General features: G+C 43.8%; 4 protein-coding genes and 3 long non-coding RNA genes across 9 annotated transcripts in view; 3 read left to right on the forward strand and 4 right to left on the reverse strand.

The window, feature by feature from the left end:
* Positions 1 to 90, forward strand: part of LOC128791175 (uncharacterized) — a 1,649-nt gene extending 1,559 nt beyond the window's left edge. Inside the window, exon 3 of the long non-coding RNA XR_008431997.1 lies at positions 3 to 90. This is a non-coding gene — a long non-coding RNA (uncharacterized LOC128791175). The remainder of the gene's footprint in view (positions 1 to 2) is intronic.
* A 56,009-nt stretch (positions 91 to 56,099) lies between these two features.
* Positions 56,100 to 58,045, reverse strand: LOC128791883 (uncharacterized). Its single transcript, XR_008432207.1, has 3 exons — positions 57,955 to 58,045; positions 56,922 to 56,968; positions 56,100 to 56,460 (listed from the first exon to the last, which is right to left on the reverse strand). It is a non-coding gene; the product is annotated as an uncharacterized LOC128791883 (long non-coding RNA).
* A 41,520-nt stretch (positions 58,046 to 99,565) lies between these two features.
* Positions 99,566 to 116,839, reverse strand: MKI67 (marker of proliferation Ki-67). The gene is made up of 15 exons (XM_053949527.1): positions 116,762 to 116,839; positions 114,681 to 114,762; positions 114,484 to 114,599; positions 114,037 to 114,106; positions 113,400 to 113,478; positions 111,267 to 112,712; positions 110,723 to 110,961; positions 109,784 to 110,177; positions 107,901 to 108,016; positions 107,320 to 107,491; positions 107,097 to 107,231; positions 105,203 to 106,719; positions 104,332 to 104,395; positions 101,004 to 104,003; positions 99,566 to 100,221 (listed from the first exon to the last, which is right to left on the reverse strand). Exons 2-15 carry the CDS (start codon positions 114,738 to 114,740, stop codon positions 100,088 to 100,090), a joined length of 7,542 nt encoding a protein of 2,513 aa, XP_053805502.1. The 5' UTR covers positions 114,741 to 114,762; positions 116,762 to 116,839; the 3' UTR covers positions 99,566 to 100,087.
* A 9,445-nt stretch (positions 116,840 to 126,284) lies between these two features.
* PTPRE (protein tyrosine phosphatase receptor type E) lies at positions 126,285 to 223,554 on the reverse strand. Of its 2 annotated transcripts, none has more exons than XM_053949196.1 (20): positions 223,498 to 223,554; positions 159,990 to 160,099; positions 152,043 to 152,145; positions 151,745 to 151,818; positions 150,293 to 150,429; positions 145,979 to 146,069; positions 145,677 to 145,753; positions 145,528 to 145,564; positions 144,484 to 144,581; positions 142,427 to 142,546; positions 140,319 to 140,479; positions 137,174 to 137,309; positions 136,234 to 136,383; positions 135,082 to 135,175; positions 133,611 to 133,687; positions 132,397 to 132,531; positions 130,756 to 130,881; positions 129,871 to 130,031; positions 129,104 to 129,239; positions 126,285 to 127,544 (listed from the first exon to the last, which is right to left on the reverse strand). In XM_053949196.1, exons 2-20 carry the CDS (start codon positions 160,090 to 160,092, stop codon positions 127,470 to 127,472), a joined length of 2,091 nt encoding a protein of 696 aa, XP_053805171.1. In that variant the 5' UTR covers positions 160,093 to 160,099; positions 223,498 to 223,554; the 3' UTR covers positions 126,285 to 127,469. The 2 variants fall into 2 exon arrangements, with proteins under 2 accessions (XP_053805171.1, XP_053805172.1); XM_053949197.1 differs by lacking the exon at positions 223,498 to 223,554 and adding an exon at positions 213,135 to 213,204.
* On the forward strand, positions 223,055 to 225,566 carry LOC128791504 (putative uncharacterized protein FLJ46214). Its single transcript, XM_053949225.1, has 3 exons — positions 223,055 to 223,870; positions 224,031 to 224,160; positions 225,535 to 225,566. Exons 1-3 carry the CDS (start codon positions 223,055 to 223,057, stop codon positions 225,564 to 225,566), a joined length of 978 nt encoding a protein of 325 aa, XP_053805200.1.
* A 1,143-nt stretch (positions 225,567 to 226,709) lies between these two features.
* LOC128791487 (uncharacterized) lies at positions 226,710 to 234,561 on the reverse strand. Of its 2 annotated transcripts, XR_008432058.1 has the most exons (6): positions 234,476 to 234,561; positions 232,910 to 233,038; positions 230,643 to 230,720; positions 228,071 to 228,230; positions 227,790 to 227,880; positions 226,710 to 226,783 (listed from the first exon to the last, which is right to left on the reverse strand). It is a non-coding gene; the product is annotated as an uncharacterized LOC128791487 (long non-coding RNA). The 2 variants fall into 2 exon arrangements; XR_008432057.1 differs by having other exon boundaries at positions 227,790 to 228,230.
* On the forward strand, positions 232,820 to 243,175 carry CLRN3 (clarin 3). Its single transcript, XM_053949198.1, has 3 exons — positions 232,820 to 233,091; positions 240,053 to 240,232; positions 242,901 to 243,175. Exons 1-3 carry the CDS (start codon positions 232,863 to 232,865, stop codon positions 243,173 to 243,175), a joined length of 684 nt encoding a protein of 227 aa, XP_053805173.1. The 5' UTR covers positions 232,820 to 232,862.
* Positions 243,176 to 263,892: the final 20,717 nt, after the last annotated feature.

The raw sequence follows: 263,892 nt of genomic DNA on the forward strand, positions 1-263,892 counted from the left end.
AGGATCTTTATGTCTCACCAGTGCCCTGACAAGCACGACAAGCTGTAGATCACACTGAGAATCCACCTCCCACCTCTCACTAACCTGTGCCATGTAGACCATCGCCCTCCAGTGAGAAACCAGCGAGAAAAAAATGCAGAGATGATGAAAAGATAGAGCAAAAACTCTGCTTTTCCTTGTTTTTTTTTTTTTTTTATGCCAGCATGAGGAAGAGCCATCCCTGGCATGGGTTGGTGCCCAGGCAGCTGCGTTGCCATTTTTCCATCAGTGCCTGGCAGCAGCTGTAACCCCTGCCCGGGAACAGGCAGTGTGAGGAGCATTTTCTGCTCCCTCTGTGCTGGACCTGGGCTGCTGAACGTGCCAAACCCTTGTGCTGAGCAATTTTTGCTCTCCAAAGGCTTCTCTGGAGCGGTGTTGGAGCCTTCACAGGAGCTTTGCCAAGCAGCTGTGGTGATGAAGCGGCACCAAAAGTGGCAGTGCCAGCCAGAGGCAGGAATCAGCTCACTGCAGCCCTTTCAGCCCTCCTCTAAATAGTTCTGTGCTGCCAGAGTGGGTGCAGGAACCTCTTGGCTGCCATTGATAGGATTAGTGTTTTATTTTTCCTGTAATGGGGAAAATGAGGTTGTGTTTTCTGAAGCACCTGAGCTGCTCAGGAGGACAAAGCGCCGAGATTTGGGCTTTGAGCTCCTCTCTGTGTTCGAAAAGCTGAGTCAATGGAGCTCATGCTCCTAAGTCACTTAAACCACTTTCATAAATCACATTAAATAAACTTAAAATGGAACAGAAACAGATCACCACCCCAACCCCAAGTTGCCTCTCAGCTCAGCCCCGATTTTCCTCCAAGCACCCTCCTTTTCACTGTCCATTATGGAATAATTTTCATTTTTTTTTTCATTAAAATCGCTTTTATAAAACCTTTTACTGTACATTTTCCAACAACTATCACAGTCCCAAAGGCCAGCAGTACCTTGGCTGACTTGCACCTACATGAATTCAGTCCCAATGCAGAGGAAGGTCTTGAAATTATTTCTCTTCTGCTGTAATTTGCAAATTTTAAATGGGAAAATGAAATACAACTCACAGGCAGAAGTGAGGGTGAGTAAAATCCCACAGAAGCTGCAAGAGAGTAAATGGACAAGTCAAATATTACATTTACTCATTAGAAATTATAAGGAGGGTTCAAAATTTACCTAAAGTTTCTCTTTTTTGCCAGCAAATGACACTGAAGATAAAAATGACTCCTATAGGGTTTTGTGTTAGATTTTTAATTTTTGGGGTGGAAATACACATAAAAACACCTCAGGAATTCTCTGTGAATATCAGGATTTCCTTCCTTCAGTTATCTTAACCTGGTTTATCAGAGTTGGGATCCAGAGCACACAGCACAGCTACTGAAATACCCCAGACCCCAGAAAACATGGAAAAATCCTACAAAACCCTCTCAGCAGATGGTTTTGGTTTTGTTTTTTTTTGTTGTTGTTTTTTTTTTTAAATTTCAAACTACGGACCAGATTAGCCTAATTCCTTTCAAGGAATTAATAATAACAACTGCTTCTTCCGAGGAAAAGTGACCTAAATTCCAGGTAAGGAAATATTCCTCCCAAAGAGGAATTTGACTGGCACGAAGTGCTCTGCTAATAGCTACACTTGTATTATTTTTCATCTGGGTGCCCCAAGGATCTTCCTCCCCTATCCCTATGCCCAGTGCAGGGCCACCCTTTGTTACAACATTAAAATCTACTTAATATTTTTTTATCATTTCACATCACAGCCCCGGTAATTGCACCCTCAGGAGCAAGGCTTCTTCCTGCGCCTGCTTTTCAATATTATTGGCATCTCCCTCATTTGGGGACCTGGAATGATCTTTTTTGCATTTTCCCCGTGAAATGACAAACACGGCTGGTTGTGGCTCAAGCACTATTTGGAGCATGACCCCCTTGGCTCCTGGTGTTATCCAAATTAGATTTTGATCTTTGTCAATTAGGCTTTGCCACTGTGGACCTGCTGTGCCATTATCAGGAGAATCCCTGTCAGGGTTGGGAAGTCAGTGAACTTTGGAAGCCTTTCTCCACCTTCCAGGGATGCACATTTACAACTGGAGCTGATTAAAAATATAATAATAAAATAAAAATTTCTGTCCACAGCCCCCAGTCCTGGCAATCTTTCCATTGTTTGTCCTTAAACCAAGAATCACTTGCAGCACAGAGAACTCTGCCTTCCCATGGCAAAAGAAAATGCAAGCAATCTTGATTTCCACAAGCAATTTGGCTTTCCTTTTGCTCCTTTTAATGTTCCTGGCTTTGGTACCCTGCCACAGATTTGTCTGGAGGCCAGTTTTGCTTCTGGGGACAAAAAAAGTAGCGGCCAACTGAATAAAAAAAGGTGAATGGCAGGAAATCTTCTCTGGTTGTCACACGGCCAGGCTGGGACGTGTCAGCTGGGTGGGTTTAAACTGGGCAGGTACTGGGGGAATGCTGGGCCTGGCACAGCCCCTGGCCTTGCAGCACTCACGTCCCAACGTGCCTCCAGAGCCATCCCAAATCCTTTCATGTGGGGAGGCTGCCTGCCAAAAATCTTCCTTTTCATCCCCACATTTCAGCTCTGGCTCGGCTTTCCAAGGTGCACTTGTAGGGTTTGGGATGGAGTTGCCCAGGTGGGACACGAGAGCTGCTGAAGGAAGAACCTTCCTGGCATGAAGAAATAGTGCTGCAAACTGGGATTTTCCAGCAGGAAAGGATAATCCATAGGGTTTAAGGCCAAGAATGATCATCAGATCTGACCCTGTGAGCGCCAAATATTAAGGGTTTGGCTGACTCAGTACCTGTTTGAATTACAGAAGCAATCAAAAATTAGTTATGAGTGAAATCTTCCCAGGATAAAAAAATCTGTTATCAGCCAAGGGATGGAGTGACAGGACACAGGGATTGGCTTCCCACTGCCAGAGGGCAGAGATGGATGGGATATTGGGAATTAGGAATTGTTCCCTGGGAGGGCGGGGAGGAGCTGGAATAGAATTCCCAGAGCAGCTGTGGCTGCCCCTGGATCCCTGGCAGTGCCCAAGGCCAGGCTGGACACTGGGGCTGGGAGCACCTGGGACAGTGGGAGGTGTCCCTGCCATGGCAGGGGTGGCACTGGATGGGATTTAAAACCCCTTCTAACCCAAAGCATTCCATGATTCCATCACCTGCTGTGTTTTGCAGTGCAGAGAACTGCAGGACAGTTAAAGGCTGCTCCTGTTTCCCTGAGGGCAGCAATTCCCTCCCCTTCACCTCAGTCTCTGGTGCAGACCCAGAGTTTGTTCTGCCTCAGAGGCTTCCAACCCAACCCAACCCATCCCAACCCATTCCAGGATTCTGGGATAACTCTAAGGGCTCTCCAGCACTTCCATTTCCAAGATCCAGGGGATGCAGCTTTTGGCACTTTTCCCTCTGCAGTAATTTGGGGGTTAACCCAACATCAGCATTTTTCTTTTCCCACTACCAATTACTTTTTCCAAGCTGGATCCAAACCTTCCCCCGTGTTTTGCTGTTGAGAACATGAAGGAAGAGCAGAGCAGACGAACCACACGGTGACTTCCTTGGGAATGCTGCTGGAATTCAGCGATGGCAAAACGAGCCCTCCAGACGTGGCTGGGTTTGGTCCCTCGCTGCCCCCTTAGCAGACAGCTCCTCTGACCAGAATACACAAAATTTGAGGACAGGAGAGTTTCTAAAACCTGCCAGCAGGGAGCTAAATGTGGGAAGAGCTCTGGGAGCCAGCCTTCCACAGAACACTCACACCCAGGGAGGCTCGGGATAAACAAGCAGATGAAACGACTGCTTGGGAAAAGGGTTTCCACAAACTGCCTTGGATGGACAGGATCGATTTTAACAAGACTGGGAGGAAGCAGGGATGGTTTGCAATGGTTTGGGGCATTATCACCCCTTGTCACTCACTGAATTTTTTCAACTAAGCCGATTTAGCCTCAATTTTTTGTATTTGTATTTTTTTTATCTTTTTCTATTTCTATTCTATTCTATTTCTATTATTTTTCTATTTTCATCAAACAAAACTTGCTAATTTTACAGCAGGTATAGAGAGGAAGAAAAAAATTTTTACCGTTTTTTTTTTTGATAATAAAACCAAATTATGCATTCTGAAAGGTACAAATTCAGTATTACTCAAACCTCATGCAAAAAGCAAAATAAGGCCAAATTTTGAAGAAACCTGGGGTTTAATTGATGAGCATGTTTGGGTTTGATCCAGTGCAGTTTGACATTGAAAGGGTTTGGTCCAAGTCCTTAAAATACACACTGCTGATAATTTTTTACCTCTCCGCTTATTCAGCATGTTCAAGAACATGAACTAAGCTCTCTTGACTACAAATTAGTTCGATAGAAAAAGCTAGGACTAGATTTTTAGGATATTTTATTGTATAGCCTGCCTGAGACGTGAGGCACAGATTGTAAAGTTCATATATCATTTTGCAGGATTTATTTATTCTTTCTTGCCAGCTCAGCTCCAAAGCCCAGAGGTCAAATCCTACAACTCTTGACATCCATAGCTTTGCCACTGACTTCACTGATGGCATCATTTCAGGCATGAAGACAAAGTTCTTGGTTGAGGGTTTTTTCCTTGTATTTTTAAAACCCTTCAAAAAAAAAAATCTCTATAAAGATTATAATGAGGATTTACAAAAACGGCTCTCCCAACTCAAACCCCAACTATCTAAAAAATGCATCAAAGAAAATGAATGGAAAAATATCCAGGCCTGGCTTTGTCATTTCATGCTCAGGGTTTACAGCATGGTTTGGAAACACCATGAGTGAACTTTTGCAACAACTGCTGCACTTTATGTTCTTGAGTGTTTTTAGTTGTTCTTGACAGGGTGAGGTATCCAGAGTCATGGATATGAACAGTCCTGCTGGAAGATTATCTGCTGCAAATTTGTATCTTGCCTTCCCCGCTCGCTCTGGCCCACAGCAGCAATGGAACAGGATGTCCACACAAACCTTTTGTCCTGCTTAAATCCTCTTTATGCCTTGCATTACTCTTGGAAGTGACCACAGGACAGGCCACTGTCACCCAGGGTAATTCCCACTCAACATCCCAACATTTAGGGGGTGAATTTCCAGATATAACCATGGATTGATGAGAATAATAAATGTAAAGCTGATTTTCTCACATGCCTGCAAATATTTGCATGGGTATGTCCAGGAGAACAAAGCCAAGCCAACTTCCAGATATCCAAGTGGAACTCATTAATGTGGAAGCCCAGACTTCCACCTTTCTGAAGATACATTTGATGAATTTATATTAATAAATTTAATTAATGACTTTGAAATGATCAGTTCAGTAAAGGCAAAGTATTATAAATTTACTTAAATCCTTGGTATCGTTAATAGAATCCCTCATGACAGGGAGCTTATGCACACTCATACAATCACATCCACATTTATATGTTTTTATAGACATTATAAATATATGTTTGTGTGCCTGTAAAAGCATATTCAGACCTTTATTAATATAGGACCACACAAAAACACAGGATAAAGTTCCAATTCCAATGTTTTTTTTCCTGAATTTTGCATGCCTGGATCCATTCGTATCTGCTTGAACTCAACAGCAGCAAAACCAATTGAAGTGCAACATGATAGCATAAAATAAAAATAAAATTACCTAATCTTATTGCCAGTAACTTCAAAATATTGGAAATTTATGGCAACATCCTGATCCATGCTGGGCAATCCTGATCCATTGGCCACTGACCAACGAAAACAAGATTTTTGGAGAAAGGAGCTGATCCTGCAAGTGATTTGTGTGATCTACAGGAAAATCCTCCTCAGCAGATAAAAAAAATGAGTGGACCTGGCTACAACTCAAATTCTGCTTAGTCTGCTCTGACAGCATAATCAAAGCTGGAATAATATACAAATATATATATATATTTTCTCAAATGACTCTAAAAACCCACAGGAAATTTTTTTTTTACTTAAATGGGAAGGAGAAAATCTATATCTCGGAGAGTGAAAAACAAATTAAAGGTTCTTGAAGGGTGTTTCTTAACATTTACCAGTGTTTTTCCCCATGGAAAAGATGAAAAATTAGCTTGAACCCTAGAGCTTTTGGTCTTTTGTAATATTTTCCTTTTTTTTTTTCCCCCTCCACAATGAATATAGATTTTTTTTTTTAATTCTGTATGCAGCGATGTCACATATTTAGATTTGAAAGCTTTCTTATTGTTATATGAGACAATTTTAAATTAAAAATGCATTTGGGACTTACCTGTGCGAGGAGGATGGGGGAGCACACAGGCATCAGCAAACACATGAATCTGAGTTATTTTTGGAGCGTGGTTTTGGAGTCCATAACAAAATAATCCTGAAATCAAGAGAAATATTCTGCTGTCAGGCTTCCCATGCTAAGATAAGGATCTTTGCTGTCTGCTCCAATTTGGCTCCATCCAGGAAAGCATCAGCTGCCATTAAGGAGATTCTTGCCTTCTCCCATCTGGGTCTCATCATGTACCCAAGAAGAGGAAATAAAGCTCCAGCAGCTCTCTGGGCAGGGGGACAACCATATTTTTATTTATCTGTATCAGCAAAATCACTTCTGAAGTGTGATTTTAAGCTTAAAACAGTGAACAGGGGTTCAAAAATCAGGGTAATTTATATTTTTACCCAAATCCATCTTTAAATCACTCAATTCTCTGCTGGCAGAACAGGCGTGGTGTTGTTTCCTTGCTCTCCCACGCTTTCCCTTCACTCCTTGTTCAAATGTAATGAGGAAGAACCTCCTCAGTCTTTATGTTGGTGAAACCTCACACATTGTTAAATACTAATTTGAAGCCTAGAAATACGAGGCAAATAATATTAATAAGACAGATTTATTAATCCCTCAATTAAAAAAAAAAAAGACTGGTCGAAGCAATTTAAATTTTCAATTATTTTAATTGCTAAATTACCTAAAAATAAAATTATTAGTGAGATAATCACTATTTGCTTTTTCACACACCTGTTTCAAATCCATATTTTGATGAGAATTCCTCTTAGAGGTTTCTTTGACAGGGATAGCTGTGAAAAATGAAGACCAAAAAAGGTCTGCCCCATCCCTGGAAGTGTCCAAGACCAGGTTGGACATCAGAGCTTGGAGCAGCCTGGGACAGTGGAAGGTGTCCCTGCCATGGCAGGGCTGGAATTAGATGGTTTTTATGGTCTCTTCCAACCCAAAGCAGGATTCTGAGATGGATGCCAGGATTTGGCACTGCTCACCTTGGTCTCCAGGAGCTCATCACTGCAGCTGGAATGACAGAGGGGATAGAAACTACTTTGGGAATATTTGGCAGTGGTGAAAGAGATGCAAGATGAGACCTGGATGGAAATAAAGCAGAGCTGCTCCACTTTTTCATGCATTATTAAAATTGAGATTTTAAAAATTCAGACTTTATTTTTACCTTTAAAAAATGCAACAGATGTGTGTGAAGACAAAGCTGGTGCCTGCTCTGCCTCGTGGAAGGCGTTTTATGGTTGTGGGGAGCAGATTCCAGAGGAGAGCGCAGCGGAACGGCCGCGAGTATCCGTCATGTGTTAATTGGGGCAACCGCTACAGAGCCACGTTTTACAACCCTGCTCCATTTCAAGAGGTTTTTACACTTGCTGAATGCATTAAAACTCAGGAAACGTTGTGGGGAATGTCCTTTGAATTCTGCACTCTGAAATCTCACTCGTGGGACCTACAGGGAGAGCTGATTTCGTTTTGCTATTTGGCCGTAGAAGGACAAGGGGCAAACCAAGGGATAAAACTGCAAAGCAGAGCTGGTGCAGACCACGAGACACCCAGCCATAAACCTTAATTTGACTGCAAAAAAGCAATTTATAAGAGAGCCCTCTTGAACATCACTGGTTCCCCTAATAAAATCTAATTGTGGATTGGTAAGTTCTCCATGTGGAGCATCAGAAACGTGGTGTGTCCAAGGCCAGGTCGGATGGGGCTTGAAGAGACCTGGTCTAGTGGAAAGTTCCCCGCCCATGACATGTGAGCTCTCATGTCCCTCCCAACCCAAACCAATCTAAGATCCCATTATTCTATGATTAGAATGTGAATTCTTGAGCTGCCATGGTGAAACCTGGAGCCCTCACTCTGGCAGAATCCCACTTTAAATCCAGCCTGTGTTTTGCCTCAGGACCAGGGGTCAGTTCCGAAGGCAAAACGTGATCTTGGTGAAATGCCTTGGATAAACAGAGGGATTGCCCTGGGAGCACCAACAGCAGAGAATGAAATGCTGCAATTTTCACGTGGTGGTTACAGCAGGAATGACCACATCCCCTTTGTTTTCCCCCTATGAAGCATCCAGCCAGCTCCATGGGTTCCTGCATGTCTACAGGAAGTGTAGAAATCCTCCTTCTTCTGCCCACGACCTTTCCTGTGTGGATTGGCACTGCAAGGGGCAGAGAAGAGCTGCCACCACCACCCCACTGTCCCACAGCACTCCTGGGTACCTCCCAAAATCACAGACAAGCTGTCCCAAAGCAGCTGGAGAGGTTTCTCCTCTGCTTTTTCACCACCAGGTATCCAAAATGATCATGTAATTCCCAGCTGAAGACTGTTTGGGATTTTGCAAGGAAGCTGGAGGTGAGGGTGGAGGCAGGACCTTCTCCCCAGATGCTGCAGGATGCACTGAAGACTGCAGGGAGGAACTTGCTGGGTCTTCAGGGCTGGAGAAGGCAAGAAGCAGCAGAGAGAGAACGCCAAACCTTGGCATTCTCCACCCACCCCCAAGGGTCACCCAGAAGGGTGGGATTGGTGGCGGCACAAACCACCAGGAAGGAAAGAAGTGACCACAATGAGTTATCACTGCATAATTCCAGAATAAATTCAGTTAATAAAGCTGTGTCCTAATTAAGCCACATCCTTTGCTCCCTCCCCTCTTCTCCAGACAGTGTGAATCATGCAACATTTTCACCTCTGGGAAGGGAATCCTGGAGCTTTTTCCCAGAAAATAAAATTCCCACCACAGCATTTCTGTATGTCTTCAAGCTGGGTCCTGCAAGACCTGCAGGTGAAATGGTCTGAGTAAGCAGAGAAGATAAAAATAAACAAAATCAACACACATGGTTGCTTAAAATTATATAATAATTTATACAATAAATATTATACTTAATAATTAAAATTGGGCCAGTTTGTCCAGTTAACTCCACCAAAAGTGTTCAGACCTGTGACAAGATTTGAATGAGCACAAATTTTAAAATAAGTAGGGTTGAATACACAAATCAGGAGAGTGCTACGCTATGGAAATTTCATATTGAAATTTATCCGATATAAATATTTCAGATATATCAGAACATATCTGAAATCTCATATATCTGTGAATAAGAAATGTATTCACACACACACACAAAAAAAAACCAATTAAGATTTAGCACACCACCCTTATTTCAGGAGATTTAAAATGTAACAGCAACAAAGAACATGTTTTCTACAAGAAAAATGTGAATCAGCAGCTTGATCTGTTCCCTGTTTTCACAAGCAAAGTCCTGTCTATTATAATCTTGTTTTTCTCAGCCATAAACACAGCGTGAAAAAAAAAAAAAAAAGAGAAATTTATGTTGAATATGGTTATAGTTATTATTTCCCTTCTGGGGAATTATTAAGCATGTGTTAGGAGTTTAGGTATAAAATGAAATTGTTTTTTCACTACATGGATGTCTTCTGCGACTATCTGTAAAATTTCATTAAGGTGTTAGACTTGATATTGCAGATCAAAGTAATCCCAAGAGATTAAGGAGACCCTGCTAATTGACTAAGGTCATGTACTGCACTTCCCACTGGCACTTTGGCCTACATTGACAACAGAGGAGCAGCCCCTTCTCCAAGGACCAGTCTATAAAAATACCATTTTCTTTATCTCCAGTCCAGTTTTCACACCGCTACAATAACAAGGGATTTCATAAATCCAGGTGGACTGATTAGAGTTTTGAGTATGTAACTTTCTGAGTAAAAAATATACATGATACTTTTGAACAATTTTGACATTTTATCTTACCCTTTAAAACTCCCGGGAACAGATTGCACGTTAGGTGTTTAAGAATAAAAAGTGTCAGCACATATAGTGAGTTCCATCATTCAAACTTGGCACTAAAGAGGATATTGAAAGCCTTGCTGCAGACCATTAAAACCAGCTAATTTACAACCAAAGACATTGTTGCTTGAAGTGCCAATTTGGTCAATAATTAAGGTTTGGAATATATATCCAGCTCTGACAAGAAAAAATTCCTAAAAACCTTTCCCTGTTGATCCAAACATACAATGTATTACTCTCAATTGGACAGTGGCTCTTGGTTCCGTGTTGTGGTATTATTGAAAATAATGGATTATCCAGAGGTGTGGTGAGGAATTATTGCTGCTATCAGCCAGATTTGTGAACCCAATGCTGAAATACCTGCTCCCCACTGGATCCCACGCCTGGAAAAGTGAATGCTGGAAAAGTTGGAGGGAATTTGCAAAAAAGCTTTGGAAAATATGGCTCTTTTCTGTCTTCATCATGGGAGAAGTAAGAAACTCAAAGGCAATTGACCAGAAGTTGAAGGACAAGATTTACAGGGAAATAAACAGGAGAACTGGGATCGCACAGCCATTAATTTAGCAGAGCATGAATTAAGAGCACTGACAACAGCCAGCTGAGTGAGAAAGATGCAAATTAGAATTTACCTGCCATGATTTAACTGATCAAGTTATACACCAAGAGATTTTGGCACTTTTCTTCACTAAAAGCTTAAAAATCAAGTTATTTGGGTGGGTTTCTTCTAAATATTGTGTTGTTACAAAAAGCTTATGGGTTCTTTTTTAGGTTTCATTCACTGATTATTTTTCCGCAAGTTTATCCAAGTTCTTGCTGAAGGGAAGACTCCAACTTGAGGCAAAGTCATAAGCCATGGGTTTACTGGGTACATTTTAGCAACGTTAATGGATGTAACAACCACCCTCCCATTCACCAGATGAAATCCCCATCTAAGCAGAAGGATAGTTGGAGGCTTATGACATCCATAAAATGGGTGTCGTTTGCATGGAGATGAATTTCAGCCCCTGGAAGCCAACAGAATCACATTTTCCATTATGTTCAGCCAGCAGAACGGATTTCATTAATCAGCCTCTCATCAAGGGCTCAGTCCTACCACATTACTCAAACTAAGTAATACCTAAGATGCAAATAGGCCCACAAAGCAAAGGAGGCATCTGGAGAAGTTGTGTCATTCTCCGACTAAAGGTGCTTTAATGGACTTTGAGAAATCCCACGTTCCACAAGTGAAATCCTCGTACCCTTCCAGCTCTTCAGAAAGGTCCCAACCAAATAAGTCATTCAACAGAAGTATTTAATCCCTTGAATGCTGGACAACGAAGATAAAAGTTAAGCTGTTGAAGGCTGTTGAAGAAAACAGGTAAAATTTAGCATTTACTGCTTTTTCAGCTCAAATAGAGAGCTCAGAATTCCTTTTCACTCAGCAATTGACATTGATCTCTTTAAGGCACCATTTTGAGTAAGACACAGAAGGCCTTAAGTCCTAGGAATATGGAAAGACTTGGTATGGATGAGGCTTTATTATTCTTGATTCACTGGAATTCAAAGTCCTGTCAGTATTTTTAATGCTCCCTATACCCATTTAACCATCCGGTTTAATGGGGTGGCTGAGTTTATCCATGATAAGGGATACTTGTCTTTATACTGAATAAAATCTTTGTTTTCCATCTTATTAATATTTTCCTGAAGTTGGTCGGGTGCTGTATTTTCCTTGCTTTATATCCCAAGCAGAATCATAAAATTTGAATGACCAAAAGGACTAAACAAAGCAGGAGAGATCTCAACTTTTATATTTGCATGGCGCTGCAATTTGGCAAATCCAATGAAGATTTTTGATCTTCCTTTTGCCAAATACAAACAAAAACTAAAAATATTTATAATTCCCAATGAGTTGAACACTTGTGTATTATTCCCCATGAAATGTCTAATAGATGTCAGTTGATCTTTATACCCTTTTTTTTTTTTACTAGATTTCGTTTGTTTGTTGCTTCCTATCATGATCAGTGAGAGACTCTTTGGGTTAAAACGTGGGAAAAGAATGATATATTTGTTAATTGTTGCTGTTCTTGCTATGATCTTTGGCAACACCTGCTGGTGGTACTCTGCAGTGCTGGAACCACTCCACATATATGCCTTCAACATATGGACCTTCAACTGGCCCCACAATCCCTGTCCACCTGCACAGAGCATGGATGTGGCCAGTGGGCTTAAAAACACCAGCCCAAGTTCATGAAAACACTTGCACAGGCTTCGCAGGTTCAAACACTGCTTCATATTAAAATGTGCTTGGTTTTGTTTACCAGCCCAGCTGCTGTGATTTTCATAAAAGTTGTGGTTTTATGGCAAGTTAATCCGAAGAGAATTTTGTCCAGAACATCTCCCATCCGCTCTCTAGTAACGAGGTATTTTGAGCAGCAGGATAAATAACATTTAGGCATCTAATAAAAACTGTTGGGGTTTTTTTTTTTTTTTTTTTTTTAGGTCTCAAATCCTCTTTTTTACATAGCACAGCAGCAAAGCCTCGTATTGTAGGTGAAAAGTCTGTAAATTTGCAGTAACTGAAAAATAACAGAAGGCGCAGCAGCATTCTTTATGTTAGTCTATATTGATCGGCTCTAATGAGCACCAGTGGAGCTGTAGCTAATGGTGGTATGTCTGGTGTTAAGGGCAAATGTGGGAGAAGATTATCAACCCAAGGGGTTTAACAGTTGCTGGACTGCCCTCAGCCCTCAGGGCAATGATGCACTTGAGAGGTCACTGTATCAAATGAGGGAAAAGATTCAGCTCGCGCTGCTGGAAGAAATGCAGCAGGAGCTGTGCTTTAGCCCAGACTACCGGCATCAATAAAACAGTTCTTCTCTGCCGGCTGTTTCTTCCCCTCTCCTTTCCCATCACCTACCTAGCACTGCATTGCTAATTAAGAACCCCAACACAGGGATCTGGGAAGGGATGGCACCGAACTGCTCTGAATTAGGTTGGAATACACGCCTTGACGCCATCTGCACAGAGTTGTGGGACAGAAAGGTTTTACACCTGACGTCTGCTTGTTACCTGGGGGAGTCATGCTGCCATTTGATGGGAATTTGCTTGATATTTCATTCAGTGTGTTGCTGCCACCCCCTTCTGAGATCTGAGAGGGCCAAGATGACTGACCACCAGAGCAGAGCAGGCCACCGGGCTTCAAGGGGAAGTTAACTGGCAGATCCGAGAGAACGCTCGCAGAAAAATGTTTGTGCAGAAAGGAAGCTACAGGTATTCAAAAAAGATAAAAATGAGCAGAGAAATGCCTTGAGGTGGATGGCATGTTGCACATTCCATGCTTTAATAGCCTAATGGAATAATTTTAACTGTGTGAGGCTCTGAAACACACCAAGAAGCTCTGTTGAGAACTGAGCACTGAGATTTCAAATATTTGTCACAATAAACAGCAACATATATTAAAAAAAAAAAATCAGAAATAGAATATTTTATTTGATGTTGTAAATAAGCAAATTAAATATTACCTTAGCTCAATTTTGCCAAAGTAAAACGCTGTGTTTATGGAAAATTATTTATTAGGTCTTTAAAAATTCTAAGACATGGATTCCTCCTGTTCCTCAGAGGCCAGTGATGGGTCAGATTATTTAAAAAATCTTCACATCTCTAATTTTTTTGCAGTGTTCATGTGGAGCAAGCTGGATGTGCAATTCTTTGTTCCAGTCAGAGATTTTCCAACTGGTTTTGCCTGAACAAGAAGGAAGCGAGTCAGGGTTTGGTCAAAGAAGAATATTTCCTATCACTGTCAGCAAAAAAAAAAAAAAAAAAAGAGACGGTTTTAGACTGTTACTGGGCTGTTGACACAAAAATACCTGAAATAAGTGGAGCAGGCACTAAAGCTGGCATGCACACTCAGTGGGAGCAACGGGGCTGGAGACGAGGAGAAACATTTTCCGCAAAGAAGCCGGAGCTGACACATCCACTGCTCGCTGCCTGATGGGCTCCAGCTCAGGGGTTTGATGTCTGCAGCTCCCACCACTGCCCATTAGACAGGCGCCCACTCCAGGGATGCTGCAGCCACAAGTGACACTAATGTGCTCCACTGCTGACACTGGGGAACCCGCAGGAAAATGTGTTCATCCCCTGGCTGCTCCGCGGTTAAAAAGGGAACCAGTCTGGCAAAACGGACTGGGGGAGTTTGCATCCCCAGCGCTTCATCTGTCCCCGTTCTCGTGCCTTGTGACTGCTGAAATTTCTGAATATCCTAAGGAAAAAATAACCCGCATTATTTTTAAAGTGTGTCCTGGAAAGCATTTGTGTCCTGAAAAGTGTTTCCGTCTGTAGCTTGAATTCCAATTGGTTTAGGCAAGGCCAAGCTGCTTCTTCACAAAATGAGCCTGTGAGCAGGCTGTGGCAAATTCATGGCATTTACTTTCTACAACTTAAATTCATATGTAGGACTTGCTAATTTACACAATTATTGAGATTTCCTTCAGTCATAAATGCTCAGTTGCCATGGGATGTGAAGCAAGAGCAGAAGACAACCATTTTCATTCATGAACTTTTCTAATACTCTAAAACTCTTCTGTACTCTTTGTTATTTTAGTTTTGGATATGTTTGAGCATAAGAAGGTTAAAGATTAACTTTCACATGTTTTTACTTTTTTAATGATAGAGGTAATGATCAAATTCCTAACTTAGTAGCAGAAGTTCCATAGTACAGAAGGATATTTATATAAATATATTTAAAAAAAAATCTCTATGCACCTAATTGAAAGAATTTGGTGAAATGATTATCAGAAATAATGTGAATAACAGAACAAGAGCTGTTCTGTAATGACTTTTTTCTTAAGGAGACTTCACAATTTTTTTAAGTATTATATAATTTATTTCATACCTGCTGTTCCATATGCTACAGCTTTGGACAGATGAGTGTGTGGGATTTGAAAAATGTGGTGGAAATGCACATCACAGCACTGGCAGGACAGTGGGGCCATACTTTGGACCTTGTCATATTTACCCAGCTCGTGGATCTTAACTCTAAAATCTAATTAGTCCAAAATTCCCCAACCAAAGTTCCTCAGAGTTTAATGATGTAGGAATCTAGCTAAGGAACCTATCTGGGATTTTTTAATAGTTGGTATTGACCAGTCATTTTGAACTGTTTGTTTTGAAAAGGACATGCTATTTATTTTTTCTTTCCATTTAAATATCAAAAAGAAAGGATCTTGCTCTAGTTCCAAATGATAATCCATACAATGAATAACCATTCATATTGGTGGCATAACAAATTTCCTCACTTAAATGAAGAAATATTACCATCTCTTGAGATTAAGTAGCCACAAAATCTACCTCCAGACCCATCAGTCTCAAAAAATCCTACCAAGTCATTATAGCATCAATAGTAAATAAAATTTAGCCTGTGTATTTTTTTCCATATGCATTCATTGAATGAAGTGCAGCTGTTTTAGCTGTTTCATAAGAAATGCACCTTATTTTCTTTGCACTGAAGGTTTTCACTGTGCAGTATCCCGAGTTTCACCCCTTAAACACCACCTAAATCCCATAAGTGATCCCATGATGTTGTTTAGCACAGTAATATTATTTTCAATGAAGCAGCAAGTAGGAGCACTTGGAAATGCAGAAGTCCTGCCAGGTTGGGAGAGGAACCCAAAAACTTGACCTTTGTGCATTTTACAGGAAAAAAAGAGAAGGAAAAAAACAGAGGGAAAAAGTTTCAAACCCCAAAATTGTGTTAATTTAAAGACACTTTAGAAATTAGTCCATATTCTCATTAAGTCTGTTTATAGCTACAAACCACATGGAAATCTTCAGGAAAATGCCCCTTTACTAATTACTCATTGGCCTGCTCTTGGATAACGTTCACTCTGCTCCTTGAATCCTGACATCTTCTGGGGGAACCCAGCTGCAAGGATCTTCCCATTCCTCATGGAAATTCATCCACATTCCAGATCAGCCTTGGAAGAAGGAGAAGGCTTCCTCATCCTGACTGTCCTGTTGGACCCTGCTGATGATTTAAGACAGGTAAAGTGTCAATTAAACCTTGCAAAATCAAAACAGCACAACCATGGCTAAGCTGCCTAGATATTTTATCACTCACCTCCAGAGGATCTTGGCTGAACCTCCAGCCTGTTCCCCATCACAAAACTATCTGTGACATCTCTGGATGATGGAAATCTTTGAACCTTAAAAAGCTCTCACAAGTCATTTGAAGAATATTTAATAACAGCATTCTTTGGTTGCTATTTGAGTGAAATAGCCAAAAAATGCTGAATTTTTCAGTGGAACATGACCCAACATTTTTCCACTCATGGCTTCATGTGGTTTGATCCTCTTTCATTTTAATTCTTTGCATTTCTGTGGTTCAGACCCAACTAAAAAGAATCTTCATCCTGTGGTATTCCCTAAGTTCCCAATTATATATTTATGGGAATTCAGCAAGGTGATGGTTTCAGGCCGGGTCTGCAGTGGGTCTCAACCCACTTCACTAAATTATTTGAGGTAAATCTGAATCTTCTTATCTAATCAACGCTCCTTAATTTTTTGAGATAAATATAATGCCATAGTAGAAGGGATGGAATTTGGCTGTCACGTGCATTATGTGACCAGACTGTTTGGCAGAGGATGGGACACTCCTGTTTTCAGGAGCTTTGTCCATTCTCACTTCTCACAGCCAAAAGGACAATGTCTGTGCACCTGTTAAAGCTCAGCATGAAGACCTCTGGTAACATCTGTTAAATAAAATTATTGCCACTGGCTCCTGTCACAAGTTTTGACCAAAAAACTTTCTGTCTTCAAGATTTATTCCTACATTTTTCCTTCCAAATTGTTTCATGTGAGTTTGTTTTGGTTTGAGTTTTTTGTTGTTGTTTGGTTGTTTTTTATTTGGTTTATTTTTTGGTGGACCATCTCTACAGTTCTTTTCTCTCCATCCAAATGAACTCAGTTTCTGCTTTTACCTTCTCCCTTTGTCCTCTGACATCAGCTTCTCAATGAATATCCTTCCAGTGACAATTTACCAGCATGTCTTGCAGGCTTTTTAACATCCTCTCTGAAGGCTCCATGTTTAAGCCCACTGCCACTTGGTTTGGTCACTGAGCTTAATAATCTTTAATATGCTTTTTTTTTTTTTTTTTTTTAGTTATTTCAGAGAAAGAGTAGGCTCAAAAATATGTCTTTAAAAAAATTCTCACAGCATTCATGCATAGGCTTCATGCCTCCCCAGAATATATTCCTGGTTCCTCATGTACAGAAATGCTGCCTAAAATTGAAGGGCGATTGTTCATATTTAAAGAATTATCAAGAGCAGTGTCACTAATTGTGCCTTGACACAGAAAATAGCAAAACCTAATTCAATCTGGTGAAAACTTTGTTGATTGGAAAACAAAGAAATGTATCACTTCCCTCCCTGATCACATAAAATCATTATAAATAAAAGGAGAGCAAGGAGAGAAAAATCAAGTGCTGAATCATGAAAAGAGTCAGCAGATCAAGGTCTTTCTTCTAAAAAATCTTTAGCAGGGAAAAGAAGAAACAGTAGATATTATTTCCAATTATCTCTCAAATTGGAACAGAGAAAGGAAAATAAAAAAATACACACACACACACACACACACAAAAAAAAAAAAAAAAAAATATCCCTGACTTGGTGCTACTGGAGTTTGTAGCTGGAAGGAAAGTCCTTGCTTATATTGAAGTAAAGTTCTGAAAATAAGCAAAGAACAGATTTATTGATTTTTGGTGAAGTCTGGGTGTAAAAAAGAGAAAGAATAAAGAAGTGCTCTTTGCCCGCTATGTCCAAATGACATCCCCAGTGGCCTTCTTAATGGTGGGGGAGGGGAGGGGGCAGGTGCCTACCCCGGCACACGGCCACAACTGCCCTTAGGCAAGGGCTAATGGTATTGGCTGAGCCTGCTCTAAGCCTCTCTTTTCTAATAGCCAACTTTCTCTGTGCGAGAAGACAGACAGATATTGATTGGTCCAAATGCCCTTGAGTTGACAACATCTGAAATGAAAATCCACAAGGCTAGCACAAACTTTCTGCAAGTTCAATTCCTTGGAATCTGATTAGGAGGCTGGCCGGCACGAGCGTTTTCATGGAAAAGGTCTCCTTTTGTCGCTGCCTCCGCGCGTGTAATTAGCGGCGTGGCCGCGGCTCCCGCAGGTCCGTGGCGCAAATGGCAATTTTGGGAAGCAGGTTAAGGATAGCAGGGGTTTGATTTAGGAAACAAAGCCAGCTCAGCCCGTTGTGAAGTTTAGCAGCGAATTCACAAAGACACAGGTGCCATTTCCCAGCTCTGAGCATTAATTAGGTATGGATTAATGAAATACTCATTCTCTTTTCATCTGCTCTCAAAAGTTGTAGATAAAGTGATAGAATTTAAAGAGTCCACCTTTCAGGGAAGTTACTTCATCCAGACTGAAGCTGCAACTCCCAGAAAGTCCAGGTTTATTTTCTAATGATTTTGTTTTCCAGAATTAAAATACTGGAGTTACAGTTTGCAAATGTTACAGAAAAAGAATGCAGAAGGCTGGAGGAGTGTATTTGTACCTTATTAAGGATTCTTTTTTTATTCTACAAATTCCTCCTAAATCAATACATTGACTACTGTATAAAGCTTAAATAAAGCATTATTAAAGTGGAAGCAGTGTTCCTGTCCTACTGGGTTATTTAGAAGCATAAAAGATACACTCGTAAGAATCAGGATCATGCCAGGTAAAGTACAGCTGGAATACACATTAAATTTATTCAGTCATTGATTTGTAATGTTGATCCTCCATGGCTTCATGTTTCTTTTCTCATTAATCTTAGTTAACCCTCTCAAAACAATGCCAACGTTGGCGTTTGATGTATTGAAGATCCAACCTGCAGAGGATGCTGCTTTCTGGACTGTGATCCCTGCCATCAGTGGGGATAAAGCCACAGAACCAGAGAATGTTCTTTGCTTGATTTTGTGTTAAGTATGAAAAAGAGAAGGCTTTTCCTCAGAGGAAGAAGCAAACAAAGAAAGAAGATGCACAGTTCCATCCCCCATGGTTGGAACGAGGTGATCTTTAAGATCCTTTCCATCCCAAACCATTCTAAGATTCTGTGCTGACCTAAGATAGGGAATGTGAATGTTTTGGTTGCAGAGAATTGATAGATCTGCTGGAGGTGTCCTGTGGGGCAAGGTGCAAAATGCTGTGGTGTTTCCACTAACAAACACTCAGCTCAGGAGAAAGTCGCTGCAGATGAAGGCAAAGCACTGCAAAGAATCCTATTTTAGAAATTAAGATCTTTGCCTCTAAAGCCAATAATTATTTTAGTTGGAGACTCTACTTACTAAGGCATTTCCATTTCCTACCTGGCCCTCCCTCCCTTCCCACCAGATAAAGGTGTTTTTGTAGAGAGGCTGGCTGAAGAGGAGGGGCAGGAGAGGTCATTTTTGGAGAAGCCAGCAGCAAACACACACAAGTATGCAGAGACTCAGGAGCCTGGGGCGTTTGCCATCCTGCTGGAGGTGATGCCTGTCAATAAAGCCCGGTCCATTCCTCTGTGGGATGAACTGGGCTTAATCCATTATTCCTCTGGACTTGATGCTGCTTGTGCAGCACCTGCACTCCGGTGGTTACCAGCCACTTCTGAAAGTTTTGCCTGGTCTCCTTTTGGCATAATACGGATAACAACAATTTTTTTTATTTTATGTCATGACAGAGGTGTCAAATGTCAGACGTTTAGAACAAATGGCCACTTCTATCCCATCTCTTGCTGCAAAACTGTAACTGGATCGTAATCCTTCCTGAGGATGCCAGTGGTCTTCTTATGGAACAGCTCCATGGACTTGGACTTTAGCATCCAGCTTACCTTAAAATCCATCTATATTTTAATTACCAGGCCCATACCTTCCCATCTGACTTTTTAACAAGCTTAGAATCGTAATGATACATTATCAATACAGGCCAAAAATAGCTAACAAGATAGATAGACAGATCCCAAGCTACAATTTCCCCTGTAATTATTTATTGCCTGTAGGACATTAAGACTGGGATGGAGAATGGCCACCCCTTTTCATATCCATAGAAGTTACACCCAGCATCAAGGGGGTGATGATTTAGCTGAAGACAGACTCTTGGGCAAACATTAGCAGCAAATGTGAGTCTTGTTTGTGGTAAATCCATCCCTTGAAACTATTTCTTTCTTCAGCGCCAAATAGTCTTTCTAATCTTTTGTCTTTTCAAATAGCTGTGATAATATTAAAACCATGCTTCACGGCAAACAGCATTTCTGGGATTTTCCTAAGAGATGTGGCTTCGGATAAGAAAGTGCAATTGAGTTAAAGCAGTAGGAGAGCCCGGAGTCAGTGGGGTTTGTTGTGATCCGTTGACCACTTCCCAGTAGGCATCTCTGCAGTCGCTGAGAATTACTAAACACCATTTCAAGGAATATAGGTAATTCAGTCAACCAAAAAACCAAACAAAATAAGCCCAGCATAAAATACATTTTAAAAAACCCTACTGGCATGTGAAAAGCAGGAATCTGTCGAGCTTGCTTTGAATCACTCCCGGTGTACTTAGCTAAGGAAAAATCAGACGGATGAAATTTCTCAGTGTGCACTAAGATTGGAAAATAAATATTTCTGCTAGCACAGAAATGTTTCTGAGATAGAGAAAGGACAAAGCTGGCTTTTTTTATTTGTCCCAATGCTTAGAAAGCGTCACACCTTTCACCCAAATATGACACAACAATTAAGGCAGAAAATAAGAATAAAGTAATAGCAATAATCAAAAAAATTACAACTGAAGAACTTCCTTGCTGTCAGATAGAAGTGTGGCACAATTATCCTATACCAAGCCTGGCTTTCTGTGGCCAGGATTTCTGCCATATTTTCCTATAATTTTTAATGAGGAATCGAAGCTGATAACAGCCAGGACAAACAGCTGAGGAGCTCTCAGTACAGCTGCTCCAATTCTCAGCCTTTTCACTCAGAGCCCCTGACTTATCATCAAAAAAAAAAAAAAAAGAAATCTGTAAAAAAATCCTCAGCTGGACTTTACAACCACTGTTGTCAAGTAAATATTTACCTATATATTTGTCCCTCCAGATGTCATGGAGTTTACTAAAATACCTGTGCATGCAAAGTGGGAGGAAGAGGTTCTGCCTGTATTTTATCATTATTGCACTTCTAAGACAATACCCTGGCTCCTCTAAAGAATGATAGGATGGGCAGGCTGGAGTAGCTGCAGGGGATCCTACGCCTGTTGCCTGCCAAAGCTGCTTACTACTTAACAACTGATCAACTGGCCCCCAAGGCAACAGCTTAACAAGCCCCAGTAGAAGGGGACTCAAGATTTCTTCCTCAGCAAAGAAAATGAAACCATTTACCAGGTATGACCAATATCCAGAAATCAAGGGGAGCAGCACCAGCAACACTTTATCTCCCCAGCTCTTCAGAAATAGCAAGGTGTTTTTAGGCTAGAGTCCTAAAGTTGAGCAGGGTTTAATAATATTAAACTAAGAGAGGGGAATGGGGTCCAGGGTTGCTTGGCAGGTTGGTTGTGCCTCGCACAATTCCTGCATCCCACGCTGCCAGGGAGGAGGGATGCTCGTGGGTGCTCTGGGGCAGTGTTGTGCCCTACGTGAGTGTGAAGGAGAGGCAGAGAGAGATTCAGGACTGAGCTGCAGCAATTCCTCTGGGGTGAGCTGTGGCAGCTGTTTACCAGCACAAAGCAATTCCGTGCCTCACTTTCGCGGAGGAAATGAGGAATCCTGGACTCGGCTGAAACGACAGGGGGGATTTTAGGAGAGCAGAATTTAATTACCCAAGCTGGAATTTGGCCAGGACACCAGGGCTCACACCTCTGCTCTTGTGAAAAGTGCCAAGAGGTCTTTAATAGTAACAAACAGTCAAGATTTGGGGTTAGGGTTCCACCTGAACGCCTTTGCCTTCAGTAACACTTTGCTCCTTACCAGTGTTATCAAAACTTTATCCAAAAGTCCTCGGAATTGCAGTGGGGTTACCATGAAGAAAAGCTTTTCTTATGAAGTTTCTGTTTATCTCAGGATCATCCAGAAAAAGCCACCTCATAACACGTCTTCAGGTCCGCTGCAGGAAATGAAAGGAATATTTGCCATGCTCAGGTGGGGTAGACCAGGGAGATTTCCCCTAATACATCCAGATTAGCTGAATCAGCTCCATAACCTCCCCAAAGCCTGACACATTTCCTAAGGCATCCATACTCCAATTCTTCCATCCCTCAAGTCACCAATGATCTCCTTGTGATATTTTTTTTTTTTTTTTAAGCAGTATTTCAAAAGGAAATGTGAAGCTGGAGGGAGGGTTGGCATTTTCCAATTTGTTTCCATGACCTGCTTTTTTTATAGTCTTAATCCTGCAGCCATCAGGAGAGGTGTGAAGAAAACCTGCAAGGACAAACCTCATTTGAAAATTGGAACGACCTGCTGACAACTGCCCTTCCTGCACACGGATTTAAGAGCACAAGTTGCTGGGTGTATTTAGTGGGGGTTTACTTGAGTGAGTGGGGGAATGTTCTCCAAAGTTCTTCTTGTTTTCCCTGCTGCCATTTCTCCCTCAGCCGTATTCCCTAAATTAAACTTGCAGCTTTTTGAATGTTGTCTTACTCATGCTTCCAACTGTAGGTCATTATTCCCCTTCTCCCTCTATGAATATCCTAAAGAACTTCACAATAATGAGGCTGCAGATTGCTGAAACTCCCCCGTATAACATTTACCAGGGTCACATCGTTTCCTTTTGTTTTCTACTTGTAACAGGCTGGTTTTGCTTAGATTGCATTCTTCCCTGTGCCTCTGCCTTGTCCCTCTGAAGAAGAGCTCATAAACATTTTTGCAGTGACCAGGTTACTGTTATTAATGAACAGGGTATCAACTTTGGAAGTCTGTTAAACATCCAAGCATTTGCAAAAGCTTGGAAAAAGCTTCGTTTCAAAAGCTGTGTCTCTTAAATGTTTGTGATGAGAATTAAAAGGGTGAGAGACCTCAAGAAGAGGATATTGAATAATTTTGAGGTTTTGGAAGAGCTGTTTGAGACCTTCAGAGGGTGTCATCAGGAACCTGGTTTAGTGGTTTTTGTTCCTGGTTTTTGTTCCTGCCCAAGAAAGGGGTTGGAACAAGGTGATCTCCAAGGCCCCTTCTGACCCAAGCCATGACATTCCCAGAATCACATTCAACACACGAAGAAAAGATTACATCCCGTGCATAAAATCATCAAATGGCAGAATGGTTTAGTTTGGAAGGGACCTTCAAGCCCTTCTAGTCCCACCCCTTACCCTGGACAGGGACACCTTGCCCTAGACCAGCTTGCCAAGTACACACCATAACCTGAGTACAAGAGAAAGAAACAAAACACGGCAGATCCACTCAACCAAAAAATATAAACAGAAACTTTCACTCGAAATTCCAGGCATGATTGCTCTCGTGCTGCTGCAACAGTATGTGAAATGTGAGCTCCAGGTCTGCCAGCACCAAGAGGATTTCAATATCACAAGCCCTAATGATTTCTATTGCCTCATTGCAGCATCCTCTGAAAGAAAACACAGCCCTGGATCAATGCAGTCATTGACTGACTCAGTGTATGGATAAGTGATGCACATTAATACAGCCTGCATTGAACTGGAGTGGCCCTCAGAATTACAACTAAAGGTAAAACAATGCACTCTTCCCTTTAACCTGAGCATGAGCTGCATTGACTTTTCCAGCTTTGTTTTCCAGCAGGCCCTGCCAGCTCCGTTGCAAGGCAGCCTGGCCAGCCCCCGAGAACCTCTGCTCAAAACAGGGAGCAGCGTCAGGTGAACCAAGCCTTAAACATAGCCCAGCAGACAGCTGCAGCATTTAAAAGCACTTTGCACTCTAAAACATCTCTGCAGAGCTCACTGATCTATAGGTGCTTCATATATTGCCTTAAAAATCTCGCAGGAGATTGTGAGAGATCAGAGTCGATATCCTCATTTGATAGATGAGCAACCAGATTAAACAGCAAACCAAAGGCTGCACAACTTTTTGTACCACGTGGTCCTAAACTTGAATCCTATTCCAGGGCTGGGATGGATATAGGATTTTCTCCTGAGCTATAAAACTCCTCTTTCTCTCCACCACACTGAACTTGCCTGTAGCACAGAACTGTTCTGCAACTGTACAGCTTCCCTTTTTTTCTCATCTCTTTTTTAGAACTGACCCAGCATCACCTCTGGAACATGGAAACTCAGCCAGACAATCAAGTCCTGCTTTCTGACACAGCAGAGCAAGGGGATTAGAGAATAACACTCAGGCTGTACAATTAAATTATAGATGCTGTCCATGCCATGCCCCGTTCCATGTGCTGTGGGAGAGATCTGGTGCAGCTGAGGCCCCACATGTTCCACACTTCATTTCCAGGGAAAAGTGACCAGGAGGAGGAAATCCCAAGGCTCAATAAAATTAACACTGGAATTCACTAGTGCCCAGAGGCCAATGGCAACCCACAGGGTTGGATGGATCCCTAGGAAGAAATAATTCATCCAGCCAGGATAATTATCCAGAATAAACAAATGGAGCCCCAAAAAAAATTTTTAAAATAAATGAAACCATACATACCTACCTTCCAAATGTTCATCTTCAACTCTCATTAGTTCAGTGTTTGGTCCCACTTTTTTGCACAAAAACAAAGCAAAACCTAACTCTCATCCAGGGGATTATTATAAAGAGAAATATGAGAAAACTTACAGAGTTTAAGCTTGCAAGATGCAGATTTTCAGAAAATTGTGCTTCAGTGCAATTAAGTTGAATTTTTGGATGTTGGTTTGGTACATTTCAACAGAGAAACTTTCTGTCTAATGAACTGAGAGAGCAAATTAGCAGGGTGAGATCAAACATGGTTACCCATGATACAAATACTAAAATATTTACTGTTGCAGAATTTCTTATTTGGTGTATTTATCACCTATATTTGTTGCTGATGCCATTTGGAAAATAATTAATAAGTAAATTCCTCAAAGTAGGGTTAAACTTTAGATATTAAAAAAAAAATGCTTCTGCGTAATTTAGTAAAAAGAAACCTTTTTTTTTTCCTTTTCCTTGGTTTTCTCACACAGAGAACTGGTCCATCATGACTTGTTTCTACCACTCAGTTGATTCAGCATGGACTGATTCAAACTTAGAGCTGAAAGACCTTTTTTTTGATGCCACAAAAAGCCTACCAATTTTAAGCAAAAAATATAAGATGTGAGAGCGAGTTAGAAATAATAAAACCTCTTTCCTTGTGCAAAATTTGTTAACATAGAGTCCTGACAAGTCTTTGGGGAGTCCTGTTTTCATGTAGGTACTGTGAGCCAGAGATTCATCAAGTAACACAATACACACAGTACAAACTTCAGCTCCATTATTCTTTCTAAGGAATGCTGAGAAATAATTTATCATGATCTCAGCTCTAAAAGCTTTTATTTCTTAAAAAATGTCTCCTCACATCCTCTAATTTTTTACTTGATGTCATTTCAGAGGTTCTCAGTAATCATTTCCTGGTTATTAGCAACTCTCAAGTGAGAGAAAGTGCTACCTGCAAGGCTAAAATAGAAGTAAAAACCATACATTTAAAATTAAATATCTATTTTTCATGTTTGCTTCTAAATCTACTTCACAATGAAAAGAAATCCCAAATACCTGTTGTTAAACACCCCAGACAGATGATACATTGAAAACTTTTTGAAGATTTAAAAAAAAAAAAAAAAGTTCATGAGTATTTTTATATCTAGGACTACCAACATTTTTTTTTTCTTTTCCAGTGCAAGAATTTCACTGAACATCACGGGTCAATCAAGTGTTTCAGTCTCTGGAGAAAGTAGAAGAAATCACTTGAAAATGGCTGGAAAAAATCTTGGTTCCAGAAGGAGTTTTGAAAAGGTGGACTCAAGGTCAGCAAAGTGCTAAACGCTGTTCCCGACTCCCGCGATCCCTCGGCGATCCCGCTCCTGCCGAAGTTGATTGGAACAAGCCGGGCTCCAGGATGCCTTGTCATTGACCACGGTGTGCCTGCTGGACTTGTAAAAAAAAAGATATTTTAGGGGAAGCCAAAGCACTCTCATTTGCACAGCCTGGAAGAGGAAGAACAGATGCTCGATGCCTTAGAAGTTATAAATACGTTTGCTGTGATTTAAGTCATAAAGATGCATCAACACATAATTTTTTAAATCATTCCCAATTTCCCTTGGAGAGCTGAAGAACTGAGCAACTTTTCTGTCTAATTGGAGGAAACAGAAGCCTTTACATTATAAAACAATTTAAAAACAGGAATTAACCATAGAACAAAAGCATTTCTGAGTTGGGTTAGTCCAATTTCGTTATGAATTAAGCACAATGATCAAATTCCTGAATGCTGGAGGTGACTTTTCTGTCAAGAAAACAAATACAATAATTGACCTGAATCCCAATAAAGGACATTCTCATGTTCCAACTGATCATTTTTATATTAAGAATCAGTTCGTGCAGGTAGAATTGATTATAAAAGAGAAAAGCTCTTGGGATCCCCTGCACTGAAATTAAGCCCCACAAGCTCCTAGGAAAGCTGAACAAACTGTCCAAGCTTGGGAGGCTTTGTTCAGGATGATGATGCTGGGAAAAAGGAAAAAGAGGATTTTTGGGTTTTGAAAAATATCTTCCAAAAGATCAGGTCTCTTTTTAAAGCACCTGTTGGGTTCCTTAGCTAGAAAGAGGTTAATTTTCACTTTTTTCCCCTCTATGAATATATTTATTAATTTGATATATTCAGAACTAGTTCAGAATATTTCAGACTTCAGTAGTTGACCTTGCAAATACTTAATTTGCTAAAACTCTGATTTTAACACCAACTTACCCTCTTTCTAAATTTCAAGGATTTTTTTTACTTCTGTAGATGATCAAAGGTGAAGTCGTGTACATGAGATCGTTTGAAGAGGAGAGATTAAAATTTTAAACTACAGAAACCTAATGTATAATAGCATAATTATAATCAGGGATCAATCAATACATTTATTTTTACATACATTTATTATATCTTTTCTAGACCCACACTGTAGCTTTCAACAATAATTTCAGAATTTTTGCCCCTAAAAATTTCAGGCAAAGTTTCAAAACATGTTAAGTGAAAGAAATACAAGAAAATTACTATTTGACCAAAATTTATCCTGCACAAATCAATTTATGGTTAAATTAATTGGAGCCACTGGGATTTACCACATGAAAATGCACAAACTGATACAAATTTAGGGGTTCTACAAACCCTAAATTCTGAATTCTATGAAAGGAATTCTAAAAAAACAACAACCCCTGAGGAGCTGCCTCAAAGTGATGAAAAGTCAACGTTAACCCATCCAACAACCTAAGAGTAGGTTTAATGGCTGGACTCGATAATCTTAGAGGTCTGTTCCAACCTAAAAGATTCTGTGATTCTAAGACTGAGAGTTAATTAAGCTCATTTATACCTATGTAGAACTGAACAAAATTAAATGTGAGCATTTTAGTATTGTAAGGGAAAAAGAAAAGAACAGTTGTGTTTATCCAAACCAAATATGAGACAACTGATTTAAGATTTTACAGATATATTAAAATGTATCTAATTCAGAATTTTACAAACATATGAAAGTGTTCAAGGGTAGAGCTAAGGCTGCAGATACCACATTGCCTTGAGAACTTCTCTCAGTGGAGATTTGAGCAGAAGCTGCTCCTAAGAGCTCGCATTTGTTTTCTTCTAGGACAATACACACGAACTGGTAGAAAGGTGTATTCAAATGCAAAATTCACTCCAGGCTGATAGTTCTGATCTCCTTTAATCTTCCTCTCTTGATTAACAGTAAGGGCTTCTGTGAAGGACAATTGATGTGGTGCAATAGGTCGCCTTCTGGTCTCAACCTTGGCGGAGTAATCAGATACCTGGCAAGCTTAATGGAGGTCACTTGATGCAAAGATTAAAATTAACTGGAAGTCAATAAGGGAATAATAAAGGAAAATGATCACCCTGTTGCTCCTACTTTGTAAAAGTAAACCTCACATTGCAGGCCAGGAGTTAAAAAAAAAAAATGGAGTGGCAGGCGATCCAACAAGCCTTCAAAAGCCCTCCAGCAAACAATTTAATGATTTCAGGTACCCTTTAAACTAAGTGGCCAATCACTGTTAAATCCTTTGGTATTCATTGTAATAACACTGATCATGATGAACTCTTTTGGTATTAATGTGGATGTAATATATACGTTTTTAATTATAGAACAAGAAAATCCAATTACCCCTTTGCCTCATCAAAGTTCTTTGCTAGCTGCGACTGTTTAAACATACATTATGAAACATTCAAACCGAGGGAGGTTTTTGTGCAAAGCAAAGGCCAAATCCTGCGGGGGGGCTGACCACTCCTAACTGGCAGGAATTCTGGGAGAAGGTCAGTGAGCCAAGCACCTCCTGCTCTTAGCAGGATCAGGCCTTGATAGAGCACGGAAAAAAAAAAGCAGGGAATGCACTGATCAGCTTTGGGAAGAGCCTTTTTAAAAGGCAGAAAGAATTCATTTCTACAATGAAGCAGAACCTGCTCTGAACAGTTAAAATGATCATCAGGTGGGTCAGAATTCACTCTGTAGAAGGGGGAGAAAAAAATGATGGGATGAGCAAACTGCTTTGGTTTTATTCCATGTACCACAGGCTGAAGTCTCCACGTTCAGTTCCTGTTCTCTGGGAAAACTTTGAATATAGGCTGGATATAGTGTTTAAAATTTAACTATTGGGAGATAGAAGCAGAAAAATTCAAGATCTAGAGTAGAGATCTTTTTGAGCCGTAGATAATATATAGATATATAGATTTTTGAGCTTTTCTGCTGTAAATAAAGTTAGCTTCAGAAATGTGTAGTCATGGGGTGTATCAGTCAGGTCCTGTATGCAGCACGAGTCAACCTTTTGGGGGATGAGATCAGCCCATACTCAGTGATGCCACTTCATTCGTTAATCAAAAATAGGGAAGTTTGCTCAAATACATTTGCTGTTGTCCCTTCCTAGAAATTGGCCAAGCAGACGTTATGCTAAAATAGTTCATTTCTTAATTTTGTTTTGGCCACCCTGTCAGCTCAGTGCCATAAAAGCAAAATTTGCCGGAACGCTTCCAGGAGAACTTCAGAACCTCGCGAAGAATCCAAACTATTGCAGAGCACTGGTGTTGTAAGGAACCTATAAGGTATTTCTCCTATTCCAGTTGAAAACTACCACAAAATCACACTCAAAAGAAAATTTTTATGACATCTCCAGCAGATTAATCTCAGCACAGCTGTCCCAAAGGTGAGCTATAGCAGAGGTAGCAAAGCTCAATGCTTGCACGTAGGAGTAGTGTCTGAGTAGGGACCAGGGGAAATACAGACCACTGTGGTATATAAATATACTTAAACAACAAATGCTTTTACAGCAAAATGGCTCTGTAATCATGTCAGACTGTAATTTGTAAGATATCACTGAACATTTACGAGATAATTGCCCAATTTCTATAGCTCCATAGCTACTATGACCAGTTCATCACAAAAGGAACATTCAGAAAGAACAAAACCAAATATTCACAATGCTTTAATGCTACATGAGGCAATATAGGATTAATAAAGATATTTTAAATGCATTAAATGTTGCTCTTTCTTTAAAAAATTGCATTATAAAAACCTTCCTTAAACATTATTTGAATAAAGCCTCATTACTCACAGTCCAGAGAAGTTCATTAGGAAAAGATCACTTTGGAAAGCATTCAACTAACTAGCCTTTCTTCTCAGCAGTGAATTACATTAGCTACTTCCTAGTTATTTAAATCTTGAAATAAAAGATGTAAACGCTACAGTGACATCTTAAGATCATTGGTAAGGCAGGTCTTGCATGCACAAAAATGCCCAGCTGGTCCGGAGATAAAACAGATTGATAATTAGTCGCAAAATGTAACATTTCATCAGGAATATTTTGAATAATCCAATTTATCTTTGTCAGATATGCGGCACATATTTTTCCTTTGGAGACTCTTTGTTCTTTAACACAACATTATAATTTCAGCCTCCTAATTAACGCGCTCGTCGGTCGGCCCTGCCTTGATGTCCCGCCGCCGAGCGGGGGCCAGCGGGCCTGCGTGGAGAGAAGGTGGCTGCCCCGAGCCACAGGCCACCAGTGGCTCCCGCTGCTCCCACCACCCTACTGGGGCCCAACTGGTTTGATACTGGCGAGATCAAAGCCCGCGGCTGCGAGGGAGGAGGGCCTGGCTCTGCCACGCCAGCGGGGCCCGCGGAGCAGCTGGGATTGCTCAGCGCTCTCCAACAGGCTCCCAGAGCCTCGGCTTCCTAATTAACTCCTGGAAAATCGTCCCGGCCACGCTCACGGTGGTGCGGTGGGGCTCTCCCGCCTTTGCCGCGCTCGGCCGTGGGTGGGTGGGTGAGGGATGGGCGGCTTTGCCGGGCGGTGGAGAGCGGCCTGAGGGGCGCAGGAGGGCGTGAGCGCTCCCGGCAGTGCTCCCAGGGCCATCTCCGCTGGTTGGCACGAGGCAGTTCCAGCCTCATGTGCTGGCATCACCTCTCTGGTGAGCTCACGAAAGGTTTGGAGCCCTTTCTGTGACCCGATTCTGTGTTTGCACAGCTCGGAGAAGCTCCTTACCACCTGTGGTGGGAACGGTGATGCTCCTCACAGGAGCACAGCATCTTCCACACCTCCAGCGGGATGGGGCAGAGCTGAGGTAAAACCAGCTGGAACCTCCAGGAACCAGGCCAGGAACCTCCTACCCCTCCTTCACTGGTTCCTCTGCCCGAGGTAGGGGTGCCATGCCACAAACACCAGTGCAGAGTCCACCCTGAGCCCACTGCAACGCCAGCTAAATCCCCGCTGCCTTCCACAGATCCAAACTTAAGCCTAAGATCTAAGCCCTGACATAACCCAGGGTATTTTTTAAGGAAACTCTTCTTCCAGACACAACCAGCATGGAGGTCAGGCTTACTTCAGAGGTACCAAAGATTTGCTTTTGCAGCTCTTGGGGCAATCCTGCCCAGCACAGCCTCACTCCCCAGCCCAGATCTGCACATGCTGCCCCAGCAAAAAAAAAACAGCTTAGAAACACATGGAAGTTTCCAGCCACATTTTAACAAAGTGATTGTCTCAGAAGCAATAAAATAACCAAACATCTCACCTGGCAGAGAGAAGGATGGAAGGTTTTCCATTGGCTTTTGTAATAAAACATTGGCTTTTTGTAATCCCTCCTCAGTCTCAGGATTTAACTCCTCACTGACCTTGTGGAAGGAGGTGCAAAGTGCCCCTGGGTCAGCCTGGCTGTGCCTGGGCTGACCAAGCATTTGTGACCTGCAACAACAACAATCTGTCCCCACCCCAGGTGCTTTAAACGTTCATCACCCTGTTGGCTTTACCTCATTCACTTCGTTCAATAGCTGCTTCCTCACGTGCAGTGCTTTGACTTTTCAAATTTCAGCTGAAGTTTAGGAATATGAAATAATTTGGAGAGCTAGATTAAAGTTTTGTGTGAGTTTTTTGCCAAACTCTCTTCAATAAGAGATGGAAGTCATGCAGCCTTATCAGCCTGCACCTCTGATATGATAATGATATCTGTACCGCCCAGAAAGTAGGTCACACTAATTCTTCATAGCAGTTTTTGTAACCTACTCAGGGACTACAAGGCCAGCTATTCTAAAGATAATTCTGAATTTCTTTAATAAGATTTTATTGGATTCAGATAATTGATCCGATTATTGAAACCTGGGGAAAGTGCTATTGACCTGAATATATACATCAGTAATTCTTTTTTAAAAGAATTTAGGTCATCACAAAGTTATTGCCTCTGCTTAATGTCAGGCAAGGTTCTCACTACAGGCCTGGCAAACAGACACAGCTGCCATGGTCCTGCCCTTCCCAAAATACGTGGGAAGCTCCTTCCTCCCACCCTCAAGGGGGGTTGAGGGACCTAAAGTCTGAGTTAAGCACTTTGAGACTGGTCTGACTTTCACAATGAGGATCATTTCTTTTGATTTCTTGAATTTTTTTTTTCCGTCATCTCTCTTTTTAGTCAGCATCAGCAGATGCCCAGAGTTTTGCAGGTGCCTGTTATCCTCCCCATCCATGGCAAGGCGTTGGAACAAGGTGGTCTTTAAGGTCCCTTCCAACCCAAACCAGTCTGTGATTCTCCCGTTCCATTTCTGATCATCCAATTCCAGACAACTCCAATTCATTTTCCACCTTACTCCTTGCTTACTTTCCACACCATCACCTACACAATGATGTTTATTCCCCAACCAGCCCTTCCACGCTCCCCTTGGAGAAGAAGAAACCACTTGGAAGTCATTTTTAATTACGCCTCCTTTAATTATGCCTGTTACCCACCTTGCCCCCAGCCTATTGCAGCGTGGAGACACCAGCTCCACCCTCTGCAGACCCAGCAGATGTCCCTGGGAGGTGACAGGGAGAGTTTCAGAGCAGAGGAACCACGGCCATCCCGCCCTGGGTGGGTGGAAGAGCTCTGGCTGTGCTTCCTTTCCCCCCTCGCTGCTTTTCACACACACAGACGGATAAAAGCTGCTCCTAGGAAGGAGAAAAAAAATGACATTTCCCAACTTCTTGCAGTTTAGAAGTCTCAGCTGAGGGTGGCTGGGCTGCTCTGATTGCCTGAGTGCCCCGCTGGCCGGGCTATTGCTGCCTCTATTTCCTTGCTCTAATACAATGTGCTTGATGTGATCTCCCAGGGCAGAGCTGGCAGAGCTGGGTGTGATGGAAATGCACCCGGAGACAAAGCTGGGACAGCCTCATTGCACTGCTCATACAGAATGGGACTGGAATTATCTGCACAGCCCAGCTGTGAACCTGCCTCCATCACCCCCCAGCAGTTCCCAGTGACTGACCTTCCACAAAATGCTGTGTTTCATTCAGGAGGAGATAGAAAAAAGGGAAAATTTTTTCTTACTTGTTATTGTTTGCACTCCTCAGCAGCACAGCTCTCAAAACAAAACTTATCCTTGACCTCACTAATCTCCTCCCTTTTAACATGACTATGCAGAGTATTTCTTTCTACTTTTTACTTTTTACAAGTATTTTTTTCTTTCTTTTGTACAAACTCCAAGCCACTCTTGATACTTTAAGCATTTTTTTTTCTGATAATTTCCATCCTGAAGCAAAAATTTTCTCCAAATAGCACAATTTTAGCCCATTAGCAGCTCCAGGTTGGTGGTGGAATTACCCTTACCTCCCCTACCAACCTCTTGGAATTGCTTGAAACTCTGAAACCATAGGAAGACTTGACTAAGTGGGTGTGAGCACCAACCTGGAATGTACAAAATAATTATCAAATTTAGATTAAAGGAAATTACCAAGCCTTACATTGCAAATCTTTAGATGTCACTCTCTAAATCATGGACCTCAAAGGCTGCACAGGCAGCTCAGAAGCTTCTCCCTCAGCTGCACGTGGTGGTGGTGGAGGAAATCTCTGCACAGGACCTGGGTGATGACAAGTGATGGAATTGGGATTGCTCAGCGTGGAGAAGACTCCAGGGAGAGCTCAGAGCCTCTTGCAGGGCCTGAAGGGGCTCCAGGAGAGCTGGAGAGGGACTGGGGACAAGGCCTGGAGGGACAGGACACAGGGAATGGCTTTAAACTGGAAGAAGTTAATTTTAGATGGGATATTGGGAATTAGGAATTGTTCCCTGGGAGGGTGAGGAGGGGCTGGGATGGAATTCCCAGAGCAGCTGTGGCTGCCCCTGCATCCCTGGCAGTGCCCAAGGCCAGGCTGGACACTGGGGCTGGGAGCACCTGGGACAGTGGGAGGTGTCCCTGCCATGGCAGGGGTGGCACTGGGTGGGATTTGGGGTCCCTTCCCACCCAAACCATTCCATGATTTCATGAAGTCTCATCCATGCTGGAGACCACCTGCAGAGCCAAAGCCATCTCTGACATTCCACCAGAGCCTTCTTCCAGTCCTGCATAACCAACTGATTTTTGCCTGTGCTTTCCCATGATTTCTTTTGTTGCTGCTTCTTCTTTCCCTTTGCCTTGTGTGGAATTACGAGCTCTAATTACGTAAATAAACAGCCAGGAAACAAACCAAACCTCTGGGAGTCCTGAGGGGATTCCCTTCCCTGCAGACACTCTGGCCATTTGCAGGTTCCCATTATCTTTGCTTTCCTCTTTTTTTTTTTTTTTTTTTTTTTTTTTTTTTTCCTTGTGCTGCCTAGAGGGGAGGATTTGTCACTAAGCAAAGCAAGTCTCTCAAACTTCTGAGAAAACCATAAACAGGCTGCAGTGCCTCATGAAAGCGAAGAAAACAAATGTGTGAACGGCAAAATCAACTATCTCTAATTTATTTATCATTGAAAAGCTAATTGCATCCTCCTTAGAAGCATCAAAAAAGCCTCAAAGTGCTGCAAAACACACGAGCGTTTAGGGCATCCTCTGGGATTATCCCAGGCAGCTCCTGCTATGCTCCCTCTGATGCTGAACGAGGTGGCTCAACCCTACAGGCTCCATCCTCCCGAAAAATCCCTAGATGGGGGTGGAGTTTCCCAAAAATCCCTGGATGGGGTGCAGCTTCTCACCCTCCTGCATCAGGGAGTGGCAGAGGTTGTGTATCCCTCTCCAAGTTCCTATAAAATATATATATATATATTTTTTTTTTCACCAAGACACTGTTAGATGTGAAAATAGTCTTCAGCATCATGAGAAGGGTTGGGATTTTTCCAAACCTCCTGAGGAATTAACTTTACCCTTGGAAGAGTCCTGTGTCCTTCAACAGGTGCAGGTCCTGGAAGTATGTAAATAAAAAAGGAGTCAATTCCACAGCCATTCCTTAGAAAAAAGACTGAACGGAAATAATAATGTTTCCTGGGATTTTTAGAAAAAAAAAAATTTCTATGGCAATATAAAACCCTCTATTAAATTTTACAGTTTGGTATAAAAAGTGCTGTCTAAAGGTTGTTATTTTCTATTATCAGTGAGGGTTTTCTTGAAGACACTGAGATAACTCAACGGGCTTTTCCTTAGCTCTGATTTAAGACAGCTGGAACTGAGGAAAATTTTCCTGGAAGTGAAGTGAAACATCAGAAGAGAAGAGCACTGACATGTCAGGGATGATAATTTTCCCTTTCCCTGCCTTCTGTCAATATCCAACTATGACTATTTAGGGATTTACTACAAGTTCACAGACCTCTAATTTCCCCTCACAGTGTTTTATAGTGAAAAAATGTTAAATATAATCTGTACCAAAACAACATTTATTAAAATTATCACCATTTTTTTCTGTTTTATCTGTAAATTATCTTGTTGCAGACTCACCAAAAGATTATCTATAGACCTCGAAATTTTTTTTTTTTTACTTTCTTCTAGTTGCTCCTTTACAGTGAAATAATTGCAAGTAGAGTTTGTGGCTAATCAATATCCTGCTGCCAGTGTTAATGGGACATGTGACAACATAAGGACAGTCCCCCTCCAAAACAAGCTCCTGACAATATTAATAATTTCTGAAGGTTTTTTTTTTGTTTGTTTGTTTTGGTTTTTTTTCCCAGATCAAAAATAAACCAGGAGTTTGTTTTTTATGTGCACAGTCATAAAGTGATCGTTTGGGAGAGCTGTAGATTATCTGTGAATAATCCAATCTTTCACCACAGGTTTATTTGGGATTTCTATAAACTGTAAATGGTGAATAACTCAGCTGTGTGTTCAGATGTGTTGGTGAGTTTGCAGATTAACAATGCAAATGTGTGAGTAGAGGAAAATATCCCTTTTTTCACCAGATAGAAGCCATCAGCTCCTCATACTCTCAGTAAATTTCCAACCTGAAAAACTCCTTTTCGGTAAATCCTCAGAGCACAAATAACAACAGTGAATCACAGAATCAAAGAATGGTTTGAGCTGGAAGGGTCCTTAAAGATCATTTCATCCTAAACCCCTGCCATGGGGAGTGAAACCTTTAAAAGATTCTTTGAAAATAATTATCTGTAATGACTTAGCAATCCTTTCTAAAAAAATCCCATTTTTTTAATAAATAAAAAGCTTCATTACTCCAATAAAATCCTACTTTAATCCATTCATTTAACAAACAGGAACACAAATATTATTTATGCCAAGTGGAGCTGAGATCACCCTGTGATACCTCCTAAACTTGTGACCTTGAGTTAATTGTGAAGCAACAGCAAGTGAAAATCAGTGGGGAAAGGAACAAGTACGAAAGAAAACAACCCCTAAATTAAAGACCTTTTCCTGTCCAGCAGTTTGGGCAGCAGCTCAGACTGTCATCAGCAGATAAATCAGTTTGCAGGGCTGTGGACAGCTCGTTAATACGAGTTCTGAATGGTTTAATTGGGGAAGTGTGGGAGGAGCTGGAGGTGCAGAGCCAGGCTGAGTTCGGGGCACGTGTGTGTGCAGGTGTGGGCACGTGGGGCTGGCTGTGCTCCTCCAGAACTTCTCTGCCCAGAATTCCTGCACTCTGCAGCCACCACACGCCTGGCTCTGCTCATCACTGAAACTCCCGGATATTGCTCCTACCTGACTTCCCAAATAACAGGGGAAAAAATGATGCTGTGGGTTATGATTTAAAAAGTTCAATTTTACTTTTTTAACAGAGGTTGGGCCTGTTTTCTCCTTTGAGGATGGTGCTGCTGGATGTGGGAGGGCTGGAGGCAGGGCACAACTTCCAAAAGCCTTGGAAAAGATTCGGGAAGCACAGAACAGGGATGATGGAGCCCTGGGAAACACCTCCCTCTGTCCCAGGAGCTGATGGGGAATGAGGTCCCACCTCAAGCTGCACCAGGAGAGGTTCAGGTTGGATATCAGGAAAGATTTCTTCATGGTAAACAGGGTCAAGCACTGAGACAGGCTGCCCAGGGCAGCAGTGGAGTCACATCCCTGCAAGTGTCCAAAAACTGAGTGATGTGGCATTTTGTGACATGGCTCGGTGGGCACTGGTGGGGTGAGATCAAAGTTGGCCTTGATGATCTTGGAGGTCTTTTCCAGCCTTAATGAGTCCATGATCCTATCCCTTAGTTTTACCTCACCTCATGTAAACACTGCCACCCAAACCTCTAATTCCTCATGCTTTAAACGCTCCTGATGTCTCCAACTGCTGTGGCAATGATCCCACATCCCAGCCCAAAGCCCTGCCTCTTGTCACCAGCCTGTGCTGTGGGCCCTGCCACATCTTTTGGCTGTTCCAGGATTCTTGTGTCAGCAGAAAGTGGAGGAAAAAAGATATCCTCAACAACTTCCTGAGATATCCCCTATCAACTATTCCTTATCTGATACATTTTTGCCATTTTCATCCTTGTTAGTCACAAAACTCATGTTCCAAACTTGACAGGCTCTCATCACAAGCACATCTCACCCTCTGTCTAATCATTTCCATCAGCCCTCTCTGAACTTTTTACACTTCAGCTGTACCTTTTTTGAAATGGAAATGAAAGCAGCGTTCAAGGCAAAGGCTCATCGCCCCTTTATGTAACAGCATTCAAATATTTCAGCACTGTTTTCTCTCCTGTGCTGGGGTTTGCTTTTTATCAGGGAAAAATGGGATCAGAGAAGGGACAGCAAGGTGGTGTCCATGAGTTGGAACTGGTGGACAGCAAATATCTGCTTGTCCCTGTTGTTGACCAAGGCTGGGTCATTCATTTTCTCCAAACTGCAATTTTATCCTCAAAGTTGACAGTGATATAAAGATTAAATCTTGTTGGTGAACTGCTCTGGACTGTCTCATATTGGGACTGTAGGATGTAATTATCACAGAAATTTAAATTCATGGAATGGTTTGGGTGGGAAGGGACCTTAAAGCTCATTCCATTCCACCCATCCCATCCCATTCCATCCCATCCCATCCCATCCCATCCCATCCCATCCCATCCCATCCCATCCCATCCCATCCCATCCCATCCCATCCCACCCCTGCCATGGCAGGGACACCTCCCACTGCCCCAGGCTGCTCCAGCCTGGCCTTGGGCACTGCCAGGGCTCCAGGGGCAGCCACAGCTGCTCTGGGCACCCTGTGCCAGGGCCTGCCCACTCTGCCAGGGAACAATTCCTGCCCAATATTCCATCTAACCCCAGTGGTTTGAAACCATTCCCCCTCTTCTGGGCGCTCCAAGCTCTTGTCTCTCCATCTTTCCTGACACACATTCCACAAGGAGTAAGTTACTCTGTGTAACCAATGCTTTCCTTTGCCCTGGGAAGGAAGACGAGTAAGGGCTGGCTTATTCCTGGATTCAAGCTCAGATCTCCAGTATCCAAAATCTTGTGCTCCCCTGGACCCTTCAAGAAGTAAAGCCCTTTATTCTGCTCTAAAATATTGACTTTATCCCACAAATAACTCTCTCTGCTGGTTGGGAGGCCATGCTCTGTCAAAACCCATTTGTTTTCCAAAGTTTAATGGAGGGATTTCAAAAGCTGCTCCTTTCCTCATCAATGGAAGTGACAAAACAATATTATTTTTTCCCAAATATTTGAACCTCAGTAATACATTCCACAAATCTCCCAGCCACAAAGGCATTTTAGAAGTAAAGCAGGGTGGTTTTTATGGGTCAGATGTTGTTGTCCTACTGCACTGGAGCTTGTATCCTCCTGGTACCACACATGTTTGTTCTCTACTTAATTTTTAATGTATGAATTTGTTTTTATATTAAAATTCAATAAAATTTTAATTATAAAACATAATATATCACACTGAAGTATATATATCTACAGAGAGGCACATCTGTGGTTTTACAACAGATGTGAGGAACTCTGCAAATATTTAAGATGCAGATTTTACCACTAAAATGAGCACAAACCCAGCTTGCCTACAGATAAAAACTCAGGTAGGCCCAGGTTGAGTGCACCTAAATGGGTCCCTGATCTCAGTGAAAGCAGAAAGTTGATGAGGAGCTGAATATCACCAGGGAGCAGGAGGAAAATCCGAATTAGAGTCGCAAGAAGTCGACAGAAAGGGAGAACCTCTAAGGTGCAGGACCAGTTTTTCCATCAATATGTTTTTATTGTTCTGAATCCTTTTTAATTTATGCCTTTTCTGAACTGTAGATCTCCCTAACATTCACTGGCAGAAGAATCCTCTTTCTGAACTCATGTAAGGTCTGCACAGCACCTTTTGTGCAATTTTCTTGTTGCCAGTCGCCATTCAGGACTCTCATTATGAAGAAATTCCCTATTTCTTTTTAATTTTTAAATCAGAATTTATTCTGCTGCACTTGCCATGGCTGTTGTACTTTAAAAGTTATTCCCATGAACCTTTCAACAAGAGTAAAGTCAAACAAACAATTCAGGAGAAACCTGGGGTGAGAAGAAGGACATTCAAATAATAACAAATAGTGAAAATTAAAGGCTGGGTTTGGTGCTTTTTCAAAGTAGTCCAAAGTGAAATTCTCATGTAGATATAAATCAAAAGTAGCCCCAGTGAAAAAAATAAAAGGGACAGGAGGAGAAATAGGTCCTGTGAAGAGAAATAATGCAGAATTTTTCAGAGAAAAGCTCTCTCAGGATGGGTTTTTTCAGCTTGAACACCAACATTTCTGGTTTTGGGGCAATTTTTGGGGTGGTTCCTCACCCAGCCTCAAGATCCACAAAAAGCCATCATGGATTTGGGGCTTGGCCAGCACAGAGAGGCCACTGGAAGTTCTTCTTCAGCTCCTCTATCTCTCTTTTCTCACCAAAACTCTCTGTTTCTCAGCTTACACTTGCACAGGACAATGTGGAATATTGAAATCCAAATCTGAATAAAAAAAAATAAAACCAAATCTCCATGAATTATCCAGAGGAGATGAACTGCACACTACAACTTGTTTTGCACTACCTTGAGCACTCACAAACCCCTCAATTGGCATCCTAGATGTTGTTGCACTAAACATCACCAGCATTTTCTTTAAAGACATGGAAAATTCAGTGCCTGAAATGCAGCAGATTTTCCTATTCACTGCCCACATCATAAGGCTGACCCACATAATTTTAAGCAAGGAGCTGAAATCTCAGCCAAACTCCACAGAGATTCCACGTGATATTGTTTTAACTGTTTGCTGAACTCTTTCTAGAATTATTTGTCCTGAATTTTGGTGACATGAAGTGAATAAATAATCACGTCTCACCTGGGAGTAGGAAATCTGAACAATGAGTTTAAAGCAGCGAAACCATTTTTGGGGAGGGGAGAAAGGAGAAATCTGAGTCGAAGAGCAAGGTCTGCAGGTTGTCTACATGCTTAAAATATTAATCAGTTGGCAACATTTCTCCTCTGGAACAGAAAAAAAAAAAAAAAAGCAGAAAAAAAGACATTTCATAGAGCCAATAACACTCACAACTTGAGAAAGCGTAAGATGATCCTTTCCTTAGAAAAATCCATCAGCAGCTAAACTCCTAAAGCAGGGGGAGTTCTCAGGATTGCTTTTTTTTTTTAAAAAAAAAAAAAAAAAAAAGAAAAAGTTGCTGGTTCTCCTAAAAGTAAGGAAGGGCTGATGCTAATGATTGCTTTCTGTCATAATTGCAGCGAGCTGTCATCAACAAGGAATTGCAGCTCAGAACTCCTGGGAAGTACAGCAAGAGAGGCAAATCTGTGTCAAACTTCTGCAGATGGTGCAGATTTATGCTCTCTATTAGACTCCGGTGGAACATGCTGTCTCTCACCTTTTGTTTTTTTTTTTAATTAAAATTTTAAAAAAAAGGAAGAAAAAGGGGAAAAGAAGTGCCATTATCAGTAATCTCCTTGGCATTTTTCACTCTGCGATTTGCTTTTTAAAATGATGACTCTGCCTGAAGTTTTTAACACCATAAATAAACTGAAACCTTTCTGCTTCCAGAATGTCACTGCTGTTTGTGAGCAGCTTTCCCTTTCTTCTCTCCTTTTGCTTCTTGCAGAGAAAGCTTGAACTCCATCTCCTTGGACTTCCAAAGGTGCCACACTGATCTATTTTTAAGCATCTGTTTTCAGATGCAGAAATCAACTTCTTATTAATTTCCTTTTTTTATTTAACATTATGGGGGAAAATGTTCCCTCCATCTTCACTCAGTGCAGCGCTGCAGACACTGGAAATTCTGGATGTGGGATGAGACCAAAGTTCAGTGTCCCTCTGCAGAATTGGATGAAGGGGAATGGTTTTAGCTGGAAGAGGGTAGATTTGGATGGGATTTTGGGGAGGAATTGTTCCCTGGGAGGGTGGGATGGAATTCCCCTGGATCCCTGGAAGTGCCCAAGGCCAGGTTGGACACTGGGGCTGGGAGCACCTGGGACAGTGGGAGGTGTCCCTGGTGGAATGGGATGAGCTCTAAATTCCCTTCCACCCAAACCAGCCTGGGGCTCTGTGATAACAAATTGGGGTTTGTCCCTTGGCAAGCTCTGTGTCACAGGTGCCACTGCTTCCTAAACCATCATTTTCCTCTTTCTTTCCTTCTAAGACTGAAAACTGGACCCTCAAACCCCTTTGTAATTCAGTCTAGCAGCCATGCAAATACAAATATTTCCATAATCCAAGTATGAATTAAAAGTCAAATTACTTTATGAATTTATTTGTATTTGCACACAAGGGACTTCATCAAAACAGACCTCAAGAGCTGAAAAACAATTTTTTTTTTTCAAGCACAGCTTTTCTCTTTCAGTGTTAGGTTAACAGGTTCAGCTCTGTGATACTGTAAAGCCAAAAGGGGAAAAGGAACTGTGCTCTGTGGATTTAATGAATTCTCTACTTGCAGTACAAGGCATCTAAACGGCTGTGAAGGAAGCATGAACATGTTACAAGAGTATTTTAGCAGAATTGCTCTTCTTGGAGTGGTTTGGACAAGGCTGGAGGTGGGATTTGCATGTGGCTGTGCCATTCCAGCTCTGGAAAACCCCACAGTGATGCTCCTAAACCAGCCTGGGCCCAGGGCCTGGACTTGTTCCCCTCCTGCCCACAAAATTATTCCAGTCATGGCTTTGTGGTGATTTGCTTCTTCTTCTTCTTTTTTTTTTTTTTAACTTTTTCTTCATAGCTCTCCTTCCACGTTTAGGGGAATTTAGTCTTTTTCACTGATTAAAATTTGGGATTCTGGGGAAAAAAACATAATAGTGACCTTTTGATGCAGTCTACAAAGTACTTGCACTAAACAGGCAATAAGTGAATCTAATAGACACCCCAACCCACGCCAAGTCCCATAAAATCAGGGTGTGAAGCATAAGGGAGAGAGGGATTCATATTAATAATTCATTCCAAGCAACCCCCTGGAGCAGTTTTACTATGATATGCTATGCAGAATGCTTCAACACACTAATTAATATTTTCAAAGTGTTCCACGAGCCCCTTTTAAAAGCACTTTTTGCCATTCATTGAGCATTCTGCGTTTTTCAGAAGGGGAAGCTCAGGCCTGCCCCCCCAAACCCAGGGCTGGGCTGCAGGATTGGGGAGCAGAGGAAGAACCAACACCCCCCCCCCAAAGCTGCTGCAGCCCCCAGGGGAATGGCCTGGGCATTTTGGCCCTCAAATCCAAAAGGAAGTGGAGTAAATTCCCCTCTCCTGTAGCCCAAAATGCAGGTGACCTCCAGAGAGATCTCGTAATTGCACTGAGGGGTCCCTGCCACATTCCCCTGCCCAGATTTTCCCAGGGAAAAGCCTTGCCAGTAACTTGAGACAACACCAAGTTCTTCTTCTTAGGCACAGATCTATTGTTTTTTACCATATTTACAAACCAACCCAATTTCCTGCTTCAGCTGGCAAGAAAACACAGCGAGGATGTGCTCGGCAATGAAAAAAAAGTGGAGTTTTAGAACTAACAAACTTAACCCAGTGTTGGAATCTCAGTACAAAATTCTATCTCCAGCAATAAATCTCTCCATTATATTTCTATTAAATGCACTAGAACACTTAAAAAAAAAAAAAAAAAAAAGAGCCAGGGATGACACTTGACCTCCTCATGCTCCAAAAATCAAAACAGAAGGATCTCTTTAGGAAAAATAAGGCAGAACATACCCAGAGAGTGAACTCTGCCCAAATCATTGTTTCCTGGTTGGTCCAAATAATCTCTTGTCTAATTAAGAGCTGAAAAATTCAAGGAGTGAATTATTTTTAACCCCTGGAATGCCAGGGATTGTTTTGTAAAAGTTGGGGCACTACTTAAAAAGTGACACTAGACTAAGTTTCAGCAAAAAAATGACTGATTTTAGAGGGGAAATATAGAGAATGAAGGTGCCTGGGATACCTAGGAACGCTGGGAAAATATGCCCAAATTTCCCACAGCCATCTAAAATACAGGTCCTACCTCTCCTTTGAAGATCCAGGTGATCTACACCAGGCTCAGTGCATCACATGCTGGGGCCAGTGTCAGGATTTGCCCCAAAGGAGGTGCCACTAACACAGGTGGCACCATAAACTCTCCTGAAATTTAGGAAAACGCCAAAAAAAAATGGGATTGTCCCCTCTGGAGCTGGATCAGCTGCTGCTCCACGGGCTCTGCAGCCGTGCAGCACCGAGCAGTGGAGGGACTGTGCTTCTCCACACAAACCCACAGCAGTCCTGCCAATGCAAATATTCATAATCAAGATAATCGTGTTGGTTTTGGACACTCCCTTGAGGATGCCCTCTAACCCCAGCTTGGCAGTTTTCGAGGGATGTGATCCAGCACAGCTCAGGAGCCTCTCTCCCCCCTCTCAGGAGAGCTCCTGTGGGTGCTGGGTGACAGCAAGGACAGGACCCCAAGCCCACAGACACCCAGAAAGCAGCAGGAGGAGTCACCAGGAAGGAATGTTCATTCCCAACTCCTGCCCTGCCCCTGCCCAACCCACCCTGCTTCCCCCTGACACCCCAAAACTCACCAGGACTGGGCACATCCCAGCATGGGGGAAGGGCTCTTTCATCTGCAGAGCCCCCAAACTGGTACCAGCCCCTCTCCCAGTGTGCTGGGACCTTTGGGATGTGTCTTACCCTGGCACCTTTAGGATGTGCATTATATTGGGACCTTTGGGTTCTGCATCATATTGGGACCTTTAGGATCTTCATGATTTTTGTACCTTTAGGATCTTTAGGTTACAGTGCACCTGGAAAGCATCCCCACAAAGGGCTCATTTGGTGTAAGAGTCAGAAATTTGTCATCTTTTTTTTTTTTTCTTTTGAGAACTCTGTGCTCTGGCTGCCCCTTATTTGGTGCTACAATGACCCTTTGCCACTGAGTTTTTAATAAGGGGTTGTGCCCACTTTTTCAGGATTAATCCCCACTCCTGCAGCGAGGGCTCCTTGACATGAGGACAGGTGACACAGGGGCTCTGCTGGAACCTCCCAAACTTCACTCCTGCTCCAGCTGCTGCTGAAATGCCTTTTTTTTTTTTTTTTTGGATCAGTCAAAGGGTGAGGAGAAACTCTTCCCTGAACAGCAGCTTGGCACAGGCTGCCCCAGCAGGAGCAGTGGCTTTAACACTGCTGGTCAAGACCTGGAGGAGAATTTGGAGCTCTGTATCCAAAGGTGGAGGATCCTTCCAGGTGAAGAAGGAAACAAAGGAGCAAGGTCTTGTTTTTTTCCCCTGCCAGGAAAACACAGGAGGTCAGCAACCTGTACCCAACCCCAGGCTGAGCTTTGTGAGCAGGGCTCAAGCTGCTGCCGGGGCAACCACGGCGGACAGGGAAGCTGGAAAATCCTCCGTGAGCACAAAGCTCAGACCTGCCAGGCAGGAGGGCAGGAAGGAGCAGGAATTGCTTCCATGGCTGTGCTGGTGTGCAGCGATTTGCTGGATATTCCAACATCCCTCCCAGCCAGGGCGACGCAGCCTTGGAATGAGAGCGCTGGGAAGGGCAGGATCTGCCCCAACACCTCCCTTCCCTTCCCTTCCCTTCCCTTCCCTTCCCTTCCCTTCCCTTCCCTTCCCTTCCCTTCCCTTCCCTTCCCTTCCCTTCCCTTCCCTTCCCTTCCCTTCCCTTCCCTTCCCTTCCCTTCCCTTCCCTTCCCTTCCCTTCCCTTCCCTTCCCTTCCCTTCCCTTCCCTTCCCTTCCCTTCCCTTCCCTTCCCTTCCCTTCCCTTCCCTTCCCTTCCCTTCCCTTCCCTTCCCTTCCCTTCCCTTCCCTTCCCTTCCCACCTGAACATGGAATTTCGTGCCCCAGACTGACAGGCAGGACTGTTGTTTATAAAACACCCTCAACAGCAAACCCATGTGCAGAGAGCAGCCCACGCTCCTGACTTTTGTACAGCTTAGGCTGTGCAGAAAAGGCTCCAAAACAACAACTCCGACCTTTTTCCCCCATAAACGTCCCAAGACGAGCTCTCTCCCGGGCTGTGGGCTTTGTGGCCCTCTTGCCGTGCAGAAGGGCCTTTAATCTGATTTTTTTGGGTTCGTCTAGAGCAGTATTTTCAGGTGCCCTTTCCCCAGCACCCTTCAGCCAGCCCTGCCCTGCAGGGTGTCCTGACCATCACCAAATCCTTTGGGATGCAGCTCCCGGGGCACAGCCTGGGCTGGGCTGGGGACAGCTCGGGACGTTCGGATTTCAGAACTCCAAGTTCTGTGCGTTCTGTTCCCCCCACCACCAACTCCTCCTTGGCTTTGGGCAGGGGTAAAAAAAAAAAACAGATTTGGGTGAAATGCTGGGAGCTGGGGATGGAATTGTTTGAAAGCTGAAGAGTGCCATCGTGTGGATCTGGGGTTGGTGTTGCTGCTCCATGGAGCTCTGAACCCTCCTCTTTCCCCCCAAAAAACAAAGTTATTTTAATTCCCTAATAAATCTGTTCTTTGGGGTCCCACAGTCTCACCCGTTCTGTATTTGTAACTCCTCACCCTTCTTTTCTTTTTGTTAATATTTTTTTTTTATCATCGTTATTTTTTATTATCATTGCACTTCATTACTGGTTTAACCTTTTCCCTTGTTTTGTTTATAGAACACACTTTGTCCTGGCACAAATCACATGAAACTAAATAAACCATGGGACAAGAAAGCAAGAAGGAAATAAATGTCTTCATTCTGAAGCCATTTCCTTTGTGCTTTTGGACTCTGGGGCTCTTTACATTTCAGAGTTTCATGTTTTACTGGCTATTAATCGCCAAATTTAAAAATAAAAAGATAAACTGCTCTTTCTGCTTGTGGTTTAGGAACACAAAAAAATATTATATTTTGAATATTACAAATCTGTAAGGATTTAAATTCCATACATGTCTCAGTTAAAACAAAAAAAAAAAAAAAAAGGAAATGACTGAGATTTCCTAAAGTGAGTTACATTTTCACAAAAAAAAAAAAAAAAAAAAAAGAAACCACAGGTAAGGAATTTGGAATTCTTTATATTCAGATCTGAATGGGCAAGCAAGCAAAGACATTTTCCTTTTCATGAATGGAATGGATGTTAATTAATAAAATAGTGTTAATAAAGCATTTAAGGGCATGGGACTGATCCTGCTCTAAACTTGATGAGTTTCCTCCCAGGGCAGCAGGTCTGGGCTAAAATCTGTGTGGATTTTTTGTCAGAAAGTTTTTAATCCAGGTTCTTGAAGTCAGGAATGACTCCCACTGCCTTGACCACGGTGCTTTCGAGCCCTGCAAATACATCTTGCCCCTAAATATCCATTTTTAAACAATTCAGCCCCAAATCTGACCTTGACACTGTTTGTTTGCTAAAAAAGCAGCCTCTGGATCCCAAAGATTTGCTCCTTTTTAAAAGAACTTTTGCATTCAAACACCATGGGGAGTATCAAAAAACACCCAGTGCCATGCTCAGAAAAAAAAAAATATAAAAAAAGCAGATTTTTACCCAAAATGTCAGTGGGGTTTTGTGTTCAAGGTGTGAAAGAGCAGCTCCAGCACCAGGTGAGGCTTGTGTGGATCTGGGGGCTACAACAACAGAAAGTGAGAATATCAGGGCAGAAAATTGCATCTAATTTGGTTGAAATTCACAGAAGTCTCAGTCTTTTGGGACATATTTTTACTTTACATATTTGTAAATGCGAAATGTTCTCGTCACCAGACATGCTTTAATATTCAAGGGGAAACTGATTCTGCTTTTGCCTCCTTACTCCTCCCAAAGCAAAAATAAAAACAAAATAAAAACAAAGCTGCTTTTGCATCACCCAGGTTTCCCTCCTCCCCCCACCTTCAACATTCCAGCACGAATAACACCGGGAAGTTGGGATTTTTCTTTGCTAAAAAGAAAACTCCTGCTTTTCTCACCAGATCTCATTGTGGATTTGGGAGAAAGAATGCAAAGCTTTTGAGGCAGGGCACATTTATTTCCAGTGCTAAATCTCAGCCCCTGCAAGTGGCTCTTATAAACTTCATTTTAAAAGCAGGCTGGAGGCGGGCTCTTGCAGCCCTGTGGTTGAATAATTCATATTATTTGCCATCATTTAGGGAAGCTGCCGAATGCCAGGGAATAAATATTTGGAAAAGTAGGGAAATCTGTCCTTCAACAACAGGGGAAGGGAGAGGTGCCAGCAGCAGGGACCAGCCAAACCTGCACCTTCTGCTGGGGGGGTTTGAAGGGCCAGTTTAAGGGAGCAGTTTGAAGGACAAATTTAAAATACCAGTTTAAAATACCAGTTTGAAGGACCTGTTTAAAGCTCATCCACCCAGCTCTGACAAATAAAAGCCAAGAAGCAAATCCTCCCTGGACAACCCCGAATAAATCAGGCCTGAATCAACCAAGAAAGCCCAAGTGAGGGAAAATCCTTCCCCAGGAGAGGCAATCTGCCTAAAACATCTCCCCACTTGTACAGATTTCCCATCCAAAGCATTTGGGGTCTGGAACAAGCTGGGTGGGGGTTTAAAGCACCAGTTTAAGGGACCAGTTTGAAGGAGAAATTTAAAATACCAGTTTAAAGGACCTGTTAAAAACTCATCCACCAGCTCTGCCAAATAAAACTCCAGTAGCAAATCCTCTGTGGACAATCCCAAATAAACCAGGACTGAACCAAGAAAAAAAGCCCAGCTGAGGGAAAATCCTTCCTGAGGAAAAGCCTAAAATGTGCCCCCACCAGTGAAGATTTCCCATCCAAAGCATTTGGAGTGTGGAACAGGCTGGGAGGGGGTTTAAACAACCAGTTTAAGGGACCAGTTTGGAGGACATGTTTAAAGGACCAATTTAAAAACCTAGCTTAAAGGACCAGTTTAAAGGACCAGTTTAAAGGACCTGTTAAAAACTCATCCAAACTCACTCAGACCCAGCTCTGCCAAATAAAAGTCCACTAGAAAATCTCCTTGGACAAGCCCAAATAAGCCAGACCTGAATCAAGCAAAAAAGCCCAAGTGAGGGGAAAATCCTTCCCCAGGAGAAGCAATCTGCCTAAAATGTGCTCCCACCAGTGAAGCTTTCCCATCCAAAACATTTGGGGTCTGGAACAGGCTGGGTGGGGGTTTAAACAACCAGTTTAAGGGACCAGTTTAGGAGAACAGTTTAAGGGACTTGTTTAAAGCTCATCCACCAGCATTTCCAAATAAATCCCAGTAGCAAATCCTCTGTGGACAATCCCAAATAAACCAGGACTGAACCAAGAAAAAAAGCCCAACTGAGGGAAAATCCTTCCTGAGGAAAAGCCTAAAATGTGCCCCCACCAGTGAAGATTTCCCATCCAAAGCATTTGGGGTGTGGAACAGGCTGGGAGGGGGTTTAAACAACCAGTTTAGGAGAACAGTTTAGGAGAACAGTTTAAGGGACCTGTTTAAAGCTCATCCACCAGCCTTTCCAAATAAAACTCCAGTAGCAAATCCTCTGTGGACAATCCCAAATAAGCCAGGCCTGAATCAAGCAGCAAAAAGCCCAGCTGAGGGAAAATCCTTCCTGGTAAAAAGCCTAAAATGTGCCCCCACCAGTGAAGATTCCCCATCCAAAGCATTTGGGGTGTGGAACAGGCTGGGTTGGGGTTTAAAGGACCAGTTTAAGGGACCAGTTTGGAGGACATGTTTAAAGGAGCAATTTAAAAACCTAGCTTAAAGGACCAGTTTAAAGAACCAGTTTAAAGCTCATCCACCAGCTCTGCCAAATAAAACTCCAGTAGCAAATCCTCTGTGGACAAGCCCAAATAAGCCAGGCCTGAACCAAGCAAAAAAAAGCCCAGGTGAGGGAAAATCCTTCCCCATAAAAAGCCTAAAATGTGCCCCCACCAGCGAAGCTTTCCCATCCAAAGCATTTGGGGTGTGGAGCAAGCCCCCTCTAAAGGAATTACTTCCCCTGCTGCCTTTGCCATCAGTCACAGGATGGCAATAAAATCTGGAGCTGTTTCCTTACACCAGCACTGCGATTTACCTACTCTAATAGACAATGCAAATGCTAAAAGGCACATATACATCTTCATTATATAAGCTGGTGCCTGAGTCATTTTCCTCCAGAGACAGTTTTATTCATTTTTATACAATTTGCCTACTGTACAGTGCAGATGGTTTCTATTAAGTAAAATATCTGTTTGCTTCCAAATTTTTAGTTTTCGTGATTAAATTACTTGAAAATGATGGTACATTGTATTACCCTCCTTCATGACTTAATGCAGTTGCAATTGCATGAGGCTGAACTGGAAAGCCCAGTTTCATCCACTCAGAAAATGGGGTTTTGGCCACATGCTGGGAATTTCTGAGGTCTGTTTTCTATGTGCTGCAGCGTTTCTTCCAGAAGTCAGAACTATGGGAATTATTTAGTAAATGTATATATCTCAACAAGGAGTTTAAACAAAAATGCTGGACAACATGATAAGAGGTTAAAAAAAAAAAAAAAAAAAAAGTGGATTTTGAAAAATTTTTCTTTGGGTTTTTTGGTTGGGTTGGTGTGGGGGTTTTGGGGCGGTTTGGGGGGGCTTTTTTGTTTGTTTTGGGGGTTTTTGTGAGGTTTTTTTGTATTGTTGGTTTGGTTTTTTTTTTTGTTTTGATTTTGGTTTTTTTGTTGTGGTTTTTTGGTTGTGGGGTTTTTTGTTTTTATTTTTGTTTTGGTTTTTTTTGGCGGGGGGGGTGGTGGGGGGTTTGGATTGTGGAAAATCTGCTGCTTCTGTGGCAGCGAGGGCTGGGAGGGAAGGCGGGGAGGGTGACATCCATCGCTGTGCTGCCATCGGGTGGATGGCTGGGAAAGCTGCACATTCCCAGAGAGCTGCAGGAGCAGGGAGCGGGGAGCAGCAGCTCCCAAAAACTCCCCCCCAAAGCTGGGAACAGGGACGTTCCCTGCAGCAAGGACGGGATTGAGCTCAGCTCACCTGTCTGCCCACCTAGTCATCATGGCCTGGGGTTGCAGCAAGGCAAAGAATCCTAAAATGGAAATGGTTTGGGTTGGAAGGGAACTTTAAAGGATGTCTCGAGCACCCCTGCCATGGCAGGGACACCTCCCACTGTCCCCAGGTGCTCCCAGCCCCAGTGTCCAGCCTGGCCTTGGGCACTGCCAGGGATCCAGGGGCAGCCACAGCTGCTCTGGGAATTCCATCCCAGCCCTTCCTCACCCTCCCAGGGAACAATTCCTGCCCAAAATCCCATTGAAATCTGCCCACTGACAGCTTAAAGCCATTCCCTGTGTCCTGTCCCTTCAGGCCTTGTCCCCAATCCCTCTCCAGCTCTCCTGGAGCCTCTTCAGTTCCTGGCAGGGCTCTGAGCTCTCCCTGGAGTTTCTCCTCCCCAGGTGAGCCCCCCCAGCTCTCCCAGCCCCTCCTCACTGGGGAGATGCTCCAGGCCTGAGGATCCCCAGGTTCCTGCTGAACCTTCACCAAAAAGGAGCCAATCCCTCACCCCCAGGGACTGCTACACCTGGGCAGACCCCAAAACCAATCCCTGGGGTTTCCCCAGGTGTCCCAAGCCCCCTCTGCTCCCACAAACACCAGATGAGGCTCAGGTGTCCATAGGTGTCCCAGGACCACCCCACACCTGGGGGTTTGCCCTGATCCCTTGAATGGACAAATCCTGTGGAGTGTACAGGAAATGGAGCACCAGCATCCCATAAAAAGCAACTCTGGGACAGAAATCTACCATGTTTCACTGCTTCTGAAATTCATGGAATGGGAAGAGGTGCAGGACCACGATGGGGATGGGGAGAGCTGTCCCCTGGCAAGTGACTTTGGGAACAGCCAAAAACTCCCTGGCATGAAAGGCTGGGACAAAGAAATAAATTAAGACAAACTAAGGGCAGTCTCTCAGCCGATGTTTGGTGCCAAACACCTGAAAATGAGATGACAAAATATTCAGAGCTCTACTAAACATCCTCAGTGCAAACTGGAAAGGAATAAAATTTCCATCCCAGGGACTGGAGAAGAAAAGCAAGTCCTAAGGAAGTAGCAAGCCCAAGGAAAGGTGCTCCAGCTCTTGTGACATGTTTAAAGGACCAATTTAAAAACCTAGTTTCAAGGACCGCTTTAAAGAACCAGTTTAAAGGACCTGTTAAAAATGTCAAACCTGTTAAAAACTTGTTAAAAGGATCTGTTTAAAAACCTGTTTATGCAAACAGTAGCATAGACCCTTTCTGTGCTCTTCCCAACCCAAAACAAAAGCTCGTGGTGTCTGCCAGGAGGTAAAAATCTTCTGGAGGAGCACAGGAGAGAGAAATAAATGTACATCTGTAACGAGTCTCCACAAGCTCAAGTAAAAATCCATTTCATCTGCTGGCATTGGCAAGGTACACCCATAAATCAGGGAAAGCAAAATATTGCTTTCATATCCATCTGAGATGTTCAGGGAAATAAGGATCTCATCTCTTGGGCTGCCACAAAAATTATCTGTTCCGTCAGAAAAGGCAGATTTTGAATGTCAGCAAAAGCAACAAGAACAGCTGCTCTGTTCAGCTTGTCCACTGCTTTTGGGCTGGAGAGCAACCAGGGGACAAAACTCTCCCACAGCAGCTTCTGCTGGGGCACAGGGTGGACAACAGACCCCAGACCCCACCCTGAGGACACAGGAACCCCTGACAGCACCAGCAGGGACCACAAAGTGCCACAAAAGAGCAAAACTGGGAGTCACACTTTCCCTGGGTCTCCAAACTGGGAGGGCAGAGGAGCAGTGGATGAGGCAGGGGGTTGTAGGCACGCACACAAAGAGCAGAGAGCAGCCCCAAACAGCCATCAGGAAACAGGTTCTAATCTTTGCACTGTCTCATCCCCAAATTTAGAGATTTGTTGAAGATGGGAAGCAGGACATTAACATGTACAACATGCCAGCTATCACTGCAACATAAAATTCCTGGTTTTCCATCTGCCATCTCTCAACAGGGTAAAGGAATTCCTCCTGCAACATATGAGCAGTTGTCTCTTTTATGGCTTTTTAATGGAAAGCAAATAAAAACTCTCCAACTCCGAATTTATCAGAACCATCTTGAAGAGTCTTCCAGAAGAGTTTTTCAGCCTTTCCGAGAGCTGCACCAGCTGCATCCAATCATGGCCAGTAATTCCTTCCCAGCTATCCAGTGAGCCTGGGAAGGAGCCAGAGCCTGCAGCTCAAACCCATGGGATGGTTGGTAACACAGGGAAATGGGATTTCCCACTGGAATAACCCTGCAAACAAATTGCAGGTGACCGATATCAATAAGGACAAGGTTTTTAAAGAATTACCACCAGGTAACAACAAGAGAATAAAATAATTTCCAGGCTCTAGCACAGGCCTCATTCTCTGGCTACGCTTCTTTTTGCAGGTACAGAACCCAAAATCTGAATTGGGGAATTCCTCAGAAGGGTGATGTCACTGCTTCAGCCAAAGCTCAGTGTGAGCCCCATCGCTGAGGAGGAGAGGGAAGTGCTGAGTTTATACAAAATCAGCACCAAAAAAAAAAAAAAAAAGTGTTGGCCTCAAACTCTGATGACACCGCTCCAAAATGTTCAGAGCCTCTGTGCTCTCAAGACACAACTCTGAGCAATTTAAGGCACTCCCAGGACTGCAACACTTTTGGAGGTCTCTGATCCCTGGAGTTTGCAGCAGTTTGGGTTTCAAATTCACCAGGAAGTTCTGAATGTACTAAAGAAATTGATCTTGCAGAATAAATGGAAAATACTGAGATGTCACCACAAAAACACTAAAATAAATTAAGTGTTGACACAGCAACACAAAGCACAAATACCAAGTCTTAATGCACAGAGCTCTCAGAGAAATCTCCAATAATTCCTTGGGGCAAGTGAAAGGGAAAGAAAGCAACAGAGAAGTTTTACCCTGATTTTCAGATTACAAGGAAAATTACGATGAAGGAAGGAATCAGGATTATAAAGAGATGTGGAGGGTGGAAGGTGATCACCCAAAGGGTCTCAGCTCTTCCCCCAGAGTCCCTGGGTAAGGAAAATCACAGAAATGAGGCCCATGAGTAAAAACATTGACAGGTTTTCTGGAAGAGAAATGTCATGACTGTCCTGGAATCAATTTATCTATTGAATCCAAGAGATATATAAATATATAGAATGAAAATATAAGAATATATAGAGAATGAAAGCTGATGGCAAAGGGAGCAGTGCTATCAACCACAGGAAAGGAACTCCTGTTGTTCTCCTTCCATAAAACCATGAAAGAATCAGAGAATGGATTGGGTTGGAAGGGACCTTAAAGGTTGTGCTGCTCCAACCCCCAAGAGGACAGAAAGCCAACACTGGGAAGAAGCAAGTCCTTACCTGAGAACGTGGGGACTTCTGAGCACCTCTGAACCCAGAAAGAGCAGAACAGAACCCAACGGAGCTTGAAACGACCCCAAAGCAGCAAAGTTCTCCCCTGCTCAGTTCAAAGGGCAGAGAACACAATAATTGGTGAAGTGTTTGGGATAGAAACCACAGCCACACCAGTAAAACCCTTCCCCAACAGAAACACTGTACAAAAAGGTGCCTTCGTGGCTGCTGTCATTGCGTTTGGAGCCGTTTTAAGGCACAACTGTTTGTACTTGGATGGAACAGGAAAGGGAAGGAGTGTTGGGATTTGGTGCTGTTCATTTTCAGTCCTGTCTGAGCAAAAGTCCATCTGCCAGCGAAGAATGGACACTGGCTGGAGAAACAGCCCCATATTTCACTGCACAGGCTTCCTGTGGTGCTCCATCATGGTGAGGACTTGGGGTAATAATGCACAAATTGGAATGCAAATGCAATATTTCAGAGGTGGAGGAGAAAACCTGAAGAGCAGAGGGAAAAAGGAAAAAGTTTAACATCACTTTAGCAGCACACACATTACTGTACTCAAGCAGTGTCCAACAGCCTGCACCACTGCCAATGGCCAGGGAGGGAATTCATCCCCTGTTCAGAACAGTCCCAAAACTGGGATCTCAGCAGGACCATCCCTGTGCCTTTGGGCTCAGCATCCTCAAGGGAAATTAAGTCGTGATCTTCAAGTATTGGAGCTTGAGACAAGGAACATTTTCAGGCTCTGCTCCAACACGAGCAAGTGCCAGAGACTGCAGATCAACGAAAGCCTTATCAAACCTTATCACTGCTGTGTTTGGAGACAGAACCTTAAACACTGAGGTGGGCAGGAGGCTTTTAAGGTACCTCATCTATAGAGATCCAGTTTGGGTTAGAACTAAAATATAAAGAGCTGCCCAAAAATATTCCCAGACCAAGATTAGAGGAGTTCTGCTGTCCCATCACAAAGGTAAATACACACCTTTGTTCACTGAATTAATCCAGATTGAGAAATAATTTTTTATATATATATGTACAGATTTTATATTTTATAATTATCCAGATTTTATCCTATAATTAAACCCATGATTTTTAGCTTCAGGCCGTCCCGTCTTCTGCATTTTGGACAGACAGTTCCAACAGTTGGGAGCTTCCCCATCTGCTGAATATCCCAGGTTCCAGCAGAACAAGTGGATCTGTGCTGGCTGCAGGCCAGCTGAGAAGGAGGAAGATTTATGCAAACTCTCAGGAAAACATTTCCAACAGCTGGAATAGAAAGGAAATCCAGGCAGCATCTGAATCACAGAGTTATTACTCTGCCACTCCACACAGAATCACCAGGGTCCCTCCAGCAACCACATTATTTAATAGACCATTAAATAGACTATCAAAAATCCAGTTGTCTTCATTACAGCAAACAGGAAACTGTGGGATAATGGAGTGATTTTGTGAGTGGAGCAACTGCTGAGAACCAGAGGTGAAGCAACACAGAGAAGTTTCACACTGACAGAAATAAGGATGCTCCACACAGGCTGAAAATTGGGAAATTTCAGGTCCTGAACAGCTTAAATCTTACCCTGGGTTAGCACGAATAAATAAATGAATAAAGGGGAGGGGGAGGCGTGCTGCCATAGGTCACATTTTGAAGGGCTTGAACAGATGTTAGAACATTTTTTGGGATGAGTCAAGGCACTGTTCCTTCAGGACAGGCCCAACATCTGCAAGCAGTGAAGGTGGAGCCAGGGCCCAGCACTGCTCACTGCTCCTGCAGAACCCGGTGAGTTCACATTTGTAGGGTCGCCACTCAATTCCGCAGTGCCTGATCCCAGGAGATTCCAGACAGAAACCAGGGAAAAGCAGCTCTGGGGCCGTGCAGGAGTGCTCAGCTCAGTTCCTAAATCACCCCAAATCCCCCCAACCCTGCTGAGGAATCCCAGGTTCAGTGGCTGCAGATGACCGTGGAAACTCCTGGGAGAAGAGCTGAACCTAAATGCCTCAAAAAGGCAGCTGGGGTAGCCTGGAAATCTTTCCCTGGTGTAAAAACTTGAATGTTAAAAAAAAGGGGGTTTTTCAAACACTAAACTTGCAGCACGTTTCACAGGGAGAAGTTCAAAGAGTCACTAGCTGAGAAAACACACGTGAAAATATGAATTTATGAAGAATAATTTCCTCTTTCACTGCTTCCCCCAGAGCTCAATTTAAATATTAACAAATGTCCCCAAGTTAGGAGCAGCTGTCCCAGGGCTGGCCAGCAAGATCTGGGCAGCTGTGCCAAGGTTTGACAACCCTTTCCATGATGGAATTTTTCCTAATTTTTCCTAAATTTTTCCCAAGCCAAACCTCTCCTGGAGGAACCTGAGGCCACTTCCCCTTGTCTTACCCTGAGATGGATCTTCCTCCCTTCCTAGAAACTCAAATCCTGTCTCCAAAGGGTCCTGAAATAATTCTTGACAATTTTCATCTGATTAATCAAACACCACAATATTTTTCCTTTTTTTTTCCACTTTTAGTACTTCACAAAGCAGATTCAAGATGACCTTAGCGTTTTCTACATTTTAATGAAGCAAAATTCCAGGAATTTATAACGCTTCCTTTTTCCTACAACAAATAATGCAGTTCTCTTTCCAGATCTGACATGCTCACACGTTTTATGTCTGAACTCTGAAGCTTTTCCAAGTTTTGGAGTGGCTGCTCCATCCAACTAGGATACCTCCCTTAGGGTTTTATACTGAGCTTCGTGATGGGTGCAGACCCCAAATGACCTGGGGCTGCTGCCAGTGGGGATCCCAGGTTGTGGGGGAAAGCAGGATTCTTTTGTTGATGTTTTTAAAAGCAATATTTCAGAAGAATTCCAATTTTTAAGCACTATTGGAGAAAAATTCGCCGCTGGTTTTGAGTTTTCACTCTCCCTGGTGTAAAATAAAGCTGCTCTAGGAGTGTTTCCTCCAGGTAAACCTTTACAGCCTGAAACCAATAATTGGGATGAAAGGGAAGGGAAGGGAAGGGAAGGGAAGGGAAGGGAAGGGAAGGGAAGGGAAGGGAAGGGAAGGGAAGGGAAGGGAAGGGAAGGGAAGGGAAGGGAAGGGAAGGGAAGGGAAGGGAAGGGAAGGGAAGGGAAGGGAAGGGAAGGGAAGGGAAGGGAAGGGAAGGGAAGGGAAGGGAAGGAAGGGAAGGGAAGGGAAGGGAAGGGAAGGGAAGGGAAGGGAAGGGAAGGGAAGGGAAGGGAAGGGAAGGGAAGGGAAGGGAAGGGAAGGAAGGGAAGGGAAGGGAAGGGAAGGGAAGGGAAGGGAAGGGAAGGGAAGGGAAGGGAAGGGAAGGGAAGGGAAGGGAAGAATACATCCCAAGATGGATATTTTTCCAGAGCTGCCATTAACAGGGATCAGGATGTCTGGTGCAATGTGTGTGTGCTCCAGTGTCTTAAATACCTTAAATAAAAGGAGGTCTTGGCAAATCAGTTCTCTGGCGGCCAAAGCTGAGAATGGGAGAAGAGCAGATCCTCATTTTCAGCAAACATCAACTCTTTCTCATGGCAATGCCATTAAACAATCCTGACAGGGCAAAATCTCCCTGGGAGCATTCCAGGACCAAAGTACTTCTTTTCCTGCAGGATTTTCCTCCTGCCAAATGGTCGATATTTTAGCAATGTTTCACCCATTTAAGTGCAGCAGGAACAGGGGAATGGATTCATCCCTGACAGATTCCAAGGCATTTCCAAGGTGATTGTTGTCAACTGCTGGATCACCACGATGGGGACGTGGGGTTTAGTTTTTTCCTTTGTCACTGGGATTTAGCACAGTAGGGTGCTAGACTGGAGAGATAATGGGATTTTTCTTTGGATTATGGAAAATTTCGGCCCCATCAATTTCCCTGGAAGGACTGGGCTTGGTGGTCGTGTCCTGCTGAGGATTAGTGGGTGTGGAGCAACCACATCCACTGCAAAAGTGGGAAAATAGGGTTGTAGCTCTCCCCATCAAACCAGGATGGTGTATTTGTATCTGGATATTAAATAGGGAGGCAGAACTCTGTTCTGAATTAAAACAACATCCACGTATTACTGCACCATCCACTAAACTTTCCTGCAATTTCTAATCTTGCAGAACATCAAGCCAGACAAAAAATGACCTAAATTGTCAACAGAAAAATGTAGCCTGCTCTAGAGCTGATGCCAAAGCTCTATAATGTCCTGGAAAAAAAAAATGTTTCACCGTAACTGACAACCCAGAAAGTGCTAAATTTGTACCAGTATTTGCATCAGCACTCCAAGTGCAGGTGATGATTTGAGGAGAAAAGGAGAAAAGATGAGAGGAGAAAATGGAAAAGTTTCTTATATTGCAGCAAGGATTTAACCTTCAGTTAAAAATTGTTCTGTGATTATTCCAAGAGAAAATAATTTCAAGAGATGGGCTTGGAAAAAAATTAAAATGTGTCACCACCTCCACATAAAAAGCATTCGCTTACCTTGTGGTGCCCAACAAACACCAAAATTTTGGGGTTTATTTGTCCCAGGTGTGATCCATGAAGTGCTGCCATGTTTCTCCAACACCTGGGATTCATCCTGTCTCCCCAAATGACTCCCTGGAGTGCAGGGCAGGTGGCTGAGGTGCCGTTTGTGGTGTCACAGGTCTATTGCCACACAAAGGGAGCAGATAAAGGTGTGTGTTAATGACTGGGGGAGTCGAGGCAGGCCCTTCCCAAAATGGATTTACCTCAGGAGCGTGGGGACAGCCGCGCTGTTGTAACAAAGAACGTGAAACCCTATGGGGCACAAGAAAATACTAATCACTCCACAAGCAAAGAAGCAAACACACAAAGGTGAATCACACAGAGATTCCAACTCACACCTAACATCTTGTGTCTCACCCACAGAAAACTGTGAACTTTAGATTTCTTTGTAAGTGCAAGAATCAGTAGTGTTGTAGCATTTTTTGTTAGATAATAGTTTAAGAAAAATATAGAGCTAAATCAAATGTTATGCTTTACTTTTTTACTTTATTTACTTTTAATAATACAAATTTACCAGTTAGCCAGCTTAGGACCAGTATTTGGGTGACTTTAGCTAATATATCAAGTTTAGATACTGTATGTCTGTCCAACACAAGCCCAGAAAAACCATTTTCCACCTGTCTACTTAGTGTACCAGTAGATGCCTACCCATTTCCAAAAGAAATTGATGAAGCCATACAAAGTACGCTCACAAGATGGTTTTTGGCTTATTTTTTCCTCCTCTGGAGGCTGGGATTGAAGGCACTTGAGAGGACAGTTCACGTTCAGACTCAGGTGTTTATTATTTCTTATCCATGTTACCGTCTCACAGCAGTGAGCTCTGCAGTCTTTCACTAACAAGGCACAAAGTGGCCAACTGTCTCTTGTTACGAGGTCTTTTAAGGCTAAATTATCCAACTAAGAAATGACACCTAAATTATTTTCACTTTTAACCCAATAACTAATCACTTGTGGCCTGCAATGTGGACTTTTCTGTCCAATTACAAAATACCACCCAGAGCCATGGAGAAGAAGGTGAAGAAGAAGGTAAAGAAGAACAACCAGCCTGTGCCCTAAAACCTCCATCTTGCCCCATATATATTGCTATATTCTAAAACCCGAAACTCTTAAGTTCCCCACCCTGTGCTATCACACACTTCTATCCAAACTCCACCCCCACAATCCCAGTTCTACCATTCCATTTTGGAAGCTTCTCCACGGCCTCAGGTCAGTGCAGAGTTCTCCTGGGGGTCAGTGCCTGGCAGCACAGGAAGTCTGGAATTCTCAGCAGCCAGAACCCCAACAATCCATGAGATCTTTAGTCCCCAGACCACAACCAAGAGCAGACAGGCCTGGCTTTGTCACTTAGGCCGGGCTGTTAGGCTGGCTCCTGCGGGTTTCACAGCAAGAGGAGCAGCTCAAGTTCTCCAAGGGCTCGCCCTCCTCGGCACTGCCGACGCTGCTCGTAGGATGAGGTGGGTGCTTGGAAGACATTTCTCATTAAGAACACATCAGCCACATCCTCTTGCTGCCCAAAGAAAGGAAAGTTTCTCCTAAAGTGTTTTGCTGACTGGAATTTGGTTTGTTGAAGACATGTGCCTTTAAACCGCGCCGCCGGAGGAAAGCTGCTTCAACAAGTACATCTTTTATAAGAAATACAAGGAGATTCACAGCCAGAAGGAAATTGTATTTAGGAATAAATTTGTGTTTGGATTTTATTACTAATTCATTACGTTCTTAATCTGAAAAATCCTGAAGCAGCACAACTGCTTGAGAATTATCATTAATAATTACATTGATACTGAATTCTTTTATGCAAATAGTACAGTAGACTTAGAGATAGGACTCTTTGTAAACCTCCTGAGTGTTTGCAGGAAGTTTAATTCATTCCCTATCTCCTTTAGTTTGCAAATGAGGTGTGAAACAATTGTCTGTTCCTGGAAGGTGGCAGCATTCAAGTGCCACAAGCAGGACGTTGATGGGTCGGGTTGTCCCCAATGTCATGGAGTGAGGTCGCCCAGATATCATTAATTATTACAATGTATTGAGTGCTGGCAGTGCAGGGATGGTCTGGGTGGATTTGGAGTGTGCCCAGCTCTGTAACTCACCTTTGGATCCAGAGAAGGCAACATCCAGGATTGCCCTGGGGCCAGGGATGGGCTGTGGCTGAGCAGGACCCTCCTGATAACACAGGGAAAATTTTTGGCCCACCATTAGGTCTTCTCCTTCCCCAAGGGGGGAACAGCTCCCAAGCAGGTAAACATGATTAACAAGATGCCATAACCTCCCAGACACCTCTCTTTTTTAGGGAAAAAAAAAAAAAAAAAAGCAATACAGGCTGCTGGTAAATATTTCGGAGAAAGAAACAAAACTATTCTGCGAAAGAGATTTCATTTGAATAGTTTGTGCCTGAGCCTCATCCTGGAGTTTCTCAGCTTTCCTATCTGTTTCTGCTAATGAGTTCAGCTCCCTGGGTAGAATGTGTCTGGTAAATTTTTCAAGACCTGATCATTAGCAATGTTTTGTATATTTTATTTTCTTGTTTTCGCCGTATATAGAGTTGTCATTTTTAATTCATTGCCCACTGGAATTTAAGATGGAAAACTCACATTCACTTAAAAATGAGAGGAGGAGGCTGGCACGGATTTTAATAGATGCATGTTGTCTGCAGGTGAAATTTTCCAATTCTAATACAAGTGAGTGAGAAACAAGGAAATGTGGCTCACACTGAGGAAGCAAAGTGGTTCTAGAGATAAGAAACTCACTCTTCCCGTGGCAGGGGGAATGGAGCACTGACAGTTTAAGGAAAATTTCCTAATTCTTCCAAATACACAACGTGGTCGTTGCAGTTTCCGAAGTGCATCCCCTCTTCTGGCCTCTGGCTGCAGATTAGAGAATTTGAGCTCAGCAAATTGGGGATTTTGTTGGCACAAAACCCTGAAAACACCAGTGTAATCCTGATTTATAGGGAAGGGGGTAACATAATCTTCTTACTTTACAGCATTTAAAAGGGCAGAGCAGAATCAAGTGGTTTAGCCTAATTTAGCTGGGTTTTTTTTCTATTAGATTTGTAAAACAAGATGAAATAAAACGAGCATGTCCACGCACAGAGCTTCTTATAATGAGCTGAAAAACTCTACTGACAAAGAATTCTAATTGTAAAACAGGGCTGCAATGCAATGAAATGCTGTTTTGACTCATTTTACTTTTGGGTATTCTATGACATCACAACCCTGACATTTTTCTACTTTACATCACAGAGATGTATCTCTGAAATGTGCTCACCTGTGGTGCTAAAGGTGCTCCCCCCTCCACCTCAATCCTTTTATAAAATTAACCCCATTGGACCCTAAAATTAACCCCTTTCCAGCCTATTTTCCATGATCAAGGAAACTCCTCCTCCTGCAGATCTGACCTACCAAGTCAGGGTTAAAACCAGACACAGTTCTCCAAAGCTGTTGCTGTCTACACCAGGAAACTTCTCCCTCTCCTCCACCTTCTCCACTCGTTTTACCTCCAAAGAAATGTTGAGGCCCATGGAAGTGTGAAGGATCCCAATCCCACTCCTTTCCATGCTGTGGAAGACCAAGGAGGAGTCCTCCTGATGCATCCCATGCCTGGAAAACAAAATCTGGAGGGACTTGGTCGTTTCTTGCTCCTCCTGAACTAAACCACAGAACTCCAAAACACTGGGGCTCCTCACAGAGCAAACAGCTCCGTTCCTGGAGAGTGAAAATTCACACTCATGGAATTATGGAAAGGTTTGGGTTGGAAGGGACCTCAAAAATCATCTCCTTCCACCCCCTTCCATGGCAGGGACACCTCCCACTGTCCCAGGTGCTCCCAGCCCCATGTCCAGCCTGGCCTTGGGCACTGCCAGGGATCCAGGAGCAGCCACATCTGCTCTGGGAATTCCATCCCAGCCCCTCCTCACCCTCCCAAGGAACAATTCCCAATTCCCAATATCCAATCCAAATCTACCCTCTTCCAGTTTAAAGCCATTCCCTGTGTCCTGTCCCTCCATGCCTTGTCCCCAGTCCCTCTCCAGCTCTCCTGGAGCCCCTTCAGGCCCTGGCAGAGCTCTGAGCTCTCCCTGGAGCTGCTCCTCTCCAGGATGAACAGCCCCAGCTCTCCCAGCCTGTTAAATTCCTACCAGACCTCAGAAACACTGACAGGATTTACTCACTGTGCCCACCACTGAATTAGAAATTCAATCTAAAACCTTGAGAGAGAAAATATTTTTCTCTTTCCACACAGCTAAGGAGACCATTCCCATTATCCAGTAAAAATCTGCTCCCATCCCATCCCATCCCATCCCATCCCATCCCATCCCATCCCATCCCCTTCTCAGCAAAAGGATCCAGATTTCACGTCTCTCAGTGTGTCACCAATGAAAGGAAAAGCACTCAGGACCTCATGCAGAGCATTTCCTGACTTCCCACTTGAAATCAGGAATGCCTTTGATAAGATGCATTGAAAATATTGCAGCAAAACATCCTGACAACTCCAGTGTCTCTCAAGGAACATCTGGAGCAGAACCATATGGACATTGTGCAGGAAAATGTGCATTTTAAATGACAGCATATTTATCTGCTTTTGTCCCCCCTTTACTTGTGCCTATTGAAGATGGATGTGTAGGATCAGTTATGGGGTAACTAAGCCCAGATACCAGGAGGACAAGGAAATATTTGACATCCTCGTGGTAATTTTTAACCAGAAAACCTGCACCAAAAAGAAAGGACTACATAATAAAATGATTCCACAGGAGAAAAATGCCTGACTCCAGCCTTACTCACAGCATTACAAATGGATTTTGTCAGCCTGCAGCCTTACAAGGCTCGTTGATAGTAAATTAAATTTGGTCAGTTTATAAAGGTATTGCTTTCATGTTTCTCTCCCAAGATCTTCCATCCCTCGGAGGTTTGGAATCACCTTGCTTCTCCTCGCTTGTCTTCTATTCTTCATTACACAACAGATGACCTATCAGATATTCTTCTTCTACTCCAACAGCTTTCCCGTTGCCAACCTTCAATGAGAATAAAGCCCACAACCCTTTTTATCTTCATTCCACTGCTGCTTCCACCGGGGTTTTTTATTTTTTTTCCCCTCTTCCTAAAGATCGTTTGCTGACGTTGCTTCCTCGGCTTTTACCCAGTGGAGCAAGCAGTGTCTTCTGAACTGACAATTCTGACTTTTTGCTGCTTGTGATTTTTCTAAAGCATGACAAGTGCTGGCATGAAGACATGGCAAACCTTTTCAGATAAGGAGCTGGGAAAAAAAAGCACGGCCTTTCAAGGAACAGTGGTAGTTAGTGCACAACAAAACAAGTCTCCCATGGATTAATTTAATTCAGCTGCACCTTTTCCATGGCAGCAACAATTAGAACCAACACGTTGTATTAATTTTTTTTAAGTGTTTAAGATCTCAGTGTTTAAGTGTTTAAGATTCTAGCACAAAACAAAACTTCTTTTTTTTTTTTTTTTCCTGTGACTACCTAATTAATATGTGATATATTTTAGCCAGGATGAGAAATGAAAACAGAAATAGACAGAAAATGGATCCCTGCAACTCTGTTAGAGGGAAAGGCAGGTCTGGGGTGAGATTAAAAAAAAAAAAATTCCACTCTGTGTATCTCATTTTCTACTTTGCACATTCTTCAGAAGATGATCCCAAACTGAGAATTAATAGAATGTTGCTGATTTGTGAATGAAAGAAAAGAGTTCTTCAGTACTTGCCCAGGATTTATTTCTCCCAGAGAGGCTGAGGTTGCCCCTGGATCCCTGGAAGTGGCCCAGGCCAGGCTGGACATCGGGCTTGGAGCAGCCTGGGACAGTGGAAGGTGTCCCTGCCCATGGAGCTGGGTGGGATTTAAGGTCCCTTCCCCCCAAACCTTCTGTGATTCCATGACTTTGGGAGCTTGTAGAATCCTAAGGCAGCAGCTGTGTGTGGGTGAGACAAGGCAGGCTGACACTGACAAATAAACAAAATAAATATGAAAATAGAAAAAAAATATATATAAATAAAAATTTTAAAAGTTAAAAAAACAAATAAATGAGCAGCTCTCAGTCCTCAGATCAGTGGGGATGGTCTGTGCACACAGAGAGCTGGGCTGGAGCTTGGATGTGGCTGAAGGACAAGCTGGAGGATCCCTGGTGGGTGCTGGTGGAAGGAGGGACCCAGCCAGCACAAACCTTCCTGGGCTTTGCAGCCTGAGAAACGGAAAAGGATGATGGATGGCGATGGCAGAGGGGGAGTTTGTTTTCTTCAAGCCTTAATGCACTCCATGGAAGTTCCAGGCACAGGGCTGGCTGTCTTTGCAGGGCAAAAGGCATTGCCCAAGCTTTGTGCCTGCTTTCAGAGCACTTCCATCGATGCCCCAGCTGGTGAAAGCCATTAAGACATCCAGGAGTGAGGACAGCGAGTGCTGTGAATGCAGCAGAGTGAGTCCATAGCTCCTCACACACAGAAACAAAACTATCTTATCCCTGTTCCATAATGGATCAGGAGAGCAGCTATCAGGGCATATTATCTCAGTGCAATGTGAATGGAGGCTAATAGCCTGCTCCAGTGCTGAATTAAAAGGAGGATTGAATCAATAGATGGGAGAAGATGAATCAAGTGTCCATTTCCTTGAGCTGATAGCAAAAATAATGTGATAATGCATGAGGAGCTCCCCTCTAACATTCCTGGGCTGTAACTGGAGAGTTCTCACTCAGTGCCAGCCAGAGATGAGGCTCTTCTGAGTCAGGAAGTCAAAAACAAGACAATGCAAAAAGAAAGAAAGGGGAGTTGTGAATTCAGCCACTCACCCATAACTTCTGCTCAGCACCAACTCTGCTGACTTGTGTGCTTTTCTCTCCTCCTAGACTGGGAGCAGTGCAAAACAGATGCTCTGCAATGATTCATTTTCATATCTGCTGTTGCTCAGTGGCTCTGGCAGCACCTCCACCACAAGCAATGGTCCTGGAGCAGCTCCAAGTTGGCTTTAGGAGTTGTTTTGCCAAGCTGAAAGGCAGCAATCAGAAATACATCAGTGCTCTCTGCCTTTCCCAGGGCTGGCCAAGACAGTTGAAAGATGAGAGAGCAGAAAATACAGCTTGACCCCACCTTAGCTCTTCCTGAGGAGCACCTTCCTGATGCCATCAGTGCCTTTAATCATGCTCTTTAATTTGAGGGAGAACCAGCAAGGATTGCAGGGCAGGAGCCTTGTGCCCAGCGCTGTTCCCAGCAGCCCTGATTAATCACACAAGGTTTTTAGCAGTGAGATCCTCACTGAGGTAATGCTGCAGGAGGTGAGGTGGTCATTGGTGTCATTAATATATTGACTGGGGAAAGAGCCCTTTTCTGCTTCCAGCTCTGCCCCCGGCCCTCGATGTGACCTTGAGCTTCTCCCTTTCTCCATCCCATTCCCCCACCTGCACAGCTGCAGGAACAATTCCTCACCCCCCTCACCTTTTTGCTGTGATGGGCCCCACACATTCACTTTGGACAGGACACTGAAGTCTTTGTCCTGGATCCATTTTTGGTATAACACAGATGTCACACCTCTGCTCTGAAAGAGAGTTTGCCTTAAAAAAAAAAAAAAAAAAAAAAAAAAACCTACAAACAAGCAAATAAATAAAGAAAATTCTGTAGGAGAATGGCTCAGAAGCTGCTGAGTACTCCCCATGCTCTGATATTTTGGTATCTATGAGAGCCATGGAATAACTGAGCTGGCTGAGGTTGAATAATCCACCCAGAGGAGCATCTGGAAGCTTCTGTTCCCACATTATACAAGAGCACGGTTTGCCTGTGGGTTAATCTGAAACGGGGCCCAGAATGGCTCAGGCAGGACAATCCTGGGATTCAGCACTGACCAAAGCTCCTTTCTCAGGGGAATCAAGGGCAGTTCTCCAGTTCTGTCCACCTTCACCTGAATTCCAACCCAATTCCAGCAGCCTTTACTCATCCTTGGACCAAACCCCAGGATTCATGAGCTGCTCTGGAAATTTCTGCACCTGTTTCTCTTCCCCTTCAGTTTTATTTCCCTCTTCCATCCTCTTCACCTTCTTCTCCAGAATATTCCATGGAAGAACTCCTGCTTCTCCTGGCAGTGAGGGTGGAGCAGCTCATTCACACAGATATTTAATGTCTATTTTTACAGGAATGACTCTCAAATCCACCTCCCTGCTCACAATTTGTCTCCTTTCATTCAGCCTTGCCTTTTCCTCTCTCTGTTGACACCTCTTCCTGCAAATTCTGATTTAAAGTGACCAAATTGGAGTCTTGCTCTTTCCTCTTAAGCATCCTTCCTTCCCAAATTCACTGTCAGCCCTGTCAATACTCTCATTTTGCTTTCATCCAGGGCTATAAATGAGGTGGTCACAGGTGGTGACAACCCATCTTTAATATTTTAGCCAATTAACGGTGACTTGGCTGACAGAGATATGAAGATAACGAGTATCTGTGCTATTATTTGTAAATGTAGCCATGAAGCTTTGATTTTTTTATCAGTAAAAAATGTTATGTCAATAGAAACTTCTGCCTGGATGGGCTAATTCCAAAATCTGGAAATAAGTCCTGTTACCCTTCTCCCACACACATAAACCCCACGTTCCTGGTTATCAATTCAGGGTAAAGAGCAGAAAATCTTCTGAAAAATTCCAATTTAAGCATATTTTAGATTAAACCACAGATCTCCAAGATTTTCTGGGGAAAAAACCCTGAGAAGAATTGGGGAAAATATTACAAGTACTAGCAAGATATGCTTTTTAAAAGTCCCTAATTAGGGGATGATGCCAATGGATGGTTTGATAAGATGAAATATGGAAGTTTATACATCAGGCTTGGACTTTCAGGGAGGCAATGCATTCCCAATTCCCAGCTGCATCCCTCTCCTGCTTTCCCAGCCCCAGGAGGGTGGGACAGAGGAAATAAACCCCAGGCTGTATTATGGGCAAGAATAAAACTGTAAATTTACTCACCCCCAGTAACAGGGACCTAATCCAGGTGCTCCCAGCATATCAAATTAATGGGAATTCTGCCTCCCATGAGCTGCCTGGTGTGCTGGGAGCAGCATCAGGGGCTCAGTGGACAGCTCAGCCTCACATCCATCGCTGGAGCATCTGTTCCTGCTCCTCAGGAGCCCAGCAGGAGCCTTGTTCTTCCCTGCTCCCTGCCCAGGTGCTGTTGTCAGGCACAGGCAGGGAAAAGGAAAGCTCATAAATCAGCCAAGAGCAGGAGAAGGAATGTCAGGCAGTGTGAGACCAAAACATGCTCTGCCCACGGTGGAAAGGACACTCCAGGACACTCCTGGTTATCAGGGCAGAGTAAAGAGCAGAAATTCCTGGGAAAACTCCCATTTCAATAGATTTGTTTGTAGATCACAGCTGCTGTCGGATCTCCAAGGTTTTCTGCTTCCCTTCCTGCTTGCTACAGCAGTTTTTTAAAGATGAAAATTCCTGACTTGGCCTGCCAGGCTCTGTCTCGTGGAGGGGCTCCTGCTGCACCTCTCACATCCCTTCTGGCTGGAGATGCTTTCAGGATCCCCCAAAGGCCTCTCCACTCTGTCAGGACAGAAGTGAGCCTCTCTTTTTACATGTACAAGATGCTGGGGTTTTGCACCTTTCTTTTTAATTTCAGTCCTGGAACGAAGGAAGGCATTGTCTGGGAAAAAGCATCCACTGCTCTCTGCCAGGCCTTGAGGAGCATCAGCTGAAGCTGCACTTTGGTTTAAAGAGTGTTCAAAATTCATGATAACCATGAAATCACTACCGGCAGCTTTGCAGAGGTTGTTTCAGTCCTGCAAAGGTATTTAACATAGATGAGCCAGTTAAAAGTCTGAGCTGGCTGATTTCATGCCCAATATCTTCAAAAAGTCTGGGTGGTCCTGGGTGCTGGCAGGAAGAGAAAGGAGCTCTTCCCAGGAAACACAGCTGGAAATCAGGAATGGAGCAGAGCAGCCCTTTGCAGTCAGACTGCTTTGGGACTCCAGCCATGATGGTAGCATGAAGGAAAGTCAAGGTTGTCCTATTCTTTCCAAAAAAAGAGAGCACACCCTGGCACTGGCACGGGATGTTCGTTTGGTGGCAGAGTGTTGAGTCCCTCCTGTGATCTCCTGGAGTCCCCACTGCAGAGTTTCAGGTGTTACTGCTCAGACATGTCCTTGAGTGCCACATCCAAAGGTGTTTGGAACACTTCCAGGGATGGTGAATCCTTGATTTATGTGAGAATGCTCAGGCAGTGGCTTCTCCTTTAAAAGCAACAAAACCAACTATTATTATTATTATTATTATTATTATTATTATTATTATTATTACTATTACTACTACTATTATTATTATTACTATTACTATTATTATTATTATTTTCATATTAATGATAATATTAGTGATATTGATATGATGATAATAATAGTAATAATTATAATAGTAATTATATTAATTATTATCATCATAATTATAATAGAAATTACAAGGAGAGGGAGAAAAAGTAACAAAATCCAGGAGAAACAAGTGATGCCCAACACAATCTCTCAGCATGCACTGACCAATCCCCAGCCCATCTCCCAGCCACAACGGGTGCCTGCCAGCCAGTCCCCCCAGTTTGCACACTGGGCATGTTGTTCTGGGGTGTGGGACATCCCTTTTAGCCAGTTTGTGTCAGTGGAAGGCCTGTCTGTCATCTTCCCATGGATCCAGAGCTGTGGCATCACCCGTAAATCCTGAGATCAGCTGGGGAAACAGCTTGGGAAGCACTGGCAGGTCCCTCATCACCACCCACCCTGATGTCTCAGGTTTGGCTTTTCTGTTTTTCACATTTTGTGCTGCTTTAGTGTGTGGGACTGAGCTTCATCTCAGGGGATGGTGAGCTCTGTGCACAGAGCAGGGAGACAAAACAATTCCTGCTCCAGCTGGGCACCAAGGACAAATGATCCAAATCTCAGCCCAGGAGCACAAACAGCGTGGGCTGGAGAGAGAAAAACAAGCAGGATGGGAGTGCCTGGGCTAAAGCTGGAATGGGACAATGAAGTGCAAGGTGCAAATGGAGCAGAGCTGATCCCAGTGAGAGCCCCGGGAGCGCTCGTGCATTTTGGGACCATTTTGGTTCCTCTTGGCTGCAGCCCTGGCTGGGCTCTGCTGCTGCCCAAGGTGGATCCATGAGGAGATCCTTTGAATAAATCCCTGCTTTGTTCTGTGACTCTGCCCAGCCTCTGCTCCAGGGCAGCCTCACAAGGCATCAACCCCACACCCCAAATCAAAGAAACCCTTGGACTTTAGGGCTGCTGGGGGCTGCTGTGCCCTGGAGTGGGTGTGAGGCCCTGGAGCCTATAAATACACTCTTGCAGTTTATTCCATATCAGAGCACTTTGATTTACTCAGGAAATAAAGTATCTCCTCCTGCTGCATTCAAATGTTATATACAGATTTAATCACAAGCCCCATGATACTTCACATTACTCACAAAGCTGAGCTTTTGTACTTCTCCTTCCCTTTGCCTGTTTTTTTTTCTTTAAGTACCCATAAGATTAAACTAAAAAAAAAAACCCTCAAAATTAAAGAAAAAAAAAAAAAAGGCAGCAGCCAAATACAGAGCTACAAATGACATTTTTCTTTTAAGAATCTTAATTTTTAGACGTGATCTAGGGGGACTCACCTCAGTTCCTGGGTGCTTGGGACTGCTTGTGCATTTTGAGACATTCTCAAAACAAATAACAGGATAAATATTCAATCAATAAAGGATTGAATTCCACGAGTGACTCAACAATGCAGTAACAAAAAGGTGCAGTGCCTGCTGGAGGGGAGGAATGGGCAAAACATGGGAGAAAATGGGCAAAGCAGGAAGGGAACAGAAGGAAGACCTGGATTCAATTTAGGAGAAGAATGGGGTCCCATGGAAGCAATAAAACTTAGGAAAAGGAGCAGAGAAAGGAGGGGGGGGAAGGAGAAGGCTGAAACAAAGATTTGGAAGGGTCACACCTTTCTAAAGATACTGATCTGAAGCACCAAAGCTTTGTCAGAGTTGAATTTCTGAACTTTCTGCCAATGAATCATTCCCTTCCCTGGGCTCCAGCACCCTCCTCTCCAGCCCTTCCTCCCTGCTCAGTGCCCAGGTCTGAGCCGTGATTCAGCTCCAGGAGCTCTCCTGGAGAGTTTTGTGGAGCAGGAGGGAAGCAGCAGAAGGAAAAGCAGGAGCAGCAGCTGAGCTCAGCCCTGGCTGCTCCAGCAGCTGCAGGGACTGAGCTGCTCCTGCTGCAAGCACACAGTTTGTGCACTCACAGCTCTCCTGGAAGCCTGGGGGATGCACAAGGCACAGTCCCAGGAAAAGTTCTCCTGAGCCTTTATGGAGGTGCTGGCAGAATGAAGAGACTGAGGGAGGATGCTGAGAAATGCCTCCGCTGTTTTCCAGTATATTTCCTACAACAACAGAATCCCAGACTGGCTGGGGCTGGAAGAGACCTTAAACCCATCTTGTTCCACACCTCCCACTGTCCCAGGCTGCTCCAAGCCCTGTCCAGCCTGGCCTTGGGCACTGCCAGGGATCCAGGGGCAGCCACAGCTGCTCTGGGCACCCTGTGCCAGGGCCTCCCACCCTGCCAGGGAACAATTCCTAATTCCCAATATCCCATCCATCCCTGCCTCTGGCAGTGGGAGCCATTCCCCCTTTTTATGGCACTCCAGGCTCTTGCAAACCGATTGAGGCGTTCATCACCCTCCGTTGTCCTGTGCTGACCTGGAGATGAGCCCTGGTGCAATCATCCTGTGAAAAATGAGCATTAAACTATTACAGCACCCCTCAGCAAAGGCACGCAGGAACAAAATACTCTTTTGGCAACAAATATGCCCAAAAATCCCTCATAGGAAAGACCCCAAACTTGGGCTGGGATGGTTTAAATCTCTTCCCTGGAACCATGGACAGATCTCACCACAAACCCCCTTGGAGCAGAACAGGGGGAAAAGCCTCAGTGGAAGCCTCTGGGCTGGCAAACGTGCCTGGTCAGAAGATGGCCACGCCACAGAGCCAGGTTCAAGGTATGAAAAAGAGGCAAGGATTTCAAACTTTGCTCATAGATATTCTTCAAGTGGTGTTTAATACCGCTCCTTTTGTTTGTTTTGACAATGGATCTTATCTTTTGCTAAGGGCTGTGTTCAGGACTATTATTACCCTCTATAAAAGCCTCACAGTCTTTCTTTCCACTTGTTCAGCACACCAAAGTGGCATAGCAAATTTAATCGAAGAACGCAGCTCCAGGGAGAGCCTTTGGAGACTCTCCCCTTTTTCATAATGCCGTTATCTCCCTTTCCTTGTGTTGGGGATGCATAAAAATCACAAAAAAGTCATTCTGAGTACATTCTCCCTGATAATTATTGTCAGACTCCGAGATAAGTACCCTACGTGATGTAATGTGTGTTAGACCCGGCTCTCTGAATGCAAATCCTGCCACCTTCCAGGCCCAAACAATGGGCGCCCTAAACACCAGGGCCTGGTATTTTGCCACAGACAAGAGAGAGCTTTGATTTTTTGTGTTTCGATAAGGCGCAATCTGGGTGCCTTTATCTCAGCTGTTATATTTAAAGATGACATTCTAGCCTTGCTGCCTTGCCTATTGTCTTGACCCTGATTATCTCCAAATGTTGTTGTTTAGTCAAACTCGCCGCTTTAATGAAAGGCCTGCTCCCAATTTAAGGAAAATTATTTAAATGCAGAGTATCCTATACACTGCGGTTTCCAAAAGAACTAGGCGGTTAATCAAAAGTTAATTGTATAATTCTCATGCAGATTAGGGCCTCTTGCAAATGAATCCCAGGTTGTGATTATTAAAAAAAGGGAAAGTGCTGGAGTAATGCACAAGGGTCTTCAGTCTGGTAAACAATCAGCTAAGGTTTAATTTGTGGTAAACAAAGTGCTGATACACCAGGGGTCTCCAAAGGAGACAAAAAGGTGAAAATAAATTAAAAAACAACATACAGATATGATCTTTTTGTTTTTAGGCATCTTTCAAAAACACAGGCTAAATGAACAAAAAGTAATCCATTAATATTTGCTGGCAGCATCCTGGCAATATGCAAATGAGAGCAGTCCCATAATTACGCTGCAGCCCTTGGACAGGGATCCTGCTCACGCAATGTCACTGCCACCACCTCCAATCAGCACCTCTGTGGTGCTCCCGTGGAAAATAAACTGCTCTAATGAGCACTTTGATTAATCACAAACTGCTGCTCCCCGTGCCAGCCAACAACCTTGGCAGAAAAGGGCACCAGTGGTAGGGTCAAAGCTTATCTGTGTGCTTTGGAGTCATCCGAGGGAAGGAATAAACCAGCAGTGATGTCTCCACGCCAAAAAAAGTCATGGCTCAGATGAAAAAAATAAGGTAAAGAGGAGGTGGTGTCCCCACGGAACTCAGGCTGGATAACCAGCCCCAGGTTTTTAACCAACAGCCTCAAAAACTGAATTTTCTTACCTGGATAACAACCCAAGGTGGGAGATACTTATGTTATCAAACTTTCAAAGGAAGTTCCTTGTTGGAGTCCTGGATGCTGAGAATTTCAGACTTTCTGTGCTGCCAGGCACTGACCCCCAAGAGAACATTGCATTTGACCTGAGGCCGTGGAGAAAGCTTCCAAAATTGATTGACAGCACTGGGATTGTGGGTGTGGAGTTTGATTAGAAGTGTGTAATATCACAGAGTGGAAAACACAGAGTTTGGGGTTTTAGAATATAGTAATATATATATAAAATAGCAAGAGAGAGGTTTTAGGGCAAAGGCTAGTCCTTCTTTTTCACCTTCTTCTTCATAGCTTTGAGCAGGATTTTGTAATTACACAGAAAAGTCTGCATTGTGGACTTGGAGTGATTAGTTACTGGGTTAAAAGTGAAAATAATTTAAGTGTCATTTCTTAATTAAATAGTTTAGCCTTAAAAAGCCTTATAAAGAAAGATTGACAGAGGAGAAAAGAAGCCAAGAGCCAGCAGCTCCTGGCACAAATCGTGGCCAGGATGGAAGACAGCAGGGCTCAAGGCAGCTCCCTGGTGACCCTTCCAGCTGGGACCCAAAGGGAGAGCCCTGGAGTGTCCTGGGAAGGGAGTGGGAAGCTCAGGGCTGCTGAAGACGAGTGGTTCCAGTCCTATGGAAATGGTGAAAATGGCTCTGACTGGGTTGTTCTGCTTGTGAGGAGCAGCAGAGGTGGCACGAGCACGGCCAGTGGAAGGTCACTGTGACTGCAGAGCTCCCTGCTGCCACGTGGGATGCACGACTGGAAATCCCTGCCTGCCTGCCCAGGAAAAACCTATTATCAGCTGTTGCCCAGATTTTTAAAAGTGTTAAATTTTCTTTTATAGTTCTTTTGAAAGTTTTAATGTCCTCATCAAACTTCTTTAGCCTTCTGGTAATGTTTACACATTTGAGAGTCAGAGTTCCCACACAATTTCATGTATAAATAGAATAGTTTACATATTTCTCTGTAAGTAAAGAGAAATGATTGATTGATCTTTAGACCAGTGTGGTTGGAGAGGTGGTAATTCCATCCTCCAATCCACAGTCACCTTTGGAATTCTATAAATACCAGATGTTAGAATAAAACTGAGTCTTTTTCTCTTTTGAACTTACCAAGCTTCTGTGTACTCATTTTGTGTCCAATAGCGACAATCAGCTTATTTATTTCCATGCTTGGTCCTGGATGAACAAACAAAAATAAATCTTGACAGCAAGACATGAGCTCCACCCTGGGATGTAGGTGCTTGGTGCTCACCTTCTGCTTTTCTCTTTTTAAAGGGAATCTGAGCCGTAATCTTCTTCTGCCGTGAAAAGATTTATCCTCTAAATTTAAATTAAGAGCTGGATCTTCAGCCAGGTGTGGGTGATTCAGGGAAAACTTCATAGCTGGCCACACTTGGGCAGGCAGAGCAGGGTTAGATGGGATTTTGGGAAGGAATTCCTGGCTGTGAGGGTGGGGAGGGGCTGGGATGGAATTCCCAGAGCAGCTGTGGCTGCCCCTGGATCCCTGGCAGTGCCCAAGGCCAGGTTGGACATTGACACCTGGGACAGTGGGAGGTGTCCCTGCCATGGCAGGGGTGGCACTGGGTGGATTTAGGGTCCTTTCCCACCCAAACCATCCCAGGATTCTAGAGTTCCATAATTATATATATAAATTAAACCAAATTAATCATTTAGGCTGCTCTACACAAAGCAGATTTTTCAGGGAGAACCAAGAGGTCACTCTCAGATCCACAACCAGGGTTTTGGCAAAACTGCCTCAGGCTGTCCTGGAATTTGGCTCAGTTTCTGAAGGCATGAAATGAAATGGGGGAGAAGGGATGGAAACAGGGACCAGCTGCAAGTCTCTGTCATGCTACACTGTCAGAAGGTCCAGTTTCAAAAGAAATTAACAGAAAACACCCGTAAAAATTCTGAAATTGAAAAAAAATTGTAATAATCTGCTGCTTCCTAGGATTTAACAGTAACTATTGTGATATTTTAAAGGGATTATTTGTGTAAAAGATGACCACCAAAACATCCAAGCCTCAATAGTGTGAGGTGGAGAGAGGCCAGGAGGTGAAGAGAATGCTATTTGACATTAATTAGGAATTAAGGGTAATTAAGAACACTCATGTTTATTTGCCATTAATTGAAAAAAAAATTACTAAGAATGAGCAAATTTGTCTCTAAAGGGTGGTGGGGTTTTTAATTTTCACTTTATTTTTGTTCTTACTTAGAACGTTTTGTTTCAAAGGAAAAGGAGGGAAAATGTTGCCATAGAAATAAAAACCTAGGAGTTAATAATAATAATAATTATTATTATTATTGTTGTTGTTGTTGTTATTTCCAGGGGTTTGCTCTATGTTCCCAAGAGCAGAACCAAGAGAATTTCCCTGGAAAAGCTGAAAACCTGGAGTGCTGAGAGCAGCTCCTGGGGCAGCAGCAGCAGGAGCAGCCCCGGGGTTGTGCCAGGGGGGAGTTTTAAAGGATCAGGGAATTTCATCCCATTTCTCCACTGCTCATCCCTTCAGAGATGCCCAGAGTCTGGAATTATTGTTCCTTTTCACTCAGGAGCCCCAGAACAGCAGCGACCTTGCAGCTGCACTGCCCGGGGTGCAGGTGAGGGCAACGTTGACTTTTCCCACGTTTCAATCAGCCCATGGCAGATCCCAAATAAACCTTGCATCAGAGACAGACTTTGGGAACTAAATTGTTCAGTAATATGCATTTTCGATCAAAACACAGGGGAGGCTTTAAAAATTTACTGCGCATAAATAAAAGATCTGATCGCTCCGATTCCCATTTTCCAAACCCTCACAGACACTTCATACTAATATTGACATTAAACTTCAATATTGATGTAGGGATGAGAAAACAGAACTGCTATAAATACTTGAACAGGATGCAGGGGGAAGTTTTGACAAAACCAGGGGTTTTCCAAGGGGTTCTTGGGATTATTTCTCCTGTTGGGAGATAGCAACAGGCCCAGGGGGCTGTTCCACACCTGAGCAGGACACTGGGCTGGGGCTACAAGAGCCAGGGGGGCTCCCTTGGTCACGGAATCATGGAATGGTTTGGGTTGAAGGGACCTTAAAGGTCATTCCTGCCACGGCAGGGACACCTTCCACTGTGCCAGGTTTCTTTTTGAAACTGGACCTTCTGACAGTGTAGCATGACAGAGACTTGCAGCTGGTCCCTGTTTCCGTCCCTTCTCCCCCATTTCGTTTCATGCCTTCAGAAACTGAGCCAAATTCCAGGACAGCCTGAGGCAGTTTTGCCAAAACCCTGGTTGTGGATCTGAGAGTGACCTCTTGGTTCTCCCTGAAAAATCTGCTTTGTGTAGAGCAGCCTAAATGATTAATTTGGTTTAATTTATATATATAATTATGGAACTCTAGAATCCTGGGATGGTTTGGGTGGGAAAGGACCCTAAATCCACCCAGTGCCACCCCTGCCATGGCAGGGACACCTCCCACTGTCCCAGGTGTCAATGTCCAACCTGGCCTTGGGCACTGCCAGGGATCCAGGGGCAGCCACAGCTGCTCTGGGAATTCCATCCCTGCCAGGGAACAATTCCCAATTCCCAGTCTCCCATCCAGCCCTGCCCTCTGGCAGTGGGAGCCATTCCCTGTGCCCTGTCCCTCCATGCCTTGTCCCCAGTCCCTCTCCAGCTCTCCTGGAGCCCCTTCAGGCCCTGGCAGAGCTCTGAGCTCTCCCTGGAGCTGCTCCTCTCCAGGTGAACATTCCCAGCTCTCCCAGAGCAGAGGTGTCCCAGCCCTGGGGTTTGTGGGAAATTGGGAATTGTTTTCCCAGGTTTGCTCCTGCAGCTCCACACCCATTTTGGTGCCTCTGTCCCAGCCTGTCCCGCTGAGCCCCCCCAGGACAGCCCAGAACAGCCTGGGAGGGCCTGGAGGAGCCCAAAGCAACAAAAAGATGAGGAGCTGCAGACCAGCCTCAGGCTTCAGGAAAGATTTGCCAAACCCCCCAGAAGTGGGGGGTAAAATAAAATCAAAATTTAAAATATTATTAAATAAATAATTATTAAAATAGAATTAAAATAAAATAAAAATTTAAAATATTATTAAATAAATACTTATTAAAATAGTAAAATATTTTAAAAATAAAATATTAATTTTTTGAAATAAAATATTCAAATGTTTTAAAATAGAATACTGGCATAATGAAATAAAATAAAAATCTAAAAATAAAATAAAATTAAATACAGAAATGAAATAAAAAATTAAAAAAATATTAAAAAATAGAAAAATAGTAAGTATTTTTAAAATAAAATATTAAAATAATAAAATCAAATCAAAATTTAAAAATAAAATTTAATTAAGTACAAAAATAAAATAAAATATTTTTTAAAAATATGATAAAACAAAAATTTAAATTTAAAAAAATATATAATATTAAAATATAAAATATTTTTACAACAAAATATTAAAATAATAAAATAAAATAAAAATTAAAAAATATAATTAAAAAATAATATCTTTTTTATAAAATGAAATAAAATCACAGTCTTCACAGCACTGCAAGAACATGACAAAGTTTGAAGTTTCTCTGAAAAAAATGCAACTGAAGGGCACAGTTCTTTCATTTTAGGCATGGTCTGTTTTTGCTGTGGAGGAAAAAGCAAATCATCAGAGCCAACATCAAAAATAGCATCTAATTTACTTTAAAACCAGTAAAAATTGCAAATAATTAGAGCTGGGTTGCCCAGGAATCGTTAGAGAAATCAATATCCAGCACCAGTGAAGTGCCTACAAAATACCAGATGGCCACCAGGAAAATCCAGAAGGTGAGAACTCAAACCCTGCCTGTAAAGGGGGAAAAAAAGATGAGTGTGAATTTTCCTTGGGGGAAGACAAAACTGATCGAAATTAAATTGAAATGAGCTTGTTTTGCCAATCAATACCTGAGCAGGAGGTGCCCTGGCTGGCAGGGATCCCGTGGGGATGGCCCAGGCTCTGCTCCTGAAAATCCCGTGCCAAGGGCTCCTCCTGCCTTCACGGGACTGCAGAGAGCCAGATCGCAGCTAACGAGGTGGGATTTAAGGAATGAATTCCAAAGAGGTGGGATTTAAGGCATGAATTCCTCAAAATTTGAAAGAAGGGAAAGGGGGAAGAAGGAAAGGAAAGGAAAGGAAAGGAAAGGAAAGGAAAGGAAAGGAAAGGAAAGGAAAGGAAAGGAAAGGAAGGAAAGGAAAGGAAAGGAAAGGAAAGGAAAGGAAAGGAAAGGAAAGGAAAGGAAAGGAAAGGAAAGGAAAGGAAAGGAAAGGAAAGGAAAGGAAAGGAAAGGAAAGGAAAGGAAAGGAAAGGAAAGGAAAGGAAAGGAAAGGAAAGGAAGGAAAGGAAAGGAAAGGAAAGGAAAGGAAAGGAAAGGAAAGGAAAGGAAGGAAAGGAAAGGAAAGGAAAGGAAAGGAAAGGAAAGGAAAGGAAAGGAAAGGAAAGGAAAGGAAAGGAAAGGAAAGGAAAGGAAAGGAAAGGAAAGGAAAGGAAAGGAAAGGAAAGGAAAGGAAAGGAAAGGAAAGGAAAGGAAAGGAAAGGAAAGGGAAAAGGAAAAGAGGGAAAAGGAAAAGAGGGAAAAGAGGGAAAAGAGGGAAAAGAGGGAAAAGAGGGAAAAGAGGGAAAAGAGGGAAAAGAGGGAAAAGAGGGAAAAGAGGGAAAAGAGGGAAAAGAGGGAAAAGAGGGAAAAGAGGGAAAAGAGGGAAAAGGAAAAGGAAGAGGAAAAGGAAAAGGAAGAGGAAAAGGAAAAGGAAGAGGAAAAGAAAAAGGGAAAAGGGAAAAGGGAAAAGGAAGGATCACAAAATCCCTGAGGTTGGAAAACCCTCCCAGCCCACGGAGTCCCAGCTGTGCCCAATCCCCACCTTGTCCCCAGCCCTGAGTGCCACCTCCAGGAATTCCTTGGACGCCTCCAGGGGTGGTGACTCCAAACCTCCTGGGCAGCCCCTGCCAAGGCCTGAGCACCCTTTCTGTGACAGAATTCCTCCTGATGTCCCTCCTAGGCCAGGGCCCAGGCACCAGTGTCCCTCGGTTCTGTGCCATCACTGCACTCCTGGAGGTCCAGCAGAGCCCAGCTGAGGGGGCAAGCTCAGAATTCCATCCTCCTCACCATTTTCCAGGGTGAGACACAGTCCAGGGGGTTCCTTCTTGGAGCAGGATGGCCAGGAGGCCCTTGCCAGAACTCTCCCTGATTTTCTCGCTTGGTCATGGCTGAAACAACCACTTTGGGCAGCTTTTGGCTTCAGTCCAGAGATAGGAAACTATGTACAAATAAACGTATTTTTAAAAGATTAACTCAGGGTCTTCTTCAGATTTTAAATTCCTAAACCCTCCAGTTTTAGTTATTTCAAGTGAAGCTCAGGGACTTTGTTCCCCAATTAACCTTGGAGAATAAATTAAATTGGAGAACTCTTCCTTCTGCTGACAACTCATTGTTCATATGATGCTGGTTGGTATCCTACAACATCTCCCAGAAGAGTTGTCTTTTACCAGGCCTCCAAAATGGGGATTTGGCTCCTTTTCCAGCCTTTCTGATGGTTATGGAAGTGTGTCCACGTAGCCTCTGCTTCTATCTAATTAAATCTCCATTAAATAAGTGATTGCACCCACTAGAAACAACAGAGTGCATCCCCCTGGATATTTAATCCACAGCAACTGCTGTGACTGTGCCAGGCTGTTTTAAATGGACTTTTAAGGAAAGTCAAGGGATTTGGCGTGGCTCAGCCATTGCAGACTTGTTTCTTTGGAGCCCATGGAATTAGGACATGGAAATGAACGTGAAACTTGGAGCCCTGAGTTTGGGTAGGGCAGTGCGGAACTCCTCGGAGCTGGGGCTGTGGGAGGTGGCCAAAAGGAAGTTCAGAGGCCATGGCAAAATTAGAAATCACAGCTCTGGCTTTAACAGATATTTTAGGGGAATTCTGAAATTTTAATTTTATTGAAATGTACTGAAATTTATATTGTAGGGGAATTTTAAAACGGAAGATGATTTTTGGCTCCATGAGGGGGAGATCACATACAAACAGCATCAGTTCAGCAGGAATTTTTGGTTGGTTTTGTTTGTACCTGGGTATCACTCTGAGGGGTCTGAACCAGCCAAAATCGCTGCTATTTCAGCTAAGGAATAACTGCATTGCCTGGAAATTCAGAGCTGGGCAGAGGAAGAAATGCCAAGCACACTCCCAACAGGAATGGGGCCAATCTGAGACGAAGTGAGATCGTTTTCATGGGTTTATGTTTCTGTCAGGTTTTAAGGCACTGATTGCACGTTCCCCTGCTCTTGGCTTAAGTGCAGAAAAGATGCAGAGGCATCAGTTTAGTAATTTATCCTCCTCCTCCATGAATCAGTCAGAGAAACAGGCCATGGCTGCACTTGTCAATGTCAGGGCTGTAGAAAACCAGGTTAGACAGCAAATATAAACTGAAATTACAACGCATGCAAGGATAAGTATCTGAAGAAAAGCCTGGTTTGGGCTGTATTTTATCTCTCCCATCTATTGGACACCAGAATTTCTGCTATTGCAACAAAACTTGAAATACTTCAAAGCTGATAGTAAATGAATGTGGCTGTGCAGCCTCGATACAGCACAACAACCTACAGAGGGGTCATATTTCATCTTTAATTCATTTAAAATCAAGAGGCTGCATGACATCACTCTGACATTCCCTAAGACAGCAGCAGCCAGCTGATGTCACACACATTCTAAGGAAATATGTCAAAATATATTAGCTCATATTTTTTATCTGGACAGCTATCAAATGAAGTCAACAGAAAACAAGCTCTGCTGAAAGCAAACATTTCCATTTTCATGGTCTCGGAAGGGACAGAACAAATTATTTATAACACTGCAGAGTTCTTACATGCAGGCACGACTTCCTCTTCAGACTTTAGGAAAAAGAAAGCAAGGAGAGCATTAAAAGCCAGCTCATTTTCAAGCCAGCACTAATTCCAGTTTCATAGGTGTCCAAAGCAGCACTCCCGGAAGTCTGTGATTCACAATTCAGCCTGGAGATGGGCTGAGCACCACTTGTTTAAATGTGTAAATCGTGAGAGCCTGGGGAAAACCCCCTTTTTTTGGGGGGTTGTTTTCCCAGAGCCAGATGCTGCTTCCATCCCTCTTTTCCCAGTCCCACTGGGAATCACACACACAAATGCTGGCACATCCCAGATTTGCATTTCACCCAAGCCTAAGGGGCAGAAGGCAGGGCCTTTTGGAGAGACTCACTGAGAAGTGTTTGATCCTCTGTCACACAGCTCAGTGAAGCTGGGAACAATAAATTTCATGGTTTTTATATTATTGACACTTTTTTTTTTTTGTGGCAGGGCATCCCTGCAGCCCTCCTTGGCCACTCTGTGATCTCAGAAATGCTCCTTAAGCTTGGCCTTGATAAACAGCACCTGAGTTAAGCTCTGACTTGCCAGAAACTCCATTTGCTCCCAGGAATTTGGGCTGTTAGGAATTCCCCTTGCAAACTTTTTTTTTTCTCACCTGAATAACCCAAATGGAGCATTCTTTTTATCCTCAAACTTTCCAAGAAAGCCACCGACCTGAACTGCGGCCAGGACGGAAGGTTATGAGGACTGAAGTCAACTCTCTCGCCACCCCGCAAAAATTCCTGTCTGGATTTTGGGGGAAAAACGGTTCAAAATGTTGAAATGTTTGTTGGGGCTGCCCGAATAAACCTTTCAGGATTTGAGGCACTTTGTGGGCAAACCTGGGTGGAACTGTGGAGTTCCACTGGGCTGCTGGGGGCACGAATAAATCCTGAAAGAACGCGGCATGAATCAACCTTTGAATCAACCACCAATCACCCTTTTAGAGACGCCAATCCAGCCGAAAATTCCTCCTGTAAAGCAGCACCCCGCGACCGAGGATTTTGGGGAAAAAAGCATCACTGAAAGAACTCATTCACCTGATAATTCCCCAGTGTGGCCGGTATAAAAAAGGCAACTGGGAGGTGGCGTTTTACACTTAATTGCCAACAATTAAATGCTAATTCTGCGCCTTTAACTGCTGCGGTTCCAAGCATTGCCCAGGTGGTGACACTGATCCAGGGGCTGCTCCTGCCCTGGATTTTTAGGATCGATTTCCTGATCTCTCACTGCCCCCAGAGTGTGAAACTGTGCCGGTATAGATGATGATGATGATAATAATAATAATAATAATAATAATAACAATAATAATCATAATAACAATACTAAAAATGAAATAATAAAAATAAAATAAAAATAGAAATATTATAATGCTACTACTACTAGTAATAATAATATAACAATACTAAAAATTAAATAATAAAAATAAAATAAAAAAATATACTACTACTACTGCTACTAATAATAATATCCTAATTGCAGGAGAGTCCCACAAAAAGATACGGGAAGCAGCAGCAGGATGAGAAGCATTATGTGAAGCAGAAGTTGAAATTCCACCTGAAAAGTGTCAAGGACTAAGAAAAGAGGTGAAATCTTTGGGTATTTGGTGCATCACAGGTAGCACGGGAGGTTCTTGAGACACTTGATGAAAAATAGAACAAATAAAGATGCCCCAGTCAAAGAAAGAATTACAACAATTAACGGGAATCGCAGTGTATGGGAGGAAAGTGGTGCCCAGATTTCCTCTCATTTCTCACCCACTTGGCACAGTTCACCAAAGGGGAAGCAGTGGGAACAGAGCTCAGACAGGAGGAGGCAGGCAAACCCCTGCTAATGGGAATTTCAACTCCAGAGAGGAAGACAAGAAAGAACATTTTCAAATCCCAAGCTCTGTTTCCAAGCTGCAGTTAAAAAGTCAGGATGACCAATGATTCTCTCAGAGATGTACTTTTACACACAATTTTGGGGATTTCTCCATAATCCACCACTACAAAATCTGCTTAGATGTGATACTCAGGAAGAGAAAAGTTGTAAGTCCCTATTAGAAACCTAATTAGTTCCTATTAGAACCTAAAAAGTTCCTATTAGTACCTAATTAGAAAGATAAAACCTTTGATCAACACCTTATCTTTCATTTTGGGTAATGCAGAGACTTTTTAAAGTCTAATTCTTGTTTACCTCAATGTGGTTTTTTTTTCAATTTAAAGTGCTCTTTGAAACACAAACCAAAACAGTTTTTAAAAATTTACACTTGGTGCAGATGCTCATAGAAAACAACTCTGTTTAACTGTTTACAGAAATGGAGCTCCAGAAATGGAGCTTGCAGATAAAATAAACTGATCAAGAATTAAGTTCTGACCACAGAAAGTGCCACAGCTCATTTTTGGTTTTGAGCAAGCACTAAATGCACCTCTCTGGAGGTGTCCTTTGTGTCACCATGGATTTTTGGCAGCCTTTAGTCTGAGGAGCCACTCGAGTTTGTGAACTATTTACATTAAATTTGTGACATTTTGGATAAAATATACTAACTCCCCATGCACAGCAGCCACTTTTCAATACTCTGACTTGATTATCTATATATATATATATTTTTATTTAACAGCAAAGAATGCACAGTTTGCAACAGTGACAATATCCAGTTGTGGTGGTGGAGGGTTGATCCTGGCTGGTGCCACCAAAGCCACTCCATCAGCTGGGCAGGGGAGAGAAAATACAACCAAAATCCCAAGGGTGGAGATAAAGACAGGGAGAGATCACTCACCCCTCACCCTCACGGGCAAAACAGCTTCGACTTGGGGAAATTAATTGAATTTATCACCAATCAAATCAGAGCAGGATAATGAGAAATACAAACCAAATCTTAAAACACATCTCCCCCTCTCTTCTACCTGGCTCAACTTCACTCCCCGTTTTCTCTCCCTCCCCATTCCCAGAGGCACAGGGGGGTGGGGAATGGGGCTGGGGTCAGTTTATTCCCCCTCACCCCCTTCCCCTGCTCAGCCTGGGTCCCTTTCCGTGGCTGCAGGGACAGCTCCTGCCCCTCCTTCCTCACTGCCTGGGGGCTGCAGAGCTGCTCCTCTTGCCCATCCTCACTCCCCTGTCCAGCTGAGCTTGTGCAGGGGTTTTATCCCCTTCCCAACCCCCTTATCCCAGAGCTGCTGCCCCCATCACAGCTGGGCTCAGCTTGGCCAGCAGTGGCTCCATCCTGGAGTTATTTCTCACGGTGGGAAACACCTGATCAGAGGTGCACTGTCAGAACCCAAAACATCCCTCGAACTGCTCTGGCTGTCTCGAGACCCTGACAGGTCCCCCTGGCATAAAGTCAGAAACACCTGTAGCTTCAATTTTAGCCCGTAGAAAACTGTCAACTCTAGATGAGGAGTTACAAACCACAAGAGTTTTAGTAGTGTGATATTTAAATTAACACAAGATAGAAAAGTAAAATTTTAAGGTCTTTTTTTTTTTAAATATAATTCAAAGAGTCAAGATAAAAGAATTTGAGCGTGTCCTAGCCTTCTTTTCCTTCTTCTTGTCCTCCATGTCTTACTGTAATAGTAACACTTTTCTATTAAAGTAGGGGCACACTGTCCAACATAAATGTTAAGTATTAGTAATAAATTGTAAAGATAATATATGTAACTTTTAATATAAAAAGTAAACATCGCCCAAGAAGGTGCAGAGAATGCCAAAGCTGCCTTGCTGAGAAGACCTCAGCAAGTCAGAAAAAAAAAAAAAACTATAAATAAGAGGAAATAAACAACCTTAAAAAAACAACTAGAAGCATTCCAGACCTCTTCTTTAGTGACGTTCAAGCTAGAAAAACAAAGACTCTCTGAGGTCTCTCTTAAGGTCACCCTAACCTATAAAATACAGTGCATTTTATCAGGAAAAACATTCCTGCTTTCATTTGTCCCTTGTGCTGGAGGAACTCCTTGTCCTGTTCTAGAGCTGGAACTGGCTCTGTGGGAAATGGGGAAAACTTCCAGCAGCTTCTCCCAGAAACCCCCAAAACCTCATCAAGCAAACCCAAAACTGTTGTAGGGAATAAATTCTTTTGGAATGAATGAGCCACTGGATTAATTTCTTCCCCTGTTGAGGAAAGCTGAGGAAGGGAGCCCAACCACGTGGACATCCCATGGTTTGGCTGTTTCTTCTTTCTCTCTCCTGAAGGATCCCTGGAAAAGCTTCAAGCTGAGCATCTAAAACTGGGCTTCAGGATGAGTTGATTGTACAAGAAATTTGTCCCTTTTGGAGCCAGCGCTGCTTCTCCTGAGCTGGGTCATCAAAATGAGGTGGCCCCAAGACCTTGGGAGCCTCCAGCAGTCCTGGAGTTTGTAGAAAAAATGGAAAGAAGACATCAAACAATGCCTAAGACAAGGTCAAAGCTCTTTGGCAGCAAGCCTGGAGCTGCTTTCTCCCTGCAGGAGATCCTGTGGCATTTGCAGCGGGAAGTGATGAGCCAAAGTTTCACCTTGGGCAGCACTTCCAGCCCAGAGGGGAGAAACCACCCTGAGGAACACCTTTCCAGCAGGAATGTCCTGGAAATCCAGAAAGGACTGCATTTTTTAGAGAGAAACCACTCTGAGGGAGAAATTTCCAGCAGGATTTCCAGCTGGAAATCCAGAAAGGACAGCATTTTTTAGAGAGAAACCACCCTGAGGAACAAATTTCCAGCAGAATTTCCAGCTGGAAATCCAGAAAGGACAGCATTTTTCAGAGAGAAACCACCCTGGGGGACAAATTTCCAGCAGGAATGTCCTGGAAATCCAGAAAGGGCAGCATTTTTTAGAGAGAAACCACTGTGAGGGACAAATTTCCAACAGGAATGTCCTGGAGACCCAGGAATGGCGGCACTGGGCATTTGCTGGGGAATTGGATGGATCAAATCCACATCCTGGCAGCCAAGTGGCGAATTTGTTCCTTCCTTTTCTCCTCATGGTGAATCCCCCACGCACAGCCTGTGGTCCCGAGGATCTTCTGAAAAATTAGAAATCCTTAGTTCTGTAAAAATAGATTTTTACATCAAATTTGGCATTTTTAAACTTAAACAAAACAAAGACAAAACTTCAAGTGTCACTCCCCATCACCCTGTGTATAAAAATACAGATCCTTAGTGCAATTATACCTCAGTTCTGTTTTCACTTTCTTCTGGGAATATCCTGGAATATTTCCTGAGCACCCTCAGTTACCAAACCTGCACAGAACTCCTGCATTTCCAGTTGTGCCTTATGACACCCACAGCTGGCAGGAAACATTTGTTATTTTCTTCCCCAGGATATTTTACCTGGAAGAAATGACAGGGAAAGGGGAAAAAAGTTCATCTTGTTTGCAGGCTGATCCCAGTGAGGGCAGGACTTGGGGAGAACAGAAAGCAGCTGCAGCTGGGCTGGTTTTATTCTGTTTGGGTTTCCTTAATGTGACAATGCCTGGAACAATCAAAAGGGAAAGGTGAGAGTCTCTAAGAAAAAATCCTGCAATTTTATAAGGAGATCAAAATCCTTTAATAAATACTTCATTCACATTTAGTTACTTTGGCTTTTCTAAAGACAGATCCATTCATTTCAACAAAAAAAAAAAAAAAAAAAAAAAAAAAAAAAAAAAGTAGCATATAATTCATACCAAATTCTTGAAATCCTCCATCCCTATTTTAAAAATATTTATACCTGTGCATGGAACAGATTTTTTTACCTGCCAAGAGTGAAAGCTTCCATAATTAATTGTAGAAGGAAGTCTTTTCCTGTGCCATCCATATAAATCCCAGATTCAAGCACAGGCATTTTAAAGAAGTGCTCCCTGAAAGCACAGTTGAAACGAGGCCACCTCAATATTTTTACAGCAAAACTATTAAAAAAAAATATATTAATGATGAAAATGATTCTTAAAGGCGTGATTTGATTTCTACCCAGACTGAGCACCTGAGTGCTGGGTGTCTCCTGACACCAAATCCATGTGAAGCCAAGTGAGAAATGTCAGGAGAAAACAGGAATAAAAATTGCAAATATTTGTAATATTTGTGTGTGGCTCTTTTGCCACTCCATCAATACCTCAAGCAAACAAAAAACCTTGATGGAGTTTTGGCTTTCATTTTTAAATCTTTAATTTTGTATTTTTCTTACACTTTGTGGGGGTTTTTGGGTTTAACGAGTTGGTTTTGTTTCTAATTTATAGCAGGAAAGTTTCCCTGTGTGTCTCTTTTGATTCCTAAAGCATTTGTTTTATTTCTAAATCTCTTTTTTGTTTCTAAATTAAACTGCTAATGGGCATTTACTGAATCCAGAGCTGCTCTCCTGGAGCAGGAGAAGGACGAGCCCTGAAAAGCAAAGGCTACTCCAGATATTCCTCTAAAAGTTCCACTCAAATCTAATGCAAAATTTTCTTTTCAAGATTTTCCACTAGGACACAAATAAGACCTAATTTTTTTTTTCATTTTTCGTTTACATTTTCAGTTTTTTCCCCAGGTCAGTATTCACTTACCTACCTTGACATGACTTTTTGTCCAGTCTGAAAAGGCATCGGTGCAAACCGTTCAAAGCAAGCCGTGCCTCCGTAGAAAATTAAAATTAAAAAAGTAAAAGAATAGAGTAAAATAGAGAAAAATGAAGTAAAATAATGAAATAAAGTAAAATAGAGTAAAATAGAGAAAAATGAAGTAAAATAATGGAATAAAGTGAAATAATGAAATAAAGTGAAATAACGAAATAAAGTAAAAGAATAGAGTAAAATAGGGTAAAATGAAGTCAAATAATGAAATAAAGTAATATAATAAAATAGAGTAAAATGAAGTCAAATAATGAAATAAAGTAAAATAATGAAATAAAGCAAAATAAAATAAAGTAAAATGAAGTAAAATAATGAAATAAAGTAAAATAAAGTAAAATAAAATTAAATACATCTTTTCATTCCGAGCAAAATAAAAATAAAAAATAAACTTTGCAGCAGGCAATGAGAGTGTGAAGCATTTTTTTTTTTTCCACCACAACCCTTTTCAATGAGCATTAAAGCTCCTAATTATGTACAGGACAAGGAGTTCCCCCAGCACAAGGCACAAAGGAAAACAGGAATATTTTCCTGATAAAATGCACCTCTGATCAGGTGTTTCCCACCTTTACAACCCAGCAGCACCTTGATAGATAGAAGTCTATTGATAATAAGTGTATTAACTTATTGATAATATAGTTATATTAGGAATAATAAGGGAATAAGTATCGTATTGATAATAAGTATAATATATTATATTGATAATATAGTATAATATAGTATAATATAGTATAATATCCTATAATATGTTATACATATAATATAGTATAATATAGTATAATATAGTATAATATCCTATAATATGTTATACATATAATATAGTATAATATAGTATAATATAGTATAATATAGTATAATATAGTATAATATCAAGAAATAACAAATGATAATATCAAGAAATTGCTATTTATTCCTAATAACCAGCCTTGCTGCCAGAGCTCATGGCAGATTTAAATACACATATTTTGAGCAGGGACTATTAAAAAACATATTAAAAAACAACTTTTTTTTTTTTTTTTTTTTTTTATTGCCTTCTCCAGTTTCTCCTGTTAATTGTCAGAGCTGAGGAATTACCCCGACCTGGGAAGGCTCCTCGGAGCTGTTCTGGCAGCACATTCCAGCCCTGCCCTCCTGCATCCCTGCAACTGCAGCCTTTGCCCTCTCCTGAGCAGCCAGGCTAAATTGGGTAGTGCTTTTGGAAGTGAACAAATTGGGACTAGGAAAAGACCCCAAGCTCATTTTCAATTTTGTTCCGAGCTCCTGTTTGAACTGGAGTAGTTAGGAAAGCAATAAATAGGCCAGGGCCATGGGGGAACAGCTCTTGATGTACATTTGGGTCAGGGGCTACCACTAGGATTTCTTTAGGAAGCCAGATGATATTCCATTAGAAAGAAAGAAAAAAAAAAAAAAACAACCCAACGACAAAAAAGTTTTGTGTGGAGCATTTTTTGGGAAGTCATGAATACAACAATAACAATTAGCACTGCAAAATTGAGCTGGATGAGATTTAGATGAGATTTAGAACCAAGTTTATTTTACCCTGTCACTTTTACATCGCAAATTTACCCCCCCCAAATGTCCCAGCTTGCAGTTTAAAACAGGCATTCCACACATTTATGATTCATTACTATGCAAAGATATTAATTGAAGCAATCTGTGCACTTAAACTTCTTTTTTTTAGTGAATTCTCTAGTTGAGCAATAATAGATGTATTAACTTTTATATTAATATAAATAATTTAAGTAATATGATCTTATTAGGAATAAGTCAATAATAAAAACCAAAATTTCAGTCTTTATCATTTTTATATCGATCCTTAAACTGCAGTGTTCCATTGCCCAAGTTTATGAGAGTTGCATAAATAAACAAAATAATAAATCTCTCTGCCTTTTTTTTAGTTCTGTCTTGTCCTTTAGATGATTAACACAGAACATGCAGACTGAAATTTGGGTTTTTAAATGGAGGTTATTCATCATTTGGATTTTGGTGGGCTTTTAATGAAGTTTCCTCTGCTTTTCTCATACATGGGCTGTAAATTTTTATTAAAATGGGCAAGGCTTAAGAAAAAGGAGAAATTTGGATGGGATATTGAGAAGGAATTGTTCCCTGGGAGGGTGGGGAGGGGCTGGGATGGAATTCCCAGAGCAGCTGTGGCTGCCCCTGGATCCCTGGCAGTGCCCGAGGCCAGGCTGGACACTGGGGCTGGAGCACCTGGGACAGTGGGAGGTGTCCCTGCCATGGCAGGGGTGGCACTGGGTGGGATTTGGGGTCCCTTCCAACCCAAACTGGGATTCTATGAGGAAATTATTCCTGTCCTGGGACTGGAAGCTCTCCAGGTTTACCTGCAAACATCCCCTGGCATCAGGGCACGCTGGCAAGTGTTCAGCCCGTGGGGCACCAGCTTGGGGGATTTGCTCCCACAGAAACACCCTTGCTGAATTTTTAATGAAAAACATTAAAAACTATCACCAAAAGGTGCCATCGACTGCCACACGTGGAGCATCCAGAGCAGGACTCAAACCTCCCTTCAGCTGAGCCATGAAGGGTTGCTCCCAGCACATCCAGGATGTTTGGTAGGACAACATTCCATGGGCTGGGGCTGGGGTGGTGGTGTGACCCAGGGATCCCCCAGAGCTGCTCCCTGAGCTGGCAGGAGGGGCAGAGAGGAGGAGGGCTGGGCAGAGGGGCAGCTGGGCAGCTCTTCACCCTTTTTGAGTTCTTCTCCTCAGGGCTTGGAGCCCTTCCCTGCTCCAGCGTGGCTCCCACGGGAGCCAGTTCTCCATGAACCTCTCCAAAGTGAGCCCTGCCATTCATTTATGCAGATAGATTATCATTTATATCTATCTATCTATCTATCTATCTATCTATCTATCTATCTATCTATAATTAGTATAATATATAAATTATATTGTATATATAATAAATATAATATATAATAAATATAATATACAGAATTAATATAATATATAATAAATATAATATACAGAATTAATATAATATACAATAAATATAATATATAATAGATATAATATATATAATTTATATTATATATATAATTTTTATATATACAGATAGATCTATAGATATAGACCTACAGATATATATAATTTTTGTTTTAGAGGGGTTCCCGTGCTTCTTTTTCAAGGAATTTTAATGATCATTCATTTCTGATCATTCCTGCCCTGCCTTTTGAAACAACCAAAGGACACTTCGCTATTCTTGGAAATAAATTAATGATTTACTTGATTTTATTAATACAAAAAACAATCAGTTGTTGTTAATTCTGATTTTTTTTTTTTCATTCCTCCACAGTTGGAAAGGAAAAAAAAAATCAAAATTAACAACAATTGATTGTTGTCACCACTCTGGAGTGAAAGTAAATAATAAAATAGTTCTCATGGAATTAACCATTCAAAGAAACATCAGAAAAATACAAAAAACACAAGAAATATCTACCTTTGTTATTATGAAGACAATGTCCTTCTCTTTCAAAGCCTTTCTTTAAAAATGGAGGAAAAACTTGGAAAGGCCTGCCAAAATCTACTTTGATATTAATTAGAATTAATAGATCAGAATTGTATGAAATATTGTTTGCTGGTTGGAGCAGAAACACTTTGGGAGATCAAAACTTTGAATAATTGAGGATGCAAAGGGAAAGATTAAGGTTTTCTATCCAGTTGTAAGAATAAATGACCAAAAGTTTGGATAAGAGGAGAAATGAAGTCTTTGCTAATTGCTATTACAGTTGCTTTCTGTGACTGAGGTCACGTCAGAATTCCAATAGATTTGATTATTTCAGATGGATGAATCACTGCCCAGAGAGCCTACATGTAAATATTGCATGACTGGTTGCCCACTGTATCTCTTAATGAATTAAATCTCATTATTACCCCAAATAATTTCTATTAAAGGCTACTCAGCCAGCACAACATCCATTTATTTTACACAGAATCATAGAATCGTTAAGGTTGGAAAAGACCTTAAAGATCATTAAGTCCTACCATCAACACCTGGAAATAGTTCCTGAAAAAAAGACTGAGTTACACTGAAAAACACTTTTCTGTCTTCATTCCCTAAGGCAAACTTGTTTCCTCCTCCCTCCCTGCTGCTCACAAGGGAATTGGTCCTTGGGAAACATAAAAAAGGACTTAGCAAAAGGGTTTTACTTTCAGAGAAAGTTCTTGCAGTGCACCCAAATGACTTTTCTTTATTCCTGCCTCACCTGTACCATCCCCCTGCTCCGTGTTTATGTTTATGGACAGGTATGGGAGCGAGGAAAAGGCAATAAAATCCCAACAAATGTGGGGTTTGGGGCTGCAGTTTGGCCAGGACACGGGGATGGGAGGCACGGGAGGGATGGAGGTAAACAAAGCAAGCCCAGGCTTTGCAGAATTTAACCCCGGGCTTGAAAAAGGGGATGCTCACAAATACAGTGAAGTCGTGTATTCAATTTTGCTCAACTACTGGTGTGAAATTTTAATCAAAAAAAAAACTAGAGAGCTCATTCAAAAAAGAAATTAGTGAAGAAAAAAAAAATTAAAAAAAAAAAAAAAACTTTGGTCGTCTCTCATCAGTGAAAACTGATTTAGTTATGCAAATTACTGCTATGAATATTAAACCACTGATGAAAGGTTTTTAATGAAGGGATCTTTTGTTTTGGAAATGCAAGGGTATATGCTTTAATTTCTTGCTAATTTACTGTTCTTTGATAATGTTCGCATTTTCCCCAAAGTGACTCCACTGATGGGTTTAATACTGTGAATAGAACTACAGGCCAACAATACTGGTTTTGACAAGCCTTCCCCTGTGTAACTATAGATCATGATTTGCAGCCCCTTATGCACAATTCTATTAGGGTGAATTTTGTCTACAGGGCTTTCCATGAAATGAATTCTCATTTTAATGTTAGCCTCCTGCAGTTTTTAATTTTTAATCTGTAATATGAAATTGCAAATTTTACAAACATCATTTGAAAAAGCCACTAGGACAGAACCGAATGCCAAAGTTTACATATTGCCTAATTAGACTGTTATGAGAAACAGCTTATCAATGTCAAGCCAAAGATCATCAAAAAATCCAATTACTAATTTGAAAAACACATATATTTATAGGTTCATTTTGTTTAATTTGCATCCGATTAGCTTAATAATTGTTTAAAAATTGTATTAAGGTTAATAATTTGGGTTCAGTTAGCAACGCACCTGGGCTGCCCAAGTGGGTACCCCACCAAAAACAAAGCTCCATGGTGATCTTTTCCAGCAGAAAGCACAGAGAGCTCATTACTCAAATGACAAGGCAATTTTAAATATGAAAAGTTATTAAATCCACTCACAGGCTGCTCTTTTTTCAGCTGGTACTGGTCAGGACTGCTCAGGGTGGGCTCTTCCAAACCTTCTAGGAGGATTCGCCTCATTTGGAAGTTGAGTCCTGTCCCACCAGCCAAGGTCTGCTCCGAGGTCCTAACAGGGACTTTGGACTTTTAAAAGTTGGCATTAAAGGGGAGCAATGGTGGGCAAGGCAAAGGGGTTGTTTCTCTTTAGGGTCAGTTTTAGGGCAAGCTCAGAGTGGACACTGCTAATCACAGCAAGGGACAGGTCTGTGAAATTGGTCTTGTGGCTGGACTCAAAGGCCTTCTCCGACCTAAACGACTCTAGAATTCCATGAATTCCATCAAAGAGGTGCCACAGCCAACATCACTTCAGAATTTGACTCCTGGAAATGCTCATCACTCCCATGCTCTGCTGGTGAGGGCAGTGGTGTCCTGAGGAAACACGGGAGCTGTCCAGGAGGGAACTGCAGTGCCCACGGACAGAACTGATCCTATGGTCAGAACTGATCCTATGGACAGAGCTGATCCTATGGTCAGAACTGATCCTATGGACAGAGCTGATCCTATGGTCAGAAGAGATCCCATGGACAGAACTGATCCTATGGCCAGAACTGATCCCATGGACAGAACTGATCCTATGGTCAGAACTGATCCCATGGACAGAACTTATCCCACAGACAGAGCTGATCCCATGGACAGAGCTGATCCCATGGTCAGAACTGATCCCATGGACAGAACTGATCCTACAGTCAGAACTGATCCCATGGTCAGAGCTGATCCTACAATCAGAGCTGATCCTACAGACAGAACTGATCCCATGGACAGAACTGATCCCACGGACAGAACTGATCCCACAAACAGAGCTGATCCCATGGACAAGAGCTGATCCCATGGACAGAACTGATCCTACAGACAGAACTAACCCCATGGACAGAACTGATCCCATGGACAGATCTGATCCCATGGTCAGAACTGATCCCATGGACAGAACTGATCCCATGGACAGATCTGATCCCACAGTCAGAACTGATCCCACGGACAGAGCTGATCCCACGGACAGAGCTGATCCCACGGACAGAGCTGATCCCATGGACAGAACTGATCCCACAGACAGAACTGATCCTACAGTCAGAGCTGATCCCACGGACAGAACTGATCCCATGGTCAGAACAGATCCCATGGTCAGAACAGATCCCACAGACAGAGCTGATCCCATGGACAGAACTGATCCCACGGACAGAACTGATCCCATGGACAGAACTGATCCTATGGTCAGAGCTGATCCTACAATCAGAGCTGATCCTACAGACAGAGCTGATCTCACGGACAGAACTGATCCCATGGTCAGAACTGATCCCACAGACAGAACTGATCCCACAGACAGAGCTGATCCCATGGACAGAACTGATCCCACAGACAGAACTGATCCCACAGACAGAACTGATCCCACAGACAGAGCTGATCCCACGGACAGAACTGATCCCACGGACAGAACTGATCCCACGGACAGAACTGATCCCACAGACAGAGCTGATCCCATGGACAGAACTGATCCCACGGACAGAGCTGATCCCACGGACAGAACTGATCCCACGGACCAGCACAGCCACGGACAGAGGCCGGGAAAGCTGTGCCAGGCTGGGAAGGGTGGGTGGGATGGTGGTGTCCGTGTTCGTGCTCGCTCAGAAGCCACCTCTGCCGTGGAACTCCCCAGCCAAACTCTGCCTGGGGTCCCTTCATTAAACCAGGAGTGGGGCTGAGCTTTGCCTGAGGACCAAGGCTTTCCCTTTAGTTAATGGGAAGCAGGAGGCTTCTCCAGAGGGGGAGCGGGAGCACCAAGGCGAGCTGGAGCGCCCTGGAGGAACGTCTCCACCGACTCGGGGATCTTGGGAGGCAACTCTCCAGATGATCAAATTAGTGCCTCTGCCTGCCTAATTGGCACGGGGTGCACCAACTAATGAACAACGAGCAGTGCAACAAAGGAGGCACACGCTGGAAAGGGAGGAAAATGAGCTGGTGCTAATTGGTGGGCTTGACTTGGCTGGGATTAATCACGCATTTTAACGGGAGGGCTGCAAAGTAATGCCCGCACCCCAAAAGGCGGATTTGCATATGTATAACGAGCTTGATTTTGGTAAATTGACAAGATTCGACTTCAAAATAAAAAAAAAAGCTGGTGGGGTTTCATCTGGTCAGGCACCTAAAAGTGTCAGCTTTAGTCTTAAACTTAGTTTCAGGCTTTGAATGAGGAGATGCTCTCAGTGGGTTCAATTAAAATGGATTTGGCCCTTCGCTTGCCTCATGGATGATTTCTGATCTGCCTGACCCTCCTAGAGGGGTTTCTCATTTCCCATTATTTAAAAATAGGTCATTGAGAGTTTTAGGAACACATGCAAGATATTAATTACAAAGTTCACCAGCTCAGCTTTGGTCAGCTGGTGGGATATCTCCCCTCAAAGAGAAACAAGGATTTATGGCAGTGAGTTCTTGGGAGATTTACAGGATAAACGCTCGTAGGTGGTTGAGAAGAGCCCGGTTTAATCTAATTTACAGCTCTAATTAGCTGATTTTTAGAAAAATCTGTTTGACCTTCTTGAGGGCAGTGAAAGCTGCATCTTTCCCTGGTATTCACAAACATTGCAATTTAAAATTCCTCCAGAGCTGCCAAACTGAGAGCATCAGATCCAGACGGAGATGCAGCTCCCTCTGCAAGGAGCAGAGAGGAAAATCAGGAGTTCATTCCTGTGCCACACAGGAGCCACTAAGATTTCCTTACATTCTTCCACCAAGCAGCCTGGAAAACTCTCTAAATTGCACAAAATCCCAGTTTTCAGTCCATCATGTCAGCATTTTTATCTTGTCCTAGAAAATGTGATCCTAAGAGAACTAAAAAGCTGAATATTGAAAAGACATTACAATAACTTCATGCTAACACAACTTACTTTATAATAATATTTTTATAAAAAGCTAAATATTAACATTAAATTAATTTCTTAAATAAACTTTTACTTAGAATTAAATTGAGAAATTTAGAAATAAACTTCTACTTTTCAGATGGCTGCAAAGCTGTGCAGTCCTTTGATCTCCTACCACAAATAGCAAAAAATGGTATTTTTCTGGGAATCATAAGGTTTTTTTTGTTTAATGAAAGAGCTGCAATTTATTGGTAAGAAGTTTCACATCCCACCAGAACAGAGAACAGCTTCAATCCGACAAATTATTGTGTCTGTCCAGGCTGAAACTTGAGTTTAAACTTGAGTTAAACTGGATTAAACTCCTATTTCAAAGTGCTGCAGTTCACTTAGTCCAGATCTCTCCTGGAGCTGGGAAATTTGTGTTGAAGGATTTGCATCAGCAGATTTTAAACTGCTGAAGTCAAAAGAGGGATTTTTATTTGCTAAGTGAACATTGAGGAGTGAAACTCCTCTCACACATGTTTTGTTTTAAATATCTATCCAATTTTAGGAGGGAAAACAAGCCACAAAACTTTCTGGCAAGATTTTTGTATCTTAATAAAATAAATTTTAAAATGTAGTAACTTTATTCAGATAATTCTAATAGCAGCACTACAAGTAGTGTTAAAAACACTGATTTTTTTGCCAGTGTTTCTTCCCTAATACACAGAGGAATATTTGCCTCAAAGTGCTTTGATTTCTTCTGGCTTTGGCTGAAAATATTTCCTGGGCAAGGTGATCTGAGTGATGCTGCTCAAAGTCAGCAGTGAGTGGGTATTGAAGCATTCCTTTCATGGTTTTATGGCATCCCACCCTCAATTCTAAATCCTGGCTGCAGGTCTCTTGATAAAACTGATGTTTTCAGTGAAATACAGGAGGAAGTTTTACTCTTTCTGCCATGTGGCCTATAAAAGTTGTGGCTATCAAACTTTGGGATTACAAGGGTATATTTTAGCCATGCACAATCATGCATTCTACTGGAATTTAAAAAGCCCTTCTGGAGAAAAAAATTAATCTGGGGAATTTGCTTAAATCCCTTAAAATAAAAAAGGGAAATTTATAATGCTGAAGATAGAACAGGATTGGGTTTTTAGCTTTCAAATGCATTGATTTTCCCCAATTTTTAGTGTTAATATCCATTGCTTGTCACAGGCTGATGAGTCCTGACCCACCTGCCACTCACAGAGCCATAAAAATAAAAGTAAAGATAAAAATATCTGCCCTGAGCACCATCAAAAGTTCCCAGATGACCCCACACCCCTGATATTTAATTTCCAGTTGAGTTTTCATTACCTTTTTTAGTACTACAGAAGGAAAATTTACTTCAGATGTTCCTCAAGTTTAGTTTATCCACAAATTCCAGCCTCTGTTTGCAAACCTGAGAATATTCACTAATTACAACTTTTGGAGTGGCAGGGAACCTCACATGGAACTTTTTTAAAAGGGTGGGAGTTCCCACTCGTCTCCAGGATTTTTATTTTGTGACCTCCTCTGAGTCCCAGCCATAAATTATATTCTAAAGGAACCGGGAAGGAAGCTGGAGTGGGAATCTATGGAGACAATGTCCTCAAAGATCATCAATTACCTGCTCTCTGTTAATCTCTGAGAATTGCCTCCATCAGAGCCCAGCCTTTGGGAAATTACAGAATTTCCCAAAATTCTGGGGGTGTTTACAGCTCAGCTCCAAGGTTAACAACTGTTCTCCCAAAAGAGCATCACACCTCTGGGTCAAGGCAGGGGAGGAATGCCATGGAAAGAGACAAATTAAAAGGTGCAAAATTCAAACCAAGGCGAGTTTTCTTTCCATATTTCATGTAATTAAGCAGCTTGTCTTGCTGTCAAGGAACTCTTTCGAGCCAAGAAGTCTGGAAGGAAATTGGATATGAAAGAGACTGTCAGGAACAGGCAGGGCTGTGGCATTGATGGCAAGGCAGGGCTGAAATATTAAAATCCAGTTTTGTTGTCAGGAAGTTTTGAAGGTTTTGAAACTCTCTGTGACAATCAAGTTGAGTTTTCAACCTTATTTATGTAGTGGAAGCAGAAAGTCCATCTATTTTTAATAAGTGTGGAGATGAAATTTAGAGGAGAGATGGAAGTCCCCACAGGGAACGGTGACAATTGACAGCACAGCAGTGACAAAGCCATCAAAAGGAGCTTCAAACCTAAACCTCTGGAAAAATAATGCTCCTGCTTAAATAATAAACACTCTGCAGGGATTTAAAAGCCATGAGGATGTGGCATTTGGGGACATGGAACAGTGGTGGCCTTGGAGGTGCTGGGGTTGGACTCGATGGTTTTGGAGAGGTTTTTACCTAAATGAGGCTGAGATTAAATATCATCAACAGGCAGCTCGCTATATTTACACAAAATTTAAAATACTTATTCTTCTTTACTATTCCTTCAAAATTACTGGAGAAATTAGCTTTAAATCTATTCATAGACATAAAACCAGATATATCTATACCCAGCAACTTGTAAATGCAAGCAACAATCATGGATAACTAAAGAGAAACCTCGGCTTCCTGATTTTATTCATGTTCCATCCCTTTCCTTCTTTCCTTAAAATCATCTGCCCAGATTAAAAAGGACTGACAATGCAGAAAGTTTGCAATGAAATTTTCCTACCATTTCCTTTTCTTTTTTAAATTTGTGCTGCCACACAACCAACAATGAAGATGTAGCTCTACAGAAAAGATAATTTGGAAATTTTCCTCGAGGAAAGAGATTTGTTTCTTTGGTTGACCCCTCAGGTATAAGATTTCTCAGCTCTCCCTCAGAATTATCTACCTTGAGGTAGATTTGCAGTTTCAAGTTTTCTGAGTGGATCTGGAGCTGCCTATAAAATAAAATACAACTTTATCAAATTTGAATCAACAGGAATTCATGTTAAATATCAGTTCTACAAAAGAGCAGGGAGTAAATCTCCTCTGGAAACGTCCTGGACAGCGAGCAAAGCCCTGGCCTGGGTGGCTGCAGTGTCCCCACAACCAAACCCAGGTTTGTGTACAAGAAAATGCATCAACCATGAACCTTAAACTGCTGTTTTCCCTGGCTGGCTGTAGAACACTCCCAAAAATGGCACAAAAACAACAACATCACTTTCTGAGGGACTTCCACAAACGAACCTTTGCTTTGGGAATTCCCATCCTGCCTTGTCCATCTCTTCAGCAAACACTTCTGGACTTGCACAGATCTCCACAGGACGTGTGTGCTGCTGGCGTTACAAAAGCTGGGATCTGACTTTGGAGATCTCTCCAATTCCTCCAAAAGCAGTGGGACACATTCCTTAGGGAGAGACTCTGCCCACCTTGGAGGAGACTGACCAGGATTCCTTCCCAGCCTCAAGACCAACTCCAGTGAGGCACCGGGGAAAGTGGCAATGACAGGAGGAGACAATTCCTGGTTTTTTAGTACTGGAGAAGGAAAATTTACTTCAGGAGATGTTCCTCAAGTTTACTTTATCCACAGATTTCATCTTGGGGAGAAACCCCAGCTCTGGAAGAGAATTGAGGCATTTCATCTGAGCTGAGCTTTTGTTAGATTTGAGCTAGGACCAAACCCAAAAGTGACAGATCAGAGAGACTGGAGAAAAAAAACCCAAACAGCTTCTTAGAACCAGAAAAATATCCCTGTGGATCCCTGGATGATTTCCCAACCATGGCATTGGCATTGCTTACACAGAGGAAACAGTTTTGATTTTAGGGGAGATGGTAAAATTTTGCTTTCCTCTGAGATTTCAGGGCTAAAGTTTTAGGAATGTCATGATTGGGAAACAGAGTTAAAAAAAAAAAAAAAAAAAAAAAAAAAACCCAAACCAAACCAAAAGACCCCTCACCACAGTATATTCCACTTCTCATATTTAACCATGTGAACTTCAAGGGAAAGTACCAGATTCTGCACCTGGGATGGAGCAACCCAGGATGTATGGACAGACTGGAATTTTCACACTAGAATTAAGTAATTTTAAAAAAAAGTGTATTATAATTCAATAAAAACCTTCTGTGGATATGGGTATAGCACATTCCACATGATAAAAAACAAACAAGCAAAAAATCCAATCTAAATTAAAGAAAGAAAATCATAATATTATATCAGATCTGAGGTTTGGAGTCTTAGGGGTCTTTTCCAACCTGAACAATTCCAGTTCCAAATGCTCTGCTGCAGAAACATCCCCAACTCCTCACACACCACATAAACAAAAGATTTTAAGTCAGGTCTAAAAACTGCACACAAGTTTGATGCCAGGCTGAATTTTCTCAGTTTCGGCATTTAAGAAGTCCCCAGCCTTGAAGACAAATTATCTGTAAAAGGTCCTAAAAATTCTGTCTGCAAACCACATCAACCAGAGGATGAACCTTAGAAATGAACTTGTAAGACAGCAGCAATTATATGCTTAAGCATTCTTAAAACAAAAAAACCACACGAGTCCCAAACTGTTTCCAAATTTAATGACTTCAAAACCTGCACTTTTCAATTCAAATTTATTCTTTAAAAAAAAAAAAAAGACTTATTAAAAATTTAGCATAATACTTCTGCTAATACAACTATATTTTTTTAAAAAAAAGAATATTTACAGAACCCCAATGAAAAATAAAACTTAAGCACAGGAAAATTTCAGCAGAAAATAGCTTTAGCTGGCAATAACATGGCTTCCTGATTGTTGTACTGATCAACAGGAAAAAGGGGAGAAACACTGATAAGACAAAAAGTAATTCCTGTTTGCAGCTTTGCACAAGCACCCCATGGTTTAGAAACCACCACACGTTGGCAAAGCTACTAAAGAAATATCTACCTTCTACCTGTAGACACATTAAGAAATAAATTTTGTAAAGCAACCATAGAATTGCTAAAAATCTGAGTTTAAAATCAGAGTGCAAATCAATTCACATTAAAAAAAACCCTATAATTGGAATTACTGAATTGATTTAAAAACTGCTTCTGGGACTCTTAAGGCTATTTCCTTGTTCTTGTGCTGGATCTTGTCCTCTTCTCCATCCCTCCAGTGGTCTGAGCTGCCCTTGCATCCTCTTCTCCAAGTTTAGTTTTGTTTCTTCTTCCTCTTTGGAGAGACCCATTTTCATCATTCCCTATTTGCACATGGAAAAATGTCATTTTGTATCATCAATCAAACATTTCCCACAAAATTCCATCTTCACCTACATTGTTTTGAAAGGAAATGTCCCCAATGACAACATTCCAAAGATTATATCTCTGAATTCAACAAACCCGCTACCAACCCCACACTTCTGCACATCCAATATCCTTTAAGTTGGATCCCTGAGGATTTACAGCTATTTCTGAAAGTAGGTTAACATTAATGAGAGCACCAAAACCAATTAGCTGCCATTTTAGCTAAAATTCCTTCCACTGATATGTAAAACTAAAACAGGACCGACACCAAAGTCCTGCAAAAATGAAAACAGAGGAGGTTTTATGGCAGGCAGTTCCTTGCTGTAGCTCTAAAGAGTTGCTGTCATTTCTACTTCAAGGCATTCATTTGATAATATTTTCTAACTGGGGTTTTTCAAGTCAAGCTGAAAATTCCAGGGAATATTTTAGGTGGCAGCAGGGCCGGGGCAGTGACTGTCCCCTGCACTGGGGAGGCACCTCCAGTGCCATGCCCAGTTTGGGTCCCTCAGCCCAGGAGGGACGTGGAGGGGCTGGAGTGTGACCAGGGAAGAGAATGGAGCTGGGAAGGGGCTGGAGCCCCAGGAGCAGCTGAGGGAGCTGGGATCTTGGACCTTTTCCAACCTAAAAGATCCCATGATTCTGTGATCCACATCAGCAGCTCCCAGAGCTCTGCACACGATTGTTGTATCTACACAAACTCAGCCAATCTTTGAGAAGAGAAAGCCAAGCCTTGCCTCACCTGATTTTAATTTTTTGGGTGCCACCTCCTCTGCTGGCAGCTGGCACTTCCTTCTGCGAGAGGTGGGGGCTGCCTGTGGAGCAGGGTCACCCTCCTGGCCTTTTCCAGACTGATTCTCTGCAGAACCAGTGGATGCTCCACTCAAACCCTGAGTTCCCAGAGTGTTGCCATTTTCTGGCAAGTCACTGCTTTTATGGGGAGCAGAAGTAGCTGCCTCCAATGGGACTTCCACCTTCCTCCTATTATTTCTCAACTGCCTTGTTGTTCCCTGGCATGGATTATTTTCTGGAGATGCATCTTCGCTTCCTTTAAGAACCCTCTTCTGACCTCTGCCTCTGGGCAGGTTGGGTTTTCCCCTGAGAGAAGTGGAAATTGTTTCTTCAGAAGTGGAAGAAGCTGTTTTCTTCCTGCCCACTCTTGATGGATTTTCTTTTGCAGGTTTTGCAGGTGGAGCTACATCCAAAAGTTTACTTTGTTCTTCAGGAATTCCATCTTTACCATCTTCTGGCAAACCCTGAAGTGAGGTGGGACTAAGAGCCAGTGAAGTGGTTGCTTGCCTTGAACTCCCTTTTACGAGCTCCATATTTTCCTGAGAAGAATTGTCCAAATTCTGCTTAGCTTCCTTATTGTTATTTTTCCTACCACTTTGTTTTGACAGGACCTGGTTTCCCTGAACAGAGCTTTTGGCTTCTATCAAGGGGGCAATTTCCTTCCTCCTGCCTCTTCTCAGTTGATTTTCTTTTCCAGATGGATCACAAGTTTCTAAGGGAACATTCTGCTCTTCTTTGGGAGCTTCTCCATCACCCGCCAGCAACCTGCGTTTCCCTCGAAGAGAGATGGAATTGGTTGTGTGTGATGCCAGAGCAGTTTCTTTCCTTCTGCCCCTTCCTGGTGGCTTCTCCTCTGCACAGGACACTGCTTCCAAAGGCACACTTTGTTCTTCATGAGTACCCTCATCTTTAGTCTCTGACAAGCCACATTTTCTCTGGAGAGGAGTTGAACTTCTTGCCTCTGCTGCTGGATCCATCTTTTGCCTTCTGTCCCTTGCTGGTGCATTCGCTTTTGCCTGTGAAGTTTTATTACCCAGAGCTGGATTTTCCTCTTCTCTCTCTGCCATCTTTTTAGCATCACCTTGCAGCAGCCCACGTCTCGTTCTGACAGAAGATCTGGTCTGTGATGGTGCAGCCACCATGCGTCTCCTCCCCCGCCTCGGTGGGTTGTCCTCTGCTGAAGAGGGAGCAGCTTCCAAAGCTGATCCTGGCTCTTGTACAACAACCTCATCTTTCCTGTGATCTGCACTTAATGCTTGTTTTTCCATAGAGGCAGGACTGGCTTTTTCTGGGATGGAGTCAAGTTGCTTTCTCCTGCCCCTCCTTGCCTGTGAAGGAGGATTTTCGGAATTCTCATGTTGATTATCTTTGTCAGTCACCCCTTCATCACCCTCAGGTAAACTTTTTCCTTCCATTGCTTTGGAACTGCCTTCTTCAAGATGAAAATTAACTTTTTTACGTCTTCCTCTTGTACGCACCACTGCATTTCTCTGTGCTGGACTCCCCTGCAGGATTTCAGTTTGCTTTGTTTTGAGTATTCCCCATTCATTTCTTGTGCTCCTTTGACTGCCCTGAGCAGGCCTGGCACCGTCTGCAGCAGGGACTGATGTGGCACCTGGGCTGGGCTGCTCCTTCCTGGCTTGGGCTGCATTGACACAAACAGAGCCCACGGAATCCTGGAGAGAAGATACATCCACCTCTGTTTCTGATTTAAATTTGGGAGTAATTGGTTTTAGGCTATTCACATTTTCAGCAAATTCATCAGCTTTTTGCTCCAAAGAGTCTTTTTTGCCTCTCCTGTTTCTGGCCCTGTTTGCTTCCATGTTCTGAGCACTGACTGGCATTTTGTTTGTCTCTGCAGAAGGTGACTCTGCCTTTAATCTTCGAGCTGCCTCTATTGTATTTTCCTGAGCATTTTCTGTTTCACATCCCTGTGATCCTTTAATCTCATTTTTCACATGGGATTGTGTTTCAGCATCAGTTTCAGTTGATGTTTCCTCAGTTTTCTGAATGTTTTGTGGATTTTCAAGTGCGACCCCACGAGTGTCTGCTTTTATTTCAGCTGAGTGCTTTCTGTTTCTAGTACTTCTAAAAGACTCAACTCTTCTCTCTGTTGCCTTTAGTTCAAGTTTAGTGCCATTTTCAGATCCTTGTGCTGTGACAGCCTCAGGAGCTTTGTCACAAGCCTCTTCCTGTCTTTGTGAAACCTTTGGGGATGGGTCTTTCCGAAGCTTTCTGGTTGTTCCATGAAGGCCTCCTGGAGAAGCTGCTTTACCTGGGTCATTCCTTGCTCGTCTCCTTTTTGGTGGAATCACTGGTTCTGTGTTCTCCACTCCTCTGCGCCTCCTCCTCGGTGACAGGAGCACTTCTTCACTGTCCTCTATCCCACTGTCAATAGCTTTGCTATCAGGATCATTAAAATCTGTTTGCAGCTGACAAATTTCACTCTGAATGTTTCCAGGTCCTGTCTTTGTGCCTGGATCATCTTCAGTTTCATTGATGCCACAGTCCTGCAAATTCTGTTTAGTATCTGCAGGTGCTTTTTGTAGCACTGAGGAATCTTCCACACAAGACTCCAGATTTTCATTTGGATGTTTTAACTCCTTCAGCTCTTTCCTTTTACCTCTCCCTGATCTCTGAGCAGCTCCAGGTGGTTCCACAGATGAAACAATGTCAAGCCCTTCTTGATCAGGGCACTTTGGAACAACTTGTATGCAACACTTTGTCCTCCTTCCTCTTCCCTTGTTTTCAGGTGTGATCACTCCCATCTCCTCTTGGGTGTCAGGACTCTGCAACTCCTTTAAACTCACACCATTTTCACTTGGCTTTGCTGCAGCAGGAGGTACAGCCCTCCTGGGTCTGCCCCTTCTGGGTTTCTGGGTAGGCTGCTCTTCACCAGTTGAGTCCTTCTGTTGAGAATCTTCCCCTTGAGAAACTTTTCCTCTCTTTTCTAGAACAGGAAAAAGAGCACAAACAAAAATTAGACATTCCTGTGCCTGGTCAAAGTATCTGTGTATTTCCATTTTCCTCACAGAGGCATCTTGTTCGAGCAAATAATACACTAAATAAAGAAATATTTAACCAATTCCTAGATTAAAGGCCAGGCTTCTGATTGAAGTTGTTTATTTAATTTATTTGAATAGGTCAAAGGGAAAAATTATTTTAGTTCACAAAATAGCTGGGCTCACTGAGAGAGGCTTAAGCAAGATTTGAACGTCATGGTAACATTTATGATTTTATATATTCATTATTCCTCTAAGCAAAATATTTGTGCTTACCATGTTTATGACTGGAATTAGAACCAATTTCTCCCTGAGAATCCATAACATTTACTGATCTGACCTAAAGGAATAAAAAGTAACCAATAAATGCATGTCAGACAGGACAAGAACTTATGGAGCCAACCAATACCAGATGAACGTACAGCAATATTTATAAAAATGCTTGTCAAACCCTTTGCTTTATTAATTAAATCTATTAGTCTTATAAATGCATCCATTGATCTAAGATCACAAACATAGCAAATTCAATTCTTGCCATCTAAAGTGAAAGACAACATCGTGGAGAGGTTGAGAAGTGCCTAAAGGAGCGCTCAAAGGGAATTTGGGGTATTGAAGGGAAATTGAGGGTTCTCTAGTGCTTTATTGTAGTTCTAAGCACTAAGCCCAGGGATATTCAGCATTTTATCTATGGAATATGAGAATCACAGTATTTTTTTTCAGAAAATTATACTGGCAGTGATTGCCAGCACATCTCCACTGAAGATCAAGGTTCTTCTCACAATAAAAAGCAGCACCAGGACAAACCAGGCTGGGCACAGACATCAGCAAGCCTGACCCACTGACAGGAGGACTTCACTTCTCCTAACTGTAATGGTCAGTGTGGAAAGGTGAATGAGATGCTGGGAATGTCACTTTAATATTAAGCGTATCACTTTTATATTAATCCTGTTTTTAATGATACTTAAACAACCTTAAAACACTCGTTTGTGATAGGTCCTTTCAAATAAACACATTTTAACACACACAAATGCAGCTGTCCCTAAAAAATGTTGCAAGATACAAAATGTCATACTAGGAAGTCTAAATTCATTTCAACCACAGATTTCAAAGTCTAAAAACATCCTTTCCAAAAGTTGAAGTATTTTACCTTCATTTCCTCCGGGGTACCAAACATCTCAGTCACTCCAGTATAGTCCACCTCAGAATCAGAAGATTTCTGCCTGGGTTCTGCCACGAGCCTTTGCAGCCCCACAAAATCCTCAACTGGCTGATATTTCTCTTTAGGAGACTTCATCAATCTGCTAATTCCAAACATGTTTTCTACGGGCTCCGCTTTTTCCTTTGGCGTCTGGAAAATGCGGCGGATCCCAACCATGTCTTCCACGGGTTGGGATTTCAGCTTTGGGGTTTTCTTGGCTGAAGTCACGCCTGCCACAGTTTTTACAGCTTCCCTGCTCTCTACTGGAGTCTCCAGCAACCTTTTCAAGGCAATTTCATCTGTCAGTGGTTCCAGCTCTTGCTGTGGGGTCCTCAGGAGCTGCTTAATGCCTGACAGGTCCTCCACTGACTCTGGCTTCTGCCGTGGGGTCCTCATGAGGTGCTTGATGCCTGACAAAGCCTCTACAGGCTCCAACTTCTGCTTCGGGGTCTTCAAGAGCTCTTTGATGCCTGAGAGAACCTCTACAGGCTCCAACTTCTTCTTTGGGGTCTTCAAGAGCTCTTTGATGCCTGACAAAACCTCTACAGGCTCCAACTTCTGCTTCGGGGTCTTCAAGAGCTCTTTGATGCCTGACAAAACCTCTACAGGCTCCAGCTTCTGCTTTGGGGTCTTCAAGAGCTGTTTGATGCCTGAGAGAACCTCTACAGGCTCCAACTTCTGCTTTGGGGTCTTCATGAGCTCTTTGATGCCTGAGAGAACCTCTACAGGCTCCAACTTCTGCTTTGGGGTCTTCATGAGCTCTTTGATGCCTGAGAGAACCTCTACAGGCTCCAACTTCTGCTTTGGGGTCTTCATGAGCTCTTTGATGCCTGAGAGAACCTCTACAGGCTCCAACTTCTGATCTGGGGTCTTCAAGAGCTGTTTGATGCCTGACAAAACCTCTACAGGCTCCAACTTCTGCTTTGGGGTTTTCAAGAGCTGTTTGATGCCTGACAATACCTCTACAGGCTCCAGCTTCTGCTTTGGGGTCTTCATGAGTCTCTTGATACCTGACAAAAACTCTCCTGGTTCTGACCTTTGCTCAGGGGTCCTTAAAATCTTCCTTTTGCTTGACATGACCTCAAGTGGCGCCAACTTGTGCTTTGGAGTCCTCTTTTTACTTCCTGATTTCAGAGATGAAAACAAAACCTCTCCTGGTTGTGACCTTTGATCAGGGGACCTTAAAATCTTCCGTTTGCTTGACATTACCTCAGCTGGCTCCGACTTGTGCTTTGGAGTCCTCCTTTTACTTCCTGATTTCACCAGAGATGCTGTTTTTTCTGGAATTATTGCCAAACTATCCACAGTATCTTTGTGCACAGCTTTTCTTTTTTCAGGAGTTTTTGTGGCTATTTCATCAAACATAGATGGAGATGACTCCTCTCTCAGAAGGTGGAATATGCCTGGACTCTCTTGCTTCTGCTCTGAAGCATCTGAATTATTTAATGGTGACACCATCATCTCTCCTGAAAAAAGCAGTAGACTTATGTCATTTGGAAAATAAATTAAGCAGAAAATTCAAGCATTTTAATTGCTGCATAATAAAAAAAAAATCCAAACTCAAATATACCCTTATAGAAATCAAAATCCAAACATGTGCATCAGGCACTCAGCGTCTGAAACAACTCATCAACAGCTTCAAGTTCCATACCAAATAGAATGAATAATAAAATATCCTACTCAGATATTAACTGGAACTACATTTTCTTTTAATACCTGATAAATCTCAATGGTTCCTTTCATGGGTTGCTGGATGCTTCACCTCAGTTAAGTCTGCCTGCGCTGCAACTGCTGCTAATGCATAATATACCTAAATATTCTTTTTCTAAAATACCAAACCTACCAGATTCCTCAGGAGTGTGCAAGTCAGAAATGTCCCCTGCAGCCCATGGTGGTGTAACATCAGCATTCTGAGCAGCAGCCAAAGGGAATGTTCTTCCTCCCTGATTTTCTGGAGTTTGGAACATTTCAGGCACTCCTAGAAAAGATATTTGGGGAAATGAGCAGGTGTTTTGACAAAAGAACTGCACAGTGGACAGATGAAGCAACAGGCTTTGAAATCTCACCTGTGAAACTTTCATCCATATCCATGTTTAGCTTCAGCTTGGGATTTTTTACCACTTTAGGGACGTGTCCAGCTGACCTGACTGTGGTGGAATAAGCTCTACCTACAACTAAGGTAGCAGGTGATTCTGCATGACCTGTGCTGAACTGACCTTTTATTTCCTTCTCTGGAGTCTGCAGAGGAAAAAAAAAATGTTATTAAACAAAGATTCATGTGGAAGAGGTGGCCAAGCTCCTTCCATAATTTATCATCAGTCATGGTTATCTGGGAGGCTCCTGAAGGCTGGAGGATGTCCAGTGCCAGCGAGGGTTAGAAGGTCTAGCCAGCCTGAGTTTAGGAAAGGCAGGTCCTGCCTGATTTTTAGGACCAGAGGTTGGATTCCACGATCTTATTTTTCCAACCTTAAAAATTCTGTGATTCCTTTTGTACAAACCTCCATTTCCCACATGCTGTGGGAGACAGAAACTCTCATTTTAAATCACAACAAGAGCTCAGCTTCTCGATCAAAATCCATCCAAGCTGCTTGGTTGTCATGCAAGAAAATAAAACAAAGAAACACAAAAAAGAAAAGGATACCTTTACCTTTGGTGGGTGATTTATCCTCTTCAGGGCTCTTCTTTTATGGACACTTTTTTTAGCAACCTTTGGATGTGGTCTTGCAACCCCCAATTTTACCACTTCTGCCCAAGATTTTGCAACTAGAAGAAAATAAGAAAGAACTAATTTAGCTCTCAGCTGTGTAAATGGAAGTCCACAATTATTTCTTTATGATTCCAATACATTTTCTGCAGTCTGGCAGAGGAAAGTGGTTGTTATTATCTGATAACACCTGAAGTATTCTCTGAAATATTCTCAACTTGAAAACCTCATTTCAGCTGAAGTTTAAGAAGACTCCAAGTACCCAGCGTGGCTTTCCACACCAGAACAATGAGCTTCACACAGTGTCAGACACAGCTCAGATCCTACAACTGAACACTGACCCAACTCCTTCCTCTCTCTTTTGGAAGGAACTCATTTTTCCCAAAAGAAATTTGCCATGAGCCTTTCAGCCTCGATCATTACAGATGAGCTTTACTCTGGTGAGATTTAACAACAGAAGAGAAATTGTTTCTAAGTGAAGTTTCTTTCACCATCTTCCCGAGGAATTTCAGTTATTTATCCTGAATTTAGAACTACACAGACTTCTCCTTGTGACACACTCCCAAAATTCCCAAAGCAAGGTTACCTTCAGCACAGCATCATTCTGTACACAGCAGTGGGAGCAGGGAATTACAGCTGTGGAATAAATGAAGCTGGAAGTTGTAGGACACCTGCCTTGTTTACTTCAGGAAAAAAAGCTATCAGAACACAGGGATCATATAAAAGAAATGACTTTTTAAAACAGAGATAAAAAGGGGAATGCTGCTCCTTTTCCATCCAAGAAAAGGATGTTGTTATTCTCTTGTCAGAATTGCTATATCAGTCTGTAAATAAAAACAACTTTGAAAAGCTGACATTGCCAGGGTGTGCAGGATGCAGAGAAAAATGCCAAGCATATCTGAAAAAAGCACTGGAAACAGTTTTATTTTCTATCTGAAATTTTTAAGAGCTGTGATGTTCTTTCCAGATTACAGAAGGAATTGATGCAGTGATATTAAAAAGCACATCACAAAGAGGTGGTGAGAAACGGAATGCCACTGATATTTGTCAAGAGCTCTGCTGCCATTAAAATGGACAGAATAATAAAGTCATAAAAAATCCTGGGTGAATGGGGAATTTGACTTTGTCAAACTGATTTAACTGATGACAACAGGTGACAAATACACCCTGCTTCAAAGTTTATTCAAAAGCCAAAACCTGAAAAACCAGAACTCCCCTATTACAGTTTCCAATTCTGTCCAAACGGTTTCAAATCAGTGCTCAACACTGAAGATTTTGAAGATTTGAAAGTAACACCCAGTTATGATCCTATTTTTTACTTCTGTCAGTTATGTACCACTTTGAGTAGTTAAATACAGCCCAGTTTCTGGACAAAGTTTGTGAGCCTGGTATAAAAAGAAGGCACAAAATAACCAAAGTGAAGCTACATAAAGCGTTGCTATAAAGTGTTAAGTTTTTCAAAACAAAACTGATGTGAAAAACATGGTTTAGTTTAACATTACTTGACAGATTTTAAAGATCATGACTCTAACCTTGCAAAGAGAATGTTAATTTTACCATTTTAAAACATTTGAACATTAATATTTGTCTTTAATTAAGTTTATAGATGCTTTAATGAATTTGCTGTATGAATGAAAAAATGCAACACTCTGCACTTCCAATAAGGCCAGCAGATTTCAGAGGATTCATCAATTATTTGGTGGCCTCTGCATAACAAAACAAGCCTTTTCCAGTGTTGTTCCTGTATTTTAAAGCATGAAAGTATTAAAAATTAATTAAGTACTAAAATTAAGCATGAGTATTAAAAATTAACTGTTGAAACCAACCTAATAAATTGGCACTGGAGGCGCCACTTCTCCTCTTGGCACTGATAACAGCCACAGCCCCACCTCTGCTCTTCATGGCAGAGCCCTTCAAAGCCAGCTGGGCACCTCTGGCCGACCTGGCAGGTGGCCCTGCCACCAAGGCTTTGGCATCTTGGGCAGCAGGAGCAGATTTTGGGGCTTTCCCTTGGACACCACTCTTCATCTCTGGGTCCATGTCTTCTGTGCCAGCATCCTTCACCTCTGCAATTGGGAATGGTGTGGGGGGCTGGGAGATGGAGAAACGCCCTTTCTTGAAGGGGGCTGGAGAGCCTGAAGGGATTTGGGGTGTTGAGACAGGGGATGAGGCACCTGGGGGCTGCTGGGCTGGGGAGTTTTGGGGTGATCTTTTTTCTTCCTAGTAAAAAAAAAAATACACATTAGTGAATGGAGGATTTTTCCTTTTTTTTAATGAAGTCATCTGTCCAGGCAAACCCTGCCTGAGATGTGGATTTTACTTTTTCAGGAATGATACAGGAAATGACTCCTAAACTGTTGATCAAGTCTGGACTAAGTTTGGCTGGAGGGTTTACCTTACTGTTGATCCTCACACCTTCCCATCCTTACCCTTCATCCATCCCCAGCGACCAATTGAATCATTTTATGTCAATTACATTTTGAGATTGATTGATTTTAAATTTTGAGCCTGATTTTTCCTTGTATGTTTTACCCATCCAGTAAGTAGCAGTGACCTTGCCAATGAACTTGGTTGTACTTTCACTTTGTAATAAATCTGGTTTTGCTGATGATTCTTTGAGCATCCCCAAACACTCATGAGTGACGCCAGCACGCATCACACAAAGATTACTACTAATTTTGAACTAATAAATAATAATAATAATAGAATTTATAAATTCTGATCACAGTAATGGACTCAGCAACTTGGTTACTCTTAACATTTACCTGATCTTTCAAGTGCTTCAAGCCCTGAGCCTTTTTGAGCACAGCCCGAAGAGAATTTCCATGGGGTAAACTCCGCCTGGCAGGGAGAGCTCCTCTTTTCAGGGGAGAGTTGGGAGGCAAACTTTTATCAAAGAGTTCTGGACTCAGATGACCACCAAAGGACACTCTCTTTCTTTTGCCCAAAGTCTGAGGGAGCGTTTCACCACTTTTCCTCTTCTGAGACATTCTTTTTGTCTTGCCTGAAAAGAATAATTGAAATGATTTTTAGATATCCAAGAATCCAAGGCAGCATTTTAACCTTTCCTTGTGCATTTCAAAGTTGGAAACAAACCCAGAGAAATTTACCTTAAAGGGAAATAGATTAAATCCAGGATATTTTATATGTATTGCGTATTGTTAAGGTCAAATGTAACTCCATGATAAATATTTAACAATTAGTGTCAGTAATTGGTTCCACATTTTACACAAGAAGGAGAATTCTTAGGAAAGTGCTACAGAATTTCTCTTAATACAAAAAACAAGGCAGGGAATCCAGTGTATTTACCTGAGTCTTCTCCATGCAAGAGGCCAAAAGTTGTGGTTTCTGAGGCAGGCTCAGTGTCTGTCAGCTCAGCAGCACTTTCAGATATTCTCTTGGCTGATGGTCTCCGAGGTCTTGTAGCACTGGCATCTTCCAAGTCCTGGTTTTGGGAACACCTGTCCAGGGCCAGCTCTGCTGGAGTTCCACTGGCTTTTCTGCCTGATTCGTGCTGTTCCTGAGCAGTGTTTGTCTCCAGGGCCGTTTCAGCCAGCACTCCAGAGCTCCTTGGCCTTCCCCTTCTCCTTCCAGGTGTCTGACCAGCAGGAGATGCCAACACCCCTTCTGTAGCCAATGCCTCTGAATTGGCATTTTTGTCCAGGAATTCTTTACTTTCCCTGCTGCTTCTTCGGGGACTCTTGGAATTAGAGAGAGAGGCAGGGGTTTCACAATGTCCCACCTTCGAATTATCCAGGTTCGCCTGATCCCAGATTTCTTTCAGCACTTCTTGGACAGGTTTTCCTGGTGTTTGTTGTTTGCTGTTTCGTCTTTGCTTGAAGCATTTCTCTTCTGGCAAAGGCAGTTGTGTGTTATCAGTTCTGCACTCTGGATCTTCCCTTGGAGCTCCAACTGGGGTTTCTGGAAGTGACTTCAGTTTCGACGACCCACGCCGTGGGGTCCTTGCAGTGTCAGGATTTCCAGGATTCATTGCAGTGGTTTCTTTGGGAGGTGACACAAAAAGAGCCCGAGGACTCTTCCTCCTGGGCGTTGGTGTGCTCAGCACACACGGACCTCCTCCAGAAGCACTGCATCTTCTGGGGATGCACACTGCCCCTTGAACTGGACACTCAAACCTTTCTATGGAGCACTGCTCCAGCAAACCCAGAGCGTTCCTGTGGTTCTCCTTGCTGGGTGTGGGTGTAACTGCAGCACCTCTGGATCTGCCTGGTGTCCTTAATTCCTTGGGATCCCGCAATGGACTCTGACTGGTATCTCCTGACACCTCCTTTGAAACGGGAGCTCGAGGACTCCTGGTAAAACTCCTCCTGGGAGTTCTTCCCCCAGCTGACAGCTGGTTAATCCCTGGGCCGTTTTCTTCTTCTCTTCTCACAATTATACATTTTTCAATATTTTCCATCCTGCCTGTTTCCTTTCCTTTAGCCAGGCTGCCCAGATCAAAAAGACAACTCAGGGATGAATTGGGAGCACGTGGTTCTGGCAGAACATTCCCAGGGTCTCCTTTTGCAGCTTGCTGAGAGGCACTTCTCCTGTGCAGACGTTTTTCCACTTTCAGCTCATTTTTCACACTTTCATAGAGTTTACTAAAGGGAGACATTTCATTTTGCTTTTTAAGAACATGAATTCTCTGTGAAGATTTGGGTGTTTGGAGTTTGACAGGGAAAGCTTCAGGAAGATTTTCCTCTGGAGTTTTTTTATTTTCATTGGCATTTTTTTCTTCGCATTCAGCATTATCTACAAAGAAAGCAAAGCAAAACAAAAATAGTCACTGGGTTACTTCAAAATTGCAGAACTATAAATAAAAATTCCATAAATACAGATTAAAAATTCCTTATTTTCCCTCCCAAGGGGGAAGATCCTGGTCAGCAAAGATCTTCCTGGTCAACCAGGACCTACTGAAAGGAACACTTGAAAGCAGCTGGGCTTTTTGCATTGGAACAAAAATCAGTCAGAAATGATAATAAAGAGCCTTCTCTGAAAATCAATAGGATGGGAAGGTGAAGTCCTGGCATTTAACCAGTCTATGGGTTATAATTACCCAGAATTAGCAGTTCTGAATTGTTCTGGTTCTACAGGAAACAGATCCTGTAAACAATTATTTCAATATATACCATGTACCTCTGAGATTACACTTGTTTCAATTTTTCATTAGGAAAGAATGCGTGAGATAACGCAATATTTGCTTAAAAAAGGTGTAGCTGTAGGTCAGCAGAGCAGTTCAAGTTAAATTTTAATGTCTAAGCTGAATTCACAGCATTCAAACATGATGAGATAATCACTGACACAGCAAGACACACTCAGATTGGAAAGTCTTAAAATGCCTTTTCCCTCTTCTTTTAACTTTGCTATAATTCTAATGCCAATAATAAATGCAGTTAAGGGGACAAAAGCACACAAAGCCCTCATAAAACAGGCACCAACCTGAAGCATCAAGGCTTTTGGCTCCTGGAGTTTGTTTGTGTAATAATTCCACTCCTGCCACCTGCTGAACATGAAGAACCTGTAAATTTGTACAACATTACAGCAGAGCAGCAAATATTTTATACTTCAGCTTTCAGTTCTACATTGAAAAAACCCTACTTATAAGAAAATATGCACTGTCCCTAAACAAGCTTTAAAGTATTCAAATTAAATCCTTGAACTTTTCAGTATTTAACATTGGCCAATACATTTGAGGCCCTAGAGAGGAGAAGTTTATCTTGTTGCATTATTTAAATTCTGAGCTGTCAAAGCAGCTGTAAAATAAGAAAGAGAACACTTGAACCTGACCTTCTTACCAAACCTAGTAGAAGATTTATAGCTCTTAGTAACATCATGAATTATTAATTATCTATTACCAAAAAGTGACAAATTTTTGACTAAAATTTAGACTAAAAATAACTAAGTTTTTAGAAGTATTTATCTGAAAGTGTTTATTTGTATTTTTAGACAAAAAGGCACTTTAGGGCTAAAGTTACTTTTAATAAGAAAAGTATAATTTATTTTAATAAGAAAACAGAGCAACATGTCACTAGTACCAATATATTTGTGAATTAAAAAACCACAGCCACAAAATTACCTGCAGAGTTTCATCTTTTGGAGATCTGGAATGCCTCTTTTTCGGTGTTGATTGCAGAGGATATTCAAACCTGAAAAAAATATTTTAAAATACCATTTTTTTGTCCAATAATTGATGACTCAATTCTGATTATTAAGAGGAATGACCTAGGAATAACTGTCCTCTTCCAACAATGCACACAACTCCATTTGAAAGGCTTTAGCAACTTAAAACCACTTTAAATTTCCCCCTAAAATTGACAGCTCTTGAAACAAAATCAGAATGATCTCTCTAAGCAATTCTATTTTTATTGATTTAGCTTAATGTCATATAAGCGATAAAAAGATAACTTTAAGCAATCCTGCCTTCTGATGAGGCCCTGTAAGACTCTGTAGAGAAAGATGAACTAAACTTCATTAATTTCCAGTCTGGAATCAAATAATTCAAGGGCTTGGCCCTGGCACTCACCTGAAAGAACGATCGATAATGGTTAACACATCTCCGTGCTTCAGGGGAACAGGCTGCTCAAAGCAAGCCCCGTTCAGCTGCGTGGGGTTCACTGAGCTTAAATTAGTCAGGACTGCCTAAAAATCAAACAAAAACGTCAGTGACCTGCTGAGATGCAGGCAGGCAATGCACAGCTCAGTGAAACATCAGGGTCTCACCTCCTTGTTCTCGTTGATCTCGATTTTGCAGTGCTCGTTGGACACCCAGGGCAGCCGCATGCGGATGTCACATTCTGTTTTCCTGGGGGGCAAAACACAGGTTCAGTTTCACACAGAACCCTGGGACAATTAGGGCATTTCCCAAACTTTTAGTTACTAACGGTACAGCAGCATGATGGCTCTAATTTGAAGAAAATTTACGACCTAAGTCTTTTTAAATTGGCAAAAAATAGCAGCTCACACTTGCCCCACAGCACATTCGTCACACTCATCCAGCATCAGAAAAACAGGGAAACACCCAAACTGTGAAAAAAGCAGATCAAAACAAGCTGAGACATGGCTACAGCACAGCTGGTGCTATGGGATTCACTTGCTTCCAGTTTCCTGAGATTTGTGGAATATTTTTAGACAAGATCAGCTGTTAAAGTCATTCTCAGGCTTACATTTCTGATCTGAGACTGCAAACAGGTAACTGGACCCCTGGTCTCACCTGCAGAACCACTTCTACCTTCTCAAAAGTTATTAGTGAGTTCAAACATGTTTATAAATGTACAGACTTTTCCTTTCTATCCTTTTCTTAAGCTAATCTCTAATGCTTTTAACTTGCTGTTGGTCTTATCACTTTTAATCCCTTCCCCTGATTTCCTGTGGCCAGAAACTTAAAATCAATCAACCAAGAAAAGTAGTCCTGGCAAGGAAAGGACAAAAAGCAGCAATAAAATGAAGTTCAACTTTCTACTCTTACATTTACCTTAGTCCTGTACCACCTTCCCTCCTCTGTACACCATTCCTAAATACACATTAATTTTTGTAAAAAAGCATTAAAAGACATGACCTGCAGGAAAACACTCATTATTTCAATGTATGCAAACAAATTCTCACCTTCCAAATAAACAAGAATTTGAGATAAGTGGAAAAACAATTCCATCAGTCCCATTCCTTTTAATGACAACGATTGTCCCGTAGTGTGGCATCTTCGAATGTAAGAAACCTTACCTATAAAATACACCCAGATTAATCATTCTAATTATGATTTACACGTTTATGAGAGTAAATGGATGTACATTTTTATGCTTTATTTTGTTCCAGAGATGAGATATTTTCCAATGCACAGCAGAAGAATCTCGGTGCTGTTTATATGTGTTTCTCCATGTAAAAAAGTGGGATTGTGTTTATATGAATTGCCACACTAATTTTGGTATTCAGGAAGTTTTTGTTACCCATCATGACGTTATAAAGGCTCGGGAGCAGCAGAGATTTTGTCCCATAAACAACTTAAAAACTCACTCCTCTTCACCTAAATCTAAATCTTGCCCAAATTCTCAGATCTGAGTTTAAAACAGAGACCTGACTGTAGCTATATCCTCCTGGAAAAGCGGGGGGAGAGTGGCATCAGCTGCCAGGAGCGGCTGGGACGGGGCTGGAAGTTGGGCAGCCCCCGAGCTCCGTCGCGATCGTGCACAGAGCACCAGGAGGAGGAACAGCACTGAAGGGGCATAAAAACCCCAAACCCAGAGCGCAAAAAGATACCCTTTCATAGCTTTTCATATAACGCATTAATTCATGTATAAATACGATTGCCACGAGCGATCCTCAGCGAAGCATCTTTATTAACACTCTATTTGAAAGCAGCAAGGCAATTAAATGCAGTTAAGAGAGGCCCTCACGGATTTCTTTGGGTGGGTTTCATGCGATAAAACACTTGTTGACAACAAGACACAACCTGGAGGGGAGCCCGGCAGTCCCTCAGAGTTTAGGGCACGCAAACACTCGGTGTCCTGCACCGAGAGCGTCCAGCCCACGGCAGCCACCAGCTCCCACAAGCCAAAAAAAAAAAAAAAAACAAAAAACCACAAGAGCTGCAGAAGCAGAAATTTATAAGCCCGGCCTTCAGGCGGTCACAGCCACCGGCGGGGACAGGACAGGGGGAGAAGGAGGCAACAGCCACTATGGCAGGGAATAGAGCCGCATTGCGGCCACCGAAGCGCGGTGTCAGGCAGCCCAAATCCTCCCGGCGGCACACGGCACCCCAAAGCCGCGTCCCCCCGGCCCTACTCCCCTCCCCGCTGGCCCAGCCGTACCTGGGTCTGCCGGAGCGCTGGCGGCCGCTGAGAGGCCCCGTGTGGCGGCGTCCAACGCGGCCCCGCCGCGCTCCCGGCACGGCGCGACGCCGACTGAGCCCTTCCCGCGCGCGCGCGCCGGCCCCCGAGCCCTCGCACTGCGCCCCCCACCTTCCGCCCCGGTGTATCTCTCCGCCAGGCACCACAACGGAGCCCCCGGGAACCGCGCAGACAGACGGACGGACCGGGAGGCGCCGCCACCGCCCGCGCCTGCCGGCAGCAGCCGCGCGGCGGGCCAGCACCGAGCCCGCGGGGCCGCGACAGGCGGCACGGGGCAGAGGGACTCTTTTAGCTTTACCCCGGGGCCGCACCGGCGGAAGCAGAAACGAACGCAGCGCGCTGACCGTTGAGAATTCGAAAAGGAGCGCGGCGGCCTCTGATTGGCGGAGGGGGCGGCGCGCGACGCGCAGCGGAGCCAATGGGGAGCGGCGAGGGCGGTTTGAGTTCAAACGGAGGCGCCGCCCCGCGGAGCCGCTCGCGCCTCAGGCGCTGCCCGGGAGCCGCGGCGGGAGCGGCCGGTCCCTCACGGCGGGACACGGAGCTGTCACCGCAGCCCTGCTTGTACCGGGCCTGGAGCTGTACCTGTCAGCGCAGCCCTGCTTGTACCGGGCCTGGAGCTGTACCTGTCACCGCAGCCCTGCGTGTACCTGGGCCTGGAGCTGTACCTGTGCCTGGCTCTGTACCTGTCACTGCACCTGTGCTTGTACCTGGGCCTGAAGCTGTATCTGTGCCCTGTCCTGAACCTGTGCTTGTACCTGTGGCCCATCCTGAACCTGTGCTTGTACCTGTGGCCCATCCTGAACCTGTGCTTGTACCTGTGCCTGGAGCTGTACCTGAACCTGTATCTGTGCCCCAACCTGAACGTTTTCCTGAACCTGTAGCAGTGACCAAGCCTGTGCTTGTACCTCTGCTTGTATCCGTACATGAACTTCTACCTGAACCTGTACCTCTGACCACACCTGAGTCTGAACCTGTACCTGAATTTGAACCTGTATCTGAATCCCAGCCTGTAGCGGTTCATGAACCAGTACATGAACCTGTGCTGTACCTGTGCCTCAATCTGTACATGAACCTGTACCTACACCTGTACCTGGATCTGTACCCATAACAGTACCTGTGCTCATACCTGGATCTGAACCTGAACCTTTGTCCATACCTGAAACTGTACCTGAATCTGTATCTGAACCTGTACCAGAACCTAAACCTGTACCTGAACCTTTGTCCATACCTGGACCTTTATCTAGATCTGTATCTGAACCTCAACCTGTTCCCAAACCTGAACCTAAACCTGAACCTTTGTCCATACCTGAACCTGTACCTGAATCTGCACCTGAACCCTTATCTAGATCTGTATCTGAACCTATACCTGAACCTAAACCTGAACCTGTTCCCAAACCTGAACCTAAACCTGTTCCCAAACCTGAACCTAAACCTGAACCTGTTCCCAAACCTGAACCTGTACCTGAACCCAAACCTGAACCTGTTCCCAAACCTGAACCTAAACCTGAACCTGTTCCCAAACCTGAGCCTGCCCAGCCTGACTGAGCCCCTCTCTGAGGGATGGGGACTTGCAGGAAGCTCAGTGGTCCCAAATTTGCACCTCCTCAGATCAGCAGAACGTACCCAGATTCACTTTCTATCAATTCAGCTTCACTTAGGCTTTACGAAGTGATTTCAGCATCTGTGTTTAAACAGATTAAAATACTACTAGCCACAAAAATGCTATTAACCACAACAGTAAGGGGGAGAAAAATAAAGGGAGGGAGTAAAAGTTAAATTAATATTTTGAATCCATTTTAATCAGCCAATTAGTTACCTTCATTTAGATATAAAGCTGATCCCCATCTCTGCTCCCGAACAGGAATTCCTTACTGAGACTGGAATGTGAGGATCTGTGAGGCCAAGAATTAACATGAACACTGTGCTGTTCTGTGATTGAAGGCAGAAGAAAAAAATAAAAATATTAATAATAATAACAACACCACCACATTACTGGGATCTGAAATGTGACATTCTTTCCAAGTTTGATGCTTGGGAAGGGGATACAGGACAAGGTCATCCAGCCTTTTGTGCTTCAGGGGATAAAATTCTACTATTCACGTCTTTTACAAAGCAGAACTTTTGATTTTGCTCCTATTTTATTATCTAGCTTGCCTCAAAGACTATTTCATGTGCTGTGATGACTTTAGATGGGATACAGTTAGATGTAAGCAGCTTTTTAAATGTTATTTTTTTCAAATAAATGAATTTGAAGTCTATTTTGTAAGCTTTGTTAGTTCAGATTTAGTTTAGTTCATATTATTATTATTATTATTATTATTATTATTATTATTTTACAATAGCTGTGTGCTACTGGACAATCTTTAATTTAGATGTAAACCATACCAAAATCAGGATTCTGTTTGGTATCTAATTGGGTATCACTGCCAATTAACAGGCATTAAAAAATCCTTCCTGTGGGTCCTGAATGATGTATCTAAAACAAACAATTGATAGCAGAAAAACTCGTAGAAATTGAATTTATTGCAGTCTCTGCCAGCCCACATGTGATCAAGCAGCACAAATAAATAAATACACCTGCACTGTGGCAATAATTGTATTTTCTGGCATGATTTACAGTGGTGCCCCAGCTTTTCTGATGTGCAATATTTAGAGGAAAACACAAATTATTACGAAGGTTTTCAATGTCTCCAAGAGCAGCATCTGTACAAATATTTGCCAAAGTAGATTTACAGGAGGGAAAAAAAAACAACAGAAAAAAAGACATTTTCTTCAAGGTTTAAATTTGCTGGTAGGTTAATTTGGGAACATTAAATTTAGACAAATACACCTGAACCCACCATGAAGTAAAACTGTCAACTGTTAAAAATGAGGAGAAAAAATAAAGTCAGTGCTTGAAGCTCCCTGATAAAGAATTAAAAAATCAGCATTTTAATTTATCACATGAGGATCCTCATACAGAGTTATTTATTCAAGTGTCCAACAGGTGGTTTGGAGGCACTGAATGAAGCTGGTTTTTCACAGACTTTACCATCAGTGTTTTTACTTGAAAAAGCACAAATTCTGGAGAAAGCTTTTCCTAAATTAGGGCTTTTATAAGGCATAAAATAAATAAATATTCAGGCTATTCACACTGTGTAAAGCCAAGTCCAGGGATGAGAAGCCATATAAATAACCCTGAAAATTTCAAGTTTTGCAACAAATTTCTCTCTAAAAATCATAGTTTATTTCACTGATACATTATTGCACGCAGGATTTTTTTACTAAATAATAATATTTTATTAATATTGTTACTAAAATAATAATTTTTACTAAATAACTTACTAAATAATAAATAATTTTTCATTAGTTACCCAGGAGTGCTGGTATTCATGCACAAAACCTGATTTTGACAAAGAATTTTATGTGGGAGGAATCTGCATAAATTTATGAACAAATGGGATGTTCCTAAATTTTATGGAATATTTTGAAATAATTAATTTACCTTAAATTAAATGAGAGAAAATAAACTAAGAGAAAACCTTTTTAATATGATGGACTCACTGATATTTTTATGTCAAATCTGTATTTCAAGTAATCCAAATTAATCTGGAAAAGGAGTTTTCCAATTGTCCTTCAAAGCCAGGGAAGATGACTGGGAAGCAAAAGACACAATGTCCCTTATGGGGATTTTTGAAGGAGTTTTGAGTAAGTTTGAGATGGGACTTTTGAGTTTTTTTAGATGATGTGGTTTATTTTCCTTCTTTTTTATACAGGTAGGAAGGGTGACTTTGGTTTATATTGTTATGGTACTGTTTAGAAGGTTATTAGACTCTTAGTTATAAAACCTTTTAAAGAGTTATTGACTAATAAAACACAGTTAACAAGGATTTTTATGGTTTTGACTTAATTTTTAAATATTTTTGTTTATGGATTCATGTTACAGTGTAACTTTTTTTAGTTATTATGACACACAAATATAGCACTGCACTTTAATCTTTACTTTTGTAGCTACTTTTATTTTTTCTATATCTTAAACTCTAAACTTTCTTTTACTTGGTTTAACTCATCTCTGCTTTAAACTATAAATCCACATTCTCCCTTCTAGCACTGAAGTCTGGAAGCCTTTTCCAAGCTCTCAGATCAGATCCTGTGTTCAATTCTAAGCTTTGGCTTACAGGCCCAGAGTTGTGAGAGTTCCCTGCATTTCAGATCCCAACAGTCCCGGTGAAATATGTCAGGTTTAAAACGCAAATTAAAACTTTGCACTGTGTTCTAGGTCTGTGTGACAGACTTGCCACTTCCAAAAGATGACAAAACCACCCCCAAGGATGATGGAATCCAACTCCTGGCCCCAACAATCCCACCTCGTGCCCGATCTGGGAATGAAATCCTTAACCCAGGAAATGTTGCCATCAACTTCAGCAGATCACTTTAACCCCAAAGGTTAAAATCCCCTAAGAGGGATCTTGCATCTCCCAGGCAGTCCTTTTGCACACTGATTAGAAATTTGTACATTTCATTGGGACTGGGTGAGATTCCCCTGGATTCAGCAAATTAACTCAACCGCTGAAATTCTGGAGTTCCATAATTTCCATGAAATTACTCAACCACTGAAATTCTGGAGTTCCGTAATTTCCATGAAATTAACTCAACTGCTGAAATTCTGGAGTTCTGTCATTTCCATGAAATTAACTCAACCACTGAAATTCTGGAGTTCCATCATTTCCATGAAATTAACTCAACCACTGAAATTCTGGAGTTCCATAATTTCCATGAAATTAACTCAACCACTGAAATTCTGGAGTTCCATAATTTCCATGAAATTAACTCAACCACTGAAATTCTGGAGTTCCGTAATTTCCATGAAATTAACTCAACCACTGAAATTCTGGAGTTCCGTCATTTCCATGAAATTAACTCAACCACTGAAATTCTGGAGTTCCGTCATTTCCATGAAATTAACTCAACCACTGAAATTCTGGAGTTCCGTCATTTCCATGAAATTAACTCAACCACTGAAATTCTGGAGTTCCGTAATTTCCATGAAATTAACTCAACCACTGAAATTCTGGAGTTCTGTAATTTCCATGAAATTAACTCAACCACTGAAATTCTGGAGTTCTGTAATTTCCATGAAATTAACTCAACCTCTGTGAAATTCCAGAGTTCCATAATTTCCATGCACACTTACAAACAAGGTTGGAGAGCAATTCCATGGGCTGCTTCCTTGGAAACAGCCTCTGCTCCATCCATAGGCCACCACATGAATCATAAAATCATGGAATGGTTTGGGTTGGATGGGACTGAAAGCTCATCCAGATCCACCTTCCACTGTCCCAGGCTGCTCCAAGCCCCAGTGTCCAACCTGGCCTTGGGCACTGCCAGGGATTCCAGCCAAAAATTCCTTCCCAATATCCCATCTTTCTCTGGCACTCCATGCTCTCATAAACATTCCCTCTCCATCTTTCCCATAGGTTCCCTTCAGGTTTGGAAGGACAAATTTCTATAAAAACCCCAACTAGAAAATCCCACACTCAATAATTCCTCCTCAAGCTCTTCCCAGCTGGGAGAGTTTTCCTTGCTTTTTGTCCACCCATTTGGTGAGAACTCCCAGTCTGGATCTTCTGTTCCGTGTTTATGGACAGTTGGAGTTCAGGAAAATTCAGGAAAACGCTGGAGTTGTTTCTCATGCAATGGAAACAGGTGAAAAGGATTCTTTGCACAAAGAACTTCCTTGGCAAGGTGTCAACTCGATTAATGACTGAGTAATTCCCCTCCTCTGTGCAAAGCAGCACAGAAAATGGATAAAAGTCATTAGAAGGAAGCTCTCACCAAAAGATCTAAATTACATCCTAATCCTTTAATTCCTCAGATGAAGAACACTCGCCGGGAAGTTCATTGGCCCGGAAAATTCTCAATTCAACAATTTCTGCATCAGGCAAAACAGAGCTTGACATTTGTGCAGAGCAAACACCTCTCTGATCTGCCTTACTTTATCCTGTTTAAATATCCTATTAAAATAAATGCATTTCATGGACAGTTACAATTAAAGTGTATTTTTTTTTCTAAAAGCTGAGTTTCTAAAAACAGAACCAGATAAGGAACCAGAAGGTCTTTATGGTATATTTTTTGTAATGTTTAAAAGTAAAAAAGGAAAAAACCCTAAAAGGAAAAAACCAACTGTATCACCACCAGAGTACAGAAATATCCATGTTTGCTGTGTCATTAACAATTACAATTATCACTATTTATTGAAATTAACCAACAATATTAATTAATAACTGATAAATATTTGAGATTCTTCTGTTTTCTGAGACCACACCAAGGCACCTGCCTGTGCTCACACACAGTTCCCTCCCAGTGGTCACACAAGCTGCATGAAAGTACATCACCCACTCACACCAAATATTTTATCAACTCCTCTGGAATGATTAAAAAAAATTAACAGCTTTTACATGCAATGGCAAATTAGAATCAGATTTGTTAAGTTTGGAAAAGATCATCAAATCCAACCAACCAGTTCACCACTAACCCATGTCCTCCGTGCCACATCCACACACTTTTTGAACACTTCCAAGGATGGGCGCTCCACCACTGCCCCAGGTATTTTTCCAACACTGTAAAACCCTTTCCAGGAAGAAATTTTAATTTCCAAACCTCCCCTGGCACAATTTGAGGCCATTTCCTCTCATTCTGCCAATGATAGAACAATGCCCAGGAAGGACATGCAGAAAAGTTCTTCCCAAGAACCATGGAAAAAAAAAAAAAATTCCTAAAATTACCTACCCTGAAGAGACATCTCCCAAACGGGAGCTGTGGGGTGGGCCGGGGGAAACAGAAAAGGGTCAAACAGAAATCATGAAATCCTATTTGATTTGACATTGGCACGGAACCCCTGAGCAGTTACTCCTGCTTTACACAAACCTCCCCCCCTTGTCACAACAGCGGGGCCTTCTGGGTTAGTTTTAGCAAGATGTCCAATGCAAAACTTGTCAAAATGAATTAAGAAATTGCTGTTAATTAGCCTGAACTTTCAGTTCATGATTGGTGACACAGCTGGAAGTTTAGATCCTATTTTTATCTTGGTATCACACCACAGTTTACCAAAGGATTATTTAACTTATTTTTTAAATATTTACTTACTTTTATTTACTTTTACTTTATTTACATTTTACTTATTTTTACTTAATTGTATTTACTTAATTTTACTATATTTATTTCATCAGATCTTACTTATCCAGACAGTTTGGGAAGACCTGGATTCCAACTGCTTCCGTGAGCTTCTACACCCTTTATATGCACAATGTTCAGTCCCCAAATAAATCAGAATTTCAGATAAGCACTGAAAAATTACTTACCTAGATAATGGATTTCAACTCTTTTAGAATGCTTAATTCAAATGAACATACAACACAGGAATGAAATTAAAAGATTTAAAGGAAATAAAGCAGGTGGAGAATAAAAAAGAAGCTTTGTTCTTGCATCAGAATGTATTAGATCTTGCAATTTGCATATACAAATAATTCAGCCACATTCACTGGCATTAAAAACACAGCAAGATCAAATTAGAAACATAAAAGAAAATAATAAGAGCTGAAACTGTATAATACATACATATATTATAAAGATTTGACAAATTAAATACATTTTGGTTATACAGAAAAGTTCCAGTAACTTTACATGAAAAATGGGACGAGGGAAACGCAAATATTTCGAAAGACTGAACACGAGGTGGACAGGCTCATTTTAAAAGTTAAAAAAATACATAAAAATAGCCTAAAAAACACTGCTAATTACAGTATGCATTCTCCATTAAGGCCCAAGTCAGCCAAGCACTATTGAGGGATTGCTCCGGGGAGTCCATGGCGTTCATGGATTGTGGGGTGAGGACGCTGGGAAGCGAACGCTTCAGTGCTGAGCTGAGCTGGGACCTTCTGAACACACGAACAGTCCAAGTCACACAGTGACCAAAACCACAGACGGATCAGAAGGACACTTCCAATCCAACTATTTGGCCTTTTAAAGGAATTCCATGCAACGGACGGAGATTCAAAGGAAAATTCCAGTCCACCAAGACACTCCCCAGAGCTCCAGCCATCGAGCACACGGCGACTGCCAAGGGAGCTCTTCAAATTCCACAAAAACCTTCACGGAGCTACGGCTGGGAGTTCTGAATTCTATTCTAGGCATTTCTCTTCCCTGCCTCCATCTCTCAGTCTGGTTATCAACTAAAATCCGAGTACCCACCGAGGATTTGGTGTTCCAGCTGAACTCCATCCTGCTCCTGGCTGGAAGGAGGCCTTTGGGAACCCCGTGGGCAGCTCCTGGGGGGCTGGGGGACCCCCACACCCCACCACTGCTGCACTGAGATCGGCCTCGTGGCCAACTCAACCCGAGGTTTTACCTCAGGGGCCCCAAAGTCTGCCCAACACACAAATAAATTCTTATTGTTCAAATGCTGGCCGAAGGGTCAGAAAGATCCTGACATCAGGATCATAACATGGGAATTCCTTTATTTTCCAACCTTTTGGAGTCTCCCTGCGCTGAGACTGACTTCAGGAGACAACCCCAGTTTTTACCACAGGGACCCACAGATCTGCCCAACAGACAAATTATTATTATTATTATTATTATTATAATGCCCCCTAAATGGTTGGAAAGATCCTGACATCAGGATCATACCATGGGAATTCCTTTGCATTATTTTCCAATTTTTTGGAGTCTCCCTGCACTGAGATTGACCTCATGAGACAATTCAACCCCACTTTTTCCCTCAGGGACCCACAGAATCTGCCTAACAGACAAATTATTATTATTCAAATGCTGGCTAAATGATTGGAAAGATCCTGACATCAGGATCAGAAAATGGGAATTCCTTTGCGTTATTTTCCAACCTTTTGGAGTCTCCCTGCACTGAGATTGACTTCACGGACAACTCACCCCCAAGTTTTTACCTCAGGGACCCAAAATTCTGACAAATTATTATTCAAATGGGGGCTAAATGGTCAGAAAGATCCTGGCATCAGGATCAGAAAATGGGAATTCCTCTGCATTATCCTCCAGCCTCTGGGAGTCTGTGCTATAAATCAGACTGAACCCCACTGTATAAATGATTCCAGGCCGAATTTATCCTGGCTCTTTGCATTTGGATGGAATTTCAGGAACATGCCCTTCCTCAGCTCCACTTCCAGTACCCAACCCTGTGGCTCGAGCGTTTCTTCTCATAGAGACTCCCGAGCGAGGTTTAATCTTTAAACAATCTCGTTTTTGAAGTGCATCATGTACTGTACAAATAAATACAGGAGTGCAGCCATGGGAAGACAAGGACAGCCAATGGCACTCTGGGGGTTGGGGGCTCAGGAATTCCCATCCCAAACCTTTTCCAGCCAGGCTGGAATGGAAGGAGACCGAGGGGCACCTTCCCATCCCCTTGCATTGCTCCAAGGTGCAATGAGATTCCATTGGAACGGGATAAAATAGTGCAAGAACAGCAGGGAAAAGCTCAGTTCAAGCTGCTTGTTTGAAATAAGGCCAAAGCCTGGCTGGACGAGACAGAAATGTTGCATATTTGTTATTTAATTAATTACAGATTCACCCCTTTGTGCTCATTAAGTCAGAGATGCTTTTGGAAGAGTGGGAAAGGTAAATTTGGGAATTATTCAACAATCCCCTGTGATTTTGGGGATTTCCCAGCCCCTGGTCAGGGCAGTAATAAAAACTTTTACATTTTCTGTCACCAATTTTATTCTCAGTAGTACTTTCAATAAAAATATATCTCTGTACACAACCCTAAACCCCCTAAAGAAAGTCCTTTTTTGATAACATTTCTGGGAAGGTAAGGACCTGAAGGAACTTCTACAATACTCAATGTTTCTGGCATTAAACTGTCCATAAAACATTTTTTCCAATTTTTACCTCTTCATTATCCTGCTGAGTCAAAACAAGGAATAAGAGTTCATCTCTTATTTTAAAGAAGTGGGAAGTTATGCAGGTGTTTATAGAGAAGAGATGCTTTTAACTCCATTTCTGGCCTTTCTCTTCAAGTAGACAAGTTCAGGTGCTGCAAAATATACTTTTCAAATATGCAAAATACTCTAAAAATCACATTATTGCCTTTCCAAGTCGACTTAGACAATATTTGGAAAAAAACCCAAATGAACAGGGCTTTGAAAGTTCTGTTAATTCAAAAATTCAAATGTGTATTTCTACTGATTTTTTCCTGTGGATAGTATGACTCAAAATCCAACAAAACCTGGAGGCTCTTTAAAACAACCTGGAAAAATAAATATCTATTTTCATGGTGAACATATTTCCCTGGTGAACAAAACATGTTCAAACATGTGCACCCAAATTCACTTCTTTTAGGATGAACTGTAAATCACTTGTCAAAAAATTCAAGAAGTGGGAAATTGTAAAATTCAAAGGGAAAAAAAAAATCCATGAATTAATTTTTTGTTATTTAGAATAAAGATTTCTGTCCCATCTTACAGTGCTATACAGTATAAGAACATTATACTTTGCTTTAGAAGATATTTATATTTAAGAAACAACTTTATACAGCAAATGCAACTTTTAGAGCCAGCACAACGTTGTATTTACAGTTCAGTCAACAATCCAAGTGACACGGAATAAATTAACATAATATACAACTATTTATACAGACAAATTAAAAAATAAGGCAGAATTCTCATTTGAAATTAGCATAATCTGAAAAGATGTCGATGAAATCTTGTACCACTCTGTAGCAGAATTCATACTGTTCCTGGAAAACAAGGAAAAGACATCAAAATGTGCTTTTGGTTACACTAAGAAAATCTGAATTCTGCAAATCCCAGTGGCCAATTCAACATGTCCTAACTGGGACCAGCAGCTGAGGACTGGTCTGCTCTGATTTCTGGCTGTTATTTTAAATAAACCTCTTGCTTTGGTCAGACACAGGCTGATCCCTGCTCTTGGGTTAAAATGATTGCTTGAGCTTTTTCAGAGATGCTTCTTAAACTGATTCAGTTCTTAGGCCTGGCTTTTGATTTAAACCCAGCTGCTCACAGCAGAAACTCCTGAGCAGCGTCCAGGGATAATTGGGGAACCAGAAAATCCCAGGATGGTTTGGGTTGGGAGGGAGCCTAAATTCACCCAGTGCCACCCCTGCCATGGGCAGGGACACCTCCCACTGTCCCAGGTGCTCCAGCCTGGCCTTGGGCACTGCCAGGGATCCAGGGGCAGCCACAGCTGCTCTGGGCACCCTGTGCCAGCCCAGCACCCTGCCAGGGAAGAATTTTTTTAGCAAATAATATAAAACATGATAACCATGCTTATTCTAGAGCCTAAGAATTAATTTCAAGTCAGTTCTTCTCATTCTGGATTATCTGCCCGACAGAACCAGTGAGGGATGTGGGAAAAGCCAAATTTAGATTATTGATAAAGCATCACTTTCCTTCAGCAGCTGTGGAAGGAAACTCCACAGCTTCTCTGGGAATTCCATCCCAGCTCCTCCCCACTCTCCCAGGGAGGAATTCCTTCCCAATATCCCATCCATCCCTCTCTCAGCCCGAGCATGGATAATCCAATTCCATTCCTTCACCCCCTTTCTTCCTATCGGTGGGATGGAGAAAACATCTCCCTGGAAAAAGGGTTTGAGGCAATTGTTTCTAAAGAGGTTTCAGATTGCTGAATGGAAGCTGCTATGGAAATCAAAAATATCAATATTTTTATGTATTTTCAAGTTCAGAAAAGTCTCAAAAAACTTTTTTATCTTGCTCAATAGGGAAAAGCATCTGGACTAAGCTTCAAATAGTAGTTGTAGATGACTTGAAGGAAAACCTTAAAGACTTCAAACAAGGCAGAGACATTTCCAAGGATTTCCACATCCCTGGCAGTGTCCAAGGCCGGGTTGGACAGGGCTTGGAGCAGCCTGGGATGGTGGAAGGTGTCCCTGCCATGGCAGGGGTGGGAATGGGATGAGCTTTAAGGTCCCTTCCAACCCAAACCATTCTGGGATTCCAATTTATGCCCAGACATTTTAAGGTAAGAAAGAACAACTGATAAATAACCTGAAAGCCATTTACTTAATATATTTTATCACCTGCAACACTCAAAATACGTTTAATTTCACTGCCTCAAGTTCCTAAAAGAGAGAGAATATTTAACCAAATTGTGTTTTCAGACATGCTCTAAAAACCCCCTGTAAAACCCTGATTATGCCTTGTACACACACATCCACCATGCATCATTGATGCCAGCCTGCAAAAAACCCTTTTATTCTCCTCTCCCAAGGATATTTCCACACAGAACTCCCTTCCAAAGGCCTGGTAAATCCCATACCAGTGTTTGCACCATGTGTGGCCTCTGCAGCCTCAAGCTCTTCACAGCCTGGAACACGTCCAGGAGCCCCTCAGCCTTCACCCGTTCCAGGATGTTGCTCAGGGCTATGAAGGTTCCCGTTCTCCCTGCTCCAGCACTGCAATGAAAACACATTTTTTTTGGGGGGGGCACGAACTGGGATAAAAATGGGAAAAGAGTTGGAATCCAAAATGCAAGGAATTCTCAGAACTTTGGGCCTGTGAGCCAAAGTTTAGGATTAAACACAGGATTTGATCTGAGACCTTGGAAAAGACTTCCAAACCCAGGTGCTGGAAGCAAGAATGTGGATTGATAGTTTAAAGCAGAGATGTGTTAAACCAAGTAAAAGAAAGTTTAGAGTTTAAGATATAGAAAAAATAAAAGTAATTACAGAGGTATGTAGAATGCAGCACTGTAGGTTTGTGTGTCATACCGTGATTGGCTAAGAAAGCTGACACATAAGGATTGGGTCAAAAACATAAATATCCTTGTTTGCAGTATTTTATTGGTAAATAAATCCTTAAAAAGGTCTTGTAACTAAGGGTCTTGTGACCTTCTGAGCCATGCAGAGAAGATGTGAGTCAAACTCACCCTTCCTGCCTGTGTGGAAGATAAGAAAAATAAATGGCATCATCTAAAAAGCTCAGAGGTCCCATCTCTAACTCATTCAAAATTCCTTCAAAAAATCCCCACGAAAGAGGAATGCGGGGGGCACAGAGCAGCCGAGCTGAGGTGCAGAGGGGGCTCACCTGCAGTGCACAGTGATGGGGTGGTTCCCTGTCTGCTGCTGCTGCTTCTGCACAGCTGCAATGAGGTCGATCATGCCCTTCCCTTCGGCAGGAATCCCGATCTCCGGCCATCCGTGGAAGTGGAACTGCCTGACCAGCCTGCTCTGCTTCTCCTGGTTGCTCTGCCAGCAGGAAAACAGCCTTCAGCCACTTGTTCCTCCCAGGTGGAAACACAACTCCTGCCTGGAACATCTGCAGCAGCAGTTTTGTGCTGCTGCAGGAGAGTATTTGCAACCTGGTCCATACCATGGCCTTGGTGATTTTATTTCCAGTGATATTCCATGATTCTATCCTGGCAGCTCTGTTTCTAAATCCCCCACCCACTGATAATTTCCCCCTACAACTTTCCTTTGGTTTGCACAGCTGTTTCCTCTGGGAAGGACTTAGGATACACTGGAAGTGCCCAAGGCCAGGCTGGACAGGGCTTGGAAAAACGTGGGATAATGGGAAGTGTCCCTGCCCATGGCAGGGGGTGGGGTGAGATGAGTTTTAAGGTCCCTTCCAACCCAAACTCAAATTTTGAGAAAAATCTTGAATCAAATTTTCTTTGATACCTATGTGGAATATAGCAGAAAAATCTAAGAATAATAGCAACGACAAAACAGTTAAAAAAACCCCAAAACCCACCCCCCATTTTGCAACCATCCGTTCTGCTGATCAGAATTTTCAGGGACTTGAAGCAAAATTATTTCATATAAGCTTCCTCTGAACGCCAGCTTTTGATTAACCACACTTAAGTTTGGACAGAAATCCCAGAATTTAAGATACATAACCAGATTTGTAAATGCCTTCTGATGGAAAAAAAAAAAAAAAAAAAACCCAAAACCTGGAATTTTGAAGAATTACCGGATTATATGTAACCAGGAAGTCCCTCACACTGAAGGCATCCATCAGGCTGTCACTCTTGATCTCCACCGTGATCTCTCCGTGAGTCACAGAGCCCTCTGATGGCCAATACTGGCAGCATTTTTCCTGCAGAATCCAGAGAATTGCAAATATTCCTTGATTTATTTTTCCCCAGTTATCTACGTTGTCATGAATCTCTGGCATAAGAAGTGACATCCAGCATAATAAGTGTGTTCTAAACACTAAGAATACAGTGATAAAATATTTCTTGAATAGAAACCATCATGATGAAAAGGGCTCAAGAGGCCCAGATAGCAAATATTGCTTTAAAACAGAGTAGCATAATAAATGGAATTCCTGAAAGCAAGGTAATGTTGTTAAAAACCTCCCAAAACCACCAAAAAAAAAAAGCTTTTCACAACACTCTTGTGGAATTTTCAAGCTGCAGCACAAGACTCTTTAATTAATTAATGACATTAATTCTCATATTTAAATCAAATAAGGAATTAATTATCATATTTTAATCAAATTAGGACAGGCTCAGAATGAGCAACAGGAGCTTTTACTGGGACAAATGGGATAAAAATTTACACAAAAGTTTGTTCCCAAATCCCAAAACTCTGTCTTGTGTCAGGCATCCCTTGATGCAAACTGGAAGCTCCCAAAAATCACAATATTCTGCAGTTTTTTTTGTGTTTCCTGGCAATTCCAGAAAAAGCAACAATGCTGCCTCACACCAAAGAGTGAAGCAAGTGCTCATTTTAGGAAAAGCCAAAAAAAATCCTGGATTGCTGGAATTTTTAGACCAAAAAAAAAAAAATTGTTTCTCCAGTATTGATGCTTGTGGTTTGCAGGTGGGAAGGGAAGTGTGGGGCTGCAGGGGGGTCATGGGTCACATCAGGCCCTTTTCTGACCCAGACATGGGGCAACTGAGAGGCCTTTTGAAAACTTTTATTCCATTTTCAGTCTTGTGTGGAGAGTGAGATAATACAGATGTTATCATTCATGCCACCACAATCAGAAGCTGTTTCCTAATTACAACTAATTTAAGTGTTTCTTGGCCTATCAGCTTTTGCCACATGCTGTAAATGCCTGAAAGCCAATCTAAAATTACCCCTCTTGGGTTCTGGAAGAGGTTTTACAGCGACTTCTGTGAGCCACAGAGAAGTTTGATCCTTGTGTACCCCTGAAAGAATTTTCTACCAAGGTCATTGACAGAGAAACCAAGAAAGGGTAAGAGAAAGTGCAAATGTCTATTCCAATGAGCACTTTGCTTGTCTTTCCTGACCAGTGAGTAAGGTGTAAACTTATAAGATTTGTAAGAATGTATAAAAAGCATGCATGCTTTAATAAAACCAGTTTGAAGCCTTCTGAAAATGGAGCGTGCTGCTTTGGATTGTCTCCATCTCAACTATGACAGTGGCTCCCACTACAGAGCATCTTTCACAGTTCTAGTTCTCCAAAGTCTCCAGTCTCATTTGCAAGCCTTTGAGATTTGTTTCTGGCTCCATTTCTCTCTCAACAATGCCTGTCCTACTCCATGGCATTTCTAAGTCAGCATTTCCTATCTCGAGGTTCGCACACTGTGTGAATGAAGCCTTCTGCCAGGCTTTGGGAGTTTCAAATCCATTTCCCACGTACCTGCTCCCTCTCCTGGACCTCGGTGAGCATCACGATGGTGTGGCACTTCCACTCCCACACCATCCTCCAGAAATCCTCCACCGTGTGAGGGAGGGGGCCCTGGGTGGCAATGAAATAATCCTTCTGCCGATAGCCCTGCGGGAAGAGAGCGGGGTCACCCCGGGGACAGGGACAGGGAGGGGGCTCACGGGGACACCCCGGCTGGAACGGGGGCTTCTCCTCCAGGGAACGGCCTCAAGCTGCACCAGGGAAAGTGCAAGTTGGGTATTAGGGGAAATTTCCCCACAGAAAGTGTTGGCAGTGCCCCTGGAGGGATTTAAAAGCCATGTGGAGGTGGCACTTGGGGACATGGGGCTTTGGCAGTGCTGGGGGTGGTTGGACTCGATGGTCTGAGAGAGCTTTTCCAACCTCAGCGATTCTGTGGTTCTAAAATCTCCCCCAGATTCACGGTGCTCAGGTGAATTTCTGCAGTCATGACGAGATTCTGCAGGACCGGATTCCACAAGATTATCACAAGAGCAGCTCCCAGCTTTCTCCAGAATGAACTTCTGCCTCAAGTGTTGAGGCCCAGCTTCATTTCACAGAACCAATGAGGTTGGAAAAGACCTCTGAGACCATCGAGTCCAACCTGTGACCCAACCCCAAGGCTCTGAGGGCCACATCCAGCCTCTCCTTACTTCCATGCAGGTGTGATCTGTATGGAATCCACCACCCTCAGTCACTAACATGGTTTTACTGCTTAAGGACATGATTAATTCTCATATTTCAACAAAATCAAGACACAATCCCGTGCTCAGCTTCCAACAGGAACTGGGAAGAAAGCTTGGAATTCATCCAGCTCTGCTCAAGTAAAGCCTGGCTGCCAAACACTGTCACAGTGCTCAACAGTGACTTTTCTGTTTGTCAGAAAAGCAAATATTTACACCTGTTAACATGACCCAGATAATGGAATCACTGGCTGTAATTGTGCAGCTGATTTGTTTGGTCAGAATTTAATAAAAGGTTTGGTTTATAAATCTAACAACAAGGTTCAAATTGCGCAACAATTTCAACTGAAATTAAAAACACCAGATAAGAGATGCATTTGGAAACTCCCATAAACAAAGCTCATGTTCTCTGCAAGCCAAGCTGACTGTGCCTCTTTAAAAAGACCTAGCAGCAGCAGCAAAATCTCTGATTTTAAAAGGAAATGCATAAAAATGTTGTGTACTTACATCTATGAAGGAAGCATTGATGTAATCTGTGTACTCCTGCCCTCTTTTCATGGACAGAATCACTCTGTTAAAATCATCTGGGAAAAAAAAAAAAAAAAGCCTGGGTTTAGTTTTGAGTCCAGTTTAAAAAAAGTCTAGGCTTAATTTTGAGTCCAGTCTTGCTTTTGCCAACTGCACGTGGAAGAACAAACCCCACCCAATCTCTTCTGTGAGATGTTCATTTTTAGGTGCAAACATTCCAGTGCTGCTCAGACCATGCATAGAACCACACAGAAAAGGGGTGGTTTAACAGGTGAGTTATTTAATCCAAAATCCCTGATTGCAACAGATTTTAGGGTGACTCAGTAAAACCCAATTCACTGATTTTTTTCCAGATGAGTTTGTAAGGGGAGCTGTGTTCTGAACTGAGCTGGGCTCTGCATGGAATCACACAGAAAGGTGAAACTGGTGAGTTATTTAATCCAAAATCCCCGATTGTAACAGATTTTAGGGTAACTCAGTAAAACCAGTTCACAGATTTTTTTCCAGATGAGTTTGTAAGGGGAGCTGTGTTCTGAACTGAGCTGAGCTCTGCATGGAATCACACAGAACAGGAGTGGTTTAACAGGTGAAACTGCTGAGTTATTTAATCCAAAATCCCTGACTGTATCAGATTTTTAGGGTGACTCAGTAAAACCCAATTCACTGATTTTTTTCCAGATGAGTTTGTAAGGGGAGCTGTGTTCTGAACTGAGCTGAGCTCTGCATGGAATCACACAGAACAGGTGAAACTGCTGAGTTATTTAATCCCAAATCCCTGACTGTATCAGATTTTTAGGGTGACTCAGTAAAACCCAATTCACTGATTCTTTTCCAGATGAGTTTGTAAGGGGAGCTGTGTTCTGAACTGAGCTGAGCTCTGCATGGAATCACACAGAACAGGAGTGGTTTAACAGGTGAAACTGCTGAGTTATTTAATCCCAAATCCCTGACTGTATCAGATTTTTAGGGTGACTCAGTAAAACCCAATTCACTGATTTTTTTCCAGATGAGTTTGTAAGGGGAGCCGTGTTCTGAACTGAGCTGAGCTCTGCATGGAATCACACAGAACAGGTGAAACTGCTGAGTTATTTAATCCCAAATCCCTGACTGTATCAGATTTTTAGGGTGACTCAGTAAAACCCAATTCACTGATTTTTTTCCAGATGAGTTTGTAAGGGGAGCTGTGTTCTGAACTGAGCTCTGCATGGAATCACACAGAACAGGAGTGGTTTAACAGGTGAAACTGCTGAGTTATTTAATCCCAAATCCCTGACTGTATCAGATTTTTAGGGTGACTCAGTAAAACCCAATTCACTGATTCTTTTCCAGATGAGTTTTTAAGGGGAGCTGTTCTGAACTGAGCTGGGCTCTGCCAGCAGACAGATCCCGTGTGTGCTCCCAGCCAGGGATTTCTGGCCCTCTCTCTGGAGGTGAGAAGCTGGGCTCTTACAGGGGATGATCTGGATGACTCTGGCTTTCTTCATGTTGGCCGGGAGGTTGCCAGTCCTCATGTTCTCCTTCATGATGCGGACGTTGGTCAGCTTCTGCAGAGAGCACACAGGGAGGGGCTGAGCACCCTCAGCAGGGCAGGAGGGGCCCCCAGCAAATAATAAAAAATAAAATCACTGCCACGCTCACAGGGAGCCTGCAGTCACTTCGTTCCCCTGGCTACAGAAGGAGTAACAGTCCCGGAATTCCAGAATGGTTTGGGTTGGAAGGGACTTTAAATCCCATCCAGTGCCACCCCTTGGGACACCTCCCACTGTCCCAGCCTGCTCCAGCCTGGCCTTGGACACTTCCAGGGATGCAGGGGCACCCACAGCTCCTCTGGGCACCCTGTGCCAGGGCCTTACACCCTCACAGCCAAAAATTCCTTCCCAATATCCCATCTAACCTTCCTTCCCTCAGTACTGTTGATTTTGGAACTTGTTGCTCTATCATCAAACTTATTTTTACATCATTTTCTTTACCCAGTTCCCAAATAGTGGTTAAATTAGTCCTTTAAAGCAAAGGGACAACTCCAGCTAACACACAGATGTTAATTAATACTTTAAACCTATATAGAAAATAAATATTTTACCATAAGGAAAATCATTCCATCATTTAGTTCCCTCAGGGAACTAAAATCATTTAAACAATGATCACACACAGCCAGTGTGGTTTTCTTCATCTGGGGTTTCTCCACTGATAAGAAATGGGGTTTTTGGGATTTTTTTTGAGGTTTTTCTCCAGCCCTGTACATTCCCTGCTGTCAGTCACCTCGGAGTTAACAATCCCACTGGGATGCAGATTAGGAGCACCTAATCCAGTTTCCCCTTCCAGCACTATCTGATCTGGCAACCTGCACCACACCCAGAGAATCACTCCACTTTTCTTTTCTAAACAAACAAAAAGCATTTAGGGAAAGGCCAGGGAATGACACAGCTCTGAATGAGGGAACTAGATTAAAATCTGAATTTAGGGAACAGGATGTTCAGCAAGGCCCCATTCACAACAACAACCAAATAAAACAACTTCTTCCCTTTTATGCACCTTTAAGGTTACACTTTCATCCTCTTGGCTTACATCTTGGAAATCCTGTGGGGAAGATTTCCACACTTACTTTAAATTCCTCTTCCAGGCCTATTTTGACCAGGTTTGGGGCTGCACTGTGGGAAGTCTGGAGGTGTTTTTCCAGGGATGACACATCCAGCTCCGTGTCACCATAGAGGTAGTACTCGAGTAAGGCTTGGTAAATGAAGGAATATTGCATCTGGAAGGGACAGAGAGGAAGAGGAAGGGAGGGAAATGAGGAATTCTGGGACTTATTTAAAAATCCCAGGATGGTTTGGCTTGGAAGGGACCTTAAATCCCACCCAGTGCCACCCCTGCCATGGCAGGGACACCTCCCACTGTCCCAGGTGCTCCCAGCCCCAGTGTCCAGCCTGGCCTTGGGCACTGCCAGGGATCCAGGGGCAGCCCCAGCTGCTCTGGGAATTCACCCTGTGCCAGGGCCTGCCCACCCTCCCAGCCAAAAATTCCTTCCCAATATCCCATCTAACTTCAAAACCACTGCTCTTTGTCTTGTCACTGTTTGGTGACAATCTCCTAATTATTAACACAACAATAATCACAAATTATTACGCTAAACCAGAGTTCTCCTGTTTTGCTCACATTTCCACTCATATCCTCTGACATTCCACTCTCATTAAAAATTAAGTGTTTCACAGTGGTCTTCTCCACCTTTATCTTCTGCCCCACCCCACATCCTGCACTGAGCTTTGTGCAATTTTGAATTAGAGAATCCCAGATTTGGGATTCCAGATTTGGGTTGGAAGGGACCAAATCCCAGATTTGGTTCGGAAGGGACCTTAAAACTCATCCATCCCACCCCTGCCACGGGCATGGACACCTCCCACTAATCCCAGGTTGCTCCAAGCCCCAATTTTCAATTGTCCAACAGCACGGGACACGCTGGGCTGCCCAACAGAGTGGGAATGCAGCAGCATTTCCTTTCTCTGCCCAGGAAAAGCTGGAATTTCGGGTGGTCGAAGCGCACTCACATCAGTCTGAACCATCTGGGGCCGCTGGTTGCGGATCCTGGAGACGAACTCGAAGACATCCACCTTCTGCTCCGCGTGCATCATGTCGATGATGGCGTCGATGACGATGAAGGTGCCCGTGCGCCCCACGCCCGCGCTGCGGAGGGAACAGACACACAAAAACATCCCTGGAGTCACCCAAACCCGCAGGAACCGCTGCAGCACTGAGCCTCGGGCTCAGACTGGACTGAAACATTGAATCTCATGGAGTCACGGAGTGGTTAAGGCTGGGAAAAGCTGTCGGAGATCCTGGAGTCCAGCTGTTCCCCCCACGTCCCCAAGTGCCACATTCACAGGGCTTTTAAATCCCCCCAGGGATGGGTTCCACCCCTGTGGCCTGTCCCAGTGCCAGGTCACCCTTTCAGCAAAGAAATTCCCAGAATTCACAGAATGACCAGGCTGGAAGAGACCTTCAAGATCATCGAGTCCAACCCAGCCCCAACAGCTCAGCTCAACCCTGGCACCCAGTGCCACATCCAGGCTTTGTTAAACACACCCAGGGATGGTGACTCCACCACCTCCCCGGGCAGAACATTCCAGAACTTTATCACTCTTTCCATGAAAAACTTTTTCCTAATATCCAATCTAAACTTCCCCCTTTTTCTTTTAACAAGGACAGCAAAAAGAAGAGGGGTGTTTTTAGCATAAAACCCCAGCTCTTTCCAGCTGGTGGCATCAGAATTATATTTAAAAACCCATTTGAAAAGCAAATCTGCTTGACTCTCTGTAATAATTCAGGTTAAGATAAAATTTTAATTATTCTTTTAGGAATTTTTAGCTCTGCATTTCCCAACGTTGCCATCCCTTAAACACTTTTTGGCTTTTATATCCTTAAAAGCCACGAGAGGGAGCACGACCGTTAGAAATGACAAAATTCCAGCGACTTTCAGCTCTTCCTTCCAGAGGAAAAGGGCATGGCATCCTGTACTAGTCATGAGTAGCTCTCCTTTAACCTCTGGGCAGTTTGCTTGGCTGCAGTGGCCACAAACACCTCCAGGAACACGATGAAAACCTCTCCTCTCCCCTCATGAGCTCAAAAATAGAAAGCAATTCTCAGCAAGGCAAGATTAGGTTTTTTAAAGACCAGAAGAAGAATAAAATTGTGTTTGTTGTACAATTATTTCATTTCCACACTCACTTTACCAGCAGGGAAACCAAAACCCACGAGCTCCACCATTCCAGAGGTCTGGAGGGAGGATGGAGATTCCCATCCATCCATCCATCCATCCATGTTGGCCCTCTGGCACCACAAGGAACCCCCCTCATGTCCTAATGCCATAATTCCCACTCAAAAGAGATTGTTCTCCTCCTGACAGCCCTGGAAGCCACCTCTGAGCACGGATCTCCCCTCCCCACTTCTCACTGGTCCCTCACTGCTCATTCCTGGGGGTTTCAGCCCAGCTCAGGGTCCTCACTCCCCTTCCAGCCACGATCCCTTTTTACACATCCCTGTTCCCTCCCACAGCTCCCAGATCAGCTCTGGATTCCATCCCTGCACGTTCCTGCTAAAGCTGATGATTTCCCCACCCTGGACATCCACCTGAGTGTCTCCATCCTTAGCCTGCTTCGTGGCACCCCTTACTCAGCCATTCCTCACAGTCCTTCTCCACCCACTGAAAAAAATCTCCTTCTAAAAAAAAAAAAAAAAAATCCTAGTTCTAAAAACTTAGGGAATACAAGAATCAGCAGAAAACCCTGCCACTCCTCGTTTTCACTCCTTGACTCCCAAATGCTAATTCAGTGTTTTATTCACTTCCCAAACCTCACTGGAGAGCTTTTGGCCAGGGTGGCTGGGGCAGATTTTCCTACAGGCTCCCTAAAAATGGATGGTTACTCACTGCTGATGGGCTTCCCTTTCCTTTTCCCAACAATTCAGTGGTGTCACATCCTGAAGTGGGACGGAAGCTCAGTGTCACCTCTGTCCTCCCTCATTTCTCACCCTGACACACGGCAGCCTCGCCGTGCTCTGCTGGCCCTTTAGATTTAAATCTCTGCAGGTATTGATGAAATTATTTTCTATTTTCCTTGCTTCTGGCTTTCCTTCTGCTGGTTAAACCAAGCACAGAATTTCCTGCTGCTGCCAAATAAAGCTCAAGCCCAGAATGAGGCTCCACACACAGCAAAGGGCTATAAAAACATTCTCAACTGAGACAGCTCAAATCTACTTTTCCCAATTAAATGTTTTTTTTTTTATTCATGACACCCTGGGGGAGAAGGTGAATCCCAGCAGGACAAACACCCTCATTTGCTCCAGCACACATTTCCAGGGAGTATTTCTAGCAAAGAAAAAGAGGCAAAGACAGGAATTTACAAGTTTTTTTTTTGCTTAAAAACAAGACCCAGACAGAGAAAGCTGCTCTTCTTTTCTTTTCATTCTGCTCTTGTGCTCTTTTTACCCTAACCTTGCAATGACAATTGCTCCTGAAAAGCCACTTCCTGCTCAGGGGTGAGCTTTCAGCTGCTCTAGAAGTTGCAATTATTCTCTCCCAACTGTTTGAGAGTTTGGTTTTAGTTTCATTAAAGATTTCAACAGTTTAGCAGCAGGATGTGCCTGTGCAAGTGACCAGCGAGTGGGAATTGGTTCTGGATTGGATGAAGCACATTTTTAAAACTGCAGCATTTAAGTCTCTTGAATTCAAGTCTTTCTTCCAAACTTGTCAGGCATTTCATGGCTAATTTCCATTAAAAAACTGTAATTTGACTGTGGGAGAAGTGGGGGATGAATTCCCAGAGCAGCAGTGAGTGGCAAAGGCCACGGATTTCTATCACCAGTCTGTTTTTCTGACAAAGAACAGATTTATACCAAACAATGGAGATCCCTCATAACAAAAACCCCAAAGAGCAGAACAATTTCTGTTTGAGTATTAAACTGACAGCAAAGACTGAGCTTTGGAAATTGTTTTTACGCTCAAAAACTCAGCAGAATATTACCCTTGAATAGAAATATGTGAGTAAATATATCTATAAATAGACATATATATAAAATACATATAAAATATACATATAAAATCTTTAAAAATATATATAAATATGTTTTAAAACATCTAAATATATATGAATAACTCCAGGCCAAGCCACAAGAATGGTCTGAGGAGCACATACATACCTACAGTGAACCACGATTGGTCCAGCATGGGCAGGATTCAAGGTTTTGACTTTTTTCAGGAATTTCAGCATGCCAATAGGTGTGAAAGGCACCCCAAAATCCGGCCAGCTGGTGAAGTGGAGCTGTGTGACGAGCCTTGGAGCTTTGCATCCCTCGTGGAGCTGCAGGAACACCCACACCCTGAGTCTGACATCTCATTTTCCATGCAAAGATTGATAAACAAACTGCCACGGTTTTTATTTATGGCTTTATTCCCTGCCACACTCCGGGCCTGACTCGAGGATTTGGAGTTTACAGTGTGTGTAAAATACAAACACTAAGTAAAAATACCATTTATGATTCATTTTCAGTGGAATGATCCCAGGATAGGATTGCAAAGAGTGACACAGACTCTTCCAAATAGCCAAATAGTGACAATTCACTTGTGGGGAATTTTGGAAGGAATTTGAGACGGGATCTCTGAATTGTTTTTGATGATGTCATTTATTTTTCTTATCCTCTACACAGGCAGGAAGGGTGAGTTCAGCTCACATCTTCACCACATGGCTCAGAAGGTCACAAGACCCTTAGTTATAAGATTTTTTAAGGAATTACTGACCAATTAAACACTGCTAACAAGGATATTTATGTTTTTGACCCAATCCTTAAATATTTCATCTTATGGACCCATGCTACAGTGTGAGCTTTCTTAGCAATCATGTCATGACACACAGACCTACAGCTCTGCATTCTAAATTTCTTGCTTACCTCTGTAACTACTTTATTTTTTCTACATCTTAAACTCTAAAACTTTAAACTTTCCTTTACTTAGTTTAACATGTCTCTGCTTTAAACTATAAATCCACATTCTGCTTCCAGCACCTGGGTTTGGAAGCCTTTTCCAAGGTCTCAGGTCAAATCCTGTGTTTAATCCTAAACTTTGTCTTAGAATTAAAGTTCTGAGAATCCCTTGCATTTCAGATTCCAACACCAAACATATCCAAATCCACTTTTTTTTTTTTTTTTTTTTTAATCTGTGCATTTTTTTCCCCCAACAGATCAAGTCCCTGCTCCTGTGCTGGGCAGTCCCAAGGCATCCCTGGGCACAGAAATCCAGACCCTCCCTCAGGCAGGAATTGCAGGGGATATTCCTGGGCACACCCTGCTGCCCTGCCCAGGAGAGGCACTCACCAATTCCCTGCCCCTGAGAAACCAGCTTTATTTTTTAAGATTTTTAAAGATTTAATAAAAAGATAAAAGGGGCAAGAAATAGTGTTGGGTGGGTAGTTTTAGTTAGAGGTATATTAGTTAACTATAATAATTTTTTAAATCTATTTTTTTGTATTGGTTACATACATATTTATAAATATGATATATATTCAGAAATGCTTTTTAATTTGTTTATATGTTTTGGGAATTTTTTAGTTTGGTTTGATTTCTGACTTGTGTAGAAATGATGAATTGGGTTGTTTTTTTTAAGGGTTGTGTGTTACTTTTTCACAACAGCTTTTGGTTTTGTGGTTTTAGTAGTTGGTACTTACTGATTATATATTTTTTAATGTTATTTAAGTATATAGACGGTATTACTTATTTTACAGATATGTTTGAGTTGTTTTTACTGTTAGTTACAAAAGCAAAAATATTAGTTATTATTTGATATAGTTATTTTTGTAAAAGTTAAATGCATAACACCTACTCTAATATTTTGCAAAAGTTAAAACTGTTTTAAGTTTTAAAAGTTAACACTGTATTTATTACACTGCTCACAAACTAAAATATTGTTCATAAATGATGTTCTGAGAATCCAAGTTCCACAGGGGCCGGATCACAATTATTATAGTAAAAGTAGTTATAAATATAAATTATTATTGTTATAAATATTATTATTAATATATTAAAATAATTGTGATTAACAATTGATAGAAGTTAATTTACAAGAGCGAAAGCCAACAACCACATATTTATTTAGCCCCAATCACGATGTAGTTGTCGGCTAAAATCAGCCAGATTTCTAAAATTCTGATTTCTCAAATAGCCTCAATTTCTTCCCAAGGAAAGGTTTTTCATTGTGAGATGTTCTGGGCTTTCCCTCAGGACTGAACGGGGCCCCGGAGCAGCCCAGGCCTCACCGAGTGCACGCAGAACTTGCGGATGGTGTAATCCACCAGCACCATGGAATCCTCCACGGACACGCGGACGCTGCCGTACGTCCAGCAGCCCTGGTCAGGCCAGTACTGGAAGCACTTCTCCTGCACAGAAACACGGCAGTTCAGAGCCAAGCACAGGGAATTCCAGAACAAAACCCAGGGAATCTCAGAGCCAAGCACGGGGAATTTCAGAACAAAACCCAGGGAATCTCAGAGCCAAGCCCAGGGAATCTCAGAGCCAAGCACGGGGAATCTCAGAGCCAAACCCAGGGAATCTCAGAGCCAAGCCCAAGGAATTTCAGAACAAAACCCAGGGAATCTCCGAGCCAAGCCTGGGGAATCTCCGAGCCAAGCACGGGGAATCTCAGAGCCAAACCTGGGGAATTTCAGAACCAAACCTAGAGAATTTCAAAGCCAAGCCCAGGGAATTTCAGAACCTAACCCAGGGAATCTCCGAGCCAAGCCCGGGGAATCTCAGAGCCAAACCTGGGAAATTTCAAAGCCAAGCCCAGGGAATCTCAGAACCAAGCACGGGGAATCTCAGAGCCAAACCCGGGGAATCTCAGAGCCAAGCACGGGGAATTTTACAGCCAAGCACAGGGAATTCCAGAACAAAACCCAGGGAATCTCGGAACCAAGCACGGGGAATCTCAGAACCAAGCACAGGGAATTTTACAGCCAAACCCAGGGAATCTCAGAACAAAACCCAAGGAATCTCAGAGCCAAGCACAGGGGATTTTACAGCCAAGCACAGGGAATTTTAGAACCAAACCTGGGGAATTTCAGAACCAAGCCTAGAGAATTTCAAAGCCAAGCCCAGGGAATCTCAGAGCCAAACCTGGGAAATTTCAAAGCCAAACCCAGGGAATCTCAGAGCCAAGCCTGGGGAATCTCAGAGTCAAGCCCGGGAAATCTCAGAACAAAACCCAGGGAATCTCAGAACAAAACCCAGGGAATTTTACAGCCAAGCCTGGGGAATTTCAGAGCCAAGCCTGGGGAATCTCAGAACCAAGCACAGGGAATCTCAGAGCCAAGCCTGGGGAACTTCAGAACCAAACCTAGGGAATTTCAAAGCCAAGCCCAGGGAATCTCAGAGCCAAACCCAGGGAATCTCAGAACCAAGCCCGGGGAATTTTAGAACAAAATCCAGGGAATTTCAGGGCCAAACCCAAGGAATTTTATCACCCTGACTTTGCTTTCACTGCCAAGCCCTCCTAGCTGGATGCAGGGAAGGTGAGCACAGCTGTGAGTGTGCAGAGCTCCTTATCTGGCACAACTTCAGCACCCTGCTTCTGCTTCTTAAATTGACGCAGAGAAGGTGAGAACAGCTTTGAATTGTTTTTTAACCAGCTCAGCCCCCACAGCTTTTGTTTCAGATTGGCAGCTTTGTTACAGGCTGTCCAGCTGTGGGGACTGCGAGGTTTTCACTCTGATTTCAAGCCTCAGCTGCAGACAGTGAGAAATTCAAATCGGGAATATCCAGATTTAGCAGTTCTGGCTGCTCCCATTGGGAATTGGTCCCATGGCCTGGCTTTGCTGTTTGAGCTTCATCAAGCAGCAGCAAAAGTGCAGGAAAATCAAGTCCAGGAGGAAAACAAGGAATGCCCATCCTCAGGGGAGGAGTGGGGGACAAGAAGGAACAGCAGCACCCTCACAACACAGCAGCTTTCATTTCTCTTCATTTAGTTGACAAACTGTGCATTTTGAAACCTAATACCCATGAAAATGACAGAGTTTTTATCTTTATTCCTAATCAATCCCATCCACAAGTGCAGCCTTACACTGGGATTAAACCACAGGAGCTTTCCTTTGGCTCTGGCCTGTGCAGGACACAATTGGCCATCAGAATTTTCTCCTTGAGATCACCTGATATAAACGGGTATTTTAAAAATGAAAACTACATTTTGGAGCAGAAACTCAGCTGTGCTGACAGGGGCCAGGGCAGGAAGTGGTGAGAAATGCACCTGGTCAGACCCTGAGCAGCCCCGACTGCTTTTGGAGCACAGGGGACATCCCAGAGCAGGGTGAAAGCTCCTCACCTCCTTCCTTTCTTTCAGGTTGGTTAGCATGACAATGATGGCTGATTTCTGCTCCCAGATCATCCTCCAGAAGTCATTGACTGTTTCCTGCTTGGGTCCTGCAGACAGAACAGGGAAATGCTCAGGAGAGGGGATGGGGCAGATCCCAGAGCAGTCCCACCCCTGCCCTGGGCACCCACCCACAGCTGTGTTTGCTACACCGGCACAGCTTTGGCATATACCAAATTTATATATTTATGTATTAAATAACCCCCTCCATGTTTTCTTTTACATAATCATGCACCCAAATCGACATTTTCAGAAGGAATCTTCTCTCTTGAAATATCACTCAGAATCACAGAATGGTCTGAGTTGGAAAGGACTTTAAAGATCATTTAAATCATTTAATCACTTATTTTCCACCCCTGCCATGGCAGGGACACCTCCCACTGTCCCAGGTGCTCCCAGTCCAGCCTGGCCTTGGGCACTGCCAGGGATCCAGGGGCAGTCACAGCTGCTCTGGGCACCCTGTGCCAGGGCTGCCCACCCTGGCAGGGAATAATTCCTGCCCAAAATCCCATCAGAATCTACCCATTGTCAGCTTAAAGCCATTCCTTGTGTCCTTGTCACACCATGCCTTGTCCCCAGTCCCTCTCCAGCTCTCCTGGAGCCCCCCTTTAGGCCCTGGAATAGTCTCTAACCCATTAATTCTTAAATATTTTTTAATCTTTTAACTATGGCAGGAGCAACATTTGGAATTCCCCCTTTGCAGCTCTTCCCCCTGCCGAGGTCCAAGTTTCCCTTGGAATGGATCATCAGGAGACACCAACTTCTAGCAAGGAGGGTCAGGAGGGGGAAAGGAGCCTCTGCCAGAGCAGAACCTACAGAACTGCCTGGAGGCATTTGGTCACCTCACACACACCTCAAATTCATTTCAGCTCTAACCTCTAAACCCAGCCTCACCCTTGACCACCACCTGCAGCTAAAAATAACCTTTCAAACACATCTCTAATTAAATGTGCTCAGCCCTAAGCTACAGAGAAAAGAGGAATGAGAAGGAGTTACCTTGTGCTGCTATAAATTTATTCTTTTCTTTATAGCCCTGTGGAAATAAATGCCACAGCAGTTAAAAGGTGAAAGGCCAAGGTGTGCTAGCAGAGAATTACTTCTGTAATGCCCAAAGTTTGGCCAGCTGTGGGCAACTCTCAACTCACATCTATATATGATGCATTAATGTAGTCTGAAGGTGGGACTCCGTCAATTTGGGTCAAAATCACTCTGGAATGATCATCTGAAAGAAAAGAAGGACATGGGCCAGTTATTAAATCTGAAATAAGGTATTTCCTTGCAAGCAGGAGGCCTGGAAAAGCAGAGTTTCCAAACCTCAGACAACACATGAACAGCATTTCTGACCATTCCTGTTGTTATTTGAGTATTTTCAGCACACGAGCACTACCAGCAGCCTGCTCAGTGCCAAAATTAATTGTCAGGTTTAAAAGAAAAGCGAATGGCTTACATGGCAGGATGTTGGGATATCTGTTCTTCTCCCTGTTTTCTTCCTTATTTGCCATTTCAAATGTTCCCTGCACATATCCAGATGTTAATGACTGGAATAAAAAAAAGATACAGAGTTAATGTGTTAGAAAACAAATAGTTTTGACTGCACATGGCTTAGGGTAAATTTGCATCCACCAGAACTAAATATATTTCAACTTTTCCCCCCCCCAGTAATTTTAATTCCTCTCTAACAGGCAACTACATCCTGGCAGATTTGACTCCAGACAACGAGTTCAGCAGCTGGGGAGAGAGAAGGAATTTCTCCCCTCTGAGATCACAATTATTTAGCAAATTGTTCAACTCTGAGCTGCTGCCTGGAGCTGCCATCTGCCTCGGTGACCCAGAGCCACTGATGGGCTGAGCCACAGGGACTGGGCTGGGCCTGAGCCCCTCATTCACTGCTGAGGATGTCACATATCCAGCACCTGGCTCAGCTCTGCAGGTGAAGGCCCAGCCCTGGGTGAAAAGGAGGAAGGGAAAATAATTTGTGGGGTTTTTGTGCGGTGCGAGTTGAGTTCTGAGCGCCGGCGAGGTAAATTTAGTCTGGCTTCAAAATAACCAAACAGTCATGGAGGGCTATAAACCAAAGGAAAAAAAAAAAAACAAAGAGGGTGAAGATGAAAGCAAAGAGGTGCCCAAGGTGGAACTTCTTGCTGAGATGCTGCTGCTGCAAATGGACCGAAGCAGAACCGCAGTTGGAGAAGTTCTTTAAGTGGATTTCATGAAGTTCCTTAAACTGAACTCCAAAACCCCCAGTGCCAGCAGGGTGGATCCCACTGAGGGAAAATCCCAGCAGTCTGGGAAGGCACCAGCATCTTCTGCCACTTTTGTACCTCCCTGAGTGAGTCACACAGGGCAAGGAAAAACGTGGTCAGGGAGGGCAGAGCTGAGACAAGCAGCCCTGGCTGGCTGGCAGAGAGCAGGGCTGGAATTCCCCCAGAACTGCAAAGGCTGTCAGGGTGACACAGGAGGAGAGGGGGGCACGGGCACCCTGATCCTCCAGCACACAGGAAACAGCTCTGTGCACTCCTGGGCTTGGTTTGTTGGGGCTTTTTTGGCACACGAAGCTGTGAGTGGAAAAGAGAGGAGGTCGAAAGAAAGCTGCTGTCAGACTGCTTAATTCCTCATCTGAATGAAGCTCGTGGCTTTTTATCAGCCCATTTTGCTGATCAAAGTACATTTATGAAACACAAAAATTGAATTTTTGTGTAAAAAGAAAGAGAGGAAGGTGTCCCTGCCCATGGCAAGGGGTTGGAACTGGATGATCTTTAACTGGATGATCTCTTTCCAACCCAAACCATTCTGTGACCCTACGGAATAATTCTCTGTTTAAACACCATCTCTTCAAACTTCAAGTCAGGCACCCAATTTTCAATTAACAGCCAAGGCAGTTCTGGATTTTCCTGTACAAAATGCATGAAGAGGAATTCACTCAGGCCAGATCTCCTCCCCATGCCCTGCAGGGCCTTGGCACCTTCCCAGGAAGCTCCTGGTGCCCCAGGGTGGGTGGTGAGCCCAGAGCAGAGCCCAGCTCCTGCTCCCACCCACTGGGAGGATGTGAATCACCCTCAGCACATCCTCCCACCACCCCAAATCACGAGGAGCTGACGGGTGTCCAGGTCTGCTTACTTGGAATGACCCCAAAATCGTTAAAAGTCCTTGTTCCCCTAGCCCAGCAGCCAAAGAAGAGGTCTGGAATGTGTGAGGTCGAGTTTTCAAGGTTGTTAATTTGTCCTTACCTACAAAATTCTCTCTCTGACCTGCTGAGGTCTGCCTAGTACAGAAGCCATGGCAGTCTGCCTCTGTCTCGGGTGGCTCCCACATTATACACTCAAAATTATGTGTGGTATATTTACAGGTTTGTGCCAATGCCCACCACCCGTGTCAGACAGTGAATCTCCACCTTAAACCAACAGAAAAGTGTCACCATCACAGCAGGACATGGAGGACAAGATGAAGGAGAAGAAAGCCAGGACACACCCAGATTCCTTCATCTTGTACCCCAGAATTACATTCTAAAAAACCCCAAAATTCTACTTTTTCACCCTGTGTCAATTCAACTACCACACTACTCAAACCCTTGGGGCTTGTAATCCCTCACACAGAGTTGGCAGCTTTTTCCACAGGCTAAAATCAAAGCCACAGGTGTTTTTTACTTTGTGCCAAGGTCTCTGAGCCCCCTGCCAGGGTCTCAGACAGCCAGGGCAGCCAGAGGGATGTGCTGGACTCTGACAGATGGGTCCTGTGGCCCTGCCTCATCTGCTGCCACCACACTCTGACCTGTCCCCCCCGGGCAGCAACCCTGAAATCCCACAGAAGCTTTGAGAGGCTCAAGCCACCCAGGATCAGCACATTTCCTCCTTTTGTAGCACTGAAGGAGCCACAGGGATGTCTTAATCAAGCCAGAATTCAAATTTCAAAAGAAAACTCTTAGGGGAAGCTTTTCAGTAATTAATCTGAAAATCGAGGCGATAATCCCAAACTTCCAGGGATGATCAACAGAGGTAGGGGCTTTAATAAAATAAAATTTATTCCTTTCTGTATTTTTTTCTTTTTTTTCCTGTGAAGAAAGAACACACTCTTCCAGTGCCCAATGTTCACAAAGGAATCACATACAAAAAGAAGGAGCCTCTGCTATTCTGGAGAGTGTTCAAGGGGTACATTGACCTCTTAAGGGTCATTCAGGCTTTAAGGACAAAATCAAAGGTGCTGGAGAACACCATTAGGCACATAAATCCAAGAGAACTGTCCTCAAAGTCAGGAACAGTCCTCAAAACTCTTTTCTCCCCGCTGGGTGTCTTCATCTTTTAGCGTCTGGTTTATTTTTGCCAAAAAAATCACTTGGGACCAAACTTCTCAGGTTGGTGCACGTGCCTGGGCAGTGCTGGCTCCCAGGGTTCAACGTTTTCAGCCCAAATTTGTCCCTAATTCCCACTGGAGCTCCTGTATCTGCATTCCCAGGGATGCCTGGCCCCTGACACGTGGGATGTGGAGTGGGCAGAGATCCCTGGAGCAGCCCCAGGGTAGGGCTGAGGCACAGAACCAGAGAATCATGGAATGCTTTGGGTTGGGAGGATCTTTTAAATCCCATCCAGTGCTCCAAGCTCCAGTGTCCAGCCTGGCCTTGGGCACTGCCAGCCCTCCCAGGCTGGAGCAGACAGCTCATCCAGCCACACAGGAGAAAACCACATTGAGCATCAACCCCATCACTGCTCATTTTTGGGGATCAGACCCCAGGTTTTTGGGTGTGAACAGAACCCCACGCGCTCACAGCATGGGGCAGAACATTACCCAGGCAAAGAGAGGCTTAAAAATGAAAACAGATGGTTTGTTTCACTCTGAACCTCAGAGCAAATTCATCAGGAGAGTCAAAATTCACCAGCGCACACCTTGTCAAGCTGGTTCTCACTTTCATTTTCAGCTTTGAGAAGGATTTCCACAATGCTCCCTGTCTGATAAGGCAAACGTCTGTGGTTTAAATTTATCATCAGCCAAACTGCAGCTCTAAATATGCTCCCAATTAAGAAGGTAACTCAACAGCCTGCCTCATCAACACGTGCATTGGCTCTCACAAATCCACGCCTGACATTTAAACTCCTGCTCTGCTTCTGCTGTGGAGGGAAGCGAAAAGAAGTCATAAAATATCTAGAAAAGGCCCCAAACTCCTGGTGCTGTGTTTCTCCACAGGAATCCTGCAGGAGCTCAGCACAGACTCCAGGTACAGCTCATCCCTACAACCACAAAATCCTGCCCAAGGCCACGCTCAGCAGGAAAACCCTGAGAGCTGAGACACCTCAGAGAAACTCCGTGCTGGGGCTGCACAGAGGGGAGTGCTGGGATGGCAGCCAAGAGCAAAAAGTCAAATTATCAGGAAAAAAGAAGTCAAACCCCACCAGGGCAATGTTCAGGCCACACTGTGTCCTCTCCTCTAAATACTTCCCATGGAGGTGAAATACCCAGATCCCCCAAAACCCCCCAGCACCATCATGAAAATCACTGCTGAAGAGGTTTATATTCAAAGTTCCTCTCCTCCAGCTTCAGGCAAACACTAAAATCTTTCTTTAAATGTTAGCAAGAGGCAAACAGTTCATGTAACACCAATTCAGCACCACAAATCAGTAAAAACTCCAGGTTTTACCCAGATGAAAGGTCCCCACACACGACAGAACTCGTAGGAACAGCACCAGTCACGCCCCCGACACCAGAATTATTAATACTCGCAGATATTTTGGGTTTTCCCCCCATTTTCAGCCATCCACGTGCAAAAACTTACATTAAACTCCTCCCTGAAGAGCTTCCCCTCGTCGGCCGAGCGTATCCGGATCTCCTCCTCCAGGTTTTCCACGGGGATGGGGAAATACTTCTTGGGGCCCGAGGGAGACCTGCTGAGCAGCATGACCCGCTGCTGCTCTGTCAGCACAAGGGCAGCAGGTGTTAAAGGCATGGCCAGAGCCAGACATCCCCAGCTACAAATTAATCTTGGCGCTGCAAGAGGCCAAAGCAAACTGCTGCCATGGCACTCTGAGGTGCTGAAGGTGATTTAAAGGAAATTAAAACACCAAATCGTAGGCCAAGTGGTTGCTGTGAGGACATAATGGTATCAAGAAGAACCACTACCGGTGAAATTAATGATTTCTCTATTTACACTGGATTTAAAAGTGACCAAGTTTTATTCAGAAAAGGAGAAGGTTCTTCCTGCTGACAGAGCAAGGACAGCTTTTGGCACCTATCACCAAAGAGCTGCTGCCGGATTATTTCATTTAGAGGGAAAATAATGATAAGAATAAAAAAAAGGTAATTTATTTTTAACTTGGCAGCCAACAGAAGCTGTACCCCAAGAGGAGCTGCTGCCCTGTGTACAGGAACACCCCAGCAGGAAGCTGTTGGATATTTTTAGGGTTTTGACTTTTCCTCTGACTGCCACCTTCTTCAGCTCACTCATCATTCCACAATGGCCAAGTGGGGCTGACCCAAACCACAGAGAGATTATCTTATCTTTATCATTTTTCTCTGGGTTGTGATTAAAACAACTTGCCCAGCCCACCCAGGTTTGAGCTGGGCCCCACAGAGGAGCCAGCCCGGGGCTCCCCACGGGCAGAAACAAACCCAGCACGGCTCAAAGCAGTGGGAAACATCTTGAACTCCTCAGAGAGTTTTATTTCAGTGCCTCTGGCTTCAAACTGCCCCATCTCAACCTCCTGCTTCACGTTCAGAAACCACCCAGTGTATTCACAAAGTGTTGAGGATTTTTTTCCCCCGTTTTAAGAAGAAATACTGCAGTTCCTTCTCTAAATACAACTATCACAGTGTCACAAACGTGGATCTCTGCTGGCATTCCCAGTAAAACATCTCCAAAGAGCCCAGGGAAGTTTTACACAGAAACATTTGCTGCATCACAAAGTGAAACCTGTTTCAAACCAGCAACTGAAAGTTAAGATTTTCTGTAGACTGCTGGAGTGTGGATTTCTAAATATGGACCTCTAGTCCAAGGCCAGCTTGGATGGGACAACTGAGTGCTGGAAGATGTCCCTGCACTGGCACGAGGGTTGGAACTGGGTGAATTTAAGGCCCCTTCCAACTCAAACCATTTGTGATTGTATTTTTTCAGACTATTTTCTCTTTAATAACAACCCTGCCCGCTTGTAGTAGAAATAAAAGCAAACATTGATTAATTCTGAATTAAAGACAAATAAAAATGAGAGTCTGAAACCAAATTTCCCCGTACCTTGCTCTTCCAAGATCCCATTTGGCATCTTCTTGTCTCCGGAGGTGACCACAGCTTTCCTGTGCCTCCTGAACCTGGAACAGAGGCACCACATCAACCTGGCCATGCTGGCAAGGGGAAAGCAGCATTTCCCCCCCCACCCCCAGCTTTTTTACAGACCACGTAATTCTGGAGAAGCTCTTTCTGTTCATGCTGGCAGGGAGAGCAGGGCGGGCACGGCCCCGTCTGCGCCTCCCTTCTGGCCCTCTTCCTTCCGTGGGAGGGCACAAAGGATGGGGCTGAGCCCACCAACACCCACCTGAAAAAATACCCCACCAGCACCACGAAAATGATCACCACCAGCACCAGGATCAGCAGGGAGGTCAGCAGCTCCTTGTGCAAGGTGTTCTCCTCGGTGGAGTCTGGGGATGGAACAAGAAATGCGGAATATTAGACGTGGATTGCCTCATGCGGCACAAGACCTGTGCTTAAGGCACCAAAAAATTCTGTCCAGTTATCTGCCTCTACTTACTCAAATCTTCACAATACTTGACACAGGCAAAGCTCAAATTGTAAGTTTTTTTTATTTTTAATTTTTAAAATTTTTTCTCCCTCGTCAAAAGCACAACCAAACCACTGCTGCTGAGAAAAACCAAAGATATTTTTCAGTTTCCCTGCAATCAGAGAAAGCTGAACAGCTCTAAGGTACCGAGCTGAATTTGAAGCCCATTAAAAGGTTTGCTGCAGTGCCCTTATGCACATCAGCTGCTTCTCTCAAATAGATACAGAAAATGCCACCTTTCACAGAGATTTTATTCACTGAAATTCTATATAAATATAAGAACAAGCAGGAATAATGACATTTTTCTCAGAATGGGGATTAAAGAACATCTTTGTTATATCTGGTACAAACTCTGAGTCTCACCCTTCTGTTCACAGTGTTTTATGGAAGTGTCTCTGTACCTTTCACTTTCATTATGCTTCTCTAACCTTTTAGTTCTACTGAATAATTCAATACAGAACAGATCAAAATCATTAAAAACCCAACATGTTTTACTTAAGGAAGCCAAAGTCCCAGTCTGAACCTTCAGCAGGCAAAACACAACCCTACAACCACTCTTCCAAAATTAAGGCAATTTCTGTTGCTGCTGGCATCTTGGATTCTTTTTTTAAACTACATCTACACACTTTAAGGAGTTTTTTTACCATTCCTACAGTGGTCTTTGAGAGCTGACAGACAGAAGGGCTGGATGGGATATTGGGAGGGAATTCTTGGCTGTGAGGGTGGGGAGGGTGGGATGGAATTCCCAGAGCAGCTGTGGCTGCACCTGGATCCCTGGCAGTGCCCAAGGCCAGGCTGGACAGGGCTTGGAGCACCTGGCACAGTGGGAGGTGTCCCTGCCATGAGATGATTTTTAAGTTCCTTTCCATCCCAAACAATTCTGGGATTCAAAAAAAAAAAAAAAAAATTTAGGAGTAGGTAACACCTGCAATAATCCAGAAAGGATTCATGTGGATCAAACAAATACCCAGAACTGATGGCTACAAAACCATCTGAGTCTTGGGAGCAGCTGGAAACCCTCTGGGTGCTCCACAGGGTGTGAGGGCATGGGAAACAATTCCTGGAGAGGCACGGGTGAGCTCGGGACACACAGGGAAAAAGGGCTCATAAATCAACAGCATAATGCAAAGGGAAGGCAATAAAAGGCACGAGGGATGACTTTTAGGTGGTGAATGAAGATAAAAGTGACAGGCACGACAAAACTGCAGTCAGGAGCCGTGGCTTGGCAGGGGTTCAGGAAATCACTCGTGGAAGGAGTGGCTGCATGAGGATGAATAACCACCCAACACTTGCTGTGGGCTGTTTTGCAACTCTCTCTGGAAGCCAAGGAAACAAACTCAAAAAAAAAAAAAAAAAATAATCCCTGGATTTGTCCCTCACAGACAAAATGCAGCCACTTCCATGAGTTTAGAGATGTCAGAATGCTCCAGGATCTGGGGGGTTGTGTTGGTTCTATTTAGCCCTGTGACAAGACCCATGACATGAGAGGGCAAACATCAACTTAGCATCACGAGGGAATTAAAATTTCCGTCAAACAATTACACAATAAAAAAAAAAAAAATATCACCCCCTCTTCCTTTCACAGAACTGCAGCACCATTTTTGGGGTGTCTGTGGAGAACTGATTCCCAGGCAAACACTGAAAGCTCAATCCAAGCCAGGAAAAGAGAAGTTGAACTTTCTGACAAATGCCCCCATTTCTTCAGTCAAGGACAGAGCCCCCCCACCACGACTGATTTCATTCTCTGCCCCAAGACCTCGCCTCTCCTCCTACCATTTCACAAGGAAATCGGGTCAAAATCCACAAAAAGTCCTTTTTTCCTTACACCTGGGCACATCTGTTCCCAAATCCTTGCTGCTGCTCCCCCAGTGGCTTCATCCCTGCAGAGCCTGTGAGTAAGGCACAGTGTGGCTTCATTTCTTACCTCTATTTTCTTTAGTATCAGTACATTTATAAATATAGCCCAAAAATTGCATGAGAAAGTTAAAACTGAGGCCGTTGCAGGCTCAGAGGCTGAAACATCTCTGGCCAAAATAACTGTCTCCAAACCAAGGGGGATTTCAAGGGGAACAAAGGCCTGAAATAACTTTTTAATCACTGCTGCTTCAAAAATTGATGACTGAAACACTGCAGTGAATGGATGCAGGAGAGACAAATCCTCCAAAGCAGGGAAACTTTCCCACTGCTCCCACTCCAGGAGCTGTGGCCCAAAACCACCAGGATTTCTGTTCACAGCCAGCCAGAGATCATCCCAAGGGTATTTTTTTAGAGGTAGGATGAAAAAGTGACTTGACTATTCCCCTAAATACTATCACCAGTTATCTCCAGGAGGATGCTGACAGCCCCTGGTGCGTCCTGGGCACCCCCAAGGGTGACTCAGGGCTCTCCCTGCCCAAATTCCTGGTGCTGGAAGTGCAGCACCATTTCCTCCAGGGCTGGGATGTTCCCACTCGTGTCAAACACAAAGGCACCCCCAAGGAAATAGGGAATTGACAAAAGTGTGTGCACACCAGGGATGTTCCATCCCCACTCCCTCCCAAACTTTGAACTTCTCCATCTTTGGATCAGCTCCTTTGCATTTTTGGGTAAATTGCATGATTAAAAGTGTGTGATTAAAATTGTGTGATTAAAAGACTTTTTCCTCCTCTACAAAAGCAAGCTGGCAGGGCAAAGTTGCCCCTAAACCTGAAATTATTCTGGTGAGTAAAAACAAAATATTCTTTATCTGAGCAGAGGAGAAATCTCACAAGAACCAACTCTATTTCTGCAAAGGTCTGATCTTCTTTTCAAAACCCAGAGATATCACAAACAAATGTCCATCAGAGAATATGACAAAACTCACACTGAACCCTCTCAGGATATTTTTGGAAGAGAAAACCCCGACCCTGCCATGGCTGCAGAAGGGCAGCAGCTGATGGGCAGCTGAGAACCAGAGATTTGTTTGGTACTTGTGAAGCACAAACCCAAATCAGAAGAAAATATGAAGTAAAGGGAAGGTAAAGGAAAAAAGACAGGTAGGGGAGGGACACCAGCACCCACAACCAGCAGGAAATGATGCCTCAGGTTTAGCTTTTCTATTTTTCACATTCTGTGCTGCTTTAGTGTGAGGGTCTGGCCTTCATCTCGGGATGGTGAGCTCTCTGCACAGAGCAGGGAGACAAAACAATTCCTGCTCCAGCTGGGCACCAAGGACAAATGATCCAAATCTCAGCCCAGGAGCACAAACAGCGTGGGCTGGAGAGAGAAAAACAAGCAGGATGGGAGTGCCTGGGCTAAAGCTGGAATGGGACAATGAACTGCAAGGTGCAAATGGAGCAGAGCTGATCCCAGTGAGAGCCCCCGGGAGCGCTCGTGCATTTTGGGACCATTTTGGTTCCTCTTGGCTGCAGCCCTGGCTGGGCTCTGCTGCTGCCCAAGGTGTGTCCATTGAGGGATTTTAATAAATCCCTGCTTTATTCTTCAGCTCTGTCCAGCCTCTGCTCCAGGGCAGCCTCACAAGGCATTAGTGCCAGGAGGCAAGCATGGTAAATGTGAGTTCAACATCTCAGAGCTGAATCCCCCCGGGCAAAGCCAGCACAGCCCACCTGGCACTGCAGCCACACGATCTGAGCCTGGCCTGGAGGGACCTTCTAATGTCACCCAGTCCAACCCTGATCTGAAACCTGCTGTTTCTGAAGTTCTCCTTTCCAAACTAATTCTTGGAATTGAGTGTCTGCAGAGAATCCCTCTGGCATTTAAATACCAAATAAAATGAGCCAGATTCCTTCTGCATAACGCAGTTTTCTGATGCTGCCTCATTTTCTCCATGAAACCACCACCACGAGTCTCACAGGGAAGTCCCACCTCTGGGTCCTCCTGGGCATTACAGAGTCACAGACTGGTTTGGGCTGAAGGGACCTTAAAAATCACCCAGTGCCACCCCTGCCATGGCAGGGACACCTCCCACTGTCCCAGGTGCTCCCAGCCCCAATGTCCAGCCTGGCCTTGGGCACTGCCAGGGATCCAGGGGCAGCCACAGCTGCTCTGGGAATTCCATCCCAGCCCCTCCCCGCCCTCCCAGGGAACAATTCCTAATTCCCAGTATCCCATCCATCCCTGCCCTCTGGCACTGGGAGCCATTCCCTGTGTCCTGTCCCTCCCTGCCTTGTCCCCAGTCCCTCCCCAGCTCTCCTGAAGCCCCTTCAGGCCCTGCAAGGCCACACTGAGCTCACCCCAAAACTTCTCCTCTCCAGCCTGAGCAATCCCAGCTCTGCCAGCCTTTCCTCCATCCCACTGAACATTTTGGTGCCTCCTCTGGATTCATTCCCACAGCTCCAGGTCCTCCCCATGCTGGGGACCCCAGGGCTGGACACGTGGACACCCACATCCCGGGTGGGGGCTCTCCAGAGTGCAGAGCCACAAAATCTTGTTTTCCCATTCCCACTGACTTGTTGGAAGTTGAAACCAGCACTAAACAGGAGCCCCAAAGCTGCCCCATTTTCCTGCCTTTCCTGCAGCTCCTTTGATAAATTCATTCCCTCTGAAGGTTCAGAACATCAGTGATGGAAAGGAATTGTAAGGATTCAAAGGAACCCTCAGGGAGTAAATACCAGTGGAATGTAAACATTTGGAAAAGGTATTTAAAGGTTTACAACTGCAGCTCCCAGGCTGCTTGCACATTTCAACAACTCCACAAGTAAAAACACAAGAGGAAGTGAAACAATCCAGACTATGATTAATCCTGGGGAACTTACAAATATTTGAATTACCAGGAGTTACGGGATGGTCACGGACAACATCATGAATAAACAGTCTGTAACAAGGATCTGGGAGCATTAAGGTATCTCTACTGGAAATATACATTTATTTATGCAAATCCTAGGAAATATTAGCTTGGAAGTCAGAACTAGATGCTCCCTTCCAAGCCAAACCATTCTGTGGTTTGATGGTTTGTATTTATTTCATGCAGTTGAATACCTGGAGTAAATATCAGGGCAAATTTCCAGTAAATGGCAGTGCAATAAAGCCCAGAATATTCTCATTTTCTCAAAGGGAAATTTCAAGGTAGCAATTTAATGGCTGCAGTTTCAGGGTGTTCTTGTAGGAGGTAAAATGGCAGCAGTGCTAAAAAATCGACCCATCCAGACAAGGTAACTGTGTTTTAAATAAGAATAAAGCTGACATTGTAATGCAGCAAATCTTTGGAAAAAATCAAGGCAGCTCAATTAACGACATGAAATCATTTATACCTATTCCTTTCAGAATCAAAAGTATCTTTTGGGATCACTCATCAAATTAGCATGCAAAAGGAAAGCTGATTTTTTTTAGGCTCTTCCAGTTCTTTCCATAGTCTGTTAAATGGAGTTTTCTTTATGCTTCAATCAAAAATCTTTATTTTTGTATTGTAAAATGCCATGTTAGTTCAATGGCTATCAAATTTATTAGCTAATCCAATTATCTTGGTACTCTTTCTGCAGCAATGTAATTTTCAGAGTGCACCTAACTTGTCTGTCTGACAAAACTCTTCCTCACTGCAAAGCCAGGAAGGCTTTGATATTTAGGAAAAACAGTTTAGTCACACCAATAATTTCTGAATCATATCACTGAAATTAAGATTTAATTAAAACAGGGATGATCTTATCCATATTATCAGACGTAAATTTAACATAATTTGGAATTAAGCTCTGACGACGAACAACACTGATGGCAAAACGCCCTTTGTACACATTATTAAAATTCTGGGAAGTGCTAAAAACAGCGACTTCCCCTTCTCAATTCCCATATTCTGACATATTCAGCCCAGTATTAGTAACTTGTTTTTCTACAGCTGCAGGTGCCAGACGAGAAGCGGGGACCAAAAACTACTTGACAATACTTCAGCCTGATTAATTAGCAAATTCACACTCGGCTAAAGCCTCATTTCCATGAATAATTTGGCTCTTTTGGAAGCACTGAGCACAGGCACACTCAGCCTGTCAGTGCTGCTGGTGGAGCCCCTTGCCCCCCAACCTCCACCTCCCCTGCCGAGCTCTGCAGTGCCCAGCAGGAGCTGCACCCACCCTGCAGTCAGAGTCTGGAGATGGCAAATGCTCCCACCCGAATTAGCAGCAAATCCCAGACAGGTTTGGGATGGAAAGAACCTCAGAATTATCCTGTTCCACCCCTGCCATGGCATGGTCACCTCCCACTGTCCCAGGCTGCTCCAAGTCCTGTCCAGCCTGGCCTTGGGCACTGCCAGGGATGCAGGGGCAGCCACAGCTGCTCTGGGCACCCTGTGCCAGGGCCTTACACCCTCATTTTCTCCCCAATATCCCACCTAAATCTCCCTTACTCTTCCATTTAAATTACTACAACCAAGAACCAAAACAAGCCAAGGGGCCACGAGCCAAGCCTGGCACTTGATTCCTCTCCTTCCCCAGGGGTCTAAAGTTCACAGACGGATTAAAAGCAAATAAAGCAACAAATCAGCCTTCTGTGAAACACTGGGTGTCAACAACAGTGACCTGAACAGCCATCAAAACGTGGTCACATTGCTGACATGGGACATCAGCAGCCTCATCTCCCTGGTGTGGGCTGGAAGGGGCCTCGAAGATTATCCCACCCCAGCCCTGCCATGGCAGGGACACCTTGCACTGGCCCAAGGATGGTCCAAGCCCTGTCCAGCCTGGCCTTGGGCACCTCCTCAAACCCCCCAAATTCCCTTGAACAAGCCTCTCCCCAGGACTGTCACATGTCAGGATGTGGTTGTGGGAGGGTTTGAGGAGGAAGAAATTCTGCAAACAGAAACGAGGATGAACATGAGGTGCTGTGGTGGCCCAGAGTGATGCCTCAGGTTTGAGCTTTTCTATTTTTCACATTCTGTGCTGCTTTAGTGTGAGGGTCTGGGCTTCATCTCAGGGGATGCTGAGCTCTGTGCACAGAGCAGGGAGACAAAACAATTCCTGCTCCAGCTGGGCACCAAGGACAAATGATCCAAATCTCAGCCCAGGAGCACAAACAGCGTGGGCTGGAGAGAGAAAAACAAGCAGGATGGGAGTGCCTGGGCTAAAGCTGGAATGGGACAATGAACTGCAAGGTGCAAATGGAGCAGAGCTGATCCCAGTGAGAGCCCCCGGGAGCGCTCGTGCATTTTGGGACCATTTTGGTTCCTCTTGGCTGCAGCCCTGGCTGGGCTCTGCTGCTGCCCAAGGTGGATCCACGAGGAGATCCTTTGAATAAATCCCTGCTTTATTCTGTGACTCTGCCCAGCCTCTGCTCCAGGGCAGCCTGCACAAGGCATCAAGAGAGGAGGAGATCGCTCCCAGCTCCTGGAACAACAACTCTCCTGTTTCTCACCTGGCAGAGCCTTCCACAGGACACCTCACACCCTCCTCCAGTCTTTGCATGAAAACACAGAACTCGTGTCAAGGCTCCTCACGGTGTTTCAATCTATCCATCCTGCTGTCTCATGAAAATTTATTTCCTCTTATCTGTGCCCACGTCCCCTCAGATCCCCGTGGCAGCTCCTGGGCCCTGCAGCTCCTCCACCTCTGCCCTGTTTTTCCCTTCCGTGGCAAAGAGAAAGTGAAACCCCAACACCACCCACGTGCAGACCAACCCAGAGGGCTCCTGGCACCATCAGAACTGTGTCAGCGGGGTCAGAGTCCTGCCAAAACACCCTGGACTGTGCCAGCAGGGAAACCCCCGGAGGTCCGTGCCCATCCAGCCCCAGAGGTCACTCCTTACTGGTTGTTGTGGTTGTTTTGGGCAGCTCAGTTCCATTGGGTGGCAGAGCTCGTGCAAAAATGAAACTAACACAGAGCAGCAGGAGCGAGCAGGAATGTTCCATCCTGGACCTGGAAGGAAGCAAAGCAGAAAATAAATTTTCAGGTCAAAGTGATATCATGTGGTTTTTTTTTTTTTTTTCGTCGTGGCAGAAGGAAGCTAAAAGTAAAGGCAATGTTTGCTTGAAATTCAAATTTATTTCAACCCTGTTTTATGCTCTCCCATCACCTCAGCACTGGATGTTCAGTTTTAATGCAGAAAGAAAAAGAAAGTACAACTTGTGCCCACCAAAAATTCATTAAGGAGATTTTAAATCCAGCAACAGAATGGCAACACTCAGCCACGATTCACAGACAACACCAGAAATCAGGGCAAAAATGCTCCCTCCTTAAAAAAAAGCCATCTGAGGACATTGAGGAAACAATCCTGGGAGTCATTCCCAGAGATAAGAGCAAAATTCATAATAAAGAGGAAAATTTTTTTACCACCAAGCAGCCCAGTAACAGCAGAAAGTCCCGAGTCCCTTTAACACACACTTTCAGTCTCCTTATCCCACTTGACTCCCTCAGCCACTGTGAGGGGCTCCATGGATTAATTCCTTGGGGGAATGTTTGCCACAGCTGATTCTGCTTTCTAAACACAGAATTTCAGCGCTGGTGAGACCAGGAATTAATTCCCAGTGTGAAGAAAATTGGAGGAAAAGCGTGATGAGAACATGCAGCTTCTTAATTCAGGGAAACTCATAGATGTAGACAAATGAACAGGTCCAGAAATACTCCAGTCTCTAAATAGAGGTGGCAAATGAATGTTGTTATTAATTTGTTGTGATTTATCCAATCATTAATGAACAGATTAATTAGGAGAGGCTCCCATCTCAGCCATTAGCCAGTCCTGCTTGATTTAGAAACAATTTCACACAACCTTTGCTTTGTGGAAGGATTTATCCAGATGGTGGCTCTGCAGCCACTGCTAAAATTCCGTCCCTGGAAATGCTGCTCACCAGAGCTCCCTGTTTCAGGGCAATACACTGAATTTAACAGCACAATTTCCACGGGGTATTACACAGTCCTGCCTAACAACACACTAAAAAAATCAGGAATTTGGCAGTCATTAGAATGACCATTAGAAAATCCTGCCTTTCCGAGTAAAGTGGGATAATCCACCAGAAATAATCCCTGGATAAACTCAAGTATAGAAAAATCTCCCGTGACAACAACTTTCACACCACCTTTGCACTGCTCTCACAGCTGTCACTCAGAAGTGAAATATTCCCAGTCATTCCCAGCCTCTCCAAACCCTGGTCCCACACCCAGGGGTAAATTCAAACTCGGCACACAGCTGCTATTCCTTGGATACACACTTGGGAAGCTCAGTGGTTTTCTTCTCTAATACAATACGTGAAAAAAGAGTAATAAAAAGTATTATTAGCATCAAACTTTATTTTCATGGTTTTTTTTCCCCCCAGTACAGCTTCCTACTAATTTACTCCCTCACTTCCTTCTATTACTATTTCTAATTTAAGCAGCCTAAATGTCTTACAATCTAATCCCATTCTTGGGGTTTTATAATCCCATTCTTTGCCAATCCCATTCTTGGGATTAGACAGTAAATTGTGTTTAACACCTCACTGCAAACTGTGCCTGCATCATTCTGAGCGTTACATAAATGTCCCAAATTAACTATTTATAATTATATTATATTTATAATTAGAAACATTTGGGCACGTGGCAGCACTTAATGGAACTGAAGGGAAGGCAAAGGAAGGAGGATTTGGAAATGTGGAATAAAGCCAGAATAAAAGTGGAGTTAAAGGGGAAGAGGTGCTGAATGCTGGGATGCTTTCCACCCTCAGCAAAGGCTGCTGAAATCCACTGGAATTTCAAGTAATCAATCCTGGCAGGGGCTGATTTTCCAACACAGCACTGAGTTCACTTTCTTGTCCTTAAAATACATACAGCTCCTTAAAAAAAAAAAAAAAAAAAAAACAAAACACAAAATAATTGAAGTTGCTGGAAAGTTTCCAGGAGAGCAGAAAGCAAAAGGAACATCAGTGCTTCTCTCCAAATCCCTGTCAGGAGGGTTTTCCAGATGCCAATTCCCTGCCAGACCCCTAGAATCTGTTCTCTGGGATACGATTAAAAAAAAAAAATTCTCTGGGATGTGATAAAGTGCGGCTGGAACACACTGTGGTGTCCCTCAATTGATCAGAAATAAACACAACCACGAAGATTATGCAAACCCTGACATTTTGGTTTTGGCCAAAGCCCTTTGCATTCCCAGCTCCTGAAGAGAGGAGGAGGAAAACTCCAGGGGACTCCAGGAGCTGCAGCTGAGGTGGATGCAAAGGACCAAGCAGAAAATCTTGGAATTAAGCTTGGAAAAGACCTTTAAGATCATCAAATCCAACCATTCCCAGCACTGCCAAGGCCACCACTGACCCGTGTCCCCAAGTGCCACATCCACATGGATTTTAAATCCCTCCAGGGATGGGGACTCCACCTGGGCAGCTGTGCCAGGGCTGGACAATGCTCTCCATTAAGGAATTTTCCCCAATTTCCAAACTAAACCTGCCCTGGCACAGCTTGAGGCTGTTTCCCCTCATCCTGTCCCTTTTCCTCCCACTGGGGTGGATGGGGAGGTGCCCAAGCTGCAATCCCACAGAAACACTGTGAGTTTTATTCTGTATCTACATTTATGGCCTTCACGTACAGGCCTGCAACAACATCATTTTATGAACAAAAATTAAAAAAAATAAAAAAAAAAAAAAAAAAAAAAAAAGAAAAAACACACACCAAAAAAAAAACCACCAAAAACCAAAAAAATCCAACCCACTGCTGCAGGCACAGCAGCGTTTCCCACATTTTCCTTACTCACAAAGGCACAAAGTCATGATACAGCCTGGTAAAACAAGAAGGAAAAAATAGCAACAACTCTCCTGAGAGCACAGGGAGGGAGAAAAGCACGGCTGAGCAAGGAAGGACAACCACATGCTACAAAAGAAGCCTCTGGATGATTAAAGTGGAAAGGAAAAGATCCAGGGAGAGACAAATTGTTCTTATTACACAGGTCTGCTGTAGGGCAACTGCTGTCCCTCCTGGAAAAAGAAATAGGAGCTGCCTTTAAAACAACAAAAAAAAAAGAATTTATCGCCTCATATCCTACTGCATTCGGCCTTTATTCCCTGGATGTGCATGGGTCAGCCTCTGCTCCCAGGGAAATAGCAAGGGGACAGGAGGACAGGCCTCCAGCTGTGCCAGGGCAGGCTCAGGTTGGACATCAGGAGGAATTTTGTCACAGAAAGGGAGCTCAGGCACTGGCAGGGGCTGCCCAGGAGTGCCCATCCCTGGGGGTGTCCAAGGAATTCCTGGGGGTGGCACTCCGAGCTCTGGGCTGGGGACAAGGTGGGGACCAGGCACAGCTTGGTCTGGATGGTTCTGGAAGTTTCTTCCAACCCCAATGATTCCATGATTCTATTCTGGATGGCTCAGGCACTTGAGGTTTAACCCCATGGAATGACTTTTCCTGTTCTTCATTACCACTCCGGGACACCTTCCACCATCCCAGGCTGCTCCCAGCCCCATCCAGCCTGGCCTTGGACACTCCCAGGGATGGACAGCTTCCCTGTCCAAGGAGTCAGAGCAGCTGGAATGCAGATGCAATGGCACAGGGGTCAGCTGGGGGGTCAGGCCAGCCTGGGACACCTCTGGCCAGCTCCTCCCGGGATCGCCGCGGCCGCTCCTCGCGCAGCCCAAGGAGGCGTCGTGAGGACAGCCCAGCTCCCCAAAACGTGAATAAATGGAGTTGTTTCCAGGGATTAATGGATTACCACACATGGCTAATTTCTATTTTGGCCGCAGAACTGAATCCTCATCTGACCTGACAGCTCAAGAGTAAAACCTGGGCTTTGAGAAAATAGGCCAACAAACCCTCCGTCGTGTCACGTGGCCCTGCCGCAGATCTGGAGTCCTGCTCCTTTTCCCAAGGATGCACCAGCTGCTTCAGAGCAGGTTAAATTGATACTCATCCCTCACAACCTCCTAAAGCAGGAGGAAATCAGCCAAACAGCCCAGGTAACACAGAGGACAGTGGAGAGACTGGTGGGATTTGTGTTTTCCCCCCCAAGCTCAGGTCCTGCCCCAGCCTCTCAGTGCTACAAAAGTCACATTTACAAGGCTAAAGCACCATGAATTCAGAAAACAGAATTAAAAATGAGAGACACAAAAGCCTTGTCACTGTAGGCTGACAAAGCCATAGGCCACAACAAGAGCAAGTGCCAACCCCAAAAAATGTGGTAGTTTAATTTTAAAAGCCAACAAAAACACCAAAAAGGGAATGAGGAGACAACAGTCACCCTCTCTCTTTGCTCTTCCTGCTTTCCACCCATAAACCCCATCACCCTGCTGGTCCCTGTAAAGACTCCCAGAGCAGCTGTGGCTGCCCCTGGATCCCTGGCAGTGCCCAAGGCCAGGCTGGACACTGGGGCTGGAGCACCTGGGACGGTGGGAGGTGTCCCTGCCCAGGGATGGAAGGTTGGGCTTTAAGGTCCCTTCCAAGCCAGACCATTCTGTGATTCCACGATAAGAATCTCAAGCCCCAGTGCCTGTTTTTCCAGCTGCCCGGGGGTTCCCCTACCTGGAGCAGGTGAGCTGGCACAGCAGCTCCTTCTTGGCTGGAATCCCAGGCACCTGGAGCTGCTCCCACTTCCAGTTGGGCTGATTGCAGCTGTTTTCTTTTTCCTGAAGTCAGGAAAAAAGTCAGGGACTGTGTCTGCTGACCCATCCCAGGCAGAGCCAGGTTACAGTTTAACTGGAATTGCTCTCCCATGACCTCACTTGTGATTAGGGCTTTATTTCCCCATTATGTCATCAGGGCAAGCAATCAATGCTGCAGCATTCCCAAAATTCCCTTCAATTACATGTTTACAAAATAACCGGGGAGAGAAGCGCTCCTCCCTTTTCCAGAGGAACAGGGGGAAGTCAGGAATTCGCATCAAGATGGAACCATGGAACCCCAGAAGGGTTTGGGTTGGAAGGGACCTTACAGCCCACCCCAGCCCTGCCATGGGCAGGACACCTTCCACCATCCCAGGGTGCTCCAAGCCCCGTCCAGCTGGAGTGAAACCATTCCTCACGTTTCCAAGGAAAATGAGCAAACGGCTCCGGGAGGTGCCAGGTCCCACAGACCCCTCTGACCACAGCCAGGCCCTCCATCCCCATCCCACCTTGGCCTGTGGAGCAGCAGGACCTCCGATTCCTGCCCTCAGCTCACCAGGGACACCCCACCCTCCACGGGCCATCAGCTGGAACCAGCTTTCCAGAATTCCTCCTCTTGGGATAACCATTCCCTAACAACCTGTTATTGGAGTTGGATGTTAAGCCCTAAATCCAATTTCCAGAAGTTTGATCAAGTCCCATGTTTTGACATTTCTTTAACATTCAGGAGCTTAAAAAAACTCAAATCGAGTTGTCATTTTTAAAATTTTTGAATCCTTGTAATTCTTCCTCGAGACCCAGGATATCCTAAAATCCAGAGGAAAAAAAAAAGGGAATGGAGTCTGTGGAGATGTTTTGCACGTGTTCAGTGCAGCCCAGCAAGAAACTCAAGAAGGGACCTCTCCACTTGGGAAACATTCCTCAAAATTCAACCATGTGATAAATTAGAAAACACTGTGGGATGAACATTAAATTCCACCATAAGCCCCATAATTTTTTAATGGGACTGTTTACAGCACACTCAGCGTTGGGGTGATTGTACAAATAAAAACCAGGCAAGCTTTGTTTCCAACCCCTTCAGAAACAACAAGGGAATTTAAGGGACAAATACATAATTTTATAATGATCTATAATTTAATAAAACTGCCCACAAAATTATATCTGAGTGTAAAAATTCCTCATGTATTCTATACAAATACCCTCGGTAAAGATCATTTCAAAGAGACGGCAATAATTAGATTTAAAAATTACAAATCAGAATAATCATTTACACGTAAGAGACCGAGCGAGGCAAAGCACCAATTAACTGGATAAAATCAATTTCCATTTGGAATAATCAAGCTTGATAGACTGCCTTGCTTATTTAGTCACTTTGTGTCTAATTCAGGTGGACAAATTATTATATTTGCTTTGATTTCCATGGAAGAGGAGGTCAGCAGATGTAGCAAATCCATTATTTGTTCTAAAAAATGATATTTAAAGGGAAATGCCCAAATGCAGACAAGAATTACCACTTTTGTAATATAAATTTTTAAATTCTACCCAGTCCAGCCATTTCTGTGTGCCTCTCCCAACAGCCTGAGTCTCCAAACCCAGCCCATCATGGAGAACACAAGTTCCAATCCATTTCAATTAACAAGGCTGGGATCTCCTGGGAATATAAATCACGGGATGTCAGCAGCAGATTAAGCACTGCATTAACAGGGCTGCTGCAGCCAGGATTAACTGACACTGCTGCTGACATGCCACCCTTACAAAGTGACTTTGCCACTTGAAAAGCGGCGGGGGGATTTTTCAATCAATGGGATTTCTACAAACGCACCCAGGAGAGGATGGGCTGGGCCAGAGGAATGGGTTGGAGCTTCAAAGCTTCCCACTCCAACCCCAATTACTCCACGGTCACCAGGAGGCAGCAGCACTGAGTGTTTTCTTTTATTTCCTTTGCTCACCAGGATTACTCAAAGCAGCTGTGTTGATATTCTGTGACATAAACTGCATTAAAACCAGGAGCATAATGAACTCCGCAGCCTTAATTTGGGAAAAAAATATACATTGCCTGCTCACGTGTTGCACATCTGGCTTATCTGTAACCCCAGAGATCTGGAAATGAAGGGAAAAGAAAAAAGGAGAGATTTCTTTTCCATGCCTGAGTGGCTCTGAATGAAGCAATGCAAAGGCTGTGGTATCTAAAACTACCCAGATCAGGCTTGGAATAGGCAGCTGTCAGATCAAAAACTCCATCACAGAATCAAGGAAACTTTTAGGTTGGAAAAGCTCTCCGAGACAGAGTCCAGCTGTGCCCCAACACTGCCAGGGCCACCACTGCCCCACGTCCCCAAGTGCCACGTCCACATGGATTTTACATCCCTCCAGGGTTGGGGACTCCAAACCTCCCTGGGCAGCTGGGCCAGGCCTGGACAAACCTTTCCATGAAGGAATTTGCCCAAATATCCACCCTGAGCCCAGCCTGAGGCCATTCCCTCTCCTCCTGTCCCTGTTCCCTGGAGCAGAGCCCGACCCCCCCGGCTGTCCCCTCCTGGCAGGAGCTGTGCAGAGCCACAAGGTCCCCCCTGATCCCCCTTTTCTCCAGGCTGAGCCCCTTCCCAGCTCCCTCAGCCCCTTCCCAGTTCTGTTCCCTTCCCTGGATGTGCTCAATGTCCTTCTTGTCACAAAGGGCCCCAACTGCCCCCAGAACTCCAGGCTGGCCTCCCCAGTGTCCAGCACAGGGTGACCACGTTAGGAAAAGTGCACACAAAAAAATGGAAGGAACTACTTCAGAAAGAGAGAGAGATGAGAAGTATTTTCAAATTCAAAGCTGTTTTCACGCTGCAATAAAAGGGGTCAGGATGACTAATGCATTCTCTCACAGAGGTACATTTACCCTCAAACACTTTTTGAAGAATTCTTTAGCCAGTTTTTGCACTTTCCTGACCAGCTTTTGCAGGAAACATCCTGCAAAACTCAGCAAGTGCATTTCTGAAGTGACCATACATTTCCAAAGTTAACACAGTGAGAACACTATTTCACTATTTCCTACCTAATGTATAGAAAATGGTTTAAATATTCCCCAAAATCTCAACAAATTTCCAGTAGTTCCATCTGTTATAAAAAAACAACCCTAAACACAAAAAAGTAGGTTGAAGTCCCCTTACCATATGTTTTTTAAAGTTTAATTTGTGTTGTGTCATGAACGGAGGCTTTAATCATTAAAGGAGATAAAATAACTCCTACCTAAAGTGAAGTTGTAAAGTCCCATGATTTCAGCATAATTAATTAATAGAGTAATGTTTTATTTAGGTGCTTACACAAGTGCAAGAGGATTAATTCTAAATAAAAACCAATAGAGCTGTAAAATGCTCATTTGGAAAAGGTCCTTGACAGGTCCCCAAGGCCAATCCCTGACCACAGGCTGGACCCAACCCCTTCCTGGTGATCTGGTCTGAACTGCTCCTCCAAATCTCCAGTTCTTCAGCATCCCTGGCACGGGCTGGACTCTGCCCCCTCACACATCATCTCCTGCCCCTCACAACCTCCCAAAGGCTCCAGCCTGTTCCCAGAGCAGAACTTCAGAGGCCAGCCCAGCTGGAAAACACCCAACTCCATCTGAAAGCCAGTTTGTCCTTCCTTTGTCACAGCCCAGGTCCCATCCCTGCAGCCACGTCACCACACGGCTCTGGCAGCCTGGGCTGCCCATTCCCTGCTCCCCCAGGAGCCTTTCCATCACCCTGTGCCCCTGAGGAGAGCAGATCCAGCACTTTTCCATCTGTTCCTCCACCCACCTTCAGCATTCACAGCAGCAGGAACGTTCCCCTCGGGGACACAGAGACCCAAGCACGCTCGGCCACCTCGGGAAGGTGCAGCTGCACAGCAGCACAACAACACCAGCTCCACACAGCCAGAAATCTTTTCAGAAACCACAAAATTCACAAGAAGCTGATTCTTCTCTTTTCAGTGCCAGAGAGGATTTCCTTGGTGTCTTTACTGCAGTGCCCAGTTGTGCCTCAGCAGCAAGCCACAGCTCTGAGGGGACAGCTCCTCGCTGCAGTGACAACCTTGCTCTGAAGGAAAAGTGCTGGATCTGCTCTCCTCAGCGGCACAGGGTGATGGAAAGGCTCCTGGGGGAGCAGGGAATGGGCAGCCCAGGCTGCCAGAGCCGTGTGGTGACGTGGCTGCAGGGATGGGACCCGGGCTGTGACAAAGGAAGGACAAACTGGCTTTCAGATGGAGTTGGGTGTTTTCCAGCTGGGCTGGCCTCTGGAGTTCTGCTCTGGGAACAGGCTGGAGCCTTTGGGAGGTTGTGAGGGGCAGGAGATGATGTGCGAGGGGGCAGAGGCCAGCCCGTGCCAATCCCTGAAGAACTGGAGATTTGGATGAGCAGTTCAGACCAAATCCCACTGCACAACAGCCTCAGCCAGAGCAGAACAGCCACAAACTGGGAAGCAGGAGAGCAAATCCCAGAGCTGGATGTCACCATCCCTCCACCAGGTCCCCTCCCAGTGTCCCACCCCCCCTAACCTCACCTTGCCCCCCATCCACGCTCGGTGTCACACGCCAGCTGCCAGCAGGTGACTCCACACGCAGGTGCCTTTCTCAGCCAGCTGCTCCCATGCCAAACAAAAGCTCCTTCAGAAGTATTCCTGCAGCTAAAGAACGTTTCTTCAGCTCCAGGAGGAGCTGAATTAGCTGTCTGCAGTATTTAAATCCCCACATTTCCGCAGGTTCGTGTAATCAATCCCCTGAGGTGAATCTCTGTTGTATGACATTTTTGCAGGAAGAACTGACTCTTTTCAGTTTGTGGTTTTTTTTTTTTTTTTTTTACTTCTCCCCTGCAGTTGGGCTTGGACTTATTCCCCTTTTTTCAGGCCATTTCACCATTTCCTCATCGCTGGCATTCAGGGCTTTGGTTCTGCAATGCAGGGCTGAGTGCCTGCAATTAAGAACTTGCTCTCAATTAACAAAACGACTTGGGGAGAGCCAGTGGCACCTGCCGTACCTGCTGCTGATGGGTGAAGGAGTTAACAGAGGGTTTCATTAGTGCTATCAGCAGCCAGCCACGCAGTTTTATATATAGAAAAGCTTATCATGAGCGAGGAGCCAGCCCGCCCCGGCCCCCCTTCCCCAGCAGCGTTTGAGGAACATCTGACTAAGCCCAGCTTTTGGAGCCTACAAAGAGGAGCCAATCTACTCAAAGAGGAGCCAATCTACTCAAAGAGAGCGTGGGAGAAAAGGCCTGGGCTGATTTTGGGCAGAGGAGGTTTAGGAATTGCCTGGGCTCTCGCTGGTAGCCCCGGCTCGCTCCGGCAATCCCGAATCACTGGGAATTCCAGATCAGAGGCAAAAGCCTAAAAGGCACTTGAAAGTTTCCAGACAGAGGCTCAGCACAGACAAAATGACATGGAGCTAACGAGTTGCAGCGTGAAAGGGGTGACTCTGCAGGGCTGCTGACAGGGACAGCAGTGGCACAGCAGGATGCCAGCGCTGAGTCCGCAGGAAGCCCCAGGCTCTGGCCACTGTCCTTGTCCCCACACTAAAGGAAATGGTCGTAACTCCGGGGCTGGTGGTGGCACCTGTGACACCCAACCACAGCTGCCACCTCCACGCCCCCGCCGCTGTCACCGTCCCCAGGGCACCTCACACAGCCCTGGTAAAGGGAGGATGAAAGCGTGAGAGACTGAGCTAAGATGAAGGCACTGAGGGATTTTATGTGGAAAATGAAGGAAAAACCATTGGATTATTTTCTAAGCACTTGTTGTCCACTGTCAGGTCTATGCCACAGCCATTTCCCACCCCTGTTCCACATCCAGTTGTGTCTCTTGCTGTGTACTCACTGTCCATCCTTTGTGGTCTCATTTCAGTTAAGAAAGGGCTTTGCAGCAAGGCTCTACTTTGAATTATTTACTATTTCTCCTGCAAGCTCAGCAAAGAACTGAGGCCATTAACAAAAACACTGAGAAGGGAAAGAGACTCATCAGACTAACCAGGGCACTAATCAAATAATTCAACATTGGCCAGCAACAAAGCTCCAGGATTTGCTTAAAAAAACCTTAGAGGAACAAACATTTCAGATAAAAACCACTTTGTCTGGTTTTAACGTCTCATTAATATCTTTTATAATACCAAACAGCTACCCATACCCCAAATTAATGGCATTTTACTGAACTGGGATGGGGAACCTTTCAAGCCAAAGCAAAATCTTGCAGTTCCATTTTCCCAAGTTTCCAGCACCCCCCTGTCCCAACAGGCCTGCTGAAGTCACAAATTAGGGTCACCTTTCCCCGTGCACTATCAGCAAATCAATCTGGGCTGCTTTTCAAGCAGGGCTCACACATAAATTAGGCAGTCTGCCATTGATTCACATGAGAAACCCTTGAGCAGCGGAGTGAAACACCAATAAAATCTTACAATTAACTTGAGAAGTTGCCTTTGGTTCCGTCCCAGCGGCCCTTCTGCTCCTCAGCTGCACAAAACATGTCCTCACACAGATGCTCCTTTGTAATGGCTCTGGATGAATGTTCAAAATTGCTCCTTGAACACAAAAACTAATTACAGCCAAGGGGAAATACTCACAGAAGAGTTTTATGCTGCATCATGGCCAGACTGAACGCTTGCGTTTCAGCTGCAGTTTCATTTTGGAGGAGAGAAGGGCAGGAAGGGAAAAAGCAAAAGCAGAAGCGTGCCTTGCCTGACTCTGTAGAGTCAGAAAAGGAGAACACGCAACTGGATGTGTGAAAATTCACTGCAACACGTCAGGAGGAGCAACAGAGGAAGGAAGGAAGGAGGGCAGCAGGGCTGTGGCTTAAAGGTTTTCAGCACAGCAGGTTGGAACCCTCACAGGTGTATCCAAAGTCTAGCACAGCTCTGCACTGCAGAAATCCAAGTCCAAACAATGAGAGGAATGCTCGGGTTGAATGAAGGAGTTAAGTGTGCATGGGGAGCTAAACACATGCAGAGGCACCAGCTCTCTCCTGACTTCCTGAGCTCTTCCACGCCAGGTCCCTGCAGAGCCAGAACCCCACAGCCCCTCCAGGCAGGACCCAGCACCAGGGACACCCTTCAGGGGTGACACCTGCGAAGGAAGTTCAGCAGCAGAGCCTTGGGCACATCTTTCAGAGTCAAAACCATTGCTTGGCCAAATTTAAAGAGAGAAGGATCTTTTCAGTGCTCAAGATGGAAATGGAGACTGACAATATGAAATTTAACAGCAAAGGTTTTCCTTGGCTGGTCAGCTCACTGGTGGGATGGCTCAGGAACTCCAGCCCCACCGCAGAGCTGCTGAGATCTGCTGCTTCAGGGAACCCAGCCATCCCCTTCTCCTCCTCCCTGTGTCCTTCATGGAGTTAACATATGTGTCCCTTGAGCTGCAAAAGTTCTTGCTTTTAAGTCTTCAGCTGCTTCCCAAGTAGAGCGACACAGATTTTTAGCTGTGTAACCAGAGAAGCGGTGATGGCACCGCTGTTCCCAGGCTTCTCATTCCTCTCCTCACCTCTGCAGCAGCTCAGACTCTCCTCCAGCAGCTTCCCTGGCCATGGAGCTGCCAAGACTGAAAGGAAAAAGCTTTGGATGATGAGGAGGTGCTGAGGGCCTGGCACAGGTTGCCCAGAGAGGCTTTGGCTGTGCCCATCCCTGAAGTGCCCAAGGCTGGGTCGGACAGGATTGGAGCAGGATCATCATTTTGATGATCTCAAAGCTCTTCCCAGGTTAAATGATTCTGTGAGTCCATGTCCCTGCTCATTAGAGGGCTGGATCAGGTGGCCTTTAAGGGTCCCTTTCAGCCCAAACTGTTCCAGGTTTCTGTGGATCCTGCTGCTCCCAGCACACAGGGATCAGCTGCTCTAGAGCACAAAGGGTTTGCTAGCACAGGCTTTGCACATTCTCATTCCTTTTGTCTCCTACACCAACACACCCACACATCACCCTGCAAACGAGGGGGAGGAGCAAGGAGAACTCACTTTTCCCTGAAATCTGAACCAGTTTAATGATCAAACTCACAGGCACGGCCCAAACCATGGCTGAGCCAGCAAAACTGGGGTGCCAAAACAGGGATGGGCAAGGGACAGCAGAGCAGCAGCAGTGACAACAGGGCACGACCCTCCCTGGGGTCTGGAGTGCCACATCTCTGCTTCCAGGGATGTCCTTTCACTGCCTCCTTGTGGGTCTGGGCAGCTCTGTCAGATGCCATCTTACTGCTGTCAGACACACAGACAGGATCTCCTCTTCCAGCTGAAGCAATGCCTTACAGACCTTATTCCTTAAGGCCTCCACCCCAGGTTTTCCCATTTCTTTAAGCTCAGAGTATTTTCCACAGCCATGCTCAATCTTTTTCTCAGCTCCTGTCATGACCTGGCCCATGTGGCCCACCCACATCCCGAGCTGGCAGCCAGGCAGGAGTGACTGTCACCAAACACTCCCCCAGAGCATCCCAGGAAAATCCCCCTCTCTGGAGGTGTTTGGATACAGCTCCCTCACCCTGAGCCAGCTGCATCCACACACTGACAAAAACATGAACCAAAATCTTTCCAAACATGATAAAAGTCACTTTGGGGATTATTTTTAAAGCCAAACAAACAGTTCTTGATGTCAGACTAAGCCACTGATCTCGTGAGGTGAGCACAGGACCCTGCTCACTCTGTACATCCCAGGGGCTCTCAGGAAGCACCAGCTTCAAACCAGCACACGCTGCAGTTTACAGCAGGAAAAAATCCACAGCCTTTGTAGCCTTTTCCCCCTGCAGCTTCCACTTAGGAAGTGTCTATTTATGTGTATTTCTGTAGATGTACAACTCTCTCTCTCCAATTTTTTTTACAAAGCAACACTAAAACTCCAACACACAAAAGCTACCCCAGAACATTTATCCTCCACAGAGTCCCCTGAGAGCAGCAGCAGTCACATCACAAAGGTTCCTGACACCGCAGCCACGAGCTCCTGGTGCAAACCTGGCTTTTCCAAGCCCTCCCCACTGACCAGCAGGGAAATTAAACGAGCACAAAACAATTACAAAGCTAACGAAGCAAATGCTGCCAGATGTTGAACTGCCACCCCAGATAATTCCAGGGAACACCTGTTCCCTGCCCGGGGCTGTATCCCAACAGCAGCGTGTGCAAACGTGAGCAGGGATTCAGGGGAACATCTGTTTTTCCATGAGCTGCTGGCTGAGCATTCATCAGAAGGCTGATATTCCAATTATTTCTTTGGAATGGCTGCTCTGGGCACAGACAGCAGCTCCCTGCTCCTGCAGCACCAGGAACTGAAGCAACAGCCTGGCCCGTGGTACAGATTTAGCACCTGCCACCAGTGCTTGCTACTCCTCTTTTCCTCTGACATTCCCAAAGTTAGCAGATATATATTTACTCCCCAGAACTAAACTTATGGCATCAACAGCACCAGCTTTAATTCTAAATCTGGCTCTGGGACATGAAATGCATCTGATTTGCTCATCCATTATTAAGTCCCAGGCATGTTAATAAGGCATTTATCTCCAAAAAAGATCATTACCCATGCGGATTTCTAGGGATAGTCGAGTTCTTTACAGCCTGGAGTCTCAGGGCATAAATAGAAACTGCATTTACTATTAAAATTAAACCAGCAAGCCTGGGAGTTATTAGAAAAGTAAAAGGCAAGCCTGCAGCGTGGTTGTGCAGGCAGCTCTGGGAGCCTGCATCAAATCCTAGGGATGCAGGCACTGCAACCTGCCAGAGAAACTGCAGGAATGCTGAGTCCCTGCATCCCTGCAACTCCCCTGCATCCCTGCAATTCTCCCCATCCCAGCTTCACAAACAGTGCTGAAAGCATGAACCTGAGCCCTTGGTCTGCAGTGAGAAAATCAAATCCCCCCCTGAATAAACCATCTGCAACTTTTCATGCATAACATGGGGTTAGGGTTTCCTGGCAGGGGAGAGATTTTTTTTTTGTTGCTCAAATTTGGAAAAGAATTCCTATCATAAAAGAGGAACAGCATCAACAACAAAACCCCAAGAGGAAAATGCTGACACATGCTGGAAAAGCCACTGGAGAGAAAAATTACTTTAGTGACGATGTTTCTGCAGCAGCTGGGGGAGAATAAATGCAGCAAGAACTGCCACCCCCTCTGTAATTTAGATTTTGAGGGTATTCACCACACCTCTAGGGGGCTGCATTAAATCTTCCATCATTTCAGCTCCGACCACTCTTGGGCTGGGAAAAGTCACAAAAACTCAATAAAACAGTGTCAGTCTGAACTGAGTTTTTGGAGCACCTTTTAAAGTCTGAAGACTTCTCAAACGTTTGGCTTGCCCTGGATTTGGAGAAATGGAAATATATTGAAAGAGAAAACCAAGTTACTGTCATCATTTCGGAGATGAATCCTACCTGAGACATGTGGTACTGGGAAACCAAAGAGCCAAAAATCAGCTAGAAAATGAAGGAGTGAAGGGCAGGGCTGGAAGGCACGGCTTAAATGTTGGAATCTCCACTTAGAACACCTGCATTCCATTCAAAATTAATTGTGGTGGCCATATTCTCCAGCTTAAATGTTGGAATCTCCACTTAGAACACCTGCATTCCATTCAAAATTAATTGTGGTGGCCATATTCTCCAACTTAAATGTTGGAATCTCCACTTAGAACACTTGCACTCCATTCACTCTTTAGCATAAGCTGCATGATATAAACAATAAGCTTTAAATACAATTTTATATTCAGCTCAGAAAAATCAATAAAGCATTTCTCAAGTTTTAGTTGGGGCCACTTCTGGTAAAATTAAGCTTAAAAATGGAGCTGAAAATTTAAAAATGTTGCTTGGTATCACCTGCAAATCACACGACAGCAGAACAGCACTTCAGATAAATGGTTCTGACACCAAAGACAGAGCTGGGCTAAAATCTACCCAAAAAGATAACGATCCCTGATGGCTGCACTGATAACAGGCAGCACAAAGCACTGACAGCTCCACCACCAGAGATGTCCTTCCCCTGTGCCCACCTCACCTCCCATCCATCATCAGCAGCATCTCACTTTTACAGCCCTAAGAAGTGACAGATTCACGTCCATTCCTCGAAGCAATGACATTCACAGTGCAAAGGCTCCTAGGGAGTTTGAAAAAAATGATTTGTCAGCCCTTCAGATCCCAGCTGGAACTGAGGGCTCTTCCCACAGTTCCCACCAAAGCCAAATCAGGTTTGCACTTGGGGGAATGGTTTCCCACTGCCAGAGGGCAGGGCTGGATGGGATATTGGGAATTAGGAATTGTTCCCTCGGGGGGTGTTAGACCCTGGCACAGGTGCCCAGAGCAGCTGTGGCTGCCCCTGGATCCCTGGAAGTGCCCAAGGCCAGGCTGGAGCAGCCTGGCACAGTGGGAGGTGTCCCTGCCAGGGGTGGCACTGGATGGCATTTTAAGCTCCTTTCAACCCAAATCATCCTGGGATTTGATCATTCTCTGAGGCAAAATCCAAAGCCTGAGCATCTCTCATGCTCTGTCCCCTGCCCCACTTTGTGTGCACATCCCTGGATTACGCCTCAGCCTGAAGATGCCCTGATCAAACAGGAAGAATTCATGTAGGGAATAAAAAACCAGATTGAACTCCCCAGTAAAAGAACACACACACCCCCAAGAAGCCATTAACCACCTCCCTTCTTCTTTGTTTGGGACCATGTAACTAATCCAGATAGAAATCCAATAAACTATAGCAGCAGCACGTCCAAAATACACAATGAAAGTTTGAGAAATGTGGCAAAACCCATCAATATAAGATTTTAAAAACAAACAAAACCTGGAAAAAAATTAACTCTCCAGTTGTTCCTCTTGCCCCATTGAGTTTCTTGGTGTTAATTCCCAACTCCCCTCCAAGTCTGGCCCTTTTCCCCTCCCAGGCTCCCCAGTGCAAACCTCATCTCTGTCAATGCAGGGCTGTGCTCTCTAAAGCTCTGGCCTTGCAAGGCAGCAATTTTCTCACAACTAATCCTTCCAGTTTCATGCTTTCTCATTATTCCAGTACAGGAAATGGCTCAAAACAAAACTGAAGGCTTTCAGCTAGATATTTTTTGTTTAGTTCACCACCACACCTTTGCTCTGGCTGGGTAACAGAATTGTTGTAATACCAATCAGAAGCTTCTAAAAGCTTCTGAAGCTTCTAAAATACTGCAGAACTGCCTTTTTTTCCCCTATTAAAAGGGAATGAAGTGATTATATTTGATACAGAGACATGACAGACATCCCATTATTCTTCTGATTCCAAGAGTTTCTGGAGCAACAGCTCGTGGGGCTCTCTGACTATGGCAGCTGACAAAATCCTTTCATTCCCACCTCGAGCCCCTGCTGAGGAATCTGGTGTTGCACATCCACTCTCAGCAGAGGTGCAGCCATCCTTTTCAAAGACTAGGCTGGGGAAAAAGGGGATTTCCCTCTGGAATAAACACGGGGGTGGCATTTGCATCATCCTGTTGTCACAGAAAGCAGGATCAAAGTGATGGAACACAACCAGAGCCACACCTCACACAGAGGCCCTGAGCAGAGGTAAGGTGCCATCTCTTTTGATGTTATTTTAGAAATAATAACCCAAACTTATTTTCTTAGCAATTAAAAAAGCTGGAAGATCAATGATTTTGTGCTGTTTTTCTCAAGCAAGACCCACCTGATCAATAAATACCAAATTACAGGATTTTAATGGGGTTTTTAAATGTATTTTGAGGAAAAAAGTGTCCCAGGCCAGGTTGGATGGGGCTTGGAGCAGCCTGAGATAAAGGAAGGTGTCCCTGCCCATGGCAGGGGGTGGGAATGATGATTTTAAGGTTTCTTCCCACCTAAACTATTCCATGATTTAAAGTAGAAATTCCAAGTGTGTAATGATGCCCATCTCACACTGAACATTAAACTCTGTTATTCAGCAAAATATTTCCATTCTCAGCTGTGAGACAAACTCAGAGAGATCCATTTGCCTCCAATAATTAGACTGCCCCAGTGCTGCACACTTCAGGCAGAAAAAGGTTGAAGCACCAAGAAACACAGAGGGAATTCTTCCCTAACTTCTGTCTAATGTCTGTTTTTTTCCTTCTGAATGAAAACATAAATTTCATTACCGGAACATGATTAAACTTTGCTTTTTTCCTATCTGAAAACCCAGTCATCACCACCTGAGTATCCCAGCTGTCAATGACAACAGCCTCAGGCTCTGATCTGCAGGAATGAACAATTAGTAATTAATTAGAACAAAGCTGAGTAGTACAACACAAGCTGAACTGGCAGCTAGAGTTATTAGAGAAGCAAAAATTAGGGCTGGGCCTCCTGCAATGTGTGAGCACAGCAAGCTCATGGTTTCTTCAGCAAGTTCACAGAAAACTTCCCTTAAAAATGTGATTTTTTTTTCCTTTTCTCCTTGATGTGGCAGCACAAAGCTTCTGTCCCCAAAAATACCCCTCTTGTCCACACCTCTGCAGGGTGACAGGATGCCTTGCGACAGGCAGAGTTTCTGCCTTGCCCAGTCCTCTGCTCCTTTCCACTCAGTTCTCTCTCTGAAAAAAAAAAAAAGTTCTTCTGCCTCCAAAATAAACCTCTGATCATCCTTGATATCTGGAAAATTCTTCACAGAGAGTAACATTTGATGAAACTGTCCTTGAATTTGATTTTTATCCTCACAAATTCTTTACTACCACCACCCTAAAGCCACGCCCTGTGTGACAAAGAGCTCAGGGAAGGAACAGCAAGGATGGAGCCCCCAGCTGATATCCCAGATTTTGGCTGCTGGGATTGTGCAGAAGAAACGAGGATTTTGCACAGACACCAATCACCATTTCTTCTCCAAAGTACAAGCAGCAGCCTCAGGGGTCTCTGGGGATGGGCAGGTAACAGGAGCAGGGCAGAGAGAGGCTGGCAGGCAGCTGCAAGGGAGTTCAAGTGGAAAAAAACTAAAATACACCCCAGAGAGGACCTCTGCAGCCACTTTAGTGCATTAGAGATGCCACTTACAAACGTGAGAACAGCAGAAAACAAGAAGTCTCTGCTCACAGCGTGGAGAAATTATGGACAGTGTGGCATGAGTAATGAAAATGTGTATGGTGCTTTTGAATATAAAGGAAATTTGAGTTGTTACAGCCAAAACCCACCAAATTATTAATGAAAAACTAATGAAAAGTATGATATCAGTCCAACATCAGATCTACTCCATACCCTGACTCTAATTCCCATTAAAATATATAAACAATCACAGCAGTGATAAGGTGAAATTGTGCCATAAACACAGAATAAAGCACAAAAAATCCCTGCCAATTTATTGGTCCTGTAACCTTGGAGATCCCCAAACCTGCTGCTGATTGAGAGGACTGAGAGTAGGATTAAAAGCCTCCTTTAATGGAGTGGCTCTCAGATAAACACATATTTAAGTCAATGACTTCCTGCCTTCCCCAAAACCTGTGCCACTGACTCCAAACCCAGGAATCTCTCTGGGGTGGAGCTGCTGCATCTTTGGAGGATGTGGATCATCAGATCAGGCAGCCAAGGGCAGGATTGATTTGGTTCTGACAGCTCTGCCAAAGAACTGCAGCAGGGTTTTCCTTTCTTCAGTCACACAGAAATACAAACAGCAACCTTCAATACTGAAATAGGTTTTCTGGTCAGCTTTGAGATTGGAAAACCTTAAAGGAAATAGAATCATAAAATGGTTTGGGCTGGAGGGGTGTTAAGGATTACCTGGATCCACCCCTGCCATGGCAGGGACACCTTCCAGTGTGCCAGGCTGCCCTCCCAGCTCCTGCCAGGGATCCACAGCTGCTCTGGGCACCCTGTGCCAGGGCCTGCCCATTTCTTCCCAATAGCTCACCTAAATTTCCCCTCTTCCATCTTGAACCCATTACTCCTTGTCCCATCACTGCAGTTCCTGATGCAAAGTCTCTCCCTGATTCCCTGTGCTCCCTTCAGATCCTGGCAGGAGCTGGGAGGTCTCCACAGAACCTCCCTCTTCTCCAGGCTGACCACCACAATCCATGCCACTCACTGCTGCTCAAAAGCACATTTGTGCCATAAATGTTGTGTTTGGGAGACCTGATTTGGCATCAGGGACCTCACAGCTGTGGAAATACTCCCACAAAATCATGAAATTACTGCACAACCTTTTCCAGGTTCATATTCTCTGGATAAGCAGAGAAGTTTCATCTGTTTTAGGCCTCTTTCCAAAATGTTGATTTGTCACCTCTTACTTTTAACCATTCAATGCTTCAGCCTATGAAGTTACACCTCCCTAAAGAATAAAATTGTGCCAAAGGGTGTAAATTGTCTGGAATGCATCAATCTATTGACAAGAAAGCCAGGAAGAGCCATCAGGAATATTTGCATACACACAGCCAAACTTGAAATGCCAAACCATTACTTCAAGAGCTCCTGGTAAAAAAAAAAAAAAAAAAAAAAAAAAAATGTTTAAAGCACTAATGTAGGACACAGGGCTAAAGCCACATCTCCATAAAGTTAGTCCTGCTTTCCCAAGCCAGGTCCTAGAGCAGATTTCAACGTGCAGGGACATCCCTGCAGGCAGGATTCCTCCCCAAAAGCAGGATTCAGCACATTCCCATTGGGATTCTCCAGGTTCCTGCAGGTCCAGGTGTACCAGATTTACCAGCCCCCTCCCAGTTTGCTGCTGGGGCCCAGCTCCAGTGGCCAGGCTCAGAATCCCACAGGATTTGAGCAGGGTAGGGGAAGAACAGCTTGGAAAACTTATGTACAACCTCCAAACCTCCAAATGACTTCCACTGCTGCCCACACACTCCGTAGCCAGATTCAGCAGCTCAGAAACTCGAGGAGAGGGAGCTTTTCTTGCCCCAAAGAAGAGGAGAGAATGATAAATTAAATACCAGCACTATATTTAGAAAATAAACTCTTTCCGCTGCAGTTCTAATTCGCCGAGTGTCACAACATTTTGAGTTTCCTTGGAAATATTATCTGCAGGGGGAAAAAAACCACATTTAAACACGGCACAATCTCACTCTCATTTCCAGCTGCAGCAGAGGACAGCTCAAAAACACTTCCCAGGAGAACACACGAGGCACAAGGATTCAGTGTCACTCACTGCTCCTGCCTCCGGGCTGCACCAGCCCTGCATCCCTGGCACTCCATCCACACATTTCCCAACTCCCACCTTTTACTATTCCTAGCCCCACTAAACTGACAGATTTTGGGTTTAAGTCGGTTTATTTGCATTATGAAAGGAAAAAAAAAGAATGTTTTTCTCTTCAGAGAGCAGCAGAGTGAAGGTTGGGAGATGCTGAATGGGCTCCTTTGATGTGAGAGGTTTACACTTGACCTTCTGTTTTCCTTCCTGGATATTTATATCCCGTTGGCTCCGACAGCTGAATAACAATGACATCCACACACTGACCTGCTCAAGTGAAGCTCCCATCCCTCTCCTAAAAAAGTGAATCCATGGCACTTGGTTCCAACAGTTTTGGGGAGATAAATGACTAATTTTCAGCTTAATTTAGCTCTCTTGGCATTTGAGCAACTAAATAGATTATTCCAAGCAAAAATTTATCACTTCAATAATTCCAACGCATCACCTCAAAAGGCAGGGATTAGTGGTTCAAAGCCACAGAATTAATCCCAAAAAATTCTTCCCTGGGAGGGTGGGGAGGCCCTGGCACAGGGTGCCCAGAGCAGCTGTGGCTGCCCCTGGACCCTGGAAGTGTCCAGGGCCAGTGGAAGGTGTCCCTGGAATGGGATGGGGTTTAAGGGGTTTAAGGTTCCTTCCAACCCAAACCAGTCTGGGATTCCAAGATTCCATCCAGAGCACCAATGTTTTGACCCAACATCAAAACAAAACCGTGAAAAGACATCAAAAGAACCCCTGGAAAAGGAGAACACTCCCGTGTCATTCCTAAAACACACAAATGGATCTGAAAGTAGAACTTTATGGCTCATTTCTTCCCCAAAATGAAAACTACTTAGAAAACAGCAAATTTTCTATGTAAATAACTGTCAGAGCACACTGTCGTGATGCCTCAACACTCGTTTCTGAGACATTTCCAGGATTTTTAGTTGTCTTTCTACTGCTATAATCTTTAATTCCTTTTCATCAACATGAAGTATATTGTTTAGCTGAAAGTAAGCCCATTTGCATTTGGTAATAAAGCAGAATACATACACGAGAAGCAAGGCACCAATGGAAGTTGGGGAAAAGGAAGAGAGTCCTTTTGAAATGAGGACAAAAACTTTGATTCAGGGAATCTGTTGCTTTCCAAGGAAAGTGTACCCATGTGATCATTTGGAACAGGAAAAACCAATATTCTGTATTAATTTGCATTGCAGAGCAGCTCTGCAGCCCACACAGGGTAAATATCCAGTACTCAAATTATTTCATTGCAACCAAACTGAAATTGCTTCATTATATTACTTTAATTGTGAGTAACTTCAGGGAAATCTCTAAAACAGAAAATAAAATAAAAATATAAAATTCTGCAGCAGGGCAGAATTTTTGAATGGATCTGCTGAAATGCCTCAAAAATAGCAAAACAGTAATAGTGATTTCCTACATTCAACATTTCCCTCAACTTTAAGGAAAGACTGGAGCCTCTGGCAGTGGAAGAGCTAAGCCTGTAATACTTTTCCCTTCTTGTAAACCCAAGGATTACAATCCCTTCCCATGCCTGTGTTTGATGCAGCTAATACAGCCAATACATATTCATTGGAATTCTCCATGCAAACCCAGCAAAGCCCTCAGAAATTGAAGCCAAAATCATTAAAATGACCTTTAAGTCTTCTTTAGGGCTGATTCAGACATGTATTTTATAGGGGCATCACTAATGTGATAATCCCAGATTCTGGGGACTCCACAGAGAATTTCCAGAAATGCTCAAGATCAGCTGGGAATGTTCTGATTTGATGTTGACTTGGGCACAGTTCTTGAAAAAACAATGTTATTTCAAGCCCTGTTCATACTGGAAAGTGTCCTTGGGGAGTTGCTCATTCCAACGTGCCACAACCTCAGGTGACACACAGCACCCAGTGAGCTCCCACTGCAAGTGTGCCCAGAAGTGTGCCCAGGGATCTTCTCCATCCCCTGGGGAAGGGAATTAGCCTGCACTGCAATGGGAATGCTGGGCAGAGCCACGGTGACTTGTGGTGCAAAAATAGAGAGACTCCAATGGGATCATAAAGGCTGGAAAAGCCCTGGGAGATCATCAAAGCCAACCTCACCTCTGCCCCATGGCCCCAGGAGCCACATCAGCATGGATCTTGCATCCCTCCAGGGGTGGGGATGCCAGAACTGCCCTGGGCAGCTGGGCCAGGCCTGGACAAACCTTTCCATGAAGGAATTTTCCCAAATATCCACCCTGAGGCTGCCCTGGCCCAGCCTGAGGCCGTTCCCTCTCCTCCTGTCCCTGTTCCCTGGAGCAGAGCCCGACCCCCCCGGCTGTCCCCTCCTGGCAGGAGCTGTGCAGAGCCACAAGGTCCCCCCTGAGCCTCCTTTGCTCCAGGTCACTGTGGAGCATCCCAAAATTCCATTTCTGAGCATTGCTTAGGTTGGAAAAGCCCTCCAAGATCACCAAGTTCAACTCCAGCACTGCCAAGGCCACCACGGCCCCATGTCCCCAGGTGCCACCTCCACACACCTTCTGAATCCCTCCTGGGATGGAAACTCCACCACTGCCATCTAGCAATTTTTACATTTCCACCACTGCCATCTAGCAGTTTTTACATTTCCACCACTGCCATCTGGCAATATTTGAATTTCCACCACTGCCATCTGGCAATTTTGAAAAGAAGACGTTTGGGTGATCAAAATAATGAAATTATCAAATGATGAAATTCAATACTTATTTTATCTACAGATTCATGAAAAAGATAAAAACAAATCCTCCACCTTGTCAGGAAGGAAAGGCATAGGGAGCTGACTGATCCCTCTGTCAGGTTATTGCCATGGATAAACAAACGGAGGAAAACCACCACAGGTTTCAAAAGTTAATCATGGGAGGAAAGGGGTAGAGGTCAGGGCTTTGTTGCCAATTCCAACTTCTTCAACTCATGAAAGGCAGGTTTAATTAAATGTATGCAATTTAAATATAGTTCTTGAAAACAGCCCAATGCTAAGGTTACACTCAAAAAAAAGTTCATGTGTTTTCCTTAGTCATGATTGTTCCTTATCTTCTTGAACTCACAGTAAATCTTGGAAACTCTTTTTCGACACTACAGCGAAAGCAGAACTTCCCAAATCCTGTAGAGGCTAAAAATATTTCAGCAAGTTCACTCAAAGTCTAAAGTGTCTGTGAGAAAAGTACATTTCCCACAGATAAATTCACAGTATCTACCATTTAGAACTAGTTCATAGTTACTTCTAAAGAGCACAGGTGGGAAACACCACACCCAGTCCTCAAATAAAGTATAAATGCAGTTGTGGAAGGGTAAAAATCATGGAATGGCTTGGGTTGGAGGGATCTTAGAGCTCATCCTGCCATGGGCAGGGCCACCTTCCACCTTCCCAGGGTGCTCCAAGCCCTGTCCAACCTGGCCTTGGACAATCCTCTTAGATCTGAATTCTGGTGCTTTGATACTTCGGAAAGTTTTATTGGAGCTTTAAGGGTCTTTAATACCTAAAAAGGTTTGGATGTGGGTTTGAATAACCACAAGGAATAGTTCCCAATTGCACAGGACTCACCCCTCTTAAAATAAATAAAACTACATTAAAAATAAATAAATAAATCAAAATGATGACTGAGCTTACCAAGCAAATTTGACTTCCCGTTAGAAATTCTAATACATCTTCCCAACTCTCCATTTCCCACTGCTGGGCTTGGCTAAGCAGAAACCATGTGAAATAGGTGTTATTAAAATGCCATATGCAGCATCAGATGGTATTTCCTTACACAGCTCAGCTTCTCAGCTCTGGAGGAAAAGAAATGGTAATTCTATGCAAAATGAGCTGTGAGTCACCAGCACGCTGCTTTTGCAATTATCAAACTCCCCATTTTTTATTTACATGGGTTCAAGCTCCCTTTGATAGTTTAAAAACTTCCTGATTAAAGAAAGACCAAACCCAATTTCAGAGATTTGTGCATAAAGAAATAGAGAGAACTGATGCCATGAGGACTGGCTAAAGAGCTAAAAGCAGGGATTTCACATGGAAGAAATGATGGGATGCATGGACTCTTCCTCCAGTGTTGTAAAATACAACCCAAACACTTTCAACTTCCCAGAAAGACTCAAAGTGTTGTGATTTTATACCCCCCTCATACACACCTTCCATGGGGGCTCTACACAAAACTGAGGACTGCAATAGACTTTTTAAATCTTGCACTTAAAGCTTTATAAATGCAATTAATGCATCATTTCTTGCATAATTTTGTCTTAATACCAATTATTTCTCTAGGTTTGCAAGCACCTGCACCTGACCATTACAGAAACACTCACTGCCCTTTGGTTTTTGTTGCTGAGAAAGTTTGGAACATGGATGTGCTGGAGCTGCAAACAGACAATAATTAAAAAAAATTATAATTCTAAATATAAATATTATTGTAGTCTACATCAAAATCTGGTATTTCTCCTTTTCCCACAAGGGCCCTTATGCTGTGGGTTGGTTTCTGTGGTTTCCCACCTGGAAGTGGGAGAGGAGGCTTTGGTGGGCAGGGCACAGCTCCCTCCAGAGCCTCTGTGTTCCTGTTTGGCTCAGGAATGACAAAAATTGAACACCTGGAATGGTGAAATAGGAACCAAACCTCTAAAAAAATCTGGAATTAATCCTTATGCATGTCTTCCCCTTGAGTTTCCCCCCACCAAGACAAGGTTTGCAACGCTCCTGTTGTTCTGCACAGCTTGGACACACTGAAATATCAACTTGAGAACTGCATTTATTCCAGCAAAGTTCCTGCTGCATTTGGAACATGTTTATTCCCATGATTCCTATTAAGTTAACTTCCAGGCAGACTTGCTTTCAGCACACATTGTCCTTCCAGGCAAGGAAAGGCTTTGGATCACACCATTCCTAAGAAGGGTCATGTAGGACAACAGGATTCAACTCATCAGTTCAGGCAGACAAAGGTACAAGGTCCTGTCACCCCCAGTGCTTTAATCTGGAAAAAAAGGACAGGACTGGATCCCTGGCCTGTCTGTATATCCACATACATTCCCCACGATTTATTAATTATTCACCTTTCAGACTGCAAGATCCAAGATGAAAACAGCACAAGGCAGTTAACAACCTTTCAATACAGTCACATCATTTCAATAAAAAATCCATTATTAAACGAAGGAAAGGCAGACTAAGCATTAACTTCAATTCTTCCTGATGCCAAACTTAGAGTAAATGCATGCCAAGACATGCTTATAAAGTTGAAACTCAAAAAATACCCCCACAAACAAATCAAGAAGTCCCCAACAAACCAAAAATTCCCCAACAAGCCATGGGTTTGGTTTTGTTCTCTTTCTTTCATAAAAATGAGAAATCAGGACCCCAGGGAAGTCCTGAGGCCCAGGGCAGTGCTGGGCACTGTAGAGACACCTCCAGTCCTGGGGGGAGCTTTGGGTCACAAAAAAATGACCTTGAGGAGCTGGAGCACATCCAGGGAAGGGAATGGAGCTGGGAATGATGCCTCAGGTTTGAGCTTTTCTATTTTTCACATTCTGTGCTGCTTTAGTGTGAGGGTCTGGCCTTCATCTCAGGGGATGCTGAGCTCTGTGCACAGAGCAGGGAGACAAAACAATTCCTGCTCCAGCTGGGCACCAAGGACAAATGATCCAAATCTCAGCCCAGGAGCACAAACAGCGTGGGCTGGAGAGAGAAAAACAAGCAGGATGGGAGTGCCTGGGCTAAAGCTGGAATGGGACAATGAACTGCAAGGTGCAAATGGAGCAGAGCTGATCCCAGTGAGAGCCCCCGGGAGCGCTCGTGCATTTTGGGACCATTTTGGGTTGTGCTGCCCAAGGTGGATCCATGGAGGCCTCTTAATAAATCCCCACTTTAGCTCCATCTAGTCTCTGTTTTAGGTCAGCCTTCACAAGGCATCAGGAAAGGGCTGGGGAACTCCTGAGGGAGCTGGGAAGGGGCTGGAGAATTCCTGAGGGAGCTGGGAAGGGGCTCAGCCTGGAGCAAAGGGGGATCAGGGGGGACCTTGTGGCTCTGCACAGCTCCTGCCAGGAGGGGACAGCCGGGGGGATTTGGGATCCCAGGGAACAGGGACAGGAGGAGAGGGAACGGCCTCAGGCTGGGCCAGGAGAGGGGCAGGGTGGACACCAGCAGGAATTTCCCCTTGGAAAGGGCTGTTGAACCCTGGATTTCCCCTTGGAAAGGGCTGTTGAACCCTGGATTTCTCCATGGAAAGGGCTGTTGAACCCTGGAAGGGGCTGCCCAGGGGAGGTTTGGAGTCCCCATCCCTGGAGGTGTCCAAGGAACGACTGGAGGTGGCACTTTGATGGTTGAGTTGGGCACGGTGGGATTCAGCTGAAAGCTGGACTTGGTGGTTTTGGAGGTCTTTTCCCACCTTAATGATTCTGTTTGAAAGCCAGTTATAAATCCCTCATGAAGTGGTTGGCAGCATCCCCCTGCCCCAGCACTACAGAGGCCTGCTCACCACCACGGTGCCCTTCGAACACAACCGTGAGGGGGCTGGGCAGACTGAAAACAGAAATCACCAAATAAAGCTGCCTCCTTGCCTCGTACCGATCACAGGGAGGAGAAAAGAGGTCACGTCAATTCAGCTGAAGCTGGGTAGAAGTGTGTTTTTAGGTTATCCTGCACATCAGCACTGTCAGCACGATGAGCAGACGCCTGGCTGGGCTTTGGCGTAACCCCCCCTTTGCTCCTGCTGGGCAGAGTGACTCCTGCACCTCAGAGACATCATTAAACATCAGCCAGGTAGCACAGCAGTAATCCAAATAATCCAATCAGGAATTATAACTGCACTGTATGAGCAGATAATCACGGGGTGTAACAAATGGTATCGGAAAAATCCTGAAGAAGCTGAAGGAGAAGCAGGGAAAGAGGAATTCTGCCTGCAGACAAAGCTCTCGGGGCTGCTACAGCCCCTCCTGAATATACAGAGCCCACAGGAGTTGGTTGGTTTGGAACATGAAGGTTTTCCTCTGCAAGCCAAGCTGACAGCAAACATATGCTCAAGTGCTGCTGCAGCAGCCAGTGAAGCCTAGTTCCTTTGTAGCAATAAATATTAAATAACTACATATGTTAAATAAATACTTTTAAATTATAGCACCAGAATTATTATATCAAACGATATTTCATAACATCATATTGTAAAATAATAATAAAGAATGAATAATATTCTGATTTTTTACTTCAGTTGGGCACAGACTGGGTTCGAGTAAGTGCCTACATCAATGAGCATCACATGGATATCACAGCTGCTTGTCTGAAGGAGACAAGTGTTGTACAAGGTTATCATCATCAATAAACCACCTGAAAGGTCGATATCCCCTGATTTAAAATGCCAAGGTTTTTTTCCGGACCCCACAGAGAGAGAGAGCAAATAAAAATCAAAGGTTCTGCTTCCTGCAGACCTTGTTTGTACCATTCCAACACACCTGGGCCATTCCTGTGCATGACATTCCCCTTTTTTATCCCAAATTTGCCCATCAGCTGCAAACCTTGCAGCTCTACAGCCGAATACACTCAATTATTGCTGCAGCTTGACCTGGCAAACAATCAGGAGTGGCTTTCCTTTCCTTTCCTGCTCCACTCCAGCTAGGGCTGATATTTGCTGCCCTCATTTCTGTTGTATCAGTCTGGGCCTGCCAACCAGTACAGCAACCTCAAGCCATGCTGAAAGGTTTTACCTGGACAAAAGCAGCAAAATTCCTGAAAACCAGGAATAGTTTGGATGAGCCATAGAACAGCACAGCCAAGGAAAAGCTTCAGCCCCATCACAGGATGGTTTGGGCAGAAAGGGACCATAAAGACCATCCAGTCTGCCCATTTTGCTGTCCAGACAGAAGAGAATTCATCAGGGAAAATATTCAGCTGCTCATCATGAGTGATGGTTTCTCATTTCAGCTCAGACCTTGCCACCTAGGCAGTAACCCTCAAAAAGCTGACACTCAGAGAGAGAAACATCACGGTGTTGGGATGGGAAGAAGTATTCACCAGAATAGCTGCAAGAGCTCAAAAACACTGCATCTCCATTTATGTGGAAAAAAAAAAAAAAAAAAAAAAAAACAAGAAGTGAAGAAAAACCTCCTCAGAACAGCGTGACCCTGCTGGAGAAAAGGGCTGCTGTGTTTTCCCACCGGTGCCTGGAACAGACAAAAGTGGAAGCTGATGACTAAAGGAACAGCTAAAAATACCCCAAGTAGTCTGGATCTGAGAGTTGTGTGCCCTCGCTGCAATTAGCAAATTGCATATTCAGTTTCAGTGACGCTAATGAGTGCAGCCGAGTTCATCTACACCTCAATTAACTTCAAGAGCCGCTTCTTTTGCACAAATAATGGCAATTCCTCCTTGCCTTTGCACAGCCCCTCTTTCTGCCTGACCCCTCGGGCACTAAATCACTGCCTCGTTTGCTTCAAATAGGGTTTGGAGGGATTCAATGGCTGAAAGAAAAGAGAAAATTGCACTTCCAACACAAGGAGGAAGGGAGAAGGAAACTCTTGCGCTGGATGGGAGCAGATGGATGCCAGCAGGTTTTGGGATACAGCCCTAATGGTGTGTATTTAAGGAAAATCAGGAAGATTCACTGAAGAAAATGACCAAGCACCTCTGGTATTCTCTAGGACCTTTCCAGGTCTGACCACCACGTTGTATCAGAGGTTAAAAATCAGTTTTCAGCTCAAGTTGGAAGAGAAATTCCAGCCTGTGCAAGAACTGCCCACAGCAGGATTAGCAGGTGGGGTCAGAAAGCTGCAGTTTGCCACTGCTTGTGCTGAACAAAGTCCTCACAGGTCCTTCTCTACTTCTCTTCTTGAAGGAGACAAGAAGTCCCCTTGGTGGGGACTGGACTTAAAAAGATGGCAACGTAGTGTTTGATCAGGTAATTTCAAGCACTGCTTTTAAAGCAATGAAATAAAGATTGAAACAACATTCAGAGGGGAGGAAGAGGAGCTGGATTGATGGTAGCTGGGGAAATAAGATGAGAAATAAATCAAGAGATGAGATTTCAAGCCCGAAGCACCGGTGAGGATGACACTGAGGATCACCTGGATACCCATGGGAGCAGCAGGCTGGGGGAGGACACAGGGATGGGCCCCAACCCTGCCACCACCAGAGCTCACTGCTGGATTTGCTCTTCATCCCACCTGCTCCTAACACACAGTCACAGAATCATGGAATGTTTGGGTTGGAAAGGACCTCAAAACCCATCCAGATCCAACCCCTGCCATGGCAGGGACACCTCCCACTGTCCCAGGCTGCTCCAAGCCCCAGTGTCCAGCCTGGCCTTGGGCACTGCCAGGGATCCAGGGGCAGCCACAGCTGCTCTGGGCACCCTGTGCCAGGGCCTGCCCACCCTCACAATCAACTTTCCCTTTTGTTCAGACGCTGACAGCATTAATTAGCAGAGAAGTGTGCAAACAATTGCTAATTTGAGGCACTATCACTCCGTTTGGCAAGAGGCAGTGGCTGATGGAAAATCCAGCTATTGATTTTCCTATCGGCTGCTGTCGCTGCTGCTGCCTGCGAATAAACAACTCCCAGAATATTTGCTTTCCAATGACAGCTGGTGTCAGCATCAGTATGCATTTGCTGTCATGCTTCCTTCAGAATAAACTGGTATTTTGCTGTTTAATGTGTTTCAGAATCACCACGGGAATTCCTGATGGCATTGAGGTATGGAATGTACGTGGATCTTCAAGCCATGGCAAAGCACTGAGCACCCACAGCCAGCTCCCATTCAAATCCTTAAAAACTCTTTTCAAGACATGGCATTAAAAAGAATTGCTCCTTTTGAACATATTTACTAAGGGCCAGAAGAAAACTCTATGTGAATACCAGCACAATAATCACAGCAATAACACAGAAACATCCTCTTGGGAAATAGTTAGCACAAGTGAGTTTTGAGCGCTGCTCGGGGTATTTACAGCTCACAAAACGTAATTTTGGACTTGTAAGGGATTTCCATAATTATTGATTTCCCCTCCTTTCTTTGCAAGCTGGATTTATGCATAAAGGGCTGTGGTATTTTTTTGAGGATGGGGATAAATAAAAGCAGAGTGTTTTCCCAGCAGCCCTTGACAGCTGCCTCAAAGGCACCACAAAACACAGAGGATGGTCCCACTTGGAACCTCCTTGGAGAGAAACTCCTAACAAAGCTGTGGATTTGACCATCACTGTCAGAGATACTGAAATCCCATCCAAAAATATTTGTGGGTGGAAAATACCCCTTGGTGAAGTGTGGCTTGTTACCATGGGAATAATTCTTTGGACTGAGCTGCATCGTGGACCTAAGATCAAAGAGAATTATATTTCTATTTTGGAAATAAGAAGTGGCTTAAAAATAAAATAGAAATGCAGCATTTGTGCAGGACACGGAGTCCCGAATGTGCAGGTTTTATTTTCCTAAATAAACCAGCAGCTGAGGCAGGGCAGAGCCCACAGCCTGGGCCAAGCACCAGCAGCATCCACTGAAATCCTGCCCTTGGAAAGTTCCTCCTGGTGTAAACCCAGGCCATATTTTATATAGAAAACCAGTTGTTTTATCAGAGTGGAATTTTGTTTTTCATTAGAAACGAGACTTTTATCTTGCCCAGTGTTTACTCAGATCCCAGAGAGCTGCCAGGGCTCTGCCTCAGCCCATCTGGCTGTGCTCACTGGGACCCGCTGCTGGCCCCAGGGCCACAGAGGAGGCACAAACACCCTGGGCTGTGCTCCAGACAGGGCTGGTGGCCACTCAGACCCCAGTGTGGCATTTGGGGCTCTCATTTCACATCACACATCGAGGACACAACACCAGCAGGGGGACAAGGGGCTGCCAGGTGGAAAGGACATTTCACACCACAGCAGGAGCCAAGGCACCACGGGGACTCTGGGAATGGCTCTGTCCCCTGCCAAGGGATTCCAGGGACACTGAGGTGTCCTTGGGGAGCTGCTCGTTCCAGCATGCCACAACCTCAGGTGACACACAGCACCCAGTGAGCTCCCACTGCAAGTGTGCCCAGGGATCTTCTCCATCCCCTGGGGAAGGGAATTAGCCTGCACTGCAATGGGAATGCTGGGCAGAGCCACGGTGACTTGTGGTGCAAAAATAGAGAGACTCCAATGGGGTCATGGGATCATAAAGGCTGGAAAAGCCCTGGGAGATCATCAAAGCCAACCTCACCTCTGCCCCATGGCCCCAGGAGCCACATCAACATGGATCTTGCATCCCTCCAGGGGTGGGGATGCCAGAACTGCCCTGGGCAGCTGGGCCAGGCCTGGACAAACCTTTCCATGAAGGAATTTTCCCAAAATCCACCCTGAGGCTGCCCTGGCCCAGCCTGAGGCCGTTCCCTCTCCTCCTGTCCCTGTTCCCTGGAGCAGAGCCCGACCCCCCTGGCTGTCCCCTCCTGGCAGGAGCTGTGCAGAGCCACAAGGTCCCCCCTGAGCCTCCTTTGCTCCAGGTCACTGTGGAGCATCCCAAAATTCCATTTCTGAGCATTGCTTAGGTTGGAAAAGCCCTCCAAGATCACCAAGTTCAACTCCAGCACTGCCAAGGCCACCATGGCCCCATGTCCCCAGGTGCCACCTCCACACACCTTCTGAATCCCTCCTGGGATGGAAACTCCACCACTGCCATCTGGCAATTTTTACATTTCCACCACTGCCATCTGGCAATTTTTACATTTCCACCACTGCCATCTAGCAATTTTGAAATGAAGACGTTTGAATGATCAAAATGATGAAATTCAATACTCATTTTATCCACAGATTCATGAAAAGAAAAAGATTCATGCCCTGAAACAGAGAAGCTGCCCCATCCCTGGAGTTGTCCTCAGCCAGGCTGGAGCAACCTTGGATTTTGGAAGATGTCCCTGCCATGGCTGGAGATGGAACTGGGTAAGATTTAAGGTCCCTTCCAACCCAAAGCACACAGAAAGGCTCTGAAATTCCTTACAGGACACTTTCAGCCTCAGAGGATTTGAAACTAAAGCAGCCGACCTGACTTTCTTCTGAATAACCCTTCCAGATGAGACAGGTTTGAAATAGCATCACCAGAATCTCCAACAGGACCCTTTATAAACACAACCCCCCAATATTTTCCCTGCTTCTCTGTGTTTTACATTTCCATCCCATGTTTTGACTAATCCTTCCCACACCCTAACAAATTAATTTCTCTAAAACAAGGGAACTTTCAGAGCAAGTCTCTTTCTGTGTTCCTTGAAACTCTACTTCAAGCATCTTGCCAGCTCTTTGTGTTCCTTGCTCCAGGGATCTTGGGGTTTTTTTCCCCTGCTGTGTCTGCACCACAATCTCAAAGCACAAATACATCCCCATACTTTTAAGCCCAAACCACAGTCCCATTTTCACAGAAATAAATCACACACAGGTACATTTTAGAGTAAAAAAAAAAAAATACAGGCCCAGGAGACTAAGGAAGGAGATCCTCCAAATGGTATTTCCCCCAAATTATTCATATTTTGCTGTTCTACAGCTCTCCCCTAATATTTTAAATTTGAATTTAATATTCCTGGAGTGCTTATTCCAAATCAATCACCAGACAGCTTATCAAGGTAATTTTGAGTCATTTTCAGTCCTTCAACCTAACTAGATGAGCTACATTTCAGCAAGACCTACAATTAAACATTATTTTTCTTTCCTTTATTTACCTCCTTTCCATCTGATGCAGAGATGCCCAAGAGCTGCTGCCCCACAGGACCCATTTTTTTTCAGATCAGCTGAACTCTGCTGCCTGTCAGACTCGTCTTTGAGGACAGACTGGCCCCAAAAAAAGGGGAGAGCTTTTTATAGAATAAATTCAGATAGTGCAGTCCCACAGTGAGGATGGAAAACCTGAGTGCTGAATATTTCGCTTGTGGCTTTAACATGTGATAGAAGCTCACCCCACGGATTCAATGGAATAACCTGACAGGCTCTGGCCATGCTATAACGCCAAATTTTTCCTCCTGTGACTGGAAAATAAATGTTCAGGCTGATCAATGATTGGCTGAAGCTGCAACAAAGTGAAATCCCCTCTCTTATTCACCAGAGGACCTGGCCACGTATTTGTATCCCAGGGAATACCAGAGAAAATCTATTTTTGGTATTTTTATAGAAATATTTTAAAATATAAATAAATATAAATATAAATATAAATATAAATATAAATATAAATATAAATATAAATATAAATATAAATATAAATATTCAGGCTGATCATTGACTGGCTGAAGCTACAACAAAGTGAAATTCCCTCTCTTATTCACCAGAGGACCTGGCCACGTATTTGTATCCCAGGGAATACCAGAGAAAATCTACTTTTTGTATTTTTATAGAAATATTTAAAAATATAAATAATATAAATATTCAGGCTGATCAATGACTGGCTAAAGCTGCAACAAAGTGAAATCCCCTTTTTTATTCACCAGAGGACCTGGCCATGTATTTGTATCCCAGGAAATACCAGAGAAAATCTACTTTTGGTATTTTTATAGAAATAAATATAAATATAAATATAAATATAAATATAAATATAAATATAAATAATATAAATGTTCAGGCTGATCAATGACTGACTGAAGCTACAACAAAGTGAAATTCCCTCTCTTATTCACCAGAGGACCTGGCCATGTATTTGTATCCCAGGGAATATCAGAGAAAATCTACTTTTGGTATTTTTATATAAATACTAAAAAATAATATAAATATAAATATAAATATAAACATAAATATAAAATATTCAGGCTGATCAATTACTGGCTGAAGCTACAACAAAGTGAAATTCCCTTTTTTATTCACCAGAGGACCTGGCCACGTATTTGTATCCCAGGGAAAACCACAAGTAGATTTTCTCTAGTATTTTTATACAAATATTTTAAAATATAAATAATATAAATATTCAGGCTGATCAATGACTGGCTGGAGCTACAACGAAGTGAAATTCCCTTTTTTATTCACCAGAGGACCTGGCCACGTATTTGTATCCCAGGAAATACCAGAGCAAATCTGCTCGTGGTGCAGTCAAATAAAACATTCCATGGACAGCCTCATCACACCCCCCTTGCAAACACTGGGGGAGGATGGAAGGGGAAGTCACAGGAAATCTTTTTTTCCTGCAATTTTCCCTCTTCCCTCCAAGTGCTCGGTCAGCAGAATGCCACGGCAGCTTCCATGGGCCAGCCCAGCCTGGGGAGCCGAGGCTCAGCTCCTTTCCCTCTCCCCAAAAGCTGCCTTGGACACGTTGTTGGCAGGAAATGAAATCCAAATCCCATCTTCAGGTGTGATGGGCAAGGGAGGAAGAACAGAAATTCTGTGTTTGGGGAAGATGCACAAAGCTGAGACAGCAGGTTCCCTTGGAAAAGCGACCAGGTTTTTATCTGCCAGGCAGAATAATTGTAATTATTTTACATTTTCAGGCTCTGGAGAACTATTTCCAGGCGTTTGAAAGGACCGAGATCACGCTCTGAGGGATGGCAAAGGCCTTTAAAGCCTTTAGGATGTACAAAAGCAAGGAGCTCACACCCTGGGAAGGCAGAGCAGCACTTTTTGAGCGGGGTGATGGGAAGGGAGAGGTGAGGGGTCAGCCCTGAGCTCTGTGCCCGTCACAACCACAGCCCTGCTCCTCTGGCCATTGCTAGGCGAGGAAAAATCGGGAAAGCAGCACAGAAACGTGATGGCCCAGGAAGATTTTTGAACTCGTAGCCTCCGTAGATGGAGGAGCTGAACTGGTTTGCTGGCCAGAAATCGCCCTGGCAGCTGCAGAGCCGTGCCCTGCTAGCCCTGGTTTTGTGAGCTCCAAGTCCATCTCTGCCCACCAAGAGGGGAAAATGAGAATAATTTGCTCCCACAGCTCTGAGCTCGGCATGTCTGGCAGGACTGGGAGGGTTATCCCAGAGATCGCAACCTTGGGAGGCACTGGGAGCTTCTCACACACTTCTCCACCAAAAAAAAAAGTAAAATATATTTTAAAAAAATATATAAAATATGTAAAAAATATAGATACGTAAAAATAAATTTAGATATCTATTATAATATAAATAGAATATAAATATATAACAATAATATAAATTATATAATATACAAATGTATTATATGCATAATATATACATATATTATATGTATTATATATATTATATGTATAATATATATAATATATATATAATATATACAATATATATTACATGTATAATATGATATGATATAATATGATATAATGATATTATATAATATAATATCAAATATAATAAAATAAAATATATAATAAATATAATATAATATAATATAATATAATATAATATAATATAATATAATATAATATAATATAATATAATATAATATAATATAATATAATATAATATATAAATTACATTATAATACAATATATAAAAATATTAATATATCGAAATAGAAAATATATAAATAATATAAATATATATAATGGAAAAGAGATAATCTATAAATAAAAATAATTTAATTATATATTAATTAATTAATTAATGTATTCATCTGCAGGGAGAGAAAGAGCTGCATTTCCTGCCAGCTCTGCAGTCTGTGCCTGAAACTCATCCCTTCCTTGCCCATCCCATCAGGAAGGGACGCTTGCCCGGGGGCCGCACGGGTTTGGTGCTTGGGATCTGCTTTTCCAGCTGAAACCATCCTCATTTTCCAAGGCAGCTGTGTCAAAAAGCTGAGCTCAGCCTTAGCAGAGGCAGCAGCCGAGCAGAAATGAATCCCATCCCCAATTCTGCTGATTCCGTGCTCCAGCAGGAGGCTCAGGGGGAACTCTCTCACTCCACAGCTCCTGAGAGGAGCCAGGCTCGGCTCAGAACAGGGGCAGGAGGAGAGGGCACGGCCAGGGGAGGATTCACTTGGGTACCAGGGAAGATTTCTCCAGGGGAAGGGTTTGTCCAGCCCTGGCACAGAGTCCTGAGCCAGTGCTGGAGTCCCCATCCCCGCAGGGACAGTGCTGCAGGAGTGGGTGGAGTGGATGATCTTACAGCTCTCTCCAACCTTAACAAGTCTGGGATTTTAAATATTCCAACTCTGCCTTTCCTGAAAGGCCAGGAAACAATCACGCTCACGCTGCTGGAAAAGAAATTGGACAAAACAATGGGATTGGAACTCATTTCTGGCTGATTTTGCACCTATTGCACCGGCTTAACTTTCTGGTCATATCACAGAACTCAGCTGCATAAAGACACATATAGATATAGATGCAGATATATGTATAGATAGATTAATATATATATATATTTTTTATACTTATATGTAAGTATAAGTATATATAAATATTTTATATTTTTATATATGTACATGTGTATAGACATGTATAGATATGTATAGATTTATAGATATATTTTTTATATTTATATATGTATGTGTGTATACATATCCATATGTGTGTGCATATATGTATACATTTATATATATTATATTTATATATATGTACATGTATATATATGCATATGTGTGTGCATATATGTATACATTTATAAATATAATTTTTATATATGTGCATATAGACATGTATAAAAGTGTGCATATATGAATAGATTTTTATATATATTTTAGATTTATGTACGTATATATATATGCATATGTGTGCATATATGTACAGATTTATATATATATTTTAGATTTTTATATATATGTATGTGTGTATGTATATGCATGTGTGTGTATATATGTACAGATTTATATATATTTATATATATATGTGTATAGACATGTATATATGTGTGCATATATCTATAGATTTATATATATATTTTAGATTTATATATATGTACATGTGTATATATATGCGTGTGTGTATATATGTACAGATTTATATATATTTTATATTTATATATGTATGTGTATAGACATGTATATATGTATGCATATATCTATAGATTTATATATTTTTTATATTTATATATGTACAAGTATATATATGCATATGTGTACATATATGTACAGATTTATACATATTTTTTATATTTATATATATGTATGTGTATATATGCATATGTGTGTGCATATATGTATAGATTTATATATATATTTAGGTATATGTACATGTATATATATATTTGTGTGAATATATATATATATATATATATATATATATATATATATATATATATATATTTGAAGTATATATTTCTGGAGAGCAGAGAGTCAAGCCTAATTATCACCAAAACTCATGGCCACTAAACTTAGGTCAACACCAAGTCAATCCTACTCTGCAAAAAATGCACTGAAAAATAAGAACAGACCCCAAACCCACACAAAATGGAGCCACGCTGGCTCCCAAGGGACCTTCTGTCCACAGGTCAAGTACAAACTACAAAGTGCTTTTGTAGAGATGAAATTAAATCATAAACATCCTATTAAATTAACCCCAGTATGTCTGAACAGAACCTTGCCAACCAACTTAAAATTCTCAGAGATACCTCGAATTTTATTTTATGAAAAATTCTTTAGTGTTACCATCTACTGATCCTGGAAATTCTGGTTTCCCTCTAGCACACCCAGAGCTCTGATTCTTTCAAGGAAACCAACTAAAGGCATTAACTAAAAATAAAAAGCCAACGAGATCAGCTTAAGCAGCTTCCTTAAAAAACATATCCTATTTCACAGCACGCTCATTAATGGAACAGAAGTGATATTTTGATATCATGATTAAGAACAGTTCATTTTGAGCATCTTGCTCACCAGCAGATCAAGGCAATTAACTGGCAATTTGCTCACTAAATGACTTCCCAAGATGTGCTACTGAGATAAGGCAAAGCCCTTTTTAAAGTGACTTTGAGCCAGCAAAAGATGGACCTGCAGGGAGTGTTTTTGTAAACAATGTACAAGTCGATTCTTCAGTAGTCAAGGAAAGCTTCTGCTTCAGGAGTCATGACAAAAGAAATATTAATTTATGTGGAACAGCAAGACACTGGGGGGTTTTCTCCTTATTTCCCAAACTATAACCACTATAAATAATGCTGTGATGGAGAAACATGCAAAACATCTTTTTTTAGAAAATATAAAACTGAAGTTCTTGATTTCTTTGTATTTTAGGAGAGGGGGTGTGAGCTGAGAGCAGATAAATCCCTTTTCCTGCCCTTTACTCTTTCTGCCCCACCACTCAGTGCTGCTTCACAAGGAGCTGTGCTGGCTCCTGGATGACAGAAATAAAAAAAATGCCATCCTTCAGGGGCTGGGAAAAGGGAGGTTTAATGACTCACAGTGAACATTTCCTGGTGACATTCCAGGGAAGGATCTCACACCCCTCAATCCCAACCAGCACAAACTGGTGAAACAGGGGAGGGTGCAGCAGAGCTGGTCACAGAATCACTGAAAGAACGAGGCTGGAAAAGACCTTTGAGATCATCAAGTCCAACCTAAACCCAGCAGATAGAAAGATCTTGAGAAGGATTTGGATCTCTGCCCACCCCTACTGAAGCCCCAGAAGCCCAAACCCTGTGCAAAGGGCAGAGGCAGGAGGGCCCAAGGCAGGGCTCAGAGCTGCAGGACATTTCTGACCCAAAACTGAGGTTCTGGTGGCTCAGCTCAGCCACATCCTGCACCCAGGGGAGGTGGCTGCTGCTGAGAGCTGAGCCCACGGTGTCCCCACACTGCCACTGAATTTGCCCACCCAGAGCCAGCTTTTTGTTCTGCACTTTGGGCTAGAGCTCAGTTTGGTGTTCTCCACGACCTTCCTCCCCAGCTCAGCCCTCGCCCTTCTCCTCCAGGTTGTTCTCCACATCCTCACCTTGAATTTGGCTCTGGCCAGCCCCGGAGGCTTTTGGATGTCCCTGTGCAGTGCAGCCCTGCCCTGCAGCACAGCAACTGCTCCCAGATGGAGCCATCTGCCACCATCTGCCACCGTGCTGAGCGAGCACTTCGTCCCCTCAGCCAGAGGTGCTGCTCTGCTCAAAAATGATGTGCAGAGACCTCACTGCCATGCTTGGCTGGACTCAACCTGCCTGCAGAGCTTGCTCCCCGCTGCAGCACAGATTTGGTCTGGAGCGCCCTTGTCGGCAGCAAGGGGGTGATATGAGATGGTTTCAGTTTGAAACACTCATTTTGTGCCGCGGTTTTGGTTTGTTGATTTGAAATTTGGCTCATTTTGAGAATTCTGCGTTAATGCTCTCAGGAGTGTGGTGGGTTCAGTGTTGGCTAATCACCGGAGTACTCATGTCCTGCTGGGAGGTGGGATTAGGAGAAAGGCAAAGCAGCTTCAAAACTTGAGAAGGGTAAAATTATAAGGGTATAAAGGCAAATTAAAAGAAAAATGTATTAACAGTAACTAAAGGAAAGTAATAAGAATTAGAACAAAACCTTTAGAACACTTCTCCTCCCCCTACAACGTTTTCTTTCTCACTGACAATGTAAAGAAAGAAAACTTAAAACTTTATTTAGTTTACTACCTCTGGAGGTTTATTACCTCTAGAATAGTCTTTGATGTTATCACCCCAAAGTCCTGAATGAGCTCCTGGAAGGTCAGGAACCTGCAGAACCGTGCCAAGTTTCAATATCTACCTCAAACAAGCTTCCACAGATGTGAGCTTATTTGGTAATCGTCTGCACATCAAAATAAATCATTTTTTAAGGGCCCGGGCCAACGTAAACAGGAAGAAAACATTGTGTTCAGAGGTCAGACTTTGCATGTTTTCCAGGGTTTTGATGTCCTAAGGATGTTTGTTAGGATGTTTTGGATGCACACAGAATACAAAATCAGGACTTTGTTAACCAACATCCAGCCCTTGTACTGAATCTTTAAAAAACCCCAACAGAAATTGCTTTTTGATGAATAGAAAAAGCTTTACAAGCCTCAGTTATTCCAGCAGACTGCAATTGCTGATGTTTTGACCATTTGCCTCAAGCACTCGAGGGAGATGAACTTGCAAATGCCACCACAAGTCAGTGCAGCAGAAATGGGAACAGCTCAGCCCGGATGCTCCCTGACAGGAGTGCAATTACATCCCAAAGAGTCCACAGCCTCTCCTCAGAACATCAAATAAATAAATGAATGCTTGGATCCAGTTTATTTGTGCCCCAAAAGGGTTTTTTAAGCCCCCTTTTCCACCTGACATGAATTCATTGCTTCTGCCATAAAGGCTGCACGCCCTGTGAGAAACCTTCCAAGTGATTTTCAAACTGATCACAGCAAAGCTGAGCTTGCCAACGAGCTCTGGACACCACTCAGGCCAATCTTCCGTGGAAAGCTGGGCTTTAGTTTAGGTTTTCCAGGAACTGTCAAGCAGATTCATCAGTATTTCATGAGTGTCTTTTAGAACAGTAATTATGAAAATGACTTTTGCTCATTAAGGAACTTCCTTTCCCGCACGACTGAAATGACAACACTGAGGCACTCGCTGCTCCTCCAGCTTTGGATAAACCCACAGAGGAGCTGCAGGAGGTGAAGCTGCTCCAGACCTGAGCTGGCCAAACCTTTCCTGGGTTATCCTGGCAATCTCCTGGCCATGGAACTCCCCTTCACCTTTAAAACTCCAGGGAACACTGGTTGGGGGAGCCTGCGAGGGTTTTATCGAGCCTGGATAATTTACAGGAACTTCTACACCCTTCCCTGGGCAGCAACACAACAGAAATCCCATTTTCCTGGAGATCCTACTTCACTGTGACACCACAGGGTGGTAGCACCACGACAGGGATGGAGAGCAGAGGGCTCTCACGCAGCATTTGGGGTCCCACTCAGCTGCAAACTGGGGTGTTTGATGTTCCTCTAGGAAGCCTTTTTCACCCAACCTCCCCAGAGCCAGAAGTCACAAAATCCTCATTTCCAGCACAATAACAATTTGTACTGGAGCTCCAACTCCTTTCAGTCACTTCCCAGCATCTGAGCTGGATGAAACAATGGAACACAGAGATGCAACACAGATGGCTTAGAAGTCATTTCAAACACCCAACTGTTGTGGGTTTTCACCACAAAGGCAGAAAGTGGCTCTTAATAAAGCTGGGTGTGGATGGCTGCCACCAACTCCATCATCCCAACAGCCTAAAATTCCACGAGACTCAGCCTGAACACAGCCCCAGACCAGTCATTTATTATTATTTACAGAGCCACAGAACACAGTGGTTCCAGAAGATGGTTATAACCATCTTTTTACTTTTTACTCAATGTAAGAGTCCATTAAAAATAAGAAAAAAAAAAAAAGAAATTAAAGGCTTGCCCAGCTTTACTTCCTAAGTGTCATTTGTACTTTGAATATACAGTTTTGCTACAGCCTAATGTAATTTTACAGAACAGCAATCCATGGATTCTCAGTTCAAAGTCTGTGAGCAACTTCTCATTGGAAAAAATGAGAATCCACTGCAGACCTGAAGAAAGATTCAAGCATCAGGAATGTGCTCCAGGAGAGGACGCAGCAGGGAGAAGAAGGAATACCTGCCCTCAGGAGACACTTTGCCTTGTGTGTCTCACTGCTGTTGTTCCAAACACCAGCTTTCAGCTAATCACCTCGATTGATCAGCTTTAGCAGAAAAGAGCACTGAGAATTCATGGATTTGATAGCAGAGCAAGAGATGAGCACGAGGTTTGGGAAACAAGGCTGGAAGAAAAACAACCAAACCCCAAAGCCTCAAACTGAAACACTCAAGTGTTGCCCCATCCCTGGAAGTGTCCAAGGCCAGGTTGGACAGGGCTTGGAGCAACCTGGGATGGTGAAAGATGTCCCTGACCATGCAAAGATTATAACATTTCAAAGTTAAATCCCCAAAAAAACCCAAAATCTCATGCTCTGCAAGTGCTGAGCATGGCCCTGTGTCCCCCTCCAAGGATCTGAGCAACCTCTGTGACCTCCTGAGGGTCAGCTCCTCCACAGGAGCAAACACTGCTGCATTCATTTAGGGAACAAAAGGAGTATTATGGGAAAATCTGCTGCTTGCAGTTCTGGTGTGACATCATCAAAAAGGGCTTTTTGCTTCACAAAAAACAGGGAAATTTGGACACTCTGTAAGCAAGCAAAAGTTTCAGGATTTCTTCTTTGAGAGCAGAAGAGTCATTTTTTAAAAGACACAACTTTTTTAGGAAATAACCATCTTTATATTGTGCTTAAGGACTTTGCTCTGGTTTTCCCTCTTGAATATCAGATATTAAAAGCTCATGGCATGGTCCCTGAATTCCTACAACTGCCTGAAATCACACGGGGAAATTCTGCCCCCAGCAGACTGGGGAGAGGCCTTAAAAAACGTGCCAGCCCTAAATTAGAGCTGCCCAAACTCACAGAACCATGGAATTGTTTAGGTTGGAAAAGCCCTCCAAGATCATCAAGTTCAACCATGGCTCCCAAGGCCACCACTGCCCCATGTCCCCAAATGCCACATCCACAGGGCTTTAAATCCCTTCAGGGATGGGGACTCCACCACTGCCAGGGCTGGAATTCCTTCCCATAAAGGAATTTTCTCAAGTATCTACCCTAAACCTCCCCTGGCACAACCTGAGGGCAATTCCTCTTATGCTGTCCCTTGTTCCTTGGGAGAAGAGACCAACCCCAACCTCACAAGAGCAAGAAAAAAAAATCTCACAATCTCCTCTACTGCAATTTGTTCTTCTCCCAAAACAAGAATGTAGCGACTTTTCAAGGCTCTGGGAAAATTCCTTGCTCCTGCCAGCCTCCCTCTCTCTGTTGTTCCTTTGCCACCTCAGCTGGGACATCAAATTCATCCCCTGAAACTGCATTTTCCATGATATTCCTTGGATTTCCTCAGGCTTCTGTGCTGATCCAGGGTTTATGCCTCAGCAAATAACCAAAAAGAAAGAAACCACCAGAAATGTCATTCAAAAAAAGTTAAAAAAAAGTTATTTCTTCTCCTCCTTAGTCGTTATTGTGGAGTACACAATTAAATTGTAGCACAGTCTTTTTTAGGAAAATGTTCTCTTCAGTTTTTAATATCTACACTGTATTAAGATCACCTATTTAAAAGATAATTAAAATAACATAACTCTATTTACAAGCTATGCAACACTTTCCATTTTAACCCATTTTCTTTGGGAATTTCTGCAATAGGTGCATTTCCTTTTTGGAAAAAAAAAAAATAAAGAAAAAGGTATTTACATGACTTTTTTTTTTTTTCCCCCCAGCTGAATGAGATTGCAAAAACAAAGCCCTGGCTATTTAAATACAGCATCCAGAGAAGCTATTTCTGGAAGGGCAGTGTTTACACTTTGGACTACAACTCATTGAGGAGATGTACAACAGCAGTGCTTGAAAAGCTGCTCTGTAATTGGGATCTGAGGCTCTAAAACAACCAAAAAAAAAGGTAAAACTCTCCTTCATCCTCAGCTTCCAGGTGAAACCTCAGCACCACATGAATATGCATTTTGTATTTTATATACAGCATCACAAGTTTGTGAGGCGCCTCGGGACCGCTGAAGAAGGCACGGAATAAATGAAAATCATTTTAATTAAAAGCAAATTAAAGGGTCCTCTAATCCAGGCAGCGGCAGCAAATCCTTGGAGAGTTTTTAGGACGAGGCTCCTTGAAGTTCCATCGCTTACAACCCTCTCTAATTCCAGTTTCCTTCCCTGATTCTCCCCAAAGGAGGCTCGGAAACGGCACGAGATCAGGTTTATTATGAAAATTCTGCTCTAGTTGCTAAAAAAAGCTTTTGCTCCAGTTTCTCAGTGGCCAGAGGCGCTCGCACCCTCGCAGAGCAAATAATAAAGGAACGACAAAGGCAACGTTTGTGCTCTCTGCAGGGGGAAAGAAGAGACAAGATTCCATTTTAGGCTTTGAAGAAGTCATTTCAGCACTGATTAGGAAAGTTGGAGCTCCTTGACAGGAGGCCTTGGAAATGCAGCACAAAAAATCAACCACGAAGGGAAATGTTATCACAGGAATGGCTTCAGATTAGAGAAGTCACAAGGAAGGAGAATGTTGACAACTGAAATGAAATTATTCCTGTGCTCTTCTCCACTGCTGCTCCTCTGGCAGGAGCACGTTGCTGGGAAAATCTCCCTGGTTTCCCCCTGCCTGTCCCCAGCTCACCGTTGCCAATCCAATAAATTCCAGAATGAATTTACAAACGCTCCCAAAAATAAACAGGAAGCTAAACCCAGTCATAGTGTTTAGTTCTGTCTAAAAGGCATTTTAATATGTATTTATCTCCTTAAATAACTGAATTCCTCTGCTACGAGGAAAAAAAAAAACCCACAAAAATCTCAACCTTGAGGGAAAGAATCCAAACAACTGAACAAGAGGAACAGAAAAAAAAGAAAAAAAATTGGGCAAAACGCCTGGAGAAACTCTGCTTTGATTCTGACACATGGGAATAAATGGGAAAAAAAAAATTCAGCTAACCCTTCTTTTAATCAAAACATCTTCCATCTCGTGTGCAAATTTCAACAGCTGAGAAAGCATCCTACTCAATCTCCCCAAAGTGGTGTCAGCATGTTTTATGTAAATACTGCTTAACAAGGGATGGGTGTTTGCAGCAAACACTCTGACTTCTGCTTTAGCAGCTCTGGATCCACCTCTGGATCGGAGGAATTGGAATTCTGGAGAGGATAACAGGAGATGTGCACAGAGGAAAGGGTTTTTTTTTTTCCTTTAAATAGTCAGGATGTATTTGTTAATGAGGGGTTTTCAGTGGTTATTTAATAAATTACCAGGAGGAAAACATGATGACTCAGCTCTGTGCCAGTCTGTGGCACAGAACGTCTTGGGAACGACTTGAAATGGCTGGAAATAAATTGGGGTTCGGTGATGTTGTCACCCTGAAAGGACCCCGGGAGCAGGGCAGCTCCCTGGGACAGTCAGAGCTGTGACACAACAGGAGCAGCCCCTGCTCTCCAAGGGGACACCCAGGGAAAGCGGCAAATTCCTGTCAGAAATTGGGGTTTGGGCAATGCCCCACCTGCCAGGGGCACTGCTGGCCCTGGGGCACTGCTGGCCCTGGGGCACTGCTGGCCCTGGGGCACTGCTGGCCCTGCTCCCCCCAGCCCCCGTGCCCTCCCAGGCACAGCTCTCCTCTGGGTCCTCAGTGGCCCAGCAGGAACGGGATTTCACTCCTCCTGCTCTGCTTCTGAGCTTCTGTCCTCAGGGGCACCTCCAGATACCAGGCACCTCTCGGGATGTGGCCATCTGAGCCACCCCATAGCCATCTGCAGCACCCCATGGCAATCCCATAGCCATCTACAGCACCCCATGGCAATCCCATTGCCATCTACAGCACCCCATGGCAATCCCATTGCCATCTACAGCACCCCATGGCAATCCCATTGCCATCTACAGCACCTCATGGCAATCCCATAACCATTTACAGCACCCCATGGCAATCCCATAACCATCTACAGCACCTCATGGCAATCCCATAACCATCTGCAGCACCCCATGGCAATCCCATAACCATCTGCAGCACCCCATAACCATCTACAGCACCCCATGGCAATCCCATAACCATCTACAGCACCCCATGGCAATCCCATAACCATCTGCAGCACCCCATAACCATCTACAGCGCCCCATGGCAATCCCATAACCATCTAAACCACCCCATGGCAATCCCATAACCATCTAAACCACCCCATAACCATCTACAGCACCCCATGGCAATCCCATAACCATCTAAAGCACCTCATGACCATTGGAACCACTCCACAGCCACCCCAAAGCCATCTGAAAGATCCCACAGCCACCTAAAACACCCAATAGCCACCCCATAACCATTTAAAACTCCTCATAGTGATCTAAAACACCCCATAACCACCCAGTAATGATCTAAAGCACCCCACAGACAGCCCATAACCACCTAAACCACCTCATGGCAATCTACAACACCCAGCAGCCACCTCATAAGGATCTAAACCACCTCACAGCCACCCCAAAGCCATATAAAGCACCCCAGAGCCATCCAAGAGGCATCTAAAACACCCCATAAACATCATAAAACATGCCACAGCCACACAAAAGCAATCTAAAATACCCGATAGTGACCCCACAGACATCTAAAACATCCTAAAAGCCATCTAAAACACTTCATAGCCCCCTAAAACACCCCATAACCACCCCACAGCCCTCTAAAACATCCCACAGCTACCTAAAGCATCCTATGACCACCCCACAACCATGTAAAACACCCTAAAAGCCATCTAAAACACCTCACAGTCCCCTAAAATACCCCATAACCATCCCATTACCCTCTAAAGCATCCCATAGCCACCTAAAACACCCCATAACCACCCCAAATCCACCTGAAACACCCCACAGCATTAGGGAAATGTTCTTTTCACTGTCACACAAAGCAGGCACAGCTCCCAGCACTGTTAAATCCAGCGTGCAGCACGTGCAGGGATACAAACAGCACAAAAACAACCACCAAGATCAAAGGATTTCTGTTTTCCAACCTTCCTCTCCTGTCCCTTCCCCTCCCTCTGCAGCTGAGAACTCCCTCAGCCACCCTGCACCAGTGTTTGCTGTGCCAGGCCAGGAGAATATCTGGGTTAAAAGAAATAAATTCATTTTAAAGTTAGCATGGAAAAAGCCCTGCAGAATGAAACACTTCCCTGATGGGATTTACAGCCTGAAAAAAAAAAAAATAAATGTTCTACATCCTCAGAGAGCAGCAGCTCAGGGGCATGAATAAGTAGCTGAGAACAGGCAAAAACCTGTTAATAATTTTTGGAAGACAGAATTCTTCTGGAAGAAGACACTGACATAACCACAACATCCTTCACTCAGACAGACCAGCAGCAGTTCATTTATTTCAGCTCTGTCTGTCTCCTCTGGTTAGTTTTTAACTTTTCCTGTCCAAAAAACCTCTGTCCCATCCTGGCTCCCTGGGGACACAAGGGAGGCCAACAGAGCAGGCAGACTGGGATGGGTGAGGCAGCTCCTGATGGAGCCAGGGAAGGGCAGGTCCTGCTCCCATCCCCACCTGGAGCTCAAGGAGTGCACAGACTTCACAAAAATTTTGCCCAGTGCGAGGGAACAGAAGCACAAACCCCCTTCCCACCCTGCTGCAGCCTGGGATCCACATCAGATCCCTGATAAGAGTGAATTTCCCTCAATTCCCCCTTCCACATCCCACATAATGCATCTCTACTTCACCAACACCAGCGATTGTGTTCAATGTGATTAAAGGAATACATTTTCCCATCAGCTGGAGCGATAGAAAAGCTGTTCCCAAAGCGATAACACGAGGCTGGGGATGGCAATTCCTATTTTTCACTCTCCTCAGAATGTTATCAGCGTGGAGGAAAGGGAACTTCCAGATAAGCACACACAATCTCTCCTGTCTGAGGCGCTGAGTTTTATCTCGGGGGGGGGGGGTTTCTCACCATCTCCCACCTCAGCTGCAGGAAACATTGGAGCATTGCCCTCATCTCCATCCTGCCAGCCTCTCCTCAGCCCCAGCCGTTCCAGGATCCACCAGCAGGACCCAAGGAGCTGTTTGGTCATTTTGTGATGTGCAGGAGATGTGACTTCCCCCCACAACTGGCAATTTTCATTACCCAAGTCCCGTGATGCCAAGCTCACCCACAGCCTTTTCTTCCTTTAGTTTTTAGGATTAATGTGATGTGAATAAACCGTTTCTCTGCCTTCCAGCTTCCCATACTGAGCCCAGTGGAGAGGACTTTTCCTTGGAGAAGTGCACAGGAAGGAGGACAGCACCCTCCAGAGATGCTTTGAGGAGCAGAAATTGGTTCCAAGTTTGTTTTTTTTGTAACACTGAGGGGATAAATTAAAAGTTACTGCCCTCAGGGAGCATTTCTTGTTTGCATTTAGATAAAGTTTCCTTCATTTGAAGATTTTTGGGTATGTCCTACAGAGATTTGACCTTTTTGCTTGGATGCTGCTATCCTGAGACCTTCCTGCAGAAGCCAGCCCAACTATTTGTCCGATGTGGGAGATGAAAACCCAGATTTGTATCAATTTCTGCTTATTTCAGCCATTCTTCAGTACAATGACCCAAAAAGAAATGGTAAACTCCGTTCTTCCTTAAGTCCTTATTCCTGCTGGCTCCAGGAGCACTCAGATGTTCCTGTTCAAAGGCTGGATAAACAGCCAGAAATCCAAATGGAGAACAAAAACTTCCCGTGGGAGGCTGAAACAAAATTGATAAAACTCCTCACAAAAACACAAGACTCTCACTGTTCTGCAAATTCTGATGAGGAAGGAGCTGTACAGCTCCAAGCTGAAACCCAAAACGTGCTGGAACCCTGGATGCTGAGAATTTTCAACTTTCTGTGCTGAAGGGCACAGACCCACAAGAAAAATGCTGTATTAGACCTGAGGCTGTGGAGAAAGCTTAAAAATTGATTGCTAGCACTGGGATTGTGGGTGTGGAGTTTGGATAGAAGTGTGTGATGTCACAGGGTGGAAAACACAGAGTTTGGGGTTTTAGAATATAGCAATACATATGGGGCAAGATGGAGGTTTTAGGGTGATGGCTGGTCCTTCTCCATGGGTTTGGGTGGTTTTGTGAAATTGGACAAAAAAGTCCTCATTGTGGGCATGAGTGATTAGTTATTGGGTTAAAAGTGAAAATAATTTAGGTGTCATTTCTTAATTGGATAGTTTAGACCTCGTAACAAGAGACAGTTGGCCATTTTGTAATTGTCAGTAGAACGCTGTAGAACTCACAACTTGTAAAACAGATAAGAAATAAGAAACATCTCAGCCTGAACGTGACCTATCCTCTCAAGTGCCTTCAACCCTGACCTTGGCAGAAGAAGAAAAAAGAAGCCAAGAAATGGCAAAAATGAACGTGGAAAAATCTTCAGAGAGCTCCAGGAGTTGCTCAGGGCTGAGGATGACAGCGAGGGCAGTGATTCCTGTCAGGACTTCCAGTCATGACACATTTTTACAGAGAGAAGTCCACAAATGACAGGGATTTAATCTAGAAGCAGACTGGATTCTCCACATGTGGGAAATGGATTTACAGAAAATTTTCAAAGCTTGACAGAAGGTTCACATAATATATATCTGTATGTAAACTCTGAGATAAGAAATACTAACTTAGAAATACTATAGAATAGGACAGACATTGTTAAGAGAGAAATGAACTCGAAACAAGTTGTAAAGGGTGGCCTTTTAAATAAGACTAGATACCTTAGAGAAATAGAATTATGATGATACATTGTAGTAAGACTCACAAAGAGTAATTTCAACTAATTAACCATTTACAATGTAGTGTAACAACAGCTAATAAACCAAGAAACACTTAAAATTGTAATTAAAAAATAGTTAACTTCTAATTGCAATAGCGTAAATTACAACATCTGTATTGTCTCACCCTTCACATAAAACAGAAAATGGAAGAAAAGGTTTTAAAAGACCTCTCAGTTGCCCCATCTCTAGGTCAGAAAAAGGCTTAATCCAACATCCATAGGCTCCCACCCCTTCAGTGGTGGGGAGTTATGCCCAGCTTTTGGCACAGGCTCTGTTTTTGCACAAAGAAAACACCCTCTGTGGCTTGGTTGCTTCTGAAAGGCTCAAATAACAGAGCCTGTCTTTCAGATGAACTTTTCTCTCAAAAACTGGTGGCCAGATGTGCCTACACAGATGGATTCAGCCATGAACGACACGGAGCTGGGAATCCATCAGCTCAGAAAGGCCTTGGATGCTTTTGGGCAGCCACAGCTTCTCTGGGCACAGCATCCAAGGCCTTTCTGAGCTGATGGATTCCCAGCTTGGAATTATGGAAAGGTTTGGGTTGGAAAAAAATCAAAAATCATCTCCTTCCACCCCCTGCCATGGCAGGGACACCTCCCACTGTCCCAAGCTGCTCCCAGCCCCAGTGTCCAGCCTGGCCTTGGGCACTGCCAGGGATCCAGGGGCAGCCACAGCTGCTCTGGGAATTCCATCCCAGCCCCTCCTCACCCTCCCAAGGAATAATTCCTGCCCAAAATCCCATCGAAATCTGCCCACTGACAGCTTAAAGCCATTCCCTCTGTCCTGTCCCTCCATGCCTTGTCCCCAGTCCCTCTCCAGCTCTCCTGGAGCCCCTTCAGACCCTGGCAGAGCTCTGAGCTCTCCCTGGATCCTTCTCCTCTCCAGGTGAGCCCCCCCAGCTCTCCCAGCCTGGCTCCAGCCCTTGGAGCATCTCCATGGCCTCCTCTGGATCACTCCAGCAGCTCCACATCCTTACCCATAACTGGTTCATTCCCAACTCCATGAATTATTTCACAATTAAAACAGCACAGAGTAAATATTTCATCCCAAGATCAGCACAAATCTTGGTGAAACCGACTCTGCACAGCCTCAGTTGGCTCCTGGCGGGTCCTCGTGGGCCACGGGCAACTGAGGTCAACTCAGCAAGAAAGAACATGCAACACATTTGTTCCATTTGTTCCCCAGAAACATCAGGACAGGACAGCCAAATGAAAAGCAGCAGGATTTTCCTTTTAAATGCTCGCAGTAAAAAATGCTACTGAAGGCATCAGTGGCCAGGAGGCCTCTCCCAAAGAGAGGAGCAGAAAACGAGGGGTGACGAGGCCCAGGCACAGCCCACCCACACACAGCAACCACGGCTCGGCATTCCCAGCAAGAACGCTGCTCCTTCTCCTGGAAAACAGCCTCGGAAAACGCCCCAAACCTGCTCAATGAGACCAGGCTGGAGTGAAATCCAAGTGCTTTCCTTGAGGCTGCAGCGAGGGATCCCTGCCTGCTCCAGGGCATGCAGCTAACACCAAAGTGCATCTAAAATAAAGCTTTGCCAGCAACCTGCAGCATAAATTTGTCCCTTAAATTTGACGTTATGAGAGGGTGAGAGGAGAAGTAATTCAGATTTCTGGATCGCAAGGCTGTGATATCATTTTAGGCCTCTCTAGGATGCAGGATTTTGAAGATTCCTCATCCATACAGATCCAAGTGGAAGGAGGTTTTAAAGACTTGATCCCACCTGGCTACAAGCTCATGGACAGGCACTCAAACAACACCAGCAGAGACATTCCCAAAATAAGGAAAATTCCCAAAATAAGCAAAGCTAGCGATCCACTTAGAATTTTCTTATCCTGCCCAGGACATCAGGTCAGATATATTAAAGGCTATTTCAAAATAAAATGCAGTAGGAGCATCCCCGAGGCCCAATAACAATATCCTTTCCCCATTGTCCAGACTTTGTTTGCTTGGGAACAAAGCACACAGATGATTTTAGCATTCCAGAAATTTATAAACAAGGGATGCCCTGTTTGCCTTTTCCTACAGAAAGCCACACCAGCATAAACGTGTTCAATACCTGCTTGCACGACTTGGGAAAGATGAGATAAATAAAGAGCTCTCAAGGAATCCAGGAGCAAAGTGGGCTGTGGGGATTCTGTATGGAGAAATCCTCTTTTTGGGGCCCAACAACACCAGGGCATTGCTGCCATAAACACGAATCTCGCTCAAGTATTTAAATTTATTCATAATTAAAATAAATACTAAAAAAATCCAAACTAAAGAAACACACCAACCCTGCTGCCCCAACGACCCCAAATTTAATTTTACTACAACAATTACCTAGTGTCACTATTTACTGTCCTGACACAACCAGAATTAATTCTGTATTTACCATGCCTCAGGCTTGAGGCTATTTTAAGGAGCTGTTATTTCCCAAATTCCTATTGCCAAACATCCCATGTTGCAATTAGACAAGAGTTACGGCTTTTAAAGACTCTGACCAAAGAGCAACAACATGATGCAATTGTTTAGATGTTTCCAGGGAGACTTAAAAAGCCAGAAAACACCTGGTGCTTTTAAGAGCTCCTCATGGGAGTTCTTAAACACAGAGCTGGAAATTACACAAATGCCTCTGTGGTTTCTGAGTGTTTTCAGCCTTGCAAATTAACAGAATCTCTTTAATACCTTTGATAATTTATTAGCTCCTGCTGCAAACCCCTAAGCAGCAAATCCCTGCTGCCACCAGCTCTGCAAATGCATTGCTGCCCGTGATATTTCTGTGCTGCATCACTCCAATCCGTGATTTGAGGTGCTGAAAGCAGCTTGAAAAGTTCCTCTTCTGCCTGAAATCACAATGTTTTGCCGTGCTTACATCCCCCAGACACAATTCAGCAACGCATAAAGAGCTATACAAAATGATAATAATATACATAATGAATATTATAATAATATATAACAATGATAATATAATATAATATAATATAATATAATATAATATAATATAATATAATATAATATAATATAATATATAATATAATATAATGTAATATAATGTAATGTAATATAATGTAATGTAATGTAATATAATATAACCATAATAGTTATATATATAACTACATAAAACTATAATAAAAACCACCAGTACTACAAGGAATTTTTAACAAAAGCATCATGCCCTCCTGACCTAGTGAGATTAAGGAAAAAAAAAAAATAAACCTCAAATCCATAAAACACAACCACAAGCCCCCAAAAACCAAGAAATGTCATCACCTGCCTTTGGCTGAGGGAAGAGGGGACTTCCCCTACGCTCCTGCCTTGCCCTGCCCAGGATGGAACAAATCCCTGCTGAACGGGCTCATGTTCCCCCTTGGGCTTTGTTGCTTCTGTCCCCGAGGAAAATTCCAGTTTCCCTGCAGGGATAAAGGCTCCTGTGAGCCCGGAGGCAGCGCCCATGAATGGCTGCAGTGTTCAGAGCCAGAGCCAGTCCTGCTCCCCAAAACAATTGGTGTTTGTGGTCCTCAGGCAGCAGCCCTGGGCATCAGCAAAGGGCTGCTAGCACCTCGGGGAGAAAATTCCAAGAGAAATACAATGTTTTCCCTAAAAATCCACCTTGTTTTTTGTTTCACACTTTCTCCAAAAATCCACCTTTTTTCTTTTCATACTTTCTCCAAAAATCCACCTTTTTTTTTCATACTTTCTCCAAAAATCCACCTTTTTTTTCATACTTTCTCCAAAAATCCACCTTTTTTTTGTTTCATGTTTTCTCCAAAAATCCACCTTTTTTTTGTTTCATGTTTTCTCCATAAATCCACTTTTTTTTTTTTTGCTTCCTACTTCCTCCAAAAATCCACCTTTGCCTATATCCTACTTTCCCCAAAAATCCACCTTTTTCGTTTCATACTTTCTCCAAAAATCCACCTTTTTTCTTTCATGTTTTCTCTAAAAACTCACCTTTTTTATTTCGTATTTTCTCCAAAAATCCACCTTTTCTTTGTTTCGTATTTTCTCCAAAAATCCCCCTTTTTCCTTTCATCCTCACACATCCAAGCAACTCTCAACAGCCACCACCAAAGCCATGGTGGGAAATGAGCTTAACTAAGTGAAAGCTACAGCTCAGCCACACTCATGGCATTAAAAAACGAGGGCAGATCTTGCTCTGAAAATCAATTTTTATGACAAAATGTTTTATGCACATAAAGTCACACGTGCAAGGTGTTTTCTGTGTTCAGGCTCTGATTATTCAAAGCAGAAATTCAAAGCCCATCGCCGTCACCAGCTCCGAATTCTTCCCTGGAGCTGAGGGAGGGGAAGAGCAGAGATGGATCCTCCAAACCCCGTCCTTCAGGTGGGATTTTCACCCCCACTCGCCCTGGGCATCCCTCAGCCCTCACTTCAATTCCTGCTTCTCCTCATCCCAAAAAGCTCTGCCTTTCCCAAAACCTCTGCTCCCCAGCAAAGCCACTTCCTCCCCTGGGAACTAAAAACAACCGGCTGAAGTTTCACTCCTAATCAAATCCCACCTTGCTTTATTCCCATTCAAACCCTCCATGAACTTTCTGTAACTGTTGGTATTTGTACAGAAATCACACCTTAAAAATATTTTCCTCTACTTTGTCTTGTTCTTTTGGTTTTGATTCATTTCTTTTGGTGGTAAGAATCAATTTCTTTGTATAGACATAAATGTGTGATAAATGCACAGCGCCCAACACCAAAACTCCACCAGTTTATCTCCCAAACTCCTTTCTCTCATCAGAGAGTGCGGATCAAATATCTTTGAATAATAAAATGGTCATTTAGGATGGTTAAAGGTGTCCAAAGCACTGCTGGATGGACACAAAACAGCCCAAGACATGGTTTATGCCCAGCCTCAGGAGAGCTGAGGCACCAAATTTAAGAGATTCAAATACATCTAAATCCGGGAAAAATTAAAAATGGTTAAAAACCATTTACCACACTTCTGAAAAAAAAAAATAAATACCCAGCTGTGAGTGCATTTCCAGCTGAAAAAATCAGCCCACCATTGCCTTGTCCCTCCCCCAGGCCTGCACAGCTGGGCACAGCTCTGCACAGGCTGTCTGGCAGGACAGTTCCTGCCTTTGCTCCTTTCCCACGCCCCGGAGCTGGTTCCCATTACAGCTCCCAGTGCAGCCTTCGGAATGAGGGGGAAAACCCTCAGGGATGGCCTGGCCAGCCTGAAATCCCATTCCAGGAAAAGTGCACAGAGCAAAACTGCCCTGGAAGAGCCCGGTCAGCAGCAGCATCCAGCACGGATGAAAAAACAGAAATGCACAACTCTGCTCACAGAGAAAGGGCTCAGTGATTTTCCAAGGAAATTATTCAGGTTTCTTCCTCGGGAAATTCTGGTAAATGAGGCCAAATTTCAAGGGCAAATAGTTTGATGCAGTGCAGGAGTTCTGGAGCTTCTTCAGGACAAATTACAGCTCGAGTTACACGTGCACAAAACTGATCAATAACTTGGGCAGCTCACAGTCAAAGATACTTGTCTTGAGGGGCCCAAAAGTGACCCCAGGATTTGAGGTTCCTCCTTGAAAAATGCCCCATTCTGACAAAATCAATTATCTCAACACCACAAGCTCCTAAGTCAATTTCTAGTAGTTCAAACTATGTAATGTAAATAGGTCATTATTTAAATATAGTTCCCTGTTTCCACCTTTTCCTTTCCTCCCCGCCTTCCCAGAAATATTTAAGGCTCTACAACTTCCTCTCCCCCCACTTCTGCTGGGAACCAGTGCTGGAGTGGGAGGATTGCCTGTGGAAAACAGATTAGAATTAAGTGTTGGATCCATGGCCTTAAAACGTGCCCTCGGCTGAGTTTTTAATTTGGGCTTTTCAAGATTGATCAGCACACGTGTAATTTAAAAGCAATTTGAAGCAGCAAGGTAGGGAGTTGGACTTAAAATTAATGAGCTTTTGACATCTGCAAACAAAATGATAACATGAACCCATTTAAACTCAGGCCTGTGTTTAACAGGGAGAGCATCTATCATTTTAACGTGGCCACACAAAGGCTTTTCTGCTGCTATCCAAAAGCTGTTCCACCACAATCCTGCTCTCAGCAGCAATTTGCAAACTTTGTTCTATCAGATTAGTAGAAAGACAGGCTGCAGATCAATTAATATCATTGAATAATTAAATGTTTTAAGTGACAATCTGCAGCATGATTGAAGACATTCATGAAGCCCAAATTTAAATTAAGCAGATTCAGTCCCTGAGACATCTAAACCCACAGAACACGGGGTACAAACATTATTTATGGCTTGTTTAAATCAGGAATTTACTACTCAGGAAAGGCCCAGCACTGCAGCTCTAGCAATCCACAGCATATCCCAGCAGAAACCAAGACTAGGAATGCAAAGGAAAATAAATCCTCCAAGGACAACCAGCAAAGATGACAAGATTAAAGGGCAAAAGACAATCAAGATCGAATTCACCAAAAGAAACAGTGTGCAGGCTGAGGGGAGGGTTAGGAGTGAAAACTGGAGCTGAGGAATTACAGCTCTTGCTAAAGAAATATTTACAGCTCCTTTATCAAATATCCTGCAAACCAGAGGTCTGTAAGCAGGAATTTTCATCGTTGGCTTCAAGTTGTGATCATGCTGCCTTTCATTTACCAGAGTTCGATTTTCTTCTGGACGAAAAATTCCATGAAAAGAACCAAGGGAGGTAAGAAATGACAGGAGCAAACTCCAAGATCAAAGCAGGCGTGGTGTGAACCTCATGGAGCTTGGTCCCACCTTTGGGAATTCCCAGACAGGACAGCAGCAGCCCCTGTGGGATTCAGGATCTCAGACAGGGAACAACCAACAACTCCTACAACCAACCCAAAGTCAACCACTCCATCCTCACCCCAGCCCAATCACCCCACAGCCTCGTAGAAGATAAGAGATTTCAGGATTACAAATTTCCCTGGGTAGCTGCTCTTCAAAAGAGCCAGGAGAGAACTGGGTTTTCTTCTAGAGAAGTCTCCATAACATTAACAAGAAGGAATTCTCTCCCTCAGTAAACTAAAGAAAGACTATTCCAGAAGTAATAAACTGACTAAAATTTTAAATTTTGTCAGTAAGAAAGAAAAAAAAGTTGTGGGGGGAGGTGAAACGTTCTGAAAGTTTTGTTCTAATTCTTATTACTCTTCCTTTTAATTAGTGTTAATAAGGTTTTCTTTATATCATTTTAAAATTTTGAGCCTACTTTGCCTTTCTCCTAATCCTACCTGACAACAAAAAGTGAGTACACTGATGATTAACCAGCACTGGGCCCACCACACTCGTTGCTGTGTTGGAAAGGGGGGTTTGGAACCATGGAGTTCCCAGTTCATCCCAGTCTGGCTCAACCAGAATTGCTCTGTGGGTCTGCAAGGGGCACTGGGATGAACCACAGCAGCTCCAGTTCAGCTCCCTCCAGAAGTTATTCCAGGGGAAAGAGACTGATTTTGGTGGAAAGGAAGAAAACTCAGAACCACAGCAATTAAGGGAACACCAGGAACGGAGGGAGCTCAGGAGGGTGAGATCTTGCCATGGATGTGCAGTTGGGTATTTCATTCTAAATTATTTTCTCCAGAGCAACAAAACTTACAAGTCAGAGGTTTATCCTCCAGCTGCCCTGATTATGTGTCCTGATCTTCTAGAAGTGACATGAGTAACACACTTTTCACTTCTTCCCTTGCAAATCTGTTATTTGCTTTCTCTTTAAAATTCATTGTCCTACTAAACCAAAGCCTTTCCAAGTCCTCATTCTCCCTGGTGTTTGTTGCTGCTGCATCCCTGTTTGTGTGTTATCTTCAGGGAACAGCTGTTCCAGCTGCTGGGGCATCCTCACACTCCTGTGGGAAAGAGCTGCCTCTTCCCAACACAGAAAACCCAAAATTGTCACTTCTATCGCCCAGATATTTTTTTAGTTTATGTCTCATCTCACTTCTGCCTGATTTACAGTTTGTATTTTGTCAGACCTCTCATTCTTACCAAAAAAAAAAAAAAAAAACTATTGCTGTACCTTAGAAAAAGGAAATCTTGGGTAAGACAAGCTTTCAGGACTGAACACTTTTTCCTTTTTACAGAGGGGATAAAAGGGATAGAAAACCCCAGGACTGAGTTGTCGTACATTTCCCAGTGACAGCCCACCATCACTGCAAGCAACAAACTAATCCAGCAAATTTCTTCCCAGGTTTATTCCTCCCCTCAGCCAGGAAACACCTTTGAACACAGGCAGATCTCTGTGAGCAGATTTTACTTTGCCATTTCAGCACTGAGTCAGTGCCAGCAGCCAAAGGGGAAAGGGCATTTTTGGGGCAGGGGATGTCATCCTCTGCAGGAAGCACAGAGGATTTGGGAAGGCAGAGGGATATCAGGGATGGAATTATTATTATACCTGCAGCAAGTCGGCTGAACATGCCTTAAAAATACACTCCATGATGTGAACAACTCAAAATTAAATCCTGTAAAAACACTTCAACAAAATGCTGCTGCTGAGCTCCTCCTAATCGCTGCCTTATCAGTATCTCAACTCAGCTCTGGCTTACACAAGTATTAAATATATTTGTACAACACACCTGAAGAGATATCAACATTTCAGCAAGAAGTTTGGAATAAATACAGGCAGGTTTTTTTTTTATTATTATTAACACTTAGAGCATTTGGGGTTGTGCAATTCAGATCAGACAGGACAAAAACAACACCAGGATGAAACCCTGTGCAGAAAGGCACAATGAGCAAAAAAACACAAGATAAGAGTTTAAAAAGATGCAGAAATCCTGCACAGAGCATCCACTCCTCATTCAGCCCAAACTCTGCTGCATCACATCACAAATCAGCACAAGCAACACCCAAACCATTCCCTGAGAACACTGGGAGCCCAGAAAACCAGAGCCACATCCAGGGGAGCCATAAACGCTCCACCAAGACCAGGCAATTCCAAACTCCTTCATAATTCATGGAGCCAATTCACAGCACTTCCCATGCTGGGCACAGAACGATATTGCAGCTTACAGAGGGATTCTGCTGCCATTAATATTGCAGCAGGAGATCAATAATGAAATGCCCAGCAAGGAGCAGAGAGGTGCTCACTGTGGGCATCCAAACAGCATCCCTCGGGTCTGGCTGCTCTGCTGCTGCTCCCCAGCCTGCAGGGATGCTGGAAAAGTGCAGCTTCCCTCAAAAAATGCATCCCCCCCCAAAAAAACTGCAGCCTCCCGCCCCAAAAAACCTGCAGCCTCCCCCCCAAAAAACTGCAGCCTCCCCCCCAAAAAACTGCAGCCTCCCGCCCCAAAAAACCTGCAGCCTCCCCCCCAAAAAACCTGCAGCCTCCCCCCCAAAAAATTGCAGCCTCCCCCCCCAAAAAAAACCTGCAGCCTCCCCCCCAAAAAAACTGCAGCCTCCCCCCCCAAAAAAACTGCAGCCTCCCCCCTAAAAAAACCTGCAGCCTCCCACCCAAAAAAAACTGCAGCCTCCCCCCCCCAAAAAAAACTGCAGCCTCCCGCCCCAAAAAAAACCTGCAGCCTCCCCCCCAAAAAACCTGCAGCCTCCCCCCCAAAAAAACTGCAGCCTCCCCCCTAAAAAACTGCAGCCTCCCCCCTAAAAAAAACTGCAGCCTCCCACCCCAAAAAAACTGCAGCCTCCCCCCTAAAAAAACCTGCAGCCTCCCCCCCAAAAAAAACCTGCAGACTCCTCCCCCCCCCCAAAAAAAAAAACTGCAGACTCCCCCCAAAAAAAACCTGTGGACTCCTCCCCCCCCAAAAAAAACCTGTGGACTTCCCCCTCAAAAAAAACCTGTGGACTCCCCCCCAAAAAAACCTATGGACTCCTCCCAAAAAACCTGCAGACTCCTCCCCCCCCCAAAAAAAAACCTGTGGACTTCCCCCTCAAAAAAACCTGTGGACTCCTCCCCCCCCCAAAAAAAACCTGCAGTCTCCCCCCCCAAAAAACCCTGCAGCCTCCCCGGGGGTGCTGGATGAGGAGCAGAGTTGGAGTCTGATTCACCAAACCCACCCCATTGTGCTGCTCCCACCTCGCTGTTTTTAAAGGAAATGTGGTCCCTTCCTGCCAGCCCCCCTGGAATAAGGATGGAATTGCAGCTTCTACCCAAAACATCTGTTTTCAACCTCCTCGCCTGAGAAATGTTCATTGCATGTCCAGATACAGAGTAATTCACTTTAAATGACCATTTAAAGGCAGTTTTTTTCCACCAAAACATCACCATTCACTGATGACACCACACACGGGATCTCCAGCTGCTGCTAAGCCCTGCCATAAATCCATGCTGAGGAATATTTTGGGAACAGAGATTGAAACACAACATCACTTTTACAAAATGCCAGCATCATTCCCAGGAGGGAGCAGCACAATCCTCAGGTTGTCTAGAATTGAACCATTTTCCTGCAGAAGCTCCCTCTCCTCCAGGAGCAGGGTGGGCTCTGTGTGCTCCCAGCAGCACGACAAACAATTCATTATTCCTTGGGATCTTCCTGCTTTTCCTCCTCCACAGCATTCCATGCTTGCTCTTTTTTATTTTCCACTGCAGCTGACCTGCTCCAAAACCTTGCACAAATTTTCCTGGCATCGCCAAGCATGAAGAACATGAACACTTTTGCTGATAACAAGAGCTGGAGAGGGGCTTTTGATAAGGGCATGGAGTGACAGGACAAGGAGGAATGGCTTTAAACTGAGGGAGGGGACACTTAGATGGGATTTTGGGCAGGAATTGTTCCCTGGGAGGGTGGGCAGGCCCTGGCACAGGTGCCCAGAGCAGCTGTGGCTGCCCCTGGATCCCTGGCAGTGCCCAAGGCCAGGCTGCAGCAGCCTGGGGCAGTGGGGGGTGTCCCTGCCATGGCAGGGGTGGGACGGGATGAGCTTTGAGGTCTCTTCCAAGCCAAACCCTTCTGTGTTTCTGTAACACGTGGATCTGGCTCCCAGAAAACACCAAGGACATCTGTGACAGGGCAGAATTGTGTTGACTTCCTCCAGCTCCATTTCACAGTTTTGGCAGCTTGCCAACCCCTGTCCACTCATTTTTTCTTCACAAAACCTCTTAAATGAGTGAGAGAAAGGTCACCCAGTCCACCAGCCAGAGCTCTGCTGGATCACACTCTGAAACCAGCTCAGTTAATAACACAGCTCTGCAGCTTTGGGCATGACACCACCAGCTCCAGAAACCCAACAAACTCCAAAATCCTCCTGCACTGCTGCCACCTTCCAGCTGGGAAGGTGCAGAGCCCACTCTGTGCAAGGCAGGGAGCAGCTCTGCCCTCTGCCCCAGCCCCACAGGAACCTGTGTGGGACAGGGGGGGGTTTCCATTTTACTGAACCTGCTGAGTGCCCCAGCAATCCTTTCCCAGCTCCCCATCGTTTCAGCCCCCAGGGCTCACTCCTGACACCACGCAGGAGCTGGGAGTGCCATGCAGGGTGAGGGAAGGAGAATAAGACTAAAAAAATTCAGGGATTTTAGAGAGTTGTTCCTGGAAATCCAGCCCTTACTCAGAGATGAAAAACCTCGACTGAGTTTGTTAGCAGGTAAATAACCATAAACATGTGAGGTGGAAAGCAAGAAAAAAAAAATCAAAATGTGAACACAAACTAGGACCCAAATATGCTAAAATTCCCCACTTAACACCTGAGGAGAAATTCCTGCAGCCCAAACAGCCCCAGCACCCTGCTTTAGGTACATAAAGATGTCTGGGTTTATTAAAGGTGTCAGCGAAGCTTTCAAAGCAGGAATTCAGTTTTGCTCTGTGCTTGGGAGAATCCCTGCATTTCAGGAATACCGAGCACAGCAATCCCTTTATTTGGGGAGCACAGCAAAGCAGCCAAACACTACGCCCACACCATTTTGTTTCTCACATTCTTTTCTTTCCCTTCTTCTCGCACATTTCCGCGCTCCCGCCGCACATTTCAACTCCTCGTGGCACTTGAGAAATGTTTCCAGCAGAATTGGCTGTGCCCGGCGGATCCATCACCCCACAGGTGATGTTGGTTTGCATCCACACCACGGCCCCCTCCTCCTGCTTGTCCCACTCCATCCCCACCCTGCTCTCCCCAGTGCCACCACCCCAAGCCCCACAAACACCTCGTTACATTAAAGGCTCCTCTCAAAGCCCAAATTCCACCTGATCGAGAGCCCAAACCACCTAGAATTTCCCACTCTAAGCTTAACTGGTTTCATTTATCCCCCAGCAAAGCCAAGTGGGGGATAACAGTCCCTCCAGGACGAGGAAAGCACATTTTAGCCACATTTAAATCTCTTCTAAACTGCACCCAGCTTCCAGCTGAACGTCATTAGTTTTCATCAGAAGTTACTTATTTTATTTATTTATTTATAAGCCCCAAACACAGCATGTACAGAAGGTACAACTGTGATGCACTTAAATTTATAATTTTTTTTTAATTCTCTGCATCTTTATTTCTACTTTCCACGGATGATAACATCTAAGGGCAAAAAAACTCAAAAAAAAAAAAAAACCCAACTCGATAAGTGCTGTCTTTCAGTTCAGCAGCGTCTACCCCATCCAAATCAGACACAGACAGCTACACAGCTGAATACGCAGAAAATCACTTCACGCTATGGAAATAAGCCACATGGAGAGGAACCTCACAGAAAAATTGGGAAAAAAAGCAGGCGAGAGCCTTTCACAATTAGAAAACGCTGCTCCGTCCCACAGCAAATACCCGTTAACCCTTTCCGCAAAGCCGCGAGTAAAGAGAAAAATAAAATCCCGCGGTGGGAAGCAGTGAAAAGCCACGTGAAAGCCAAGTAATAAATGGAACAAATGGAAACAGAGGGAGTTTAAACAACACCAGCCTTGACCGTGGGAGACCACGGGAGTTGGTCCGCAGCCACGGGTCCCGCTCACCTGAACGCGGCCACCGGCCCCGCTCGCTTCAGGAGGGGCTGGCTGGGAACCGCCGGGAGAAAATCGCTTTTGAAGGCGCAGCTCAGGCGGCAGCCCCATCCCGGGAGCGGGGCAGAGCCCGGGGGAGCGCACCCGCGGTGGGTGCGCGGGGATGGCCAGGGATACTCGGGGATACCCAGGGATACTCAGGGATGCGCGGGGATGTCCAAAGATGCCCAGGGATGCCCAGGGATGCGCGGGGATGTCCAAAGATGCCCAGGGGTGACCAGGGATACTCAGGAATGCGCGGGGATGTCCAAAGATGCCCAGGGATGCCCAGGGATGCGCGGGGATGGCCAGGGATGCGCGGGGAGCCGGCCGTGCCCTTGGCGCTGCCGCTGCCGGCGCGTCCCGCATCTCCCGGGCGCCGCGCGGTCCCAGCCCCGCCGAGGAGCCGCGGCCGCCGCTCCGCCCGCCCGCCCGCGCTGCCCCCGCGCCGGGATGTGGCCGCCGGGATGTCGCCGCCGGGATGCCGCTGCCGGGATGCCGCTGCCGGGATGCCGCTGCCGGGATGTCGCTGCCGGGATGTCGCTGCCGGGATGTCGCTGCCGGGATGTGGCCGCGCTGTCGCGCCGGCGCCCAGGGCCGGCCCCGGGCAGCGCCGCGCTCTCTCCCCGTGCGCGCCCGGCTCGGGGCGCCGGAGCCGCCGGAGCCGCCCGGCCGCTCCCGGCACCTGCGGGCGGCGGCATCCCCGCTCCCTCCCTCCCTCCCTCCCTCCCTCGCTGCCTCGCTCACCTGCGCGGCTGCGGCGGCTCCGCGGGCCGCTGGCGGCGCGGCCGAGCCGGCCGGGCAGGCGCTGTGGGCCGGGGCGGCGGCTCCCGGCAGGAAATTTCCCTTTGGCCGCCGCCTCCTCCCGCTGCCGCGGCCGCTCCCGAGCCCGAGCCCGCTCCCGAGCCCGCGCTCAGCGCCCGCCCGCGGCGCCCGCGGCGCCGCCTGGCGGACACGGCCCGCACTGCAGCGGGAGCGGCCCGGCCGGGGGACGCGGCCTCGGGGCTCTGTCGGCGACAGCGACAGCGACAGCGACAGCGACAGTGACAGCGACAACGACAGCGACACCGACAGCGACAGCGCTGCCGCCGCCACCGCCGCGCCCCGGCACGCCGCGGCTGTGCGGAGAGCGCCCGTTCCCTCCCGAGCTCCCCCACCCCGAAGCGCCCGGCTGCAGCGATGCCGCACCCGCCCGTGTCCCCATCCGTCCCGGGATGTCCCCCAGGAGTGGCCCCCGGGCACGGGACGCCCCCCCCAGGCTCCGTCCCCTCGCTGCCCAGCCCGCCCGGGATGTGTCGCTGCCCGCGCTGCGAGGGACGGACACACCTGGGGCTGGCGGTCCCCCCGTGTCCCCTCCGGGGGACAGCGAGGCGGGACGGGAGACCCGAAATAGCCGCGGCAGGTGCGAAAGTAGGGCAGGGAGGAGGGGATTTGCGGGAATCAGGAGCCAGCGCGGCTCAAGGCACATCTTGGCTCCAGTCCCTGCTACACACCTCTCCCAGAGCCGGAGGAGCCTCCCAGCAGGAGAAATCCCTGCTCCAGGAGGGATCCAAGGGATCTAAAAAGTCTTTCCCAACGATTCTCTGCATTACTTTCAGAGCCTCCCATTCCCATGCACGCCGTGTTTAAGTTTTCCACAAGATGTCCCAGAGCAAGAAGAGCATCCCAGCAGGAGAAATCCCTCCTCCGGGAGAGATGCTAAAAGTCTTTCCTAACCTTAATCAAACTCTGGAGTACTTTCAAACCCCTCAATGCCCATGCACACCGTGTTTAAGTTTTCCACAAGATGTCCCAGAACAAGAAGAGCATCTCAGCAGGAGAAATCTCTCCTCTGGGAGAGATCCTAAAAGTCTTTCCCAGCCTTAATGTTTCTATATTTTACTTTCAACCTCCCCCATATCAATGCACACCATAGTTAAGTTTTCCACAAGATGTCCCAGAGCAAGAAGAGCATCCCAGCAGAAGAAATCCCTCCTCCAGGAGAGATCCAAGTGATCCTAGAAGTCTTTCCTAACCTTAATCAAACTCTGGATTATTTTCAATCCCCCAAATGCCCATGCACAACGTGTTTAGGTGCTCCAAAGGATGTCAAACAATTGGGGAGTGTAAAGAAAGACCCACCAGAAGAAAAAAAAAAATCAGAACATCTGTGAATAGCTGTGTCTTCTGCAGGAAACTTCATCAGGGCCTAATTACGTCCCTTTGGCATCGTGTTGACAGGGAAACACGATTTAGTGGGAGGCTGAAATTCCGTGAGCAGACGTGGCAGTGCAAGCGGGCACAGCACCAGGGAGGAGCTGGATTTTAATGAACGTTTCTGCAGATAAATGAGTGCAAGTCAGCGATTTTCTCACTGGGAACCAACTGCAAGGAATTGGATATTAATTTAAATGAGTGCTTATAGCCAGGCGATAAAATAAATAGAATTATTATATGTATTGGACAAAACGACCACATTTTCTATTAATGCAGGAATTAAAGACACAATTAGGCTGTGTGGTCCCAAAATTAATGAGTCACAAGACAGAAATGGGAAGCCAAGTTGCACAATAAAATCTTTAATACATTATTTGGTGTGAAGGGGTTTGCTGGAGAGAAGGAGAACATCTAAATAAATCGTGCAATTGCGAAATAAAGCTGTAAAAAGAACATCCAGTCTTCCCCACTCACATCCATAATTGATGATTATATTGATAATTTAGCCTCGTTAGTCCCCAGCTCTGCGTCCTCCCAGTCTCATCCAGGATGCTCCAAGGCCAGGTTTATGCCACTTGTGTTTTCCAGGATACAGCAACGAGCTGGAGCCAACAGCCTGAGGCTGATTTTTTTGTTGGCTGCAGAAAAACAACCCAGGGTGGTCTGGTCTCTCTGATAGAGAGCTTCAGCCAGAAATCCAGATTTCAGGCCCAGGAGTGGGGATGTGAAGGATGAAATGTCTTGACACCCAATTTCAGATCTCACCAGACAAGGTCTGAAGGGAATTTCTGTGCTGACAAAGGGGAGAGGATGCCAAACAAAGCTGCTGTGGGATTTGTAGCCATTTAATAGAAGACTGAAGCTGCACCAAAAAAATAAATTTAAGAAAGTGGAAGGCTGAAATATAGTGCAAAAAAAAAAAATGACAACAACGAGCAGCTGATCCCACATTTATCCCAATTCTGGGTTAATCCAATATCCCACAGGGACTTTCCTTCCTCCACCTCCCAGCCCAGGTGTCTTTTCCTCTCCTTCCATCACAAATCAAACCCCTCTCAGCAGTGGCAGCTCTTTGGCAGCCCTTTCACCTTTGCTTCCAATTTTCCAGAGATGCTGCAGGGCCTCCCACGGCTCCTGGCTGGCCCCAGCCCCTGCATCCCTTCCTTGGAAGGAACATTCTTCCAGCAGAATTGCTGGCAACTTCACCCAGAGCAGTTCCAGTGCTCTCTGGTACTCTCTGCCTCAAGCTCTGGGAATAAATGATAGGAAAAATGCAATATTTGAACACCAACATTTTATTTTGGGTATTACTACATGCTAACCTCGGTGGCAGCACAGTAAATTGGTTTCCTCGCTGATGTAGTGGAAGAAAAATAAGATTTCTTATTATTTTCTACAAGGTAAGAAATTTCCCTTTATTCCTCAGAGCTTCAGTCAAATCCTGCATGATTTCCACTATGCTAATGAAACATTTGGATGATTTAGGAATAAAACTTAATTTTTTTTTTAAATTATATTGATATATTCCTATAAATAGTGACCTCAAAGATATCATTAAAGTTTTGAATTCCCTCCAAAAAATCAGAAAATCAGAGGCAGGACAGCAAAAAAATGACACAGACCCAGGATTTCTGTGGCTGCAAACACTTCTCAGCCTGAAAGTACAGGAAAAGCTCTTCAAAGTAGGAATAACTGGGCAAGCTCAAGAAAATAAATTATAGGGAAGAGGCAATGTTTGACCAGCAACATTTTATTTGGGTGTTCCAACGTGATGCCCTTGGTAGAGCGGGCTGCATCAGTCTTTTTGCTGATGTACTGGGATGAAAACGGTAAATTGCTGAAAAAAAATCAGGAAATCAGAGGCAGAACAGCAAAAAGAACCAGAATTTCTGATGCTGCAAAAACATCTCAGCCTGAAAACACAAGGAAAACCCTTCAAAGTAGGAATAATTGGGCAAAAGCGTGAGGCTGTGTGATCTTGCAGCAGAAGTTCATTTAATGACTTCAAAGGGGCGTTTGTTGAAGGTTTTCCCATTTGGAATCTGAAATTAGGAGTCTGTAGGAATTGATTGAAGTGTTCAAACCTACATCTCTTTAGAATTGTTACAGAAATTGCAATAAGGGAAAGCCTGCCCTGCCTGCTCTGCTCTCCATCTCCACCTCAAGGGGTTGTTTTAAACACTCCACACCTTGAAGCAGCTTCAAAGCCACGTTTTATTAAAATGAGAACATTGCAAAGGCTGTATTTGCCATTTCTTCAAGTGCCAGGAGTGGTTTTTGCCCCTCACCCTTCAATAAACTGCACTTGACCACTCAATTTCACTATTCAGTCATAAATTAAAACATTTTAACAGCAAAACACATCATTTTAGAGCTGTGGCATCTTTCAGGGTATGGAGAAAAGACACCCTGAGAGATCTTAAAGGCTTTAGTGGAGCTCTGTTGTTTGGGGAAATGCAGACACTGACTTTTGGAGTGAAAAAAAAAAAAAATAAAAAGGAATTATCTCTATAATTTCAAGATTTCATTTTAAAACTCTTCATTTTTCCACAATGACCTGCAAACATTGCCACCAAGGATTTTCCAGCTTGGGAAATGGGGAGAAACAGGACAAACAAGGAGTCAGATGCTCAGGGAGCTGCTGCTGCTCTCCTTCCCCTGCCAGGATGGGTGTCCTGGGAGAAGTTGTGGAGATTTCCATGCCAGGATTTATTTCCCATCCAAACTTAATGCTGGATCATTTTTTTTACCCCAAATATCTTTGAGAAAAGGCAATTTCAGGGCTGTCCCTGCAGCTGCCATGTGAGCAAGGGGTGTTCCCACTTCCCAATATCCCAGCTAACCTGGAAATTTGGAGCCATTCCCTCCTTTCCTGGCACTTCAGGCCTTTTTCCAAAAATCCAGAGTGGGCACAGCTCTCATCCACGGGATGTCCTGGCAGCAATAATCACTTTAAATCAGGATGTTGCACATTTGTGCTGATTCCAGTGTGGTGGCTTTGGGATCTTCCATTTATTATTTTAACTCCCACTTGGAAATACTCCAATTTTTTTTGCCTGTTTTTTTCCCAGCTCCTGCTGGGGCGAGAGGATTGAGCTCTGAGGGGCTGGTGACAACATTGCACCTGTGTGAGGGACAATATTCCAGCTGTGATCCCACTCCAACATCAGAGCTCAGACATCCACAACCATCATGATGGAGCTCTCAGCTGAGAAATTCTGGGCATTTTCTGGCAAGAAATCCAAGCAACATTTCAAACGTGTCTGATTTGTCTTTTAAAAGTGCTGTGGGAAAAAGAAAAAAAAAAAGAAAAAGGTCAGAGGGAAAGAAGAAATCAGAAGATGGAATTGTGCAAAGCCACCCCACGGGCAGGGATCCATAAAAACGGTGCTCACACCCTTCTCTTCCAAAGAATTCCAAAGTTTTCCAAGGAGCTGTTGCAATTATTTTGCAGATCAGTGCAGCTTCACGCTTCTCAACCCCAGCTCCAGCAAAATCATGTTGCTTTATCCCTTTTCCCTCTTCCAATCCAAAGGCACAAACAAATCCCTGTTTCCCTCTGAATGCTGGCTCTAAAGTGCCAGAGGAAAACACCTGGATTTTATTATTTATATTCTATAATTTGCTTTAATTCCAATTTATCCATCCAAGAAGAGGGAGAGACAACACGTGGCTGGATCCCGCGTGGAGTCCATGGGGTGGTCCTGCACATCCTGGAAGCTTTTGGAATCTTTGTGGAGCCAAAAGCAGCTGAGGGATGAAGCAGCTGAGCTCCTCTGCAGTCAGAGATGGAAAATGGAAGTGGAGAAGGATGTCACAGTGTTGTTGATGTCGGCGAACCCAATGGGAAGAATGATGATGTCTAACTCTATTTCAGAAGGCTAAATGATTGCTTTATTATAATTATGTTATAATACATTAATATGCTATATAAAAGAGGATATTAAACACTACATGCTACTTTCTCTAACTATCATATCTAACTCACTCACAACTCGTGACCCTGTTCTCCAGAGCCCAGACACAGGTGGATCCGATTGGCTCTCAGGCCCAAACAATCTACCATGATCTAACCAAGAGCTCACTCTGGGTAAACAATTCTCCAAACACATTCCACAAGAGAAAAACATGGAGCAGAAATAGAAATTGTTTTCTCTTTCATTTCTCTCTGTGCACCTCAATAAAAAATCCTGAGAGAGAGAGAGAAATGTGCTTACCACATCACAGAATCACAGAATAACGAGCTTGGAAGAGACCTCCAAGATCATCAAGTCCAACCCATGCCCTGACACCTCAACCAGACTTTAGCACCAAAAAAAGTCTTTTTTTAAACACACCCAGAGATGGTGATTCCACCACCCCCCTGGGAAGACAAATCCAGTGCTTTATGATTCTTTCCGTGAAAATTTTTCTTCCTAACCATTCAGGGCTTCGTGGGACACGCGAGGAGGCGCCACGAGGGTCAGGCCCACGGAAAATCCCAACCATCAGCAGCACCTCCTGCCAACCCTGCAGCCAGCTGGTTTGAAATGAAACATTCCAGCAGAACACGGCGCTTTGAAAGCACCAGCAGTGAAGCACTGAGGCTGCAGCACAACTGAGGATAATTTGCAGTGCCTTCACCTTGAATCTCCCTGGCTGCTGCTGAGAGCTTTGACCTGGGGCCAAGCCTTGGATCCTGCCCTGCTGGCAGTTTAGAGTTTCTTCATCCTAATTCCAATAACATATTTAAAATTTTACTAGTAATTGCACCCAATTTGTTAAAAAAAAAACAACAAAACAACCAAAAAATAAGGCTTTTCAAACTTTCCTTCTTCTCCTTTAAATCTGTTAAATTGCTTTTTAAAAAGACTCAATTTCCCCTAAATATTGAAAACAATATTTTTAATAAATTCTAATTTGTAATCTAATAAATAAATAAATAAATCTAAAGACATAATAAATAATAAAAATAAATAATAAGCAATAATATAATAAATATAATTTATTGTAATAATAATAATTATTATTATAACTATTATAAATAGTATTGTAAATAATAAATAATTATAATAGTAATTAATTATAATAATATAATAAATAAAATATAATTAATAAATAAAATAAATTTTAAAAGGAAAACAGTAAATAAATAAATAAATAAATAAATAATATTTAATTCATCCTAATATTTATTCTAATAAACTTCCTTTATATAATCTACAATTTTTCTAAAATAAAAACTAAAATATCCAAAGGATGTTCTTGGGAGAACCTGGCCTTGGGCACTGCCAGGGGCAGCCACAGCTGCTCTGGGCACCCTCACAGGGAAGAATTCCTCCCTAATTTCTGCTCCTTCTGGAACTGGGGGCAAACCACCAGGTGATATTTTTTTTTTCCCCATGTAAGAATGTGCTTGGAACATTAAAGAATAGATGTGCATGGAAAGTTTGCATTTTAAAACTTTCCTCTTGTATTTTTTTGGCTTAAAGGAAAGCGATTTAAACAGAAGGGAAATACTCACATCAGCAAGATTTAAAAATGAGGGGTAATTTTATGTAGCAAAGGACTGCAGATCTCTCTGCTGCCCCCCGGCTCATAACAAATAATCTGATTTTTCTCTTTGGTTGCTGTGCAGGGCTGAGTCGGGGTCACTGAGGGCAGAGTTCAGAAAGTGCTGGTCAGGAAATATTTTCTCTGAGTCAGAAGAAACCAACCTCTTCTCCTTTCTCTCTCCAGATGAGGTGTGTCCTGTCAAGCTGCAGCTCCAGGCTTTGTGATGTTTTTACAGGCAGCTGTGAGGAAAAAAAGAAAAAAAACCAAAAGACAAGGAATCATAGGCTAGGCAGAGAATGAACCTCAAGGTGACAAGCAAGAACAAAGCAAATTATGGTCTCATTTACAGAGCAGTTCCCTGAGCCACAGGAGAGTTTCAATGATTTGAGCCATAACAATTTGAGCTGAGTCACCAAAAACTAAATATTATTGAGTCAGATTGCAAGGAAGGAACTGCAGGCTATTCACCATGCTCTGAGTCTCTGCTATTCAGTATTTTTAAAGGGCTGCCTGCTCAATTCATCAGCACTGAAGGAGCTGAAAAATAATTCCCAGGAAGTTTTTACCAAGACAAATATCAGTTCTTAAATATTGAAATTTTTTCAACCGTATTTCAGAGGGGACGTGTGGCACTGCTGATGGCAGGAGGGCAGGTTTTAGCTCACTTTATTAGAAAATATCCTTGGATTATAAAGTCTTGGACTATGTCCTTTGGAGAACAGAGCTGTTGGAGTAATGAACCTGGAGAGGTGGATCAGCCAAGCAGAGCCTCCCCATATTTCTGTGGTTAAAGTTTAACTGGGTACTGGACAGAAAGTGAGGCAGGTTTCTTATTATTTTATACAGGGTAAGAAATTCCCCTTTGTTCCTCAGAGCTTCAATCAAATCCTGACTGATTTCCACAATGCTAGTGAAGCATTTCGATTATTTAGGAATAAAACTTCAATAATTTTTTAAATTTATGTTTATATATTCCTATAAATAATGACCTCAAAAATTTCATCAAAGTCTCCAAGCAGTTTGAAAAATAAAATAAAAATCATTAGACTATAGAAATAAAATCCATGGATTTCAAATCTAATTACTGCTGAAATGTTTGGGATAAAAAAAAAAAAAATCACAAAACCAGAAAAATCTCGGTTCAATAACACTGGATTGAAAAGTAAGTATTTTCCCAGGTATTTACTCATCTTGAGAAATTCTTGGCTATTTCAAATCCATAAAAAAGTCAGGAATCTCTCCCTGTCATCACAGGACACAGCAGGGAAGCTTCAGGACAAGAACTCCACAGGCTGACTGGAGCAGATTGTGCCCTAAAGGTTAATTCAAAAGCTCTGGATGATCCAGGGGCAGGCCTTCAGTATAAAGTGGGATCATTACATTATAATTAATAGAAATAAAAGCTAATGGAATCTCTGTTACTCTAGACTGACAATAAATTATTAATTTATGTTCCAGGTTTCAGGCCAAAAAAAATGGGGACTGAGTTTATCTCAAATTCTTGAAATTTGGCTCCAGTCTTTTCATTAAGCAGTGAAGGTTCTGTCTTGTGTTCCTCTCAGTTCTCAATTGTGTTCTCTGGTCACTGTTTAGCTCAGCTGGGGATCAAAAAAATGAATATATTCCCTTGGTTTCTAGTCCAGAATAGATTTTTTCCAGGATTTCTCCCTGTACATATTCACTACTTCCCAGAAATAAAGCCCTGCTCAAGATATTTGTTTCGTCCCCGACAAAAAGCAAAAGGGAAGGAGCTATTCTCTGAAAACACGTGGAATTTAATTAGGAATTAGAGGTATTTCCTAGAAAATAACCTATTGACAGTAGACAGAACCTCCCCACAGCACCAAAAGCCAAGAGCATCACCATGTTTTCTGAAATTTAAAGAATTAAGAGGTTTCCCAAAGGGATGGTTGGGTAGCTGCTTAGGCAATTTGGAGAGAGAAGGAACGTCTTACAACTTTATCATAACACATTAGAGAGAGATTGGATAGAGATTGGCAGATCCCAGCCTGGCTGTCAGGATTTGAAGGGGAAGGAGCAAGGGAATCAGAGCTGTCCCAGGAGGAGCTGGGACCGTGCCAGCTCCAGGCTCTGGATGAATCCCGAGCTGGGATCTGGGAAGCGACGCTTTGGCGAGGACCACAAGTCATCCATGGACAATTCCAGCGGCCTTTGCCAGGCTGCTTTGGTTGTCACCATGGCAACACCTTCTCCCCAGGGCAAAGTTCAATCATTTTACATTTTTATTGCCACAGCTGTTTGCTTAAAGTTTACCAGAACGACTTCGTGCTCGGACAGCGCCAAGGAGGAATCACCCTCATGGTACACGGGACTAAAGTGAACCAAATCCTCTGAAGTGGGAGGAAAAAATCCGGGGAAAGATGCCGTCCAGGAAGAAAACCTCCATGTTTGCCTCTTCCTTTTGTACCTGCGTGAGCTCCTTCGTGGTGATCTGCGTGGTGCTGGCGACGCCGCAGTGGGTGAGCAGCGAGGTTCGGTTCTCGCGCACCGGCTCCACCGTCACCGTCAGCCTCGCCTACGGCCTCTTCAGTGGCACCTGTGAGCAGTTCGTGGATGCAGGACTCCAGGTGTCCAAAACCTCCTTCCAAGGTGAGTGCTGCTACACCAGGAAGCGGGTCAGAGCATCCCACACTGGTTTGGGTTTGGAGGGAGCTTAAATCCCACCCATTCCCATCCCTGCCGTAGGCAGAGACACCCCCCACTGCCCCAGGCTGCTCCAGCCTGGCCTTGGGCACTGCCAGGGATCCAGGGGCAGCCACAGCTGCTCTGGGCACCCTGTGCCAGTCCTTGCATCGAATTCAAATCCATATCCCATAATTCAAAATTACTGAAATTACTATAAGATGTATACATCCGTCAGCAGCACAAGTAAGAAGATCTCAGGTTTGGGTCAGATACTGGGAAGGAATTGGCCTGGCCGTGGACACTTCCAGGGATCCAGGAGCAGCCACAACCTCCCTTGGAAACCCATTCCAGGGCATCACAACCCTCACAGGAGGAATTCCTTCCCAGAATCCAACCCAAGCCCAAGATCTTCTTACTCGTATCGCTGATGGACGTATCCATCTTACAATATTTTGAGTGAGAACAAGAATTTAAGTGGGAGATTTAAGTGGTATAAAATAAAACCCCCAAAAAAGCACAGAAATTCAACAACAACAACTTACCACCTGTGATCGTGGCCTGCACCTTGGAACAAGGGAAAAAAACACAAAATGGGAACTTTCTGTCAAATTGACTTTGATTTTCGGAAGTTCAGTGAGGAACAGAAAAGCAACACTCATCACTCAATGAAGGGATTTACAAATCTAATTCACCTTCCAATTTCATGACGTTAATTTATTGTTTTGACTTTAAACATTTTGCTACCTGCTACTGAATTAACACCGTTTTAATAGAGAAAGGTTTGAAGACTGCTGTAGGAAAAAGAACAAAACACACAAAACAGCACCCAAGGGTAGATAACCCTGAAAGCTGCTGCAAGGATCAAGGGTTTGCACTTATTTTATCTGCCTTGCTGCCTGATCAAGTTCAGAGCAATAATGCTGGTGACACGCGGGAAAGGGAGAAAAGCCACTCAAAAACAACAACAAAAAATTAAAGCTCAGGAAATATGAGCAGGTCAAGTAATTTTGAAACATGAGGTATGGATTTAAATTAGATATAAAGACTGGCACGAGGTGCCCAGAGCAGCTGGGGCTGCCCCTGGATCCCTGGCAGTGCCCAAGGCCAGGCTGGACACTGGGGCTTGGAGCAGCCTGGGACAGTGGAAGGTGTCCCTGCCATGGCAGAGGGGGAATGGGATGGGATTTAAGGTCCCTTTGAACCCAAACCAATCTGGGATTTTAAGATTCTTTAGGAAATAATTTCATTTTTTGGCAGGCTGCTGTGAGATGTCCCAGCACAGCAGATCTAAACATCCAGCCTAATAAATTAGGCTCTTCCCCAGCCTAATTTATTCCTGAAATTGCACCTGCAGAAACACCTGAATTCCCACGGTGGCAGAGCTGTGTTACACAAACCAGTGCCCATGTTTGACTGGATTCCATTTCATTCCTGTTCTCACGGAACCCCGAGCACAGGAGCATTCCCAGCAAGAGGTGGAGCATGGATTGGTATTGTTACGTAACAAGTACAAAATCCCAAATAATTCCATCTTGTTTTAGTACAGTCACAGCAGAATAAGGAAAGTGATCTTTAGAACAGTCAATAATGATAAATAAATAAAATCATTTATATGTGGTTGTAGTTGGCTGAAGCCCCAAACCTGGAGCTGTGTGGGCAGCTCTGGCTGATTTAATTGGGCTCTGTGGGAAAGGTGGAATCCTGCCCTGGGGAGCTGATGGCAGAGGAGGATCCAGGCTGGCTGCACTCCAGGCATTGTGCCCTGCCTTTGTCTAAAGCAGCTCCCACAGCCCAGTCCCAGGGCCTGGGTGTTGCCACCAGATCGATTTTAATTAGAATTAATGAACTCACAACACTCTGGTATCAGAGAAGGTTTTCAGTTCTCTGCATGGTCTGCATTGGTGGTGTTGGGTTTTCCCTCACCAGATTTGGTGGTTTGTGTTTATCATTTATCAAATGCTGAGAGAACATTTACAAAAAGTGACCTCAACTCTCCCCATCAGTTATTTAGGGATGAACAAAATGAGTGAGCTTCTGGATTTGTGAGTTTCCTTCCACAGCTGCTGAAGGAAAGTGATGCTTTATCAATAATCTAAATTTGGCTTTTCCCACATCCCTCACTGGTTCTGTCGGGCAGCTATCCAGAATGAGAAGAACTGACTTGAAATTAATTCTTAGGCTCTAGAATAAGCATGGTTATCATGTTTTATATTATTTGCTAAGGAAATTCTTCCCTGGCAGGGTGCTGGGCTGGCACAGGGTGCCCAGAGCAGCTGTGGCTGCCCCTGGATCCCTGGCAGTGCCCAAGGCCAGGTTGGACACTGGGACTGGGAGCACCTGGGACAGTGGGAGGTGTCCCTGACATAGCAGGGGTGGCACTGGGTGGGATTTAAAGTCCCTTCCCACCCAAACCAGTCTGTTCAATCATTCTATTCCATATATAATTGAAATAGGAAAAATACTTCCTAGAATTCCACACATTCTCCCTTCATATTCAAATTCATTTATATTCCTGTACTCCTGAGGAAGGAGATACATTTCCTTTGCTGATATCCTCAAATAAATGGATTTCCTGTGCTATGGAGGAACAGAGTGCTGAGCTTTCTCCATTCCAACATTTCAGACATCAACAAGAGGAGTTCTAAACATCCCGTAAAATCACAGCATGATTTAAAAGCAGCTGTGCCCTGCCTGGGGGCTCTGCTGTGCACCCCATGTGCATTTCTCAAATGGCATTGTCATATTTGGGTGTGGGAAAAGAAGGACAATCCCTGAAGGGTAAATCAAAGTCAAGAACTTGGAATTATTTTCAGCACTAGGCCAGGCTGTCTTTTATCAGTGGCCATTCAAAAGCAGATCATTGGCGGCCTTTACAAAAAAAACCAACTTATTTCTCTAGAAACCACAACATCCAAAGAAATTTCCAAGCATAAAGATGAAAGACAAAGAATTGTAATTTCTGGCAGTGCCCTGTGCATGGAGTGCCCAGCCAGGGTGGCTCTTTCCCAGCCTTAATAGAACAATAAATCATTGCAGCCACTCCTCAGGCTCTGGGGATGGCAGAATGCAAAAGTTATTTAATAACCAGACTCCTCAGAGCCTTCCTGAGCTGCTTGAATGATTTGTCTTCGAGAGGAACCAGCTAGGAGTAAAATGTCTGTCAGAGAAGGTTTGGGCACAGCTCTGACTGGTCCAAGTCAAACACGTAGAGGTTGAGCCAGGCTCAGGAAGAACCACGCCCAGAGATTCTGGAATGTCAGGATTTATCCAGCTGCTGGCAGCCAGCAAGGCCAACAACACCCAAGGAAGTATTTCCAAATTTACCACAGCACAGAGGAAGCATTGCACTTTCTAACTTTATAAAATACATGAAAAAAGCTTGGACATGGCTGGAATTCATTCGTGTTGTCATCCCTTTCCAGGGATCTCCTGAAAAGTGGGAAGCTCTGCTGAACTTTCCTCTGGATTTTTTGCTTGTTTGGACTTTTTTCAGTGATTAATTCCTGATGTGTCATGGGTGATTGTAGAGCTGTAAAAGCTGCTGGGAGGGCTGATGAAGCTCAGTGAAAGTCTGGGAAATCCTACCCAAACATGTAAGGCTAAAGGATGAAAACTAAAAGAAGATACAGGAAATTAAGGAGAAATCTGACCAAACCCTGTTTTCATTCTAAAATTGTTTCACACAGATCCAGAGGTTATCCAGCTGCAGGTTACCACTCAAAATATTTGAGTTTCATCCCACTCAAATAGATCAGCTGCAGGAGATTCCTTCTGTTTGCACAGACTGCTTCATTTAGGGATTAAAAAAAAAATCAGCTGCCATGAAAAGAGCATTTTCTTTCAAGCCCTCAGCCTTGTGCTGACACAGCTACAACAGCTGGAGGCTGCCAAAATGCCACCCCCTAAACTGCAGCTCAGTCAGACATAAACAAGATCAATTAGGGGGTGCAAGAGGTGTAGCCAGGCAGTTCTGGAGATGTTCTGAGAGATAAAATTAAGTGAGGCTGCCAGAGGGAAATTACATGAGCCTGTTCTGATTTGGCTCCAGACTTATTTCTTCTTCAAGAAATAGATCACAGGTGATGGCCAGGCTGCTTCAGCCCGAGTGCAGGGTGCAACCTGCTCATTTCCATTCCATTGAGTGATATCCCCTGGATGCCCTGCTTCCCTTTCCTTCCAGGAAAATTGCTTAAATTTACAACTGATTTCCATAACACATCCTTACCTGCCAGTGCCTCGAGCAGAAATTAACTTGGACTGAAGTATTAGATAAAACGTGAGAGGAATTCTCCTTTTCATTCCTTGCCAACAGCTCTTTTTATTATGTTTATTCCTCTTCATGGGGTTTTTACTCTTTTTCTTTTTTTCCTGCTGTGATTTCTCCCAGTTATGCACTACCTGAATGTTTTGCAATAATGGCTCTGTTCAAGAAGAGCACAGAAAGGGAATTTCCCTAGAGAAGTCTGTTTCTCACAACACCTATTTGAACAGAGCTCCAACATGTTGTCACTGTATTTGTTACGACATAAAGCACATTATAGCTGCCTTTTGAATCTTTAAATTGAGAGGAGGGAAGTCATTCACCTCAAGAAAATACACTTTGAGGGTATTGCATTTGGGGTTGAGTCTCTTGTTACCAGCAACTTATCGAGGAACTGGATTTAGGCAAAAATTGGTGACAATTCTGAAGGGTTTGACCACAAGAGCCATGGAACTACAGCAAGGAATGATATGGGAACAAGCTGGGAAAAAGGAGAGGGAGCAGGATCTGGGATCAGGGCCACGTGCTCACAAAGCTCAGCCCTGTGGGAAGCAAACCCTCCACAAACCCCATCCTGTCCTGGTGGAAAACAGCAGGAGCTGCTCCTTTATTTGAAAAGGAAGGAGCCAGTCCTGCCTGTACCAAGTTTTTCCTTCAGGGCACGGAGACAGATCCACTCAGGAGATGAGCTCAACCATCCTCATCTGCCCGTGGATGACCACACTGAGATTTATTTGTCCTGAAAATGCACCTGACCCATCCAGGCAGCAGCTTCAGTGGGATTTGGGAAGGTTTTCCCTGTCAAATTCATTGCATGTGAGGGACTGCTGCTATTTTAAAAGGAAATACAACTGGAGCAGTGTTTTAAATTGGAGCAGAGTTTTAAATAGGCATTTGTGGAGGTGACCGGACACTGGCAGAGGAACACCCAGATTTCTGATCCAGTTTAGGCAGAAAATTCCTCTCTGGCCTCGTCCAGAGGAAATTCTTACAGGAGCATTAAGGAACAGAAGTTCACTACCCAGCTAACTGCAGGATTAGCAGGCAAGAATTTATTTCAGCCCAGGTACCTTCACCCCATGTGGGATTTGGGTTCGTTGCTGTGTCCAAACCTCCTGCACTTTCTCCGTCCCCATCCCTTCACATCAGCCAAACCTCTGCTCATTAGCTTTTAATTACAGCCCTGGCAGGAAGTCACAAGGTTTTCCAAACCCACCAGACTGGGCAGGGCAGGTTATCACAGAATCGTGGAATATTAATGTTGGAAAAGCTCTCCAGGATAATTGAGTCCAGCCTTCAACCACGTCCCCAAGTGCCACAGCCACGCACCTGCAGAACATTTCCAGGGATGGTGACTCCCTGTTCCAATGCTTCACCACCCTTTTTCTGGGAGCAAACTTTCCAAAATCTCCAGTCTAACCCCCTCTGGCATAAGCTGGGGCTGTCTCCTTGATGCCTTTTTCGGGCTCACTTTAAAACAGAGGCCAGAGCAGATTAAGGGAATAAAAGTGTGTTAAATAATGAAGAGCTTTCAGGTGCATTTGGGAACAAAGCCTCCCCAGGGGGCCACACCCAAAATGGTCACAAGTTTTTCATACTTTTATAAGTTTGGTCCATTTATATATCAGAGGTCAATCCTCCAATTACAGCTTCAGGCAATGAAGTAATTTACTCCAGTTTGCTCCCCTACAACTCACTTTTATTTATACTTTTTGGGCCCTGAGGCTGTAGGTGATGCCTTGAGAGGCTCCCTGGAGCAGAGGCTGGACAGAGTTAAAGAATAAAGCAGGGATTTATTAAAAGCCCTCACAGGACACACCTTGGGCAGTGCAAGAGCCCAGCCAGGGCTCCATCCAAGATAGAGCCCAGGTCAGGAGTTTTCACACTTTTATAAATTTTGGTCCATTTCCATATTGAGGTTCATTGTCCAATTCCAGCTCCAGGTTATGCAGTCCCACCCTCCCAAATTTTCTCTCCTCCATTCCCTGCTGTTTGCACTTTTTGAGGTTGAAGCTGCAGAGGTGTCCTTGGTTCTGGGGCTGGAAAAGAATTGTTCTGTGTGCCTGGGCTGTGAGGAGAACTTGCTGACACTTTACATGGAGTTATAAAACTTCATATAAACATATATCGTTCATATAAACCATATAAACATATAAACTTTATATAAACTATATATATATATATATAACTATATATATATATATATATATAGTTTATATAAAGTATAAACTTTATATATAAAGTATAACTATATATATAATTTATATATAGTTTATACATATATAGTTATATATATATATATAACTATATATATAGTTTATATAGTCTTGCTACTGTAGTATATAGTAAATAGTAAATATAATCTTACTGCTATAAATATAGAGTATATGTACTATATATAGACTACATATAGTATGTAACTATAACAAGTTCAGAGTTATATACTCATGCAGTACAGAATCTGGCAAATATCAAAGCTAAAACTTAAGGCATCATTTGGTGCCCTTGAGCTTCAGGCCCAGAGGAATTGTTTTCTCTGACCAAAACACAATAACTACACTTTCTGTGGAGTTTAGAGCTCTGCACTAAAGCACTGCAGGATCTGAAAAGCTGAAACCCCAAGGCATCACCCTCTCCTGTGTCCCTGACCCCGCTGTGTTCCAGTGTCAGAGGTGCTGAGCAGCACCAGGAGCAGGAGCCTGAACGTGGCCACCATCGTGCTGCTGGTGCTGGCCCTGCTGAGCTCCCTGCTCAGCTCTGGCTTCACCTGCACCAACGCTGTCAGCAACCCCTACCAGACATTCCTGGGACCCATCGGGGTCTACACCTGGAACTCCGTGTGTGGTGAGTGGCATTTGTTATATATATATATTCCTTATGTAAATATTATATATTATATAGATATATCATTTATATATATAATGTATTATAATAGAGATTATTGATCATATACTTTAATGCATTATCATATTATATTTATAATAAAATATAATAATAAAATATATTACATTATATTACATATTATATTATATTATATTATATTATATTATATTATATTATATTATATTATATTATATATGGTAGTTATTATATAACTATATAATATACATAATATCTCTCTATATAATATAGAGATATAATATATATTATAATATGTATAAGATAATATCGATATTATATTATACATAGTATATAATAATATATATAATATAGATATATTATCTATAATATCTATATTATCTACAATATAAAAATATTATATTATCTATAATATAATATAATATAATATAATATAATATAATATAATATAATATAATATAATATAATATAAATTATATACTATATATAATCTAATATCTAATAGATATATATCTATATATCTAATATACACATTATATATTATATATAATATATATATTATATACATTATATATTACATAATATATATATAATATATTATATATTTGATCCATTGTATTATATTATTATATAATATAAATTATATATGATATATAACATATAACATATATCTATATTATAACTTTTATATATTAAAAAATATATAATATTTCTCTATTCTGACATTAAGGAACATAAAGCTGCAAGAAGAAACACCTGGAAACGCATTCTGCTCTCTGGGTTTTGTTTTTTAACTGTGCCTCCTGGCACACCTGAAAACCATCTTTTAAATGTGATTAAAATACATTATATAGCAATAAAATAATATTCATATGATAGCATTTATAGGGAGGCAGCAGTTTGGAGGAGTGAGCCATGACAAAAATTATTTCCCTCTTTAAAAAATAAAAATTCACGGGTGAAAGTAAGTTTAAACTTATTTAAGCACAAAAACTAAGGGTGGACATGCTGAGTCATTAGAGCTGTGAACCTGTCCAAGAGGCTGGAGGTGGAAACCCACATTCCTGCTGGGATTGAGCCTGGCTGCTCCCAGCCCTCCCTGTGCTGCTCTGGCCACGACTGCAGCTCTCACACTCAGTCTCCAGAGGATTTGGCGTTCCTCTGATAACAGCTTTGCACTTGAATAAATTTCCTTTTAAGACATCTGATTACAGAGTACTTCAGCACAGGTATTTTGGCCTTCAAAAGCTCTTCAGGTCCAGGGAAAATGTGTTCCCAGCAGCATCACCCTGTCCTGGGGACAAAACCAGACCTTGGTGGGAAGGGAACAGTGCAGATAATCTGAATTATTACCAGTACAGGCGGCGGAGTGAAAATCACCCATTTTTTAACACAGATGCTGAAACAGCTGTGAAACGCAGACAGAAAAGTGAACAAAGCTTAATTAGACAACCATTCACTTCTGAGACAAGCAGATCCTTGTCTCAGCCCATGGGAAGGCTTTCCCTGAGCCCAGCACCTGAACCTGCAAGCTCTGTCTGAAATGAAAGGACCACGGGCTGGCCAAAATAAATACTGGGGAGAAAACAAATTCTTGTGTTGGCTGAGGGCTGTGGTTACTTTTAACAGCCCTGCAAGAGCTGTGACCTGGAAGGTCATTTTGCTGTGGGTGCATTTTTATGGGAAATCACACGTTATTTAATGTGGGAGGTCATCCTGGAGGCTCCTAATTCTCCTGCCAGTGCTCTGTGGAATAAAAAGTGAAGCTGTTTCAGCCTGAGCTGGGCCAGGATGAGGTGCCTGGAGAGGAGGAATGGAGCTGTTCCACCAAAGTTCAGAGATCACAGCTCTGTTGGCACGAGGAGAGCAGAGATGCAGCAGCAATATTTAGATAAATGTCAAAGCAGCTGAACTTTTACATTTGGGAGGCTGTAGGAAATAAACCCAGATCTAATAAGACATCACATTTTGGCTGATCCCAGACTCATCCAATAATTCAAGTTGTAAAGAACAGGAGGTCTCCAGGTCTAAGCTCTTGGGCCACCCCTCAGCACAGACAAGGCTGCTCAGGGCTTTATCCAGCTGTGATATTTTATCCAGCTGTGATATTTATCCAGCTGTGATATTTATCCAGCTGTTTTGATTTTATCCAACTGTGAGACTGCCCATCCATGAATTTGGGCTCATATCAAACAGATACTTACAAATCACCAAGGGGGCGAACACACAATATTCATCAGCATTAAATTAAATGAAAAAAAAAATTGAATTAAATGGCCTTATCTAAGAATAATCAGTGAGAATCTAATAATTTTAGATTATATCATTGCCTATATCAAAACACCTGTCAGACACTATTGGGTGGGGCAAAAATTCTTGAAATGCCCCCATAGTTTACTAATTGCTAATATTAGGTAAATTGATTAAAACCCCTGGACTAGGGATTAATTAATTAATTAATCATAGGACAAGGATTAAAGCAGAATATATAATTAATATAATATATAATATAATATAATATAATATAATATAATATAATATAATATAATATAATATAATATAATATAATATAATATAATATGATATAATATAATAGTCCCTAGACAAATAGCATCACAGTTCTTCATCTAAAATTTGTATTTCTGTTTTCCAGGAGTCCTCATCCTCATAGCCATGATCCTTTTCCCTGTGAGCGTGGAAGGAAACAGCCTCTCTGAAGAGCTGGCCCACAGCTGCTCCAGCTCCCTGCAGACACACCTTGGATCCAAACACAGCTATGGATATTCCTACTGGATCATGCTGCTCATCCTTTTCCTGAACATTGCTTCTCTCATCATCATCTATTTCTACGACCACGCCAGATATTCCAAGAAGAAAGAGCAGGAAAGACCCATAGAAAATGCACCCAAGGATGTTATTCTGTTTTAAGGACACCCTGGAAAAGTGAAGGAAGATGACTTTAGTGTGGACAGCAGTTTTCCATTTGCTCTGAATTGTGTGCACACTTCAATTCCCAGATTGTTTTGAGGACACAAAAGCCTGTTTTGGTTCTAGCTGCCTTCTGGCCCGAGCGGGCCAACATTGCTTTAGTTGTGTGGGATTTTGGGATCTCGAGGGACAGAACACACCAGGATCCCTTGGGATGAGGAGGAATGGTCACTGAGGTGCTGCTGCTCCGTTTTCTCCTTGCTCTGCTCGGGGATCTCCTGCAGGTCTGGAGGCTCCTGGGCATGGGAGCGCTTGAGGCCAAAACCCACAGAACACAGAGGTGGAGTCCCCATCCCTGGGGGGATTTGAAACCCTGTGGAGGTGGCACCTGGGGACACGGGGCACTGGTGGCCTGGGCAGTGCCGAGGAATGGCTGGACTCCATGGATTTTCCAACCTAAATGATTCAACAGTTCCATGAGAGCAGTGAAGCCCAGTACCTACAGGTTGTTAATGCACGGAAACAGCAGGAAAATCCTGCAGGAAAAGCACTGCCAAGAGCCAAGGGCAAAGCTGGGCAGGTGAGCCCAGCCCCTCTCCACACGTCTCTGCCTGCACAAAGTCCCCCAGCTGGATTAGCAGTGATGATTTCTGGCCAGGGCCATCCCTTTGCCCAGTCTGAGGAGTATTTAATGTGCTCACAAAGACACACGGCTGCAGGACTGCCCAGGAGCGGGGAGCTCCCTTCTCATTGCTCCCAGGGAAAGAGCAGTGGGACCTTGGGACAAATCCAAAGTGCAAAATCCTCCTCAGAGCACGTGTTCAGCACTTTGCCCCTTTGTCCCTCACCTCTGCTGCCAGGAGAGACTTTTTTTATTCCTCTAAAAAGAAAAAAAACCCTCCTTTTCCTTTTTTCCTTTCCAGTGTGATTTTCAGTCATGTTCTGTATCTGTCCTGTGATACAAGAAGTGCTCGTGGAGATAAAAAAGCATTTTGAAGAGGGGATGAGGTGAATACAAGAGGTGAATCCTCACTATTTATGTCACAAAAATAAAGTTTGGAGATGAAAGCAGCCAGCACTTTGTGCAGCTGAGCTCTTTCAAAGGAACCAAAGCAGAGGGATTTCCCATCCCTCTTAGAAGGGTGCAGAGTGGGGAATAAAATAAAAATAAGAGGGTTTCTGAAACTTCAGGGGTGGCTCAGGTCAATAAAATCAGGGCTGACCTTTGCTCTGTGTGCCTGGAAGTGCCGGGGAGGGCTGGCAACGTTATGGTGGAGCCAAACATTTGCCAGTTTTGCTTTGGCTGCAAAAATGTTCACAGTTTCAGCATTCATCTGTCAGTGTCGGGCCCAGCCAGCATTTGTCACACGCCACAGCTCTGCTCAGAGGGGCTTGGTGGAGGGATGGAGTCAGAATAATGCAGGAGGAGAAAGAATTCCAGCTCTGGAGAGCTCAGAGGGGTTTGGTGAAGGGATGGAGTCAGAATAATGCAGGAGGAGAAAGAATTCCAGCTCTGGAGAGCTCAGAGGGGTTTGGTGGAGGGATGGAGACAGAATAATGCAGGGGGAGAAAGAATTCCAGCTCTGGAGAGCTCAGAGGGGTTTGGTGAAGGGATGGAGTCAGAATAATGCAGGAGGAGCAAGAATTCCAGCTCTGGAGAGCTCAGAGGGGCTTGGTGAAGGGATGGAGTCAGAATAATGCAGGAGGAGCAAGAATTCCAGTTCTGGAGAGCAGGAGCTTCCCCTTGCCTGGGGTTTCTGCTGCATCTAAGCGCTGGTTTGGGAAATCCCACAAATCCTGCTTTTGGATGCCTGCTGGGAGCACGTGGCTCTGTTGAAATCAGACTGGAGGTCTCTTGTTTGCCTGCAGACACCAGAAAATCGCTGTGCAACAAATCTCACCTGCTTTGATGTGAGTGCCAGATCAAAGCCACCACAACACTACAAAAACCCGATCCAAACAGGAGTTCAAGTTGCAGCTGACTAACGAAGCTACCTCAGGATTCTTCCTCTGCATGTTTTATTTCAAATTGAGGGCAGAAATTCCCAAAGCTGCACTGCCCCTTTTTTTTTTCCCTATAATTGTGAATTAACCAGTTCTGCATGCTGTCGAGGAGCTGTGCCCACATCAGAAATCATTGGATTTGCAGCTTTGCAATGTTTCTCATTAAATGTTTTCAGCTGCTGCTAAAACATTAGGGTGACTGTTAATTAACCCTAAACCGTAAGGTGACTGTTAGTTTACCAGGTGTTGAAGATCCTCTGTGCTTTCAAGGAAAATCAGCATTTCTGCTGTGTGGTGTAACTTTTATCCAGTGTGAAACTTTGAGAACAAACTATAAAGCTAAAATAGATCTGGTATAAATAAAATCACAGAATTAGAGGATGGTTGGTTGGAAGGGAGCTTAAAATTAATCTCATTCCACGGGCAGAGACACCTTCCACTATCCCAGGGTGCTCCAGCCCCTTGGGCCCTTGCAGGGATGCAGGAGCAGCCACAGCTTCTCTGGGCACCCTGTGCCAGGACCTCAGCTCCCTCAGAGAAAAAAAAAATATTTTTTTCCTCATATAAAAAGAAAGATTTATTCCTAATATATAACTTAAATCTCTCCTCTTTAATCTAAAGCCATCCCTCCTTGTGCTGTGCCCCTGCAGAAAGCAGGGTGAGGATGTATGGCCCAGTTAATGTTATATATGGTTATTTTAAACCCTGAGGTTCAATCAGGATCACTTTAGCAGAAGCATCCAAGTGATTTATTTAGCCAGAGAAAATGAAGTGACTTATTGAGTCAGAGCAACCATTATGGACAGGTCAGCATGGGCTGGGAGTGAGGGGCTGCCTCGGATTTCTGCTTTGGGGGGTAAAAGGAGGAGGAGAGGGAGCAGATGGGAGCAGGGCTGCCTTGCTGGATAATCCCCTCTTGTTCCTCTCTCTCAAGCTCAGCTTTCAGCATTTCTGACCCGGGGCACAAGGTGGGACTGGGATGTTGGAGGGGGAATCACCTTTCAGGCACCTTGAGGCAGGACGCTGCCCTGACCCGCAGGAAAAGCAGCACTGAGTGTGGAACGTGACCCGCTGCAGATAAACGGGATTTGATTTTCCTTTCAGGAGTGCAGCAGGCTGACAGTGCCACCTTTTCCCCTCTCCACGCCGGGGGCAGCTGCTGGGATTTGTGCTCATTCAGAGTTTCTATAAAAATGTGACGCTGTTGAGCAGGACGGGAACAAAGAACTCCAGAAGGCAAAGAAAATTAACTCCTTTATTTCAAATGTACCGCTCTATACATAGAGAACATCATGTGGATTAATTTCATTGGTCTTAGAGTAAAAACATCCCCCACCATTGGTGTGCAGTGAATGACACACACTGGCAGAACATATCTATAAACAATGTGAATAACAAGAGAGATTAGAGAATTATTTACATTCTTTCCCAGCTGCTTCCCAGGCTCTCGCCTGGTTAGAAAACCTTTCTCTTTCTCTCTGACAGAGCTGAGAATTGCCACAAAAATGGAATTAGAGAAGCGCGTTCTCATTGCAAGCCTGGCGCTCCTGATGGAGAAGGAAACCGAGTAGATTTGTCCCCACCAGCTGGGCCTGCAGGTCCAGGATCTGAGTCCTTGATGGAGAAGAAGCAGGGCTGGGGAGAATGAATGCTCCTCCTCTCTCTGGCACAGGTCTGCAGCTAGCCCAAGCTGTACTGGGTGGAATCTCGAGGGGAAAAATATAAATAAAGTGTGTACGCGATATTACACTTGACTAGGTACGAGTTTTTCTTCAGCAAATAATCATGAAGGAGGAAGAAATAAATATTCAGCTACCCAGTCCACTGTCAGGAAATCAATCTATGCTAAACTGATTTTCTTCTGATTAAAATAATTTCACGCTCAAAGGGAATTCCTGTGATGTTAGGCAAAGATGCATTTTGAGTTTCTGATAAGAACCACTGTGGTCAGCTCCATCCATTCATTGCTTGCCAAGAGCCAGGCTCCTCTCTGAGCTCCTAAAACTTAACTGGGGATTTTTGGGCTTCTTTTCTGCTGAGGTTGGGATTAAATGTGTGAGAAGGTATTTCTTGTTTGGACTTGGATGTTTATTAATTTTTATCTATATTATAGTTTTGCAAACTGTGAGTTCTACAGTGGTTTTCTCTAATAAGTTAAAATGGATCTGTGTCTCTTTTTTTTTTTTAATAATATCTTTTGAGGATAAACTGTCTAATTAAGAAATGATACTGAAATTATTTTTACTTTTAAGTCAATAACTAATTACCTGTGCCTTGCAATGTGGACTTTTTAATCTAATTATATGATACTACTTAAACCTATGAAGAAGAAGGTGAAGAAGAAGGATTAGCCTCTGCTTTAAAACTTGTATCTTTCTTTAAATATATGAGCAGATTCTAAAACTAAATTCTCTACTGTGTGATAGTACACACTTCTGTTCAAACTACACACCCATAATCTCAGTTTTGCCATTTAGTTTTGGAAGCTTTTTCTAAGGCTTGAGGTCAAATGCAGTGTTCTTTTGGAGGTCAGTGTCTGACAGCACAGAAAGTCTGAAATTCCCAGTAACCAGGGTTCTAACACCTAATGCAGACTTGGGTTAAGTTGCATCCTTTTTTTTTTTTATCCCTTCTTTTTTACCTTTTTTTCTCTTTTTTTTTAACCTTACTTTTTCCCTCCTTTTCCAATTTTTTTCCCCTCCTTCAGCCTGGAAGTGGCTGTAACGGGGATGCACAATCCCTTGGTTCCTGGGCAGTTTGAATTCCTGTTGTTCATCCCTGTCCTGGATGGCTCCTGAGCAGCCTTTTCCCTTCAGGACATGGGGAAATCCAGAGTTTTCTTATTTTCTAATTTAATTTAGAGCAGGAGCTCCCAAATCCAGGCAGTTCCTGATAACTGACTTTGTTATCTCATTATCCAACCCAGCCCTGGACACTTCCAGGGATGGAATCCTGAATCACCCAATTATCCCAGGGAATTAATGGGATGTCCAGGAATAAAGGAGTTTTCTGCTGGAGGAGCAGCTCCTGTGGTGCCCAAACCACACCAAAACAACCTCTTGGAAGAGAAGGAACTGAAAAATCAGGAAATCAAATCCCACCAAACACTGGAATTACTCAGGACATGGAGGCAGCCCTTCCTGTCCTGGTTCTGCTCCTGTGCCTGGAGAGGGAATTTTGCTGGACAAGGAGGATCCTCCCAGCTTTTTATTCCCATTTTCCTCCCGGCTGTTTGCTCCGGGAGCCATGAGAGGGCAGCAGGCTCCTTCCTAGGATTCCTTGGCTTTGCATCCCTGGTGGATTTTGGAAAGTGGATGGCGAGAAAGGCAGGGAGGGACTGGGAGAACTTTCCTAACTCTACATGCCAAGGAATATTTGATTTCACCTCCTTAAGACTCACAAAAAGAAAAAGTATTTCCCAAATTAAATTGATTTTTAAGGCTCCAGTTGACATCCTAACTCTGTGGGAATGAGCACAGGGGGATGGAATAGAGTGGTGGGTTCCTGGGAAAAGTTGTTGGCTCATTCACAATATTATGTATTATATATTAACAAGAGGAAACTTGCCTCAAAAAAGCCCAGAGGAAAGTGAAAATACAATATTAAAAAAAAATAATCAGAACTGACAAAGTTATTGATTAATAATGGTCAGAAATACAGATTCAAAAAGAAAATGGGATTTTATACAGCACAGATCTGACAAACGAGGATAAAAATACTGAGTTTTGCCAAAGTAACCAAGGCAACGTTCACTTACATTTCTTGATCAATACAAGTGTGAGCAAAACCAGCATCTCAAATAAGAATAGAACTGTATCACTCAAAAACCATTTTATAAACATGATTATTTCTTCCCTGGGTATAAGGAAGAGAGACTCTGTCAGTGGTAGGTACCATCAGTTATGTGCTGCCTTTGTTAAATCTCCAAGAAAATAAACCAGAACCCACCCAAGTGCCCACAAGAAGGAGCCTGCTGCTGGCTGGGGCTGTCTGAAAGTCTAAAATTCATTTGTAAAGGAGGTTTGTCAGCACATAAATTGTTCTTTTCCAGACCTGCCACTTGGGCTGCAATAGAGGGAAGAACGCCGAGGATCCATCAGCATCCATCTCCATTTGTCATTCCCGGCTGGGAGCGGAGCAGGGCCCCAGATTTTGCTCTCTGATTCCTCCTCGGGAGTCACTCATCCCCTCCCCTCCTGCCCTCACAAGCTGGGACTTGCTCAAGTGCCCACATTTCCTGCATTTTGAAATCAACTGGGTTTATTTTTCCAGCACTTCGCTGGAAATGAAACTTTGTGCAGGTGAGAAAACACAAAAGTGTGACTCAAAGCCCCATTGAAATGGCCACATCCATGAAGTTTTAAATGTCATTTTCAGCCTCTTCTCTTACAATTATCACAGAGCTCCCTGCAGATCTGAGATTATACTGGATTTTAATATCTCCTCTGGGTTTAATATGAGATAATGAATGAAATGTGCCCACGGATGGGAAAGGATCCTGCCAGCGAGGGAGAATTCAAATTATTTCTCTGCAGCCAGAGGGTGACTCCTTCTAATCTGGAAATAACTTCCATTATTGAAAGCAAAGGAGAAGGAGCTGCAGCTCCTGGTTAATTCTGGGGGGACTATTTAGCTATCTTTTAATGAAATGCAGGTTGAGAACAGTTTTTAGGCAATTTATTGCACAAGTAAGGCTGATGGAAAATACAAGATGCAGGAGAGAACACAAGTCCTTCTTCAGAGAGGGTGCAGCAGGTAAACAGAGGCAGGTGTAAGAAAGGACTTGAAAAGGGCAGCACATTTTGGTTTTCCTCAAAAAGATTTTTAAAGGAGAGCCAGGGAACAGAGCATTGACCTTTTCTGTAGATAATTCACTTCACCCCTCTTTTCTCTGAGGAAGATGTCATCACTTATTCCATGAAATGTTCCCTGGCATGGACTTGCAAGAACAGAGCCCAGAGGTTGATTCCATCATTTATATTGATTTATTACACCTGTCCGAAACAATTTCAAGAGGAATTTTTTTTTTTTTCCCCTGGGAAGCTCTGAAGTCCCAACCGTGCCCTGGCAAGGCTGGAAAGACTCTTGATCACACAGAAAAGATTGAACAGAAAATATTCCCTGGCAATTCTGAAACCCAGGAAAAAGGAGACACCAACACACTTTTTGTGCACAGACCCGTGCCCGAGGTGAATTTTGATGCAAATATGAAAATATATGAAATATGACTTTCATCTGAAAGCCAGAAAGCAGCTTGAAGAAGGGTTTAGTTTGGATTTCCCTCTCCTGGAAATGACAAGCAGCTGGAGCTACTTGTTAGTGCTCATTCAGGCTGAGAGCACTCTCATTCTCATCTGGGGCTTGGGAGAAAAGATCCCTCAGGTGTGATAACAGAGGGGAGAAATCTTTTCAGTGATTTAATTACAGCTGGCAAAATGAAACCCCTCATTGTCAACACTTAGAAGTTCTTTTTTTTATGGCCCACCGGCCTCAGACTTCCACAAATAAAAGCGGGGCAATGTGGGAAATGGATTTGCAGAAAAGTTTTCAAACTTGATAGAAGGCTCACATCGCATGTGTAAACTTTGAGCTAAGAAATGCTGACTTAGAAATGTTATAGAACAAGACAGACATTGCTGAGAGAGAAATGGAGCTAAAAAATGGCCTCACAAATAAGATACTCTGGAGAAACAGAACTGCGAAAGATGCACTGCAGTGGGACCCACGAGGGGTAATTTTAGATTATTGGCTTTAAGGCATTTACAGCATGGGGTGGCAAAAGCTGATAGGCCAAGAAACACTTATAATTGTAATTAAAGAGTAGTTGTAATTAAAAAATAGTCGGCTTCTGATTGTGATGGCGTGAATTATAACATCTGTATTGTCTCACCCTCCTCATGAGACTGAAAATGGAATAAAAGTTTTTAAAACACCTCTCAGTTGCCCCAGCTCTGGGTCAGAAAAGGGCTTAGTCTGACAGGACGTATTTTGGAATAAGAACTGGAACAGAAATGTTTGACTGGTGCTTTTGTCCAGGGGCTGAGCCTCCTCCTCCCCCTGGGACAGGTGCTTGGCTGGGCAGGGATGGGGAATTTGCCTGCAGGGATTCTGCTTCCTCCAGACCTTTTTTAGAGGGAAACATTGAACATTCCTCCCTGGATGTGGCAGGCGGGTTTCTGTTGGAAGTGCAGCAAATGAAAGGGCTCCATTTGTCAGTGTCAGGATGGGGCAGGGATCTTTTATCCTCCAAGCAGTAAAAACCTCCCAGCATCCAAAGGTGCTGAAATCCAAGATGGGACCAGATGGGAACCAGCAATTCAAAAAGGATCCCCTTTCAAAGAAGAGGCTTTAGGGTAAGATAAAGGTTTAGGGAAAGATAAGGGTTTAGGGTAAGATATGAAAACATATTCTGAATAATGTGATAGACCTTATTTAAATTAGTATTATTTCAATATTTCCTATGGGTTAATGAACTCCCCAGTGGCAAACAACTCCAAAGAAATACGTACAACTCCAATGGAATGGTTTGGCTTTAACTGTGTTTTCCTGAAAATTCCAGGCTTAAGGGAGGTAAAATCGGGAATGTTTGGCCTGGAGAGGAGAAAGCTCCAGGGAGAGCTCAGAGCTCTGCCAGGGCCTGAAGGGGCTCCAGGAGAGCTGGAGAGGGACTGGGGACAAGGCATGGAGGGACAGGACACAGGGAACGGCTGTAAGCTGTCAGTGGGCAGATTTCAATGGGATTTTGGGCAGGAATTGTTCCCTGGGAGGGTGAGGAAGGGCTTGGATGGGATTCCCAGAGCAGCTGGGGCTGCCCCTGCATCCCTGGCAGTGCCCAAGGCCAGGCTGGACACTGGGGCTGGGAGCTCCTGGGACAGTGGGAGGTGTCCCTGCAATGGCAGGGGTGGCACTGGATGAGATTTAAGGTCCTTCCAACCCCATCCTGTGGTAAATCACCAAGAATTTCCAATCTCCTGGAATAACTCAGCCCAGGCTGTCACCTCTGGGCTTTTTCCCAGCTCACCCTGAGCACCTTTGGTCCATGGGGAGAGTCTCTTTTGGGTTCTGTTGGGTTTGATCAGGTCCAGGTCCTCCCAGCTGCCTGAGGAGCACTCAGGTTTCTCTGTGAATCCCAGGAATGAGCAGTTGGTTTTTCAAGCCCATTGCTGCATGTTATCCCACTTTTACAGCTCCTGTGGATGGAGAAACAAGGAGAACTCCTGCTGCTTTTCTCATCCTGGATGTCTTGTGAGGAGATAGCAAATCTCCTTCAGCTTTGTTATAAAACTGACTCAGAAGAGTTTTTCTCCAGATCCCAGATAAATGTTCCCCACAAAACCCACACACAGTTTATCAGCTCGGCTCTCAGCCAGCTGAGGCACAAACCCCAAATGCTCACATCAAAGATAAAAAAAAGAATATTAAATGAACTCAAAAAGACACTGTGCTGCTAGAAAATCCCCACTCCACTTCCACTTTGACATCTGGAAATCCTCCACAAAGTTTTAAGGGCACAAATGGGTTCCCACATTGATCCCCAAGAATCTCAGTCTGCTTTGGAAAAGCCCTTCAGAGGGCAAACATATTTCAGTAAAGGAATGGTTTGGGGTTTCTTATCTCATGTATATATATATATACATATATATACATATATATATATATATACACACACATATATATATATATTTATTTATTTATTTAAAAATGCATTATATAAAATTATATCTTGCAGTTAATATTTTTATAATATATTATACATAAGATATACATAATATCATATTTTGTATATAATTATATATAAAATATAATTTTATTTTTATATATAATTATATGTAAAATATAATGTTATCTTTTATATATAATTATATATACAATATAACATATTTTACATCTATTTATATAAAAAGCTAATATTATATATAGTATATTGTTATGTATTATATATAAGATACTACTAATATATATTAATATGTTAAATATTTCAGGGCAATGAAATGGAGCAGTTGAAGACTTTCAAACAGCCGTGACTGAATTTTGTAAAAACTCCCCAGAGGGTTTAAAAATATATAATAAAGGATTTACCCCTGGGCGTGGGGTTCAGGTAAATGCGAGAACAAGAGGGCTCAAAGGAATTCTCTGCCTCCAGCAGCCCCTGATGAACACAAGGGTGTGAAATGAAGAATGAAGACGTTGCAGAGGTCACCGAGGTGCAGGGAAGGGGTGAAAGAGCACAGGAAATTGTGGAAGGGAGCAGAAGCTCCCAGGAATGCCGTAGGGTCAGGATTTGGGGATCACCAGAGGCAGCAGAGCCCTGCTTCCAACCCCTGGATTCAGCCCTTCAGAGGCTGGGCCAGGGATTTAAAGATTCATTAACCCACGGGCTGTGCTTGTCCTTGGAAATCTCTTTGCTCCACTGCCCAGCACAAAGAATCCCACCGGGAAATCTGGGTTTGCTGGGGAACCAAAGCTGCTCTGCAAAGCTGGGTTTGGAGCAGGGAAATGCACCCTGGTCTTGCCCAGATCAGGAGGAGCCTGCACAGATCTCTGCAGGGAATGGGAGGATGCTACGGATATTCCCAGCGGTGGGAAAATGCTCCTGAAATTTCCAGAGAATGGGAAAATGTAGCTGAAATTCCCAGAGAATGGGAGAATGCAGCTGCAAGTTCCAGGGATGGAAAAATACAGCTAAAAATCCCAGAGAAAAGGAAAACACACCTAAAATTCCCAGGGAATGGGGAAATACATCTAAAATTCCCAGAGAATGGGAAAATGCACCTAAAATTCCCAGGGAATGGGGAAATGCACCTAAAATTTCCAGAGAATGGTAAAATGCACCTAAAATTCCCAAGGAATGGGTAAATGCTCCTGAAATTCCCAGGGGTGGAAATGAAGGAGGGTTAGGGCTGTGCTTGTCCTTGGAAATCTCTTTGCTCCACTGCCCAGCACAAAGAATCCCAGCGGGAAATCTGGGTTTGCTGAGGAACCAAAGCTGCTCTGCAAAGCTGGGTTTGGAGCAGGGAAATGCACCCTGGTCTTGCCCAGATCAGGAGGAGCCTGCACAGATCTCTGCAGGGAATGGGAGGATGCTACGGATATTCCCAGGGGTGGGAAAATGCTCCTGAAATTTCCAGAGAATGGGAAAATGTAGCTGAAATTCCCAGAGAATGGGAAAATGCTCCTAAAATTCCCAAGGAATGGGTAAATGCTCCTGAAATTCCCAGGGATGGGAAAATGCTCCTGAAATTTCCAGTGGTGGCAAAATGAAGTTGAAATTCCCAGAGAATGGGAGAATGCAGCTGCAAGTTCCAGGGATGGAAAAATGCAGCTAAAATTCCCAGAGAATGGGTAAATGCACCCAAAATTCCCAGAGAATGGGAAAATGCAGCTTAAATTCCCAGGGATGGAAAAATGCACCTAAAATTCCCAAGGAATGGGTAAATGCTCCTGAAATTCCCAGGTAATGGGAAAATGCTCCTGAAATTCCCAGGGGTGGAAATGAAGGAGGGTTAGGGCTGTGCTTGTCCTTGGAAATCTCTTTGCTCCGCTGCCCAGCACAAAGAATCCCACCGGGAAATCTGGGTTTGCTGGGGAACCAAAGCTGCTCTGCAAAGCTGGGTTTGGAGCAGGGAAATGCACCCTGGTCTTGCTCAGATCAGGAGGAGCCTGCACAGATCTCTGCAGGGAATGGGAGGATGCTACGGATATTCCCAGGGGTGGGAAAATGCTCCTGAAATTTCCAGTGGTGGCAAAATGCAGTTGAAATTCCCAGAGAATGGGAGAATGCAGCTGCAAGTTCCAGGGATGGAAAAACGCACCTTAAATTCCCAGGGAATGGGGAAATGCACCTAAAATTTCCAGAGAATGGGAAAATGCACCTGAAAGTTCCAGGGATGGAAAAACGCACCTTAAATTCTCAGGGAATGGGGAAATGCACCCAAAATTCTCAGAGAATGGGAAAATGCAGCTGAAATTCCCGGGGAATGGGAAGGTGGACTTAAAATTCCCAGAGATCGGAAAATGCTCCTGAAAGTTCCAGGGATGGAAAAATGCACCTAAAATTCCCAGAGAAAGGGAAAATGCACCTAAAATTCCCAAGGAATGGGGAAATGCACCCAAAATTCCCAGGTGATGGGGAAATGCACTCAAAATTCCCAGAGAATGGGAAAATGCACCCAAAATCCACAAGGATGGAAAACACACCTAAAATTTCCAGGAAATGGGAACACCTAAAATTACAGCACCTGACATTTCCAGGGGTGGGAAGACACTCCTGACATTCCCAAGGATGAAAAAATGCACCCAAAATTCCCAGGGAATGGGAAAATGCACTTGACATTCCCAGGGGTGGAAAAATGCACCCAAAATTCCCAGGGAATGGGAAAATGCACCCAAAATTCACAAGGATGGAAAATACACCTAAGATTCTCAGGAAATGGGAAAATGCACTTAAAATTACAGATGGAAAAATGCACCTAAAATTCCCAGGGAATGGGAAAAGGCACCTGAGATTCCCAGTCGGAATTTGTTCACCCCAAAATCAGCACGAGGCTTAAATGTAGAAAACCACTTTGCTTTTTTCTGCTGCTGCAGGATAAAACCTGCCCGAATTACAGTGAAAATTAAAAATAAAAATAACAATCAATCCAGGTTGCATTGCAGCAGCAGTTTGGTTGAAAAACCTCTTTTTTTTTTTTTTTTATTTCTGAGATTGGCACATCAGTTTTGATGTTTCTGCGGTGACAAAAATCCCACTGCAGGCTGAAATGGGTGTAAAGGCACTTCCACACAGCCGAGGTGAAGAGGAAAACAAGGAAATAAATAACACCTTATGGAGCATAAACTCACAGTGTCCTGAGCTAAAATACGGGAATTTATAGCTTCACTTCCCTCCGCCTCCATTTCCATCCCTGGGAATTACAGGAGCATTTTCCCATCACAGGGAATTTCAGGAGCATTTCCCCATCCCTGGGAATTTCAGGAGCATTTTTCCATTCCTTGGGAGTTTTAGGTGCATTTTCCCATTCCCTTGGAATTTTAGGTGCATTTAACCATTACCTGGGAATTTTAGGTGCATTTTTCCATCCCCGGGAATTTCAGGAGCATTTACCCATTCCTTGGGAATTTTGAATACATTTCCCCATTACCTTGAAATTTTAGGTACATTTTCCCTTTCTCTGGGAATTTTAGGTGCATTTTTCGATCCCTGGAACTTTCAGGAGCATTTTCCTATCTCTGGGAATTTTAAGTGCACCTTCTCATTCCCCAGGAATTTCAGGAGCATTTACCCATTCCTGGGGAATTTTAGGTACATATCCCCATTAGCTGGGAATTTCAGGTGCATTTTCCCTTTCTCTGGGAATTTTAGGTGCATTTTTCCATCCCTGGAACTTGCAGGTGCATTTTCCCATTCTCTGGGAATTTCAGGTGCATTTCCTATTACCTGGGAATTTTAGGTGCATTTTCCCATTCTCTGGGAATTTTAGGTCCATTTTCCCATTCTCTGAGAATTACAGGTGCATTTTCCCATCCTTGGGAATTTTAGGTGCATTTTTCCATCCCTGGAACTTGCAGCTGCATTCTCCCATTCTCTGGGAATTTCAGCTGCATTCTCCCATTCTCTGGGCATTTCAGGAGCATTTCCCACCCCTGGGAATATCCATTGCATTTTTTCCCATTCCCTGCAGAGATCTGTGCAGGCTCCTCCTGATCTGGGCAAGACCAGGGTGCATTTCCCTGCTCCAAACCCAGCTTTGCAGAGCAGCTTTGGTTCCCCAGCAAGCCCAGATTTCCCGGTGGGATTCTTTGTGCTGGGCAGTGGAGCAAAGAGATTTCCAAGCACCAACCCCTCTCCAAAATGTGTTTTACCCTCTGTGCCAGGGATGAAATTCTCCCTCTATCCGTAAAAAAACCAGAATTTCACCCTGTGTGGGAAACATTTGGACAAGTATCCTTTCTGCAAGCAAAAAGAAAACATTTTAAGACCCACAAGTATTTTGCCTGGGGAAATCTCCTCTCCATCTCGGCACTGACACCGCTCTCAGACATTTCTCAGCACATCAAACCATGCAAGGGGCCAGCAGCAGCGATTCCCAAGGGATTTGGTTTCTCCCCACAGGTTTTGGCAGCAATTAAGTGACCTCAGATCTGCTGCTCTTCCCCTGGAGTGACAGGTAATTGAGCGGCAGGGCAGAGGGGGCTGGACAACGGTGTTTGCTCCAGAGAAGCTCCTTTTCCCTGCCAAAGGGAATTCAGAATTATTCAAATTCTCATTTTCAAATTCAGAATTACTCAAAATCTCATTGTCAAATTCAGAATGACTCAAATAATGCACATTCATAGTTGGATTCTGCCAAATTCTCTTTAAACTCTGGGGTGTGAGGTGCCAGGAGCTGTGGCTGTAGTTGAAATATTTGTAACTCCAGAGTTTAATTGCTGCTAAATCCTTGCCTGGGTCGATGTCACATCCTTTGTGCATCCTCCTGCTCCAAAGGGATTAGGGAGGACTTTTCTTTCTAGAAATAATTTGCACCCCTCTGCTTTAATTTGCTTTATTGCTGCTGCCTTCCCATCTCCACTGTGCCTTGGGTTTGGTTCTTTCCACCCAAACGCTCTCACCAGCCTCTGGATTTTGGGAAGCAGCTTTGGGAAAGGGGAAATTTGAAAGGAAATATTTTTACCATGTGATCTGTAAGATCCACTTCCTCCTATTTTTTTTTTTTTTTAATTATCTATTTATTCAAGATTTGTTGCAGACTGTTTTTTTCATCCCACTGCTTACTTGCAGGGAAATGGGCACAGTTTTGCCCCTTGGCTGTGACTTGGTTTTCCTTCTTCAAGGGACAACAGGCACCACCCTCAGAGTTACAGAATTATGGAATTGCTTGGGCTGGGAGGGAATTAAAATCCCCCAGTGCCACCCTGCCATGGGCAGGGACACCTTCCACCATCCCAGGCTGCTCCAAATCCCATCCAACCTGGCCTTGGGCACTGCCAGGGAACAATTCCTTCCAAAAAATCCCTCTGAATCTCCCCTGTTTCCATTTGAAGCCATTCCCCCTGAGCAGACAGGGAAATAATTCCACTCAAAGCCAGCACAGGCTAGCAGGGAAAGCAGAATATGAGCAAGGCTGGTGTTGCCCTAATTAATAATGCCAACACCAGGAGCTAATTTTACCCCGAGAATGATCATTAAAATGTAATTTATCCCCAGCAGCTGCCGATGGAGATCAGTCAGTGCAGAGCATTCCCTCAGTGGCTCTGGAGGACAATGTTTGTTTTGAAATGAGAGGCCACTGACAGAAAATAATGATCCTGAAATGCAGGAGGTTGCAAATGATCTCTGGAAGTGAGGTGCAAACAGGAATTGGAATTGTCCTTTGGCATCCTCAGCCAGGTGCCAGGGAAATCTGGGATTTCACAGGGCCCATCATGAAGGAATAGGAAACAGCAAACCCAAGAGGTGCCCCAAGCATCTCCTTTCAGCCTCAGCAACAAATATCAGTCAGCTGTGGAGGTGAACCCTGTCCAAAGTGTGGGCAGAGAAGGATTTCTCCTTAAAATCCCTGTCAAAGATGGAATTATGTGTGGTGTACTTAAAAAAACCAAAACAAAACGAACCCCAAAAAAGTGTTTCTAGCAGAAAAGGAAATGTGAAATGATGATTTCCCAGGGCTCAGCTTTGAGCACTCCCCTCATAAAGTATTCCCAAAATTTGTTCCTCAAACAAGCCTTTAGCATCACTTAAAGAAACCCCAACAGAGCCAAGGACAATAAAAATATAAAATTCAGAGAGATGTAAATCTTCTTTTGTTCTGAGTGACTCCAGAACAGCACAAACTCCTTTTTATTCCCAGAAATTCCCTTACAACCGACTAAAGCTGGAGAGAAATCCCAGATCTCTCCCTCACCTCCCACTCGTGACTTTAAACCCAGGGAAGAGAATTAAACCCGATTTTCTCGGTAGGTCGAAAACCAGCAGGACACTGAGATCCTCTGGGGAAAGGGAAAGTTAATTAACAGTGAATTATCTTGAGAGAGTGCTCTGAGGGCCCGGGGGCAGCAGGCAGAGCCATTATTGCCTCATTTCAGCTGCCACCTCCTCATTTCCAGGGCAGCACTCAGCTCCTCAGCATTTATTTTTATTTCTTCAGAGGTTTTTTTTTTTTTTTTTTTTTTTTTTTTTCACTTTGTTGTTCCCCCCTTCCATTAGGACGCAATGAAATTCTTCTTTCATCAAGAATTCCATCCTTGTGCTGGATGGTTTTTCTTCCACAGAAATACATCTAAGTCCAAAGATCAGCCCCCTCACGGGATCCCCCCAGCTACAAATCAGCCTTTGGCTCTTGATTTTTTTATTTCTTGATTATTCTTTCTTGGTTTTTATTTCACAGCCAGATGTTTCAGGAGGGTTTTTCCCTCCTTATCTCTGTGCTCTGCTCTGGGTGACGAGGTGGGGATGGATTTGGTGATCCTGGAGGGGTTTTCCAGCCTCAGAGATTTTGGGATTATGAGAAGAACCCCTTTGCCTTCAAGGATTGGGCATAAAAACCCTAAATCCCCCTGGCAGTGGCTTGGCTGTGCTGTGGGCACAGGGAAACTCAGCCGAGCAGCTGAAACGGGGTCAGTAAAATAAAAATTCACCAAATCCACCTTGGATTTCAAGAGCCATTCCAGCTGGAGCAGGAGGGCTGGATATGATTTTGCCTGTCTTGATGAGGTTTGTGCTGTCGTTTGTAGTGAGAAATGTGGAGAGGGAAGGTTGTTGTCAGGATCTCAGGAGTGTGAGAAAACTTCAGGAGGACCAAATATCTCCCCCCTTTTGTCGGGCTATTTTCCAGCCAGCAGGAGAAAACTGTTGGAAGTTGCTGTGAGAATTGGTGAGCACTGGTAGAAGAGATAACTCATTCCAAAAAGTGATTTGGGTCGCTTTGAATTACAAAAGCCGTGGTTGTGGCTCTCAGCTGCTGGCAGCACCCAGCACTGCAGATGTCAGAGCTGGGTGATGAGGGATGCATTAAGCACCCTGTGACCCCAAAACCATCCTTCTGTAAGGCTGTACCCCGTGCTGAGAAGGGCAGGTCCCCAGAGGTGAGTCCTGGGCAGATGGGGGACACAAACAGGGACAGAAAGAGGTGGCACTGCTGCCACCCTAAGAGAGACAAGATCCAGGCTGTGCACTGCCTCATTTCCTTCTGATGCACAACATCATTTCAACCTTCCCAAAATGTGCAGGTAGGAAACACTGAAAAGGCAGATGATTTTTCATATTCTTGGAAAAAAAAAAAAAAAAAAAAAAAGGAAACTGTGGGAACCCAAGGCAGGGGGAATATCCCCCTGTCTGCCCTGGGGTGCTCTGACTCCCAGGAAAACACTGACTTGGACCCTCATTCATGGAGAAGGCCTCCAAAGCTTCAAAATAAACCAAAGACCACAAAAGTGTGAAATAGACTGTAGAGAATAGTGTAGTGTGTCACATGGGTGAGAAATTTAGGTTTTAGGATTTTTAGCATATTGTAGATGGGTACAAGATGGAGGATATAGGATGTTGCCTCAAGTTCCTTTCTTCTTCTTCCTTCTTCTTCTTCTTCTTCTTGGGTTTGAGTGGTGTCTTGTAATTGGGTAGAAAAATCCGCATTGCGGGTCTTTAGGGGTCAGTTATTGAATTGGAAAGGAAAATAATTTAGGTGTCACTTCTTAATTGGGCAGCTTAGTTTTTGATTAGACTTAAAAGCCCTTGCAACACGAGGCTGTGAGCCATTTTTGTGCTGTTTTTCCTGCATGCAAGGTCTGGGTGCAGACAGCGTGCTGAAGTTTTGATAAGATGACAATAAAACAAGAGCCTGAAGACCGAAGAAGTCCTGCACATCTGCTTTTCCTGACACAGAACTGCTCCAGGAGGGTTTCCCCCTGTCAGGGGAGCCCCCAGGGAGTTGCCCAGCGTGGGGCCTGCAAATTCACAGCAAGCTGCAAATAACAGAATTTGTATTGAGCTCGAAGGAATGAAAAATTCCATACTCGTGGAAATCTCTCCTCCTGCACCCCCAGAGAGGCTGTGGCTGCCCCTGGAAGTGTCCAAGGCCAGGTGGGATGGAGCTTGGAGCACCCTGGCCCTGGAATGAGATATTTTTTAAGGTTCCCTCCACCCAAACCAGTCTGGGATTCTGTGATTCATTCCAGACACCAGGTTCTGGTGTCTCTGGCTATATTTAATTTTATAGACATATTCCATAGGTGCTGCATGCTTTATATGCTTTAATTCCCACATTTTCTGGATAGCTCCAGCATTATTTGGAAGGCAGAAGAGTTATACATGAAAAATTCTAAGTCAGAAAGCCAGAGTAAACAAATGAGGATAAATGAAACTGGGAGGTGATACCAGATGAATTTGTCTTTATCTGAGAACTTACTCCTTCAAGAATAACACAAGAGATCCATCCACCTTCATCTGAGAGCATCACCTGTTCCAGAGTGCAAAATAACTGCAGAAAAAAATGCAAAAAAAATGCAAAAAAAAAAAACGAGTGCAAGGGTGGGAAGGAGTTTCCAAAGAGGCTGAAAGGAGCACAAGCAGTCCCTGACACTGCAGGCAGCCAGGACCCCCAGCCCTGCCCTGGGGAGGGGCATTTTTGGCATCTGCTCCTCACACGCCCTCCAGAGGGGAAAAAGAACTGGATATCAACCCAAAAAGGGGTGAAAACGACTTGAAAATTATTTTCTTTTCAGCACAGCACCATTATTTCAGTACCCAAACCCCGAGGGAGGCGAGTGGGAGCTCCCACAGAAAATGTCACGTGGGAAACAGCAAGCTTGGGGCAGGAGAAAAAAATGGAATTTTGGTGAAAATGGAAATGCAGCAGGAGGAGAACTGTGCAGGTGACAGGGAAACCATCAGATGCTCTAAGCTGATATCAGGGCCCATGGTATGAAATCCTTCACCAAGCACAGCAGAAACCACCCCGGAATAAAAAATTCTTCCCTTTTTCTCTGTGGTTATCCAGGTGATAAAGAAAATTAAAAGAAAGGCAAACCCAAGCTAAGCCATGTGCTGTCGCATTGACTGAAAATTCAGTGAAAAGAAGAGATTAATCCTGGCTTACAGACACGAGCTGGGCTTTTAAATGCCACTGCTCAGGCAGGAGCAGAGTTTTAGTCCCTGTTCCAGGCAGAGGTGTTCTTTGATAACTCAATTTTCCCCTACTTGAAGATCTCATTTCCCCTTCTGCAATTCCTTATTCAGCTGACTGCAATTGTTCCCCTCCAGGAGCGTCTCAGGACATTCCCAGGAAAATCCAGCATTTCCAAAAGCTCCCCAAAGAGTGGGACAGGGAGCTGGGCTTGGCAAATCCGGGTGCCCAAATTCCAGCATGGGTTAAAATCCATCCCATTCCCCCCCTGCCACGGCAGGGACACCTCCCACTGTCCCAGGTGCTCCCAGCCCCATTGTCAGCCTGGTCTTGGGAATCCCGGAGCTGAGCATTGGGAGTGGGACAAAAATCCCAAATTCTCACAGAGTTTTGTTGTCTGGCCCCATTTCAGCAGGAAAAACCAGTTCCATCCCAAAAGCAACAAATCCAGCTCCTCACCAGGAGCTGCCCAGGGCCTGGATCCCCTGGGAGCAGAGGGAGAGGGGCTGGAGTCCTGCAGGAGCAGGATTTGGTCCTCCCAGGGAAGCCACAATCCCCAAAAGCCCAGACACCACGCTGAGCTGGGTTCTGCACGTTCCAAGATGAACCACTCACATCCAACCTGCTCCCACCACGTATTTTACCAAGGATTTTCCTCCAGGGCTTGAGTTTCCATCTCCTGCAGCATGGAATGCGAGACAAACCATAGAAAAGGATATTTTATTTCCTGATATTTTCCTTCCTGATATTTTTATGTAATAACAACTACTTGCAACTTCCTTTCCCTTCAGCCCTGATGACTCCCAAGAACCTGGAAACTCGGTTTTGTCTTGATTTTCCTCCCACAGCATAAAATTTAATATTCCCTGTCTTATTTTCCAGAAAAAAAAAAAAAAATCCTGGGAAGCTGTGTTATCCCACAATAAAGCCCAGGGAAATCCTAGTGCTTAACAAGGATTTATCACAGGCAAGTGTTGGAGCAGAGGGAAAATTGAAGAGAAGAAAAGGAGAAGTAAATCTGATTTATCACATCCTGTTTGCATTTGTGATGGGCTCCTCCTGAGTGATAATCACGCCGAAAATAGAGATTTATTGCTTTTGCAACTGGGTTAAAATAGAACCGAGACTACAATAACAGCAATTAAAGCCAGGAAAATAATTCATGCTCGTTGCTGAAGAAGTGAAACCTCCAGCTCTGCTCTCCAGACTGCCTTCCCCTGCCCAGCCAGGGGGCATTCCCTGGGGTTTTTTTTGGGGAATTTTCCATTCCTCCAGGGGAATCCAGAGGCACTGCTTGCACACCACCGAAATCCCCGTGAGCAGAGGGCACTCTGCACTGCCAGGCTCTGTCCAGCCCTTTCTGGGAGGAAAAGCTGCCAGGGATGAGGAGAGGGATGGGGTTGTTTTTTGGGAACCTCCAGCCCGGGGCTGGGCTCAAAGCACAGCCCAAACTCTCCTTTCATGCACTGCATCATTGCCCGTTCCCAAAATCCTGATTTATGAGGCCTTGCCAGCCCCTTCTCATCTTTATTTAGGCCAACCCGTTGTTCCAGAGCACAGAAATCCTGGATATTTATCCTGTTGGGTAAGGAA

The sequence above is a fragment of the Vidua chalybeata genome, chromosome 8, assembly GCF_026979565.1.
Source record: "Vidua chalybeata isolate OUT-0048 chromosome 8, bVidCha1 merged haplotype, whole genome shotgun sequence".
NCBI lineage: Eukaryota > Metazoa > Chordata > Aves > Passeriformes > Viduidae > Vidua > Vidua chalybeata.

Excerpts from the sequence above, each read along its gene's own strand:
- MKI67 (XM_053949527.1), bottom strand. The coding sequence starts at position 114,740 with ATGCGGCTGCCCTGGGTGTCCAACGAGCACTGCAAAATCGAGATCAAC. Across the intron at positions 114,107-114,483 it reads ATTATCGATCGTTCTTTCAG|GTTTGAATATCCTCTGCAAT; the intron begins GTGAGTGCCAGG and ends TATTTTTTTCAG. Across the intron at positions 110,962-111,266 it reads CTTGCATGGAGAAGACTCAG|GCAAGACAAAAAGAATGTCT; the intron begins GTAAATACACTG and ends TATTCTTTTCAG.
- PTPRE (XM_053949196.1), bottom strand. The coding sequence starts at position 160,092 with ATGGAACATTCCTGCTCGCTCCTGCTGCTCTGTGTTAGTTTCATTTTT. Across the intron at positions 152,146-159,989 it reads CAAAACAACCACAACAACCA|ACTCCACCGAGGAGAACACC; the intron begins GTAAGGAGTGAC and ends TTCCATCCCCAG. Across the intron at positions 150,430-151,744 it reads TGGGATCTTGGAAGAGCAAG|AGCAGCAGCGGGTCATGCTG; the intron begins GTACGGGGAAAT and ends TTGTGCTGACAG.
- LOC128791504 (XM_053949225.1), top strand. The coding sequence starts at position 223,055 with ATGGCCAGGGATGCGCGGGGAGCCGGCCGTGCCCTTGGCGCTGCCGCT. Across the intron at positions 223,871-224,030 it reads CGCCCCGGCACGCCGCGGCT|CCCGCCCGGGATGTGTCGCT; the intron begins GTGCGGAGAGCG and ends CTCGCTGCCCAG. Across the intron at positions 224,161-225,534 it reads TAGCCGCGGCAGGTGCGAAA|GATACAGCAACGAGCTGGAG; the intron begins GTAGGGCAGGGA and ends TGTGTTTTCCAG.
- CLRN3 (XM_053949198.1), top strand. The coding sequence starts at position 232,863 with ATGCCGTCCAGGAAGAAAACCTCCATGTTTGCCTCTTCCTTTTGTACC. Across the intron at positions 233,092-240,052 it reads GTCCAAAACCTCCTTCCAAG|TGTCAGAGGTGCTGAGCAGC; the intron begins GTGAGTGCTGCT and ends GCTGTGTTCCAG. Across the intron at positions 240,233-242,900 it reads CACCTGGAACTCCGTGTGTG|GAGTCCTCATCCTCATAGCC; the intron begins GTGAGTGGCATT and ends TCTGTTTTCCAG.